Source organism: Drosophila elegans, unplaced genomic scaffold (assembly GCF_018152505.1).
Source record: "Drosophila elegans isolate 14027-0461.03 unplaced genomic scaffold, ASM1815250v1 contig_814, whole genome shotgun sequence".
NCBI classification, from domain to species: Eukaryota; Metazoa; Arthropoda; class Insecta; order Diptera; family Drosophilidae; genus Drosophila; species Drosophila elegans.
In genome coordinates this window covers 17,618,703-17,844,849 of record NW_024546167.1, presented here as the reverse complement: position 1 = coordinate 17,844,849, position 226,147 = coordinate 17,618,703, and the positions used below count along the sequence as shown (strand labels likewise).

Here is a 226,147-nt window from a genome sequence, read left to right as displayed (position 1 = left end):
TTTGGATAATGCCCACAAAAGTGTAAATCATCTGCGAGCGCGAAGTGCAGCCAGAAATGTGTAAATAGTTAATGGCCATTGAAGGGCCATAAATGACCAATGCGAAAGTTGACGCAAATATATTGTTTTTAATATGCCAGTAACTGCAGCTTGCAGCGGAAACGGTGGGAAAACGAAGGACCCTCGTCCTGCATTTCATATTGCTAAAGCGCGAACATTAAGTGGCAGTGTCGTGCTTTTTGCCAAAAGAGTGGGGGCGGGACGGGCAGGAAGTTAATGCAGGGCATTTGCCTCTGGGTGTGAGTGTGTGCGGGTGCGCGTATGTTTGTGTGTGTGCGCACAACAACATTAAAACAGGAAAGGAATATTTAATTCGACGGTGAATATCGAATGGGTAATGCCCTGGTAACGTTGAGAGGTATTAATTTTGTGCTGCTTTTTTTTAAAACATGACATGGCTTTAATGGATAAATACTTTAGTTTGAATCATAAAAAATGGTTATAAATGGTATTATAAACAGAGATAGATCGCTTATTAACCATAAAGTTTTAAATTTCTAATTTCTAAATTTCTAAATCTAAAAAATAGTTTTAATATAATGATATACCTTTTTGGTTAGGGTACACAACCTCTGCTCATTATCGTCAGCATCCGGACCACGCACGTAGTCAGGACCAGGAAACCCATACCCATATACTCCAAAAACTAAACAAGGCTGGGTGATGACGAAGGGGGTGGTGTGAAGTAACGGGAAGTGGGTGTATGGGTTTTTGGGGCGAAACGGCACGGGCATTAAGCACGTCGGCAACATAAATATTTTAATTTTGCTAAAAATTTTGTGCTGAAAAGTCGCTTTTTTGCATTAGGAAGTGCGAGGCAGGGACTTCCCCGTCAGACACACACCAAACACACACACATAGACACAGAGACACGCACACACACCCACACACAGCATAAACTAAACAAAATGGCGTCGACGAAAGGATGCGCTACGTAACTGAGATGCTCGCCGCTGTTTGCCTTGTTTTTCCTGTGCTTGTGCTCCACTATAATGATAAGCGCTGTTAGTGTTTTACTTTAATAGGCAAAATTATGTGGCCACACACAAATACACCTACAGTGGCACAGTCGCACAGTCACGAAAAATACACAAACATTTACAAGCAAAGGACTTTGACTCAAACACGGCTCAAAGGCATAAATTATTGCGGTTAACTGGCTTGGCTGGATCCGGCGAATGGAGCACGGAAAGTGTTGTCAGAGCCCGCTTGGTTGACTTTCCCAGTTGGCCAAAAAGGAAAATAGTGTTGGCCTGTCCCACTTTTTGTTCCTGCTGAGTTTAATGGTTACGACGTATTACAACAAATAACTGGGAAGTGTGAAATATAAGTTCAACAATTTCGTTGAATTTTTCAATAATTTAGGCCTATTTCTTTTTATTTTATTTTGATTGCTCACAAAAGTTTGCCGAGATTTATGCAAAGAGTTTGATATTGTTTGGCCTGGCTTACGGTTCCTAGCCCATTTTGTTTGAACTTTGATGATTAATGGTGCATTTTCGAATATAGTTTTTCCATGAAATGTGTGAACCCTGCAGAAGAAATTGAATTTAAGAAAATAATTATATATTTGTTATAATTTATGGGACTGCAAGATTTTGCAAAGGGTTATTGACCTAAACTTGTGCCAAAAAATCATTATAGATTTAAATGGTGCAAATACCTTGGTAGAAATACCTTTTAAATAATGTTATTATGAAATAGTTAAAATTTCTTTTTTTTTTTTTTTTTACAAAATTTAAAATGACATAAAATTGGCTTTCCTCCTTTTATTTTCACGGATTTATGGGACTGCAAGATTTTGCAAAGGGTTATTGACCTAAACTTGTGCCAAAAAATCATTATAGATTTAAATGGTGCAAATACCTTGGTAGAAATACCTTTTAAATAATGTTATTATGAAATAGTTAAAATTTCTTTTTTTTTTTTTCTTTACAAAATTTAAAATGACATAAAATTGGCTTTCCTCCTTTTATTTTCACGGATTCTACAAACGCTTTTAAAGAGTTTAAAGAGCTTAGGGCATTCATCAGTTAATTAAGTGGCTTTTGAATTCCTGAGTAAATTCCTTGCATATCCGATTATATTTTGATTATTTGAAAACATTAGCTAAGCTCTCCGTTTCCTAAAGTTTATTATTGTTGCTTGTGGTTTGATCAGTAAATTTTAATTGGATCTTAATGAAAAACCTTGCAAATATTTACGCAAATTGCAATTTGCTAAAAATTTGCCAATTTGAATTTCGGAATTTGCTGTTAATTGAACACTCGAAGTTGGCTTGTTTGCACTTTGCATTTGTTATGATTGCAGTCAGTGGGCAGGCGGGCAAACAACAGGCAACAAATACGTGTGCAAACATGTGCTGGGCCACAAGCAAACATGGACAAATGAATGGTTAAATGTGTCACTAATTACGAAATGGCCGGCAATCAATCAGCGGAGGAAGAAAAAAGTCCACTCCAAATGGTCGATTGGGGGACACTTAATGGCGTTTAATATTCAGAAAAGGTTCTTAGCATCGGCAGCGGCAGCGGCGGTATAATGTACTCAATTAAAATGCGAGCAAGACAAAGTATCCGTTTACCCAGCCACTCTATCTGCGGCAATTTATGTGGCACCATGGCGAATACTTAATTTGACAAATGGCCATTAAAGCATTGAAGCATAGTAGTATATGTTTATTTTTATAATGTATGTAATTAAACTAGTTCCATTAAAAATATAAATCAAACTGACTTAAAATTTCGGTACACAAGACATTTAAATTAATTGATTATATAATAGCCTGGAGGTGGGAAAATAATATGTTCTATTTAATCGTCCCCTGTCATTTATTATTACGAGTCTCTTTGTCTGACATTTAAATTACTGGTGGCTTTAATTATAGAGTGTCGTTGAAATATGTTGAGCTTTTCATGGTTCATTTGCAATCCATTCGCAACAAATTATGTGCAAAACAAAAAGGCGACAATCAGTCATATTGCCGAAACTCAAAATGGAATCAATTTTGCAATCGAAAATGACTGGCAGGCATCGACATCGCATGTCTGTTTGAATGGCTTGACAAATGTTTGGATTGAATACAAAATATTTGTAGGCATCAAGAAACCAAGTCAAAAATCGGGGGCTGAGTTGCACTTGAGCTGCATGTCTGGCTAAAAACCTGAAGGATGCAGCACATGCTCCTCGATTCTCGTCTGTCAATCTGCTCTCCAAGTCAAGTGTTTGGCTGTCTGTCATTCGATGATTGACACGAGCGGGGGCGTGTCAATAAACCGACAAGTCAAGTGCCGCAAAATTGCAAAGAACCAGCTCAAAAATGCCAGGCAATCGATGGTGAAAAGGAATGGGTCAAAGGATATGTATTCCTTTGAGAGAAAATAAATTAAATATTTTATGTTTTCTACAAGTCATCAAAAAGTATTTAATTTCTCTAAAAATGTTCTTGAGTTTTGAATAAATTACCATGAAAATATTTATCATATCAATTTCTGACTAATTGGAAAGCATAAATTGTGTCACATTTGTTTCCCAGTTTACACATTTTCGGACTCGGCTTGTTTGTACTTCACTTGGCTTCCGGCTTCAAGTGCTTAAAAGTACATGGCGTATACGTAATGTTATTTTCGAGCTTGTTTATTGTCTGTAGTTATTTGACCCCAGGACAGTTTGCTGCTGCTGTATGTACATGCCATGCCACCATCCAAAGTGGGCTAAATTTAAAACACAAATTATAATTAAGGACGGAGTTGCAAAAAAAAACTTTTGGGGTGGACCAAATGCAATTAATTAAAGGCAGCCACTTGCTGATGGATGGCCCAACCACACGGCGTATGTGTAATTTAAAATTAATTTGTGCTAAATGAGCGCCACCAGTCGATGGTAGATGGTGGTGGTGGTGGCTCATGCCACATGCAATCACTGTGCCACATTGCGTGTGTGGTGCCGGAGAACCTTGAAATGCATTTAAAATTCTTACCACCTTTCGCGTTCGCGTATTTTGACACGAATTTTTAATTGTTTTCATTTTCATCAACGTAGAGTGGGAAATTGGCACATTCGGCGGGTATTTTGCACTCTGCGGTTTTCTAAATAACTAAATATCTTTGGCCCGCAGCCGCATTTGTCGGGGTTTTGGTTCAAGTGGGTCTCATTGAGCCACTTCTATGGCTGCCGCACCACTTTGTCCCACTTTCCCTGGCTCTTTTAGCCGCCACATGGGGGCAAAGTTTCCAGATATTATCGCTGACCATTGCCCGGTCACTCGGTCTCTGACCACTTTCCCTTTTTTTTTGCCTAGCAATCCACCCATTCCATTTAGACTAGGTTTTCCTGCAGCATGGTAATTTATATTTATATTTGCTGTCCAAGTGTATCTCCACCCGGCTCTAAAGTGGGTTATGAGGTTGCCAGCGGGCCGTAAATTGAATTATGGCTCACCAAATGGACAAGTCGAACGAGTAAATTATAGTCAATAAAACTGAACATTAATTGCAGATGCATTGCCCAAAATTATGTTTTTTTTAGGTATAAATATGTTTTATTGCCCTTTTCGTTTTATTTGTAATGCTTATCAAGGCTGAAAACTATGCTGTGAAAACATATTGATTTTTAAATAAACAAAAACTCATTGTAGTTTTCGAAGAAAATAAGAATTGAGGTTTAATAAATATTTGATTTGCTTTTTTTTAATTTAAATTATTTATTTTTATTTATTTCACAGATAAACAAAATCGTGACCTCTTTATAAAAATCCCGCACAGGTTCCTTTTCCAAAAATAGAAAGCGAATTGAACAACATAAATATTTAAATAAATCAATCAGACAAATGAAAGCTCTTGTAAATATTTGTAGTCTGCTTTCGGGGGCCCACACACAGATACACCCACACAGACAAACGACCACTCAAATTTATACAAAAACAATCAATTGGCAGCTCAAATCACACACACATATGCACGCACTTTTGTTTCTCTTTTGAATGGGCTATAAATGCCGGCTAAAGAAGCGCTTAAAAAAACCTCGCCAAAATGCTTCAAATGTAAGATAAACAAACCGGCAAAAAGATTCACCAACGCACACAAATGCACAGCGCACACACAGAAAGACACAAACTTTCACACACACACTGACTTTGGTGAGAGAGTTTTTCAAGAGAGTTATTCCAGCTTAACGCAAACTCACCAAATTTCCCTGAGAAGAGCAGTGTGAAAATTAAGAGAGAAAGAGAAAGTTTTCGCTTTAGGTCGAAAATATGCCAGTCTTAAAGGTTTTTTCAAATAAATTAGATTTTTAGATCGGCAAATTACAAAGCTTAGGTTATGTTTTGCTGTTTTGATTGGTTTGATTGGTTATTAATATTTTTTTACATTTGATATTTAAATAATTCTTATTAAGCCTTAAAATAAAAGCAAATGATAAAGTTTCCATTGTTTTTTATACCTAAGTCCTTTCAAATTTAAGCAAACAAATCAAAATGTGTTTGGTAGCCGCGTTTGGTTATTAATCCATTTTTCTTGACATTTAAATAATTATATTTTATAATTATAGTTTATATCTTTATAACATTAAATCTTAAAATAATAGGAAATTAGAAAGATTTATACTTTTTTACTAAGCCTAAGTCTGAATTGTTTTTTGTAGCTTTGTTTTTTTATTAATAATTTTTCAGTCTTAAAGTGCTAGATAATAATACAATTTTTTTATAAACAGTTACCTTTAAAAATAAAAAGTCCACAAAAAAATTAAAGATTTGTTTAAGCACTGACTTGAATGTTTTTCAAATATATAATAAAATACACATTTTGAAATTAAATACTTGATTATTATTACTAGAAAGGTCAAATTAAGCTGCTTTATATGTGCCACTTGTGTTTTGAAGCACGCATTGCTGCAGGACCAGCAAAAAAAAATGTAGCACACTTCTGGGGCTCAAATGATTTTTTAGGTGCTCTTGACGACAAGCCCAAAAGTTAAAAAAAAACAAAAACTAACAAGAAACAAGAAACACAGGCACCCGCATACAAGGAAAACAAAACGTAATAAATTGGGCTTTCTTGCTGGCGTGGCTGCTGCACTTAATAATTATAATTTATGCAAGAGTCAACAATTGTGGGCAACCAAAAGCGATGCCGTACAAAAGGTGCACTTGGTACACAGGGGAAGTGTATAAACTTTCGCCGAACACTAAATTTGCATAGTTTCGTTTCTTAATTGCCTTGAAAATGGGCTTCCGTTAAGGAGAAGTTATGAACAAAAAGTTCGTTGGTTTTCATAAGAAGGAAAATCTGTGCGTCACAGACATAAAATTACTAGGATACCCAAAAATATTTTTAAAAAATGTAAGAGATATATTTTTATATGCTTCTGCCAAAAACATTCATCTCTTAAAAATTTCTAAATCAAATAAAAATGCAACAAGTTTGCTTAGGAGACTTTAGTTCGCCTCTGCCATAAACATTCATTTTCAGGGAGTGATGAAGTGGCAATGCAATTGTCATCTAACAGATAGCTGAATTTCTGGCCTGGTACTGACATTAACATGGCGATGGCCTGGAAATTTCGGAAGCGGAGTTAGCAAGGTTTCGAATTGATGGGCTTCAATAAATTTCAGCCGGCGGAGTCAACGAGGTGTGTATGTGTGTGTGTGTGTGTCGATGTTGGGGCATACCCATTCGCCCCTCCTGTCCATTAGATTGGTATATGAGTATGTGGGGTACGTGGGAACCGAAACCGCAACTTGCCACCCTTTCGCAACCCGCAAAACCAGTTGACACATGTTGCAGTTAACATGTGAAGTGGATGTGGCATGGCTTGTATCCCGTGTGGAGAAGGCTTCAAATGCCAGTTCAGTGGACTATGTTTGCGGTGCAAAGTGATTTGCCATTATAGCACCACCCATCCACTACCCACTACCCACTACCCACCACCAATACCCATTTCCCTTTTCCCTTGGGAACGTTGTCTTTGGCACTTTGATCATTTGCCATTTGCCTGTTTGCGTTTTAATTAACTTACACCGGCTTAATGAACTTTGCAGGCCTTTAGCCGGAACCCAATCCCAAAAGAGGCTGCTTATTAGCTCTTGACATGGTTCCATGACCGTCTCATTGTGCTCCGGTTATTTACTGGGCCATTTGCAGATGTAATTGTTGTGGCGCACATTCGATCTGGATGGCCAACACCTTGGCCATTGGGCTTAGGGCACTCCGTAAGCGGCTTAACAGCTGAGCTCTTGATATCCGCTGGGGATAAGCCGGTGTAATTGGAAGAGGCTTAACATTATAAATTTTCTCAAATAACAGTAATTTTTTACTAAGTAAAATATAAACTGCTATTTTATTAATAATTAAAATAAATATATTTATATTTGTCAAATTTTTCTCTTCCAATTCCAATTTTACATACAACAACTTGAATATATATTTTTTATAAAGAGCTTTAAGACTGTCACTTATTTTAAATTATTACCAACTAGAGCTTTTCCGTTAATAAAATATATTTATTTGATTAAATAGCTTACCAAAATTATAAAATCCATAAATCTTAAAGGATAATTATTTTATTCAGTAATCTCTGGTTACGTATATATATTAAATAACGAACAAATTAAAATGTCATTAGGGTCTACTCTGGCCACAAATTCTCTGCTTGGCTACGTAAAAATTTAATATAGCTCATTTTTATAATGGAGCCAGGAATTTGCCAGGCTATGCCATTAACAGAACATTTTTTTGAAATCAACAGCAATTGTAAGCAGAAAAGTGACAAGCTGAAATAAAATATTCATAAAATTCATAATTTAATTTTTCTCATTTAATTTTTCGTGGCAAACCTCCCGACACCTAAATAACAAAAAGAAGGCTTGGGGGATGTCAATTTTTTCGACAGCTTTTCCTTTTTCCACTTTTGCCCTCGGCGGCTGTCAAATATTTGATTTAACCTTGGCCTAAGCTCTTTTGAACGCCGTTGGCCACTTAAAAAGAATGGCTCTCGACACGAAAGCGTTTGAATTGAACGAGCATTCGAGTGGAATTTAAAGATTAGTGGACTCGAGAATGGACCCGCCTAATTGGGGAGCTTATTAAAGACCCCCTAACTGGCCGTAGTCATTGAACTTGAAGTTGGGCCAACTTTTTTGCGGACGAGGAACCAACCAGGAAGCAGCTGCTGGCAGGAAAAACTTTTTGCCCACTTACGGCCGAGTTTTAGCCCCATAAATTTCCATATTAGAGAGCAGAGCAGGAAGCTGCACAAACATAGTTGATCCAATTAACTGACTAAGAATCACTTAGGTTGAAAGTTTAGCCCTGGACCTGGTCTCCACTCCACTTCACTCCACTTCACATTGCTTTGAGGCATCAAAGTTATCCCTTTTAAATGCCTACTCAATCCATTCCTCAAGTGCTCGTCCTGCGAATCCTGGCCACTCACACATGTACTCCACTTCATTGTCCTGCGGTCGCTCCAAATGGAAGTGGGATTGCGGGGCTTTTGACGAGACAATTTGTATTCATTGCCACTTTAATATTTAGCGATGCGTAAGCCGATGTCAGTCACTTCACAGTAAAGTGATTTTTTTGTTCGCCCCTGCTGTGTATATATTTTTACTCCATGTTTATCCCAGTGATTTTAAGTGCAATAATTTGCATTGCAACTGACACGGTATCACTGTGAAGTGCAGTGCTTCCCGCTGGCACTCACCGCCAATTGACGAAACAAACACGCTAGTTGAACAGTTGGTAGAGAAAAAAAAAGAGTGAATTGCCAGAAAGCTATTTAAATTAACACTTCCGAAAATGTCCGGAATAATTGCCGCATTTTTATCATTTTCCCAAAGAAATACAAATCGATTTTCATGTCTGTTTCGTAAGCTGGCAGGAAATTATATAAAAAAATACTTATGTTGGTCGTTAAACAAATTTATACAATAAATGCAAAAAATTCTTTAAATACATACAGCAAAGTTTTTTAAATTTATTTTATATTGCTTTATTTGACTGTGCTTGTTTTTATTGTACTTATTTTAATGTGTTTGACATATAAGTTGTGGGCTGGGATTTATTATACTAAAATGCTGACAGTTTTGAGATATTTATATTCCACAAGGTTCATTAATTGTAATGCATTCTTTAGTTTCCCGAATCTTAAAAGAAAATAAATTAAAATTGTATTTATATTTACTGTTAAAATGAAGTCCGCATTATTATCTTTGCGTTTTTCACGGGTTGCCACAATTGTTACCAGCACCTTCCAAATAAAAATGTTTAAGTTTGCATCCATGAATCTTGCATACCCCCTTTTCAACCCTTTGGCAGGACACCCCTTTTCTTTGCATTGCAACTCATTAAAAATGTTAAAGGGGCAACAACAAAGCCAAACAACCGGCAAAGGAGGAAAAATCCGCGAGAAGGGAGATGGAAAATCAGGGAAAGATGCCAGGGCAAATGGAGGAAAAGAAAAATCCGCGAACGAGTCAAGGTGAACACACTCACTTTGGCGCAGAGATCCGTTTTGGCAAGCAAATGAAGTCGGGGGTCCGGACCTCGGAAGATACCCCCGCCCCCACCCCACGAGTAGGGAAAACACCTTTACCTTTTACCACCCATCCAAACCACCTATCCACCTTACCGAATGCATTTCCTTTAGACTTTTTCCTCGCTTCCTTTGTTTATTTGCTCAGTGCGTTTTCAGTTGACTGCATCGTGCTTGTCGTTGGTTGAGAAAGCGGGTAAAATCGGGGAAAAGCCAAGGAAAAAGCGGGAATGGGCGGGGGGAAAATGCAATAAGTCACCGATTGGCGACAGGCTGCACAAATGTGTGGCCTAGTGCGGAAAAAAAGCGTGGCGTACATAAAAATGGGTTACCAGTGCAAGGCTGCCCAAGGCAAATTACGAATACGTACGTATACGTAATACAGTTGCCCAACGTAATGGAAAGCCATAAAAACGATTTATGGCAGTGCGAAAGAGATGCCAACATGGACCGATAGGGTTAACCAAGGTCATCCCACAGGGAGAACTTGAACCTCATCCCTCCTTCTCCTTGATTTGTGCTGGTAATTGCTTGGATCGTAATGAAACAATTGCAAGGACAACATTCAAATAAATAGATATGAAGACGATTTTTGGAAATAAGTCCTAGCGTTTGTCTATAAATGCTTAAATTTAAATTTTAAAATATATTTTGAAGCATAATATTAAATACAATGCATATCAAATTGCTTTATATAATACTAAAGGATTTAAAAAACTCTTAAAAATTAAAAAAAAAGAGTTGAATTTGAAATTACTTAATGTCACTAATAATGACAATAGATGAATTTCAAAGCGAACAAAGAGAGTATAATAGTCGAACCAGTTTACAAATGTAACTTGCCATTATCTTTCCACCACACAATTGATTGAGTTTGGGGATTTGTAGATATCATTAGCTGTCCCACATGGCATTTGTGTTTGCCCCCATCTGATTTAGCCATTTATATTCACATTTCCACTGCCCCTGGCCTACGAGATCATTGGCTTCCACTGGTTCTGGTTTGCAATTAATCGTTGAAAGGATTACACGCCCCCTCATAGGAACTCGGACTCTCATCAGCCCACTTAAGTGATGCTAATTTATGGCCCCGGCACATCTTGTTTGTTTGTCTCGTCTCCGATGAATGGGGCACTTTTCCCCAGGGTCTTTTTCCCTGACTTTGCTCGTTTGCCGCTCGGCTTGTGTTTGTTTGTCCGGTGCCATTTTCACCAGGAGTTTTGCGGTAAGTTTTTAAGCTGAGATTAGGCGGCATTGTTGTCAGTTTGGTCCACCGTTGTCAGCGGCTTGTTGCTCGCTTTTCAATTGCACAAAATATCAGCTTACTTGGTTTTTGAAGATATAATAGACTAACGAAGCATAACAATTGATCATGACCGCATGAGAAGGTATTTCTTTACATTTTAAAACACTTCCAAAGAGGAAATCTTATTTGACGAATTTACTTAGATATTCAAAACTCTACTATATATTTAATAAATCAATACAGAAGCTTAAATCGCCTAACTGGTACTTTTGGTAATAGACTTGTTTATATTTATAAAATATTAAATATTTTAGATAGTAATTCTTCATTTATTTATTTATTTTTATAAAATTGTATATTTAAAGATTTTTTTTTAATTTTCCTAAAACCGATTTTCACCTTAAGGGCTATATATATCAAACTTCTTTTGAAACTATCAGAATCTTCGGCGGTATTAATCCCGGTGCCTTAATGAAAGGCCTTGTTTGAGGTCAAAGGGCACCTTTGTCCCATTCATTTGCATCCAGCTTCCATACCATCAATTTCAGTAGATTGTTATTGTTGTTGTGGTTGCGACACCAAATTGCAACCGCATCCGAATCCAACCGCCTAATCAGCGTGTGACTCGCACACTAATGAACTACGGCCGCCAATTAGCCAATGGCCACGCCCACCGCCTCCACCCTTTGCCCCACAATTGACCGCACAAGATTGAGTGGCACTGACCTGGTTCACCCATTGCCCATCGTTTGCCATTTAATGTTCTCAACTGTCATCGGTCAAAGGACTGCGTCCATCCTTTGTGCAAATCCTTGGAATTTTGAAATATTATGCCACACAGGAGGTCCGAAACAATTTTCTAATCATCAGTGGCTTAACTATTCCACTTCACTAGGTGGTGGATAGTACTGGCTAATATTGTTTCTAAGGTTTCCGAGGTGCTATGCTCATTAGAAAGCTTAATTTGCTATGACTGTGAGTAATTTATTTATTTTATTTTAAGAAATTAAAATAAATTAAAAGCAAACCGGCAAAATTAAATTAAAATTTTGTATTGACAGACAACAAGTTAAAAAAAAAAAGTTAATAAAAGAGTAAAAAGGAAATAGTGACTAAGTCGTTATTAAGGTTTAATTTTGAGTAAGTAAATTTTATCTTAATACAGTTTTTTAAAAGCACTAATAAAATTATGCAATTACAAATTTTGTTTCAAAAATGACAAAATATATATTTTTGCATCAAACCTTTCTTGTGAGGTTTAAAGTAATTTTGCGTTTAAATACCAAGTCGAAAGCGAAACGCCGAATGAAAACCAATTTTCCTCGGTCTTAACGAGATCTGCTAAGAAGATCAAGATTCTGGCTAAATTCAAGACAATATCAGAATGTTTTTTGGGTACTGCATCGTGTTGATTTTACTATCACGAGGCACCACCGGAATCCAGAACGGCGTCGATGCACGGCTTGATCTCTGGACATTTATAGCCTCTGTGTGGGTAAATGGCCATCAAGAGTGCGGAGGCAGTGTCATCGATAATCGTATTATCCTGACGGCAGCCCAGTGTGTGAAAGGTATTCCCGTGAAAAATTTAACAATACGCGTGGGTACTTCAGATCTCTATAAAGGTGGAACAATTATCGAAGTCACAGCGATGATAGTGCATGAAAAGTATCGAGAGTTGAACAACGACATTGCGTTGCTGTGGCTCAAAACATCTGCCACCTCCGATAGAGTTACCAAAATTCCACTGACCAACAGCGAGCCCTCTGAAAAAGAGTACCCGAGCAACGCAGGATGGGGCGAAAAGCAACTGGAGACCTTTGTGGCGCCCAGAAAACTGCAAAACGGAGTTACCAAAATCCAGCCACGAAAGCTTTGCATCGATGAGCTTATCGAACCGATTGGCAATGGGCTACTCTGCTCCTTCTACAGCCAAAACGACATTTGTCCCGGCGACTATGGAGGTCCTCTGGTCCTGGCCAACAAACTGATTGGCATCGCCGTCCAAGGACATGGCTGTGGATATGCCAATCTGCCCTCCCTCTACACGAATGTCTTTCACTACCTACGATGGATTGATCAGAACTCCAAAAATATCAAGAAAAATAAATAGAATATTAGCTAAAGCGTTTAAAACATATTTAAGCAATATTTTTGATCTAACAAACAATTTATTTTATTTGTTTAACAAATCAAAATTAAAAGCAGTTAATGCAAATATCATTTAAAAAACTACAACTTTTCTATTTTTGATTCCCTTGATTATGACACTGTTTATTTGAAATAAAGAGAAATTCAGGTAAAACATTATCATCAGTTCGCTGTGTACTTCGAGAATTTTTTGAACTAACTACAAATCGATTTTGTTTGATTAGCTCCTTTTTAGATATGCATAATTTACAAATAATATATAATATCAAAAGTCTGACTTTTTGTAATAATAAAGTTTTATTTTAATATGAAAGTTAAAAACTTCTCGAAGAATCAATTTAAGGCTCTAATTTATCTCCGTACAAATTGTTTACCAGCATCTCATGAATTTGCTTACGGTGCATATATGATGTAAAAACCACTAAAATCATAGTGAGTACAGAAGATTATTAAGCTTTTTAAGGACATTCTTACCTCCCAGAAAAGAACCTATAATGACAAGCTTGGTAAAATGACAGCTTTTCATTGGTTTTTCCTGTTGCTGAGGTGCTTCCAACGAATTTGGACAATTGGGACAAAGCTGCGTATCTCTTTCCATGGGAATTTTTCCCAAAGAAGAGAGTAAATCCAGTCTTAAATTAGGAGCCGAAAAAGGTTTTGCCTCCAGGCGAACAAAAATACTTTTTGAGGAGATATCACTGCGGGAAACTCGCTGGAAAATTGCCAAAGTCGTCTCGCCATTGATATAATCTCGGGGAGCATACATGGATTGAATGCAAAAGTTGTGTTTCTGCTCCAGATCCTCATGAAAATCAAAGTTATTCAGACTAATGCTGATGTCGCTGAAGCAATAGGGTTCTATACTGCCGGAACTAGGACTCACATGATAGTGCTGAGATGCATTTGATTTTATCTACAAAAGATACATGATGTTTTAGGAGATTCAATATTTTAAAAAATATATCCTCAACTCGCCTTAAACAAAACCTGTCTATCGTTGGGATTTAGTAGTGTCAGCTTTCTCTTTTGGCAGCGATCATATGGGGCATAAAAAGTCAACAGTTTAGGGTTCACGCTTAGCAAATCCATTCTTCCTTCCAAAATCTCCATTTTCAATTGGTTTTGACTTTTTTTATTCCTGTTTTAAAAGCAACCGAAATGTGTCGGAAATATGCCAGCAATCGGAATGTTTTTGACAGCATTTGCATATGCTGCCCATCGATCCGTGTGCAGTGCATGTTTTTGCATTTATTGCCACCAGCAGCTGGCAACTACGAACTGCACCCTAAATTCCCCCCAAAAATGTACCAACTGAATCGAATCGCTGACCACAGCTGGAGGCATCATCACGCATTAGCATTAGGCACTTTCCATGTTTTGGGTGCAGGCAACGCAGCAGCAGCAGCGCTTTGAAATTATTTGCAATCGATTGAACTTGTCCAGGGCAGCCGGGGATTGCCACAGCCAAACGGCCGAATGGATGATGAACTCAGCTGTCCAGTTGCCTTTTTGGGTCATTCATTTCCCTGCGGAGTACTGAGGTCTGCTGAACAATTGATGATGCCGTTTGTGGGGCACTCTCAATAAATAATGGCTGGAAGGGGCATTTGAATTTACTGCAGCTACATTTTCTGTTTAATTTAATCGAAACACAAGAAAACATCGCAAGATACTTTGCAACAGCTTTTGTTTTATTTTTTAGGAATTAAAAATCAAGATTTTTATAATTTCTACGAACCAATTTAGCTTTCCCATGATATTTGAATAGTTTCGGAGTAAAAGTCTAAGGGATCTGGTTTTACTTTGCAAAATATTTATTTATTGAAATTTAATTGGATTCAAGGAACTGGATAAATTAACTCGCATTGCGATTTATAAATTCTTCTCTAGTTATAAGCCGAAAAATCAACAATAAAACGTTTTTTTTCCCTCCTTTTGGGGCTTGCAACAAATATTTATTTTAGACAAACTTTCACCTGTCTTTGAGTGTATTACTTTCAGGGGTTCCCTAGCAATTTGTTTTATTTCTGTCTATTAATCCTTCATAATGTCTTGGATCAGCTGCTTGTAGTTGACCATTCCCAGTTCGTTGATCCTGCCCCTTAGAAGATCATCCACCTCCCATCCGCTCATGCACTCGCCGCACTGAGATAAAATACGCCGGAGTTTTACGGCGGGCAGAAATCCGGAATTATTCGTATCAAAGAGATTGAGACTGGCTGTGAACTGTTCCACTTCCATCTGCTTTTTCTGGGGACTCGACCGGCCGCCATGCTTGCCCAGGCTGCAGTATATGGTCATCACCTCGTCGAAGGATATGCGCCTCAAGGATGCGGCCTTAAGTTGACGGACATGTTCATCGATCATCGCCTCGCTGGGATTGGCGCCCATCACCCGGAGACAATTGCCCAGGTGGCGAATGGCTATCTTGTTGTCACCGCGTCCATCGTGACTGAGGAAAATCGCATGCAGTTCCAGGATGCGACGCTTCTCCGGTTTCGGGCCGGGATGTGGAGCTGTCATGTGGCCAGTTCTCCTCTGATTGAAGCCTGCTTTCGATGATGACGGATGAGTTGATGAGGGTTCACGTTGATTGCCTGTCTTGGACATCGTCACGGTTCACGAATTACGGGCTATGAATTACTGAGTACGGAATGGACAAATGCGAGCTATTATCCAATGGTTATTTGCTATTGGATGAAACTCATGGCACTGGGAAAACGGAAAACAATGATTGGAAAACACAGAAATATGATAATGCCGGACATGCTGACAGGTGAAAGATGACTGACTCAATTCAGAATTTATTTATAAATGTCATCATGTTGATTGAAATGTGTATCACTAAAAAAGATCTAAAATTAAAATTAAATAAACGATAAAAAATGGAATAAAAAAAATAAACATCTGACAATTAAATTGCAAATTGTACATTTAAAATTTAAACTATATATGTTCAATAGTATTGTTAAATACCTTGCATATTACATTGCATGATTTAATGTTAAAATATTATAATTATTGTTCAAACTATTAGATTTAAACTAGTTTCTATTCGATTTTTATGTGTTTTATTTAAATTAAATGTGGTTTAAAACTAGATATAGTTTTAAGATTTAAAAAAAATTCTATAAATTGTGTAATGCAATTTTTTGTTATATTTTTGTATTTAAAATAACTAAAAACCATTTGAAGAGTAAAGCAAAAAGTGTTCAAAACATAAGATAAATTGCATTAATTTGAATTTTTTCTGAAACATTGATTTAATATTTTATAGATCGACAGGAATTAATTAAATATTTTTCTTAATTGTATCAATGATCCAGTTGCGGAAAAAAGCAACATCGGCATAGACTCCAGGAATGTTAGAAGCACAAACCCCGCCAAATGAAACTATGCCAATTAGTTTCCGATCGGGAAGGCTAATCAACGGACCACCGGAATCGAATGTACATGCATCCTTTCCAGGTGCCCAGGCACAGATCATGTCCTTCGTAATTATAGAATTACCGTAGGCTTTTTTGCAGTCGGTTTGACTCACGACTGCTACATTGACGCCTTTTAGTATTGGCGAAGTTACGCCTTTGTCTGTTGTATATCCCCATCCAGAGACCAAGCTCATGGTTCCAGCTTTTGGAGTTGTATCAGCCAAAGCAATTTTTTTTACATTGGCATCGAATTTGAGGGGTGACCTCAAAATTAACACAGCAACGTCGTTAGGTAAGGATTTGCTTTTGTAATGTTCATGTGGTATTGCCTTTTGAACTTTCACCAGCTGACCTCCTTTGCTCCAAATCGGAGATCCAGCCCGAATCCAGAATTTCTGAAGGTTTACGCCTTCGAGGCAGTGGGCTGCAGTCAGGATAACACGGTCGCTGTATATGATGCCACCGCAGTCGTGTACCCCATTATTTAGCAGTGACACTTGCCAAGGGACATCCTTGATGGGAATATTGTAGCCGCCAACGATCCTTTCCTCAGGCCCAGGAATCCGAGCAGCAGAGAGCAGGACAAAACTTGTCAATGAGATCAGACACTCGAAGTACATTGTAACTTTGTTTGACTTTGGTTCCCAATGTCTGAACTGCAAGTTGTGCCACTCTTTTATAGGTCTGCCTGATATAACTCCATTCTAAATATAAACTAGGTCTATAAATTGGAAACTAAATTAGCCAATTTAACTATTTTTAGCATTTCATTTTAAGTTCGCTATTTTAATACGGTTGTTTTATTTTCAGCACATATTAACTGAATTCCATTCCCAATAGTCCCAATCTTTTGACAACCCCATAACTTCAATACATTATTGCTCTCATTACTCAACGTACTAAAAATAGGGGCGGCATATATATAAAAGCTTGAAACAACCATTTTTAAAATTACTTTTTCTGGAGCTGTTAATGAAGTACCCACATTTTAGTTAAGACATGGAGATTCCAAGTGTCTCAGTTACCTTTGCTTAATGAAACAAGATGGGCATGTGTTGAAGCTAGCAACCAATGGTGTTCTTAAACCCATATATTCAGTAAATCAATTGAGTTGCGGTAAAATCATCAACTTTTTAAAAAGGTTTCGCGTTGCTTAACTAACAGTGTACTTTGAACATGGACAAGGCAATCCGGTCAGGTGGTAAGTGCCTAAAATTAAATTTTACTAATTACTTAATAAATACTGATAGAAAAACAGACTTAAAAAGCAATTTTAAAGATGTAAAACATATAAAATAATTGGTTTTACTTCAACAGTTTCAAAGTTCTCAAATTTGTAATGGGTTTTTAAGACTAAATTCTAAGATTTCTTTTACTTTAAAAATAAGTAAAAAATAAATATAATAAAATTAATGCTTGCCCAAAAAATTGTACATTCAAAACAAAACAGATAAAAGATATTCAATAAATTTAGTTTTCATAGTAAACAAATTTTATTTGCATTAATAACCTTATAAATAAATTCTTTTTTGAGGTATATATATTACATATATATATTTTTCAATAGTATAGGTTTTGCTAGTGACAGAAACAGCTAACAGTGTTCTCGATCCATTTCTTGTGAACTGCAACATCACTGTAAACACTAGGCGTTAAGCATCGGAGACTTCCAGAGACGATCCCAATAAGTCTTTTGGGTGAAGTAGTAACCAAAGGACCACCAGAGTCGCCAAGGCAAGAACCGGCTCCAAACGCAGATGCACAAATTTGGTCTTTCTCCAAAAAAAAAATATTGTCTTCTGCCAATAACTCTGTCAATTTGCTGTAGGCCTTGTCACACCGCTTTCGATCTTTTACGAAAACTGTGACGGCATGCAATTTATCCGGCGTTATACCATTGGGATTATAATATGTCAATCCCCAACCACTAACGGTCGCAGGTGTTCCGACCTCAGGAGTTCTCTTGGCCAACTTAACGTTCCGTGTGAAATTATCAAATTTGAGGGAAGAGCTCAAGAAAAGAACAGCAATGTCATTTGTAAGATTTGTCACGTTAAATTTCTCATGGGAAACAGATGACTTTATCTTCACCAATTGACCGCCAGAATTCCAAGATAATGATCCGGCACGCACAGAAACATCTTTGATCTTAACTCTATACAAACAGTGTGCTGCGGTCAGTACAATCCTTTCGCTGTATATAACTCCACCACAAAGCAGGGATCCATTTTGCGAAAGAGACACTTGCCAAGGAATGTGATTCGCAACAGGATATCCATCAGCGATACGTTTTTCAGGACCTTGAAACCGTTGGGAAGACAGAGTAACGACCAGCATTATAAGAACAAAGCCTTGAAGTATCATTATTTAGCTTCTCAAACTTGTGTTGTTTTGGTGTAAAATTTCTTTGCGGAGTACATTGCAACTGGCAGAAAATCCACTCTTTTATAGGGCCTCTTATCGGAAAGCTATACATCAATGATTTAATGTACTTATTTTCTGGAATTTTTTTACTGAAGATAAAATTAATGAAATAATTAAAAATTATCTATTGTACACAATCATTGCATTGTACTATGAATATTTATTTGCGACTTTAGAATTTTAAGACTTTTATAAAGTGCAACATTTTTGACTGAAAAAATATCACGTGTAAAACATAAAAAAAATTCGTATCGCGTTTTATGGCCTTATCACAGACTTTTACATTTTTTTAAATGATTGATGGTTTTTTAAAGTTTAATTTTTGGTTTCAATATCAATATTCAGGTGAGTTTTATATTGTTACCAAGAAAATGTGTGGCTTCCGTTTCAAGGAGTCACTAATCAATGAATTTTGAATCATGTAAGCATTATTGAGGCCACCATGATTCGTTCTGACTCAATCTCAGTGCTGGCATATTTTTCTATTTCGCACAAATCTGACCTAAACAGTTTAACTTCATACAAAAAAAAATTCTGACAATGTTTTTAAATAATAACGTTGTTAAGATTTCTTAAATTGTATTTCTAATAACAACACTAAAATTAATTTTGTTTCGTCTTTTTTGCCTTAAAAATTGAGATCAGCCAACACTGTTATATTAACTTATCTTTACTCCTTCGTCCAGATGTTTATGAAATTATCGCGAATGAATAGTTACAAGCTGCACCGATGCTTGGATAAATTGGCATCGATGCTTCGTGCGACTTTACCAAGTTAACAGCAAGGTTTTTGCATCGCCCAATGCTCATAATGCACTTTGCATGTAACATATTTAATTAAATGAAAAATAGCAAAGCCCGGAGGAGCAACGTCCCGCTTTTGGTTACCGTGTGGCATCGGTATCCTTGCACACTGCCATCCTGACGAGGGCCGCAAAAAAGTTTATTTGTTTCGTGGCTGCCTCAGTCAGTCTTCATTTATTGTAAATGAGTTTGCCGGGCCACGATGCAGGATACGGGATACTGGGGGGCTTTTTGGGGGGCGGGCGAAAAGGATGCGCATATATGTATGCGGTCCAAAGGATGCATATTGAATAAGAGCTCCGCACGCAAATGGCATTCCAATTCAATTCCGATTCCCAATGCAAATAATTTGCAGGCGAATGCTATTATTGACGGAATGCTATGGCGAATATGTTAATAACATTTAATTTACTGAACACTTCGTCTTTAAATGGATGCAAATGACATGAGGTTTTGGGCCCCCGCAGGATGAGTATTTTTTATTTAGTCACTGGGGCTCTGGAGTACCATGATGAAGTAATCCTCCTGCGGACACAGCATCACCTCGTGCAGGAGCGTCCGCAACCGCAGAAAGGTGAATTCGTTGGTGGCGTCCAGATCCAGGACCACCTGGCGAGCCTTTTCTTTCAGCGTTTGCATCAGGGCAGCGTAGTGCAGGGTCAAGTTGTAGTCCAGGGTCGTCTTGATGGCAATACCATCGTTGTCTATCACCACTATGCCGACAATGTTCTTCATCGACTGGAAACGCTTCAGCATCTCCTCAACTTCGGCCGACATTTTTGTATTTTAGTTTTTCTATCGATTTTTTAGTGTAGAAGTGTATTTACGAAGAATGCTTTTAATTCTTACGAATAATAACAATAAATGAGCGAAGTCTCATGGCATACCAAATAAAAGAACACATTGTTTGAGAACTTGCTTTGCTGTAACTTGGCCAAAATAAGGCGCACAGCCATAAAACTGACTGTTTTGGGCAGCTGGCGACCAATACTAGTTATACCCTTCCATCCCCGGTTAATTTAAAAAAAATATTTTTTTAACCATTTTGTGCATTTTTTGTATTATTTTTGTATTTTGTATTTTTTGGGTTACATCATCATTTTTGGCGAAAATGTAAAATTTTTTAACAATTTTAGCTGTGAATTGGACGTTTTATGACGAATTCAACGGTGTATGACTATCCAAGTTTTGACAACTACTTCCCGTGGTTTTTGTACAAAAACTAATTATAAAAAGTGTTTTCTTAAAATTTTGCTGTAACTTGGCCAATTTAAGCCACATTTATTCACAGTGTATTGTCGAGGGGACTTTGTCATATTACTGGTCCACTTCATCTGCCAGTTTAACGAGTCAATGCAAGTTTTATGATGTTCGGCATAATCCGGCAGTTGCTGGTTGCTGTTGTGTCCGTAAATAAGCATTCAAGTTGGCAACAATTCCGGATGTCGGACTGCAAAAGTTTCGCTTTTGTGGATGGCAAAAGTACGGAAAATTAATTGAATGCTGTTGATGCTGATGCTGATGCCAATGCCCCATCCTCCGTGCTGATGGTGATGGCGATGCTGATCCTGGTCCTGGTCCTGTTCCACTCGAAATGCAGATGAAATGTTTGGCATCAAGTTCGAGGCGGTGCGGAAATTATGCCACTCTTCCGGTTCGACCAGACTCCGGCAGACAAAAGCCGGACTACGGACTGCGGACTACGGACTACGGACTTCGGACTTCGGGCTACAGACTCCGGCTGAGTTGTTATGAAAAGAGTGTAAAATTGTTCACTTTTTAAATTAATTAAAAGTCTTAAAACTCATAATGAAATTACTCAAACGAGCAGACAGCCGAACAAAATGGTCGTAAAAAGGAATTGGGTGGGGCAGTGCATAGTGCATATATGCAAATTCCTGGCCAGACTTGAGGGAAATTAAACTTTTTTCCCGACTCCTCGGCCGGCAAGGGAAGGAAATTCATTTGGTAATTAAATCAATGTCCATGCGAAAAACCTCAAATGCAATTTGTCATGCAATGCCGGAGAAGTCAAAATGTGGAAAATACACTCTCTAACTTCGTTAAATGGGGGTTTGGAAATGGGCGGGAAAATGTGGAAAGCGGCTTTGCATTTTATTGCATATTTGTTGAATAAATAGCTCGTTTTGTACGCTGTCCAAGCAGCAACATAAAAATAATCAAATTGAAAAGCAAACAGGAGAGTCCAAGTCCTTGATCCTGTTTTCACGTTGATGCTCGCTCACGAAACTAAAATATTTACAAATGTTTTGGCAATTTATGCAACTTGCAAACATTCGCATTTTAGTAGTTACAAAGTCAGGGCAAAACAAAAACATGTTTTCATTCTAGTATGCAATTTTGTTGGACCAACTCCATGCAGAAATATAATTTGATATTTATGAAAACATGTTTTGTCCTGCTCTTTTTTGATAATAATTTAACTTTGTTATTTATGCATAGAATTTGGCATGGCAATGTCACAAATCACATTTAATTTGTTTGGCCTTTCAGACTTTGAACTTTAAAATATTATAATAGTGGAAATCTACTACTGCGATTTAAGTCCTTTATTGTATTGATTTTTGACTCGTTTAATGAATCTGTAATTAATTGCAAATTAATTGATTTTTTTTAATAAACATGCCTGGTCAAGTTTTATCATTCATCTGTCGGATTTCCTCTGTTTTGTCACCTTTCGTTTCCTGCACTGCATTTGCATAACCTCATTTAATAAAGAATAATTTATTAATCAACGAATCATTGGCCATATTTGAGCATTTCTGCAAATATTTCAACAATGTCCACAAGGTGATAATGAGATCAACATACCCTACCATACTGAGAACCACAATTTAAAGTGGCAAATTCGAGTAAGTGAGTTATGAAGCAGGACAAGATAATGAGAATCGGATTTCATTTGCAATTAGCAACGGGCACACGCATACATTACATCGTAACCCGTTTCATACTCTCAATGTTGGTTAATTTAATTCTGGCCAAAATTTAAATTATGATTGAGCATAGCTGCTGTTGTGTACGTGCCAGCTTTGTTCTTAATTGAATTTTAAATAAATGCCGTGTCGACTATATAACTGTAATTATGTGAAAAGGTGGAAAATTCAAATAAATTTAATCTGACTCTGTTTATTTTTTTATTTAAAAACTTTAGGAAAGACTATTAAAATTTATTTAAGAAAGTTGCTTTTAATTTTAGTCAATTTAATTAAATTGATTTATTAATTATGTGTTATAAAATAATACAATTTTACATACCTATTATACTTTGACTATTCTTTTATTTTTTATTTAATCTCTGAAATCTTAATTTGTAAAAAAAAATAAAATCAATGTATATACATATCAATTTTCACTGATAAACGTTGATCACAAAAGTCCCAGTAGAGCTTTGAATCTTTTGAAATAAATCACAAGGCGTATTCCCAAATATGGCGACAATCGCACCTGAAGTGTCAAATGGGATAAAAAACAATGCAGAAATCCAGGCAAATCGCTTCCTGCCTCCGCCTGCAATCTGATTTGGAGCGACTTAAGGTCCTTTAATAAAATACTCCGATACTGGGGAACCTGGTAAAGTGTGACACTTTTTCATTTGACGCTCGCCTGCGCTCACAAAGTCATAAGCAGAAATGCCGGGGGATACAAATTTAAATTAAATATTATAGCGTGGAGCCTGTAAAAGCAGCCTTGGGGGCCAGATAAATGCGTAAACAGGATACCCCACTGTGTTCAAGGATGCCGATGGGGGTGTGAATCTGTTTGTCTGCACCTGATGCCTTTTTGTTGGGCTTTTTGGTATTTTATTACATTTCTCTGTTTGCATTCTTTTGTGTGGGTGAGTGTATATCTTTGGATGAGCCAGCTTTTGGCTTTTCAACCTATCTCATCTTGGTAAATGAAATGAACATTTTGCTAGAGTAAAATATATGGGTTGGGTGGCCATAAAGGGATTTATCGACTTTTTAAATAAATATTTTTTGAGTTATTTTCAAATCAATTTTGTCAAACGGAATTTATTTTAGTATTTATTAATTTATTTACATAATTTTTTCGATAGAAAAAGAAATTCTTATATTTAGGATGCTATACACTAAAAAATACAATAATTTTCGTTAGATTAGTTTCATGACATTTCCTAAACTTTAATTTTCAAAACTTAATTATTTATATATTAAAAAACTTTGACTTCAGTATTGTTGGCTATATCGCGAAACATATTATAAGCTTTTATACGACTTTTACGCAGAACCACTAAATTATCATGGAAAAGTACTATTGGTTTGTGGAATGTTAGATCTTGTATTTCTGTGCTATATGTGTTACTAACAGACTTTCAGAATTTGCTTTCACTTAAGAATTGAGATAGATTAAAAAATTATTTTAGAATCTTATGAACGCAAAACCTAACTCACAGCTTCTGTTTTTTTGAATATTTATCGTCATATTGAACATTTGATGAGCCGCCTTTCACTTTACTCAATTATGTATTACCCATTTAAGCTTAGTTCGCCTTGTGCCACTTTAATGCCTAGCAGACCCACAGCATTTGCTTATCAAAGTAAAAAACTTCTATCATATTTAACGAAAAAAGGTCAACAGAGAATAAAATAGGAGAAAAAGGAAAACCTTGACATCACCTTTTTCAATCAACTAAAAAGTGTCTTGTTTTGCCACCCACTGCCACCCACAACCAGCACCACCGACTTTCTCCTTTCTTCTTTCTCTGCGGCACCACTGACTCAATAAGCCGGCATTTTATTTGCATTTTTTTCGTCACTTGCCCGCCGTCGGTCTGTCCCAAAAGGCTGTCTGTCGTCAATTCTGCCGCTTCGTTGGCTGCCAGCCGAGTTTTTCACTTTGTGCCCCCAACGTTGCTCTGTGGAAGGTGGAGTGAAGGGGGAGTGGCATTGTGGTGGGCGGTGGGGTGTGGGTAGAGAAGGAGGCTGGAGCCATCGGCGGCAGCAAATTCATCATCGTCTCAGCACGCGTCTGTCAGCCGCGCTAAGGATACAATAAATGTCTTTCGCGGTCGCCCATTTCACTGACAGTGTGTCCTTCCCCAATGTGTCCTGATAGCCTTGATTACACTGAGAAATACAAAACACTACCAAAACGGCATTTGTTCAAAAAGAAATTATCAACGCTTTAAAATTTTGTTTTAAGAAATCCTCAAGCTGGTCTAAATAACAAATTCGTTATAAAAATTCTGTAAGATTTTGGCGTTTTATGAATATAAATAATAATTAATATATTTTAGTGTATTTTAGTTTATAATTTTTTTTTCTGTAAGTATTTTGAATTAATATATTTTAAGCAGTGTTCTTCAATCTTTTAAAATAGAATCAAAATTTCGATATATTAACACAATCAATAAAACCATTTTTTTGGTGTACCCATCGGTTTGTTTATAGCAAGTACACCCTGTACGGTTGTGTGAGTTTGAGGTTGAGTGAAATACTCTGTCGGATTAATATGCAGTAGCGCTTTGCATTTTTATGTAGCCTTCCTTGGTTTGTATCGTCATTTTCCGTTGCTGTTGGCTTATTCATTTGCCTTCGCCTGTTTTTTCCTCCGTTTTTGTATATATATCTTTTTTTCGGTTTTTCCTCTTAGCTGAGAGGCTCAGGTGCACTTTGGGGATAACAAATTAAACAACTTTATGCAAGTGGAGCTGAATAAATTGCGTCGGGTCGCGCAATATGGATAAACTTGACATAAGTAGCTTTTTCTGGTTATTTTTTATTATTGGTTTTAATGAAACTAGTTTTAACTCTAGCCCAAAACGATTTAAATACAAGTAGACGATATTAAGTACGAAATATTTGATTTCTTGGATTTTATTACTGGTTTTAAAAAAACTAAAATAAGATATGCCTATTCTTAAAATTAAAAACGAAATTCATTAAGTTATGAAGTATATTTTTAAAAATATTTGATTGATTTTGCTATTTTCTTTAAAATACAAGCATAAAATATTTTATTTCTTGACTTCCTTGCTATTTTTGCCGTAGACATCGCGGTATTCGGGATACTCCAGCTTGCTGATATTTCGGAGCTCCCAGAAGGCTTGCTTGGCCAGCCAGTGGATGACGGGGCCGTTCCACTCCTTTAGGATTACCTGGTAGTTCCTATCGTCGGTGTCCGTGGACTTCATAACCCGACTGAAGCTGTACCACATGTAGATCATGCAGCGCAGCTTGTAGATCCACAAATGATTGGGCACCGAGCGAATAATGTCCTGCAGCTGAGTCACTGCCCGCATGTCCAGATTTCCGAGGAGAGTGTGGTCCATTAGGTTAAACACCACCTTCATATTCCCCAGATAACTATTGCCATTCCTGGTCAGAGCGATGGTGGCCCTTTTGATCAGCTCAGTGGCATTTACAATGCCAGCCGGTGCCATGAAATTGTACTTCACATTGAAGCAATCGAACTTGCTCAACTGCTCGTATATGTCTACATCGATATTTCGGAAATCCTGCCACCAACGATCCCAGTTACGATAGTCCCTGCCCCGATAGACCTTAGTCCATTCCTTGCCGATGTTTTCCCGAAAACGACTGGACAGAAAACCGGTAGCATTGTCCTTGCCGCCGGATTCCTCGTCCATGAAATTCATATCAAGGGTCATGTCGTTATATATGTGCTGAATGATGGGCACATCCTTGGATTTCTTCGAGCGAATGACATAGTCGGGTGACCTCTTGAAGAACCGCACTGCATAGGACTTTGATTCGTTTTGGGGAAGCTTGCCCACCACATCACTCACATAGGGCATCTTAAATCCCGCAATTGTAAAAACCTTAGACAACAACTCTTGAGTCCTGGGAATTGGCTCAACTCTGCGATATTCCAACGGCTGTCCTTCGGTACCAAAATGTTCATTGGTAAACTCACGATGATTATCAAATCTCGAAGGTGGCTCACGGCTCATATTCATGGAATGTTGATTACCCATAAACGGTTCGTTGCGAAAAGTTGGTTCCTGAATGTTTCGAAAACCCATTGCTTGATTGCCTTGTTGAAAACTATCATTTGGAATAAAACGCTCGGGGTCACGAACTCCGAGGTTCCCATCTGGATGCGAGTTTTGAATAAACTCATTGGACTCACGACCCCTGAGCTGTTGGTTCTCACGGCCCTCATCGCGGCTCATACTCATGGAATGCTGATTACCCATCAACGGTTTGTTGCGAAATATTGCTTCCTGAATGTTTCGAAAATCCATTGGTTGTGAAAAATTATCATTTGGAATAAAACGCTCGGTCTCGCGACTTCCTGCATACGAGTTTGGAATAAATTCATTGGATTCACGACCTCTGGGCCGTTGATTCTCAATGTTTCGATAGCCCATCATATTGGTGGACAAATTGCGATCATACATGCCAACGGGAGAGGGATTGCGTCTGGGACCGGGGGAACTCCAATCGAGATTCTGCGGCGGTGGAGGAGCATTGCGACTCAAACCCAATTGTCCACCAGAATTGTTTCCATTCCAGCCATACATATCACCCATGGGACGTCTTAGTCCATCATCGGGACTACGGTTACTCATATCGAGATTTTCAGGAAAATTGCGCTGTTTGATTTTCTCTATGGCATGGTTAGGCAAAGGCCTAGCTCCACTCATACTCATCCTCTTAAGATAAATAAATATATTAATTGTATATTATTCAAATTATTAATATACCCAACAACTTACACGTTTCATTATCGGCCTACTCCTTAGCGAAATCGGCATCATGTTGCAAAGTACTTTTAAAAATTAATTAAAATAAAATTATTTTCTTTTTTTGCGGAGAATTCCAAGAGCATTCAAACGCTTTGAAAGTGAATGACTGAATGATGATTGCCAGTAAAATGTTGGAAGTTTAAAAACACAAAGCTTACTGTGTTCAAGAATAAACTTCATTTTAGTATTAATATTTAAAATTGATTCATTAATGTGTAAATGAAAAAATCATTTGGATCTTAATTTAATCCTTTGTGCATAAAGTTCATTGTGTAAAAAATATGTTTATAATTTAAAACGCTTGTGAAATGTATTTTTGGCTATTTTAATAATATTTGATTTGATTTGTAATTACCATCATTAATGGATATTATTTGTAAATTAGAAAAGTTCAAACATAAGTTGGCCAGGTTTATAAATTCACATCCGCTTCGAAAAGTGACAGTAAATCTGCACCAATCCAACAAAGTAGTGAGGAAAATTGTCGGTTCTTTTGTAAATTTTTGAATTTTTTTACACAAACAAAAAATGGAACCCACTTTTATAAGTGCCCTGCTTTTTTCGATATTTTGCCATTGCATAGGTCTCTTTTACAATCCGGTGGAGGCCAGTACGGAATCAACTGTTTTTTTAATTCTCGCCATAATTTTCCTGCATAAATTGAAATTGGAGTACAACCTAAATATCATTCAAAGTGTTGTGGCTAAAGTCCTTGAGGTGGCGTTCCTTTGTCTAACAATACAAGTGTTATTGGTGGCCATTTGGTTCCCCGTCTTTCGAGCTCTGCAATTCCTGGTGGATGCAATCTGCCAGAAACTGCTCAATGCTGTGAGCGATGAGCGGGCTTGGATTGTGGAGAAAGTCAATCACTCGGCGGTGACAGTGGTTCTATTGACCATGGAATCGACGGTGCTACTCAAGGGTTTCGAGATCGACGATGTGCGGAAGTTGTTCGGTTCCCAGGACGATTGTCTCTCACCTAGTGTCCTTTCAATTGTGGCCAAGGAGGAGGTGAAAGCCTATCGACGGGAAATGAAAGAGTTGGAGAAACAGGCATTCTTTCGAGCTGCTAGGAAGTGAAATACTGATGGAATCAAATAAGTTGGAGTCAACAGAACAAAAGTATCGTGGCAAAGATCATAAATAAGTTTAATAAAAATTTTAGCAAATATATATCTTAATCATTACTTTTATTTCATTTATTTCCGATATTTTAATTATTATAATTTAATGCAATTAAATTTCAATACTTCAAAGGCTTGCTTTTTTTAGTTTTATATTTTATCCATCAAACACATATATACTCTATACAATACTTTATTACTTCTTTTAATAGATTTTTGTAATTAAAATTATATTTATTTGATTTTAAATACAATGCTTTAATGTTAAGGATTTAAATAAAATTGTTTCTCCTTTAAGAAACAGCAAAGACAATATGCGGCAAGCTCTGCTTCATTGGACGTGATAAACTTTCGGTAATAATTTATTGCAATCACTCAACTCAATGGCCACGTCAATGCCCATGGCAAAAAAAAACGAAGTTAAAATAAGTGAAGCTGTAAGAGGACTGGGCAATATTTTAAATTGCATACCGATGGATGGGGCAAAAAAGAGAGCTGAACCGAATGAAAACATTCGAAAATAATGTGCCGCACATTCGACACACATCGCGAAAACACGAATGTGCAAAAAATTGAAATAAATAAGATATAAAATGGTGGCACACACAAACGCACACATATCGCGATGGGGGGACCAACAATTTATGCATCGCAGATATATACATTTTACATTGTACATATATATTTACGACTCCCCATTCGATGCGATAAGTGTGTTTATTTGAGCTCGCCCAATGCAATATTTACAATGCATCGACACCAATCTTGGGGCATCTCCTGCGGCGCACACGGCGTATGTGGAATGTCGAGTATGGAGGCCATGGTGGATATGGTGGATATGGTGGATGCCTGTTTGCTGACTCGGCGACACTTGGCCACGCCCCCTTTGCCCGTTGTCTATGGGCGCAATTAAAGCAAACAGCCAGGGGAAAACTAATCTCGAGCGGCTCGTAAATTCCAAGCGGGCATTCCTGTGGGATACCCGAAGGATGTCAAGGATACCCATACCTATACTCCATACACCATCCTCCATACTCCTCATCCGGCATTTGAAGCTGGCTCTGCACGAAATCTGCGACGCCGGCGGAATGACTAAGCTGCCTTTCTAATTCCGCCTCGGTTTGTTTACGCTGCCAGCGTATCTGGATGGATATTCATCCTATTCCTGCCACTTCCTCCGCAAAAGAAGTGGCCATCGCATGTGGAACTTGGAGCTGCCAAAGTGCCAGATGCGGCGCACATGGGGTCGGAAAGCGGAATGCCGAGGCATCATTTGCATATTAATTAAATGCCAAAAGGGTAAGGGCAGCAAACAGTTTGTGCCCGTCTCCATTTAAATTGACTTGCGATGCGGACTGGGATGTGAGTCTAGCTCAATCAAGGTCATCTGAGAGAAGGAAAGTGGCTTACAAATTAAAGCAAACACTGAGGCTTTGCAACTATATACATTCCAAAAAACTACAGCCAAACCACAAAAAAAACGAATATTTAAAACCATAATAGAAGTTTTAATTTTATATTGAAAGTAAATTAAAGTTTACAGCCTCTTCTAACAAGTTAAATTGGATATTAATTATCTAATCCAAAAAGCTCAGAAATGGACTTTCAAACACCCGAAAAACCCCCTTCTAATTTATGTACCACCCCCAAATGCGCCTAAGTAACCCATGAAAATCGATTATAAATAACTATGGGAGTAATTTTAATTTTGTTTTAAAAGCTATATCATAAATTTCACAGCATGCTCTCCTAACGATTCGATTGGCTATTAAAACCGTAATCCATATTTCCCAGAAACTGACTTTCCAACAGGCATTCAACTTCAGCAAAAATGCAGTATGCTTAGCCAAAAATTTTCATCTGTGCGTTGAGAAGCCCACAGCCCAATCCTTTGGCCATTTTCAGGTCGTCTTCTCGACTTGAAATGAAAATTCCATAACCCGCTTATGACGCATTGCTGCTTTTGCTGCGAAGAGCAGAAAAGGGATATGCGGCAAGGACTAGGATGCAGATGAGGATGAGGATGAGGATTTGGACTGACAACGACTAGTGACATTTTGCGTCAATGGCCAAATTGGTTTCACTTTTCTTGTGCTGCTGGCCAAAAACTGTCTGGCTGGCTGAGTCTAATTGCCAGATGCACACGAAACAATTCAGAGTCAGGATGGCTTCATATTTATGCTACTTCTACGATTTCTCAGGTTGAAGTGTTGAGGGATTTCCGGTTTGGTTTTTGGTTTGCGTTTGTGCATGCCTAAAACGTAACAACGAATGTGCTGATTTCTCACAATAATACATTGAACAAAGAATATAAGAAAATGGCTTAATGACTATAAAATTACCATTGGACATAGAATATATAATTTGCAAATGGTTAAATCCATTTTAAATCACCAGTCACAAATGTTTCTAAATGTGTGGTAAAACCAAATGTTTAGAAATCATTTTGACAACTGCAATGTGATTTAATCTTTGATTCCTTATTTCTGTTAATGGATGTTCATCGGCTAAAATCCAGCTAATCACTATCCTAGCAGAGGTCGCTCCGACATGTCAATTAAGTGATGAAAATTCCTTATCTACCCACAAGGCACTAGGGTGGTTTTCCTCATTTTCCCCGCTTTTCCCCGCTTTTCCAACCGCTGGCAAGTGTCTCCCGTTTCTGGTAATTTGCCAGGCCAACTGTCTGCTGAAGTCAAAAGCCAAACTTGGCAACCGCAGAAGCAGCAACTCGAGGAGCAGGATGTCAAAACATATAGATGATGTGAAGTGGATACATCACCCAGCTCCGGCAACAGTTGAAAAGGGTTTTTCGGGTTGAGAATGAGAGTGAGTGGGTGAGTGGGTGGCTCATGGGATTTTGGCAAATCCTAGCCTGCATTCCACATGCTGCGGCTCAAGAGATATGCAAATCTTTGGCGTTGGTGGATATGTCAAGCGAATTCTGCAGCAGGAAATTAGCACGCAAATTACAACAAAACCGAAATCAAGTGTGGTGTAGATATATGACTGGGCGTATTTTAGTATACATTTTCATTTGTCTTAAAAGCTAAGAGACTCGTTGAGCTGTAACAACTGGCTTAATGTTTGATACCATTTTAAATGTGACTTACAACTATTTTAATTTAATTTACTTATCTTAAAACTTATTTTGCTAAATTTTAAGTGCTATATATATATGTAGCAGTTTTTGAAATAATTTTTATTCATATGTTCATGCTATTAAAAATGTCAAACAAAATTTAAAAATCTTATAATATTATTGTAAGGCTTCTGTTTAGATAAAGACCAATTTTTTTTTTAAAGAAGCTATTCACAGAAAAGAAAGAAGACTTACCCTAATCGAAATAAAATCAGCTTTATTTGTTTCACGTTTTAGACTTCAAAAGAATTCAAGAAAAAATAAACTCTCATCCTACATTCTACGTTTTTCTTTTTGTCCAGTGCATAACTTGGCATTTTAATAAATCATATCGCTTGTATTAAATAGCTTTAAGTGCGTGCCAGTATTTTAAATCGGTTATCCCATGTCCGGAATGTAATTTGGCTTTTCTCTGCCAGTCAGCAAATCCAGTCACTCAGCTTGAGCGGCATTTCACACATGAACGCGTTCTCGCAGAAATTCCTTAGTATTTTAGTGTTCACTTAAAACGATTTTCCTTCGCCAGTCGAGCGCAAATAAGTCAAACGGAGTGACCTTTGGACTGAAGTTGAATAAATCGCCCGATGTGGCATTGGACAAAAGACTTTTACCAATTGTGCACTTTCAGCAGCTGCAATTTTCCACTTGTCCATTCAACCCACAAAAGTATGCTAAACACGTGGCAAACCGTTTTTGTGGAAAATCAAATTATCAGCAAATTTATTTAATGCATAACATTGGGGATAAAACTGGCCACAAAAAAAAAAAAAATAAGCTGAACACACGCAATTAGCCATATTGCGCTGACCAAAAAAGCCATTGAAAATTAATCGAAATCAATGGCAGTTTATTCGCGTGGTTTTTTCGGTTGATTTTTCTGTGTCACTCATATAACCGAAAATTTGCGCCGAAAATGCCAAACCGCAGATGCTTTCAGTTTCGCCAGAGCGTATATAGATATATAATATATATTTGTTCATACAGCGCAGGTTAACCCGCAATAAATGTGTATCAATGAGCCATTATCAGCTAATGGCAAGTTTCTGGCATAATTCAAAATAAACACTTTTGACTTTGGGGAAATATGTGCAGACCTGAGGTAAAATTGACGATTCAATTTAACACATAAACGACTTTTAGGCTAACCAAATATGCCAGTACTCAGGACGCAAGCACACTTAATTTAGCATAAAAGCCAAGTTTAGAAGTTTCTGGGAGCCACATTTTGCTTGCCTTTCACCCCTCAAAATGGAGCTGGCTCGAGTTGATGAACTGTAAATGAACTTTGTGTTTGAATTCGATTTAGTTTTATTGCAACAAGCTTGAGCAGCACTCCATCTAGACATTTACCCAAGGACTACTCCGACTACTTCGACTACTCGGACATGAGTTTGTCTGCCAGAACGGCCTTGAATGCCTGCATCTGCCTGTTGGGCTGCGGAATCGAAAGTTGTGGCATTAAATAGCAGCAACTGCAATTTGTGGCCCATGATACTACCAAAGTACACATTATATCGGTTTGGTATTGCAATATCGGTTAGTTTGGCGCATCCGTTCGGGCGAGTATGAAACATTTTCTTCAAGGAAACCCAAATTAAATCTAGGACAAAGAAGAGTTTAAATTAAAATGTAGCATGGTTTATATTTGTTTGATAATAAAGGCAAGAGAAAGGAGAGGAGTAAGCTTAATAAATATTTAAGAAATAAAAATATAGTTTTCAAGCTTCTAAGATACATTTGTGTGTATAAACTGCCACATTGCGTATACGTGATATTAAATCAAAAAACCCCTTAAAAATTAAATCTCAAAACACAAACAGCTGTCATATTCAGCAGTCGTGTGACAATTAAATGACGCACATCACTTTCAGTTATGTGTTTTTATAAATTTTCCACTTAACATGCATGACAATCCCACAGATTTTCGCACAACCGACAAACGAAGACAGATGAGTTGACAATTAATCCAGCAATCGAGCATGAATTTCCCATCTACCCAGTCTCTATATATATACTTATATAGTACGTATAAAACTTATCAGTCAAATGCAGACCCAGCTTCATCCGCATCAACTTCACTTTTTATTTACATTTCCATTAAGTCAACACGAAGAAAAAACGAGATGGGGCAAATAAAAAAGGACGAGGAAAGAAACGAAAAGCCCTACTTCAGCTGAAAAAAAAAACGACGAGGTGGAAAATGTACTGAAACAAAGTAAACACGAATTTGCAATTTGGTATAAAATTTCCACTGCGACCGCTGCACAAATTGCTAATTCGCTAAAAACTTCAAGTTGACACAAGAAATTTGTGTGAATACATTTTTTATGCGCCTCCTTTTCGGACAGGACACGGCGTTGAAACTGAAGCGGAAACAGAGAACGAAAGAGAGAGCAGGATTCAAATAGAAAGAGATGGCAAGTGCAAAGTAAACGGCTCGGGAAACTGAAGTGTGGCTGAATTTTCACTACCAATTTCCGGCTTTCAGTGGGCATATTGATTTCGCAATTGCGAAAATTTAAAATATAGGCATACACCAAATAAATTACCAAATTAATACTTCAGAATTGTTTGTCAAAATATAATATAGGCCCTTTTAAAACAATGTTCTTGACACACCAAAAAAAATGTTGCAAAGCAGATAAGCATTATTTGTTCAACTCGATAAGATATGTTCAAAGGTTAAGGTCAGCCAAAGTCATAAAGTATCATAATCGTACTTCAAAAGCTCATAATCAGCAAATTATATAAGGATATTATTAAAAGGTTAATCTTTCAACATAATGTTTTCCGAACCCCAACCCAATTTGTATTTGTGAATGAAATCAGTTGTTATCTCTGTTCGTTTACGTTACGCTTAGTTGGTATTATCAAAATCAAAGCAAATCGTCGACAGTTTGTAAATATTTGCACGTCACTCGACTTTGAGCACTCGGGAACTTGACAAGGCTTTGTGTATTTGTATTGAAGCTTATCGCGCAGAGTATTTGCATATTTTATAATCCCCTTTGCGATGTTCTAAAGGGGTTTACTCCGAAAATTCAGGACATCTGCTGCATAAATCACAAAGAAAATGCATTTATCTTGGGCCACTGATGCATTGGTTGTTATTAATACATGCGATTGATAAATACCCCACTACTAAATTAAAAGTGTCAACGGAGGAACCTTCGATTCCCACAGCTTTGTTCCATTCTCCCAGCTGGATTTTCGACAACAAAGCATTTGACATTAGTTGAGATTTTCAATGCTTTTACCCCATTTTCCCCCACTTTCCACCATTTCCACGGCGTTCGAAACGTGTCAAATGGAGCAAGAAAACGGGGGTGGGGTAAATAAGAAGTAGATTGGTTCGGTGCAGCCATAGAAAGGCATCTACATCATCGCCATGACGCCGGGTCTAAACTGTTTGCCAGCTTGCAGCTCGGCACTTGGTCAAACTCTTTGGGTACAAAGTTCGCCAAATTGTAAAATGCCAAGCGAATTGCAGAGGGAATGTGTGGAAAGTGCATAGAAAAATGCATTTTAAATGCCGCTGAAGGTCTTTCTTTTCCGATTTTGATTTTCCACCCGTTTTGTACGGCACGTTTTGTGTAACGCACTTATGCTGAAAGTCTATTTATACATTTTAATTAGATAACAACCATAACCCAGACTAACTGAGCCCCTCAGCATGGCGCCAGTTTATAAAATCGATTCTGCAGGGGCTTGACTCATGTGAATTTTTGTTCTAAAAAGCGTAAATAGAAATGCAGCCCAGTCACACATACTGCGATTATAAAATTAATATCTTGAGAGCACAGTTAGTAAGTTTTGAAATTATTTTTGACTCATGGGAGTGGTTGCGCATAAAAATTACACACAGAAAATACCACCCAGTCACACCCACCGCGATCATGGCCATCAAGCCTTGAGTGTAATAAAGTTAATTTCGCAAACCAAAAGCGCCCTACTTTCATGTGCCACTATGACTCAAAGCAGATAGAAATGGATATGGCTTTCAATTGTGGCCATTATCTCTCAATGTCTGTCAACAAAACAGCTGAAGAACGTGTCGGAATGTATCAAATACATTTTTTTTGTTATTTAATTTTCCAATATTTGATGCCACTCAAACTAATGAATGAGAAAAAGACGTGAAAAAATGCTATTGTTCTATCGTTAAGTTTTTTGGGAAAAATTCTGTTTTATATTTAAATTCCAAAAAAAAACAAAATTGTTGGTCTCTGACGAAAAAATTGTATAAAACTAAAAATAACGAAAAAATTTAAAAACTAAATGGGCTTACATTCTGTATTATTTATTTTTTTTTTTGTTTGTAGCTAAATAATAAATAAAATGCTCTTTACAAGTAAATTTGGTTCACTTGACTTATAATAATAATTACAATTTTTTCTGTGTGTATGAATTACCAAGTTTTAACCCACTCATTATCATTTTGAGCAGTTGACTCAATAACGGTGTCATGTCATTTCCTGCAGGAGCCGCCTCAACTGTAGAATTCAATAATGACACCCGATCCAGCTCCCCGGCGAGTAAACATTAAGCATTAGGAGGAAGTGGGTCGCAGGTGAAAGGTAGCTGGTAGCAAAACTTTGAGCCGAAGATGGGGGAAAACTTATTTGCTTCGAAATTACGTGTCGCCAAAGTTGGTCGAGGCGACATTATACAATTTATATGCACGTATTGCGCTCTATCCAAGATGAAATGTCGACTCTGAGGCCGAGACTGAAGCAGAACTGAGGTTGAGGCTGAAACCGTGGCTGCTCATCAACGTCATCAACGAGAATGTAATTACATTTTCCCGATTCATGACAGTTTTGCATAAGCAAAAGTCCCGTTCATGTCCTCATCCTCATCCTCATCTTCATCCCCATTTCCTGTCATTGCCCCCTGTGTCTGAGATATTGCGTTCATTAATGAAGCAGGCGCGAGTGGCAGCCACAAAAGCCGGGACAGGAATATGGATTCTGGACGAGGCAGCAGTTTCCAGCGTCCTGACTTCGTTCGCCATGAGCCGTCAAGAAAACTCCATTTAAAATCTATTCAAGAAATCACATTATAAGGGGTAACCATAATGGAAATGTGGGTTGAGCTCCTAAAATGTTGGCATTCAATTGACTTCTATTGACTTCTATTACTTTCAATAATTTAAATGCCTATTACTATTAAACTTATATACATAAATTAACTTTTGAATATATTTAAATACGAAATTTATTTTAATTTAAAATCTATTTACGAAATTTAATTATAAGGGGTAGCCATAATGGAAAGGTTGGGCAGTGCTCATAAAATGTTGCTATAACTTACTATACATTTTAGATGGAACTCTTTAAATGCAAATAATTAATCAAAATAGCTTATAGACAAATCTTAACTGCTTAAAACTACGATATTTCCAAAAATAAATGAAATAGTTTTATTCAAAATTTGTGTGTTATATTTAATTTTATTTTATGAGTATTAAATTAAGTAAGTGCTTCACTATTACATTTACTAAAACTCATATATTTCAGATGAATCTCTTAAAGTCGAAAAATTGTATATACATAAATCCTTTTAACTTAAAATATATGTTATGACGAAATTTTAAAAAATTTATACATTTTTTGTTAGAAAAAAAATTATTTTGATAACAAATTTGCAGATTCCATATCCACACTCACTATTTAAGCTCACTTTCAATATTTACCCCATAAGACCTTTAGAAATAATTGTTCCAGTTCGCAATTTTTGTAGGTACGTCATGCCCAGAGATTAGTCAGCCTTTGTCGGAACAACACAATTGCGACTGTTCTCCCAACTTCGTCCAGTTGTTGGGGCGGCAAATCAACTGATAAGGAAATCCGGGCAGATCGCATAAAAGCCACCGCTGAGTCCCAGACGACTTTAGTTTCCACCGACAAGTGCCAGAGCTAGTGCTTCAATATTTAAATTAACCGAAACATAAGTAGTTCAACGGGCGTGATTAACAATCGACATACGTGAATTCTGACCAAGCGTAAAATAGTGTATATTGAAATTGCAAAATGAGCGTTGAACAAGTAATGAAAAATGCAATTAAAAATTAAATTAAAATTAGGGACTTCTTATTACATAAAAAAATATTAAAAAACAAAGAAAAAACTAATTTTGAAATTGAAAAATGTTGCTGTGTTTTAAAATTACAATTAATGTTTTATTAAATTTATCAAAATAAACGTTTACATAGTATGCAGCAACATAGTGTTCATAAAAAATATTGTTTTATTATCAATTGAATAATTTAAAATGTAAAATGAAGCTGTGTTTTTAATAATCCCATAAGATATGTTAAATATTGTTACTTTCCTATAGATTTAAAAATTTAATAATAATTAGATTTATAATATATAAAAAATCTATTAAAAATTATCAACTGAAAAATGTATATTATTTCAGTTTGAACAAGAAGTTCTTAAAGCCCACAATACATATCGGGCCAAGCATGGTGCTCCAGCCTTAAGTCTCAGCCCAAAGCTAAATCAGTTGGCCTCCGAATGGGCCCAGGTAAAATCATCAAGATTCTCCTAAAACCCAAAACTCTTCATTAAAACATTTATTAACTTAATCAGTATTTGCTGTCAATGAATCGCTTGGAGCATCGCCAGAACAGCGGATATGGAGAGAATATCTATATGGCATCTGGGGGAAATTTAGAAGGCACCGATGCAGTTCGATCTTGGTACGAGGAGATTGGATACTACGATTGGAATAATCCTTCGTTTCAGGGAAATACAGGGCACTTCACTCAGTTGGTTTGGAAGAGTTCCACTGAGTTGGGCGTCGGATTTGCCAAAAGGTTGAGTCTCTGCATTACAATAAAGTGTATATTTTTATTTATATTATTTTTTAGGGGAAATACCATCTATGTGGTGTGCAATTACAATCCCCCTGGCAACTACAACAACATGTACAGGGAGAACGTAGATCCTCCAAGGCAATAATTATATATTCTATCTTAGCTTAACACATTCCAAAGAACTAAACAAAAATTAAAAATGTTAAATGCTTAAGAGCCAAATTATCAAAACAAAAACCTTTACAACAAACTATCATTCCAAAGGAAAATACGAGCTTTAAAGTACAAGACAATAACTTAAAAAAAAACCAAAGAAACTAATGAATTTTTCAAACAAACAAAATAACTTTTTATATCGAATTATAGTTTATAGTTTCAAAAGGTATTCAAACGAAGCATATCAATTTTTTACTGTACTAAATTTTATATGTATTAAATTGAAAAACAAAAACATTGTTTCGTTAAATTTTTAAAGAACAAATAAAGAGTAATAGCAACATATACACACATACTCAGTTTTTATATTTTATTTATGTTCAATTAATTTTAAATTTCACTACATTGAGCTTAGTTCTTACATAATTATTTTTAGAAATGTGTTGCTTATCGATTTAATCACTCTTCGATGGTGCAGAGTGTGGGTCTTGCGCGGGGTGAGATTCCGGCAATACTGCTGCTTGAGTATCCTTTTTTTGAGACCTTTTTGCTACTGTTGCTACTGCCAACACCATTGCAGACATCAGAGGAATAGGAACTTGATGGAGTTGCCGATGCCGGCTTACTGCGATTTTTGGGCTGCTGGCGATGAACGTAGATTCCACTCCTGCGAATTTTCCGATACAGCGAGATATACTTTCCCGCCGTCGTCGTCCTGGGAACGATGCACTGTTCACAAAAGGCCGTCTTGCTGCGGGCCGCCTCACTCAAGTGGGCGTGGCCCAGGGCCTGCAGGAAGGCCAGGACGAAGGCGTAGCAGTTGTGGCTCTCCTCCGCGTAACTGGCGATGGACCACCGCGCCGTTTGGGCGCAAACCTATTAATGCAAATGGTTAAGGGACCGATAGAGGCTAAGGGATTTGCATTGATTTGCAGCAGGGTGGCTCAACTAAACCAAAAGTCTACTTAAAGGCTGGTATTTTTTGCAAATTAACAGTGGTTAAAATAGAGAGCTATAACCAAAATGTTGTATTGCAGATGTGCCTAGAATTAATTTGTACTTTGTGCATTGTATTGCAGATGTGCCTAGAATTCATTTGTACTTTGTGCATTAAGTCGAGCCACCCTATAGCTTTTATGCTACGGATTCTGCACTCACCTGCTGCAGGACCTCGTCCCAGAAGTCGTGCCACGGCTCCGGCACATCGCCCACCATCAGCGACTGCCGCCACTCGGGCGGATTATCATCCCGCCGATGGCGGCGCAGGCCGAACCGATCGAACTCCACGATGTCGCCGCCGGACGTGGTCACTGCGATATGCAAATCGGTGGCGTTGCTGTAATCGCTGCGGAAACAACACAACGCATCAAAAATATATTCCAGCCATAAAAGATACTTCTAGCCCGGGTAGAACCAAAAAAAAACACAGTGCGGATAAAATTTGCACAAATTTGTTTGGAATGAATATCAGCCAGCCAGAATCGGGGCTCTGGAATAAATTGAGGAAAGCCGCTCGGAATTGTCTGCTTCAATTGCTTGACTTCGGTTTATGAAATTTGAATTTCTCTAAATTTAATATAACTGTACGTGCAGTCAAATTTTGGTTATAAATTTGCGAGCTTTTTTTAATGAAATTTAAATTTAAGTGTATGTTAAGCATATGACCTAAAATTAAATTTGATAAATCTTAAGTTTGTTTTTAGTTACTTTGGTAAACAAAGACAAAGACAAAAAAACAAACAAAATAAATTTTAAAAAATTGTATTTAGTTAATTAAATTAAATTAATTAAAAGCTCCAAGCTTCATCTCTCAAAATGTTAGCCCGTACTAAACTCTTATTTCAAACACGTTTGAAACTAATAAAAACATTTGTTTGATTTGTTCGTTGATTTGCATGTCCCCAGCTGCAGCAAATATGCTTTCGGCCTGGTCGGGAATTCCATTTAGTCCATTCTGGCATTCTGGCCAATACTCACTTGAGGAAATCGCCGGTGGAGGGACGCAGGACAATGGCGCATGGATACTGTGTGGCCCGCACAAAAGGATATGGCAGGCGGAAGGGGAGCAGGCGTGGCCCGCTCCTGTCTAGTTCCGCATTTGGTTCCGCATCCGCATTCGTATCCGCATCCCTATCCGCATCCCCATCCGCGTCCAGTGGGGCATTGCAATGGGGACAAGTGTGCGGCAAAGTGAAGCAGAAAACTTTCACGTTGCAGTGATGAAAACAGAGAATGCCCGGATCCGAGGTAATTGTGGCTGTAGTTGTCGTTGCCAACATGGCTCTGGGTGCTGTGTGGTTGCCTGTACAGTGAAACAAAAAATTATGGAAATATTACTTTCACATTAAAATTTTCTTTTTTAAAAGAAATCTCTAAAAAATATTTAGGTTTTAATGCAATTATCACATCAGCTCTGAAATCAAGCTTAAAAAGTTAATGAAGTTTAAAACTGTCCATTGAATATCTGAATTTAATGTTATTTTAATGTTTTGTCTTATTATAAAAACATCATGTTCTTTACCTAAAACATAAATTTCAAGTACCTACATTTTCATTATACTTTTTAAATTGCTTGAAAATTTGTTAAATACCTTTATATAGTTTTTTTAAAAGTCTAAGAATAACTTATCTAATTCAAAAAAAATAAAAGCAAACACAAGAAATACCGAATTGAAACCAAAATTTCAAGGACACTTTTTCATTAAGTGTTATCTCCTTTTCCTGGACCCTGTTTTCTGGCTCCTGGATCCCGGCTCCAGGGCTTCCCCTCCTTCTTTTGCCAACGGCTCGGGATGCTTCGCCTTGTGCCCGTATTATAATTGATACACTTTGTCTATTCCGCCACCCTACTCGTCCTCCTGTGGCGTCCTGTCTTTGGTGCTTGCGGTTTTTGGCCAGGCCTGAAACGAAAAGTAACGAAAAATTCTTGTAAATAAGCTGAAACCAGACGAAGTTGCGACCAAAAGCGGTTTGCCCGGCACATTCATTCGGTAAAGAGTTTCTGTGGTCAGTGGAAGGTAAAGGATCATGCAAGAAGGGGGAAACCAGGGAGTTAAAACAAAAACTGTGCAGCCTTTGTGACATTTGTCATCATTATTGGCTGCTCTTGGTTAAGGGGTATTTAAAAGCTTTTCGATGTCGGGCTTCCTACTTCTAACTAAAATATATATGGACTACTATATATTTCAAAATATTTATCTAATTAACGCATTTAAGTTTGCAACAGCCTTTACATATATAATAGGTAAATTACGTTGCTTGTTCTAATATAATTATTTGTTAGTTTTAGTATCTATAGATTTCAACATATATTAATTAACACAAAATTTCATTTTAAATAAATTATGAAATTAATTGATAGTGTACTAACACAAAATATTGAATATGATTAATATCTGACTATTAAATTCAATATTATCTAATATTTAATACAATGCATATTAAACTGCGTAATAAAGACCGCAATATTTAGATGAAAAACAAAGGTAAAAATATTTATGTGGATTACAAAATATTTGTTCCTCTTAACCAAAAACAAGTGTGCATTAAAAATCACTACCCCAAAGAAGAAAATGATTGCCAGCCCCTGTTAGCGTGTCTAGAAAATAGTTACCAAAACCGTAATTGCCGCACCCTATAACCAAAATATAGCTACCCAATCAATTAAATACGTATAAAAGCCACCCCAAAAAAACCAGTCATATGTTGGCCAAGGAGGAAAGCCGGCTTGAAAGAAAGCGGGCCAACACACAAAAACGTAAACAAACCGGCAAAATGCGAACTCACCACCTGACCAAAGGAAAAATCGGAAAATTCACCGCCAACAAATAGCCCAAAAACAGTTAAGAGAGAACAAGAAGAGAGCAAGGGAAATTCTAGCACCGCAAGGTGGAAAATGCATAATTCACGAATAAAATTTCCCGGCTCGCAATGCGGACTCGGCCTTTCGGGAACGATGGCTCTAAGGAAGCTCGAGGCGAACCAGTTGACGGCGAGCCGTGCGAGCAGACGGTCGTGTTTCAGTCGCAATCCCTCAAAGGAAAAGTTCCCTAACAACCCACATAGAAACCCATCATCAAAAACCATCGACACAAGTGCAACGGTGTGAAAAACGGGGAAAACTGTGTGAGCTTTCGTCTAAAAACGCAGGATATATCGTCGCATTATCCTTGGCAACAACCCAAAACCAAAACACAAAACACAAAAAAAAGAAAGGTCGAAAAACCCAAATAACGAACGGATTTTGCTTGTTTACAACTTGCGGTCAGGACTTTTACGGATTTTCAGGGGGGTTTGTTGTCGTGTTAGTTTGTGTGGTTTTTCCGCCCCCGTTCCCAGTGTGTTTGTGTGTTGTGCTGCTGTAAAGTGGAAGATGCCATGGCAACACATTGCTAATCGATGACGTGACCAAAAACAACAACAACAAAATAACCAAAGAAAACAAAAAAAAAAAAAACAGAAAAAAAGGAGCCCCCCTCTTCACACTTGGGATAACACAAGGATAATGACCATTAACTGATTTGGTATGTGGCAATCAACATTTTGACAGCGAAACCCGAAAATTTGGCTAACTGATAAAGTAACAAAATTCATTTTTGATGGCCTACCCCGCCCCCACCCCCGAAAAAAGGCAAAACTTAAGCCTCTTAAATGTTTTGGCAACCTCTTTTCTTTTGCGGCTGAATGCCGCATCTCAAGATCGAAGGAGATACGCCACCAGCAGGAAAAGTTGACATTCCGCAAACAAGCTGAAATTGCCGAAAGGATATAATTTATTTCAACTTTTCCTTTTGGCCCGCTCACACAGCTCTTAACCCAATTAGTGGGCGTGGCACTTGCACGAAATTAAAATGTTAACTTGGCAAACTTGCCAAAAAACTGCGAGAGAAACTAATCATGAAAAGTTTTTGTGACAGATTAAGTGGATAATTTTATGAAATGGGTCGCCAAAGGCTTAAAAAAGGGTAAATTAAGGCGGAATATAAAATATAATTACTATTATTATTATAAAACTGCTTGAGGTTTTGAGAAACTTATCTTGATTCCGAAAAATTCGTTTTTCCTATTTAAAGTTTTAAATTTTCTTGTACTCTTGGAAACTTTATATAGAACTATGTTTTTAATATTCAGACACACAGTTTCTTGGTCAAATATTCAAGGCTATTTAGAAACTTACAGAATAACCTTTGTAAAACTTTGTTTTCTTGACAAGTTTCAGCCTTCTCTAAGTTAGAAGCTTACAAAACTAATTCACAAAGTGATTTAAAAGTTTTGTTGATAAATTATTTACTTAAAATAAATTGTACAGAAATATTTAAATTAATATTTAAAAAAATTTGCATGGCAATTTGCTAACAATAAAAAGGAGACAAAAAAATATAAATTATAAAGAAATGAAAATGTTTAATATTTTGTAAGTCATATTCCAAATAAATTTGATTTACTGGCAAGCAAATAGTTAAATTATGTTTTTCTTTGGGTCATGAATAAAGAAGAAAAGCAGGTCAAGACAAGCAAAATGGTTAAAAGAAATTGCGGAATTTCGCTTAAAGCCTCGCCAGAAAACTTGGCTAACAAGCTGGATAACAAATGCAATAAAGGAAACGACAACGGGCCTTGGGAGACTCGAAAAGAATGTAACCAGAGGTAGATGGAAAAAATGGGCCATAGCAGCAACAATTTCGGGGAAATCCAGATAAACTTTATCTCTATGTTGTTTACCAACTTGAATTAAACACGCCCCCAAACACACATGAAAAAAAACAGTCCAAGCGAATCTCAAAGAGTTGCGAGAAATGAAATTACAACTTGCATCCTCTTCTTGACTTGTTTTTTGGCAAAGCACTTGGCCAGGACCTTCAAAAGGAATTGTTTGGCTAAAGAAAACATAGAAAGAAAAACCCAAAAAAAATTGGAAAAAAAATTTCTGAAATCAAGTTAAGCTTACGCATTTTTTTCTGCATGTACAACAAAAAAGGATATAAAAAAAGTGAAGGATACAAAAGTGAGGCACAAGGTGTTTACGTTGCAAAAGGCATTTTAAAAATGGACAAGAGCGAAAAAAAATCTGGATAAACTCTTTCTTCTTTTTGGTCAAGCTCATTTAAGCAAAATAAATTACAATTTATTAATGATGAACACTAAATTAATGATCAATTTAAAATTGTTTATCATATTTAAATGAAAATTACATTTCCCCTGAACCAGTTTTAATTAAGAAAAATAACAAACGTATTTTTAATTATTCCTTTCAATAATTAACTCCGCAACTCAATTGAATTTAAACAATCAGTTTGTAAGGGTGTTCAAGAAACGAGTTAATAATTAAGTGTGAGATGGAAAAGAGCTGCCAGGACCTTCCAGTAAGTAAATTTAACGGCAGTAACTGACAGGAAAAATTGCTCAAAATTTTATTGTTCTGTGCTTTTCCCCTTTTCTTGGCCTTTTACGCTTTTTTTCCGGATTTCTTTTGTTTTTGGTTCGGTCCGCAGCTGGTGACGCAGGATATAAATTACATTGGGAACAATAAGAAGAACAGCAGCAGAAGCAGTAGCTACAACAAGTGTTCAGTGAATTAATAACAAAACGGCGACAATAACGACAAAGTTGAAAATCCTGAAGGGCCGTCAAAATGAAATAAGCCGAGTTGACAACTTAGGAAGTCGCTTCCTTTTCCCCGAAAGAGAAACTCAAAATTCCCTGCAATGCGTGAATTAATTCAGAAGACACGAGAACCACACACGCGATGTGAGTTTTGTGGGGCAAAACACAGGTGCGTGCAGGAAAATCTTTCAGGAAGGGGGTTCGTATTCGAACTAATTATGACAGCTCAGCAAATACTGCATTACTTTGTTAATTCAGAAAACCAAAGTTTTGAATAACTCTATGGTCTGAAAAAATGTTGTTTTTCAAGCTTAACACAAATGTGTAATGAGAATAAATTAAACACACTTGCTTCTTACCTAAAATACATAAGCCACATATTTTGCCTTCAACTTTAAAAAAATAATATTATTCTTTGTACAAAATATTTTAGTTAAATCAATTTTATTTATTACTATATAAATTTAGTTTATCTCATCATTCTCAAACTTTTTCTTATTTCTTAACATAACATTTGCTGAAAATAATTTATATTTGAAATGTTTATACAAAAATAGTTTATATTATTATTGTCATAAAAATACCTCTAAAATATACTTGCTTGCTTTTTATTTTTTACTTAAGAAACCTTTTAGTTTAAGATGAGAAATGGCACCCCTTTTAACGATGCGCCTCTGACAGATGGTGAGCTACACGTGTGCCGCATGCTGTTGTTACCTCACCTCCATTTTCCGTTCCCCCCCGATTTTCCTCCTGGTTTCCTGCCACTTCGGCAGGATTTTCCCCTTCAGCCCCTCGACAGCTTCATAAAGCCAAGTGTTTGCGCTTTGAAGTTTCCGCTTCCGCAGTGAACAACGAAATGTTGCTGTTGTTGGTTGTTGTTGTTGCTGCTTGTTGTCGCTGGCTGCTGATACTGGTTGTTGTTGCTATTGCGGCACAGCATAAAACATACTTATTTTGAAGTTGTTGGCACAACCGAAAAACACCGGGAGACACACACTTTCAGATACCCATGATGCTCTTGCACAGAGCAAAAATATAACAAAGTCTTATAATAAATAAATGAAGCTACGAAATTTTTATTTTTTTTTTATTTTATGATTTATTGTTGTAATTAATTATTTTTTCAGCCTTAAAAATTTCAAAAAAAATTTTCTCAGTGCACCATGAGCATGCCAATGTTGAGCACTTTCAAATTTCCTTACGGTTGCATCGTTGTTCACCTTCCACGTCGCATCTGGTGTTTAAATCACGCAAAATTTAAATTACAAATTTCTTCTCGTTTTCAGTGGGTAAAACCCCCTAGGCTTCAAATTTAGTTTGGGAATTGTTTGCTTAAGGGGAAGTGAAGTGCCTGGGTAACTCCAGAGTAAATATTTAGTTAACTTTCGTGGGCGGCAGCCAAGGAGTTACTTATTTATTGTTTAACAAAGGCCCATCATTTAATCATAATTATTTCCTCTGTTAATTGAAAGTTTCCACTTCCTTGACTGCGCCCTATTGTCAACTTGAATTGAGGTCAGGAAAAAGCTTAAGACCTACTCGAACTCCAATCTTTATATGCACTTTAATGCCATAAATATTTGTACACGTTGCGGTCATAAATAACGACAGATTCATGGAATTTTATTACGAACATTTTATGCGCCAAAACCGAAATAACAAATACCAGACTGTGAATAAAAATGTGGATGATACTGGGATACTGGGATACTCGGAGTTAAGGGAAACTCGATATGAGTGAAGGCGAGGGAAAAGGGCAAACACTTTCACTTTGTGCCCATTTAAGGTCGTGTGTATGGTGGCATTTTTCCTCCGTACGTGCAATAAATAAGCGACTTATTTATGCCCCTCACACAGACACCGCCAATAACAAAGTATTTGGGTTAGTAATGTCATTTACGAGGCAAAACAAACATAAAGCGAAAATGTAAGAAAGCTCTGTTCACGTTTATACATTTCTCCTCGCCTTAAATCCGTCTTCAATGTAAGCTCTGCTAAATCTTAAAGAAGCAGGAGAAAAAAAAATAAAAGAATGAAAACCCAACGGACGAGCGTTCGTCTATTTAACTAACTGTGCATAATTCATAATTTAATTAAGAACCCAGCGAAATGAAAAAAGTTACACGAGGGACATTGACGCGCCCCCTCTCTGTCGTTTTCCACTCTCCCTGTCTCTGTTCCTCTCTCTGTCCCTGTCTCCATTTTCCACCCACCACTTGCAATTGTGTGTGTGAGTCAATGGCTGAGAAGCCCTGTTGGAAATTGCTAACGCTTTTCAGTGGGCGGTGGCTTGACATCTTAGCCATGTGCTCGTGGTGGCTGCAAATGGCCAACTGCCATAAGTCAAGGAAATCTGTGCACCCAAATGACAAGATTTTCCGCTGTTGGAGGAATGCATAAACTGAGCTCTGACTGGGATTACATTTTGAGAGGTGTGAAAAGGTTTGCTAAGCCCAAAGATGCATTGCACACAATGAGTTTAAGCGGCAAATGATAGTCAGGGGAAATCAGGCGAATTTTGGGAACTTCAAGTTATTAAAATCACTTAAAACATAATATATAAAGGATTACTAAAAGCACATGTCCACAGGTACAAAAAAAAACAACAGTAAAAATAAATATTTAATAAATTTAATATAAAATCATAAAAATAATTACAATGCATATTAAACTGCATAAATTAATATTAAAAAAATTTAATTAATGTGAAAATTATTGTAATAGTTAAGTTTAATATAGCTAAAATTTAACTTAAACTTTAAAATGACAAAATATTGTTCCATACAAAATTGTAAATTAGTTCTATAGATGGCCATATACATTTAAATTCAACTCATGAATTTATTATTAGAGAAGGTAAACTTTACTTATAAATATTGCATCCGCTAACCAATAAATTGTCGCACATTTCCGCCGCAAAGTCGGCAATTGATTGAAACGCATTTCGGTGGCATTTCAAAGCGTCCACAGAATCAAAGCAAAAAGTAGCTGCAGCTGAGAGAAGATAACATCAAACGTGCAGTGGAAATGCCAATCAAACCGCAAACGGTTGCCCAGAACATTGTTCGATTTTCCCACACCCCCGCATTTTGGCCATTTCCACTGCCAACTTGCCAACTTGTCACTGCAGAACCTAACAAGCCACACAAAAGACGTCCATGCGACTTGGTCAGCTCTTCATTTGGTCAGCTGCTGACAGCAACCGCCATCCGCCATCCACCACCACCAACAACACAACCAGCAGCGACACAGTTTGGTGGTTTTCCCAGTTCCCCTCGCTTTTCCCAACCCTTCTTTCCCAACATCCCCCCTTGACCAAGCTTCCATGGTTAATTAACTTGCCTCGCATCGCGTCGCCTTGCCAGCGAACAATTCCTTTGAACGAGTTTCATTTTTATACTCCCTTCGCTGCTACAAAGTTAAATGCTTTGACTTTGCGAAAGACAAAAGGAAAGCGATTTTCATCAACTAATTTAATTGCTGCGACGTGATATTGGGGGACGAAAAAAGCTAATTGAGGAATCATTTCAAGACTTTATTGATTGAGAGTCAAAGCAAAGTTTTTTAGCAATTAATACTTTGCAGACTGGATTAAGCAGTAATTAATTTAAAAGTGTAAGCTCTGGTAAAAAGAGTTTAAAAGCTGAACAAAAATGCTTTGAGATAAAATACGTTAATTAGGAAAATGAACAGGTTTTTGTTAAATGCTTAAAATAAAGAGTGTATATTTTGAACTACTAAAACAAAGCCAACGAAAAGGTAATTAAATAGAAAGATATATTGTTAGATATTTAAAGCTTCATAAGTCATGGTTATGGTTATTATTGTTATCGTTAAGCTTACAGCTGACAAAACCAATTAATGTTCTATATTTTCTGCCTAGAATAGCCAAATAAATCAACTTTAGCATTTTCCCATTAAAGTTTACCAGGAATTAACAAATTTGCACAGTTGTCTAGATGAGCAAGCTGCATTTAAATTAACTTCATTTTCTGCTCATTTGCAAATGCAAACATTTCACTTCTCTGCGAAGACACGCATGCAATTACAGTCGCCCACATAAATATATGGCCCAGGCATTCACTTAAGTTGCACAATTTTAATTACAATTGTAAGCAGAGGCGCCAACAAAACACACAGACACCAATGAGCCACGCCCACTAAATGGAAGTGTTAAACCAAAAAAAGAAAAAAAAAAACAAAAAATAACGAGGCAAGTGCAATAATAAACATACAGTGAAAATAAGGCAATGGATGCGGATAAGAAATAGGAAAATTCACATTGCGGAAGCGAAAAATTTTCATTTAAAGCGATAAAAACTTTTATTACCACTACGAAAAATGTTGAGAATGTTTTTGGCTGCCTGGCAGTATGCAGCATTTTCGCACAGTCGACTTTTGCACACACATATCCAGTAAAATCATATATATACACCGAAAAGAAGGAGCCATCGGAGTTATCTCCGCCCACAATTCGGCTTGGTTTCCAGCCATTTGTATAATCGATGTATCCATGCCGATGCCTTTCTGCCTACGCCCCCCCATAGGGGCACGCCCCTTTCTCCTACTTTTCCCTAGGAAAATCCCCCTTAACACCCGAGTGCCTCGCTCCTTTGTGTTGTTTATGTTACATTTGTGTGTTGCCTGCTTTTATTGCATTTGCGGCGTGATTTTCTGGTGAAACTCGATGTGAGGTTGCCAAAAAGGAGTTTTCCTCAAAGTAGAGCACTTCTGCCCCCCAGAAAGGCAAACGAAAGTAGTGCAGAGGATTAGACGAGGGAGGGGATTAGGCCACATTTTAGGCTTATGAACATTGCCAGAGCATATTTCATGCTCATATTGATTTTTGATAGCAAGCAAAGCAAAGCCAAGCCAAGTAGGAAATGTGAAAATGAAAATGAAAATGAAAATGAAGGAGAAATAAATCGGAAAAACCAGGCGATTCCCTAATGGAAGTGCCTGTAAAAACGAGTTATCTCATAGCCATTGATAAGTTTATTTGAGTTTGGCTACGAATTCAGTTTCAAAGTGTTTGACTTGCAATTTACATTTATAAAGGGGGGTTATGGAGGTAAATATAATTTGATTTTTATTTTACACACGTAACTATTAAGAGTACTTAAGATCAAGTCAAAGTGTCCACCAAATTAAACTCGAAAACCAGGGAATGTTCGCAGATGAACGTATAAATAACCAATACTGATTTAATTTACGTTTGTTGTATTGGATGCCATATGGCCATCGAAAACTGAGTAAAACAAACTTGAAACCGAAAAAACCGAAAAAATAAATGCAACGCAATGTGTATAAATTGCAAGACAAATACGTTTAAATAAATCTGCAGGCAGCACAGATTGCTTTAATAAATATTTCGGGGCGGTGGGCGGTGGTCAGAAGAAATGTGTTTACACAGAACAAACGAGCGGCGAAAAAGGCAAACAAAAAAAAACACAAAAGGATTCCCGAAGAAAATCAACGACAATATTCGAAACATTTTTAAAACACATTTAGAAAACAAAGAGGGAAAGCTATCAGAGCGAAAAGGGGCAGCCCAACACAATGTTAATGTCGAAAGGCAAGTGTGCTAGGTCAGCAAAGGGGGCCAAAAGGGAAGGGCTCCAAAGTCAAGGAACACATGGCGTATGCGCAATCTTGGTGTATCGTATTCTGAGCTAGAGTCCTTTTCTGTGCGAGAGTGGAGCGCGTGCTGACACTTAATCTTCCAGCTGACGCAGATGCAGCCCAGGATATGGCAGTCATATATCTAGGAGGCTTTGAACTTCCTAGCCAGCGGATGTCGCATGTTATCCGACTTGCAAAGGAAAAGAAAAAAGGGGGAGCAAAATATAGCAGCACAAAGCTAATGCACTGGGCATGGGCATTTCTCCTAGCATGGAAAAAAACTCTGAATGCAAAATGGGTGAATTCAATTGGAAGTTTAAGCGAAGCTTGGATTGTGGACTTATGCTTCTCTCTTGAACATAAATCTTAAGCACTTCAAGTAGTTGGAAATATATATTCAAAAGATTTTCCCCTATTAAGACATAGTTAAGAACTTTTTTCTACAAAGCAATTTCAACCCCCATTTGACCCACACTGCGTATGAGTTATGAAAATCGTTTCCGAACATCATCAGCAGCAACTGTGACAGAGAAATGCTCACGAATACTTCAAAGTCAGAAATTGATTTAAGTCAATTAATTATAACGACCCGTAACAACAATAACAAGAACCCGACCAACTGGCCACGCCCTCTAACCAAAAAGCCAGCTCTGCCCCCGCCCCTTTTCACATCTCCTTATTGCCACACCCCTCGCAAGCAACGTGACGTTTTTACACATCGAAAAACTCTTAATAAAATGAGTTTCTTATTATATTAATTTAAAATTGTATATTTTTTGACATAAAGATTTATTATTAAAGAGGTTTTTCAAGGTCAATTGTTATTCCGTGCAGACGAAGGCAATCTTTTATTTAAGTTAGTTTAATTTTGTTGTGCATAATTTCGAAATTAAACTTTTAAATTATTACCCATCGATTGAATTTCTTAAATTTTTCATAGAATAAAGAATAAAAATTAAAAAGGATTTTCAAACTTTTACAGATATTTGTTATTCCGGGAACAGAATATATTTTATTTAGGCTTAAATTTAAAGTTATTTCCCATTGATTTAATTACTTAAACTATTTTTATGGATTATGCTTAGTAAATACACACAAGCCAACATTTTTGTCATGCACTTATGAAATGAATCTTGCAAATATGTAAACACTTATTCACTAATACAATATACAAATACGTGTTAATACGTGTTCGCAATAAAACTTGCGAAATTTCTTTTTATAAAATATGCATTTTTCCTCTCCGTGTGTCCAAATCAATTGGCCAGCTGCTTTTGGGAAGTCCATGTTTTTGGGGGCAGGGGTTTTTAGGTGGGTGGATGGTCTGGTAGATGGAAAAGACCATGTAATCGTATTAGGCAAACGGAACTGGTAGCTGGCCGAGCACGTGTTTGCCAAAAGGGGATGGAAACGGGGGAAATTGGGGGTAAGGTGGGGGGTACTTAAAGGTAATTGTATTTGTGCACTGCAAACATGGCGTGTTTTATTAACAAAGAGAGGGCGAGAGTGGAATGTGTTTACTCATATGTCTTGTCAAAGACATGTTAATTATTTTAACATGTGTGTAACTCTGCGTTCGTGTGCGTTCATTGTTCTGTTTATTTTTGGCCATCGATTTTCACACGCTCTGTATTACAGGACAACAGAAACAAGCGAGCACAAACAGTTAAATTTACAAGAAGATCCTGGCTCAATGGCTTGGCATATTGCCTGCCTTATTATAAACTCCACTCCCTACCCCGAAAAACGCTTCCCTTTTCGGCGAGCAGACTTTTTCCAAATATTTGCACAATATTTGTCAGAATTAATTAACAATATGAGTGAGGAGGGAAGAAGCACTTGTGTTGTCTCAGCATATTTCAAGTTTTTTACGCCAGCCGTTGTTTACTCGAAAGCGCTTTGCATAAATAGCACAACTCAAGCCGGAAAAAAATGTGCACAATTTAATTAAATTTATGCGAACAAATTTCTTTGGTCTGCTAATAGCAAATAAACAAGAGCAGGGACACTAAGAAATGTTTAACATTGTATTTTATAGAAGCAGGAAAATAATAGGGAGGTTACAATATGTCAACCAAGAAAGTGGTATACAATTTTTTATAGTAAAAAGTTTAAGTTCAAGTCCATAAGGAACATAATAGGTAAATTCTTTATAAAAAGAATGTATGTTTAAAAATAAAAAAATAATTAAAACTTAATCAGATTAATAAAAACAGGGAAACAAACAAAATAAGGTTTGATTTCAGCAAGTATTAATGCTCTAATCTTGGCGTTATCCAATAAATCATCATCACAAAATCATATGAAAGTACAAAACCAATTATTATCAATGCTTATTTTACCCTTTAAGTAGCTTAGTTATTTGTAGACCAAGTCCTCCTTGTAATCTGGACCACAATTCATCACTATCAGTATTTGGTAATTTATCTCAGGAACTTCCTGTTGCCTATTATCCCAAAAAACCTGTCACACTGTTTCTTATCACCGACTAACGAAGCTGTGGAAAACATGCTTATAATTACCCCACCAGATTACACATTGCCTAACAAGGCCCATTCATTAATGTCATCAAATTCTAGAAGGACAGGCGACAACGTCTTCCATCTCGTCCTGCAAACCTGCAACATTATGTCAACACACACAGACACACACACACAGTTGGCAAATGGCCCACGTTAATGGCAAATCCCCGAACCCCATTTCCCCAGATCTCTAGCTCCTGGGATTTTCACAAAGTTGCAGTTGCTGCAAATGCCATAAAAAGCCAACAGAAACGGCAGCAACAGCAGTTGCAACATAAAAACCAGAAACGTCTAGGCTGCGGATCTGAGTTTTGGCCTGGCTTTCATTCAGGTGGACGACGTGAATTTTCCGAATGAAAACGTTTCGGTTTTATGTCCCTCCCTTCGCTAGTTAACATTTTTGCAGCGCAAAATGGGCCAAGTATTCAGGTGCCACCGATTAGATGACATTGGCTGCTTAACGATTGCAAAAACCAATTGAAAATATATATAATTTATTAAGGAAAATGTAAGAAGGTGTTTGAGAAATCCTATCAATCTTTAACAAGGTTTTTAATCCGAAATTTTAAATTTTGGAAAAGGTAGTTATAATTATAGTTAGTTTTTCAATAACATTTGAACAAGAATATATTTTTTTTGAAGGAAAATGTGATTTATTAGTTTAAATTTTATCAACATTTTTCTATTTTTTAAAGTAAGCTTAAATATTTTTTATGATTACCAATAATGGTAAACAATTTTAAGTTGCATTATATTCAAAACTATTTTTTCGTTAATTAAAATTCTAGATTGCCCACATAGGAAGTACTACACATCATTCATTTTTTGCGATTGCATTTCGCTATAGTTCTCAACTTATTTGTAAACTTGAAATGGGCAACATTTTGTTTGTTCGTTGTTGAATGGAAAGGGGAATTAAGTGATGGGTTTCAGTTCTGCACTCGGCAATGTCTCTGTGTAACTTGAACAACTTCAGGCTTCTTCTCCGGCAATTCGAGATTGGCTCTGCAGGACCTGCTGGTTCACTTGGTTCACTTGGTTCACTTGGCTGCCGGCCAGTTTCAGTCATTCGTGCGCATTTCATGCTGCCTGTGTTTACAAGCTAAATTCATTCGACGCCGCTTGTCGCCTGCCGTCATCAGCTATGTGATGATATCCTTGTACCACCCTCGAAACCTTCACTCCACATTTTCTATCAGGATAGTGCTGCTTTTTCCATCTCTCGCCCCGTATTGTTCTGTGTTCTCCTGAGTATGCAGGCTGGTGATGGGAAAATGGCTGCAACAATGGCAACAGGAGCCTCATCAGCGTCATCAGGATCCATTGCCTGGTGTCAACCTGACCACAAAATGTGCACCCAAAAAAATACATGGCCTTCAACACAAGCGATTTTATAACTTATGGGTTTTTAAATCAAAAAACTACTTGCAATCAATCAAATATTAAAAAAAAAATATATAAAAAAGATTTAAAATCTCGCAGGCTTAAAAATAACCTAAACTACCTAGATGCACTTGAACAAATATTTGACCTAAAACTAGAGGGGTTTTAAAATCTATCGAATAAGAAATAAAATAACTACCTTAATTACAAATTTTCTTTATTGACTAAATAAATTATACATAGTTTATTTCCAGTTATCCTATCGTTATTTGTATATTGTGATGATAAGGATCTTTAGTTTATAACATTATTAATTAATTAAATAGATATAGATTCATTCTAATTTTAGAATATTTTTTAAAGTGTACATTGTAAATTGTACACCATAAAAATATTGATTAGTTTAACGACTCTAATTTCCAGTCAAAGATAGCTGACAAAACTGCCTTTCCGCTCTGTATTAGCTGCGTATAATCTCAACATTATGACTTGACGTTGGCCATATAGTCATCCGCTCAAACAATATGGTCAGAAAACTCCCCACCCCTCGAGGGAAATGATAAAAAACAGTTGCAGTCGCTTGGTCGTTGGCCAAGTAAAGTCGAATTTATGTTGATGATGCAGTCGAGTTATGAGGCGTCTGGCTGCAAGTTCTACTCCTGATCCGGATCCCTTATTTTGTGTCCAAGTGTCCCGGTCTGTTTTCCGTGGCCATGGCAAATGTCCCTTGCCTTGCTGCAATTGACGTTGCTGGTTTCAATTTTAAACTTGTCGCAAGAGCTGTCTTTCATAATTTTTTTTGTCCACTCTTGACAGAATTCTATGGCTGCCATAAAAAATATTTATTTTCTACCAGAGTGAAAATAAAACCAGAATTGTTGGTAACATTTTAGCAGCTAAAACACATGTGACTGGAAACATGTTTTTCCGTACGTTATCAATTTTAATAAACTAAAACTGCGCTTAAAGAAAATATATTTATATTGTAGGGTAAGGTAGAGTTAAACTATTATTTAAGATATTGTTTTCACTGTACACACTCACCATTCTCCATTCCGTTTTCCCAACGCTAAACATTTAAGTACCCAAAAGCACCAGAACTAACCAAAAATCCATGCAACATATGTGTGATATGCGCACAAGTTCTCGGGTTTATTTTGACACATGTGTAATGGGAAAATGTAGTGTACAACTGGCCATCACACGAAGCGAAATGAAATGGAAAGCCACATGGTGGCATTATGGATTAGATGTGTAAAACGCTTTCCTACTGTCACACAAAATCATGTGCTATTTGGGGACTTAGTTTGGGCTTTGTTGAAAATTATTTCAATAAATAGGAAAACTGGCAATCGGCTCAGAAAGGAAATTATTTTAGTATTTAGGCTTCTGTTAATATAATTTTGTTATCTATGAACTGAATTGGAATCTGCTTAAATACTTAATTAATCCCTTAATCTAGGAAATAATGTGATGGCTATTTTTAACACGTATTATTGTTACCGGAGCTTAAAGCAAGATTTAATTTTATTAAAATATAGAAGTTTTGCGCTTAAATAAATAAAACAAAAAAAAATGGAAATTGTTAACCAATTGTGTGTGCAAAAATCTTCCCCAACTATTTAATTGCCACTTTAGCAGCGACAAATCCAAAGCTTTTTACGCTACTTAAAACAATTGTGGCCGCAAATATTATCCCACAATACTTATGGTTTTTTTTTACGCTCTGCACTTTTTTACAGATTGCGAATTGAAATGGCAGCAACAATGTGAACCGACGAGAAGAGCAACAATATACCAACGAAAAGCACTGAAAATAAGCAGCAAGGAAAAAAGTAGGAAAAAATAGAAAATATCGGATAGAAACGGACAGAAATCATAAACAAGAATGTCCGGCATTTGCGAAGGACTGTGAGCTGCAAGGATGCTGATGCTGATGCGATGCGAAGGCGACGCAGATTGCATTCAAGGACCGCTGGGCCAGCAAACAATCAGTGGGGCAAACAATGAGAACTAATAAAGCACTTAAGCGGATAGACGACCAGCAGCAACAAGGACACCCAAGTGGAAGCAAGTCTCCAGCAGAAGCAGTAGCACCAGTAGTAGTAGCACTATCAATCAAAATAAGATTTCCCGCACCCGTGCCACGGGGCGTATGATCAACGTGCATCAGCTTGATAAGCCGACAATGGCGATTTCGCCTCAAATTAGACGCGACATGGGTCGACGATGTGCCACATCGTTGCAGCCCAAGGATGTTGAGGATGGGTCAGTTTCCAGGGCAGTAACCACACCGCTGACGGCCAATGGAGCCACCACCATCACTGTTACCCCCAAAGACATGCAACGAAACCACCTGCTAAAGATGCCAACAGCAACCATAGAGAAACCAACGATAACAGCCACCACCAGCATCATTCTCACGAATACCAATACCGAAACCAGTACTGCTGCCAAATCAGCAGCAACAGCCGTTCGAAACCCTTGCCGGGCTTTAAGGATATTATCCAAGGGTCTGCTGCTACCCACCCTGATCCTGGGCATCCTCGTGGGCGGCAGCCAGGCGGGATTCGCCTGCCTCAGCAATCCCTGTGTGTTCGGCGTCTGCATCGATGGTCTGAACAGGTGAGTTCAGCTGAAAACACCTCTCTTACACTGATACAACAAATTGAATAGTTAAACAACTTTTGTGACTATCAACAAGTGTAACTACAAAGTAAAAAATTAAAACACTTTATCTTAAAAATCACCGTTGTTAATACACCAACAAAAAAATATATATATTAAATAAGATATATATTTTGGTTAATCAAGTACAACTAAGCAACGATTTTAAAAACGCAAAAATTATTAATTTCTTTTATTTTAACGGTTTTGAGCTAGAGATTTTTGCGCATGCCAATGGCAGTTTTTCCCCATTTTTCTTTGTCTGAACTTATTATCGGCCAGGCAGCAACCAATAAACCCGTCCAACACATTTCGAGTGGCAATAAACTTGCGCCACTTGAGCATCATGAGAGCAGCCAGCTTCAGTTTCAGTTGCCATACTCTGATGCATTGGTACCATAGCATATAGGATCCCACACCATATAGATATAGGGCAGCTCCGATGTTGATACCGCCACTTAGCAGGGAAATGAATTTACCCTCGCCCTCCCATATTATTTTCTGCTCATGTTTCAGGGGGTTGAACTCCACCCGCCTCGCATCCTTTACACTTTTTTAATGCATGCCTGTTTCAATGGGGTTAAGTTGCGGCCACTGCCATTGAGATGAGAAGGGAGAAAAACCATGGGGCAGAAAAAAGGGCTGAGTGGGTTTCAATTGCAAGCAGCTGGAAAATTATCAACTTGGACGACCAGCCAAAGTGCATTCTTAATGGAGAAAATGTACAGCAAGGATATGCAAAATATTTCAAATTTTGTTGAAAAACTCAGTTTCCATAGTGAAAGGAATTTAATTAAATACATTTTTTGTAGATAATCGGGCAATTAAAAAAATGACTACTCAATGCAAGTATTAAAATACTGAATTCCGAAGTTTCAAGGGTTTCGCATTTATTTATAAAGGTGTCTAAAAGTATGCAGTGTATTTAAAGTATGAAAGGTTAATATGAACATTACGAAAGAGAAAGCTCCATTTTTTTGGTGCATACTTTTGGACACCTTTTAAAATTATTTCAAAACTCTAGGTATTTCTGTTTCACTTATTATTCTAGCCAAAGAACTTCTCAAATTTTAAATCAATAATTTCCATCTTTTAACGATTTGTCAGACATATCTTAAGTCTAGCAATGCTATGCAAATTCATTGCAAATATCGCCCGAATCTTCATTTCATCTCAAATTCAAATCAGAGAAGCTCACCAAATTGCTGCACTTCCAACCGTTCAGTGGGGTAAACTTTGAGGCTTAGCTGTCAGCGATTCCAACATACGATTTCTCCACAGACATACGTATGTATATACTGTATATGGCTCAAAAGCAAGTGCGCAAACAAGTTAGAAGACGACTGAGAATTTTTCTCCTTGACGCCATTTATACTACTAAGTAACTGCCATTTTATTTTTCTATGCTCACTTCGCGATATATGCAACCGCTAATCCCACCCAAAAACCCAAGCCATCCAGCATCAACAAACACCACTGACGGGAAAAGCGGTTAAGATATTTTTTTACGATAGCTCGCTGGGAAAGCTGCAAGTCAAATACGAAATGCGAAATGCGAAAACCAGAAGCTTGAAATCTTTTCCCGCCGCTTGCATTTCCCTTGCCAAAAGCGGAAAACTCAGGCTGGCCAAGTCGGATGGATGTGAAAGTTTATGTGCTGGCAAGCGAAATTTATAGCTGCAATTAAATTTAACACGATGCCATGAGATTTAAACGGATTAACTGAATAGTTTTCGACCATCTTAAACTTTTGCAGTCGACGGTCGACGGGAGAAGGGGAAACAATGTAGAGCAGTTTACTGGCTACGAAGAACATTGATATTTTATTGGTTTACCCGGGGTTTTACGCCAGATAAGCGCGCTCTTAACTGTTTTATGAGTTCGCTCTAAAACCTCCAATAAAATTGACTATAAAAGGGGAGCGGAAGAATATGATTTGTTTGGCAAGTGGCCAAATCCAATAAAGTACTTCACTCAATTGAGTTTTGTTAATGGATACTTAACTATTATTTACAAATTCTTGCCATATGAACAATGAAGAATTTAAATTTATCAAAGCAACTACTTATCTTATTATGCTTAATAAGAAAGTGTTTCGATATAATTTACTTTACCAAATAAATACATCAATCATTTTCATTGATTGCGCTTCCAAAAAAAATATTTATAAATAGAAAACCACTTTCATAAATGATTGCTAAGTTCTCAAATCATTCACCTAATTTCCTACTTTCTTCAATATCTTGATGGCCTGCTACTCAGTTATTCTGCCCGCAAATAACAAGTCCAATGCCATTATGTAGTCATTTCCCAATTGCTACTGGCTGAAGGCAGCAAATCAAACGGTCCCCGGGGTGAAAATGTCCAACCGAAGGCCATAATCAGCCAGAATCTCGGGGACTTCAGTCAGCTTCAGTTAACTGAAAACAAGAGCCGAGAACACCGAACACCGAACAACGGACGAGTGTGTCTAGGTGCTTATACTTGTGCTTAGCCCATAACAGACATGTGCACCGGGAGAACTCGTCAGCCTCTCCTGCATCCTAATGTAATCCATTATAAAGGACAACAGTAAGCCAACGTCACTTATCCCCCATTCCATTTACACGGATAAAGAAACTTCTTTAATTAAGCCGGTTACCAGGCAGCAGCAGCAGCAGTTTTAGCCATGTTTGCACTGTTTTCTCAGGTCTCAGGTATCACTAACACACTCCTCGACCACAGTTCCCCTGACACTCTTTTTTGTTTTTATGCTCTTTGCATTTCCGTTTCAATTTCAATTCGGTTTGCCGAAATACACATAGAAACGGAAATGGAAATGGAAAAACCCAATCCCAATCCCAAATGTCTACCAAATATTTATTTCCACAACTCCTCAAGTGTTATGTTGGGCTGGCCCAAAGTTTATAGCACTCAACTGGCCGGCTGTTTGGCTGTAGGGTATGTGCATTATGCCTGCATGCAGAAGATCTGAGCTTGGAAAGTCGTCTTAATTTATTCAGGAAAGTGCTGCATCATAAAAGAGCATGCCAGAGTGGAAATGAGTACATCAAACTTTTGCTGAATTAAGTGAAAGTGGAATTATTTCAAAAATATAAAATAATATTCGTGTCAATTTAAACAAAGGGTTGTAAAGTGCAAGCAAATGATTAAAATCAATCAAATATAAAGATAGATACCTTACATACCTTTATAAAATAATGACTTCTGAAGCAACAACCCTCAAATAAAGTTTCTTGGCATATTGACATTTTTCTTTAATTTTCTGATGGGTTTGCTTAATAGTCAAAATCCAAACATATTATCTACATTTTCTTTATTATTATAATTTTTATTTATAAATTCTGAGAAGTGGCCATTATTTAGTTCTGATGTGGGATCTTTATATCTGAGTACACATTGTATTTATCCGTGTACGCCCATCTCCGTTGTTTCCTTCACTTCAATTACGGCAAACTGTCATTATAGTATACCGTTATCTACCCTCACCTTTCTACTCATTTTTTGCCATTTGGCGATACTATTTTTATCCAAAGCATTTGGTTCGCTGTCTCTCTAACTCCTGTTTCTCCCTATATTCTTTTTCGGTATCGTGCTATTTTTTAACCAACGTTTGATGCATCATTGACACACCGTTGCGGACCCACCCACTAAAACTCGATGGAAACAACTGAAACAACTAAAACAACAGCTCGTATTCGTGTTACTGCATTGATGGCTACACAGGGATCCAGTGCCAAACGAATTGGGACGAATGCTGGTCGAGTCCCTGTCAGAACGGCGGGACATGTGTGGACGGTGTGGCCTACTACAATTGTACGTGTCCGGAAGGATTTTCTGGTAAGTGTGCTCCCTGCTCTCTATTTGTGGGTGTGGGTGTGTATGTGGGTGGGTGTTGCCTGAATGCGGTCTATTTTTGGTGCCAGCAGCATCTAGCTAAAATACACGAAACTAAAACGTAGCCCATGCACAGAAAATAAATTGTTAATGAAGATTAAACTTTCTGTTTCGTAAGCCAATAAATATAAATCCTATATCCTATTTCATAAAAAGTAAGTAATTAAGTTTTCAAGATTTTAATTTATTTCTTACCTTACTTTAATAAAAAATATGTAAATTAAAATTTACTATTTTATTTAGTTAAAGAACGTCAAATACAAAAGCATCTATTGAGTTTACCAATAGTAATAGAAAATATTTGGAATTTTCTCAGGAAAATCCATTAACTTGTGGTTTATTTACAAATAACATAATATATATTGTACTATTTATAACTTTCTGTGGCCCAAATTAAGAATCATTACTCTTACTTTATAAATGAACAATCTAGTATTTTATTTTTGAATTTTGTTATCTTCGTTTCCAGTGCACTTGGACAAATAGAAATGCGGGGGGGAAAAGGGTTATGCAGTAAAAGTGGAGTGGCAAGCCAGTTGAGTGGGCGAAGTTCCTCTTCCGTTCCACGTGCGAAATGTATTTTTATTAAGCCAACATAAAAAACTCAGTCTCGCTTGGTTTGCACTTGGTGGAGAGCCTGAGACAGATCCCGATCCCTCGATCCCCCGGCCCAAAAGCACCGAGCTCCCAGCTCCGGTAAATAGAGAGGAATTCCTGCCAGGACGCGCAGGAATCCCCTTTTGCCCCCAAACGTATTTGTAAAATTTACGCGGTACGAGAAAAGGGCGAAATAAAAATATAACGTACAATGCTCGTTTTTACTTATTTCCCCGGCATTTGCTCACATGTGTCTATTCTTCTTTCTAAAGCGTCCTGGGAGAGAAAAAAGCGGAAAAAAGAATCCAAATATAATATAAAGAAAAGCAAACGAAAATAGTGAGTCATTGAAGTGCAGCAGCACTTTATACCCTTAAAATTGAAGTTGATTTGGTAGGGAGAAAGGTTTTTCTGGAGTGTTTTTAATACCCAAAAGCCAAAAACCGCTTTTCAAATAAAAGGAATTTTTATAAAATATATTAAAAGTTATTAGGACAAAGTTAAAGTATTATAAGCTTGCTATTTGTTTCTTTATTTAATATTAATATCAAATATGACACTCTGTATAAAAATTAGCTAAAAGTGTGATGTGATATTTGTGCTTGATTAATTACTAAATTTAGGAAATATATTTTGTATTTTATAATTTATATACCTAATCTCAACCTCAAATGCCAGAATATAAAGGGCATTTGACAAAGTGAGATGATCAAAGCTGAGAGAGAAAAAACGCTTTGAGAGATCTTCAAAGGCATTAAAACGAAGGCAATGAGGAGGGCTTAGAGGGGGAAATCGGGAAAAGTGGAATTGGAAAATGGGAAATGGGGGAAAATGGCAAAGCCAAAGCTGGCAAACCAACTTTAATGTTGTCTATTGTGGTAGTCAATGCTGGGTGCTTAACTTGCCACTTGCCACGTGTGTTGTGGTACAATCTTCCCGAGTATCCGAGTATCCGAGTATCCGTGTATCTGTGTATCTGTGTTGGCCAAGCACGGAAGTCTAACCATGAATGTATCTAATGTTCATCCTTTTGGCCTCATGTACGTTCTACGTACACACATAAGCACATTTACTTATGGTACGTGTGAGAAGCACTTAGTGTCCGTCCATATATTTTCTTTCCTTTCTTTTTTTATTTTGGCACCAGCCACCACCCCTTTCACTGCACAAAAGTTGACTTTATAAAATTTAGTGAAATTTATAGCCAACGTATATAGGTGTAATACGTACTATATTCGTATTTGTAGTCGTATCAACGCCAGACTAAAACCGAAATACAAATTGCAGCAAATTTGTTCGGGAACTTTCCTGATGAGTTCAACGAGTGGAACACCAGCTGAACAATCAGGCCAAGAGAGGTGGCTAAATGATGTAGATGGGCCAAGGGGAAACTTTGAAACAGACCAAAGTCATTGACTGACTCTTTTGGCCAAAAGAGTCTGGGGAATAAATTACAGAAACTAAGTCCGGAACATGGGTTACATGTGTTTTCCGGCTGGTTGAATGCATTCGAATTGAAATAATGGAGATGAGAATTGTGGCTGATTGAATGTGTGTTTTTATTTAAAAGGAATGTAAGATTTAAAAGGATTCAAAATGGATTTTAAGAGAGTTTTATACAAGTTTATATATTTTAGAACATGCTCGTTATTGTTTAATTAATTTTTCATTCATTTCACAACTTAAAATAAGAACATAAAAAAGCTTTCAATAATCAAAATTATAAAAGAATAATTTAATTTGCTTTATGATCATAGACCATAAATTCAACCTTTTTTGTTACCAATTTTGGCTATAAAAACTAGTAAGCCTGTCAGATTTCGGGATAAAGCCCAATTTCCTTAAAAAAATCCAACATAAATCGAAAACAAATACTTTCTCGCCATTTACATCACGCATACGACCCGTTTAACAAGTTTACCCTCATCGTAGAACAACTTTTATCGCAAGCGAAACAATTGCATTAATTTAACATAAATAGAGCGGAGCAACGAACGCAGGCAAACAAAGGCCCACAAAGCATAAGCACTGCAAATGAAATCAACACAAAAACAAATAAAATTATGCACTGCCAGCCCGTGTCCCCTGCTTTTCCACCAAACTAAACGGTTCCATTGCAAATTGCTTTCAGACTCGGAACAAAAAAGACAAGCCCAAATGTAAATAACGCAAAAAATTGCATAACAAATTCAGCGCATAAAAAAGTAAAGCAAAATATGTTTTGTGCTAAGGCAGCCGCAAAAAATTTGTATATTCTATATACACACTCATATATAATAAATAGATTTTTTTGCCAAAAGCACGCGAAATGTCGGAAATAAAGCTATAAACTGGGAAAATGGGACGAAAAAAAATGCAGCAAAAATGCTGCAAAATTTCGGAATGAAATGCAGTCTATGAATGGCAGTCTAAGGCAAAACAAAGCGAAAGTAACGGATGCAAAGAGTTCTGAAAAGGTGGCCGGAAAAGCGGGAAAATGGACAGACGCCTCGGGGCATTATTTAACCGCTCATTGAGTTTTGGAAAGCTTTCACCTTGGCCACCTCCACCCCCCTTAATAAAAGCATCAGCAAATGCAAAAGAAAAGGGACCACAAGATAATTTCAGCGCGGGACAGCAGCGTTCTAATTAATTTTTTGAGCTCCCTTTGCATTTCGCATATTTCCGCGGCCCACTCCCCATTTATTTTTCGGCTGGCTGGCTTTAGCGCTTATGTTTGTGCCCTTTTGAAGTGGTTTTGCGGGATATACTAGTAGTAGTACCAGTAAATAGGGACTATGGTGCCATGTATATCGTTATTTCGCAGTTCCACTTACCAACTCTTTGTGCAGACTTCTATGACTTTGGGTATAAAATGGTTTATTGGACTAAAATAGTTGCTTTGATTGGGTTTTCGCACTTAGTTCCACTTTAGCTCTTTGACATCGGATTTAATTTGACCCGGTTTAATCAGGCTAAATACTGAAGCAGCTGAAAATGAAAAATTTAAAAACGTATTATGGTTAGGAGGAAAAAATTATTTTATTATTCAATTAAATATTATATTACCAGCTAGTTAAGATGTATTGAAGAAATTCTATAAAGCGATTATATTTAATGCAATATTAATTCAGTTTTTAGTACATGTTTATTTATATTATATTAGATATAAGACCGCTTCCTTATAAAGTTCACTTATGTTAACAAATGAACTTATTACTTAGAAGTCTTAAAAAATCTTGTCTTACATCTTGTTTACTTCAGACTTTCTATGCTAAATTTCAAGATCATCCTTGGCATAAAGACATTAACGAGTACATTTTCCAAGAGGCTGCAATCCTCTCTGTAAACTGCAATCACCAACAGCTTAACCTTGCTCTCCTAACTCACACACACACATACACACAGCCCCACGCACACCCACACAACCGCAATCGAATAACAAAGCATGGGCAATCCTTTGTCCTTTTGCTCCTTGGCTCCCTGCCTTTATGCAATCATGGCAGCCGCCAAAGTGGGAAAAGTGTAGGAAAATGGGGCAGGAGGTGGGAAAAGCGCTGCTGAGATCCATTGCATTGCGAAAACAATAGAGGCGGAGCAGGGGGAACTCTGCAGGATGGAAGAAGGTCTTCCTGGGCCTATTCACCATTGAAATTTCGCATTTCGCATTTCACATTCATGCAAATGCAGCAAATCAACAATGAAAAAATAATAAAGGATTCCTTTCAAATGTGGCCAAAAGCAAAGGGGAAATGCTCTGCAAATGATGACTTAGGTGCAGATAAATACAATTTCATTTAAATATAACATTTTTAATAAAATGATTATGGTTAACAATCAAACAGATAGTATTTTTGGTATAGCATTGATTTTATTTTCTGATTTATTTAAAAAAAAATTAATACCTCAAAATATTTGTAAGCTAAAGTATACATAACATTCATGCTATTGAAACTCAATAATGTTATATTTCACTGCTGATTAAATTGTATATATCTCGTTTTCCGTAAAAAATGTATATATTAGAAAATTATTAATTTCATTACTGAATAAATTGTATATATATTGTTTTCTTAAAAAAAACAACATAAAACATGTATAAAAATATTTTTTTTTACCTCATAGCTACCTCTTATAAAAATATCCAAGGTTAGTTATTGCAGGGCTACAAATTTCACCATGTTTTTGCAACCCATAAGGGTATATTTATGGAAATGCATTCAAATTGCAGCAATGCAGTTTGTGCCGCGACTTTCCTTTTTTTTCGTGCAACAGTTTTCGGTCTGTTTTTTACACTCACTCACTTGATATTTTATCGTAATTTTCCTGGGCACCATGTCCTTTTCTTAGGACTGCTTCATCAGCGGGTTTTGAGCGAGCTGCTGCGTGTGTGTGCATAAATTTGCACCTGTTCACCTGTTCGCTCCACTTTCGCCCTCTTTGGCAATTTGCACACATTTTCACGTAGTCGGGGAGATACATTCAATCAAGCATCTGGTTGCTCAGTCGCTGGCTCATTCGTCGATTCATGGCTTCATTTGGCTTGTTTCTTTTCCTTCTGATTTCGCTGCACCCTTTAATCAAAGTCGCATACTTTAATTCCCGGCAAAAACTGATTTGCTCCGTTGTATATTCCACCAGTTTTCAATCACACGACTCAGCGATTTACATGCATTTTTTATTTCAATTACCCAGCGGAAAACACGAACCAGTGTTTATAAATAGAATTCGAACCGAATTGTTTCTCGTTTCGCAGAGGTGGCTAATCAATGGTCCTTTGGGACTTAGTTTCGCTGCTCATTTCTGTTGTTGTTTTGCGACAGCAGCGTAAAATATTCATGGCCTTATTGATTTTATAATGTCAGCCCGAGAGTTTGATGAACTTTTCACATGTGTGCAGGTGGGTGGGATATTTTTGTTTGCTTTGTCACAGGCCCCGGATTAGTCGTGTAATCGAATGCTATTAAGATTTTTATTTGCCCACACAAACAGATGCGATTAAATTGTTTTGTGGTAAAAAGGCTTAATTGGTTTAAATATCAATTGATAGAATGCATCAATTAGGCACTCTCAAAGCATTAAATCCTATTATTTAAAATAATTTCCGCTCAGAGAAATGTTTCCTTCATTTTAAAAGAATGTTCTTGATGCCACTTAAATTCAGAGCATTAATAAAGACTTTTCTTGTCAATTCTTTTCTGTATGAACTTCATAAGTTATATGACACTCAAGTAGGAAAAGTCTTATTTCAAATATTTTGTATTAATTTTCAAGTGTTGAGTGTTTGTTGTTTGTTTTGTAAAAGATTCTTTAGGAATGCTTTTGCAAAAATACAAGTTCGTGTTTATTAATTAAACGAGTGATTGCTAACGTCTTACAAGTTTATAAATTTTTAATCAAACGCAAACTTTGCCCCCACTTTGTTGAATCAGAAAAAGTGATTTTCTCGTTCATAAATTTGCCAATTCAACTTTCTCACACAATACTTTCCAATTTTACGCAACGTGGCCAACAGAATCGTTAGAAAAACCTTACATGGTTGCCCAAGAAATTCTCTGGAAAATTCAATAGCAAGGAAATCGGAAAATAAAATCTAAGAAAATGTTGTGCAAAATGCAATTAATTAAACGCGCTAATACACATACACTTCCAAAACCATTTTGTGGGTGTAAAAGTGTGCCACCATTTTCACCGTGAAAATGAGCTACGCTTTCTCATTTCCTGTGCTTCTCATTGTCGAGAATTTTTCGCTGCAAAAAATAAATGGAAACTAAGCAATCGAATGAGCAACATTGCGCACCACAAGACATTCAAGTGCAATTCACTTCAGAAGTACACTCCAATGAAAATGTCCTCAAATGATTTATTACTTATATTAAATAGTTGTAAACTTATAGAAATCATTTCTAACTTTATAGCAAAATCATCATATTATTCCATTTTTAACTGTAGCTTACCGATTAATATTCTATACTACACTATAAACGCTATAAGGACATTCAATTTTTAAAATCTTGAACGCAATATCCACGTTTATTACATTAAATTGTTTCCATGCCAAAATTGTATCAATATTTTCGGGCAGATAAAATTTGATTATTGGCCAATTTTGTCAATCCTTTTGTTTAAAATATTCCAATAATCGACATGAATGTCAGAATTTCCTCCCTTTTTTTTTTTTTTTTATTTGATTTTTACACATTCGACCGGTTTTTAACGTGTAGATATGCGAATTGAAATTGCTGGGTTCTACCATTGCGAGTGACATGAATTTGGTCGGGTTTTCGGCTGGGGGCTGGCTGAGTGAATGGATCCCGTGATTAGTTTCCCCATCGCATTTGAAAGCAGCAGGCGGTGTGTCCCAGAATCTATGCAATCGCAGTTGGAATCGGAATCGGAGTCGGAATCGGTGGCAGGAGATGAACCGAAAGTGCATTTCATTGCTCACTGTCGCAGGTCGCAAGCAGCGATTTACGGCAATAGATTCGAAGGATGCCGGCCAACCCCCGAAAACCCCCAATTCAATACTCCAATCCAATGATAATAGATTGCTCTGGCTGGGATTAGTTTCGCATACAAATTACGGAAGAGACGTGGCTTAAATTCGAAGAAGCTAAGTACTGTTCTTAGTCTTGGGTAATTGAAGAATTTGAAATGAATAAACCAATATATTAAATGGATTTAATTTTGGGGAAAATTAACTTACTTTGGCGGGGGGAAATGAAAATGATTTCGGAAAAGTAACTATTTTACTTGCAATGTGTGTCATCAATTAACTGTAGGGAATTGAAATTTCATCAAAGGTAGAGTCTCTTTTCAATTTAAATTCCATTAGATTTTCTTTAATACATTTCCAAAATTCCATAATTGATGCTAGTTAGCACAATCAATTTTTGACTTGTAAACTGAATTCTACTTTTCTTTGTCCTTATTCCATGTTGCTCTTAATTATGATTTAAACCGAATCCTGATCTTTGTTACACTGACTGCATTTGCAGCATTCTGTGCACTCACTTGTTCATTTATGCATTCATTCAAAGATTTCAGAGGAAACTGCAGAAAAGTGTGCGAATATGCGAGCATAAAATGCAAACGAAATGTGCAATATTTTCAACTCATGCACCTTTTGAAACGATGCCAGATTTCCAATGCATACACGCCCTGCTTGTTGCCCCTTTTCTCCATTTCTCACAATGTATATCCTGCTTGGGAAAAGGTAACAAGCAAATAAGAAGCACAAAATGTGTGCAGATAAAATTCAAATTTCAATTTGTGCATCGACTGGTGGGGCAAAATGAAGAGGACGAGCTGCCCCAAGGACTCGAGGGGACGGGTGCGGGAAATGGCCATGTTTATTGTGACCCGAAGCCAAAACAAATGTTCGTACCTTGTTGCACAAATGTTTACAGTTCGCTGCCAGCAGCAAATAATAACAAAAAAAAGGAAATATATAACAAGAAAACGATGAAGAGGCGGCACAAGAAGCATGACAGGAAAAAGTTTCAACAAAGAAAAATGGCAAGCGGCAGGATTCAAGACAAAAGTAAAAAGTGAAATAAAATACTCGAAAAAGAACATTGATCAAACAAAAAATTACAGAATATTGATTGTGGTTACCAATTAATAACAAATTAAAGAGAAATGGTAAGTTTAAAATGGAGTTTTAATCCATAAAAAAACTGTTTGGACAGATTTATACTCTTCATAAAAACATACAAAAATATTTATGGCAAAATCAATTTAAAATATTATTTAGTACTGACCACAATTTTGAAAAGTTATGATAAGATTAGTTAAGTTTTTAATAGCCATGTAGCTCCTGAAATCTTGAACGCTAAGCCGACATTTATCAATTTCGAATATATTCCAGGCCGAAACTTTATCAATATTTTACCGGCATTTAAAATTTGATTAATGGTTTATTTTTCCTATTCTTTTCGCTTTCAAATATTCCAACAATCGACATGAAGAATGTCAGAAATGTACGCCTCTTTTTTATTTTCATTTTCAAATTCCCCAATGAAAACCGAGAAAACCCGGACAACCAAAGCCCGTCCATTTAACAAAGCAAAAAAACAAAGATAGAGGGAAAATTGTGCGTCCAATTCGGAAAAAATTCATTCATAAAACATGCCTCGTAGATTGCGGCAGTGAGTGAAGCATTTTTCCTGCCCACAAAAATGACCGATGCCTCCCCCAACCCCCTTCGGCACCATTTTCCACCCCTTTTCTTTTTCCCCACACCCCCTCCTACCAACCACGCACACGGTGAAACAGAATGGAAATCGATTTTCACTTTAACGACTTCACACATAGCACGGGGCCCTAAGAAAAAGTATTACCGAGGCTCCAACGAAACCACAAACGGAGCCAAAACAGTGAACAAGAAAAACGAGAAATCATCGTGAATGCATTGAGAAAAGGTAAACCCAGACGATGTGAATTTGGGTTAAAAAGTGTGCGTAAGGGGGGTGGGGTAGTGGGATGGGTTTTCCTGCTCAGTATTATCTGTGCTTTCTGTGTGCTTGACCACTTCCTGTATTTGTGCATGAATTGGAGCGTAATATGACATTTCATGTGGAGCACCAAAATCGGGTGAAAAACATAGAGGGAAAAAGGTTCCTGAGGCAACATGTCGTATGAGCAATAAAATTAGTTTTTAGAAAAGCTTGAAGCAACTGCAATACGCATTTATCAAATGAATAAATTATTTTATTTATAGTAATTTACTAGGTGCTTTTATATTTTGAATTACAAAGAGTACAAAAAAAAACACATCTGTTAATATTATTAACAAAACATGGCGAACAAAAATTTAAAAATAGCTTTAATTAGTAGCATTTGCATTTTTCATACAAGTGCTTTCATTTTACAACATACATAAAACAAATTGAAATATTTGTAGCATTTTAAGGCCTCTGGTAGACCCACACCATTGAAATCATAAAGCAAAATGCGATTGCCTCGCTGCGATGGCCATAAACAAATTGAAATGTGCAGCGACTTGATGGCACTTTATGGTCAGAATGGGGAAATTGAAGCTGTTGCTCCGCCATGGCAGTGAAATACGAGAAAGCGCCAGTCTGGCTGGAAAATCCATTACTCAATCGAAGATCGGGTTTGGGGCAGACGATAAATTAAAATTCGTTTTTTATGTGCCCCATGGAGCAAACAAATAATTTATCCAAGAAACGATATTAAAGAGTATGATAATTGCAAGTGCCTTGGTGAAAAGACATGATGTTCAATAAGAAAAATAAATTGGAGTGTGTGTTTTATTTATGACAACATAAAAAAACTTTAATGTATGTATGTTCTTATTATTAAAATAATTATACAGAAATTTGTATTTTATGAAATTTTTAAAGTAGCAAAATATGATTTAAAGAAGTCAAGTTTGAAATTCAACTTGAATTTGCATGCAATTTGAGAATTACCTGCATAATTAGCTCTCTGAAATGAGAAACACATCCGAAGCCTTTGGGTCCAAAAGTGTGCAATAGTAATAAATTAATTTAACTTAAGTTGCAAATGAGCATTTTAATGCAAATGCAATCTGAGCCCCAGCAGCCTAGAAGTATGCAATATAAATTCGAAGTCAAGACCAAAGGACACAGACCGCATAGTTTAATCGAAATGTGCATACGAACGACTATATTTGCTAGGCAGACACATTCAGGAGCTGAGCTGAAATCCACAAAAGCACACAAAAGATACAGATATACAAATGTATAACTAAAAGTCGTAAGATACATGCATGTATATATACCAACCCGTCATAAGGCAAACAAATGACATCGACTGACATCCTGTACTGTGCTCGCCAGGATTTTGAGTTGCCTTCTTCGCATTCGGTTCCCCTTTTCGTGTTGATTTAGTGCTTATGTAAATTTAATATATGTTCAGAGCTTCCCACCTACTGCCCACTTTTCCCCATCATTTGCATAGACTTACATTATTGTTGCATTATAAACCAGACAGAAGGACCAGACACGCACATTTATCTTTTATGAGGGCTCTTCAGCTGCCATTCTATTTTAGAACTTTTTTCTGCCCCTCAGTGCATGTATTTTGTATAATTTATGAGTTCAAGTGATAAATTGTTACGCCTTCCCAATTGCAGTCCACTTGAATGCAATTTTCAGTCTTAAATTAAAAAGATTTCTTTGTTCTTTGGCGCATTAATTTGGCCAAAGTGCAGGGGAATTTCCGTTTTGTTTCGACACTTTGAAGTGTCCTTTTTTGTTTTTTAAGGGAGAGAGTGAAACTTTTTCTTCAGCCCAGACAAGATAGGCAAAGAAACTTTAGTTAAGTGCAGGCGGAAAAAACTTTAAGCATATTTCTCGCCAACTTGTTGCCAAAAAGAGTTTGCCAAGAAAAAGGTGGCAGCGAAACGAAAACAAAGGCTCAAACTCCAAAAGGCGTTTCTATGCTGGGCAAATAAATTCTCAAACTTCAGCCATACAAAATATTTCGCTGGCAATAAATTTGCAAGGAGAGCGCGCTCGCACACACACACATACAGCCCAAAAAATATCACTCATACGCAGCGTTGCGCTGGCAAAGATTGAACCAGAAACGAGAATGGGGGATTCCCCATCCCATCCCTCTGTTTTGCCCATCTCCGCAGGCGAAGATTGTCTGTCTGCTTGACAGTTGCTGCCTTTTGGCAAAACACTGAGACCAAGTCAACGTCGCTGCAAGTTGTTGACCAGAAAATTGAAAAGTATTTCCAAGCATTTGTTGCCATTGTTGGCTGTCAAACTGGATACCCCCAGCAGTGAGGATTGCTCTATTCCGAAAACTGAGCATTTCGATTGGGAATAAACGTATGACATGGCAAAAGTGTCTTTTCTTTATTTTCTTAACATTGTTCTACAAACATTTTTTTTTTCAAAATTGACATACATAAATGATTAATTATAAGCACCTTTAAAAAAGAAGTTCTTGTTTATAATTCATTATATTCAGCTACCAAGCATTGAAAAAGGCTTAAACCCCATAGTTCGCTATCTACGAACATCATTATCGTTTAGTTTTTAATTATTTATAAATGAAAAATTTATAAAAATATTTTTCTTACTTTAAATATGCTAATATATCATTTATAATTTGTGGTCATTGGCAAATAATTAAACAACCAGCTTAATAAATGCAAAATTTATAAACTGAAAAAACTTTTGAGTAATGGTCATGCATTTTAAAGACTTCGTAAATATGATACATTTGTAAAGCAACAAATAAATAACACTACAAAAATAAAGATTTCAAAAGAGTATTGGCTAAGTTTCCATTTTTCCACTAGTTTTTACCCATTTCTGTTTTCAACTCCATGGACAGAATTTGAAGGACAGCTACAGATTTTGGCATGTGTGCTTTGTATCCAGTGTATGTGGGAGGGATATAGCTCAACGTGTGCGTGTAAATATCCTTTTGAATTGTTTATATTGCTTGCAACCAAATCAGCACTTGTGTAGGGTTTGTTTTGATTGCCATTGATGCGCTTGTACCAAAAACTTTCCACTTTCTTATTTCCTTTTTCGTACCGAAATAGATTGAAAGGAATTGGATCGATGGGGGGAAAAAGAGAAACTCCCAGTGGCAAATATAATGAAAGGTCATTCAATTGAACTTCAATTGTGCGCACTTGTTACAGACGCAGAACCAAAGTGAAACCAAATCCATTGAAAGAAAAGGTTATTTACGGGCTGTAAAAGAACTTACTGAGGGGGAAATGGAATTGATTTCGATTCTACTTCAGTTATTAATTAAAATTGCAACCCTATACTTCCAACAGTTTCTTTCAAACAGTTTACAAAAAATATTTTAATTAAAATCCATAAACTAAAACCACAAAGCTATAACAATTATTCTTTGATGAAGTAAGTCAAAAGCTAATTGCAACTGGCAAAAACTAATTAAACCTCAAAACAATATCAATATCAGGCATAAATAAATAAATTAAATACATTCCTATAAAGTGGTCTGCAAAAGAACTTTGACCTGCAGATATACATATACATATACAAATACATATACATATTTCTTTAATTAAAATGCAAAACTAACAGTGGGTTGCCCTTTGACCCCCAGACACAAGTAAGGCTATTTGTATTCACATCCTTTCATTTAACTTCGTTGCAGGATCCAATTGCGAGGAGAATGTGGACGAATGCATGTCGAATCCCTGCCAGAATGGCGGCCTTTGTCGGGACAGGACCAATGGCTACATATGCACCTGCCAACCCGGTTATCTGGGCTCTCACTGCGAACTGGATGTGGCCGTCTGCGAGACAGGTGAGTTGCAGTCAGGGTGATGAATGACCACAACTAGAGGGTCGAGGTTGTCAAAAGGTAGAAATATGTTTGGCAGATACGGCAGGCATTAACTGAAATTAGTGGAAAACGCTGCAAATATTGCCCTTAAATATTAAACTGCTACAAAAAGAGGGAAACACTATTTTCGTCATATAATTTTTAAATGCAAAGACATACAAAGTATAGTAATAATTTCAAAAAATTCATTAATTTTTAAATGATTTCGTTTTAACCATGGACTCAGGGTTGGATGAAAATCGCAGAATAAATTCTTGGCAACTAATTGAATTGAATTTTTTTTTATTTAATTCAGCTATGCAAATAAGCTAGTTTAGAGATAAAATATTCCAAGCGGCTCTGATAACCAATTAAAAGTTGTTATTTTAATTTGCCAAATATTCTATTATGTTATTTTAAACAGGAACTGGAGCCCGTTGCCAGCATGGCGGTGAGTGCATCGAGGGTCCGGGACTGGAGTTCACCTGCGATTGTCCGGCGGGCTGGCACGGCAGGATTTGCCAGGAGGAGATCAACGAGTGCGCCTCGTCGCCGTGCCAAAACGGAGGCGTCTGCGTGGATAAACTGGCGGCCTATGCCTGCGCCTGTCCCATGGGATACACGGGCATCAACTGCGAGGAGGAAATCCTCATTTGTGCCGACAATCCGTGCCAGAACAATGCCCTGTGTCTGATGGAGGAGGGTGTGCCCACGTGCTACTGTGTCCCCGACTATCATGGCGAAAAGTGCGAGTTCCAGTACGATGAGTGCCAATTGGGTCCACGTTGCATGAACGGCGGTGTTTGCATCGACGGAGTGGACACCTTCTCGTGTTCATGTCCGCCCCTGCTGACTGGCATGCTCTGCGAGTGCTTGATGGTGGGCGAGGAGTCTCTGGACTGCAATTACACGGCACCAGTCACACAAGCTCCGCCCAGGAGGACCACCACCACATCCACAATGGCGCCGCCCACAGTGAGGCCTGTCACTCCGCCAGAGACCACTGTACCGCCAAGGGTATCCGAAGAGGTGGACATAGTAGTGGTTACCACAACTGCTCCTGTGGAAATATTGGTTACTCCTGCCGTGTCCTCCTCATCATCCTCATCCGAGGAGGCAGTTTCCGTGGAGATCAAAACACCGACTATGGCTCCACCCGAAAGCGATAGCCAAAGCGTATCCGTGGAGCAAACCACAATTATTCCCGCACAACCTGAGCCAGAACCAGATGTTGAACCCAAGCCTCAACCCGCACCATCTTCTGAATCGGAAACGGAGGAGGAAATAGTACCAGGAACCACAGCTAGACCGCCTGTTAGCAGATCCTCTAGCTCTTCGGAGGAATCGCCAAGCATATATACCACTTTGCCACCTCTGCCGGGAAAATCTCTGACCACTTCATCGGCAGAAAGTTCAGGTGAAGTGGTCACCTCCGAGGAATACACAACTGTGCCGCATTTCGAAGTGAGTGCTGAAAGTGGCAGCGACGAGGTCACCACCATGCGACCCACTGCAGCACCCAGCATCACCATACAAGTGGAGGTCACCTCATCCAGCAGCAGCAGCAGCAGTAGTTCGGAATCAGAGGAGATAGTCACCACACCAGCTCCCGTTTTTGTGCAGAGAGTAACCACAATTGAGACCAGCATCTCCATAGACTATGTCACGCCCACTACGCCGCCGGAAAGCGTGCCAGTGCCCAGGCCCACATTTGCCCCAGAGCCACCGCTGGATGTGGTGGAAACGACTGCCTCAACGCACCACCTTTGGACGGAGGTGCCCACCACGGCGGCTCCTTTCTTCACCGAATACCCAGCCGAAGTGCTAATCACCACACATCGAACGAGTGCCGGCAGATTCACCACTGTGCAGCCACCTGTAGGGGTCACCACTGTTCCATCTGAAGACGATTCTTCCGTGGAGTTACCCACACCGCACACGCCCCACATAGTGGTCACCATATTGGATGCAAATGCCACAATAGCACCATTGATAACCACAACTGGATTGCCAGCGACCTATCATCATCACCACCATCATCACCACGAACCAGAGGGAACCACTCGGCATCCCCTAGAAGAAGATGACCACCATCACCACCACCACCACCATCATCTCGACGAGGTCACCACTCCACTGCCAGTGGAAATGACTACGGGACATCCTCTGCAAACGGAGGACTTGGTTGGAGTACAAGAACCTTCTTTGGTGACCACAGTGGAACCGTTTGTGCCGCCCGAGACGACGATGGTGCCAGTGGTGGTGGTGGTTCCTGTAACTATTACACCACCTGGAACCACGGCAGCTCCTGTTTCTCCGGCGACTACTCCTGCACCTACTCCGCCACCCACTGAGGCACCAACTACTCTGCCACCCGCTCCACCACCCACTCTGCCACCGGTGACCCTGCCGCCACCCACCATACCACCCACCATACCACCCACTCCCCCATCAACGCAGTCCGCACAAACTTTACCGCCACCCACGTCGGCCATAAATGCTTACACCACCCCCGAAGGACCGCCCACTGCAGCCCAAACGAAGCCAACGGCAACGGAGAGCAGCGAGGAGGTGGAGGGCAGCAACACGGTCTCCTCCGGCGGAAGGGGATCCGGTGGAGTGCCCGAGGAGAAGGCCGGCGACGTCGACTGCATCAAACTGGGCTGCTACAATGGCGGCACCTGCGTAACCACATCCGAAGGATCGCGGGTAAGTAGCCCATTGATTAGAAACACTCTAATATACGGAAGTACAGCCAAAACGTTTTAATATTTTTGTGATTATGATCTCTAATAAGTAAAATTCTATAGATTAAACTATACCTAAAACATTTGATTAAGACCTTTAAATATTTCTGACAAATATTATGTCTTATAATTAACGATTTCCCTCAGGAAAATATGAAAATTCTCGACAAATATAAAGAGTATATAAGTATTTTTCCAAAGTGCAGCCAGACGCAGTAGGTCAATCGATTGGCGCCCCAGCACATTGGCACCTTAACGAAATCGAGTTGTTTGTTCGATGCCAAAACAACCAAAAACTAGGTAAAACGAGGCTTCCCAGGGAGTGAATTGTGTGTGAGCAGTCAACTTCACAATTTTCAACCCCATTGAGTTGCTAATTGGCCGTGTTGGAGTTGTGCGCCTCCAGGCTCCGTTTCCAATTCCACCTCCTGACCATTAATAAGTCATTAAATATGCCAGCTAGAGCTGCCATTGCCTAGGCAATAGGTAAATAGTCAAAGTAATTGGGAAGTAAAACGGGAATGGACTACACTCATACCCTGAAAATGTAACAAAATGTTTACAATTTAAACATAATATTTATGTTCATAAATGGAATTGCCTAAGTTGAGTTTAAAGATGTCATATCCTGAAGGAGTATACAAATTGACGACTTATTGACTCAACAACATAGCCAAGCAACCAGTAGCTGCTGAATACTTTATAATTTATAATAACGACAGAAACTCCGTTGCTAGGTTCGAATTCAGAGCCACTGTTAATGCAATTTACTGTTCAGGGAATCCGAGAGGCTTTAATCAAACCCTTTAATAGGATACTCGCCAAACGAGGGCATTAGCAGTACCTACTCAACGAGCGATGCACTGGTGCCAACTAAATTTGCAAATTGACAACCTGAAAGGACCTCACAGCTGCCCACGTACTGATAGAGATGCAGATACAGATACAGGTTCACAGATGTGAGCTCAACTCATACATAAATAATCACGTAAGCAGGTCCTGTAAGCAGATTTGCTGAGCAGATTGTTGCTAGGCCAACGGACAGTAAAATAATCGAAATAGTTGCCTGTTTTAGGTGGAATTTATTTCTGGGTAGTAGTGGAAGTTACATAGTTAGAATTTGTTACTGGGAATTTTAAAAGGCTCCTATCGTTGGATACAAAATATTTATATATTTTTATAAAAAATATATATATATAGCTTACTGAGCGTATTTTTAAAAATAGTCGGTAATTAATATTACAAAATTGATGAAAATCTTGCAGATTACAAAAAGACTGCCAATAGCAAGTAAATTTAATGAAAATCAAAAAATAATTGAAACATATTTTTTCAGGCTCATTTCCGGTGAAAACTTTCGCAAACGACCTACTTCCGCACGGTCTGCTCCCATTTTATCTTACATTTTCGTTGTGTCTGGCTAAAAGTTCTCAGAAATGCCAATTGCTCTTATAAATGAATAGTTAAGAACTTTGGAAATAGAACAGAAGCATTAAAAACGGCAAAATTTCAGGTGAAAAATCAGACAGCAAACTGCAAAATGCCTGACAAAATGTTCGACAAGCGAAACCACAAAAGCCTTCCCCAGTTAGTTGCTCTAGTTACACTAACAGCCAACAATGGCAGGCCTGCCAAAGTATGGCTATTCAACTATTTATGAAAATACTTGTGGTAATTTTACCCCGAAAAATAAAGAGTAGCAAAACGCTTCAAAAATACAAACGAGCTAGGGAGGGAATATCGAATTTTGTACCTCGATGGCAAACTGAAAGCCATTAAGCGTAACAAGCATATATGAACATTTACCAGAGAGGCACGAAACAAATTTCCAATGTCTACTAATAACCGGAAAATTGTTCACAAATGATTGCATGTTAGTTCTGCTTTTTTTTTTGGGTTGAAATTTTGGCAGGAAATTGATAATACGGGGTTGTACTGATTCAGTGAATTCCAAATGATTTCAGTTGCTGAAAATTGATGTTTAAAATTCTGTTTTCAATATTCTTTGGAATACATTATTAAAACATATATATATAAAGCCCTTTCATTTGTTTTTAACTCTGCTAGAGGCAATACAATTAAATAGAATTTGTGAAGGTCATAAAAATATTCACATGTCTAACAAATTCTCACCAATGGCCATGTAATTGTCACCCTCAGGCTTTTTCTCATTTATTATTCATTACCCTATGAAGGTCAGAGTGTGTTGCAATATCTAGATGGCCACAACCATTAAATATATAGGCATTCATATGTCAGCAAGGGCTTCACCGTTGGCCAAATTAGTAGCACCACATGCAATTCCAGTATTTTACGACCGAAACGTGAGGCCAATATGGCTTGACAATGCTTGGCTTATTTAAAAGCTCCAACCAAAGTTGGAAAGGATGGCCAGCGTGTGAGTCACTAAAGTGAAAATTGGCAACTACCACCCGGATAATTGATGATAATTATTTTAAGATTGCAGCGGAAAACCAAGGAGTCATGATTCTTAGTTGTATTGTCCAAATATTAAAAGCCATTAACATGTCATTATCGATTGAAATTTAAACCGGTAAAGATCTATTTGTAGCCCGTTTTCGTAATAATATTAATATTACATTTTTAAAATTAGCTGGTAAGTGGGGTAGTCCTTAAGCCAAGTCTTGAAAAAATTCATAGCATTTTTCTTTAGTTCATATATTTCCTAAAACATTGTTGAAAAACTTTAAGCCAAAAACCCTAGACACTAAAAGTTTAGCAGCACTAATGCAACTAATTAATGCTTCAGACCCAGTTAATGAGTTAACAAAGCAACTGGCAATTTATTTATAAACTTTCGCTGCAGCGCACATAGATCTCCAAAGTGTACCTATGAATCACAAGCACCCACACACACAAAAACGGGGAAAACCTGGGAAAACCGTGGAAAACAAGAACAAGAAAGTGAGGGGGTTAAAAAGCCATCGCATGTGGCCAACATGCTTACAAGAAGAAAAAAATTAAATTTTTATAATAAATTTAGCGCTTGAGTGAGTGACACAACACCGCGGGATGAAATTGTTATTGTGTGACACACACACACTCACCCTGCACACACTCACACAAATGCAGCCCAAGAAAACTGTGGCAAATAGAGAAAAGGTGCGGAGAAAATTATTTCACAGAGCAAATGCCACTTTATTGTTGCCAAGTAATTTAACTAGCTGCGAAAACACTCACGGCAGCTCACACACACTCAAGGCTTTTGTTAATATGCAGATTCACCATTGGCATACGCTGAGGAAAATAATTATATATTAAGTATACAAATGAGTATTTAACAGGGAACAGATTAAAATGATAATTCCTGGCATTAATAGCTTTAAATTGATTACTCTAGAAAGAAAGAGTTTTTAACAAAACATTAATTTTTATTTTCAAAAATCAGCTTTTAATTTATACTTGAAATTAAGAAGAAAAAGTATTTAATAAAACATCAATTTTTTCATTTCATTTTCTTACAAAGAAAATAATAGCAACAGGTTTTTATAAATCTTAAAAAAATATTTTTTCTCAGTGCTGCTTGATTTGCCATCTCTTTCCATTTCGCCTTTTGCATTTGTATAAAGAGACAAAAAACAGACTGGCAGAGCGACAGACATACACTTACATATGTCAGCTGTCATATTGGTTAGGCAAGTTTGGGAAATGCGGTGGCTTGGGCGGGGGCGGGGTAGGTGAAAAAGTGTGGAAAATAGGGGCGTGGCAGGGACAAGTGCAGGCAAAGTGGCACTCGCACTCGGCGAAAGTCACTCGTAAAGTGGCATTAAGCACATTTCAAGTGCTACCCCGCCGAGTTTTTGGTTTTGGAAAATGTTTGCCTGGCTTCTGGCCCCCCATTTTCCTCTTTCCACCCCCCTTCTCGCCCCATTTTCCTGAGGCTCAGTGTGTCTACTGTCTGCATTGCGTTGCTTTTGCCACCGCCAATGCCACTAATGAAAACTTTGTTGAGCCTTTTAGGCTCCTCCATCACCGCCACATGTCTCCCTGACTTAATGCGTCCTCCACAGCCTCTTTTCCCCATTTCCCCATTTCCCCAAGCTTTTCCCCCCTTTCCACCACTTTCATCGTCCTTTTTGAAGAGTGCACTTCAGTCATTCAGGCCATTCCAAGCATTTGCCTGTTGACATTTCCAAAGGCGTGTTACAATTAATTTCCATCTGGCCAACGCAATAAAGCGCAAATAGGAAAAAAAGAGTGGAAACGCTTGGCCACCAAGAGATTCTAGGAAGTCTGAGTGAATAATCCGGTGTGGGCGCTTGAAATTGAGTGGTTTAAATTATTTTTACTATGCTATGAGTTATTTTTATTTAGCTTTACCAAAATATTTGAGTTGCCACAATGATTACTTTAAAGCTTCAAGCTACTCAATTTAGTTTATGATTTAAAATCAATTAAAACGGATTTGTATGGTTTTATGATTGGATACACATATAGTTTCAAAATAGTATTATAGATACGTTTATATATTGTTGAAATAAATGTTAAATTCACGAAAATTTGTATGCAAGCTCAACGATTATTTTGCACATTCTAATTTTAATTCAAACAACTAAAATTGCTTTAACACATTTAAATTTAATGCCATAATAATAATATTCATATTTGCACTAGTCAGCAAAGACTCATTTCCGATTTTGCTCCGCCCTGCCACAAGTATTTAAATCTTAAATCTGCCATATGTATTCCCTTAGCTCATTTTCGTTACATATAATTTTACTTTTTTCCTGGCCTTTTTTGTTTTTGGCCAACATTCATTTTGAGCCAGCCAAATGCCGCAAGGTCAAAAGCTTTAATTAAAATGTTGCCTGTTAGCAAAGCATATGCGAGTGGAGGCAAATAACAAAAAAAAGGCAGCAAGCAAACAGAGTAGGCTAAAATTGTGCGAAAAACTAAATTCAGCCCACTGGTGGCCTCGATACTGAATTTTTCCGTCTTTTTGCAACGCAAACGCAGCTTCACTTGTCTAACAAGAGTGGCACTAAAGCGAAGTTGAGCAAACGCAAACAAAGTTCGCGAATAAACTTTTAGCAAACACTTCAAATAATTGTTATGAAGGCGCTGGCAGCAAGCTAAAAAAAAAGTTTTTAGTATAATTTCAAGGTCACACGCGATTAAAAAAAGAGGCTAAAATTGAGTTGGCTCTGAAAAGTATGCTATGAAAAAGGGATATAAGCGAAGAACGGAACTGAACTCGGTATATGGATATGAAAAATATTCCCAGCAGGAGCATGATTTTAATGTTTTCTGCTGGCAAACAAAGCGTGGAAATAAAAACAAGAAAAGCGGAAATTTGTTATGAAGAGAAAAATAATGGGTGGTAAAAAAGAGTTTAAGCCTTTAACACTGGTTCTGTGTTTCCGCCAAACAGCGGGGGTGTTCTTTCGCATGTTGGGTTGTAAAAGCTTGAATAATGTCTTTACAGATTGACAGATTTATGCCACAATTAAGTCTGTACTTTATAAAATATTCTTAGCTGGAAGCATAAATTTGTTGCAATTCCAAAACAAAACAAGTAAATCATAAAATTTTAGTTTAATCAATCGAAAGCTGTTCTTAATATTTTTTAATATAAACATTAGCAAATAACTCTTGGTGTCAGCCTTCTATATATATAAATTAGGAGTAGCTGTATAATTCTTGACCGTCAGTTCACCTTGTGTAATGGTTGTAATTACGTCTTCAATAAATGTATGCATAATTCATAGCCGTAATTTAAAACATTAGTACAAAACCTGAAGAACAGGTTGTATACGAAAGTTTTCCATAACTTGTGTCTTATATTTTTTAGGCTACTCCTTGCAACATATGAAAAACTTCCCATTAAGAGGTTGTCATTTTACCACCCACAAAGGCATTGCCACGTGACTGTTACACTACTTCCCCTACATCATCCTACTTTCCCGACTTTCTTACTCTTAATTTGCTCAATTTTAGGGGTGGAGGGAAAAAAATCGGGAAAAAGTTTTTGGTGCCTGTGCGTGGTCTTTTCCGGTTTTTCCCTTTTCCCAGCCCCCCGGTTTTCCGTGGGTCGCCTGTTGCAGTTTTCTCCTTGCACTTTAAGTGTCCCTTGGTGCGGCATAAATTATTAAAACCAGGACAATGAACAAGTCGAAGTGGAAGCCGAAGACGAGGACGAAGGCGAAGGCAATGCCGCGGAGAGCCAAAAAGTTAATTCATATTACTTTTCAATTTATTGGCATTTTTCGAACGTGCTCTTCTTATTGAAAGGCGACCAGAAGTCGTCGTCTATCGCAAAGGGGTGGGCAAAAATTAAATTAAAATTGTTCAAGTTCTGCTCCGCTTTTTGGTGCGACTTTCCTATAAGTTTTGGAGCGAAGTTCGGGCTGTAAATATTTTGTAGCTACTCGAAAATATGTGCATTGAAAGTGTAAGATAAATTATCACGGAACCAATAATACAGCTTTTTGCTTTTGTGGTGCTTCGATTGGTTATTTGGGCTATCGTATTTTTTAATTTCAAATATTTTTAAAATTTAAATTATAATTATAGTAAATGGGGATTATTAGAAAAAGAATTGAAACAAAAATTTTAAATACTTATAATTTTTTTTGATATAAACAGAGATTGAACTGAGTTACTTTAGAAATGAGTTACAACTAGAATGTTGTATTTTAATTTATTCTCTTTATATTTTTTTGCAGTGCGTTTGTCGCTTTGACCGGCAGGGTCCTCTATGCGAGCTGCCAATCATCATCCGCAACGCAGCTTTCTCTGGCGACTCGTACGTGTCGCACCGCATCTACAAGGACATCGGGGCGCACGAGTCCTTGGACGCCGTGCTGCCCATGCACATCCAGCTGAAGGTGCGAACGCGTGCCACCAATGGACTGATCATGCTGGCTGCGGCCCAGGGAACCAAGGGGGGTCACTACATGGCCCTGTTCCTGCAGAAAGGACTCATGCAGTTCCAGTTCTCCTGCGGACTGCAGACGATGCTGCTAAGCGAACTGGAAACGCCTGTGAACACCGGCCACGAAATTACCATTCGAGCTGAGTAAGTGAAAAGTGTCGACCACGGAATGCAATTACGCGGGTACATACACAGGGGGGAAAATTCGTAAAAGGCTATGGACCAATGTTCCATGAGTTTATCAACAAAAATTAAGGTTTTTATTACCATAAATTTCAATATTTTATAAAATGACTAAAACATTTGACCAACGCTTTAACTACACAGAAAAACACACAAACACACTTCTCTTAGACCGTAAACGATAAAAAATTCAAAATGGCGACTAAAAGTACCATGAGGTAGAAGGAGAAAGACATAGTCGAAACTCGAAAAATTCATGTTTGAACATAATAATCGTTTTTGAACATAATAGTGTGATAAAAGTATCTAGACGAAGTTTTATCTGAACGAGTATCATTTCTTATTCATATTTTTGTCTGTGCATTGCAAACTCTTGCTCCAGAATTCTATTTAAGGCCGATTTCTCCCTGTGCAGGTACGCAAGTGTGACCCAACCTCAACTTGCGGATGATTGAGAGGGACGGCGACGACTGTCGGCATGTTAATTAACTTTTTAAAAAGCGCACGCGGCAAGGTGGAGGTCAGCATATGGGTCAGGGTCAGGGAGCAGGCGACCAGGCGGTTAGGCGGTCAAACGGCCAGGACATTGCCCATTAAACGTGGCTCGCTCGGGATTCTCATCTCGTCCTCCGTTCGTCCGCAGAGGCCACAAATTATAATGCTTCAAGTGTAGAATAAATTGCAGTTTTTTAGCTTCTCCTCTGCGCTGGCCTTCCACTTACCATTTCCACTCGCCCATTTCCTTGGACATTAAATCCTGCGGGGCATCCGTTTGCCATCCATGCGTAATTAGTTGGAGATTTTTCCTTGCTGGCTCCTCTTCTTTTATTTTTCCTTGGTTGAAAATTTAATTTACCTCATTTTCTATGCTCACAACGAGCATTTTCGCCAACGGAATGGGAGAGGGCGGACTCGTGCGTAATTAATCGTTTAACAAACATTTCCTGGCCAAAGCCAACACTTGGCAAATGTAAGGAAAATGAGCAAACTGATTTAAAAGTTATTCAAACATTTTCATTATCGCAGCGAATTATATCCAGAATGGGAAAATAAAGTTTAAATTAGTTATGGCTTGCATCAGATGTGCGAAAGTATAAGGTAAAAGGCGTACAAATTTAGAAACATTAAAAGTTTTAGAACATTTAATGAAAAAGTTGAAAAATTAATGAATGAAAAATCGCCTATTCTGGAAAAATGAGGAAAATAATTGTTAAATTGAAAAAGAAGAGTTGAAATCAATCCCTTAACCATTTTCCCGTTTTTACAACGTGTTACAACGTGTTGACTTAATGGACTTTAAAGTGTCCTGCAAAATTCAAATGACCATCACTTAAAGTCATCATCAAATTGTCAGCAAATCGGTTGTTTACAATTCAGCTGTGAGCAATTACCTAAAAATTGCCATCAAATTGATGGGTTAAACGCATATGGAAAATGACCAAATAATTGTTTTAGGCAAATAAAACTGTACTGAGAGAGAGCCAGGCAAATCTGGGAAAATGGAGCTCCCATGGCGAATCAAGGATAGACGAAACGTTGCCATAAACAGGACATTAAGAAATAAATATATATATCAAAAAGTAGGACAAAGAGTGAGCGAGACTGCTGCCCATATAAATAATTTACCAAAGGGAGAACAATGAGCGAAAGTGAGAGGCAGCGAGGGGGACGCATTCACATTTTACGACTATCGAATCGACCACAAATTTACTTTTTAGCACTTGGTCCCAGCTCGGGGCGATCCAATGTCCGATGTTAAGGGCCCTCTCGTTCTATATTTATGTGCACTGCGAAAAATCAGGACATTAAACATGAGCGTTACACTGTCAAGGTATAAACGAGAAAAAAACATTAGCTTTGGCATGCTTTTAAATGCAAAAGTGTAACAAACTTTTTATATTTTTGTAAAAATATACTTTAAGCTTCTTTCAAAATTTAGCTTATAAGTATTTCTTTTAGGATTTGAAGCACAGGTGTAAATATTCAATTGTAATTTTTATTACTTTAAACACAGATAAAGAATTTTTTTGGTTTTGATTATTAAAAAAATTCTCATTAAACGTAATATCGAAATTTAAGTGATATTAAGAGTTTATTTGCGATTTAAATTTTTTTATTAATTACATGTTCAATAATAATTAATGTTCAATAATTATTAATTCCATGTTCTTAATAATTTGTAGCTATAATTTTTCCCTGTGTACTTATATTATATTACTTTCCTTCTTTCGCTTTGCTGGGTGTTGTTTTTGTGTTTTGGTCTGGCAAGTGGATTTACGAGCAACAAATTTATGTTCGTTGCCTATTTTTATTTGGCTTGCGTGCTTAATCGCCCGAGCAGAGGGAGCAGAAAGGACTTTTTCGCCCGGGGGCCATTCGATGACGATGATGACGATGTCGGGCCTTCGATGAACTATAGTGGGCCAACCCATTTTGGGAAATCTAACCATGGGCGGGCGAATCCCTCTCCCAATCTCTAATGACCCAAATGCCCGGCGCAATTGACATTTTAGTTAAGGGCCTTCATTGAACTGGTGTTGCGCACAATTAGTGTAATTAGAAAGCAATAACAATTACCGTTAGTCGAGTCTAATTGCGACCACATTTCTTTCCGCTTTCGACGGGAGTTTCGTTTTAATTATGGCAAAATTCGCCTAATACAATTCTCGACTTAAGTTCATTAATTAGGATGAGTTGCTTTACTTGGCAGTTTCCGCAGCCAAGAACTTTTCAATAGCATTCAATTGGGCGTGTCAATAAATTATATTCAAGGATTTGCCACCGCCCCTCACGCCCAAGAAAAATGAACAGCCTTGAATGTAAACAATGCTAATTTAATTTGTTGTTCAGTCAAATGTAGCTAATTGAACTTTAAATAACATTGAAAGGAAGTTGGGATTTTTGGTTTTGCAGCATTAATGGAACTAGAAATGGTAATTAATTTTGGCTTTTTAAAAGGGACTTACATTAATGGGCTTTGAAATTTAAATTGCATAAATTTTGCTCACTTTAAATTATGGATAATATCCTAGACGCCTAAAGCAAAAAGTATCCAAACTATTTTCGATTTTCCTGCCAAATTTATTTAAAGAAAACAAAGGGAAAATCGCTGTCAAAAGCATTTACATAAGTTGTAAAAACTAAATGCAATCAGACAAAACTTTTTCCATCTGGCCAGCATATGGGAAACTTTTTTACAGCTTTTCCTGCCTACATAAAATAACAATAAAATATGTGTCCGTCTGCAGTCATTTATTGCATTGGCTTTTTGGCATTAAAATGTCTACATTCAAATGCAATAAACGCGAAGATATGAATCCCTGTTCGTCCATCTGCAAACAGATGCTCCAAGCCCCAAAACCAAACAAAAAGAGAAAACTCTTCTTCTGACAACAAATAAAATCAGAAATGCTGCAGATGAGTCCAAGCGGGGTGACATTCGACCAAGCGGGGCAATAAAAATTGGTGGCCCCTTTCGGAAAAGGGGGAAATTCTCCGGGTAACTCCAACCTGAGCTTTCACCTCTGTCACATCAAAGGGGCGGTAAAAAATTCCATACCATCGCGGGGCAGCAAAACAAAAATTTGACAGTCGATTGACATAACAGCCAATTGTTGGACGGAGTGGAAAAGGATATGACCAGGGGACAGTGGCTTGAGTCCGGAGTGAATTAACATTAATTATAATTGTAAATTGGGTAAAAGTATGTTTCTGGTTAATAGAGGAGAACGTATAGAGGAAATACAAGTTCAAGGGATTTTAGATTTGTTTAAATAACATTATTATTATTATATTATTATAAAATAATTGCAAAAGCATTATGAGTAAAAGAGAGATTTGACACAATAGCTGAGAACTTATCAGAAATTTAATTATAAGTTTAATTGCAGAAGCATTGAAAATTGAAAAAATAGATTTGTCAAAAAAGTTAAGAAACTTAAATTAATAAAATAATTAAGTATATATAACTTGGACTAGTTTAATACCTTTACATTGATTTATTTTTTTAAAAAATTGTTTAACAATTATTAACCCACTGTAAATAATTGTTGGGGGTCCTGCAAAAGTTGCCTACGTTGATAGGTCAAAGGGCAAAAGGTAGCCATGGATATAACAGATGGCTGGCAGGACCCTTTTTTTCGGTGGATACGGGAAATCGCAACGCAGGTTGGTGGATTGTGGTGTCATAAATATTTTCATGCATCGGCATGTTGGGAATTTCCCCTCAAAGGTCGTTCCTAAAAGTCGGGAATACAGGGAGTGTCACCCGCGTAAAAGAAAAGTTCTGCGTATTAAATATTTCATGCACTATAGTATCAAAAAAAAAAGAAAATGTTAAAGTGAAAGGTAGAAGGTAAACAGAAAAAGAGCTAAAGGAATGCCTCGAATTTTCCCTTTTGCAGATTGGACTTCAGCCGGAATTACACACACTGCAACGCCTCGCTGCTGGTGAACGACACGCTGGCCATGTCCGGGGATCAGCCCACCTGGCTGAAGCTCCTGCCCCCGCGCCTCCACACCCCCGAGGTCATACTGAACACCTGGCTGCACCTGGGCGGAGCGCCCCAGGCGCCGATTGGACTGATTATCGAATTGCCGCCGGCCCAGAGTGGCACCGGCTTCACCGGCTGCCTCCATACGCTGCGCATCAACGGACAGGCTCGCGAGATATTCGGGTGAGTTTGTCTTTTGGGTACATTACAAAATAAATACATATCTTATTCGGACATTTTTCATAACTAATAGTTCAAAACTAATAAATTTAAAGACATTTCTTAGAATCAGCCACTAATCTGTTATTTCTGATACTTTGTCCGTTATCTATAGTTGACAGAAACCTTAGTGTTTTTAAAAATAGTCACATACTTAAATAAAATATTACACTCCATTAGTAGAATTCAGATTACAATGGTAATAAAAATATTATAGTTAAAAAAAAAAACAGGAAAAAACAACAATTTAGAGTTATCTTTTTATTTAGGAATGGTGACTATTACATTTTTCCGAATTTGTTAGAATATAAAGAATATTTCTCGCTGTGCCCCTTCTTAACGCCCATTCCCACTCTCCATTTTTTTTTTGGCCCTCCGGGCGCTTCGAACGCTGGACCATGGCTAATGAACAGCGCCCAAAAAGTTACGACTTCTTTTGGGCCGATAGAGTGGGGGGAGTGAAAGAATATATCTCCGCCGGGGGCACCTCTTAAATAGTAATGCCGCTTACACTCTTCCGGAAACCCAAAGGCGCAACGCCGCAGAAAAGGCGGGAATAAAACGAAACCATCAAAATGACGACCCACAAAGTTGCAGGTGGTGAAAACCTTTGGAGAAGTTGCAGTAAAGGCCGATTTATACGGCCACCGAACGTAAAGAACTTTTCTCGAAGGTACATGGAAAAATTAACTCTGCTTACGTGCGAAGATAAAACGCAAAATGACCGAGGGGCTACATATAATAAATATTGCTAATTAACCCAAAGTCCATATATACTTAAAGGCCACGCATGTGCCTGTCCTCTGGGAGTGGTAAAAATAAACAGAAGTGCAGTAATCAAATTAGATATAAAAAAGCTCTGTTTTTGCCAACTCTTAATTCTTATTAAATAAAGTAGAAATAATATTCATTTAACTTTCTAGTTTCTGCTTCAAGTGCTGAAGTTGTTAACAAGACTTTTACTATTATGAATGCATCTGGAGCTCTAAGCGAATTCCCCGCTCCCGTAGATTTCAAGTTTCTTTATTAAAGGCACTTCTTAACCATAAAAGAAATAGCCATGCTAAAAGCTTATATATTATGGCCTCTTAGCAGTTTTGCCAGTGAAAATGCAGCAAAGCCAGCTCGATGAAAAGGACATCTCAAAGGAGGTGAAATGGGAATGGGGATGGGGAATGGGGTGATTTCAGCGAATGCGGAAGCCATTCGTCAGTGTGCAACGTTCATAAAAGCGCGAACACAAACAGATGGCCCAAATGCACAGGGTCGGGGGAAAAGGGGAGGTCGAAAAAGAGGGAGAAGGGGGTGAAGGGGACCTTCACATCCGTGTCGACAGCGCTGACAGCTTTGGGCTGTTTGTCAAATGGCGCAAAGGATGGCGAAAAGGACACTCTGTCCATGGTATTGGCATGTTGAATTAGCCAAGTTCATGAAATTAGCTGCGACACCTAACACATCGCCCTGTCTTAAATCTGCACAGCGAAAAAAATGTTTCAGAAAATCAATGGGAAGTTTAGTAATTAAATTGTTTATCATTTCACAAAGAAAGAGGATAAATTTATATGTTATATAGTTATATTTCCAACATATTTAAAAATATATCATAGGAGATTGTGTGTAAAAAAAATTCACCACTTAATTGACTGAATATTTTTTCGGTGTAGGGATGCTTTGGATGGCTTTGGCATCACGGAATGCGGCTCTTTAGCCTGTCTATCGAGTCCTTGTCGCAATGGCGCCGCCTGCATCAAGATCGAGACCAACGATCTGGACGAGAACGGCGAGAAGGCGGAGAAGTGGAAGTGCAAGTGTCCCACGGGCTACATGGGACCCACCTGCGAGATATCCGTGTGCGAGGACAACCCGTGCCAGTACGGTGGAACCTGCGTACAGTTTCCGGGCAGCGGCTACCTTTGCCTGTGTCCGCTGGGCAAACACGGCCACTACTGCGAACACAGTAAGTACTTATAGACTAATTTTAAAGATTTCTTAGGAATAAATAGTCCTAAGAACTTATAATATTTAGTTTATAAATTAGTTATAAAGGTTATATTAAACTTACCGGTACTGAAATGCTGCTACAGTTAAATGTTGGTATCCAAACCTGAAATGAGAAAATGGAAAATTATTAAAGACCATAAATATTTTCTTCGCCCGCTTAATCGAATGAATACAACTTAATCTACATAAGAAAATAAAATATGATTTTTTTTTAATATCAAGAAACAAGTAAATTTAAATGATATTTAATAATTTATACATTTTTCAAAACCAATGGAAAATAGTGCTATAGCAAATAACTTATATGTAATGTTTCCTATATGTAAACTAATTAGTTGGTTATATTGTACTGTTTCAATTCTTTAACTTAATAATTTCCTTAGTACTTCTTTTAAATGTCTTATTATTTTTTTAAAGATCTGGAAGTGGCCCTGCCCTCCTTTTCCGGCAGTGTCAATGGACTCTCCTCGTTTGTGGCCTACACGGTGCCCATACCCCTCGAATATTCCCTGGAGCTGAGCTTCAAGATTCTGCCTCAAACCATGTCGCAGATCTCACTGCTGGCCTTCTTCGGCCAGTCGGGCTATCACGACGAGAAGAGCGATCACCTGGCGGTGAGCTTTATCCAGGGATACATAATGCTCACATGGAACCTGGGAGCTGGACCTCGTCGGATATTCACCCAGAAACCCATTGATTTTCGGCTGGATGCGCCTCGAGTTCCCTACGAGATCAAAGTGGGACGCATTGGACGACAGGCTTGGCTTTCGGTGGACGGCAAGTTCAATATTACGGGTCGGTCGCCCGGCAGTGGCAGTCGCATGGATGTGCTGCCCATTTTGTATCTTGGAGGACATGAGATAGCCAACTTCAATACGCTGCCGCACGATCTGCCATTGCACTCGGGATTCCAGGGATGTATCTACGATGTGCAGTTGAAGGCGGGACAGGTCACGGTGCCGCTGCAGGAGACGCGTGGGGTCAGAGGTCGCGGGGTGGGTCAATGTGGCACCAGGGAATGCCACCGCCACGCCTGCCAGCACGATGGCGCCTGCCTGCAGCATGGAGCAACCTTTACGTGAGCTCTAGTTTCGGGATAATATTAATTGCAAACTAATTTTTCATTTTTCGTTCTAATTAGCTGCATCTGCCAGGAGGGCTGGTATGGTCCACTCTGTGCCCAGCCCACGAATCCCTGCGACTCCTTCAACAATAAATGCTACGAGGATGCCACCTGTGTGCCACTGGTCAATGGCTACGAGTGTGATTGTCCTGTGGGACGAACGGGCAAAAACTGCGAGGAGGGTAAGTTTTTAGAATACCATAAGTAAAAAAAAGAAAAAACAAAAATGTTTTCAAGTTGTACAAACAAAATTTAAAATTAAGAATTAGCCTGTTTATTGCAAACAATAATAATCTTCTTTAAAGGAAATAAAATAAATTTGTAAATAGTCAAAACCAAATTACAGTAGTTTTAAATAATTTAATAGACTTGGTCAACAACATTTTAGAAGTTGTCCGATATTATTCAATTTAACAATTTTCAAATGATTAAACATTTTACAGATAAATATCTATAGAATTTTATTATGTTGATAATGATTAAGAAAAGATATATTTTTTTTAACCAATTTAAACAAAATTAATCAATTGTTAGGAAAAATAAAAAGATGTTAGATATAATCAAAAGCTGATTTATTTGACTTTAAATGGACATGATCAAAAAAATTGTATAAGTGATCCTCATAACAAAAAATATTCCAAAAAGTAAAGTTACGTTTTTAAATAATTAAATAATATATTTGTAAAACGTAAAAATATCGTTATAGAATGACAAATGTTTTCATTGCGATATTTTTATCTTTACAATTATTGGTAGTGATTTTAATTGTACTTTTTATCAACTATAACCCTTAGAAATCCGTTCCCTGAGCGATGTATCCCTAACCGGTAGACGTTCTTACTTGGCGGTTCGTTGGCCATATTTATATGATGGTGGTGATAAACTGGGTGCCAAACGCTCCCAAATGGTCAGCTACAGGAACTTTACAAAGAAGCTAATGCCCCCGAAACCGATTACCACGCCCAGCACCCATTTTGTGATGAAACTACTGAATGAGGTGGAAAAACAGCGAAGTTTCTCGCCAGTTCCTTTGATGGGATCGAAAACCTTCGAGGAGCACCACCGAGTGCAGTTCTTCTTTATCGAATTCCAATTGCGCCCGCTCTCGGAAAGAGGATTGCTTCTGTACTTTGGCACCCTGAACAACAATCAGGACAAGAAGATTGGCTTCGTATCCCTATCGCTGCAAGGTGGTGTGGTGGAGTTCAGGATCTCAGGCCCAAGTACCCATGTGACGGTGGTGCGGAGTGTGCGGATGTTGGCCATCGGCGAGTGGCACAAGATCAAAATGGCGCAGCGGGGCAGATGGCTCACATTGTGGGTGGAGGGCAGTGCCTCATCGGCCTTGGCCCCATCCGCCGAGGTGCTGGTCGAACCCGACTCCCTGCTCTACATTGGCGGACTGAAGGATGTATCCAAACTGCCGCACAACGCCATCTCCGGATTCCCGATTCCCTTCAGAGGATGTGTCCGCGGACTGGTGGTCAGTGGAACTCGCATTGTGCTCAACGAAACCAACATTGTGGGTGCGTTATCTTAATCTCTCTAAGTGTTTGGTGCAAAAAAAAAAATATATACTTTTACGCTATATTTTTCCCTTTATGATCGATATGAATTTAAATATTCATTGAATATTATATTTTCTCAAACTATCTATGCAATTATATTCAATGATTTAACATACATTTTTTACAATTAAATAAGCTTTAAGGATATAAGATCAATTATGAATTTTAAATTTTAAAACTTAATGGCCCATAACACAAATTAAAAGAAACATATTTTAATGTACAATGTGACATGTTTAAAAAAAATTAATAAGAAATATCTTCTTGATTTATAATATTTATAAGTTCATAACTAATTGACTAAATTGTCTCATCAAATTCATTTCTGAATTAATTTAAATTTATTTAATAGAATCGCGTAATATTCGAGACTGTGATGGCACCGCCTGTGGCGGCGATTCCTGTGAATCCGGCGGACATTGTTGGCTAGATGAGAAGCTGCAGCCGCACTGCATCTGCCCGGAATATGCAAAAGGAGATCGCTGCGAATATTCGGAGACCTGCAAGCTCATTCCCTGCAAAAATAATGGCAGATGTTTGAGAAGTGGACGCTGTTCGTGTCCAAATGGCTGGGGTGGCTTCTACTGCGAAATTGGTAAGTGCTTCGAAAATAATTACAAAGTAACCGAAAAAGGTGAATAACCTTATGATCATCGGGTGCAGCTTATGATTCAGTGAGTTTTCAACAAAAACGAGGTTTAGTTACAGTAGCTATAAATCATATTAATGGCGAGAAAAACAAGTTTCATAAATCTTCGCACTGCTTCAAGTTCAATTCTCAAAAATGTGTCACGAGTAAAAGTTTGTTTTCGCAATTCCTACAGAAGCTTAAATGATTTTATTGTTTATGATCTCTTTTTGTGAGTTTTGTTCTGCGGAGTTTTCGGGACAAACAAGTTTTGAAGCCGCAGAGTAGAACAACATTATTATTATAATTAGAGATTGACGGCAGCAGAAAATAACCATTAACGGCGGCATTTGGATTCTGGATGGTTCAGTGCACAGCGGGGTCAGGAAGTTGGTTGTCCAAAAAAAAAAAAACACCGAAATTAGCGATCTGTGATTCACAACAAAAGCAATAACTGGCCACAAAAAATAACTATAAATCCGAATGTTAATAGAAACGGAGAATAATTAAAACTTGTCATGACTCAAAGTTGAATGCTCTCGTTTTTTCGATCTAATTTACATAGCTAAAGCATAGTAGACTATTCCTTTATATTAATCAGTAATAAATTTAACCATATTTAGTAACAAATAATAATAAATTTAAAAATTTAATTTATTCAACCAAACTTGGCTGTAATGTTCCGGAATTTGCTATGCTGAATTTAAAATAACTCAATTTAATTAATTTTACACATAGGTGTATGTTGGCTAAAAATTAAATAATGCTAATTATTTGTTCAAATAAATTGGTAAATTTTTGTTGAACTCAACAAGTACTCAACTTAGAAACTTTACATTTTTCCAGTTCTAGAAACTTTTATATTTTTAGCTAGTCAATCAGTAAATTCAGTTTTTTAATACCCCTCGTAAATGCAGCATTATTCAAAATGATAATGACACCATGCGAAACATCAATCAAGCATCTGCAAAACAAGCTTTTTGATTATATATATGATATTGGCAGATGCGTTTTATTTTCTTATTTCTTTATCTATCGGATGTTATATGTGGAGGTTCAGCTGTCTGCCTTTCACTTATTAGCAAATTGTAAATTAACATGCCACAAAATCAAGTTAAGATTGAATGCAAGTCGGTGAAGGGTAAAGGGTAGATAAGAAATAAAGGGAACAATTCGAAAAATAAATAGGGAAAGCGAAGAACCCGAAGTATAGATACAAACTAATGATAGACAAGTGTGACAAGATGCTTTATAAAGAAAAAAGATAGAAGAGAAAAGTGAGAGGAAGTGTAGAGAAAATTTATAACCACACGATAATAAAGATTAATATTTCCCTCGAGTTGAGTTCAGGTTCTGAAAGATGATTCATAACAAGAAAAAAACTGGAAAGCTAGTGAAGTTAAAGAAAAATGCTGACAAATGATAGAAGTGAAATTGGAAGAAAAAAAAATAAATAATAAATAAACGAAAAAATAAATGAACTGAATTATATAACTTCGTTTAATACATATTACGAAAACTTTTTAAATATTTTTTGTTTAAAAAGGGTTAAAATAATTTTGAATAATGTTTATATATTTAAATAATATTTGAATTAAAAAAGCAGTCTTAAGAATCAAATATATTTTTGAAATTATATTAATATTATTAGAGGCACGTGTAATAGTTTTAAAGTAGTGAGAAGATATCGTGTAAGATTAGAAAAAGATTATTAAGCAAGTCTAAGTGGCAAATGATGGTAGGCCTATAAACGAGATCAGGGCCTAAAGATGAAGATTCATAAAGCGAAACAAAAGACGAGTAGACGAACAATGCAGCTGGAGCGGCAAGCTGATGCTGTAATTTAATTATGTATCGCATGCAACATGTTTAATGCAGCGATCGTCGTGTGTGCCGCCTCCCCGTTTTTTCCCCACCGCCGCCATATAATATGATTTTTGTATAATATTTTTTTTCTGATTTTCCTAGCTATGAGCAAGCCGACGACGCCGAGCTTCCGTGGCAACAGTTACCTGATCTTGCCGCCGCCGCGAATTCCGATGAAAGACAAGAGACGGGGACCCTCGCTCTATGTCCGCCCCCGCGAAGCCATCCAAGTTTCGCTGAACTTCTCCACCATCGAGCCGGACGGACTGCTCCTGTGGAGCGAGCACGAGAGGAGCAAGTTCCTGGGACTGGGCTTGGAGGCGGGTCACCTGAAGTTGGCCAGTAATCTGCTGGGAAGTGCCAACGACACGGTGAGGGCCCCGGCCAGCGGTTTCATAGCCGATGGCGCTTGGCACTGGACAAGTGTGCTGCTGGACCGATCGAGGCTGGAACTCCAGCTGGACGGGGAGGTGATCTTCACGGAGAGATTGCCCGAAGGCGGAAGATCACCTCTTGGTTCGACAACACCGAGAACAACTATAGCGGGCAGGCGCAAAAATGCCACCAAGGAGCCAACAATTAGCTACGAGGATGTCTTTTACTTGGGTGAGTTTCAAAACTATACGACACATGTTATATGAAACCCTATATTAGCTTTTAAAGAACTTTTATATTTATGCCATATTTGTGAAGTTGGCTTTTTGAACAAAAAAATATTAATAGAAAAGGGAGAGTATATACATATTATAAAATTTTTAAATCTTTTAAGATCATACCAATAGTCATATTCAAGAGAAAAAATAGTAACCTATACAAAAATAATAATATTTTGACCTTATAACACATATTATTAACCTTTTAACTAAATGCCACCAAAATATTTCAAATGTTCCAAAATAATTATGGCTAAATGTATACTTAATGCGCTTACCGTTTATAAGTTTTATTTTCTACAAAATGTTTTTTGTTGATAATGTACACAAAACCTAATTTTATTTAAAATGTTCACAAAAACATAAACATTGAGCAAGAGCACTTAACATTTTAAAATCTGTAAAATTAAGCTCTGACCGCTGATTAATTCACTTATATACAGTTATCAATTTGTTAGTACTATAAACAACACTTTTCCGCGCTTTTTGCTAACTTAAAAACATAAACAAATGCCATAGTTTTACTTAATACTTTACACTAGTTCACTTGTTGAAAAGTCGCAAGCCGAATTAACACTAACACTGAAAGTGGGAGGGAGAAAGCAAGACGATTGTTTAAGCCGGACTGCCAACTCAATGGTTTAAAACAGCTGTTGATACGATAGTCTGTTAATATAAATCATCTGCAAAATATAAACATTTTTCATACAACATACAAACATTTTTCATTCATATGCTTGCTATTGTAATTATAAAATAATCTGCTTTCTAATACGAATTTTAAAGAAATTATTTGTTAATTTCTGAATTAGCACAAATTAATATTAGTTTTTGTTCTAACTTAAAATTTTTGACCCTAACATTGGGCTGTTAGCGGTTCTTTTAAGAGTGCTGTCAACAGCAGAATATACCTTACCCAGCACTGGCAACTATTTAAATTGAAATTTGAATTGATAAGAGTGTTATTTGATTATTTTCAACCGAAACAGGTGGCTTCCCCAATTCGGACTCGGTGAGCAGGCGCACAAAGGGCCGGTTCTTCGATCCTTTCAAGGGCTGCCTGCAGGACATCCAGTTCGGCGCCGAACCCACAGCGATTATCAGCGATTTCTCAACGTACCAGGGCGAGAATATCGGATCCTGTGATCTGCACGGCGATGAGCCGCTTATTGTATAGAAAACGAAATCAAAAGCAAAAGGCAAAATCGGAAATACGAATCTGTAGAAAATTTCATTCAGTTTGAACTTTCAAGATTCGCAATTTTCTCTGAGGAGCTAATTGACGACGCGATATATAGAGAGAACTTACTTATAAGCTAAGTGATAAGCGAGTTTATATAGGAAATTGGGGGAAGTCCTCCTCCCGGAATCAATATATACACACAGTTTTTGGGCAAAGCTATCGATTTAAAAAAAAACGACAGACGAATAAAAGACAAGAAATGGAACGTAATTTTGTAAATTTTATAGAAATAAATGAAAAACAAAAAAAAGACAATGTTTAGACTTAAACTGTGGAAACAAACAACAAATTAACTGGTTTATCAAAACTATACCAAAAGCAAGAAAGACAAAATTTTAGACTAGGATCTAAATCTAGAAAATACCGATACCAGATACAGATTTAAACTTCTCTTACGTAAGTGATATTTCAAGTGGAATAACGATTATGGATAAACGATCCAAAATGCATCTTAACTTATCTGTATGTATATTCTGTTGTTTCTGTTAAGCCAACCTTTTGTTATGCAATCGTAAGCATTTGTGTTAGATAATAAAAAATAAAAATGTTCGATCCAAACCTACCTTATTTCTCCGAATTTCAACACTCAACTGCCTACGAAAACTGCCCTTAACGAAATTCTGCCATTATAAGTTGCTCTATTTTTAAATTTAATTTAGTTAAGTCGTTTTTTCTCCCTGTTATCAATGTACGTTACTATAGCATTAAAATCTCCTGGTTGAAGCCATTTAGTTGCCTTGTAGTAAGTTAGCATGTACTCTCTATGATTTATCTTGAAAAATTAACTCAAAATCGAACTCGACTATTCTAACAGCAAGTCAAGACGCATACGGAAAATCTATGCTAGTCATACAATATAATTATTCTTATAAATGGAAAACCAAGTAGCGAGAAAGATACAAACAAACAAAAATATATATACAATACTTATACAATACGAAACCAAATGAAAATTGTAACCAAAAACAGTAATTTAAGTATGTATTTATTTCGAGAGGCATCTTAATCAGCTATAATTTTAAATAAAAAGAAATCAAATGGGAATTAGAAAAGGTTAATAAACTTAACAGATAAATCCTTTTTAATTATGGGCACAGGGAGAATGCTCCAACATTTCTTTTATTTATTTGTTTTGTTTATGATTTTTTTCTTGGGAATCCGCTTCTTAGAAAAATGTAAGTACAGACTATTATTCAATTTTTATTTATGTTAATGTTAAATACAAAATAAAAGATTTTCTTTATACTCTTTTACATTACAAATACCAAGATGATCTTTTATGCTTAAGTAATTTTTTCGCATTTCTTATAGCAATAGCTGGAAAAAAGTTCCCCAAATTATTAAAAGCATGTGAATAATCGCTATTTAACTGACCAACTTCTAAAAAGCACTTGTTGACATTCAAGTTTGTGGTTGCCGATGTTTCCCAGAAGATTAATCCGTTTCGTTCTGCATATTTTTCTGCCTCTTCGGAGGGCACAACTCTATTTTCGGATATATCAGCCTTGTTGCCCACTAAGGCTATAACTTTCCTGGGTTTCAGTGTCTAGAAATTATAGAAATCGTTTAATTTTATAAAGCAAACAGACCGATTTAAGTCAAACCCAATCATTGAGTTCCTCGGCCCATTTCTTCACATCACTGTAGCTCTTTCGATCGTGAATGTCGTATACCAGCAGGGCACCATCATGGTTTGTATAATGACTTTGCACTATATGCTTAAATCTAATTGAAATTAATCGTAAATTAATTTAAAGTCATCATAAAGCCGCAATACCATGAATTATTTTTACAATGGAGATAAATCATTTACAAAAAATATTAATTCATTAATAGTTTGAGTACTGCGTACTGATACTCACCGCTCATGGCCCGCAGTATCCCATATTTTAAGTTTGGTAGTTACACAGGGTTCGGCAATAGTTTTTACAAGGAACTCAACTCCCGAGGTGAGTTTTATTTTTTCAGGAACTTTTCCATTTACATAGCACGACAGCAACGATGATTTTCCAACGTTGTGGTTACCTAAAAGAACTACTCCAAAACAAAAGTCAGGCTCCATCTTTGACCGATCCGATTTGAAAGAGTTTCGACTCTTGACTAAATAAACGAATCCTATAATGACAATTTAAAGTTCCCCTGTCAGACTCGATGACTATTTCATAATTCATCATCCATCATGACTATCTTTGAAACTCAACTAGCTATAAATACCTACTACAGGAACTTGGCAGATAAGGCAAGTCCTTAATCCAACCATAAATTTACTTTCAAAAGTAAAGTATTTATTAAGATCTGTGAAAACCAAATGAAAACCAATTAAATACGAATGCTGGCTCATTCTCGATTCAAATCGAATGACTTTATATATATACGGATTCGTATATATATATATAAGTATATACGATGTTTTCATTTATTATAATTTATAAATGTTAAATTTAAATACATACAGACAACATAAAAATTATAAATTGGAAAGAAAGAAGCATCGGATTTGATCGGCTTTTGATCGCTTGCAATACAATTGAAGATCAAATCATAGATGTTTTGTGGAACGATTTAAACAAATTGTTTATGGTATTGTGTTGTTCGTTTCGTTTTATTTACGTTTGTTTTCTTTTTGCATTTATGGTAAAGTATTTCAAGGTTTATGTTTAAGAATTCACTTTACTTCCTCGGCTTAATTGCATACTAGATGTAAGTTTAATTTTTATGGTTTACGATAGTTTCTCTTTTCATGTTTATGTTTAAAGATAGTAGCATTAAATCTTCGATTGTTGCTAGAATGTGAAAAAATAGTTCAACGCAAGACGAAATTAAAAAAAGTTAAATTATGCATAATTTGTTTTTTTTTTTTGTGGTTTTGTTTTCTTTTTTTTTTCATATGTGTATATATAATTTATATAAATTGCAACTATCACACGTGTCCACGGCGACCCGAAGTCGAATCCGAATCCGGAATCCGTGCTTTGGAGCCGGAGAGACACACACATTGCCACAGACCGAGGCGAGCGAGGATCTTCAGCCGCTGGCCTGAACTTTTGCTCCTTGTGGTATTGTTTGTTTGTTTGTTTTATTTGGAACGCTGCTGAGAACAACTGCAACTGGAATCTGAATCTTCCCCTCACTTAATTCGCTCAGAAACTTACACGAAATGTAAACTTTACAAATATTTTTTGCTCGCTTAGATGGTTTCCGGTTTTTTCTTTTCTTTTTTATACAATACATTTTCAAACTTTCTACGACACGATGAACTCTGCAAAAAAACATCCTGCGCTTTCTCTTCTCTAGTTATATTATTTTGCGTTGTTATTTGAAATGGTTTATGTTGGTATCATACTGATAGTTTAGCTCAATTGGGGGGACGTGTGTCAGTTTAGTTTTTGGACAGACATCGAGTCAAATGAATCTGAGGTGTGGGGATTGATAACTAACTTTCATCAATTGCAACTTTCGTTTATGTTGGGGAGGGGGACTCCATCTTGTTAAGTTTATAATTATTATTATGCGGTCTTTATCATTATTGTTTTTTTTTTTTTTGTGGCTCTCAAATCAATTTATCTGTCCCCTGGGAGAGCCGACTGTAGGTATTTCTTTCGGATTGTGTTAAATTTTTAAATAATTTTTTTATTTATAATTATCAGCATAAACTTTTCAAATCTCTCGTTGGAAATTTCATTTTCTAGAAAACGAAAACGAAACGTAAGTTAGCAAGAAGTAAATCGTTTGTCTGCGATAAACTAACCTACAAAGGGACATCACTTGCAGCAGGTGTTCGTCGGTCGATTTGTTTCGTTCCCATTCGGCCTTATGCTGGTTCCCTGATTGTTGGCGCCATCGTTCTTAGGTAGTTTCTTAGCTGTAATTCGGAATAAGAAATTAGCAAAGTTTCATGTCTGCTTTCGGGCTTATTGTATAGCCTACCAATGGCCAAGAAGATGTCGTTTACATTCATGCCCGTCTTGGCGGACGTTTCCATGAACAGCAAGCCGTTCTCCTCGGCATATTGCTTCGCTTCATCGAACTCCACGACGCGAATGTTTGACAGATCCGCCTTGTTTCCGGCCAGCGCAATGACAATGTTTGGTGAGGCCTGAAATAAAGAGGATTATTCATTTTAACTTGTTAATCAGAGTCATTTTCTAAGCACCCAACCAGTTTAAAGGTATACATTCTACAATTTACATATAAAAGTTCCCCTTGGCCAAGAAAAATAAATAAATAAATGCAATGGGGTGTGAATAAATGCCGAATCAAGTTCAATGCACCCACTTGGGGCGACCTTAAAAAGCAACAACAAAGAGAATTTTGATTCATTCAACAATAAAACGCTCTGCACGAGATAGCATTGACCTTGATGGTGAAGCGGAAGAGCGGAAAAAAGGAAAAGTCGGCTCGATGATGACACTCACTTGTTTATGCAGTTCCTTGACCCAAGTCTTTGCACGCTGAAAACTGTCTTGATTCTGTATATCATAGACGACGATAGCGGCCTGCGCTCCACGATAATACATGGGAGCTAAGCTGTGGTATCTGTAAATACAAATAAAGGTGTGTTTCAGTAAATTATAAATAGTTAAGTATGGTATAAATTCTACTTCATACAGCTCAAATTAATTTTAAGTAAAAAAAGAAACATTTTTCTAGGTTTACCACCAAAGGATTTAGTATGATAAAGACTTTTGATTTACTCGCAAAGACAATTATAAACGATATTTATATTGGGAAAAATGCTGACATTGCAGCGCTTCAACGTTTACAAACAGTCATAAAATTCGAGCTGTTTGATGGCTTATCCCCCGACAATTACCGCTCTTGGCCAGCCGTGTCCCAGATCTCGAACTTAACGACGGTGTCCTCTATGCAAATGGTCTGTGTCAAAAAGGCCGCACCTATCGTGCTCTCCTGGTACTCGTGGAACTGTCCCTTGACGAAGCGCAGCACCAGGGATGACTTGCCCACGGCGGATTCGCCGAGGAGCACCAGCTTGAATTGGCAACTTTTGTTCTGCGAGGTGCCATTTGGTCGCTGCGCCGCTCCAGTGCCGCTGGCACCGCCGCTCCGTGGTGTGGTTGCCATGATCGGTTCGGATTGGATCGGTTGCGGTGTTCCTCCTCTGAGATGGCAACTGATGATTGGTTCTACGGACGGTTACTGCAAATCTCGCTCCCTCTGCTAAGTAAGCTTTGCGGAATAATTGCTGATGTGTTTTGACGAGGAATCTAAAAGATAAATTAATTAATTAAAAAGATAAATTAAACCTTTATAAAGAGGTGATATATTTATAAAACAAATGGATACAAAACAAACTATTTAATAAAAATCATTAGAACTACTTTTCAATTGGTCTACGATTGTACAGAGAATAATGGAAATTCCAAACTTTGGGAGGTATTCCCTTTCCAGAGTTTATATTCTGCCTCTTTTGAACATGTTTCACATAACAAAACGTACGAGGGCAGAGTGGCGCCTTCGTTTGTTTAATGACGCTGTCGACAAGCCCAATAAGTTTAATTCAATATGTCCGACAATATGATTAAAAGGCCGCCATCATCCATCAGTGAAGCAGAAAACAGAGTAAAGAAGAGCGCAAGCTAATGGTAATCGATAAATCCCATTGAAATTGAAAGCAATACGCCCTATAAAAACTTGCCTATGCATAAAAAGACATAATTTTGAATACTTTTTACAAACCAAATCACAAATCATTATCACTTGTGCCACTTAGCAACATAATAATTCCATGTGATAGTAAATTTAACTTTCTGAGAAAGTCAAAATCCAAACTTAGGTTTCCAATGTCAAGTACTGTTTTTAGAAAATTGCGTGCGTGTCAGCTTCAAACACTCACAAACACAAACATAGTTAATTGCATGAGGAAAAACAAATGCAGCAACAACTAAAAATACTTTGGCAAACACAAATGGGAAACCTTAAAAATGTTGTTTAGGCGCAATTATTGTTTTTTTCCCGTCTTTGCCCATTTCCCCAGCGGTTTACAGTTAAATAAAAATATAAAAATCTTATCGGTCTGGGTATGGAATATCTAAGTTATCGTATAATACCCCTAAATATTTATTACTGCTCTTTTGGGCTACTACAAAATTGATAATGCACACATTTTCTGATAAAACTTTTTCGAGGGCGGGTTATTCACAAATGTACAATGATTTTGTGTATATAGTTATTATATGTACAGGACGCCTCGAATTATTCAGCTTGTGTGGCTTTTACAATCTATCTGTTATCAGTGGAACTCTTATGAATCATACGCCACGTTGGCCACAGATTATTCCTGAAATGAGAGCAAGTCTTTAGAGATTTCGATCTCGAATTTTGTTTTATTAAATTACACCTTTTTGAATTGCATTTACAAAACTTTATTGATTTACAAACAGACTTAAATGCCAATTATTATTTTTTTGTTGAACATTTTTGTTATAGTTGTTAAGGGATTAAAGGTATTAAAACACGACATAAAATTCTTTAAAATAAAGAAATACAAAATTATTGGCAAAATCCCTAAATTTTTTCTCCAGAAAATCTAAACTTTGTAAAATATTTTTTTACAAACGTTTGGCATATTAGATCTTTCAGATGTTATTAATTAACACATTGAAGACTGTACAGAGGAGATAAACCTACAACGATCGAGGGATGGAATTCTACACAAATCTTGTTTACTTTGTGGAGAGAATTAAACGAAAAGAGTGGGAGAGTATGAGGGCGGAAACTGTGATAAAAATCAATGCAAAATAAATTAAAGGAGAGAAGCGGAGAAAGTAAAAGCGTGACAAACATGTAGTTTTTGTTGCTGTGCGGCGTTATTAAATTAACGAGGGAAGAGAGAGCAAAATATGCAGTCAGTCAACAATTGTTTGTTTCTCCCTCTCCTTTCCGCCCACTATTGTTGTTTTTTTACAGAGACTTTGGAGCAAAGTGCACAGTCACACACACATACTTAAGCGGCAAATTTCGTTCTCTTTATAAAAACGGCTCTCTCACTTGCGATAAAGTAATTTTGCCTACAATCACTTTTTGTTGTCCAGCGAATGACGTATTTTGCATTTTAATGCATCCACACAAGAAAACCGGACCTTAAACTCAATTAAAATAAGCCACTTTTAAATCTAATATTCCTAATGGGAAGTCTTTCATGCGAAGCAGCTGGGAGAAAATAACTCACCGGAAAATATATAATTTTAGTTATCTCTTATAAAGACGTTTTTTTAGCGCTTTTCTTAAGCAATAGAACTGCGTCCGTCTACGGAAAATTCAATAACATAAAAAACAACGTTCAATGATGGGTTCAGAAAATTACGGTTCTTTTAGAACAGCTGACGATGCGTCATTCAAACGAACCACTACAAGTGAATTAAAAGAGAGAATAAGAGCGATACATACAACAACACCACGCAGTCACAACAATCGACAACCAATTAGGTGTCAAAAATAAAAGCAGTTCTTACATAAAATTTTAATCTGCTTACAAGCTTAATGTATTACATTTTAAATATAATCTTAATATATTCCAGTATGGAAACAAATTAAATATGACAACAATTTGTATGCAACTCGTCAAAAAAAGGCATTTTATATACATAGTTTGATCAATGGGAGCACGCACTATAAATAAGACCGCCCTATTTGTGTGCCCTTGACTGTGAGATTGCCTCTCTGGAAAAGTCAACAAGTGCAATTTTCTCAGCATTTTTCTCAGCACGCTTAAAAAAGCAAAGAGCACAATTAGCAATATATTTACATACCACTAGGTAAATATGTATTGTATGACAATCACACTTCTCTCCATTAAAAAATAAGCGAAAAATACATAAATAAACAAATGTAAAAAAGCGATGCAATAGAAGACGCGATTTTGTTTACATTTTGGATTTAACAAAAATATGGGAGAGGAAAAGTGGAGGGGGAAGTTTTTGTAGACTGGTACGATAAGGAACGGATTGCAGATAAATACACACACATCCACCCGCAGACACCCGCACTCTTAATAATTAAGACGCAAAACAAGCTGAACAAAGAAGGGCAAATTTCGCTCCATTCAGGCGGTTAAAGCCCGTAAAAATCGAATGATAATGGGGACCGATCCGAAACGATCAGCTTTATTCCATTCCAAGTGCACCTGCATTTTCTTTATCTCCCAACAATGAGAAACATGCACTATTTTAACCTTAGCGACCCACTGTGCACGCTGCACTTGGAGCAGGTCTTATGACCGTCTCGCTCTGGCGCCTGCTCTTTTGGGCAACGCACCCAAAAAATTCAGGGCCATCTATCGCGCTCGCTCTTACACTCGCATTATGGCGGACAGGGAGAATAAAAAATTTTACACAACTTTCTTAATTAATTACGGGTGGCGAAAGCAACAACGCAAAAGCACTTGACTACCCGCCGATTTACGCACTTCTTAACGAGGCTATTTGCCTTACAACCACAAAACTTGCATTTACGTTTTTCTATAATTGTGTGCCCCAAAACAGCCCCACAAAACGAAACGAAACGAGCGCAGAGGGAGATAGATAGCGACTGACGACTCGCCTCTCGGAGTTTCTTTGCAACTCTTGTTTTTGTCGATTTCCAGGGCGACGTCACCGCTGCGGGGCGTTGTTGTAGATTTTCCTGTTTTTCTGTTGGCCTTTATTTGGTTATTGTTGTCTTTATCACTGCGCTAGGTAATTTAATTTGCGTGGTTTATTGGTAAACTTAACTTACAACTTTCTTGCAATTTTTATATGTGTGACCGCGCCACGTCCGTTAGAAAAAACCAAAGCACTCTGTGAAATATACTAAAACTGATCGAAAATTAGAGAATGCCGAAGGTAGAAAGCTGCGGTGAAATTTTAGATCATGTAGTATGTTATTACTACGGACTAAAACCAATTTTAAATTCCTATCTGCATTTAGATCGATATTTAAGTGGTGTGAACGAATATTAGGCTTATCACTCTGACGTCACTAACAAATTCGAAGTTTCAAAAGCTTTAAGATCTTATTATAGTTAATTTAATTAAGCTAGCTTTTTGAATTCATTATTTAAGCAAGTATTTCAATACATTGAAAGAAAGTTTTTTTTTTTGGGTTGTAAACCGCCTCCGAACTTTTCCACTAATTACGTATGCGTGATAGTATGTTGTCTTTTAGTCAAACAACGGTCACACTTCCTTATAAATCTGTTATAAACAAGGCAAGCAACGGTCATACAGCCTCTGATTTCTGTTATAAACGAGGCAAAGGTATAAGGTCAAGACTAACTTTTTATTATATAAACCAACCAAAGCGTACTAAACATTTATCGATTTCCTCGTCGGTATATGTAAGGTAGGTTTTTGGTATTTCTGGGTACATTTGCTAGAGTCCTTTGGTATAATTCAGTGATCTCGTCGCGGTCACACTGAATGGAAGTAATAACATTGCGAGAAAAAAGTGAGAAAAGGGTGAAAAAGTGCAAAAACTATTGGATTTATTTGATGATTTCCATTTGGAAATTAGCAAACGGGCGCAGCGATTAAGTTTATGTGCTAAAAAACGAAGTTTTGATAGATATTGAAAATAAAGTCGCGTCCTGCTCCGCCTCCTGCACGCACACACTCGCAGCGCCCCGCACACACACGCACACAGTTGCGCCTTTCGTCATTTCTCTCGCTCTCATTTTTTTTGTCGCAGCTGCAACGCAAATTCCAAAAAGGATAATACTTGCCAATCTCGCAAGTCCTTCCGGTGGTCTAAGAGCGGATATATACCCGCAAAGGTGGGCCCCCAAAAATTTAGCTAATCAATATTGATTTTAGTTCTTGGTGTGTCTACTTTTCGGTTGTGCTTTTTGTTGTGTGCGAAATTCTCGGGGATCCAGGATTTCAAAGGATTCGGCACACGCACACTTGAGCAAATACAGTGAATACTAGAAATAGCTAACTTAATATATGTGAAAATTAACAGATTGATTCCTCAGTATGTTTAAACCATTACACGTACACAGAAAAAAAGATATTTTTATATGATGACCAATTTTGGTATTTTTAATAAAGTTTTTAAAATAAAGATGTGAAATAAAAGTCACGTTAATATTGTTAAGCATTTCAAGTTTGTATTTAAGTAAAAAAGTAGTATTTACTTCTCTAAAAAAAAAAAATTTACGCCGGTGTTATTTGAATCCAAGCTTTTGTTACAAGATCTTACATGAAAAATGTTCAATTTATCTCGATTTAACATGTGTACATAAATATGTACAATAATTTTCTAAACAACTTATTATTTGGATTACTAGCATTTAATCTATGCATAAAAACAAAAGTTTTTCCTTTCTAATAACATGTTTATAATTCGGAGTGTTCACTGTATATACACACCTGATCTAGTATCTTTCGCTACCTGCAAAGTACTTTCCCCTGCCACATTGTGTAAAACCATTTCCCCTACTCAATTGCAGATGATGACCAAAGGTAACTCGCAGATCTAGGAAGACCAAGTGCTTTTCGGGCCCAGTTTCGTGGACCTCGACACGGATAGCATGTTCAGTCCTATCAAAAAGATATTTACGTACATACAAAAAAATGCGAGCGGCTCCAATATGTTCAGCCCATCATCTGGAAACACGACAACCGGTCAAAGGGAGGCCGCCGCCAGCATAAGTGCCCACGACGAAGGCGACAGAAAGAAGAATCAGGATCAGGAGGATGGGCAGCAGGATCAGGAGGATGGAGCGGCGATGGGGGAGCCGCAGCAGCCGCAGGAAGTCCTGCCCCAATTGGACGACGACGATGACGAGGAGGACGACATCGAAAGGCTGATCAAGACCTCCATAATCGATGCCACCAAAGTGCATGCGGCCAAGGCCAAGGCGATGGCCTCCTTACCCTTGCCCCTGGAGCAGCTGGACGATGAGCTGGCGGATTTCGCACAAGGTCCCGCGGACACCGAACTGGAGGAGCAGTTCCTCGAGCTGGAGAACTATCCGAACAACGAGATTATCGTACTCAGCGATGCGGAACTCAACTCGTCGATAGCCTCCGATGCCGTGTCCGAGGACCCGCTGGCCATAGACAATATTCTGGACTCCTCGTCGGTCACCACAAACGAGGAGGTGGACACCAGCGGCGAGCTGCTCTGGCTAAAGTTGAGCAACGAAACGGAAATGGCCACCAGTTCGGCAGTGGTGGCATCGTCCACCAATCGGGAGGAATCCCAGAAGCCCGCCAAGCCAATTAAAAGAAAGGAAGATGAACTGAGAGATGGTGGCTCTGATTCGGGACTGGGTAGTGAAACATCCGCCTTGCCGAAACTTCCGGCGGAGAAAGTGGCCGAGCCAGAAGCAGCCCCGGAGAAGCAGGAGCCCAAGCCCATCAGATCCAATCTCAAGCGAAGATTGGAGGAATCGGAAAGCGATGCTATAGATCTGGTGCCCGACATGTCTGCTCCTCCGCTGACCGCCCAAAAGCGACCCAAGCGCTCCATAAACTTTGACGAGGTCAAGGTCTACTATTTCCCACGACAACAGGGCTTCAGTTGCGTGCCCACGGCTGGCGGATGCACCCTGGGCATGGGCGCCCGGCATATTGCCTTCAAGACGATGTCCCTGGCCGAGCATGCGGCGGAATTGAGGCGGGCACATCGCAGCCAGAACCAAGAGCTACAGCCGCGCGGCTCCAGCAGCGATGATAGCGAAGAGTCCGAGGAGGATTACCTAAGCGAGGGCAGTGGTTCCGATGCGGAGGACGGCTCCAATGGCTTCCTGCAGCCGGTGACGCCGAAGCAGAGGAGAGCCCTGCTGAAGGCAGCCGGCGTGCGGAAGATCGATGCCAGCGAGAAGAGCGAGTGCCGGGACATTAGGAACTCCAGGGAGGTTTGCGGCTGCTCCTGCCGCGAGTTTTGCGATCCGGAAACCTGCGCCTGCAGCCAGGCGGGTATTAAGTGTCAAGTGGATCGCGCCATGTTCCCATGCGGATGCACTCGTGAAGCCTGCGGCAACACAGTCGGCCGGGTGGAGTTCAATCCGACGAGGGTGCGAACTCATTACATTCACACGGTGATGCGATTGGATCTAGAGCAGCGACAGGGCTCTGTGGGCCATCTCCAACCGCAACAGGTGCCGGCATCCCAGCAGACCATCAGCTACTCCCCGGTGGGAGCGGCTACACCAGCACCCGCCTACTTCCTGCAAACGCAATCCAACTACAGCTCCGGCTATGCCTCGCCAGCTTACACGCCCGAGAGCAGTGTGAGCTACTACCAGCAGCAGCAGCAGGTGGCGCCCACTCCTGGTCAGATGAATGCCACCCAACAGCAGCAGCAGCAACAGCAGCAGCAGGCGCAGAGCCAGAGCTACGCGGGATACGCCCAGTTGGACAGCCTGGACTCGGGTCTCTTTGCCAGTGGCACCAATGCCACGCCCTCGTACGGAGAGCTATATCAGTCGCTCAGCTACGGCAGCACACAGGTGAGGCAGCTCTGCCGGCTTTACCTATACAGCTGCGGTCAGAATAATAGTAGTTTTTAGGCTTAATAGGAATAGCAATCAAAAATCATTTGCAAGCCGCTTCTACATAACTTTTTTATATATTCTTGAACATATTTAAAATAGATAAACATTTTTTTTTATGGTTATATCAATTTTATCAATGATATTTTTATATCAATACAAAGTGCAGATAAACGTGGTTTTATAGTTATTTTCTTAAGTTTTTACAACATTTTTACAATAGATTCCAATTTTTTTTCTGTGTCTAAAAATAGATTGGATATTAAAAAGGTTTGTATTGCAATACAAAGTCCAGATGAACGGAGATTTATAGCAGTGATCGGCTCGGACCAATTTAATAAATAAAAGTCATAATACAAGTGCCGATTACATTAGTCATTTTTAAAAATTTTTATAAAATCTTTTACTACAGTATATTGAAAAGTGATTTTTAAGAAAATATCGACCTTTCTTTCCGCTACTGTAAATATCTATCTATAAATACCTATTTTATAAAATGTGTTTCTGTTGTTTATTTAGATCACTTCCTATCCGACCGCCTATCCGCAGCATTCGACGTCACCCGTCGTCGCCGTGGCTTCCGGAGCAACCAGCTCCTGTGCTTTTAGCTCCTGTGCGGTGCCCTCGGTGCCGCCGTACGGAAATGCGACCACAACCGCCTCCAGCAATGCTCCATACCAGACCATAGCTGTCTCCACCACGTCGTCGCGGCTAGTTGGCAGTGCAGTTGGTGTCGTTGGGGTCGCAGCAGCATCTTCGCCAGCCGCTGGCGCGTCCACCTCTTCCGCGGCGACCAGCACCAATGAGTTTATCAGTTTGAGCACACCGATCGCCAGTTCCTCGCGCCTCTCGCAGATCAACGATCTGCTGCAGCACAATCGCAACACCACCGCCGCCTTGGTGGCCGTCTCCGAGGGATTCAGCGGCGCAGCCAGAAGCTCGTCCAGTGCGTCCACCATCGACTCCATCGACACACCGCCCATTGTGGAAGATGGCCAGCAGCGTGGATGTATGAACTTCGAGGCGTTGCCCCCGCCGCATGTGAATCCAGCGCCCATTGTTGCCGTCGTGCAGAGCAAGCTGCCCATGCCACCCATGACCACGCTGGCCCTGCCTCCTGCTCCTCCATCTGCCCCACAGCCTCGCCAGCCGCTGGACCAACAGCATCAACAAGCCTTGGGCGAGTCCACCTAGAGCAGGGAATGCACCACCAAATCGGTTTTGGATGGGTCAGTCTATGGGGTCTTAAATGATTTGAGAATCAGGTGCAGTTTACTACCTTGGAAAACTCTCAGTGAATTTTAATTGGATACATTAAACTTGACTGTAACCTTAACATTTTTGTTTAATCCTTTTTTAATTTTTACTTTTAAAGTAAACCGGTATATAAAAACATTTCAATTAAAATCCAGACAACTTAAGCCAAACGAAAATATTTTTTACATTGTTATATTCCCCCCTGAATTACACTAATTGTATTTAAGTTCATTTATTTACAACTTTCCCATTTTAATCATTTTTTATTTTACTTTTAAATTGAGAACATTTCCTTTTTATTACAAATACTTGTTTAATTGTTATATTTTTCCCTTGAATTATACAAGTTTTATTTAAGTTAAATATTTATGTACTCCTCCGTTTTAAAAGTAGTCTATTTAAAAAGATTTCTATAACAGTTTTTAGTAAACAAAATGATGAAAATATTTTGTAAATAACATTTAGTCAAGTGAAATTTGCCTGTTCTTCCGAATTCATTGAAATTGTTTTTTTAAAGTCCAAGAAGTTTTTCAGAATTGTACGGAGCGCACAAAAGACCCATCCTTAAATCGAAATAGGAGGAGCATAGAGAGAGCTGGGAATAGTTTTTATAGCAATTTTACACAGCAAAAGACTTCATTACGTTTAAGGCGGCGGTGGGCGTGGCTGGAAAAGGAGCAAAACAAGGACAGGCAGGCGGATTAAACTGGGGCAGGAATCAAAACGGACAGCGTTGGCGTCACTCCTCGATGTCAGGAGACCTCTTTAGTAGCGGCGAGGGCCAACGAATCGGGCTCGGACCGCCTTGTATAAATCATTTTATTGTTAAATTCGAATTAGTCCCTAAGTGCATACTGTAATTTAGTTACTTTGTTGCTTAAGCTATGTTTCCATTGCAAAATCAAGTTCCCTTTTGCTCATTTGTTTTTTAGCTCTGTTGTGTAATCTTAAACGAACAAATAATGGAAGGACTGTGTTTGCACCTCCTATGAATTTAATGAGCTGAGAGCCTCTTAAAATTTCCCCAACAAATTCTGTGTGTCAAATTTGATTTAACCCAGCTTAACAGAAATCGAGCGTTAATTGATTTTGTACTTTGCATTTAGTTATGAATCCAATCTAACTACCCATTGAATTGTGTAAGCCTTTGGTAGAATTACCCCTTGATTTAGCTGCTTTTAAGTATTCATTTAGCTCCTAAGTTCCTCATTTCTGACATTTAGCGTATTAGCCCTAATGAACCAAGAACAACAAACGGCAGCAAACTGAAAGAAAAAAAAAACAGACAAAGGCAACCACAATATGCAGTACGGTTTAGAAATATGTATATGCAACTTGATAACGACAAAGGCAGAAAAAATGAAAACGTAAAAGAAAAAATAATTGCAATTATTTAAATAAATATTGAATACAAAATAGCAAGAATGTATTGATTTTTTTTTATAAGGGACTATTTGTTTTAAATTGTTTATGGTAAGAAATTTATAATGTTTTTACTTACAACATTCAACTTATTGTTTTTTTACAGCACTAAAACCATGGCAATATTTAAATTGTCTTACCAGGTAAGTATAAATGTACTTATTTTTTTCCTAATCGTTGATCTTATTTTGCCCTCCTGTAATTAAATTTCCCATTTTTATTTACAATTAAGTTTTTCTAATTTTACTTTAAGGTCAGACATCTCGAAACACTTTTTGCAGACGGCTACCAATTTAATTTCCTGGTGAAATAGTAAAATAAACAGTTAAGTTACCAATTTTTATTTAAAACTAATATTTTCTATTATTTCTTAAGGCCTAGACATCGTAGGTGACCCCAATCTGTCGTCGCATCTCGTCGGTAATGGCTATTAGTTCCAGACTTTCAGCGTGCGTGAATTTAGGACTCTCCAGCAGACGTTTCTCTATGCAGCGACGCACTTCCTCCGCCTCGTACCTCAATCCGCAGGTATTTGTGTAGTGGAAATCAAACTTGGCCTGCGGCAGAGGCCAGGATTCGGGAGGACCATTAGAGCGGCTCAATAGAGTGCAGCACCAGTAGTTGGACAGCTGCAAAGATGTACAAAGAGTGGCTGAAACTGCTGCACTGATAGTCCAGCCAATCTCCACCGATCCACAGGTCAGATCCGGAGAAGCATGGCGATAAGCGCGCTCACCTTAATCTCGCCTTTGGTGCCCGTGATGACGGCATCGTTCTCCAGGTTCTCCAGTCCCGTGACCAAAGCCACCAATCTCCGTCCATCTCCATAGTCCAGCATGAACTCACCCTGCACATCCACCCGATCCTTGTTCAATTGCGTTCCGCTTGGCAAGATTTTGACGGGCGAAGCACCGAAAACAAACTGGCCCAGTTGCAGGGCATAGATGCCTAGATCCATGAGGATGGAGCCTCCCAGGGAGCGATTGCACACGCGCTCCATGTGGGCCAAACGGAAACCATGTTGGATCTTCACCTGGGTCACCTCTCCAATGACATCGTTGTTCAGCAGTTCCCTCAAACGGTCGTAGCTGGGGAAAAAACGTGACCACATGCCTGAAATTCGATCATAGTCAAAAATTATACTAGCCAATCATACTTAATTAAATATTTTTTACTCTGATTTCATATTTATAATATGGAAATGTTAACTTTATTTTCAAATTCATTTTTGACTATTTTCGAAATAGATTTTTATGTCATAAAATGTAGTATTTCTTATACAATTTAAATATGTTTCACTTTGATTTTCAGTTATTTTCGCTATGGAAATTTTAATTTGTTTTAAAAATTTACTTTGTCTATTTTCGGAATATATTTTTGTATCATAAAATGTAATTTAAATTAAATACACTGCATTTAAAACAAATAAGACACATTTTAAATCTTTTATATTTCTTAATAATTAAATTATCTCAATATTAAGTCATGAAATTAAGCATGCATTGTATTTGATACTTTGATTTTATTTTTAATTAAAACATGAAATATAACATTTTGAATTCAATACTCATATATTTATTCTTACCCTCCATTAGGAATACTCCACGTTGCTCTGCCAAAGCATACAACTCCTTGGCCTGTTCCAAACCCAGGCACATTGGTGTTTCGCACAGGACATTTTTACCGCGGGCCAACATCAGATGGACGACGGCATAGTGAAATGGATTCAGGGTGCCCACATATACCACATCCACCTCGCGATCCAGAGCCAAGGAATCGAATCCATCGTAGTGTCTGGGGATCTGGTTCCTCTGGGCGAACTCCTGAGCCCGCTGGCCATCCACATCGGCCACAGCGACCACCACATGGCGGGACTTCTCCACCGTTCCCAGGGCGGTGACAAAGTCCTGCGTTATCCTGCCCGCCGCTGCAATGCCCCAGTTCAGATTCGTCTGGCTCTGCATTGTAAGTATTAAGTAAGTATTGAATGCTATTTTCTGCTTTCGATTCAAGTCTCTCGCGGTCTCGCGGTCTCGTGTCCGTTCAGCTACTAACGCCATGATACTGATACCGAGTGCCAGTCCCGAGGCGTCTCCTATCAGTCCCTGGCATCTGCATTCATTGCACTTTTCGTATTCCATTGCATTCCGGTTGATAAGGAACCAAACAGCTCTATGAGTTACACTTTTGGATGATGATGATGCTTGGTTTCCAATAAACTTGGACACTATATACTATTGTCCACTAATCCTGCATTCCTAGTTCCATATTTCCGATATTTAGGGTATAAATATACTTAAATTTTATAAACTGTTTTATATAATTTTGTCCAAAATACTTATAACTTTATCTAAAATCAAAATAAACTGATCATTCTATTTATTCGAAATCTCTGTTCCTGAATCGATTACTCTATATATTTGAAATCTCTAATGGCTCGCTGGTCATGAAATGTTATACGCAATCGAACAACGTGAAATGTCGTAACAAAATTTAAATCTTATCTCTGGAAACTAAGACGAGCCCCTTTTTAAGCGACTATCAAAAGATAAGATAGGTCTATAAGCTTTTAAAGTACAGTTGTGTAAAGAGTTTACAAAATTAAAAAATAAGATGACTGTAAATTATCAATGATTTTATATGGAAATTATAGCTATTTTGAATTTTCGTTATTAAAAAAAACTTATAATAATATTAAACTTAAGCCCAAAACTTTTTTCACCAATAATGCAAGACTGGGTGATAATCATGATTAGTGATAAGAAAGGAGAAACCCCACAAGACCCTGAGATAACCAAGCCCCTAAATTAAACGACGCCTATCATGCGGCGAAAACGTGATCATTTAGTCGAGAATACTGCCATATCATCTACTTTAGTTACACCCCAGGCACAGCAGAGTTCGACCTAGTGGGAATGTCATTGCTGCCGCTCTGTAGTACAATCAATATTTTGCCTTATCAAAATTGTTTGTCAATCCTTGATTTTGAGTGGGGCATCGAAATTGGCACTGCTTGGGGTAAATTCTGTGTAAAATGTGGGAAAATGGGCCTAATAATTTAGATATAATAGTGTATTTAAAAAAACAAATTGTAAATATATAAATGTAACACAAATTTGCTTTTGAGTAAAAGTCCCATACAAACTTTGGTTCCATTACCCACATTATTATTATTATCATTACTATATGATTAAATACTAACGTTGGAGGTAAAAATATCAAATATATGAAAATATATATATCTAGTGTCGTTTTATCAAAATTTGAGCTGTCAATAAACACTGTTCATTATTATATTTGCTTGCTTATCAACAGAAATACTTATAAAACAATTTAGGCTGTTACCATTAGGTCTTCATTGCTTGCATATGTATAATAAAAAGATGATTAAGAAAAGTTGTTAAATAGTTTTTACAAAATGTGTGTTTATTAGTTTATGTTATGGTTACATGTTAAGCTTTAGAATCTACTTTTACTCCTCGTCGAACTTGTTGAGCACACCGATCTGCTTGCGGATGGTGTCCTCGATCTCGGCGAAGAGCAAACTGTCGGCGTAGGTCATGTTCTTGTTCTCCACTTCGCCGGCGAGGATGGACTGACGCACTGCCTCCGCCTCGTATCTCATGGCCTCGGAATTGGCGTAGTTGGTCGCGTACTTGCCCTTGGGCGGCAGCCACTCCTTCTCCTGGCCATCGATGTCGATCAGCTTGTTGGGTGTCCAGAAGTCAATCAGCTGGTAGATAATATATATATATAGTATATATTAGATTCTGTTAATTCACAACGTTCGATTAGATTACTTACGGTAACTTGTCCTTTGCTGCCCTTGATCACGGCGGTGTTGGACAGTTTCTCCTTGGACGAGAATCGCATGCGAGCGGTACGTCCGCCGCTGTAGGTCAACGTGGCACTCACGTCATCATCGATGCCCTCGGCGTTGAGGCTTCCCTTGGACTCGATCTTCTCCGGCTTCTCCTGGAAAGCCCACTGCGAAGCCTGGATGGTGTAAACTCCCAGATCGTAGACCACGCCGCCTCCCAACTCGCGTTTCCTTTTGGAGAAAGGTTATATTAATACATTTTCATTTTTTAGCTTTGAAATAAGCACTTGAGAATTTTAAGAGCAGTTGGATAAAATTAGAAATTGAAGTTAATTGAAATTGAATCAGTTTTTTCTAAAGTTCAGTTTCTGGCACAGAAAAACCAAACAATTTGTTTAGATTTACAAAATTTTACAAAACCAAGAAAAATTATTGAACTTTAACAAACGTTCATAGTGCTATATATGAAGTTTCTATAACATCCAAATAAGGTACTACTTTGTATACTTACTGCAGGCGTTCCACATGTTCCAATGGGAAGCCAAAGTTGACCTCCACATCCTTAATTTGACCAAGTTGACCCGTGGAGATGAGCTCCTTGACGTGCTGGTACGAGGGGAAGAATCGGGACCACACGGCCTCCATGAAGAAGCGCTTGTTGGCCTTGGCAGCAGCCAGGATGCCCTCCACCTGCTTCTTGTTCATGGCTAGAGGCTTCTCGCAGAGCACATGTTTGCCATTGTTCAGCATCAGCACAGCCACCTCGTAGTGCTGGGGGTTCAACGTTCCAATGTACACCACATCTGATAAAGAAGAGGGGGTACAATTTAATTGGAAATATATTATTATTTATTATTCGAAAATTTTAGATACCCTATCAAAACTATATAATAACTACTAAACTACTTTTATTTTTACTTTTTTCTAGCCTTCCTATAAGTTTCTTTTGAATTAAATATTTAAAAAAAAAAATCACTTGGGAATTTTAAGAACAATTGAATAAAATCAGGCCTTTAGCTTTATCCCAACTTTTAGTTATGAATTCCATTTGAATACCGAATTGTTGTCCTATCAAATCCAAAAGTTGGTTATATTTCTACTCACCGACATCGCTGCTCTTGGCCAGCTCCTCGTAGCTTCCAAGGGCCTTGGGGATGGAGTGCTTGGTGGCGAACTCCTGGGCACGATCCAGGGATCTGGCGGCGACAGCCTGGACCTTGTGGTCGCTGGCGGGCAGGGTGCTCAGTGCGATGACGAAATCCTCGCTGATCTTGCCGGCTGAAGCGATTCCCCAACGGATGAGTTTTGACATGTTGCTGGTTTGTGGGACGGGCTGTGACTGAGTGGAAAGCCGAGTGGACTGTTAGTTAAATATATGGGTGGAGAAGCCTCCTTATCAGCAGAGAATGCGAGAGAATCGAGTGCTATATTTCTCCCCACTGGGAGTTTATCGTCCCCCCAAATTCTTTGAAAGAAAATCGAACAAAATTAATGGTGCTATTTCACAATGTTATTGAGTTTGACCTTGTTTGAGTGCTACTTGAATTATTCTGGATGCCACCTGTATACAGCCATTCAAAGCTATGTATCTCTTTCTAGCAATAATTTCCTCAATAAAAAAAATTCTTGTCACGATCGATTTGCTACATATACATAAAAGATAATGGAAATAGAGATTTGATTATCATAGTCTAGTTCTTATTGCACGCAAACAAATACCTTTTTTGTCTAATTATCTTTAAAAGTTAATTTGTTATACTGGATCATAGCATTTTTTTTTCAGTGTACATATATTACCCATCAGTTTACCGGTACATTTTCTATTCGTTCTTTGTTTGTTTTTGCTTCCAACAGGCAACAGGTGCTCCTACTATTATTTACTTGATTACTTGCACATTTCTGATTATTTTTTATATTGTAACACACCTCAATAACCTTGAGTGTTAAATTAGCCGGCTGCTTTGTTTGTAACATAAGCACTTTCGAAATAAAAATATAATAATGCTTATTATTAGTTCACCCTTATTTTAATTATCTACTTAAAGCCCCTTACATCGTGTGGTAGAACTAAACGCTTTGATAAAACTTTCCACTGTGTTGTTTTTTATACGCGACAGTTCTATTTATAACTTTTTTTATAAACTATTCCCTGAGCACCCGACAAGAAAAACAAGTCAGTTTCCCTGTTTTACTTGACAAATTAGCTTTTTTCATTGGTGGTGGGTGTACAAGCTAAGCATGCCGTTGTTGGCGTTTCATGGTGAATGGCATTTTTAAGAAGAAGCGAAACAGCTGTTTATTGTTTTGCTTGCGGATTTCAGAAAAACGTCCTCAAAATGCTTAGAAAACTATTATTTAACACCCAAGTTGTATTAAAACAGCAACCAAAGGTGAGTATGATTAAGTCCTAATAAGTAAAGATCGTAATACATAAAATATTTTACAGTTACTTAACATAAGACACCTGGCCAGTCCCAAGATCTTGCAACTCGAGCAAATCCACATTGACGAAGCCATCAAAATAGAACCTACTTTATCCATTTTTACACCTGAGATCTGGCGACGAGCTCATGAAACCTTTCGAAATCACGGCCTGGAAACGGTGAACTTCCTGAGGATTGTCACCGGTAATCCTGCAGTTCTGAAACGAACACCAGATAGAATAATCAACAGCTTGGAAATCTGGAGGGCCTGTCAATTCGGCGAGAATCTTCTGCACCTGCTTCTCACAAAATATCCTGAATTGCTGGACATCAGCGACTCCCATCAGTTACTTTCCCACATTGGCTTTCTAAAGAGTCGTGTTTCCACCAGCAAAAATGTTTGGAAACTACTGATGAACAGTCCGGATTTGATAGCCCAATCCGAGGAATCCGTAGAGGAGAAATTGAATTTCCTAATAGATGTGATGCGAATTGAAGTGCCGGAATTAGCGAAATCCGCAGCATTATCTTTGCCCTTTGATGAGCTGCGTTGTCGTCACGAATTCTTGGTTCGTTTGGGTCTATTCAAGCCCCGGCCCCTGAAAGCCGATCCCAATGAGCCCACTACCAACCACAAATTGTATCAGATTACGGACACGTCCGAGAAGAGTTTTGCCACAAAGATCTGCCATGTCACCCTGCCGGAATACGAAGCTTTCAAGGAACTCTACGCCAGGGAACTGGAGCGAAAGTCTAGAAAATCTAGGGAGGAAGAGGATCTTAGCGATGAAGATGACTAGGTTTAGGATATGGGTATGATTGATCATTAAAACCAAAACCAAATAAATATATTTAGTTATGGTTTAAAAAACCATTTACCTTATTTTACTGTTATATGTTAATTACAAAAATAAGTTAACTATTTACTGGTGGTCTGACCGCAATTCTGCTCATCCGCAGAAAGACAGCAGCCAGGTATATATAAAATAGATTACTCGTACAACAAATAAATATGACTAGCTTGGATGAAATGATCAAACTATTGGTTTTTTGAATTAACATTACCGGAAAAATGTTAAGCTACATGGTTTGATTATCCACTAAAGCACCATCAAAGTTTTCCACCTTGTGTCTAATTAATTGATTTCAGTCACATTTAGGGTGTTTTTTTGCAGTATTACAAAATAAGATTTTGGGATTTTCGATGTTTTATTGAGCCACGGTCACACTGCATGCTTTTGGGAGAAAAGTAAAATAAAAAATAAAACAAAGCAACAGCAACATCAGCATTCAAAATGGAAGTGTGTTAACGACGACGTAAGTCATTCCAAAATTATTCAGCGTCCGAGTAAAATTGTGGGCAAGAGTTTTGTGTGATTTTTATTTTGTGATTTTCAATCGTGTGCTTTGTTTGTGTTGCGTTGGTGTGGGTAAGTGTGTGGTGCGTCGGTGTGAGTGGCTGCGCATGTGTGCGGCGGTGCGAGCGAGACGCCACCACTTGAGTAGCGGTTGTCAAAAACAGCTGATTCGGCCCAGGGGTGTGGGTGCGAGGGGGATGGCGCTAGTGGGGGTGGAGGGGGTCGGCACTCACCTGTAAGCTTTCGCTAAAATTTTACGGTATAAAAAATAGTCTAATATAAAAATTAACTTAAAAAGGTGATTAATTTCTGAGTGGCATACATATTTTGAATGTACAGTTATTACACCCTCTACAAAAGGGTTGTATGCCTAAGCAAATTAAAGTATTTCAATTTCAGGGTCAAGATCCTGCGATTAGTTGATTTATGGGAGACAACTACGGACTTATAATCTTTAAAACGGAAAATGATTTCACATATATTAAACTGTCACAAAAATCAAAATTTAACGAAACGTAAAATAAAATTTGTTTTTAATTACAATGTTAACCAAAAGAAGCAAACCGAAACGATTCGAAAAAGCAATATATTTATTTTTTATTTGCATCTTGTTTTTAGCTATGAAGGCATAAAACATTTAAAGAATTTTTTTAAATATTTAAGTCCGATTTAATTTACCATTCGACATTAAAATTACTCACCATGTTAACCCATGACAAATACTACTTTGCTAAGTTTCTTCTAATCTAACGATATCTTTTACTTTGCAGGTGCTTTAAGGGGCAATTTTGCTCGTATCTACCAAACTCCCGGATCCTGCGACCTCAGATTCTGTCCGGAATGCCCCTGAACGATGTGGTCTCCTCCGGCATTGGAGTTTATCCGGAAAATGGCACCAAGCACAAGCCGCAGGGTATGGCGAAGCCACCGGACTCTTCAGCCGGCTCCAATTCCAATTCCGGTTCGGGTTCGGGATCGGGATCGGGACTCTCGCTATACGCCTTGCAGAACCAAAAGTGGCAGCAGGTCTTCGACTTGGACAAGGTCATCAAGCAGCTGCGTACGGCTGAGAAAACCTACCTGCGGGGCGGAAAGATCTCCTCCTCGTCCGCCGCCGCCGCCGCCGCCGCTGGAGGAGATCAGCAGGCGAAGGTGCAGGTGCAGCGTCTCCAGTCGGCGGACATGGCCTACTACGATCTGGTGCCGAAGTTGGCCAGCCGGGACATAGTACTCTGTAGTTCCTGCTCGGGATGTTACACGAAGGCAGGCTTCCAGCATCACATTGCACTGCAGCATCCGAGCGTTTGGGAGGCCACCTCCAGCAAGGTCAATCCCAATCCCAATGGGACAGCAAACAGCGCCAGCGACTCGCGTCTCACTGCCACGGAAAACAGCCAGGAGGGCGGCGGAAGCGGCGGCGGCGGCGGCGGTGGGGGCGGGGCCATAGTGCCCAGTTCGCCAACGGACACGCTCTCTGCTTCAACGCTCTCCAGCTGCTCGAACGGCTCCAGCAGCTCGGCCTCACTGCAGCATCCGGGTGGGGCGGGATCCTCCACGACCACCACGTCGTCCTCCTCGTCGTCATCGCGTCACAAGAGCAGCAGCAGCAAGAGCAGCAGTTCCTCCTCATCCAAGGGCAGCAGCAGCACTTCCGCCGGCAGTCGTTCGCGTTCCAAGTCGTCCAAGAACCGCCACCACTCCTCGCCAGCTCCGGCGCCAGCGTTGGACTCCAGTCACAAGGACTCCAAGGGATCCAAAAAGAGCGGCTCGGCCATAGCGGCTCCTCCCTTGGTTGCTCCTCTTGTCAAAGAGGAGCCTCCTGCCGTGGCATCTTCTGTCCCGGCTGCCATCACCGTGTTCTCCTCCTCCAGCAACTCGTCCTGCAGCCTACCGCCCACTCCCACACTGGGAGCAGCCTCCAGCGAGGTGGTGGCGGCACTGGGGGTCAACTACTCACCTGCCCAGCTCCAAGCGGAGGCGGATAAGCTGCCCGAGCTGCAGCCAAAGAAAAAGGTATTTGGAATGTCCTCAAAACTTTAACCGTTTACTAATACTTTGCGTTTTTTAGCTGAAGGGCTCCAGCGATCATCGAACAAAAGCGGAAAAGGACAAGAGCAAAGAGAAGGTCCTGGTGAATCCCTACGAGCAGCAGCAGCAGCAGCAGCAAGTGCTCAGCGAGCTGGACCAGGCGGTGTCCTCCATCACGGGAGCGGTTACCTCCGAACAGGTGGCCACCGAAGAGGAGGAACTGCCAATGCCGAACACCTCCGATGAGAACTCCATTTCCCAGACACTTGACGAAATGCTGGACAGCAAGCTGATCAACGAGATACTCAATAACTTTGATGAGAGCGCCCTGGACACAACGCAACAGCAGCAGCAGCAGCTACAGCAGCAGTTACAGCAGCAGAATGGAGCAGCTCTTTCGCATCCCGCACAGGCCTCAAAAAGACTGCGCTACGAGGACGGAAGCGCCATTGGCGAGGATTACACCGTCTATCAGCAGCAGTCGGCGGGTCAACAGGTCTATGGCGAGGTGGAGCATCAGCAGGAGCTGACCACCATCGATGCCATTCAGCTGCAGCAGCTCATCTACCAGCAGCAGCAGATGCTCGATCAGCAGCAACAGCAGGAGCAGCAGGAGCAGCACCAGCAGCAGCAGCAGCAGCAAATGGATCAGAAGCTGCAGCTCGATCTCGATCAGCAGCGTCAGTTTAGCGTTTACAATGTGCCATCGCTGACGGACGAGGCGATGGCCCATCCGCAGCAGCAGCAGCAGCAGCAGCTGGAGGAGCACATGATCCTGCCCAACATTATATACGAGATCACCGAATCGAATCCCGTTTCCATGCTGGAGCAGCAAAAGGTATTGGCCGAATTCCTAACCCAGGCGGGCTACGAAAACGTGGACGTGAATGTCGTGCAATCGGGCATGCATTCCGGTTTGAGTTCTGCAATGGTGGACCCTATTACGACCACCACCACGACCACCACCACCAGCACCAACCACTTGGCGGATGAGCTGGGCGACTTTGAGTTCAGTAAACTGGAGACTGTTAGCGACACCGTTAAGACTGTTAAGCTGGAGGCCGCCAAGGCCGCCAGCCAGCCACCCACAACAAATCCTCCTCAAATCAACCATCATCCATCGCTGGCCAATGCCAAATACCACGAGGACAGCTTCTTCAATGTGATGCTGTACGCGGGATCGCCCCGTCCGCTGGCCATGAACACATTTGGCATGGTCAAGATGCCCCACGGCTTGGGTGTGACCTTCCGCAAGAATCTGCTGACCATGCGGAAGGCCAACAACAGCCTGTTGTCCCTCACCGGTGGCAGTCATCATCTGGGCGTGGTTGGACAGCTGGCCCGCCCACCGCCGCCGCCCTCGCCAGCGTTGAGTAACGGTCTGCCGGGCAAGAATCCGGCCTCGGGCCGAACCATCTATGCTCAGAGATCGAATGTCATAGCACAGGATCGCTTAAGGTGCAATAAGAGGGCGCTGGTCAGTGGCAAAGTGGGAGGAGCAGGAGCAGGAGCAGGAGCAGCAGGATCATTTGGTGTAATGACAGCCAAGCGGTTAAACGAACTGCTGATGGGCAAGGTCAAAAAGGAGGAGAAGCCACCACCGGCGGAGGGGGAAACCGATTCCGAACAGCCGCTGAAGGAAAAGGAGCGCGAGAAGGTGGACAACAAGCTGACCTCCAGTTTCTACGAGAAACGGCGCCGTCTGCTGGCCGGCAAGCAGCAGGAGCAACTGCAGCTGCAGCATATCGGACGAGCCAGCTTCACCCTGCCGCTCCAGAGCAACCACAATGCCAGCCAAAGTCAAACGCAGAGCCACTCGCCGCAGCAGCTGCTCAAGAAGCAACTGCTGCTGCGCACTCTGTCCGACAGCAGCAGCAACCTCAACATCAGCAACATGAACAGCATCAGCAACATCAGCAACATCAGCAACATGAGCAACATTAGCAACACTCCCAGCGCCAATAGCAATCCTCCCTGGAAGGGGAACAATTCCAATCCGGGGGGCAACTCCACTCCAACCAGCAGCGACTTGATGCGCGTCTTTGTCTGATCTAATCTGATATAATCTGATCAGATTCCGATTCCGATCTGATCTGAAATTCAGATTGCGCATACGACGCGTGTCCCTAGTTATATATGTTTATACAATATACGATCGATTATGTGCAGCAGCCTCTTAAAAATGCTAAATTAATTTTTTAATAATTTTTTTAAATCAATTCTTCATTTTTTAAAAGTGATAATTAGTTATCGATTAGTTGATTGTATGTAGTTCTCTGTTTAGTCTATGCCCTAAGTTAATTTAATAAATATACACATATATTTTCTCGTGGCTAAGCATAACGCTAAGTACTCGTAAAGCATTATTTATAAACGCTGTAAACTTTTAAAAAATACAAGAGCATGCCTAAGTTCAATTCAATTTTAAATCGAGCGTTGGTTTATCAAACAAAAATAACTGATGGGTTTAAATTTGATGGCTGGTAGGGATGCATTTGATTAAATGATCTCATTATTTTATTATTATTTTGGATAAGTATTATTTAAGTACGGAGTTCTTTTTTATTACAAAGTCTATTTCGAGTAAGTGAGAAAGATAAATCCAAAATAGCAGCTGCCTTTAAATTTTAAAATTCTTTTTAAATCGAATTGTTAAGACTTAATATGCATAATATGTTCTCATGGATAATGTGTCTCCAAATATTACAATTATTTAAACATTTTCTTTAGATTATTAAAAACAGGCGTTTTCTACAAATCCCTCGGATTAAAATTTCCTAGTTTTAAAATTTCGTTAAAAAAACTTTTGAAAATTAACGAACACAATGATTTGAGAAAAAATAAAGGTCTTACGAAGTTATCCACCTTTGAACTCAAACTATCCGCTTCGTTTTAATAAGTCTTAGATACTTCCATTATAATTTGTTATTTCGATAGGAAACGATCTGATGAAATGGACTTTGAAGCTATTGCAAAACATTTATTGACAAATACATTAAATTAAATATGTTTTTTTTTCCAAAAACGTACTGTCAATATAAAACGCTTTTTTTTGACTGTTTGTGATTTATACATAATTTAATATGAATTATTTATTTTAAAGTTTCAACTTTGCTAAAGCAACTCCAGGGAACCTATTTAGGTGACTACGAGTGTATTGATGTGGCTTAATCTCAATTCAACGGGCGAACGGTCACACTGGTTACGACAGGTTTTCCGCGTTCTTCGGCGAACAATTAACATGGACAATTAACATTAGCCCGCTCATAATCATCTTTTAGCCGCTTAAGGCCAGGTGAGATCATCATCATCGCTGGCCGAGAAAATGCACCTGAAGATGCTGCCGTGAAAGCGTTGGGAAAATCGCTGGGAAATTGCATGCAACGAAGTACTTAACTTGGAACACCAACTTACTCAACTCAAGATGCCAATCCTGCCAATACTCATGTGGATGCTGCACCTGTCCTGGGGCCAAGCTCACCAGGTGGAGGATGGCAAGCACCTGGATGGGTTTTCCCTGCCCAGCCTTCCCTCGGAGCACCTCATCCGGTTTCTGAACACCTTTCCCAAGCTGAAACATCAAATGCCCACGAATCTCACTGGTAAGAGCAGCATTTCATCCGCCTGCTGGGGTCACGAACGGAATTGCACGCCGGATGGCCGCTTCCAGACGCCCCAGTGCCCCGGGGAGCACACTGGCTGGGCCAGGAGCAAGGAGGCCCAGGTGAGGACCTTCTACAATCAGGCGGACTTCGGCTACATCCAGGAGCAGCTCTCCCAGTTGGCCCCTCAGTGTGTGCCCACATACCTGGGCGATTCCTCGCTGGAGTGCACCCACTACCTACGCTTCTGTCGGGGTCGCAATCTCCTCTTCGATTTCCGGGATCTAACGCAGAGGGAGGAGCGCATACGCTATCACATGGATGTCCTGAAGCCAGGACAACTCCTCGGCCACTGTGAACTGAATCGCACGCGACTGGCCGGGGAAATGGATCACATCGGTTCGGCCCTGCAATCCTGGGGTCCTGAGCTGCGGAACTTTGAGGTCTTGCCACATCCCATTTTGGAGAGCGGACTCTGCGATCTGGTGGTGAATACGCCCACTTTCATCATGAAAATCGATGCCACGTACAATATGTATCATCACTTTTGCGACTTCTTCAATCTGTACGGCTCGCTCTTTGTCAACCAATCGCATCCGGCTGCCTTCAATACGGATGTGCAGATCCTTATTTGGGAAACGTATCCGTATGACTCGCCATTTAGAGACACCTTCAAGGCCTTCTCGCAGAGATCGGTCTGGACACTCAGCGATGTGGAGGGCAAAAGGGTGTGCTTCAAGAACGTGGTACTTCCCTTGCTGCCCAGGATGATCTTTGGCTTGTTCTACAACACACCCATAGTAGGTGCTAGAAAAAGGGTATCAATTTATGTATAATAATTGTTATTTTCCCTCAGATCCAGGGCTGCTCGAATAGTGGACTGTTTCGTGCCTTCTCGGAGTTCATCCTGCATCGCCTGCAGATTCCCTACAAGCCACCGCAGCGGAGAATACGAATAACCTACCTATCGCGGCGCACAAAGTACCGGCAAGTGCTGAACGAGGAGGAGCTCCTGGCCCCACTGGAGGCCAATGAAGAGTACTCTGTGCAGCGCGTATCCTACGAGAGGTAGGCCACGATGCAGTCTGTAATTAAACTCTATGTAAATATGTTTCCCTTTGGCAGACTTCCCTTCACCGATCAGTTGGCCATCACCCGGAATACGGACATACTCATCGGCATGCATGGCGCCGGCTTGACGCATCTGCTCTTCCTGCCCAACTGGGCCTGCATCTTCGAGTTGTACAACTGCGAGGATCCCAATTGCTACAAGGATCTGGCTCGCTTGCGTGGCGTTCGCTATCGCACTTGGGAGCAGCGGGAGTTGGTCTATCCGCAGGATGCAGGACATCATCCCGAGGGCGGGGCGCATGCCAAGTTCACCAACTATAGCTTCGATGTCGAGGAGTTTGTGCATCTAGTGGAGCAGGCAGCCAAGGAAATACGTGCCCACAAAGAATTCCCTCAGGAACAATCAGAGAATCCCTCCAAAACGCAGCACAGCGAGCTGTAGATTGACACAATTGTGATTAAATGCATTTATTTTGCTTATTTGCCAGACCCAAAATAAATCGGTATTACTTAAATCTTTCTTTATGAAATTTAAACAAAATTGTTAGTCATATATTTACAAAAGGAAACCTAATGATTGAACGTTTGAATTAAATGTGACCTAATTTTTGAGCATCTCGACTGCTCACTGTCAAAAGCTGGCAGCTGCGCATGAGTAAATGTTATCGATAAAGTGCCATGACTTCCTGAAACTGCTCAGTGTCAAAAGATGGCTGCTGTGCATTGAGTAAATGTTATCGATTAAGTGTCATCACCGTCTGAAATGTCATTGTTTACATTTTTTTGCATTTTCCATTGCCGGCTTACATCTTTCTTTGTAATTCCTAATTTAAACATAATTTAAACGGCCATGCAGGCCGAAATGAGCGACTATGTGACCTATAGATCAGACGAACTGGATTTGCTTTCGTGGCGATCGGTGAAGGAAAGTTTGGATAGCTTTTTGGTGACAATACCGACGGTCTTGGGATTCGTCCTTTGCCGCCTCTTTTGTGGACACCTCCCGCCGAAATGCTGGCGGAGATTCCTGCTGGAGTTCCTCTTGATTGGATTGCCCACCGTGATTTTAGTGACCGTGGGCAGTGCCCACAACTACACCTACTCCATGCTGGTTTCCATAGCCATTGTGGGCTATATTCACGGAAATGTGGCTCCCAATCCAATGAATCACAAATATGAGATCGGAAAACGACCCATAGTCTTCACCCTGCTGAGGGCCACCGCCTACAGTGGAACCTGCGCCGCCATCCTGGCCGTGGACTTCCCATCCTATCCCACTGTCTACCGCAAGAGCCGGACTTTCGGAGCCTCCGCCATGGACATGGGCATCGGTCTGTTTGTGGTGACCATGGGATTGGTCTCACATCGAACCAGGAACACCGCTGACCTGAGGAAACTGCCCAGATCCGTGGTGCCACTGCTAGTTTTGGGCCTGGCACGCACCATCGTCATCACGTCGATCGACTATCACCAGGATGAGTCCGAATATGGCAAGCACTTAAACGCCTTCTTCATTCTGGGCCTCACCAAACTGATGGGCAGCCTGTACAGTGCGCTAGTGCACTCGGATGACCAGCTCCTCGCACTTTCACTTGGTAAGTATGTAATTTGAGATAATTTGTATATTAGTATTGGTTTTGCAAGAAATATATATTTCTGGCAACTAGCAAACAAGCATTTTCTGTTTAAAAACGCTATCTGTTTACTCTTACTTGGAAATTATAATATATATATATATATGTATATATATTCTTTTCACTACATTTTGTTTTGAAATTTCCGAAATGATCTGTTTTTATGTGGAGGCAGATTAGAGCAAAAAATATTTCAAATTTCGGGCTATTAAAAAAAGCAATGGTTTTTAACTTGAATTTTTAAGAATAAATCATAAAATTGGCTGAAGTTGTTTAAATTCTGCTTTGCCTTTCAGGTCTACTTTTCCTTCACGAACTGCTGCTCCAATCCGGTCTGGGTGAGTTTGTGATGTCGTCTTCGCCCCACGACGGATTTTTGAGTGCCAATCGGGAAGGTTTGAGTTCCCTACACGGATGCGTGGCCCTGTACCTGCTCAGCATTTACTTTGCCAGGTGGTACACCTCCCAAGATCACCTCAGTTACCAACAGCTTACCATTAAGTTAAAGAAAATGCTTTTGGCAGCTATCCTCTGCTGGATATTGGTTTTTATTAGCGCATATCTAACAGGCATTGCTCGTGTTACCTTTAATTTTGGCTATGTAACTTGGATTTCCGCTGTCTGCCTGAGCTTAGTTCTGATATATGCCTATTTCTTTGAACTAAAACTAGTAAACTCCGAACAAAATAATAGGAAATCGGCAGGAGATAGTGAGCAAAGGGGTCAATCTTTGCCCTCGTTTGTGGAGAGCCTCAACATGAATGGACTGACTCACTTCATGCTCTCGAACTTTCTCACGGGAATGGTCAACATGACTTTGAACCCGGGCAACCGAGGAAATCTGGAATCGGTTGTTATACTATGTATATATGTGTTTGTTTGTGCTGGAGTCGTTTTTGTTATGATGAGAAAGGGTATACGTATAGCTTAAAGTATATGTATTGCCTAACTAAAAAATGTGTGTGATAAATGTTTGTATTTAAATAGAAGTAAAGATTAAAGTTTTTTAATTTAATTTTAATTTTTTTTTGTAATATAAATTACATGACAACACAATTCGAAAAGTATACAAAGTGCATACAATTAATACAAACACTACCGCTTCAAGGATTACAAGTCGATTCAAAGGGCATTATGTAACCATTTGGCATGACCAGGAAGAGAATGATGGGTGCCTCCGATCCGATCCCAGAGGGCGATTTTTCCGCATCCGAGTCCTTGTAGACCTCGTACACCATGCAGCCATTGTTGGCAGGAATCAAACGAGTCCACAACCACTTCTGTTCCTTGCGTTTCGGCGATTCCTGGCATGTAAGCTTGGTTTTCAGATGCTGACAGGCCAACGAGGTCTCGGAAATTGATCGTTTGAAATGCTCCTCGACCGTGTCACTGCCCGCCTTCTTTCGCATCGGGATATCCTCGGCAGGATGATCGAAATCCACCCTGGGAGTACGTTGTCGGGGGCAACAGGTTGTGGCACTTAGACGACTCGAGGACTTGATGCAGGATGATTTGCCGCTGCAGGGCACTGGGGAAAACTTTTGCCTGCAGGTGCTCGGTGCTTTGGTGCAACAACTACTCGACGGCTTGGAGCAGCAGGTCCTCCAGGCCGAGGACGAAGAACAAGTGCTGATGGCGCTCGTGGTGCAGGTAAGTGGTGGCGTACAGGATTTTGTCTTCTCAGCTGAACCTTTAAAGCATTTTTTTATTAACAACTCTAAAAATCTGCTTGTAGACGATGCATCGGTAAACAGTTTCTTAGTACTCAACCAGCCATGGCCGCTGCATCGTCTACAAACAATGTAGAAATGCGGGCTTGAGCTGGTTGTAGACGATGCTGCGGCAACCAGTTTCTTAGTACTCAATCAGACGTTGCCGCTGCATCGGCTACAACCAGCTTAGCCCCATTTAAACTGACTCGATCCCGCTAGATTCAGCATGGGAATTATTTTCGTAGCACCCGACAGGTAGAGGATGCGATCCAGCATTGTCATGATAACCTCATCCGGGTACGGACCCAGCGTATCGAAGAAGGGTGTCTGTGGTGTCTTCTCCAATCTTAAACCAGGTGCACACTCACAACAGCCCGGCTTCTGGGTTCCACAGCCGCAGCAACTCATAGTTATTCGTCTTTAAATGTTGCTAAAAAAAAAAACACCCAATTTTTCCAAAAGTTTTTCCCAAAAATCCGGACCGGATGTGAGTGTTCTGTGAACGTTCAGCATGGAGTTGCTTTGTCAGGAGCCAAGGGCAGATGTCAAAGGTGCGATATCCGGCTTAGGCGCACGACGGCGAAGGCGTCACAAAAGATAAGATTTCTATTAAGGAAATGACTGGAATTACTGGCATTGTCCCTGGGCAGCGAAGATGGGCAGAATCGCAGTCAGAGGTCGAGCGACTGGGTGAGGATATTTAATTTAACGGCCCAAACAAAGACCAAATCAAAGATGGGCATTGGGGGGAGGCTAAGCTCACCATAAGTCAGGGTTAAAGGAGCGCAAATGACCAGCAATGAGCTTCTTATTAGACGGGGAAAGTGTATCAAAGTTTTTATTTAACTATGGATAAAATGTAAGTATAGTAAATATTTCTAGAAAAAATCTGTTTTAATTTTCAATTTTGAATAAGATATTTATTATTGAACACAATGCTTTGAGAAATTTAAAAAGTCCTAAAATTTTTTATATTACCTTACACAATTAAAAATAAAGAGCAGCAGCAATTCGCAATGGTAAAAATATATTTCTCTTGATTTTTTCCGTTCGCCTTGAATGTAATTACGGCAACAGTTTCCGCTGCTGATGCGTAGCCTCTGTTCGTCAGGCGACTTTGATGCGCTTTTAATGTCATATCCTGGCCAAGGACGAGGACGAAGTCCGTGGAACTTATCTGATTTGGCCAGCACAAATGCAATTTCCGTCCGGTAACCTTTCAACCCTTGCTCCCCTTTTCCCGCAATTTATGTTGAGTTAATGGCTGGGAACCAAATGTGTAATCATATAGTATTTCAGTGGGCGTGTCCAGAAAAACAGCAACAGGATTCGAAAAGTGGGTGGGGAAAAAGAGAGTCACCTGTTCCCACTGGGGGTGGCTTTTTGGCTTTGATGACAGATTATTTTCATTAGCAAAATCAGCGAATTGTTGTCCATTTTGGGAGGAGGAAAATTATGAGCGGTAATTATTATTTTCATGTTTTCCCCTGCTCGTAAAAATGTAAAACATGACAGAGCCATGCTTTCCCTGATTGATGTGGCCAACAATCAGGTTGAGAATTGGTTTTCCTGCTACTAGCATTTTTTTTCAGCTGCCAATTTGCTGACGAGATCCCTTTTCCTACTGCTCGTCAAATCGGATTGCATTCAAAAAGGGGCTTTCATAAAAAAAATAGAAAAATAAAAACCCAAATATATCTGTGCATATGCATGAGTGTCTCGATGTGTGTCTGCGTGAAAGTCTAAGCTCCTGGGCCCTGGGGAAATCGCTTAAGCTGTTCATAATGAATATCATGTGTATATATATGCCTGTGTGTGGCTGTGTGGTGACTAAGCCTCAGAACATTCAGGCAAATGCCAGTGGAAATTCGGAAAACAGAAACCATAGCACAGTTCTAAGGGCACCTATTAAGAAGAGAATTATCGTTCTCTTCAGTAAAACAAGAATGTTAAATAAGCCTGCGCCTTAATTTATTTCAATTTTCAAAAATAAGTAGATGCTGAAAAATCTAATTACATATGTCTATACAAAATGAGCTATTTAATTATGACGTTCATTTCTACCATATTTCCATTGGAGATATTAAGTCTTTATTTATTCTAGAGTTAAGACTTAATGAAACATATAAACATTATAAATATGCCTAATTAAAATGATCTATTAAATTATGATTAACACTTCTAACATGCAACAAATTCATAAAATATGTATATTAAACTAAATAGTTTATAGGAGGATGAATCAAAAGTTCCCTTAGCAGTAAGCAGAATCCAATATCTGTATACTATATAATTGATTTGTCCCCTGCCAATCGTTTTCATACAATTGCAAACATTTCCATAGAACTTTGCAGAGTTCCACATCAAATGCTGATTCGTTACGGCTTCCTCAAGCGTTTTTCGTCCTTGAATCCCGAGCCACAGCCCCCTTTTCACAGAATTACCACAAGAGTTCATGACTTGGGCGGTGGGAAACAGACTCCATAACAACTCCCGACTTCAAGGCAAACAAAATGCTTATCGAACAACAGTTTTTATCGGAGCTTATGCGTCATGGCAGCGGCAAAGGAAGCCCCACTCTCCCAGCACATTGTGCAGATTTTTCGAAATGCTTTTAGTGAGCGAAATTGCACAATTGTGGAGCAATCAATATGAGAAGCCAAAAAAAGTGTTGAACCGAACCAAATGGAGAACCGAACACAGCACGAAATATAAGCGATTTATTGAACTGTTATTATCAAAATAACTACATTTTCAGAAAGAATTGGCTTGGAAAAGAGTTTTTATAAAGGTTTTTGAATAGAAAATAATATTGTTAAAATAACTTGTTTAAAAAATAAAAATAATTATAATTTTTTTTTCTAATTCCCATAAATGAAAGTTTGTGTACATCAGTTTTGTCTACTAGTTTCTTTATCTAATTGATTGATTCCCACTTATCTCAGTATAAATTCAATTTAATTTATATTACTCCTTTTTATGATATTTTATATTTGTTTGTTTTTTTCAGTGCGTAACTCAGCCGTAGATGAACAGACAATCGGTTGCCATGCTGACGTTTTCGGTCTGTTCTCTGGGTCCCATCAAAATTGCGTTGCTGTTAAATCGTGCGGAAGCTGATATGATTATGGCCTTCCAAAGTGCACTTGGCTCTTCCGTGGAAACCCATTGCCTAGTTGCATTCCCAACAATTGCAGCAATTAGCGAATATTTTTAATAGTACCCGTACTCTCCCCTCCCAAAAACACTCTTTTTGGGCCAATCGCATTAAGTGATTCCGGGTTCTAAGTATTCTACTTAGTGCCCATGGCTATAAGTCCCAGACATTAAGAAGATTAATTCGCAAAGTCGCTTGTTGTTATTTTTTTTCACTCGGCAAATCTCAGATAACGTTATGCATCATTGTGTCAAAGATTTGACAAATCTTTGCGAGGGCAAAAAAAAAAAAAGAAAATAAGAAACTGTAACAATTTCACATTTCTCAAGCCGAAATGCGAAACCTCGGTTTAGGTTTCCCCCCATCGATTCGGCACTCTCTAAAAGCAATCATTAAATAAGAAAAGTTTGCTCGGTGAAGTTGCCCCCGTTTTAGAGGAAAACAAATGTAAGGAGTTTGATAAACTCACACAAAAACCGAAAACATTGCGAAAAAAAATCGCAATAAAAAGCCGAGACAGGACATTGCCCCAGCTCAGTTCGCATTTAATAAAGCCTGCTCACAAATGGAATGACTTGCCTCAGTTCTCCCTTTTTTTTGCCTCCTTTTTTTTGCCACACAGCAAAGTCAGCAGCGTAACCGCAACACGTTAACGGTTTCGGTTTCACTTTGTGATTTACAACAACAGAAATCGGGGGAATAGGACTAGGGTTCTATATCTCAACCCCTCATCAACGTCTGTTTTTTTTTCCATTTTTTTTTTGTCCTGCGCCTGGCGCGCTCATGTGTGAAAAGGTACTTTGGGAGTTCCCTCAGACGGCAATTGTTTTCGCCAGCATCTCTACTGGCGGAAGAAAACGCATCTGAAAGATAGAAATACCCTTCTGATTTTTCACAGACATGAGTGTGTACCAGTATACAAATTACCTTCCCCAGGGATACGATTGATTTTAGCCGATTATTTTGATATCTCATTTTGATTTGATGGCTAGCTTTGATTTAGCAAAGCAATTTTTCAAATTCCATTAGGTAGAGCTAAGCAGCAGAACTTTTATTTTAAAATTTAATACTACTCTACGGTCAAGGATTCAAATTTTACCAAGCATAAAAAAATGTTAGGTAAAGCTTTCTATATTCTATATATCTCTTTATACATAAGAATCATAAGAAGAAAATGAAACCATTTATATGTTTACTAATCTATTTTTTTTGCATTTCCAGATGAAGTCTAATAAAGTCAAACTTGTCTTGCGAACATAATCCTTTTAAAGGTTTTAAAAATACAACAATAATAAAATGTTGCCTTTTTTTTTTGTCAAAAATATGTACTGCATTAATGAATTATTTCAATGCATATTCGTGACTTCGTGAGCGCATCAAAGAATATCCTGTGAAATTAAAATTCAAAATCAGTAGGTGGCCATTTCCAAGTCATTAAATTCATTTAGAGCCTGAATGGCAATGTTAAGAGAACGAAACTTTTCCACGTGCCGCACATAGATAAAATATAGATATAGATAGCAACAAGGGCGGTGGCGTTGTCCCAACAACCTGGAAAGGACATCACCCACCATCCGATATCCACCCACCTTTAACCTTCCACCCACCCAAAACTCATGGCATTCTTCGAGTGCTATCGGGCGGACAGCATCATGCATATATTAAGCGTAAATTGCCTTGGCATTCATTCCGAAGAGCTAATAGAAATGTCTGCTAGTTAATTTAGCGTCATGAAGTTGCCTGAAATTTTTTTGGTAGTCGGTTGCTCGGGAGACAAACAAACTTTGAAGTGGTCAGGCTAGAAAGGGGAGGAATCTTGTTGAAATCCTCTATGTGATGTTCACAAACAATGTTCTGATTTATTAGATATTGAAAAAACAACCTTAAAAATACAGAATTTTTGAGCCATATATATTTCTTCTTTTACAATTATATACCTCGAAATATTTAGCTTAAATAACGTCTTTAGGTAAGTTTGTTTGATCTGCGTTTTTGTCTTCTTCGGTATCATTCTTATAATTTAAATCGGTCTGACTATTTTTTAAATTCTCTGAGATATCTTCTACTTGATGTATTGTAGAACTACTAGTGCTGTCATTTTCTTTAGTAGATTGTTGTATATCTGTTTTGGATACAGATGACATTTCCGTTTTCTGAATTCCTTCTTTCTGATTTTGTTCCATTACTCCATCTTTCGGGTTATCTTCTAAAGAGATCTGTGATATTCTTGGTATATCTGCAAAAGTCTTAAGAAAATGTCTCCTAAAATTTTCCTCAGGATCTTCTATATAATCGGCTTTTACTAAATCTTTTTCCTTTTTCTTCGTGGTAAATTCCTCATTATCCTCACTTAAATCAGAATTAAGTTCTGAATCAAATGAATCTGTGCTTATTGGGCTCGTAAGGCATATATTCCCAGAAATACCTGACTTGTTTGGCCCTATAAATTCCGTTTCTTTGTTAGGGCAAGCTTTATAGATATGAGAATTTTCTTGAATTTTATTTTCCTCCACTGATTGAGTTGATTCAGTCTTTTGAACATTTAGAGAAATGGAATCTGGTTTTATTTCATTCTTTTTTCCTTTGTTTGTTACAGTTTCGGCCACATCATTTTCTTCTTTCTCTGGCAAGGTATATGTTTGTTTGTTGAGGTATAATTCTTTAGAACTGTGTGGCATGGGATCTTCCTCAGTTTCTGATTCTTCTAGCCTTGATGTATCTTTCTGATTTCTTTCTTTTTTATTACCGGGCTGTGAATTTGTTTCCGAAGCTTCGTCGTCCTTCATTATACAAAATTTCAAGCATTGTATGTTCCTTTTTCTTAACCAAATTTAAAATGATTTCAAAGCTTGCTTTTCCAGTTTTATATTATTATTTAACAAATGGTTCCTGTAATCTTGTTTAATAGTAAGACCTATCTCTTAATTTTGATAAATATAGATCTTCTCACTTGTGCTTACACTGAGTTATTTATCTTGATTATTTAGCCCTATCGTTTTTTGCACTGAATTGGTTATTTCTTTGGACTTTCGACACCATAGTTATATTTTCATTTATTGATTTTGTTTTATTTATAGCCAACTTGGCAGTCAGACATTTTAAATGACAAAAAGCTGCAATTGATGCAAGCCATAAAAAAGCGGAAAAATGGAAAAAAGCTCATAAAATTGCATCGCAGAAGGAAAACTGAAACCTATGGTAGAAAAAGCTATGGTCCATTGACGTCAGCAGGCGAGAAATCCCGTGGAAATGCAATGTTCAGAAATAGATAAAGCCAGAAATGTGAAATCAACCCCCTTTCCAATTGCTACTGCCAACTTTTTGCCGGTGGGCGGGGCAGCAACCCTTTTTTTGCGAGTGGGCGACGTCGACACTCCATTAATTGAAGCCCCTGGATTACGGGAAATGGCATTGTCTTTCAGCCCGAGACGCCCCGCTGCGAAAGTGCCGAACAAATCTTTATAATCCACGATAATTTCGTTAATGGCTTTAATCACTTACTCGCAGGCATGAAAGGATTAGGCCAAAAGAGAGCGGGCATAATTTAAATAACATTTAATTTTATGCAACGCAGAGCAGGGAAATTTTCGAAATGGCGGCCATTGCGATACAGGCTCCTCCTTTTGCTCCGGTGTCCTTGTGTGCAAAAGGTCACATACACATTGTATATAGACTCCCACTTCTATTTACCTAAACGCCAACAGAAGCATGTATCTGTATCCGTATACACCCAATTAGGCGGCAACAATTGTTGCCACTTGCGTGGGGGAAACTCAACACTCTGGTTGGACTGAAACTCAACACGAAAGTTTTCCGAGGGGGCGAAAGCTTCGTCCTGTTTTGGCGGCAGCTATAAAAACCCCGGCCCAGTCACTGGCGCCACACACAAACCACAATCGACGCCCAGGAATCGGACGTGAGAAGGGAGCGAAGAGTTCCCGGAAAAACAGGAAAACAGAAGGAAAACTGAAGGGGAATCCGAATCCCCCTGCCACAACAAGGACATGCCTTGGCAAGGACCTCGTTCGCTGTGGCTGCAATGCCGTCGGAACTGGCTGAGATGTGGACATGGAAGTGGAAGTGGAAGCGGGAGCCCTAGAATCCAGCTCTTAGTTGCTTGGAGTCGATATCAACGGATTCCTTAGATCTGGATTCCTCAAAAGCTTTGGAAGTAGTCCTTATCGCTACTCCCTGCTATTATATCTCTCAATGAACCTAAAGAATATCATAGCAACATCATATCAATCCATATCGATTTAGAACCTATAATTAGACAATTGTTTTTACTGTGCTATTGTTTTGTATTTTTATTGGAAAACAAATGTGATCTTAAGTAAATAAAATAAATTACTTATAATTAAAGCAAGACCTTGGATATTAGTATTATTTAATACATCAAAACTAAATTCTTTTATTAATAAAAGAAGTGATTTATGGGGCGAATTGAAAATTTTATTCATAAATTTTATAATGCGACAAAAAAACGCAAAAAAGAAATATGGTTTTTTGTCATAAAGCTTCATGGATTATTTTCAATATGAAAAAGCAAAGAAGATTATATTTTTAGAAAACAGTAATAAAACCAGCAAAGAGCAAACAATCGATGCGATTGAACCGCCTACAAAGGCGACCATCAAGTTGGTCTATTTCGTCCCCCATCCCGGATGCTGAAAAGTTATCAGAAAACTTTTGTGAACTGTGGTGGGCGGTGCTAAAAATTTGCATATGTCAACACGAAAGAGCAGCAACAATTGCCCTGAAACACAATTTATTTGCCGAAGGACGGAAACGCATTGAAGCACAAGAGATACATTTGCCCGATGAGCAAAATTGAAATGTTAATTACACGGGGTTGTTCCCCGAATCGAAACCGCTTGGCAAACAGTTTAAAAAACAGTCGAGAGCGATGTTTAGACACTGGCTAAGCAAACAAGTCGGCTGGTTCGTGATTTGTTTGCTTAGCTCTTAATCAGACCGAGTTCTGAGCACTTTTCATCGCAAGCCAGCGGCAGTGAAAGTTTAATATGGGGCATCGATAACCCCGGGTGGCAATATCTGAAGCTAAAGCTAAACGCTGGCAAACAGTCGAGGGATGTTCTCGTTCTGGCGTATCCCTGCTATCCTTGACCCCATCCACGAAAATCCTCCTGCTTGACGTTGATGAGGTGTGAATGCCACCGCAGACTCGGCCGTTGTTTTATGCCTTCATCATGGCGAATCCTGCTGTTGTGGCATCCACTTGAGGTTAATTGAATTTCATTGCGTCCTTGCTAAATGGAAAACGTTTTTTCCCATTTAAGCTGGTTAGTCGAAATGTAGAGCGGTATTATTAATTGAATTTGATGATAAGTGAAAAGTTTTCAGGCTAGCTAATTTTATCTGGTTTACAGCATTTGCTTTAATGTTGGCTTGAAAAGGTTTTGTTTTTCTCGACCACGATTTTTGTTTAATTTTCTTAGACTAAAAATAAAAATACTGATGCAATTTCATATTTAACTGATATCTTAAAGTTTTGCTTTCTATTAGTTTATAATTTTATTTCTGAGTATTAATTCATAGTTTTCATTTAATAGAGCTTTAAATATAATACACCAAACATTTTTAATATGCATAGATATAAATATTTTGTAAATGCTTAAAAAAATAAAAGATAAATAAATCAAATACTTATTTTTCCATCATTTTTTACTCATGAAAATTAAAATCATATCTCAGATTGAACAAAAATCTTTGCTGAATAAAGAGGAAAATCCTTGAGTAGCAAATTTCTTTTATTGTTTGACAACTTCCCATATCGAGTTTCTCAACTTTGGCGACACATTAAAAGGATTTCGCCCGGCACGTGCCTCAGCACACTTAAGATGGGTGACGAAAAATAAAAAACGAAAGTGGAAACTTGAGAAAAAGCGCGGAATTAGCATTTGTTTTCAAGGAGCGTGTTTATTTGGCTATTTATTCAATTTTAATTTCAATTCTTTCAGCGCTGCTCGCCCTTAGAACAATCAGTCACGGGTGCAGAAGAAATAGATTCGATTACATTTAATTGAATTTTTTCAGCGCTCTGTTTGCGCAAGGAAAGCCAAAAACAGAATTGAATGTATTATATTACCAATAAAGCGGGGAAAAGAAAAAATAATAAAAATGCGCGACGCAATTGGCAATACAAAAAAGTGGGAGAAGAAAAGTCGGAAAACGTGATGCGGCAAATATATTCAAAAATTTCGATTTTTGTGTGACAAACTTAAGGGGAAAATCTAGCTGAGCTTGTTAGGTTAAGAAAACTCATAAATTATTTATGTTGCAATAAATAAGCCGCAAGCACAGAAATTACCTGTTGATGAGCCCACAACTCGCTAGTTTAACCCTCAATTACCAGGACTCGGGGGTGAAATTAAACCACATGAGAGGGGTGCTTTCCTTTTTGCTCCCCGGGGGCGGTATTAAAATTTGATCAACTTGTCGGCATTAAGAAACACTTGGCACGTTAAATCAATTTGCCATTTTATAAATCTTCATTTCGCACCTGAGACGTGATCCTGGCGAGCAGCCACAGGTGGTCCTGCCAAAGGAATGAAAAGGAGCTTTGGACTAAGCCACCGGCTGAAACGTGACGCCAGCCGGCAGCCAAGGATTTGCACTTTCATTTCTATTTATTTTTTGGCAAGCATTTTATTTGCAAACACATTTCAATTAGCTAAAATGCCCTGTTTCACACCATTTGCCTGATTGTTTCGTTTTGTCCGAAAATGTGTGTGTGGTTGTGTGATTTTGGGGTTCATTGCCCATTTGGTGGCATTTTTAATTTCTGTAATGCCTTTTGTGATCTCTGTGAAATGGTCCTAAGTGCACTCGAGTTGCGCATTATTGTTACATTTATTGCCGACGACAGTGAGCTTTTAAGAAAATTATACAATTGCATTATGACGCCGCACTGACCACTTCGAAGTCTCTCTTGCTATTATTTCTTTCTATCTCTAACGATAAAGTTTAAAATTATCAAGGCATTGGAGGACCAGAGGAGGTCCTTTTGGTCCTTTGGGCCCCGCCACGCCACGCTACGGCAAGCCAAAAAGCGCAATCGGCGGAAAGGGAGTTGTGTATTACAAATCGCTCGACGGGCGGCCCACGAAGGACGACTGTCAATGCCTTCGCCTTTTTTACAGTCGGTGGGTGGCATAATTTATGGCCGCCCATCGCTTCCCGTTCTCCGATTCCAGTTTCCCGCTTCTCCACTGCGGTTATTAAAATGCTCAATGCTCTTACCCATACCAGAATTCAGGTCTGCACTCCGGTTTTCAGGCACGGACTCCAGGACTCTCCATTTCGCATTGTCGTCAGACAACTGCAAAAAAGTGTAGCACACTCGCCGGCGCCGTCTAATGGCAGTTGAAGGACCAAGTACAGTGGAATAAATACCTCTTTTTGTAAGTAAAAACAATAGTAATTTTAATTTTCGTAATAAAGGAATTTCTGAGTAAAGCTACATGCAATTAACTTACTTAAAGCGAATTAAAAAGGTTTAATTATCAAATAAATGTTCATAGAAATTTTGAATATTAAAAAAAGATTGTTTTAAAACATTTGTTCTTACTTCAGAAAATTGTATATAACTCATTTCCATAAATAAATATATATATTTTAAATTTATGGAATTCTCTTTGAAATATTTTATTTGGGTATTTTTCAAGCACTACATTTTATAGTACCAACTTAAAAATATTTTTTAAGTACAAGCACAATGTTTTAAATACCCATCAAGTTATTTGAATTTCTTCTAATAAATATAACTTTTGTTTTTCTACTTTTAGATAATCACAAATTTTAGCCCAAAATTTAGTAAACTTCACCCACTGCCTAAGCTTCCCATTCGCCTGATAATCAATAAAATGTTTTGGCATTTACTTTCATTGTTTGCTGCTGAAGCTGATGCTGATGCTGCTGCCGTTGCAACGCCCCTTCTGCCACGCCCACGCACAAGGACTATATTTGCATATATTTGGAGTGGCAACTGGCAAGGCATATTGCGGGTTTTATATCCTGCCGTTCGCCGTGCTCAAGTCTTTTGCAACCGGGGCGTGCCTCGTGAATTGTTTCACTGTCGTCGTTCATTTGGGTTGATGTCCCAAAGACTGAGGACACAACATGAAAGTCGCTTAATCTACTTAAATGTCTTTGAGTTTGTGAATCGCCCCCACTATAGAATCTTACACAGAAGAAAAGTTGATCAATTTAAAATTAATTCTTAGCAAATTCAAAATAATATTGTTATTAGTGATATTAATAATCATCTAAAATAATATTGTAAAAAAATATTGTAAAAATAGTAAGTAGTAATAATAAGATAACTTATAAAGATCGTATATAAAGACACATTTAAATAATTATTTCTTGGAGCTGTTATATTTTTACAATTACAGGAAAATACGCTTTTTATTTTGGAATTGGAAATTATTCCATTTAAAGACAGGCAACTTTAAAAACTTTATATATTTTGCTGCTTTGGGTTTCAAGCGACTTTAAATATTTTAAAGTTTAAGTAGGTAAGGTAATTTTTTTATTGGTCTTGTTAATTATATACCTTTTAATTGAATCCATAATTTATTTTTTCTCTGTGCTCGTGTCTCTGCGAATTAAGACAGCATTGCATCCCCTTTTACGACGGCGTTATTAACATGGATTTATGGCGTATCGTTGGGCGACTTAGGGCCGCTATTAGCGCACTAAGATGTAAACAAGTTGAGGCCGAAGGAAAGTTTCCAAGGAGCAGAACGACTCACATGTCAATCACTCCGACTGCAAGGTAACAAAGCAGAAAAACGCAAATTTCAACTAAGAAAATGGCGGGGCGAAGCTGAAAAGGTAGCATCGGATAATTTCAATTAAAAATGCCTTTGAAAAGGCATTCGGTGGCTGACTGACTGGCTGGCTGGGCAACCATGACAAAGCCTCCTCATTGATGTCCTTGTCGCCGTCGTCAACTGCCGTATCAGCAGTTTTAAATCAGGGGAGATTCAGCGATGGAGTGATGCTATATGGGGTGGTGGACTGCAGCTTAATTGAGTTTCGCTTTGACGGCAACCGCATAAAAGGCAGCAACTTTTAAGTATTCGCATTCACAGCAATTAAAGCCCTGCTCCGGCCATGTCCTTTTGCCAGGGAGATTTGGACTTAGGCAGAGGAAATTTAATATTTTTCTAATGATGCCAAAAACACATTGTGCGGTTTCTTCACACAGATGACCAAAAAGGTATAGTGGACTGAAAGCGAGGGTAGAGTAACTTTAATTTTACCTTGAATGTCTCCTGAAAAGAAAAGTTTTAACAAGGTTTTTGATAACTTGTCTTTAAAAATAAAAAATAAATATCGGCAGTCTTTATTATAGTAGAAGTCCTTATAAATTATAGTTATAAACATTAAATAAGAAATCCTTGAAATAAATCCTCATAAAAAACCCTCTAAGAAATCCTCATAAGAAATCCTTAAAAAAATCCTCCTTTTTTATATACCATGGAACTTATTTATGCATTGGAGCTTAATTTTATAATTTAATTTAATTTTAAAGCTGGGCTTTGCAGTTTTGGAAAATAGGGTTTTCTTATACCAATTACTGTCTATCTAAAAGTGAAAACCGTGAGATTTTCAGATTTTCTGTGACCAATTTTTAGGGGTGCATAAATGTATATGTATGTTTACAGCATCATAAAGTTATAAACTTGACGAGCTTGTTGTTGCGATGACGTTGCAAACAAATTTTCACATTTAACAATGGGCACGTCGTCGCTTCTGTTCCGGAGGGTCTACGCCTGTCACTCCATCCTGGAGTCATTTTGTCAGCCCGTCCGTCTCGTCCTTCCACTCGTCCTTCCACCTCATCCTCGTGATCCTTGACGGCAGCATAATTGATGCACTCGAGCGTAAGTGATTAGATTCATTATGATGCCTGGCAGGCAATGGCAACGACTCTTTGTTTTGGGGGGACTTAACAAAGCGGGGTATCAGGTGTCCACCAGCGAATTGAAATGATTCTGAAATTCATAATAAATGTCTTATAATTTTTAAACAATTTAAAACATAAAAAAACTGGGGATCCTAGCCTGGGACTGCCCGCTGCTGCTAAATGATGTGTGACAACATTTTTATTGCCCGCTCTAGTTCACCCTTATTTTGCAATGGTAGGGGTAAAAGCCAACGTGCGCCAACATTAATCAAGGCATTCTAAAGATTCAGATACACATTTATGAGTATATTCATGCGTTTTTAGGGTAAAACACAAAAAACGAAAGCAACAACAGAGAGCGGCACACGCCGGGCGACAAAAGCATTTGCTTCCGGTATGCCGCCTGTCACAGGGATTTCTACAGTGAACAAAAAAGTATATACCCTTAATATAAAATCTGCGAAAAATTTACTATTAAAATTTTTTATTTAAATATTAACAACTCATATTATACATATTTTTATACAGCATTTATTATTCATTTTCGTCCTTAAAATTATGTATTTTTATTCAAATAATTAAAAATATATTTTTAGATTAATTTATTTATTTTCCAAGGAAAACGTTTAATTTTTTAAAGTGTGAAAAATGGGAACGGCAAGTGGGCGGTGTAGTAGATGGAGTGCCTGTGCATTCTAGCTTGAAATAAAGTTGCACTGACTGACGCTTTTCGCCTTTTGTGCTCCGCTTTTATTGTTATGCGGCAAGCGAAGAGAAAAATGTATTTCAAATGAATAAATATTTCTTCTATGACCCTAATGGATTTCGTTGTTGTTGTGTGACTGACAAAGAGTCGAGTCCTAAATGGAGGCATATGCTAATTAGGAAAGCGAAGAGTTATCCTAAGATATGGGGCTTGCAAATGGAACTAATAAAATAAATGCCTATTTATTTTTTAAGAAAGATAGTTGTTTAGGTATTTTTTTTATTATTTTAGCAGTAATATGCTGACTAACAGAGTTTTATAAATTTATTAAATTCCAAAAAACGATTAAAGTTAAATTCTCCACGGAGCAGACATCTCATATACCTCCATTTCAACGCCTCCCCTCTGAGTTTCCTTCATATCTCAGTCGCTTCCAGCTATTTGCACACAAACAAAAATAAATATTAAATCTCAGAAATCGTTTTTGGGCAGAGACACACCACTCTTAACCCCCGACCTGCAACCTTCCCTCATTCGAAGTTTGGGTTTATTACTCTTACTATGTGGCACGCTTATCGACGAGCGCAGCGTTTAGTTTCGTGATTGAGTGGGTGGACATGTGGATTGACAGCATGAGTCGGCTGGATCCACAGAAGCTCATCAATTTTGTGCCTGCAACCTGTGTGGGAAAACCACTGGCATACTTTTGCGGATTCCGAGTTGAAATTCAAGCGCTTTTAAAGTCGTCACATTTTCGGCTGGTAATTAAAACCGCGTGAAACCCTTTTACTGACGGTAATCCGCAGATAACCACCCCACCCCAAAATCCACCCATAAATCAGACAACGAAAAGCCATACATCATAGACACCATGGGGAATCCCCCGAAAAAAGTATATACACAAAGATGACACGGCTGCAAAAGTTATTTTGTAATTAGTGCAAAAGGCAAAGACTACGGGAGAGGACTCAACAGGACAACAGGATAATGATGATTATGCTGGCGCAATGAAATTGAAGACGACTTCCGGCCGAAGCCGAAGCTGAAGCTGCACTAATTACCGCTGACGTGCGATGGGAACTGAAGCCAGGACAGATTTCCCCCGATTCCACAGGATCACAGGATAAAACTCCGTCCGGGGGTTCTGTCAACTCAAGTTTGACACTTTTTTGCCGACAATTTATGAGAGTATTTCGGTCACAGTGGTTTTTTGGAACATTTTTTTAAAATAATTTGAAAGGAGCAATAGTTCCAATAAAAAATAATTTGATAAGGTACCAATATAATTATGTATAAAGCAAGTATAGATGATTTGAGTAAGGACGAACAAGAGAATATTTTTGCATAGCTAAGCAAATTACATGATTTCATTTTAAACTAATTTTAAATAATGTGGAAAATGTACGACTTAAAATGTTTAAAATGAACTACATTTAAGTTTTATATGGTTTAAATTTTATTTACTTACCGGTGTAAATCAGCAAAAAGAGACAAATGTTTGGAGTATTTTTGGGGAAATTCTAAAAGATTATTACGAAGTAGATTTTGTATATGTATTAATTCCTAAATATTTTTTAAAGCTTTTCTTTTCGTTTATTTATTTATTTAGTAGATAATCAACTCTACCCACTGTGCACGGTGGTTACGCTGAGTGACACTCGAGCCGCCTGACAACGCCGCCACTTAGTTTAGAGTTTTATGGGCGAGCAATTCGATTATTCTTCATTTACGTCAATCAATGTGGATGCTGCTTTTAGACGCTAGCCGCGCACCCTTAATCGCTTTGTTTAAATAGTAAAACGCCGCACGGATCGGGCATTTTCAGAAATTTAATATCGCAGATGAGGCAGATGAGTTGTTATTGTGGCGCCGTCTTGTCTGTGAAATTGTCTGCCCCAAAGTCTGCTTTTCCATTTCGTGTATCCCTTTCGAATGCGAAAATCCCTCTGCTGTTCTGTTGACTTTCCTTTCATTTCGCAGCTCTTCCTGTTTTTCTCGTCCTGCTTCTTGTTTATTTCGCTTTGCTGTTTACTTCCGCAACTTTATTATAGCTTTTGGCTGAGTTGCAACTGTTTGGCTGTTTGCTTTATGCTTATGAGGGTTAGGCCAACGCGTCGTATTAGCAACGTGGCCAGGATATCTGAATGGGGATTCGGGATTGGTTTCCCAAACGGAAGCAGGGATATCTTTGAGGCATAGGCATAGGTTTTTTTTCTTTATGGATTATGAATTGGCTAGGTTGGTGGGTGAGAATCGAGGCAGTTGCTCACACTGTTGACCAAGATTATCGGCTACTTTAAGTGGCCATTGAGAAAGATTTAGAGAAGGGCTAACGAGCAACTTATTATGTCCTTTAGCTTAAGCTGTTAGGCAAAATTGAAGAACTTATACTCCACAAGTTTTGGGCTTAATTATACTTAAACTTAATTTGATTTAAATCAAATAACTTAACACAGCAAGAGAACATAAGGTACCAATATAAGTACAACTATGTTTTTATAGCTGCTATGTAGCTAATTTAAAATCTCTTCAAAAAAATTAGTTATGGTTTAAAGTTAGACAACAATTTTTACAGTTATAATAATATTTCCATTAAAATATTCTTATGGGCAGACTTTAATTGTCTTTTATTTTATTATTTTAGTATTTTGGTCATAAAAAGGATTGCCTAAAAAAATAAAGATATTTTAAAAACTTTTTTTTTAAGAAACACCATTTTAAAATAAGCGAGATGTCTAAACGCAATACAAACTTAGAAAAAATTTAAATATAAAATGTTGTAGCACTAGGTTATAAGTAAATAAATAAATAAAGCACGATCTAAGCTAAGGTAGATAATTGTGCGAAAATGTAATGGTGAAGAATAGTTGGGAAGCTTAGTAAATTTTAAGTATTAGTACAATTTTAAGCCTTCATCTTTAAATTGTTTAGAACGGACTCTTTTGGATTGAGTGAATACGGATTCAACAAAGCAATTATAATGGCTCTATGATGACTCTAAAATCAAAAGAAACATTTTTAAGAAAATAAATGATCAATTGTTACACCACTTAAGGGCCTCATAACTAATGATATCCATTAGATTGGCAACCAATTGAGCCACAAACTTGGCCAATATAAAAAGCATCACGCACAACTTGAATCAATCAAACTCCAAAGAAGTAAAGTCACTTATTTGTGGCTGGTCAATAATCAAGAGGAGCGATGCTCATTCATAAATCGTTGTATTTTCGAAAATTTTTTGAGCATGCTTAGGTGTTTTGAGCGTCCCCCAAGCAGACAGGGAAAAATATTCAAAATGGCTGACATTCTGGGATGTCGAACGAGGAGGAGAATGCAGGACGAGGACGACTGTGTGTGCCATGGGGCAAAAAACAATGGAAAATGGCCTGGCAACATGTTAATAGCATTTCACGCACGACTGAGATTCGCATGCCAACCCAAAGGAGGTGGTACATTCCCATGTACAAGAGGACTTCTGATTGGTCCTCCACGGGCAGGTGGCTCGGCATACCCCCACCGTGGCCCCAAGTATCAACGGCTACTGTTGCCAGCCGCCAGCGACCAATGCCGAAGGACGAAGGACTCGTCAGGATTCTCGGGCCTGCGCAGCTTTCGTTTCGGTGGAAAGCTTTTCACCACAGCCCCTGTGCGAAAGGGACAAATGCGTTGATTATGCTGCGGAGGAGCATAATCCGCTGGCAGGACATCCATCTGGGCAGACAAGAAAGGCGAATGCGGGCGCTTTTAGTTTCACTTCGTGCGTTGTCCTGCTGAGGCCAAAAGCGAGCCGTTTGAGCTGCGGGTAAATGGCTGGAAAAATACCATTAAAATAGATCAATAAATAAGGATATATGGTTACAAAATATCTGAATAATCATTCGCATATAGAGAGTGTATCGAAAAAGTGCTGATTTATGGCGAAAAGTGAAAAAAATCGACGGTTTCTGGCCCACCCGTCGTAATACCCTTGAAAAGAAAAACTCACACATTCCAGTGGTTGAAAATTTCCAGTGTATATACTACGCTCCTCCCCCTTCCTCCATCCCCCAACCCTCTCCACCTCTACACTAGTTTTCCCCATACCGTGTCTATATATTGGATACATTCCAGGCCGAGAACGGCAGCTTATGTATCCAAGTATTCCGTCGCCACCTGTCCTCCGCCGATCCTCAAATGGAGGTCCACATCGCGGCTGATTTTGAACTGGCTGTCACACAGTCTTCAGACAGAGTTGGGTTCGGATCGGTCCTCGTCCTCGTGGTCGTCGGTTCCATAAAATCCAGCCGCCGGTCTCGTGGTCAAACTCTGTCTGGATGTTGTCGTCCCACATTCTAAGTTCTTAATTGGTTTATCCAAAGTTTTTATGTTCAGTTCTCAATTTTACTCTTATTTTTGCGAGGCGTGTGTTGCCCAGAAAATGTGAGACTTTAAAACACTTAAATTATTTTTTTAAACATTTTAGAGATTAAAAATAAAAAATTAATATATTTTTAAAAAACTTTAAAGTATTAAACTCAATTTCACCATTTTTTACTATCCCATTTACAGCGTATCGCGTAGTGTATAATCAAGCTATATAATCTGTTATCTGTGTACCTTATTTGTGATATCCTAACCAACAACAACAAAATTAAATGCTTAACAAATTTTGTTGACTAATAAAAAATAATTTAAGCCAAATTAACTACCGAACACAAACTGTGCTAATATTTTAAACAAAGGAAGATTACATAATCGGGCACAACGGCGAAATGGATTACGTAACTCTAGTGTGGCATGTAAGTAGGCGTTGAGGCCAAAGGTCAAAAGTACAACGATTTTGGGGGAAGAGCTTCAAATGGAATCTTCTGGGAATTTAGTGAAAAACGCCAAGGAATGCTGACCTTTTTTATAAATTTCATTGTATTAAAAAAGGAACTTTTAAATGCTTGACAAAAAATAAATAAAGTCTAATTGAAGGTCCTGTTTATTAATACTTTGAAATAATAATTAATAATTTTATTAAATAATTACAATTTCTTTGCTACATTTCATTTCATTTTTCTACCAAAAAACAATATTATTATTGTTACATTAGATTCATAACATTAGCCTGTAGACAGGCTTGTGTTAATAATTTCAAGTCTCTAGAGACTTATATTCTAACTAAATTTTAAGAAAGTGTTTCTCATGTCCTTAAGATGAATCCTGATTAATGTATCTAAAATGTTTTAAAAGTGCCAATTAAAATAGTTTTTATTATGCTGCAGAGGTTTTTTATAAAATTTCTCTCCTTATTTTTGCTAACCCTATTCAGAAGAGATTACTCTAACCAAAAAAGGCTCAAATTTCATCCACACACTAAATGAAGCGTAAAAGGCAATCAAAATAGCCAACAAAGCCAGAAATATTTACAAAATGTTCTCCCGGCTCAGTAGTTACCCCACACCCATCCAATAACACTCGTTCGTTTCCCTCATCACTCCCATCGGAGACCCAAGCAAATTTATGAACATAAGCCGCTTACAAGAAATGTGCAAAATGATGAAATTGTACGAAACTTTTGCTTATCAGCAACAGAACACAAATTGTTGGACCCATTAATAACCGGTACAAATCTCTTTTTCAGGCACTGTAAATGAAAATGCACAAGCTTTCCGCTAATCGAAATTATATGGCGACCAACTGAAAATCCCCTGCTGAGTGCGCGAACCAACCCGAAAATATAGTCATCAAATTTGTGCTGGCTTCACGGAAATTAGCCGCCGCCGATTCGCCACGCTTATATACACGGCAATCCGCCGTGAAGTAGGCAACAAAATATATTTATGCGCCCAAGTGATAACAGCGGAAAAGCCAACGAAGCACAACAAGCGCTGACTTTCACGGAGGAGGATTCGGCGATCCGGAGACAGGGGCGGAGTCAGAAGGAGTCTGGGAAAATCAGGGACACGAGCGCAGCAGCAGCATGAAGGGTCTGACGGCGTTTAAGGAAAAGGCGACGGGCGTGTTCGGCGGGTAAGTGTGCCAGACGAATCGAATGTGATATTATAAGCATAACACCAAGCAGCAGGGTTTTGGTTTTGGGAAACCAATGAAATGCGATAAGTTTTAATTTAAATTCAAAACTTTATATTTTTGATATACCCCATTAAAAATTTCAGAAGTAATAGTTATCTTTACTTGTAGCTTTAAAAGAAGTTTTTGTGTTTTGATTTTTTTATATTTTTTGGAATTTTAAAGCTTAATGGAAGCTATAAATAAAATGTTGGACAATTATGTAGCTATATATAGCTATACAATAATCCCATAAACTGTTTTAAGAGATATATAAAACTTTGGCAAAAGATTGCGTCAATAATTTTTTTAAAAAAAGACATCCCTTAACTTTATTTATGATCCAAATCTTTGTTTACCAGTGTACAGCGATGACGCTGAGCAATATGCCTAGGATGAAATATGATTGTAATCAAATGGACTTTGGAAAGAACAAAAAAAGTGAGAGAGTTTAATTTAACGCAAGGCTGGTCGGTGTTCGTGGTTGGTTGAACTTGACCATTTCCAGGATAATGCAGTAAATATGTACCGATATTGATACGCACTGTCGACTGGCCGACGTCGCGAAACTTTGGCACGTGTCGCGCCCCGGAAAGTTGTAAAATTATTGGCATGCTTAGCAAGTCATTAGAGGTGGGGGCTAACCGAGGACTTACAGGACTCGCAGGTTTTCCAGTGGTGACAATGAACGCGCTGGCATGCCGACGAAGAGCACACCGGTGGCTCAGGAATTCCGGGCACGTTGGCAGCACGTGTCCGGGAACTTAGGCGTACGTATACGCCGGCACCTTCGATTCCGGGAAACACACAATAAAACCCTACTGGGGCACATTGGGCAAACACTCAATGAATGTGTGTGTGGTCCTGGTATGCAATTTTATGGCCACACCTCGCCTGATTTCTCAAGGACCTTTGGGCGCAAATTAGAAATTGGAACAATAGGTGGATTGGATCGCTTTCATTAAGGAATGTGTTGCATACCGACGAAGGGCTGTTGCTGCTGCTGCTGCTGCAGTGGCTCACGCAAATGAAATTGATTTTTACGACCCGTTTCCGTTGCCGTTGGCAGGACCTGCCGCTGAAGCTCTCGAGTGGCACTTGGCGCGAAGAAATTGAAATGCCTCATCGGGGGAGCGCTCAAGGAGTTCCTTTATCCTTATCCTTGCCAGTGAAAATGAAATTAGAATTGCCATTGAAGATACGCGGTCGTGTCGCTGACAAGCCACCACTTTCTCTTTGCCGCCCACTCCAAATGCCGGAGCATCTCAGTTGTCAAGGCAAACAAACTAATACACACCATCCATTTATATATTTTTGTGAATGTGCCCCATTTACATCTCTAATGGTCGCGTTTTTGTGGCCACGTTAAAGTCAAAAGCGAATGCCAAAATGCCTTCAGTTCGTGGCGCCAGTTATCCTTAATCTGGGCGGCGCCAAAAAGTCTGCAACATTTTTACTGACTATCAACACAGAACTTTTGCGCCAAACATAGTTTGGCGAGACGTCAAAAAAACCAGTCAAGGATGTGAAGTTATTTTTGAAAACAGAAGAACACGTGATGTTCTATCAGGACAATTTAAAATAAAGTTCTAAAATAATGCAAAAAACCCTAATGAATAAAGTATGGATTAATAGGAAACAAGTACTATTTATTTTGGAAGAACTAGCAAACAGCTTTTTTAATTTGTATTTTCTTATTCTTTGCTTAAAACAATTTAATTTATTTTTAATAATATATAATAGGTCATATATTCAAGGGCGGATATGTGCTTCAAAATATCTTTAAGGTTAAACAATAAACCTACAAAAAAATCAAAAATATATTTATTTTATACTAATCATTGAAAAAAAGCAATTCGTATAAAAATGTATTTGGTTTTGACTGGTTGTCTGGTTTTGAATAGTTGATGAATATTAAAATACCTTTAAGCCTAATCAAATTTTAAATTTAACATAATTTGTATTAAAACCAAGCTTTAACACCAAAACAATGCGTATAACTTTTATTTAATTTTAAATATCATCGGATATTAAATATATTTTATATAATATTACCGTAAAAATTATTGTGGAGCATGAGAAGGTAAATTGCTTTCAGAAGTTAATTCTAATATTCCCTAGATTTATACCTTAAGTGCCTAGGTCCTGAAATATCACGTTGAAATGGTAATCGAATCCTCGTTTGGCATATAACAAACCTAATGACAGACATAACGCAGCTGTCTTTTTTTCGCAGGGCAAATAAGAATTTCCGCATAAAATTGGCGTCAGCCTTAAAGTCGGTCAAGTCGCAAGTTGTTCGAAGGACGCAAGATGCTGCTCTTTCCCCTTTTTGATTTTTTTTGCCCATATTCAGGGGATCCTGCGTGACCAGACGAGGGTAGCTTTGGCGGCAGACAGTTGAGTTATGTGACAGGCGGCGACTTCGACGACGACAAAAAGTTATATCCACTGTAGTGGCTTGTTTTAGCTGGTGGCTGCTTATTAGTTTGTATTGCATACTTATGGGGACTTTGTCTGGAAATTTATGAAGAAAAATTCCTAATTCAGGGGAAGGGGGGTAAGGGCCATATCTCAGTTGATGTGTCACTTATCCCGGGTTAATGGTTTGGTGAGAGAGGGTGGTTGGGTTGTAAAGGTCAACCCCAGATATCATTCGGTATCAGCTAACACACATCCATCAATCAGTCGGTGACAAGGTCTTTTAACTGTGTTTAAACTGGGAAATCAAATCGGGAAATGCGATTTCGGATTCTTACCTGGTCCAATCAACTTTAAATACCCGTAGCCATGCTATCAGCACTTAATAAAATTGAATTTTATTCAGCAGTAAGAGGGGAAGTTTTGCCAGCAAATTCCTCCCCTCAAATACCGCAATTCCTTTGGGACCCTTGGGAAAAAACAACAACCACCTTCAAATGGGCGGCAGGTTTTTGGAGGGGTGGCAGCTGTTGCTGCTAACAAGCCAAAAATATTTGTGTTTTCACGCCCTCCAGTTGACCTGTTGATTTGGATTGCTAGCCACTCTAATTGGCATGAATTATGCCCCTGGAGAAAACGATTGTAATATACAAGTTTTATTGAGGGAATTGATTTGAGAAACTGTCAAACAAAAAACAAAAAATTTGCGAAGCTTCCAACTTCTATATCACATTAAACGAGAAATTAATTGAATAGACAAAAGTCTTTTAGTATTAGAAGTATTAGTATTAGAATACTTATTTCCATTCCCGTAAATAGGATTTTTAAGATACGCAGATTTCCAAACATCTTCATAAAAAAAGAAAAATTTATTTAAATGACAAATGACGAATGTTAAGAAATAAATGTTATGCTTTTGAAATATGTATATTATCTATCAATTAAATCTTAGTTAATACTTTTATTTTATTTCCCTTTTACAGCCTGAAGCCCAACATGGAGAAGTTCGAGATATCGCAGAGCTATCATGGCGGACACGGGGGCTACGAGGAGATGGAGGGCGGTGACCGGGAGGGCCGGGGTCCTGGAGGCGGCCACGCTTACGACGACGACGACGATCGGCCCGATTCGCCCGCCTCCTTCGAGGAGATCGAGCGACCGCCGCTGCGGAAGATCGACAAGTACTGCAAGGCGGAGTGTCCTTGCATGCCGGCCCGCTACACCATCGCCACCATGGCCTGCGTGGGATTCATGATCGCCTTCGGAATGCGGTGCAACATGTCGGCGGCCAAGCTCAAAGGAGAGCACAACGGGGTGAGTGGCTATAGCTACTATATATTCCTTTCTTCAAAAGACCTAAAATATTGCAATCATAGCTTTAGCTAATATATACTATTTTTCAATTGACCCAAAATATATCACAATTTAATAAGTTCGTTTAGTTTAACCTAATTCCCAAAGTATTTATAAATATTTAAGATTTTTATGTTAAGAAAAGCTTAAAACATCTTTTAAATCATATTTTACAATTAAAATTTAAGGCTAATAGGTTTTGTTCGAACAAAACTGAAGACCCACTTAAATAAAAAATTATATTATATTCCATCCCATCACTTCACTTCTGATGATACATTTTTTAAAAATTTGATAAATAACTATAAAAATGTTAAGAACTTGAGAACTTCAAATTAAGTTTTGTTGAAATTCCGCAATGGCTTAAATATTTTAAATTATACAACAGTTGACAAAGACTCTCATTAAATTCAGCTCACATTTGCTTGCTGAAACTCTACATATTAAATTGATCAAATTGACAGAATTAAATGAGTAAAAATAAATGCTATAGAGAGGGAGCCATCAAATTCTCTTCGTTTGGCGAGAAGCTGTTGTCAATTAGGGTGTGTGAGTGTGTCTGTGGGTGGATATCACTCAAAAGTCATACACAAAAGGCCACGCCCCCACATAGATACTTGCACAACCCATTTTGAAACTCAGAGCCCGGATGCTCGTTAATAAATGCCTGCAGCGGTTTTTAATGATTGTTGAACTGCCTGATAACTCACCCTGTAAATGTATTTATTTGCGGATTTTTGCAGACTGTTTTCATGAACTGGACTGTGGCCGTGGAGAGCCATGTGGACTCGTCCTTTTTCTGGGGCTATCTGGTGACGCAGATTCCCGGCGGCTTCATCGCCTCCAAGTTTCCGGCCAACAAGATATTCGGACTGTCCATCGTAAGCTCCGCCACACTGCATCTTTTCGTGCCATTCGCGATGACCCTGATGCACGGTCATGTGGTGATTTGTGTGCGCGTCCTGCAAGGACTCTTCGAGGTACGTAGCCCAACCATTCAGCCAACCATCCAACCAACCAGCTAACCAAATTCGATTTTGCCACAGATCAAAGCCGGGGATTACGGCTGCGTGATGTTGCGAAAATGGGGAGGGTTAGATTTTACTGTATGATAAAGCAAATATGTGAAATGGAAACATGTCCTAAGTCCTCAAAGGGATGGGGGTTCTGCCGGGCTAAAGAATAAATAACAAAAGCATTTATTTTAATGCGATTTCTTTGTGTAAAAGACTGGGGAGTTTGTCATATTTCTTTGACTCTGAAAGAAATGGCAGATACTTTGGCAACAACATATATGCTCATTCGATTTCGGAAACAGTAAACCAGTTGTTTATGCCTTTTAAATTTTTTTGGTAGACTTAGTTTGATGTTTATATTTTTAAAGCAAATAATTTTAAAGTATTCCTCGTTAAATGTCGTTTTTCTTAATAAATCTATCGGACTTCCGGATTAAAAATATCTTGCTAGTGATTTTGCAGCACCCTCCTTATTAAATAAATATCAAAAGTCTTTATAAATTTCTGACATAAAATCGGATATTATTGAATGTTATATTCCTCCCCAGGGCGTTACGTATCCGGCTTGTCATGGCATCTGGCGCTTCTGGGCGCCTCCCATGGAACGTTCCCGACTGGCCACGTTGGCCTTTTCCGGTTCCTATGCCGGCGTGGTGGTGGGACTTCCGCTCTCCGGACTTCTGGCCGATACGGTGGGCTACCAGGCGCCATTCTACGCCTACGGGGTGTTCGGTATTATATGGTACATGTTCTGGATATGGTTGTGCTTCGAGAATCCTCGCAAACATCCGGCCATCAGCATACCCGAGCTGAAGTACATCGAGAAATCGCTGGGGGAGTCGGCTCATCCTTCAATGCCATCTTTAAAGACGACTCCTTGGCGGGAGATGATGCGTTCGATGCCGGTTTACGCCATCATTGTGGCCAACTTCTGTCGGTCCTGGAACTTCTACCTCCTGGTCCTCTTCCAATCCTCGTTCCTCAAGCATAAGTTCGGTTTTAAAGTGGAGGAGGCGGGCTTCGTGGGATCCCTGCCCCATTTGATCATGACCACAATAGTTCCATTTGGCGGCATGTTGGCGGATCACCTGCGAAAGAATGGCATCCTGTCCACCACGAATGTGAGAAAGCTGTTCAACTGCGGCGGTTTTGGAATGGAGGGCCTGTTTTTCCTATTCGTTGCGCATTCCTCAACGGCGGTAGGTCATTAATTGGACAGTATTTTTTTTTTGATTTTATAAAGCTCTCTTTTCCAGACGGGAGCCATGTTTGCCTTGACCTGCGGCGTGGCTTTCAGTGGGTTTGCTATTTCTGGCTATAATGTCAATCATTTGGATATTGCTCCGCGATATGCCAGTATCTTGATGGGTCTGTCGAATGGCATTGGCACTTTGGCTGGCATCATTGTGCCCTACGCTCTGGATGGTCTCATTCAGGCTAATGTAAGTTGAGTTTTGTGGGAAACTATTAATTACTGTCAAAAATGTTTTTCAAATTTCAAACAACAAAAAATAGTGGGAAATCAAAGTAAATTTATTGATTTATAGCAGACAGAATTATTGTTTTCTCATCTCAGATTTTTTGGACTTATAAAAGGTTTCGAATTTTAGGAGCTATACATATTAATATTTTAATATATTAACTAAATGGATCATTAAATATTAATGAATTTTGATTTATAAATAAACTTTTTAGCCCACTGGCTGTTGGACAACCGTCTTCACCTTGGCCGCCTGTGTTCATCTGGTTGGGTGTACTTTCTACGGGATTTTCGCCTCTGGAGAACTGCAGCCTTGGGCGGAACCTCCAGCTGAGGAGCAGAAGGTGTGGGCACCACCAGCAGGTGCCATTACCAACACGGATCCCAGTCAGGCGGGCATGTTGGGCGACTACATGAAGGAGACCTCATTCGTAAGTGGAAAACCAACAATGTTTTTCCTTTTAAGATATCCTTTTTTATCAGTTCGTTTTTAAAATGTTAACTTAGATATTTATTATTGAAATATAATAATAATAATTTAACTACATTTTATTAAAAAGCTACCTAACGTTTAAGATAGTTAATAATAAAACATATTATGTTTTCGAACCCTTTAATTAACTCTGTAATACCATTGTTCACCACTTTTCCCACGAAAGGGCGCTCCCGAGTACAATGAGCAGAGCCAAATGCAGCAGTCAAATGCCATTAGCTACGGCGCCACTGGGCACGTGGCCAACAATCCATTCGCCATGGCCAGTGGTGCACCACCCATCGCCGAGGAGGATGCACCACCAACTTACGGGGATGTGTCGAACGCAGGACAATATGGATACACGCAAGGACAAATGCCGTCCTACGATCCGCAGGGATACCAGCAGCAGCAGTAATGGACTCACTGATATATATCATAGTCTTTAGTTGTAGTCGAAAATCGTTTGACGTTTATTGTTTGTTCTTGGTGTGCCGTTAAAGTTTTTTCCCCATACTCTCTCTAACTTTCTATTTGTTGAGTTCCATTGATGAAGGGATCCCAAAAGCCTTTCGGAGATATATATACTATACATAAAAAAATAACTAAAAGAGTATCGAATTTGTCAGCGAATTAGGGGATTCCATAAGCCACACTAACACAATGAAACTATGTACCTAACAGAGAAACTACATATGCATACACAGCAATACCGATAGCCATTACCATTACCATTACCATTAGCCCACATATAGACACACACTGGCCTAATCGATCTATATAGAAACTATAGTATATGGTACTAAGGCGTCGCTTCCGCGAATTTCTATTTACAAGCTCCGAAAAATCGAAACTGCAACACAAGATAGGGAACGAACTGGAAATATATAGTCAGCACTTGTGTATATCGTAAACCACATAATCCAGACAAAGCCCATAATAACTATATTTAAATCGGTATAATCGTATATATACATATATATATACTATATATTTAGCTAAAGATTGTTGTTGAACTGCAAACTGCACGTTTTATTACCGTTGATGATATTATCTTCTGTGTACGGAGAACATTTTAATCAAATCCAAGCAATTGTTGATGTTCGGCACGAATGATAACCATAAAAATACTAGTTAATCAAAAAACATAATATTGTTCTGTTAACTATAAATTGTTTATGTTTGATTGGTTTTATTCTTGATGCACCGTATGCTTTTGTGTTTTAGGAACATGAGCAAGGCATGATGTAGGTACTAAAAACATAACACTTAAGTAGATAGCCGTAGGCGCATATAACCTCAGAATTGGTCTTCATATGCTCACTACATTAAAATATTAATAAGCAAAAGGAACACTTTATATAAAAATGTAAAAGAATTTCACTAAGTTTGGATTTTAATGCCAAAAAAAATATTTTGGATTCAATGCAATCTTTCTTTTAAATTTCACTTTATTTTACGTTTCCTAAAAAGTTCGACCTCTTCTACGATTTTTTCCTATTTCCTTGGCTTGAAAATCCAAACATTGCAATTTATAATACAAAAAATAAACAATACACTATAATTTTAATGATATTTGTTAATTTGCTTTCAAGTACGAACATTCGTTTTAAAAATTATTAAATTTTCTATATTAACACTATTAAATCTCTCTAAACCAATAAATTTAAACAATTTCGAAATACCTAGTAGATTGTAAATATGTTTTGCATTAGGTAATTTAACTTTAATTTATTAATGCACCAAATATTATTTCGGAGCACAAATTTAACATACAAAATGCACTGTTACTATTTGTTTTCTTAAGTTACATGCACCGTTTGTTAATTTAGCTACAATTTACCTAAAACTTCCATTACTGCCACACAAAACATATTTAGACGCACTTACTTTCGCACTATTCAATTGAAAATGCAAATTTACAAAGAAATTATTTCTAATCGTCTGTATATTATCCAAACATATATTAGCCACAAATATTATAAATAACTATAAAAAGGTAATTTAAATAATTCACATTTAAATCACTATGTATTAAAAACGTGAACATTTTCTAACTAAAAGAGTCAATTCTAATACCGTAATTTGTACAGCGCAGCGATTAAATACTCACGCAAATACTCGTATAGAAACTTTAACATAGCTAATATATATTAAAATTTTAAATGTTTTTTGGATAAAAGTTCCAATCGAAGAAAACAAACAATACTGCTTGTGTGAGCGACAATACTTAGTGAAGTAAGCCTAGTTAATAGTAATTAATTTAATATTCACCTATTATTTCCAATTATTTAAAATCATAATTTGATTTTAGGCACATATTTTTAACGAATGCTTTGCGCAGGCAATTAAAAATGTTGGCCACTGGGGCGTATGTGTAATATTAGAATAGTTACAAATTCATTCTGTATATAAAACCATATTTAAGATTAATTCATGTTTAATCTAAAGATTAATACTTTAGAGACAAGCTCTCACTTTATCGATTTTATTTCTTTATTTTTTGTTTTTGAGAGATACTCAAGCTCTCGGGGCTGTGTGGACAATAATAACATAGATATGTTAACCAAAAAAGCCACGGTTAAAACTTTTGCTTTTGCTAAGATATGAAAATAATAAAATAATAAGTCGTTTGACATAACAGTTTGTAAATACAATTATATCTCGTAGTTGAATGCCATCATTAAATGCTTTTGTGAGTAATTTAAGTGTACATAAGGCCAAATTGAAACCAAAGCATAGCTAAAAACTAAACGAGCGCAACTTTAATAGTGTTAAACCATCAGTTTTTGCTATAGCCAGAGTCACAAAAGAACAGGTTACTTCTAGGGTATTTTAACTACTAGCCAAACTTAAATGTTGTACGTGGAAATAAACAAATGAAAACGCTAGGAAATGCATACACATTCATACAGAAATATAGGCGCACAAATACGAATCAGATATATGCTACTAATATAAATCATATATATACTAAAATCGTGAAAAGGTCTACGAAACTCTTTGGAATCTGAACCCAAAGAAACTTCTTGATATTAAAAAAGCTGTATCACTTTGGCTGGGATATCCAACCTATACTTAAACCGTGTATATATTTAGCAACAAAAGATTCTTTGTGTTCACTGAGAGTTCTGTATACAAAATATAAATTAATAAATCAAAATTAAATATATTATACACAATCGGAGATCCCTTTTCTGGCAACACCCGCCCATGTTGTATAATTTATATGGTAGTTAAACCAAATTTAAATAAATACTTATATATTTCATTGTATGCTCAAAAACAAAAAAAGAAGATCAAATAATTATTCCTAAACATAAACGAATTAAAGAGACTCAGAAAACAAGAAAACCACTGTTCATTTTAAGTTCTGCTTAGTTTCTTCGTCTCTTGTGTAAATTAAATTTGGTTAATAGACATAAAGATTCAAACCCCAATGCATGAGATCCGGCTATACGAAATACCATATTCGAAGGTCATGAAAAACAGAACGAAATTATACCTAATGAATTGTATTTGGAATTCAATAAAACGAACATGTTAAAAATTATGCCAACAAAATTGAGTTCTTTTATTTCATCCAACTCTTAGCATAAATCTTAACGATTATACCTATTTGTTTGTACAAGTCCCGGAACACTTGAGATTGGGACTCGGTCCATTCCCAGCTCCCAACAAAAAATGGCTGAAGTTAGAGCTAATAACAAAAATATGAAATAAATAGGTATCAATTAGGAAACAATCTAAAATCACATGAGTGCTACGGTGTAAAAAGTGCCTCAGTCCAGGCGGTTCAAATACAAATTAGTATATCAAATTCATTTAACGACTTGGCCCAGTTGAAGAGCATTATCTTCTCACTCCCTGGTATTCTCCATTGGATCGCCCTTTACCCGGAAAACCACGTGCAAAGGGCGCCTTGGCATTGGTGGTCACATAATAGTTCCCTCGAGCTCTGCATTAAAAAATATAGTTATAAAGAATACACAGACATATTTTTTAAAATGGGACTCACTTATGAGAGCAGTGTTCGCCCATTAGGACATATTCTGAATCCTTGGGCTCACACCAGCCTATCAGGTAGGAGAACAAGTTGGGACAAGGACCTGCATAAAATCCTCGAGTCGTCGTTATGGATTCAATAAAGTACGGCGTGACTTTTGTGTGATCACAGGCCAAGGTTTCTGCGGTTTTGATGGAATGATAATTTATATTAAACCGACATGTTAAATATATGGCTAGGTATGTACAATGTATATGTATGTATGTACAATACTTCTTAAGGAAATGTATAAGGAATTTTCTTTAAAATTAAAACAACAAGAAAATTTCTATTATATTAATTAGAACATTTTATTTTAGAACACTTACGAAACAAAGTGGCTGATCCCACGCAAGCCGGCTGTCTGGTGCCTCCGTTGACGTAGAAGTCCGCATGACCACTGGAGTGCCACTGCCCGAGGATTCCAGCTCCTGTGTGGACGACATCCACGAAGTGGGCATCCGTAGAATCCAGATCCCTTGAGTTATTCGCGCCCGCATAGAAGAATATCGTTGGATCCAGGGCGGTAATCCTGCCCAGCTTTCCCTCCTCGGGTTTCAAGTAGTTTGCCACCAAACCAGCGATGTGGGCACCCACACTGTATCCGATAAGGTGCATATCATCCGGCTGAACGCCACGCGGATGACGAGCTAGGTACTTTACCAGCTGGGAAATGCACAAGCTGCCAAATCGAGGAGCCCAGTCCATCTGACTCAGACAGGGTTCCTTGACCGCATCGGCATAGTCCACAATGATGATGTTGTACTCGCCCAAACTGAAATACGCCTCTCGAAGATCCGGACTGGGACTCAATGTTCTGCCGCCTCCAAATCCATGGATTATGATCTTGGTGGGATGCCGCGGATTGAAGTGCGTGTAGTACAAGGCATTCGCATCGAGGACATCTATGAATTCCGGTTGTTCCTGGGTGCGTCTCGTGTACAAATAGAACTGGATCTTTGGGTGTGGACAGCGGTACGGTTTCTGGAGGCAAGAATCTGTCACATAGACCTGCGTCTGATTTTGACCAGCCGCCACAGCAGCAGCCACAACTCCCGCATTTTGGCCAGCTACGGAGGATGTGAGATTTAAAATTCAAGATTTTAGTTGACAAACTAGTTTCGCTATAAGATATAACACTTAATTACATAACCAGCTGCTGGCATCAGCGACATTGAATGCTTGCAATTTGGCACGCTGCAAATGTCATGCGATTGCAGCTGCAACATTTAGTTGTAGAAAGTAAAAGTCAGCCTCAAACGGAAGTGACGCTATATTGTGGCTCACTGCTCGTTGTTTGCTTTTTCAAACCAACTGGGTTTATTTTTTGACAAAACGTGCTGCTCATGATATAACTGGAGCTGGCAACTGGATGCGGAATAAATATGCGTAATTTATTCATCTGATTCGTGGGGGAAGGAAAACCCATTTGAGATCGGTTTATCTAACACTTGGGTTCGTTTTCTGCGAACAGATATGCGCCAAGTGGTTCGCAATTGCGAGGAGTGCATTTCACAAATGCGGTTTTGCTACTTAAGCACTGGTATTAAATTATTGTACAACTCCCATCTATTAATTTTAAATGGTTAAAGTTTTTTGTAAGACTTTAATCAGTTATACTCATCTTAACTAAACCAATTTTTTTTTCTATATTCTATATTCTTTTTATAAATGGTAATACTTAAATGTTTTCAAAAATTTTTTATAAGAAAGTTAATTTCCAAAGGCCCAAAATTTGTTTTCTTAACTTTATATACTTTATGTCAATATTTCTATATTAAATTATGATTTAAAGGCCAATTAAAAATAATTTAATGGTGCAGCGCTTTCGAAACTTAACATTGACTGTTTTTATGGTGCCTTAAAAAATTGGTTTTTACTCAAACATATTTTTAGCTTTCATGAGCTAACATACATTTATACACAAAAATTTTAAATGGCTAGGCTTATGTTGACCCAACTAAATACTGTTTTTTGGCTTTTCTTAAATTTATGAGGTAATTAACACAGCAACATATAATTAACAATCCATTAAACCTTTTTAAAATATACTAACAAATATTGATAGAACACAAACTTGGATACACTTTATATTTATAGCAAAAAAAGAAAAAAAAACACAAATTAGTTAATTTAATAAAATTTGCAATATATACTCTGCATTTTATTAAAAGCTCTATCTGTGAACTAGTTCCAGCTAAGTTTGTGTGTCAGCAACGTTGAGCACGCCGCATGCGTAAGAAGCCGCTGTAATGCGCTTTGCATCCAAATGGCCAAATTAAAAGTCTACCAAAACATATGAGAATCGGCCTTCGACTGTCTCAGTTGGTGACGCCAAAATGTTAGAGCTACCAATTGGCCCACTTGCGGTTGGAGTACGACTAGTTACTGGTAGTTAAGAGATAACCGAGCGTCATGCAACCGGTCTGGGAAACTATTGCAGATGCAGACTCTTGTCGCTTGGCTGGGCACTGGAAATACCCGAAGATATTGGCTGCCTTATAGGGCATACAAGCCCCAGCGACACAGTGAACACGGCTTAATTCACTCCGATTTCGATGACATGTGTGTTGGCTAGACCAGCAGCTAGCTAAATTAATAATGCAATAAGCGTATTTTTACATCAGAGTCAGCAACATAATGCAACTCAACCACCCACTGAAATCGGTGATACAGTAAAAAAAGAAATATGCATAGAAACTAAACTATTGTTACATGAAATTTAAACTATTGGGTATGAAAAATTTCGCAACAAGATGAGTATTAATACCACGAAAAAATAAGTCCTTGGACTACAATTTTTGATTCTTCGGAAAAGAAACGAAATATAAAAGTATAGGGGTTTTATTAATTAATAATTGTACTTTAATACGGTCTGTAGTTTATTTTCAAAACACATTTATTAAAAACCAATTTTTTATGGTGTAGATTACATTTTGTATTTTATATCTTTCTAATATCTTTTCCTTAGCGCTATTATTTATATTTAATTTGTTTCTAAGTAGTTTTTTTTCTTTAACTTTTTTAGATCACTTTTTCTTTCTCTGTAGACATAGTTTTACCCACACTTCAATTAGCAATGGGCTGTGGTCGCGGTCATGCCTCAATTGTCTTCAGCTTTTCTGTTTTCATTTGTTTTTCACAATCGTTTATCTCCGACTTCGTGCGCTGCTTTTTCCCATCTTATGTAAGTGCACCCTCCCCCTTTTTCATTTTCCTTTCCATTCGAGCATTACGCATGCCAATTAAATGACTTTGGTTTCGGTTTCGGATTTGTTTATGTTTTATTTTGGCGGGAAAATGGCATGGAGAAATTTTTGGGACTTTTGGTTGGCCGGAAAACTCTGTCCAACTAACACAAATCAGGCCCCGAAACGGAAGCGGTCGAATGCGGAAGGAGAAAAACGAAATTGGAGGCGAAACACGAAATACTCATCGCCTGCTAAGTGAAAGATGTTTTTTGGGTTGGATCGCTTTTGACTTCGTTTATTGTTGTTTTCTGTTTGTTTTGTGGGTCTTTGTGTTTTTTATTTGCCATGAGTCATGGATATTGTTTTGGCTGGCTTTGGAGATTATTGACCAACTGACTTCGAATCGATATAGATATCAAGATATGTGTGTCATAACCTTAAGCAGCCAAAGCCAATGCATGTCTTAGTTTTAAATTTGACAAGCGTGTTAACAAAATTCTTAACCAAATTGCTTAATTTCGTGTCCGAATTACAACTATTAAATAATTGACTACAGCTATTAGATTTCAACATATTTGGCCTACTTTCGGTTTATAATTTCAGAGATTAGCTTGAGTTCAATAACCTGCAATCTGGCCCTGCCATTCTAAATTAACTGGCGACCGTGGACCTGCCCTCTGAATCCGCCTGAATTAAAAAAACTCGACAATGACACGCACCTCGGCAACGCGCATACGCCCCATATGACACATCCATCAGCGGCAATAAAAACACAGTGCCTGGCAGTAAATATTGCAAAAGCTGCGAAGAGTGTCAAGGTGCAGGGGCATCAAAATATGAATACATAATTAAGCACCCGAAATTTCAGAGATTCCAGAGCGCTTTTAAATGGTTGGGCTCTGATTACGGCGAGACTACAAAATTCACACCTTGTCATGGCGGCATTTTTGTGTGGGATGAACACTCTTAAAAAATGCGAGTTACTTGTAGAGGAGGCTCTTCAAGATATTAATATCATTGTTGACCAATATATGAGGCAAGGTCGCAATGAGGGAAAAGAAAACGATGTTAGTTATTGTGCAACAAATTTAAAACGACGCCAATTCGAAGTGTCAACAAAAACAGATACAGAAACAGAAAAAACAGCATGGACACAATGACAGGGCCAAAAGAAAGGTGCCAGCCAGGGCGAAAGTAAAAGTTTAACTTAAATTTATCTCGGTTTTGGGTTTCTTTTAGCACAACATACAACACATACGAACCGGCGAATTCCAGGCGGGAGAGTGTAAAACTCACGCAGAGCAGCTGCAGCCAAAAGTCTGCACTGTTCGGTTTCCTCACACACTTTAGCCACATTTTTTCTTGTTTTATTTTTTATTTTTGCTACTTTTAGCTTAAATTGCAATTGCAACTGAGATTATATAACTGGGCTATAAGAGCGCAATCTCCGAACTCTTCTTTGGTCTTTGGGCTTTGGGTCAAGGTCTGCTTGTTGACCGGCGGAACGACTACTGATCTCAAAGTGCAAAACTCTTTCTTAGGTACCAGCTCGAGAGCTGGTCATTGGACTCAATTTCGATTTCAATGCACAGCAAGACGACGGCGAAGCTGGCGAGGCATAATTCCGGCTGCCTCTGCACAGAAATTGATTCAGTTTTCGGTTTTCAGTTTTGGGTTTTACCACACACACACACTTCTTTTATTTTTGCGGGCACGCGCGGTCTCTTAAAGAGATTATATTCGGGGCTTGGATTATTTGTACCGCCTCAAAGTTCGCGGGCACGTGCTATTTGGTTGCGCTCTGGCAAGCCACTGACTGTCGAGTTCGTGTCCGAAGTCTTTCGTTTTCGGTGGCTGCCCGAAAAGTTCGCACCGGCATCCAAAAGCTCACTCAATGCGAAAAGCTTTCAGTTTGCTTTGGTATTTTATTTTAATTCGAGAAGCCGTTGTAAGGGTTACAAAAAAGTTTTGCAAAATCAAAACATTTAAAAAAAACGCTAATTTTAACTTTGAAGCCAGTTAAATTGATTGGTAATACCAAATTTTAAATGAAATTTTGGAACTACAAATGATTTTTCTTTTTTGCTTTACAAAAAGTTTGCAGAGAACGTTAGTAAGAAAGATTTTGGAGATTTTAAATTTATGTAATGTGCCTTAAAGTATGCCAAGATATATATATATATTTTTTAAATGCAAAAAAGGCAATCAAATATAAAAATTCATTAATAATATTATTAAGTAACTCTAAAACTCTTAGAAAATGAATTAAAAGAGTATCCTAAGAAACTGTAACTATCAATAACCATCACTTGGCCTTAACTTAAAGCTAATTCCCTGATTTTACGAATTTCCGAAATATCAAATTCGACTTCAACAAGGGGACCTTTAGCAAAGGGAGAAACCTCGTGGGTGCTGAGAAAATACGAGCCTGAGGCACTGAAAAAAATATGAATTTAGTGAATACAACATAAAAAAAATAAATAAAATCATACTTTTCCGAAACAAAATAACCCATTTGGGTATTGGGCATGTTGGAGTAGTGACTGCATCGCTGTGAAAAGAAGTCGAACCATCCTCCACACTGCTGAGCCCAAAAACCCCTTCCAGATACAATGGACTCTCCATAATAGATGGCTGCCCTATAGTGATTGCAATTGTAAAATCTCCAATTGCTGATATAACTGCAACCCCTTTGATTTAGCTGATCGAGATTGGGATAGAAATCAGCATGACCCATTGGCGGCAGCATGGAGAAAAAGAACGGATCGGTGTGTATGATGTCCACAAAGTCCGCATCACTGGAATCCAGTTTTTGCTGCAGCGAAGGTAGCATCATGAAGCCAGGACCCGCAGGATCGAGACCAGTAATCCTGGCCAGAGGCTGGCTCACATAGTTGGCCACCATTCCAGCCACTTGGGCACCCAAACTGAAGCCAATCAAGTGGATATCTTCACGCCTGCTTATGCCACTCGATATTAGATTATTTATCATCTGACCCAGACACTCGGATACGATTGGAGCATTATTCACGGCCCAGGGAAAATAGCAGGGCCAACGCACCAATGTCTCATAATCCACAGAGATTACATTTACAGGCTGAGTTTGGAGCAGCACATCTCTTACTTCCAGATTCGGTGTCAAATTTCTGTTTCCTATAAAGCCATGAATCAAAATTTTCAGTGGCAGACGAGGCTCGAAGAGATCTTTTTGTGGATTGAGGGGATCCAATTGAATGGGATCATCACGTGTTTGGCTAAAGAAAAATACGAATTAACAATGGTTTTTTGTATTAAATTTCACTCACTTGGTATAAAGCCAAAAAGTAACTCGCGAATTGGGACATTTTTGCTCGGCAAAAACACAAAATTCAGGCAGCCAGCCTCTCAGCTGTTTATCTGCTTTGGAGCAGCCAAAAATAACGAAGAGGAGGATCACAGTGCTATATTTGCTCATGACTAAAGTCTAAATTGATCTAAGCTCAGGCTCTAACGCAAGTTCTATTAAATTTGCACTGCCTAACATTGAAAATGGCATGGAAAATGAGGGCCCATATAAAAAGCAAATACTGGCAGCTGATAAAAAGTCAAGGTTGCCAAAGGTGGTATAGTTGGAGGGTGGGTGAAGAAACAGTGGGTCAAGGTCGCTGCGGGTGGGGTTAGGTGTTAGAAACTGGTAATGAAATTGCCGTACAAGAGCAGCGGAGAACAGTGATGATTTACAGAGGAAGGTTACTATTTATGAATAAAATTACAGGTAAATAAATTGGCTTAAATGCTGAAAGGTCGTATGTCATTAAATTAGTTTTAAAATATATTTAGAATGTATTATTAATGTTATAATAATAAAATTGCAAATTTGGGTAGCAAATTGGTTTAGTTGATTTTAATATTAGAAAGCTAATGGTATATTTAAATTAAGTTTAATAATTTCCTTTAGATATCTTTCTGTCAACCATGCTCATTAATGAGTTAATAAATTGTTTTTTAATCATAGCCTTATATTAACACATGTTTGACTTCCTATTTGCCGATTTTATTTTGAATAAGATTCAGATTGATTTTTACCTGCTGCAGACTACATCATCTGGTTTACCCCCAGGAAGTAATCAGCTTTTTTTTTGGAAATCTAACGTTAGTAGTTTATTTGCAATCTCTTTCATAATTTAATTTTCAATTACTAAAACTCTATCCTATCTAAACACATTTCTCGACAAGGGCTCTTCATCCTCCCGATCTATCCAGTCCAATTTCTTGTCCAAATCGCCCTCATCCATTTTTACAATCACTTTCACCGCCTCCAGTTCGAGAAAAGCCTCCAATAGCTGTGGCTCATAGTCATCGCCGATTTCATTGTGTTCCAGATTCAGATGGAATTTGGCCAGTGCCTGGCTATTGTCCACATCCTCCAGTTTGCCCAGGGCATAGGGTGAATTACTTGCAGTCTTGAGGAAGTAGGAACCTTTTATATCTTCCGATACGTGATATCCCATTTGGGCCTGGGCCCCGGTGGTGGGACAAAGTCTAAGGAGCTGGACCAACCAGCTGGAACATTGGCGTCCCCAAAAACCCACGGTGGAATTAATGGACTCGGCATAGAAACGAGGAGCTCTGTCATGATTGCAACTGCCCGGATCTTCCATATTCTCCTCCATGCAGCCAGGTTGTTGGGCTCCGAAGTTGGGATAGAAATCCACATGACCCGAGGCACGCAGCATTCCACGACCGAAAACATCCGTGTGGATGACGTCCACAAAGTCGCCATCGCTCGGGTCCAAACGTCTTGAATCGGGTCCCAAAATAAACAAAGGCTTGGCCGGGTCCAGTCCCGTGATCCTTCTCAGCTTTCTCTTCACATAGTTGGCCGTCTGACCCGCCACCTGACCACCCAAACTGAAGCCAATCAGGTGGATCTGTTCATTGGCCACTATTCTTCGATCCACCAGGTTGTTGATCAACTGCGCCAGACACCGACTGACCAGCGGAAGATTCTGCACCGCCTGAATGTAGCAGGGATATCGCACCAGTGGCCCATAGTCAATTGAGATCACGTACACATCCTCGTTGTCCAGAAGTGCAGGACGTATAAACGAGTTGGGCGCAAAGTCACGGTATCCTGTGTAGCCATGGATGAGGATCTTGAGGGGGCGTGGCGGCTGGAAGTCCCAGGGATTGAGGTCCAGCGGATTTAGCAGGATCGGATTACTCCGAGTGGAGCTTATTTAATTGTGAGTAAAAAAAAAAATTATAGAGTCATCCAAAATATTATTTAAAATCATTGAAAGTATGTGACAATAGAACAAATTTTTAAAATGGTTTTGCAACCAGAAAGCCAAATTCATTTAATTAAAAAAAACCCTTATTAAAGGAATCAAGAGTAAATTATATTAAAAATTAACTAAGGCTTTTTAAGGAAATTTTTTTCTCATAGTTTACGCCATGTTTATGCATTAATCCTTTTAGTAAAAAAAATAACATGTTCCTTAAATAAAGGAAATTTGTTTACTTTTTAATTTATATGCAAAGTTCTCTTTTTATTCTTTAAGAACTTTGTAAGTTGTTCTAGCCCTGATACTTACTTGGAATATAGCCAGAAGGAGACATTTTTATTGGGACATTCCCCACGCACCACTTGGCAGGCGGGATCTAGGAGACCCACCAGCGGATTGGCAGATGCACTCCAAACAAAACCTATCCAATGATTTAGTAAACATTATAAGCTCTTAACTTCTGGATTCACTCACCCAGCAAAGAGAGCCACGCAGTCGACTTCATGTCGTCATTAACTTGAAATAGTACTCGTACTTCTAGGGCCGTGTGTAGACTGGGTTCCGGGCACCGAGAGTCGTTGCTATTTAAGTGGAGCGGCTATCGCAGGCAGCGATCAGTCTATTGGTAACTGATTGAGCCACTGGCATACATAAGCACCCACACAGGGGCAAATGGTGGTGTCAAATGGTGTGTTGGATTGGTCTCAAACAAGAACGAAAGTAGTCGAGGATCGCGATGTTGGCGGAGCTGTTATGTTGTGTTTGAAAAGCGAGTGGCTTATTTAAGGGACTTTGAGATTTACTTTCGCTTTAAGAACCAATTTGATATGGTTTCCGCCTTGAAATCGGAAATTTCATAAGCTGTTGTATATATATATATATGTATATTAAGTGGAAAAGTTGCAATTATTTAAAGCAATGGCACTTTTTGTATTTATATTTGCTGGAGATTCTTCCTCGTTAGTGAAATAATGTCAACTGTGATCTAAAGATAATAATAACTTCACTAACTTAATAACTTCCTTAAACTTATGTTTTTTTTAATTAAAAAGTTCGTTTAAAAGATAAGACCTAACACACAATTAAAACTAAATAACCAAACCCTAATGACTAGCAAAAAGTGTTAATTTGCCTAGTTTATTCGATAGGCTTTTACGCTTGAACTATTTTTTTGCGTCAGTGAAAGTAAAGTATTGACTAATTTCTAAGCAAATTAGTTGGTCCATTTGCTTGGCCAACACATTTATTAATTGGCAGTTTTTTCACTTAATTCACAACTGAAGTGTCAATATTTGAATCCACACCCGATTGAATTGAACTACTGCTACACAATGTGGCATACAATTTTCTGACACTCTTTTTAAAGTAATATAATTAATTTGGCTGCTTTTTATATGTTGTAATTTTCAGTTACATTTATTTTGAACGGCTTTTGCATTAACAGACTCTGTTAAATTAACATAAAATTTAATAGTGACATAGCAGTCAGCTTGTGACACTTAGCATTAACAGAAAAGGGGGATTCCTGAAACTTATAAAAATATTTTCTTAAAAACGTATAAGTTGATTAATATTCCATAAAACATTGCGGAATCATGCAGAAGGGAATTATTTAATATATTTAATAAAAATTAAAAAACTAAACAACTTATCATCAATAAATAATGTAAAGTTGTAATACGCATTTTAAGTGTATGAAATGGGCAATACATTTTAAATTTAATTTAAATGACAGTCGTGAGAGCCCCTAACTTTTTGGTATATTTGCATGTTTCGGCTACGGTCTCACTAATAAATATATAATATTTTCGAATGTTTTGAAAATTATCAGTAAAACTGAATTTTAAGCATCGCTGATTAGGATCGCCCGTGTCCGAAGCACCTTACATAATGGCCAAACAACAGACCTGGGATCAAATGCGTCAGATCTTCGTCCAGGCGGTGAACGCAGTGCATCCTGAGAAGATATTCGCCGATTTCCAGAGCTTCGATTTGCGTCCCCAATGCCAATGTGGAGAAAAAGCTTGTGAGGCATGCATTAAACTCAATGGAGAACGACAGGATATTAGCGGAAAGAAATGCCATATTGTGGGCTTTGGAAAGGCCGTGCTGGGTATGGCCAACAAAGTGCATCAGGATCTGGGCACCTTTTCGGCCGGCGGAGTCCTAAGTGTCCCCGTGAACACCCTAAAACAGTTCCATCAAACCATTGCACCTGGTTTGACCATACACGAAGGAGCACCCAACAATCTGCCGGATGAGGTGGCTCTAAAAGCAGCCCAGGAAATCAAGAGTTTGGCCGAGAGGATGACCCCCCAGGACATACTTTTCGTCTTCATTTCTGGTGGAGGATCTGCTCTACTACCTTTACCCCGTCCACCTTTAACCCTGGAGGACAAACGCTCCATTGCAGACAAGCTGATGAAACGGGGAGCCAGCATCCAGGAGATTAATGCCGTGAGGATTGCCTGTTCGGACATCAAAGGTGGACGCTTGGCTAGGTTTGCCAGACAGGTAGGACTCCTGGTGACCTTTGTGCTCAGCGACATCATAGGAGATCCCCTGGAACTGATAGCCTGTGGACCCACCATTCAACCCGGAGTACAAACCTCTCCAACCGACATTCTCAAGAAGCATCAGATGTGGGATGAGCTGTCCCCAGAGATACAAAAGGTGTTTAAGGCACCTGAAAAGCCGGAGAAACTCGTACTACCAGAGCACAAAATCTTTGTGGTGGGCAGCAATGTGATAGCCACTTCAAAGGCTTCAAAAGAAGCCCAGAAACTGGGCTACATTCCCTGCATCCTAAGTTGCAGCGTTCAAGGCGATGTGACCCAAGTGGCCAACGACTATATGCGATTGCTGCAAGGCATCCAGGAGGCCAGACAGCAGGGCATACGTGATCCGCAGCTGAGGGAAAAGTATGCCTTTGGAGAGAGTAGTTTTCCGGGGTTCAAGAAGTGCCTAGAAGAGCACTTGAGCAGCAAGAAGCCACTGTTCCTCATCTGCGGAGGCGAGCCAGTCATAAAAGTTTGTATAATCATACCTCAAAATGTCTCAAATTCACTAATTTACCTTTTTAATCTAGGTAACTGGGCAGGGATTGGGTGGCCGGAGTCAGCATCTGGCTTTGCTGATGTCGCAGGCTCTGCATCGCGACGAGACCATGCGGAATTGCACCTTTTTGAGCGCCGGAACCGATGGCATCGATGGACCCACCGATGCTGCAGGCGCCATTGGAGACAGCATCGTTGTAGAATCGTATCTAAGTGATCATACCCTCGATGAACTGGCCGAAACACTGCGAAATTGCGATAGCTACAACTTCTACAAGAATCTCGGACAGGGCGAACACCATGTGATCACTGGCCACACGGGAACCAATGTGATGGATTTGCATTTCCTGGTCGTGCCTTAGTATACCAAACCCCCCATAAATACTTCTATGTATACATATACTATATACATAAATATGGGGCAATTCGTTAATGGAGCTGCTCTTGAACCGCAGTCGTTTGAATTTGTTTTTACGATTTTCCTCTTTAATTTTGCTCTATGAAATTTTTACGAGTTTTTTCATTAACATTTTTAATATCCATTCAAATTCAAATAATTTTGTGATCTTTATGCTCTGAGACATTCTCCAGTGACAGCATAAACTGGCAATTAGCTTTCGTCGTCGCCGGTTATGAAATCATTTTGGAATTGTCTTGATTGTAATTATGTGACAGTCGACAGATGTGATAAATCAATTTGTATATGCCATCACCACAGCATAGCTTAAGTATATATATAAATATCTTGAGTAATTTCCATTTCTTTTGTACTGCGTCTCCATAAAAATGCGCTGCTAATAAATCATCTTAATTGTTGGAAACGCCAAAGGCAAACAGTAGCCAGCGAGCCAACTACAACAATAGCCCAGCTATAATTGCAATTAAAAATGTAAATTTATTTGCTTCGCTGTATTTTTAGCAAACTGAAACACTGAATAACTGAAACTAAAACGCGACGCGCGCCCAGTTGCAATTTATAAAATTTTACTAGCTAACACTTTGACTGCATATTTTTCTAATTGTGATTGTTTTGCCCGCTTCTATCAGCACTTCTCATTGTTTACTCCCTGCGGTATAGTATAATTATTTCGCCGCGTATTTGCCACAATTATTTAATAATCACATTCGCCAGTCACACTCTCTTGTGCTATTTTTGTTCGATTAGGTTTGTTATTAACTACATTCTGTAGTTTATGCATTTGCCGCCAACGGGGATGACTGAGCTCTGATTCCTTTGAAACTATACTATGATATGACTGAGATCTATCTATCTGCTGCGCGCAAAAGTCATTTGTCTCTGCGCTGAACTGTCCTCAGAAATCAATGTTTGCAAAGTACATGAATGACTCAAGTCTTCATTAAGAAAGAAATTTTATAGATTTATCAATATTAAAGCCCAAACAAAATCTTATTATTTTTTTTCTACAACATATTTTAGAGAAGTTTAAATTTACATTTGGTTTAACTTAAACAGAAAACTTTTGAAATAGTATAAGATTACGTTGAAATTGTCTTTTATTCCAATTACATAGTCCCTCTTAATCTAAAAATCTGATTAAATATGGGAAAGCAACAGCACGTAACTGGAATAGTATGAGATATAGCTGATCTTCTAAGAGATTACCAGGAAGAGGCTGATCTCATTACATGCCTCATGTGTCAATGGACTGCCTTTAATCAAGAGCTTGGCTGCCTACTGGTGGTCATGCTGGGCCCACTCCGAGATCCATGGCAGGCGATTAGAATCGCTTCCGTTTCCGCTTCGGATGGCACAGATGTCATCATCATCGGCGGCAGGCTATATTTAACATTTTTATTAGCCACTGACCAGTGACCACCAGCAGCCTCCCATGCTCGTGGAATGTCGCGTCAATTTGTCTGGCCGGGCATGGCAACAATCTCGGCGAGCATCTCATCCATCTCATCCTCCTCCTATAGCATCAGTACAGCGGAGCATCGGAGCAGCAGATACGGCCATCGGCCATGGAGTGCAAGTGTCGCGTTGATTTATTAATTAAGCATTGGAGCGAGGCAGCTGAGCAGCTGAGCCACGCGTGGCAGCTGCTGACGACGACGATGCTAATGAAGTACTCGCTGGAAATTTTAATTAACGATCCCCGATTCGATCGCCATATAGCATAGATTCTTGTTCTTGTTCTTGTGTTGACTTATGACATCACACCCAGAATGCCCAGAATACCCAGAATGCCAAGAACACTAAGCACCAGCTGCCAGCAGCCAGAAGCGATCTCATCGCCAGACAAACTGACGACGCTTATCACATGTACGACATGTACGTATGTACGCTCAAAAAATGCTGAACATTGCGCATACGCCGCGTGGCCCCAAAGCAAACAATTAAACACTATTCACCGCACGTCGCCAGCGGGGCGACATACATAAATTTCATTCGTTCGTCTGTTCTTAATTTGTCTAGACAATGGCAAAGTTCACTACGAACAAATATAATATAGGCAAAGTTCAATTAACGCTCGTGTCACATGCCTTAGTTGGGGGCAAATGGATACAAATTCGAAAAAGTGAAGGAACGGAAAGAAATTTGCATACTGCTGGGAAAACGTCTTGACTAACCCCCATGTGAGTCACTTTCCAAAGACTTCAGATGGAATCTCTTAATTTGAAGCAGATGTGTGTGGGGGAGTATTTCGGCAGATTTTAGGGGGTTCAAGCATGGTGAACTTTTGCGGCAATGAACTTGACAAAGCGCTGGTAATTGGGCAACAAAATTCGAAGAACATTAACAACATTCTCTTAAAACACGAGCTTAACTTATTATAAAATTCCAAAAAAATATATTAACAAAATAACGTAAGTATTTGTAAAATAAAAGACAAGTCATTTTCAATAAATAATATTTCGGATACATTTTTGGTTGATTTTAATATTTGGTCGTTTTGATTGAAGATTTAGATTTAGAAGATTTATGGTATACAAATAGAAAGGGGACAAGTTGTAAAAACTCGTATAAATTACAATTTGATACGGTATACAGCCATAAAATATGTTTAAAACTTTAGATACGCTTCAGTCTAAATAAAGTATAAACTTGCGACTAATTTTTCATAGCCTTAGACGTTGTCTGAAACTTAAAATCGAAAAATTTGCTTGAAGAGTTGGCAGATTCTTGAAAAAGCGATGAACTGGCTGGTTTTTGGTCTTCTACTTCTCAGCGTATCCTTTGCGATGGAACAGGACGAGGCCACGCCCTATATTTGCGATGGAAAGGACGATAGGGTCTGTGACCAGTACCGCTGCATGTGCCGAAGGAAGCCTTCCACGAAACCGGACCAATATTTCACAAGAACCGAGTATGAATTTTGAAGATAAATTATAGACACTTGTCTTTTGTTTTTGGGGGTAAATCTCAGGCCTTGGCTTCCATCAGCTCGTCCTGTGATTGTGACCACAGTTCTGGGGACGTGATCATCTTTGGGATGGCAGGCTGCTCAACCAGCCTTAACTTCCGATCATTGAGCAATTGCCGCGCCAGATAGATGAATGGTTTATCCAGATTAAAGCCCGATTTGGCCGATATATCAAAGTACATTAGGTTCTTCTTGCGGTGGAACTTCACTTGAGTGTCATCCACTTGGCGCTTTTCCTTCAAATCCACCTTGTTTCCGCAGATCACAATGGGAATGTTGTTGCAGACGCGAACCAGGTCACGATGCCATCCTTCCAATTTATCATAGCTCTTGCGGGAGGTCACATCAAACATGATAATGGCGCAGTGGGCTTGTATATAGTATCCATCGCGCATTCCGCCCAATTTCTCCTGACCAGCGGTGTCCCATACGATGAAAGGAATCCCTCCGCGATCAGTGCGAAAGGTCAAACGATTCAAACTCACACCCACCGTGGGCGCATACTTCCACTGGAATTTACCAGATAAATGGCGTTCTATAAAAGTACTTTTTCCCACCTCCGCTTCGCCAAGAAGGACCAACTTGAATCCGTCCATTGTGCTTTATTTTCTATAAACAAATTTGGATTTTGTAGTTTGTAAGTGTTGTTTGCAAGTGTTGTTGGCTCAGAGGTTTGCTTGTGTCTGAGCAAGTTTAGATCAAATTGCTTGGAGGTACAAAGTTTGGCTTGCTATGTCAGATAAACTAAAAAGCTGTTTGAAAAATATTTAAAATTATTTTTAGAATAATTATAGCAATATCATCCTTTTTACTTTTACTTGACTACTAAACAAGCAATATCAAACCTTAAAACCAAAAACTTTAAAAGTCTTTCAAAAGTCATCTTACAAAGTATAACTTAAAAAGGTTTTCTACAAACTCTTAGCTCCCCAAAACAGCTTTTCCGATCTTGCAACATTTTGAGTACTGATGTTCATCGAAACAATTACGGCTAACCGATGTTGGCATTAATAATTTCTGGCTGCTACTTGCCATTTATCAAATGCAGTGATCTACCCATATGCCGAATGGGCAGCTTAATGTCAATCGGCTCTTTGCGGGGCTCTTGGTTTTGTTTTTTTTCTTTGGTTTTTATTGAGATTTCTGAGCTCTGGGCCATTAATGCATTACAAATAGGTGCGGCAGACCGCAACAGCAACATGGGTAAAAGGGACTTGGCCGCAGACGCTTCGGTGCCGTTGACCAACGTGACTGAGATTGAGATTGAGGACTCTGGCTACCTGAAAAAAAATAATGAAAAACGAACAAAAAATCAGGCAGCAGACGACCTCAAGTGTAAGGCAGCGCAATCGAGTTGCTGGTGCAGCAGCAACAGCAGCAGCAGCAACATGCAACATCCACAGTCCAGAAGCAGTTCAAGTTTGCGCCGAGGAATTCCTTGCCGCTGAAATAATTAAGCATTGCAACATTGTTTATTGTAGCTCTTGCTGCTGTTGTTGCTGCTGCTGCTGTTGTTGTTGCTGCTGCTGCTGGGGTGTTGCAGGCTCGTTTAACAAGGCAGCCAAGTTCTCAACAAGTGCCTCCTCCTGTTCTACAAGTTTTTGCCTCTCCACTTGATTTTTTTTTTGTTGGCCGTTGGTGCCACTCTAAGGAATTTCCATTTTATTTACATTTAGAATGTGCCGAACGGACTCGTCGCATGTAAAGCGGGCCAAATCGAAAGCTATTAGACCTATTAGCATATCGTAGCTGGAACATGGCAAATTTAGTGGCAACATTGTTGCCGTCGCCCCGATAAAAGCACAAAAAACTCATGCGTCCACGTTTATTACCGCATCGAAATGCCATAATGCCGTCGTATAAAAAGAATAGGAAGTAAGGCCATATATATATATAAATAAAGAAAAATAAATGTAGCAAATGCCAATCGATTGGCGTTCAATTTACAGCGTTTACCTGATTGTTGTGGCCAGCCCACAGTTAACTTAATTGCCACTTCCCAAGCACTTTATTTACGGAAATGCGGGCTGCCAAGCGACAATTTTTACACTACAAGAAATATATATATTTTTTTGGTACAATTGGTACAAAATAAATTAACAAAATAAAGAAAAATTAAGTTGAATGTATAGTATTTTATTTTAAAATGGTGAAACCGCCTATTAAAACTCATTGGTTTGCAAACTCAAATTTATAGGCCTATTCTATCTTTGTACTGCTAATTTACTCAAATTATTCAAATAATTATTTAAAAGTTAAGTTAAACACAACAAACGTATTTTATAGATAACCAATGGTGCAATTTTTCAAAATTATAGAATGCCTAAACTTAATATATTTTGGACTTCATTTTTTGATGATACCTTTTTTATATAATTCCAGAGCTACCTTAAATTAATTACTTTTTAAAAAATATAAAATATTTATAAAATCTAAAATTTTTTAATTTTTTTTTGAGGATATCTTTTATTAGTTAAATCAAAACACTAACTGTAAGTTAATTATCTTTTGAGATATATATTTCCCCAAGTGCATCGACTGTGTGAAAGTGTTGTCAATGCTGCCGTTTGGCCATAGCCTACAATTGAGATCTGGTGATCGAGTTGGAAAGGAAAACAGCGAGAAATAATAACAACAACTAAAAATTTTCCATAACCTCAAAAAAAGGGGGGGAGAAAAAATATAAAAAAAATGCGGCGGCTATTTATAAAATGCGCAATCTGTGAGATGCGTGCGGCTATCTGTCCGTCGGTCTGCCCCTCAGTCTGTCGATGCCGCCAGCTGTGTGCCAAGACAACGATGCCCCCTCAAACCCCCCAAAACCCCCCTTTTTAGAGCGCCCTCCCTCCCCCCAGCCCCCTTCACTGTGTTGTCTGCGTTTATTGATTTATTAGAAAATTCCAATGAACAAGTTTTAATACACGACACACAACGAACGATGAAGTCGATGTTGTCAGCATGCTTGTTGTGCTTTTTCCACTCCTTGTTGTTGCTGCACTTGTGTTCCTGTGGCAAAGACAATATATGGAAAGGAAAGGCTGTGCAAAAGAGATGGGGAGATACTTGCAGCAGCTGGAAAAATTAACAAGTGCAATATTTTAATTACGCTTCAGCAGCAGCAGCAGCAACAACAACCACAACAACAACAACAACGAGGGCCACAAGATCAGCAGCATCAATTAAGTTTGCTGCATGGATTTGGGCAGAAAGCGTTGCCAGACTGATTTAAGCTGGGCATATGAGGCGTATGATTGATATGGTATACCTTACATAGTAGTTTAGGTATCTCTCTGATTATTTTTTAGTAAAAAATTAAAGATTAATATGAATAATGAATAAAATAAAATATTTGTTTGAATATTATTTTAAAATTTTATGGTTCCATTTAGACCAGGAATTTTAGAAATTGTATATCAAATTTTAAATGGAAAACTTCAATCGGAAATAAAAATTAATGTGACCATCAAAGTTGTAATTATTCATTATACTTTAATAAAAAAATTCTACTATTTTTTATTACGTTTTGTTAGAGTACGTTCTTTGTTCAAGTTTCTGGTATTACTCAAGTAACACATTAATTTCTAAGCTGATAAATGCTCCCATAAAACTATATTAAAGTTATTAATAATTGAAATACAATTTAAGTACCCCATTAATTTGTATTATTCTAGCATATCGACATTAACTAGCATTACTTACTATATACTTCTCATTTCTAAGATTGTCTTACACCACTATTACTATAAAACTCTCACTTCAGCCTATCTTAACTAGATCAAGTTGCTTTAGTTTTTAGCTAGCCAAACCATCCGGCAACGCCGATGGACTCGAAAGATTATCTACTCCAAACTCTAAGCATTTTGCAATCAATTTAGATTTGCATTAGCAACGCTGCAGTCTCGAGAAGTCGGAGAAGCCGGAGATTTAGAGCCAAAAATAAACCGAACCAGTTGCCGCAGCGCCGAAAAGTCAAATGTGTAACAGCTTTAGCTTAAAGAGAGGCCCAAAGAAAGTCGAGATCGCAGCTGAGACAGAAGACTAAAGACAGAAGACTAAAGACAGAAGACTAAAGACAGAAGACTAAAGACTGAAGACTTAAGACTAAAGATTGTGTAGACTGTAGACTGGAGACTGTGGACCGAAGACTGGCGACTGAGAGAGTTGAAATATTGTAATTGTGAGTCGGGCTTGTTTGTTATTGTTGCCTTAGCGGTTGCTTGTTGTTTTTTTCGGCTTGATTAATAATTAATCGCACTCGCACACACAAAAACACACACACACACGCAGAGAAAAACACTCGCTTGTTTTAATTACTCAACTTAAATGGCGCTTTGAGCGACTTAAGCAACTTGCTTTTGTGTTCGAGAGTGTATATGCGATCGACTCTCACAACTACGAGCTCAAAACTAACTAACTAGCTGCTGGTTTGTTTTTGTAGTTGCTGCTGGGCCGCCGATGTTGCTGCCGTGCTGTTGCTGTTGCTGCTGGTAAAGTGTTGTTGTTGCTGGTCGGCTCTGCTCCGTCTCCGGATCGCTTTTGCCTGCCTGTTTGCCTTGCCTCGGCCGCTTTGGACGCTCATTCAGTTTTTTGCGCTCAACGCTCGTTGTACGGAACCGAAAAAGCGTTCGTCCCACAGTGTGTGTGTCGCCAAATCGAAAAGATCGTAGATCACAGATCGCAGATCACAGATCGCATATTACAAGCCGCCTGACACGATTCCCCCCACAGTCTCTAATCACTTTTTTTTGCTGCTGTTGTAATCTTTCGCGGTTTTTGCGGCCATAAAATAAAGTAAAAATAAGAGTTAACGCTGATAGTCGCGCCTGAAGAACAGCGCAGAAAAACACAGATCTCTCGAAGTTCTCTCGTTTCCGCGATCGCTCGTCGTCAGTCTCTCCGATTTTTTGATACCGATTCGGAATTAAATAAATATATATCTTCTCTGTGTGCTATGTGTTAGTGCGAGTGATGTGTCTGTGTGTATCAGATCCAAAAGCAAAATAGCCAAAAATCTAAGCTTGGCCAACCGTCATCATCGTCATCATCATCATCGACATCAGCAACCATGTGAAGTGCCAGTGATTTCCATAAGCTAAAATCGAAATCGCCATAGAGAGATAGATAGGTCGAAAAGTATCTTGTGGATATCTGAGTCGAACCTGTGTATAATGTATGCAACGTTCGCGAACTGCCAGAATTGGTTGTTGTTGCAGTTGCAGCCAAAGGATTTGTGGATTTTGGAGCGTAACTGAGCGGCGTGCAGCAGGTGCACCAGGTAAGCTAAAACAGAAAATACATACTAGCAAATAATGCGCATACGCCATGGTGGCCGCGTATCCAATTCGAGATCAATCGCCAATTGAACGACTCTGGCAAACAGCTGACAGGCTAAACTGGAACTCGGGTTCATTTAAATGAATCATATATAGGAGTATATACAAGTATGTGTATGTTTATGTGGGCACTGAGGCAAGCTGATAAATTATATAAATCTGAATGAAATGCGTGGGTTCAAGCATTTAATATATATCTATATATATATATAAGGGTTAAATGTGTATTAAAGAAATAGAAATGTTTATGGCAAATCGGACAATCACAACATTTCATCACAATTTTCTAAGCTATCAAGATATAAAATTATACTGAGAAGAATTTACTTTTGTTAATAAAATTAAGATAACTAAAAATTAAAAAAGAAGCAAAGTACAGCCATTTTAATAGTTTCAAAACTAGCCTTTCATAAACAATTTGTCAAGATATAAAAAAAATCCATTAAAAAATTTAAAATATATATATTGAGAAGACATTGATATTTTGATATTGTAACATTTTTACTTTTATTTCTACCGCAAAAAATAAGTTATTCCTTAACTGATAGGTCCCTTCCGCCTTCCGCTTTATATCATTGCACTCAGTTTCGTCAGATTTGCCCGCTGTCTCTGGGCAAAAAGTGAAATTCTATCTCCCGCCGCCGGACATTATCTCCGGAGACATGTGGATATCGAGTGTCAATTGCATATTCATGGGGGCCAAGTGATGAACTAAATCAACGGGACGGCATTCCACACCAATCACAATTAGCGGCTGACACTGACATTGGCCGTGGTAAATGGTAAAAACCCTTTGACCATATGCCATACACTTGTTAATTTATGACGCCATTTGGTTAATTGAATAATTATATGTGACTGGCTGGGCGTGGCCGGTGGCTGGGTTTGCTTTGGTTTGGTTTGACATCGATCACGATTGCATAAGCCCATGAGTGTGGGATGGAATCGGAATCGGAATCAGAATCTGATTCGAAATCTGAATCTGTATCTGTATCGTTTTACCCGATTTGCCTTGCTAATTGGATTGGGGCCACTAAATCAGTGTTAAAGTTCACCCCACTAGGCTCAATTAGTTTATTAATTGCCATTTGCATTTGCATTTGCGAAGCGCAAAAAACCCGTTGTCTAGGTGTGAAATTGATAGCTTCGAAATGTGCAAAGGCACCAAAATAAAACCCGATAACAAAACTAAGCAACCGCAGTGGCGCAGCAGCAGCAGCAACAGCAGCAGCAACAGCAGCAGCAGCAGCAACAGCAACATAGAAGCAACACAGCAGCAATATCAGCAATATAAGCATATATAGTATAGCAACAGCTGATGAAGAGACCATGAAGGTCTACCACTTTCGGAAATTCGACAAAAATGAAATAAAAATCGTGAGCACGCAATGAAGCAGCCAAGTTGAAGTTGGCTTCCACTTCCATCTTCCATCTTCATCTCCATCTCCATCTACATTTTCCATCTACATCTACATCTTGGCCTGGCAAATCACGTTGCTGATAACAACAACTAAGCAATGCGGCAATAATTTGCTGACCAGCCTCGCTTCACCCCGCTCTTGGCCAAGTTAAGTGGCTACTGGTCATCAGCAGCAGCAACAGCAACAACAGCAACAAGTAACTGGCTTAGGCCAACATTTTTATCAAAAGTGGTGGCATTAGCTACCCTACACCCCCCCCTCTTATTTGCCCCACCAAAAACTGGTCAGCCTCTTGAGAGACTCCCAATAGTTTCACTTATTTTACACGCATTTCTTAACGATAAATAAATTCCACAAGCAGATGCGGCCAGCAACAACAACTGCAACAACGCAACAGCGCAACAACAACTTGGCCCGGTCAGCAACAACTTTTGCTATCACGTTTCCATGCAAACAACACAGCCACAAAAATATTTTCATTGGTATTCGCTTGTACTTGAATTGCTGGGGGGAGGAGGCGGAAAAAGGGGGAGGCTGCAGCAGGTGGCAACTGCAAACTGCACACTGCAATCTGCACACTGCATACTGCAAACTGCAACTGCAACTGCATCAGCTAATGCCTCAGGTGCTTTTGGCCCGGACTTTGCACCTTTGTCTGCCGTTTGGGCCATTCTGATGCCAGATTTCCGCCTGATGTGGCGCCCCAAGGCAGCCGAGAATATAATAATATCCGATATCGGTGGCTGCCGTTCGATAGGTTTATGGGCTACACCTTGACTGAAACCATTCAGATTGCACAAGAAGTGTGATTTGAGAACCTATTCTGATTTCCAATAATTTATACAAATTTACTTAGGCATTTTATTTTTATTTATGAATTGAACTCAAGCTTTGTACAAGCTTTTATAAAAAAAAGTGTACATACATAGAGGTTTTTTTTTTTTCGAAAAAGCATTTTAGAATATTTTTCCAGTTAGCATAAGATTATTTTTAAATCGAAGTTTATTTGATTGTAAAAGTGTTTTAAATAATTATGAAAAATTGATTACTTTCTTTCCAAACTTTCAATTTTAAACTATCGCACAATTTTTATTCAATTACTATACAATTAAATTATAATGAAAAAAGTTTAAAAAAAATATTTATAATATTTTTTAAATATAATCCTGGAAATTTTTTGGTTTTGGTCCCAAACATCATTTTTATAATAAAAGTAATCCATAATAAATTAATATTGAATTTTTATTTATTAAATTGTAATAAAATTGTTTTCCAAAATAATTCGTGCGGCGAACGAGCGATATTAATTTTTATTCAAATCCAACAGGCCCATCTCAGTCACCTGCTAAACTTCTATGCTAAACGAAGATGAATGAACTCGACTTCAAGGTGGGCCCCACCAATCGATTTGGCAACGTCTTCTGTCTGTCAATTCGAGAACTGATCAATTTTGCTTTTTACTTTATATATTCTCTCTCGAAAAATATATTGTATAAGGTCAACTTCTTCAGAACCGGGCCATACAGGTTTGTCGGCCCAGAAGATGCTAAAAGCGCTGTGTAGTTTCGCTCGACGGGCAACGCGGCGTATGCCTAATGTGCGATCTTGAGTTACTTTTTCAATTCACTTTTGCCCCGGCCTTTCTCGTCGCCCCAATATCGCATGCCCCTAAATATCACGGTATCAATTTCGCAGATATATATATTTATTATATATGATTTATCATGTCTGACACTTGGGCCAGACCACTTGTCAAATGGGAAATAGCCACGAACAACGACAACGACAACGACAACATGCTGTGATTTTAGATAAATTCATAACTCAGCCCAACTTGTCTTGCCTTCAAAGTTCAAATCACTTGGCACTTGGCACTCGCATATTCATATACAAAAAAACATACACATACACAGCACAGCACAGTTTGGATCGATTGTATTTCATGTTAATTATAATTATTTATTTATGAGTTATTTTTGCGCGCGTTCATTATTCGATAAGCCTCAAATGGAGAGACACCATTTACATTTACAGTTAAACTTGTATAGTATATCGGGCACACGATATGCGGGCATAATTTCTGTTTGTTTTCATTCTGAATTTGCATTTGCGCTCTTGGCATTTCGAAGGAAGCAAAGCAAGTCAGCTGTTGCCGCTGGCGAAATTCGAATTAACGAACTTGAAATCGCTGTACAAGCTGCTCGCGAAACGATAACAAACAGCCACCGCAAATCTCTTATTATTATTTTCGTTTTCTTCTCGTCTCGGTTGTATTTTGTAGTACACTGCCAATGCGACATTAATCAGAGGGCTGAAAGAGTAGAACTCAGTTTGAAGTACAAAAAGAAATAATATAAACCTTCTAGTTTCTTGAACATATGTTTTAAGTTTTTGATAAGTGGGCCAGCAGGAAATTCCCAGAACAGTTTGATTGGGGGTCGTTGTTTGCCTAGCTTTCCCGGGGTTTCACAATTTATTTTTAAAGAAAAAATATGGATAAGAAATAATTCGAAATTATGTAAAGTGTTTATCAAATGAGGCTATTCGTTCATACTTATTTAGAGTACTTAAGTTTATAAGTATGGCAATTTAAATTAGATAGGCCGTGCTTTTGCGGACTTTAACTTTGTTGAACAATATGTTTAAGTAATGAAAGCTCGATCCAAAATGTTGTAAACTATATACCCTTAAAAATGTTTTGCCAACAACAAATGGTTTAATTTTAAAAGTTTTAATTTGTTCTTGCTTAAAAACTATACAAGTTTATCCGGACTTTATTTATCAATTCAAACCTAGCTATTTTTCAATTCTTTAAAGCAATTATCACAATTTAGAAGCCCAAGGAAGTTGGCCTCAACTCTGCTATTTGATTACAGAACACGTTCTCTCGCTCCACGGTTGTTTTTATCCACTGTTTGTTTATTTGTTTGATGACATCGTCATCGTGATCATGATCATCGTTGAGAGAGATAGTTATGAGCGTTTTGAGTGCCGGCTTCACAGTTAGCTGGATACGTCAGTTGAAACCACTTTCGGTTGGATTCGAAAAGCTTAAACTAGATTCAAAATCCAGATCTTTGCAACCATTCAATAACAAGATTTACATGTCTTAGTTGCCAACCACAAAAATTCAAGGAAACTTTGGCAGCGAACAAAATATTTCAATGCAAAACAAACCATAAAGTGCATATATTCGTGCCTGTATTTAAGCACAATTTTAATAGGGCTCTCTTAAATGCCAGTGAGTCAATAAAGAAATCGACATTTAATATTTATGTAACCAAATGATCATGTATCTTTTATTGTTACAATAATTATCATAATAGGCGTATTTTCCAGTTAGTCAGAGTGGATGTAAAGTCAACATCCTGCGGTGCATTCACACTTTTGCAGCGGTCTCCGGCTCTAAAATGCTCCATTTTCACTGATGCAAATCGCTTATCAAGACAAGAAAGTGCCAGTCAAACAAACACACTCATTTTGGTACAGGGTGATAGGTGGATTTGGGATGGAATTAAATAAAAAGGACAACAACAATGGAACAATAATAAACTTGCATCTCTTTACCAGTAATATTTATATGTTCCCAATTAAAAATTTTCCTCCATTGTAACATTGTTGCACTTATAGTTTTTACTACTTGGTGTGGCCGTTAATTCCTTAATTTTTATGGAAGCCTTAGCTGTTTCCTTTCTATTTTCATTTTAAAACCTAAATAGGCCTCAAGGAACGTAAACATTTTTTGATCACCCTGTTTTGGGGTCTGAGTGGGACACGTCCATTTCAGCTCCGCTCTGCTTCTCCGGCTATCACTTCACTTGACTTCACTTTGTAGGCGGCGGTAGCCTCGTCGTCTACGCCGGTCCGTCGGTCCGTCCCTGCTCCTCCTCCGCCCCCTCACCTCGCCGCCCCTGATAAGCGCCCACTCGCCCCGTCTCTGTCGCACCCCTTTGGCATCACTGCAAAAGGTTTTCTTTGTTGTGAGTTGGAAAAGAAGAAAAAATCATAATAACAACGAGCAGAAGAGGATCGCCAAGAAGGGGCAGCAAAAAACAGCACGAGGTTTGCTGAGGCGGCAACGGCGCTTGCTTGTAGCAATTTACAATAACAGCAAAAGAGCCACTGTGAAAAACAACAGACATTTAAAAAAATATTTTAAGCAATGCAGAAAGTGCCTAAATAAATTGTGTATGATCCCCAGAGTCACACATTTAAAATTTCAAGCTTTTTATATTTAACTAAGCAAATATTATATTTCTATAAAATTCTAAAGTTTCAAAATTACTATAAATTTAAAATGAACTTAAAGAGTGATAAACTTTTTTGTAAGTCCCTTTCTTTGATTAGTTTCGATAACTTTCCAGACTTTAAGAAAATTCTTTTAAGAGGACCATTTTTTTTGCTGTGTAACCACTATGCATATAATGAAAGCAACAAAAGTAATAACAACAGCGGCTAAAACAACAGCAACAATAGCAACAAAAACAATAACAAAAACAACGAGCGTCATCGACGACAACAACGAACAACGACGACTACTCCACTCCAACTGGCAGTGAGACGTTGATTGCCACGGAATGCCGTCAAACAGGTTAAAAATGTAGGTAGAAATTCAATTAAAAATTGGTTATTTATTTATTTTAGCATGCACAGAGATCGACTCTACATACGTATATATATATGGCAAAAGCAAGCCTGCCCGACTTCCCCTTTCTCCGGCGATTGTCCACACCCCCCTCCGCCAAACATCAAAAATAAATAGGCACACGTTTGTGTAATTTAATTAAGCTTTATTTGTGGCACCCCAAAAACTCCCGACTGTCAATCAAACGGCGTCAAGCGTGCTCGATTTGAAAGTGAAAACCCCGAAATGCTCAGCATGTGGTAAGATATCTGCACTGGTACCGCAGTATCCCAGCCACTCAGGTGCAACAGATCCAGCTTCACTGGGCTGAGGCTCAGCTCAGGTGCAGCTCGTTCCAAAGAAATTTGCAATAAAAACTAATGCGGCCGAGAATTTGCATGCAAATCAATCATACGGGATAGCCTTTTAAAGAGTAGTCCCCGCAATGATACCCTGTAGTTAGTTGAATTTATAAGACAGTTAAAAAATAAATCAATCATTCTTACCATTCTATGTTGCTCAAATATACTTCTCCAATGATAAAAACATATATTGATTAAAACTAGTAAATTTCTAGTCATAATTTATATCTACAAAAAACATAACTCAAACAAAACGATCTTGATCTGAATCGAACCCAAACCCAGAACCATCAGTTTGATCTGGTTGCTAATATATCAGACATCCAGTTAAAACCGATCGCATTTGCTTTTATTAATGCAAACCGCAAAAAGTTAATTTTAGCTGGGCTATTTATAAATTAGCTACTTTTGCGGCCCACTAACGATCGATCGAGTCATGTGCGATTTGCCCATATACGTAAGCACAGATATAGTTACGACCCCATAGTCCGTAACTGGTTGCAGATATTACGATTACGAGAAATGATCGCAAGTCCCAGATCAGACAGAGAAGGAGAGAAAGGGAGCAAGATATGTGGAGAAAGGGAAAGATACAGAGATGCGAGAATCATCTCAAATTTAGCCTGATGGATCGCCTCAATTTGTGACTGTGACGGGCATGATTAAGATACTAATGCGATCGATTTGAGGATTGCTTTTGCTCAGCTGGAAGCTGCCTGCCACTATCCAATTTTTTCTGCCCTCTGACTCTGAGCGATCTTCGCCCAAAAATCAAAATTCACACTCAAATTCACTCGAATCGTTTGCTTGTCTGTGGGAATTATCTGAAAAGAGCTTTGCTTCCAGGAAGTTCACCTACCAGGTGATTTCTGATTGCACTCAGCTCGTCTGTTTGATATATGATGGAAAACTTTTCGCCTACAATATAGAGTGGAAAAATTGGCTGGAGCTTTTTCGCCTAAATAAAATAAAAGCATATTAGGCTGGGGAATTTTCGCCAATTCTAACCAATAAAATTTGGACAAATATGCGAATAGTAAATTTCGATGAAATTGCATGACACGCGTATTTTCGGGGTAATGTTTTCTTAGGTTTGGAAAATTGTTGAACGAATCCTGAGAATCATAGTTTTGCTGAAAAATCTCTAAAAGTTTTTGTTTTCTATGAAATTTAGGTAATTTAGTAAATAAATAAATAAATTAAATTGTAGTTAAAGATCTTAAAGGAACTTACATATTTTAAATGTCAACACTTAAGATAGTGGTAAAATCTGGTAAAATATTATTCTAAAAATTTTTGTTTTTTTTTACAGAACTATGACTATGAAACTATATTGTTTTGATTTTAATTTTACATATAATCAAACTTTAACCAAGTTTTTGCATTTGAATATTGGTACAAATAAAAATTTATCAAGTTTTGAATATGGTAATTGAATCTGTTCTAAACGAAGTTAAGCTATTAATAAATTACTAATCCCCAGTCCACCACCATTTGGATATAATTATTTACTTCCTAAAAATCCTCTCCACCATTGTGTCCAACTGACAAGCATATGGACCTTTGATCCCTCCCCCAACCGCTTCAGTTTCAATCAGTTTTATGGACCACCACCCTATAAATGCCCATCAACAAATATGCGCAATAGTTGGCCCCAAGGCTTTTCGCGGGTAAATGAACTATTGGAGAACAGCCATGACCACCAACTTGTGGGCCTACCAAGCGATTCGCCGTGGAAATTTTCATGCAACTTTCCGCGTGTAAATAATTAAACCATAAAAGTCAATTGAAATTGAGAATGTTCCAATGGCAATAGAAGCGGAACGCTTTTGAGGGAGCCGAGCGAGAAAAGAGTACTTATTTATGGCATTTATGGGCTGGGCCATAAAAACTTATGGATGGCCAAATTCACGGATAAATTAAAATAATTGAAATACTTTGAAAAGGTAATTGCGATGGGCGAGGCGAGCTTGTTGATGTTAATGAACAAACATAAATTTTCAGTGGGCCAAGAGCAGGCTGGTGATACAGATACAAATGCAGATTGGAATGGTGAGGAGCAGATCCATAAGATAGTTTGTGTATATTTTACCGGCCGGCTAGGCGCGCATATGTATGCAATATGTTTTTTCTCTCTTTTTGGTTTTTCTTTAGCTGGCCTCGAAATCATTCGCCTCATTTCCATGAACGCATTTTCATTGCGCGGCCACAAATCATAAATGTTTCGTTCTGCCGGCCACAAAATATTTAGACAGATTTTGTTGCCAAAAGCCGTTTACAGGTGGCTGCGGTGCTGCTGAAAGGGGCGGAAGGGGGGGCCATTATCGGGGGTATTCTGTGGAGAATCAACTTTGCAGCATCATCATCCCAGCTGGGCGGCGTGGTCAAGGTTAAGCGGCTACTCCAACTATGCATATCTGTATCTGAATCTACACAGAAGAAAAACAGTTGTTCTTTTATAGAACTGCAAACTATAACACAAATTACTTCCACTCTTTTGAATTTGTATGTATTTTGATAGTCCTTACAAGAGGTTTTATATTTTTTTCAGGGATATATTTGTAAAAAATAGACTTAAAACCAGCTCTTCCAAGTCCATAACTTTTGTTACAATTATCCGATTTTAAAAACTAACTTCTAACTAATTTCCTAACTTCTGTGGGGTTTTTTCTGGGCGATTTAATGAAATTTAAATTTTCAGTAAATGGCTGTGCAGAAAAGTTACCAAAACCGGCAGTCCTAAGTCTGTAACTTTTCTTACATATATCCGATTTTAAAAAGGCATACCTCTACAGCTTTGTGGTTTAATTTTCTGAAAATCTGCGTTTAAATGTTTGCATGTAATTTGGAATCGATTTTTTTGAAATTTTAATGTGTACCCCTTTCTTATTTTTAAAAAAATAGCTTTGTAAGAAAATGACTTAATACCAGCACTTCCAAGTCCATAACTTTTCTTACAGATATTCGATTTTAAAAAGGCATACATGTACAGTTTTGTGGCCTAATATTCTAGAAATCTGCGTTTAAATGTTTGCAGTAATTTCGGGTAAATTTTTAATTCAATTTAATTCCTCTCAAAATGACATTGATCCATCTCTTACAAGTCCATAAAACTTCTCCGATTTTGAAAGCATACAGGCATACGTCTTAGACTTGAGGTTAATAATTATTTAACTTTTGGTTTGTTAATTTCTTGGAAAGATTTGGCTTCTTTTTACAAATATATGAAACATGTATTATTTTTCACTGTGTATATCTGTATCTGCTGGCTGGCGCTGCAGGACATCATCATCATCGGCAGGCGTGCGCTTCTTTTAACGATTTCAACAAAAATATTTCGCTTTCTGCGCTGCTCATTAATTCGTTTCGATTAAAAATTGCTTTTTTCTCTCATTTTTTTTGCGTGATTTTTTTTGCTGCTCATCTGCAGCTTGTTGTGCATAAAAATCACAGCAAGAGATCTCTTCGAAAAGTCCCAGCATCTTCGCCCCGCGGCAGATAAATCCCACAATCACAATCACAATCAGAGTATCTGGATTTGGATTTGAAATTTGAATTTGGTTGTGGATTTGTATGTGGATTTGAATTTGGCATTTTGTCTAGCGGTGGAAAAACAAGTTGCCGTTGATGCGAGTGCCTCTGAAATTTTTATGGGCCGCTTTTTTTCGGGTGGTTTGGCTGTGGCTGGGGCTTTTGTTTTGGTTTGTTTATGTTTAAAACGTAAAACGTACGCTTTGGCTATGTGCAATTGCTCTGGCAGCCCATTTGTTTATTATAAGGTCTGCGGCACAGACTTCCCATGCGTGCCACTTGTTCTCACTTTGTGGCCGGTTTGTTTAGTTTCGATTTGGCCACTTAATATACAGAAATATACTCGGCTGCAGCAATAAGCAGCCGCCTTATTTATTTGCCTTTGGCATATTTTTTATGCCCAGGGTTTCTCCTTTTGGCTCTCTCTCACGTAATCATTGCAAATATTTCGCACTGATTTGGGATTCCGATTTGTATTGTTTCTATTTTCTATTTTCCGACTCAATTTTGTTTATTTGCCAGTCGCCGCCGCCGCCAAAGTGTGTGTGTGTGTGTGTGTGTGTATTAGCGGGAAATAATAATTGAAAGTGTATTTCCAAGAATAGAATTTCAACAATTTCTAAGTGTTTTAGCAAGTTTTTAGCGTATGCAAAAATCAGGAAGAAATATGGCATGATCTTTTCCACTGGCATTCGATTCAATAGAAGTTTTGGGCGAGAAATTAATGGTTTGTTTTCGATTCGAGTTGCACTGACGAATGTGTGGCAAGGTTCGCCAGAAATTGGATCAGTCAACGGAAGATTATGGGCAGATTTGAGGAGGAGAATTTAAAAATTAAAAGAATAAATATACACAAGCTTGTAAGAATTTAGCTTTTTAGGACGAGAAATTTCTGGGGATATACGGAAATCGAATTTGTTTACAATGTTTTGCGCTGTTTTGCATTTGTTCACTTAAGAGGTTTTCTTAATAAGAGCAAAAATAAGAAAAAGAAATGCTTCTCTATGCTTTTTTTAAGTAATGGTAATTTTATGTTTATTTAATTTTATGATTAGGCGTTTTAATTTTTCATTTAAAAGACTTTGGTTAAATGTTTTCTGTAGCTGTAATCTTTATTTGAATCCTATACTATTTAAAAATCACTGTAGCTCTTAAATTTCAAAAACTTGGTCGCGTATATAGATCATCACTTTCATTTTAGTCTTCAATAATATTACCCCACCCAAAAGTAAATAAAAATGCCCTACAATGTATACCGTTAATCTCAATGAACTTACATCCAACGCAAGAAAGCCAAATCGAAGCTTAGCCAAACAACTCGAACTCGGCCAAATGACTCGACAAATATCACGCATACGCCGCCTGAGATCAATGGGCATTATCGCTGACGCTTTCCACTTTTCCACAAACACACCCATCACGGGGAGTATTAAAATCTCATTACCAATGCTAATTAAAGGAGGGAGCCGCCCCAACTTCGATCGCATCGCATCGTCAAGTTCAAAATCACAATTTGTCTTTACACTTTTCTAGCAGAGGAGAGCACAGAGCACCGAGCATCGAGCACAGATTTTGTGGATGTGCACGGCCGGCGAGCAATGTTTGTTATTTTCCAAGTGCCCACACGCTCTTACATAAATTATTAACAGCCGAAGGCAAATAAATAAACAAACATTGGGCCAGCTTCCTCGGATTCTGCAGCTGCAATCGCAACTGCCGCTAAATCGTTGATCATCGCCAACGCTAAAGCTGTCATCATTTGTACCTGACGATTGTCAGATCGGCCAAAGTTCAACCGACTAAATCGAAATTCAAATCTGGATCTAAATGCATGTCCCTGATCGAAACAAATAGGTTCAACTGCGTAGAAATATTGAATTGTTGCAGTCAGTAATTTATTTTAATGAGAACGATTTACATGTTTTCCTTAAAGGTTTTATCAAATAAATATCAAACATTTTTTATTTTTAAATTTTGGATTACCAACTGTAATCCCCTTTTTTTTCTCTGCATACTTTCCTCTCTTATTTTGAGGACTGCTCGTGTGCATTACCGACTACTTAACAGCAAATCACTAAACATGTTTAAATATTTTAACTTGTTCGGTAGCCTGTTTGTCATTTGCCAGCCAGCCACATTTGCCGAGCGGCAAATATCTAAACGAATATCTCATTCGAACGTCGCAACGCCTTGACAAAAGAAATGAACTGTTTTAAAGTGCTGGAAGTCGAGGCCTCGCCTCTAGCCGACTTCTCGAAGTCTTCTTGCCGGCCAAAAGATCATCATCCCAGCGGAAAACTACAAAACCCAAATTGAAAAATCATCAACCTCGTCAGCTCTGGATCTTCTTTTCTTGCTTGGCTGTGGTCAATATTTGACTAAGAAATTTTTCACATTACCAGTGATCGGGCGAGGAAAGAGTGGAGTGATCTTGTTGATGCCCAGTAGTCGTTTTTGGGGTGTATTAGTTGGATTTAAGTACATTAAGCGCCATTTAAGATTATTTCGATAATGCAAATAATTCATAATACCATTTCAATGAAAATGAATCGGTGATTGAACTTTTGACATCATTTTTAGATTTGTTGATAGCGAAAGCTAATATCTCTTTTCATAGCGAATTTATTTATGTAAACAACCATTACCCTAAATATGTTATCATTTAAAATATCCTCTTGTAAGTTAAATTTATCTCCAGAAAATTTTTTGTACCTGTATTTATGTTTTTCTATAAATAGACTTAGCTGACTGCGAAAATTAATAATCAGTTATTGTTAGTTTACATTACTATTCGACATACACGTTCATATCATTTACAATTTAGAATAATAATAGTAATAGAAATTTTAAAAGGTAGCCTTTCATCAGTTTTAACTTGCTTTCTAGATGCTTTTATATTTAATTTAAGATATTTTTCCATTTGATTTTTTCAATATATTCAATATACCATTACGAATTAATAAACCCAACCTCTATCATCAGTATTTAATGATAACAAGCAAAGCAGAAGGCTTTCAAACAGAATTTTCTGCCAGAATAGGTCTGCCTATTTTAGCCAAATCCAGGGTACCTAACCTTCGATTCTTTTCCCCTGGGCGATGCTCCTTAAACTCCAGCATGCTGAGTGAAATGTTAGCGGAACACACAGCCACATTCACATTCACAATCACATTCACATTCAGCCGTGTGGCTATTGCTATTGCCTAGGAATTGTTTACATAGCAGTGAAGCCCAGCCTCGAGATCTTGGTCTTCAGTTGCCGGTTGCCTTTGCCTTTGTGGAGTTGCCTTTGCCTTCGCCAGTTGCCAGTTGGCTTTGCCTGTTTTGTTTGATGTCGGCCTCGTTAAGAGCCAACGAAGCCAACGAGCTGTGTTGCCGTGTTCTCCAATGTACAACGTTGTTTGCTCATGAACAGTTGAGCTGAGTTGTCGTTGTTGGCCGCTTACTTTGCATTAAGTTATTTTCGTTTTCAATAGGCCGTGGCTAGGCTGGGGAGTTGAATCTGAAGCTGAATCCGAATACATATACATTTACGAATACGAATACGAATAGGAATCCGAATCTGAGTCCAGAGATTCCTGGCAGGCCCATGGGCCAATGGAGTGTTTTCCCTTCGACGGCGCACTCGAGTGCTCTTCAAACTGTTGAACTTCACTTGTTTTCCCCAAGCTATTAAGCCACTTGATCGAGCATATTTCGCCCCGACCGCTGCTCATTTTCGGCACGATGACGCTGCCTTCCAGGAATTATGCAAATTTTGTGTCGAACATATTGCGTTCGCCTTAAATGCCCATCGCTCGATGATGAGCGTGTGATTTATGCCCCTAAATCGCTCTAGCCGCTACTTGTGATTGCATAATTAATGAAGTTTTTGCTCCCAGATGACAAGTAACAATTTTGTTGTGGTGGGAAAATAGCCCATCCATTCCACATTAAATTTTTCACATTCAAGAGAGAGAGATACAAATCGCAGTCAACAACTTTTTGTTTGTTTTCGTTTCGCTAGCTAAAGTCGCTTTCTGCGCTGCCTGCTGGCACAAAGTTGCAAAAATTTGGCCACAAATCAGCAATCGCAATTATCAAAAACACTTCAAACAGGCATCGCTACCTGGGCCTGTGCCTGTGCCACCATAAATTAGCAATTAAATGAGCTAGTGCGAAGAAAGCACATTTCCAAACTAAATATTGAAACGCAATTAGCTCTCGAAAATAACCATGGGACCAGGTGGGCCAAAAGCATGGCGACAGTGGTGCTTCTTGAAAATACAAAGTAGGGTTGTGTTTTATGGAAATCATTTCAAAATAATGGGAAAATGATAACCAACCTCTGCTACTGAAAAAAAGTCTTGCACCATATCTATACCACTTTCACTTAAAACATAGTTATCAAATTAAATCTTATACTAATGCTGATTATGATATTATTGTCTAACATCATATATTAAATTCAATTACATTGAAAAGTGGTGTTAATTTGTAATAAATGTTTCGAAAACATATAAAATGCTTGCATTTACTTATCTAAAATTTTTTTATAAAACCGCAGTAGCTTATATTCCAAAAATAATCTTATAAAGTATGTGTTTATGAAAATGACCACTAGAACGTAATTAAATTGAGCTTGTCAATCTTAAAATTTCAACTGTGTGATTTGTTTTTATTTACTTATTAAATATTTATTATTTACATATTTATGCTGCCAATCGAAACATTTCCATCCCACTGTTTTGCATTTTGTTCGCTATCTAATACAGCAAACCTCGCTGAAATTAAGTTGAAAACTTGGCCCTCTCTGGCTGGGGATCTCTCGATCTCCTCAGAAATTATAGGGGCGTGGGGTCAAGAGTTTGGGGATGGGAAATTGCGCTGCTCGTTTTTGGCGCGTTTGCGCTTTACGATTAATGCGCTTGTGTAAATAAACAATAAATATTAAGTGCGCTACACGCCGTGGGCAAAACGACGACGAAGAAAAGGAACAATATGTTGCCTTTGCGGTGCGGGGATAGTTGTAGTAAGGGATTGCGACTGGCGATGGAACGCTTTGGCGCGCAATTAAATGTAGCTCTTTATGCTGGGCACGATCCGAACACGGGGAAGGCCTCCGCCTCCTCCTTCTCCGGAAAACTCCCCACCTGGTGGGTGGCATGCGTGTGCTTCCAGGGACACAGTCACCTTCTCAAGCCCCCACTGTATCCAACCAGCCCCTAGGAATTCTAAAAATTAAGCAAGGGGTTAATGGCACTCTAGAATTTTCTAAAGAATTGATAAGCTCTTTTTATTTAGGGATCACATATATACAAAATTAATATGTTTTTACATCCGTATATAAAGGTTTTTAGGGCTTTTCTAATATGAACCAATTGTATTTTCAATGGATTTTATGTATTTTTATGTACAGTTACAACACATCGAATATGAATTAGTAAGTATTATTATATCAAATAATTTTTGTTTATTTGTATATATATTTTTTTAATGAAAAATATTCTCTCATATTTATAATAATCATTATTTTTGAAGGGTCAATTCTCCGTTATGTACACAAAATTATAATATTTCATATTTTAGTATGATCTGTGTGATCTGTTATTTTTTTTTATGGGAACGTATTCACTCAAATTAATAATTATCAATACTTTTAACGGCTCCGTACTCAGTTATGTTCTGCATGTTAAGCAAGAAAATACAAAAATTTATTTTATGGATTTTAAAACAGTATTAACATTTGGCCATTAGGGATGCGCACGAGCTGCATTTGTCTGCCGTGCTCGGTTGCCCATTGCCAGCGTCTCGACCTCTACAAACTGGGATCCGGATTCAAATCCCCTGCCCCGGGATATCCATATCCCCCTCTCTTTCGTCTGTCGTCGCATTCAGGCGTAACGCACAAATTGTATTGATTATGCGGCTGCCATGCACTTTCCTTGTATCTGGTCGCGCCGTAAATGTTCATTTGATTTGCGAAGCAATCTGTTTGTTGTGTAATAAATTAATGCACTTGATTTCAACGCTTGGCCAATGTCTGCGATTTGGTGGTGTAAAGGTGTAAAGGTGGGTGGCTGCCGTCAGAAGAGTGGGAAGTTCGATCCGGAGCAGCTGTTGAACTATGCCCATCCAGGCGTAAAAAGGTGATCTTTAAAGTTCAAAAGGCAAAGCCTATGACGTCTATATAATATTATTTATGTGGGGAAATATGGTTGGTAATGTACAACAAAATTGATATAAATTGTATTATTGTTTATTAAATTATCTTAATATAAGAAGTAAAAATAAAGAAAAAAAAATAAATTCCAAGAATACTATCATTTTCATAATAACAAATATACCATTAACAATAATTAAAACCCATTTAATCTAATGGTGATCGATCAGTTGATTAGCTGTACTTATGCTCAACTGATGGCTTATTTTATTATGATACGCCTTAAATGATAAACTAATGTCGTAATTATAGATGCTTTAGTTTTAAATAATGGTAGACTTAAAGTGGCGCAATTATCGATGGTTAAAGGAAAATTTCCGCTTACTTTCCGATATGCGCATTTTGAACAATCTCCCCCTTTTAACTCTGCTGACCTTGACTTACTCTTTCGCAGTGGTAGCCATAATTCACTCACTCTCGGATGGATGGATATATTTTTCCACGAGTTGTTTACATGTCGATTTAGTTAAATGCAATTCGGTCTATAAATTTTCGCCGTGTTCTACCTGGAATCAACCGTTAGATAATAGTTTTAATTTGCTTATATAATGCTTATATAAGCATGCTGTGGGAATACGGCGAAAAGCGATCAAAGGTCATACAGCAAAATACAGACGCTTTTCGCTGGAAGGCGCCAACAACGCAGAGAAGCGTGGCGGCAACTTGTTCCTATTACTGGGTTCTTAGTACCCATGGTGTAGTTTATGTATCTGTATCTAAATCTGTGCTCGCAGCTGTATCTTTTGGCTGGCTGGTAAGCGCTTTGCTTTTGATGTTGATTAATTGCAAAAGCTGTTGATTGATTTTTATTGCAAATATTGATAAAAAGTTCAGTATTAATTAACGTGAAAAACACGCGTTTCGTGTTAATTGGAAAATGGTTATTGAAACTAAACAGAACCCCGAGCCAAGTGAGCGTACAAGCTACGCAAACAAACAGAGCTACAACAACAAAAGCAACGACAACAACAACAGCAATAGCAACAAACAAACAAACAGACCGTGAGATACAAGATACAAGTTGCATTTTGTAGAACGTACAAATTAACGCAGCCAAAAAACCCAACTGAAAACTGAAAACTGGAAAATGAAAATGAAAAGTTTCGACACGAGAACAACGAGAGTATCTCTAGGTGCCCCTGTAAATGTATCTGTATCTGTATCTATGGGATATATGTACATATGTACCAGCCTAACATTTGATTTATGCTCAGCTTTGATATTTACCGCCTAATAAACAAAAAATTAACGCAAACGCAGCTAGGCCGCATTATAGATGTATCTATGTATCTATGGATCTATGTATCTGAACCTGTATAAGTATCTATTTGTGATTTTCGCTTTGATTTGTACTTGACATGCGTGCGTCTGTCAGAGGGGCAATTAAACAACATCAACGGAGTGCCAGTTGGCTTCGGCAATCGGGAATCGGGATGGCCAGACGCCATCGTTGAAAGGGCAAGCGCTAATATTTGGTATTTGTTTGGGAACCGAAAACGAACCCGAACCCCAAATCGAAATCGAAATCCAGGAGCTAGCGCCAGGCCACCAACGTTGGTGGCTGGGAATTTTGGTGAAAACCGCTGCCGGCGAGCTGTGAATGACGTCCGAAGAAGGACTTGTCAAAAGACACCATCCCGAGTTAGTCAAATTGGCTCCTGGTAATTAGTCAACTGAAGTGCGGAAAAAGAGCGCATCAATCGTCAACTGCAAGTCGGTGCCGTTTGAAGTTCCTTTTTGGGGTTGCACTTTAACAGAAAATTACCACAAAGAAGCACTTTCACTGTCTTTAAATTGCCTTATTTATTTATTTAAATTATTTAACAATAATAAACACCTTATTTTAGTAAAGAGCCTACCTACAATCTTTTTTATATAACCATAATGTGTATACTTTTTTATTAACTAAATAAATATTTTTTTTATATTTTCTTTAATATATAACAAGTGGTTGAAGTCAATTATATTCTTTTTCTCCTAATGGTTACAACACAAATATTTTCTGTTTTATCAGATCATGGAATCATAATATACGATTTAGAATTTTAGTATATGTGATTTGAAATTTATATATGGGAAGGTAATGATTTTTGTGCCTAGAGGAGTTTCGAAGCATTATGAATATTTTTTCTGAGTGTCGTGTTGTGGAATGTTGGTTGCAGGACCTAAGAGTCCACGAACAGTCGCCTGACAGTCTCCTCCTCTCTCAAAGGAGCAGTCATAAATCAATGAGGACCAGGCAGAAACATTGCAACATTGCCGCATTGCAGCATTGTAGAATTTCAACATTGCTGCCCCGCATTGCTGCTGGCCAGCACAGACAATTGGCATGGCTAATGCGAATGGCAACTCATAAATTTATTAATTTTTAATTAAACTTACAACGATTTGTAATTCCAACATGGTACCTCCATTTATGGCCCAGACTGCTGATGGACTGCGCCAACTGGTCGAGTTGGCCAACTGAATGAATCCCGATCTGCCGATGTCAGCCCGGAAACAACTCATTATCCTAATTAAAACGTGCGCCATGCGCGCCCGTTGCCATATATGAGCAATGCACGCGATCTGGCAATCGAGGCGAGTCCGAGTCTGCGGCTGCATGCGAAATTAGAAGATTGCCAAGATCTCAGCTTCGAGATGGCACGTCCACTTCCACGTCCGATAAGATCGACTATCTCATATCTGATGTTCGCCTGAAAGACCTGATTTATCGCTTTTCCTGATGTAAGGGAAAATATTCAATGGAAAAGGGTTTTTTTGCTTCTGTTGGTAGATTATAATATTACCTCCAGATTCTTTAAATAGTTTGTTTATTGATTTTGCCAATTTACATTTTCTTTGACTTTATGTTATTGAAGAAATAATTGTTTATTTAAAACTGCCATAAAATCTTAATCCATTGAGTTTAAAGCATTTTTCAATAAATTTATGATAAATGATCCTTGGTAAGATGGATTTATTACATGTTTTATTTAAATATTTATTTTATATATGTATAAATATTTTCCAGAATTGGTATTAGGGATTTTATTTACTAATAAATACAGAGGTAGGTGAGTTTTCCTATTGCTGTTTATTAAGTATAATGCTGTCAATTATCGAAAGCTCTCACGCTGCCATCGCTAAAGGCTGAGCTGATTACGAGCGCCTGTCTTCATTCATACGCACTGTGGACAGCCAGTCAGCCAGTCAGCCAGTCAGCCAGTTAGTCAGAGCCATTCACCAGGCGAGACTAGAACGGATCGGAGGAGAATAGCTTGTCCTGCCCAAAACGGGATGGACTGGGGATGGGGATTCTGGATGAGAGGGCAAGGCGCTGCTCGCTGGTTGCGTTCATTGTAATGCGGCGCATTTACAAGATGCCAGCTGGCAATGGCAACATTTCGCAGCAATTGGCCGGAATTGTTGCGGCAACATTGCGGCTGCTCAACATGTTGCTGCCCCATGTTGCATACTGATCGATGCGGCTCCTTTCAGCCGATCCTGACATGAATGGCTTTAACCATTTTTGGGCCTACAGTTAAGTGCTGCACATCTGTGCCGCGTCCAATACCACAATACCACAATACCAATTGCATTCGTAATGAGTGAATCGAGTTGCGGATTCCCTATGAATGAAGCTCGTAAATAGCGAGTGTATAAATTGTGCGCGGACAACAGAAACAGAGTTTATAAATTATTTTCAATGTCAAACATAAGCCTTATAAATAAACAAGTTATTGCTCTGGCAGTGGGGGTAAAAATAGATCAATATACCATCGATATATCGAGGTTGATTCGCAATCCCTCTCTTTGGGTCAGCAGCAACGGCAACAGCAAAAACAACAGCAGCAGCAACAGCAACACTCGCACGAACAAACAAACAAAATTGCATTTAGCTCAAATTGAATTTCATTTTGCGGTTGCACTTAATTCGGCAATCGCTGCAATAATTTTGTTTACAATTTACGAGACTAAGAGTATGTAAACTTTAGTGCCTTCCCAGACGTTTCTTCCTAATGTTGATGTTGCTGGTGTTGCTGTTGCTGCTGTTGCTGCTGCTGCTGTAGTTGCAATTGCTGGTGCTGCTATGTTCCCCATCAGTAGCACCTCGTCTTTCGCTTGTTTTGTGGTTTTTTTTTGCCGCCTCCGAGCTGCGAATTTATGGCGACAAGGTGACAGATTCTCAAACGATTTTATCATCTTGGCAACAATGTTGGCAATATCATAGCGAGTTTAGCGCCCGACTTTGTTTGGATTGGAGTGATCGCTTAGTTCGACTATTTTATGGTGCTTTTGATTTGGTCTGCAGTAGCAGCATGGAAAATGTAACATAACTTTATGGTTTCGACGATGTTTATACTATGGATTGGGGGCACATCACCTTACAGATAAAACAGGACGCCTATAGGAAGTGAATCAAGTGTGAAAAGTGTAAAGATCCTTCTAACCGGTTTTCACAGTACATTAAAGTTTCATAGCAAATATTGGAGGGAATAGATTGGCTAAGAAACTCTACTTCCTTAGTTAACAGAATTCCATACTATTATCTTAATACATAAACATATTTAATAATTTATTTAGGTACTTAGAGAACAACTACAAAATTCCAAAAACTTGGTGGGCTTGCTCAACATTTTGGCCTAATAAAATCCACTTGATTTTAAATAGCAATTATTCCTTAAAAAAATATGAAGTATAATAAATTTAATAACCTGCCCAAATTGAGTGGGCAACAAAAGCTTAAGTGTCGATGCATAAAAAGCAACAATGGATATTGGGCAACATTTATGTAAGTGTGGATTATTGCGCCATTACGAGTAGTTTATGTGGTAGCAACTACACAAAAAGCAGCAGATAACGCCAAAGACTTGGCAACAGTAAATGAAACGAGTGTTTACAGCCCCCGAAGACAAAGTAAATTAATGTGTTCTGTTGCGGTATCCGAAATAGTTAGTGTAAACAAGTAGGCAATGGAGTGTGGAGGTGGAGCGCCCTTCGAGGGAGATTGAATCTCTGGTTAAATATTTATGAAATCATAAAATTTGATGTCTCCCTTCCGTCGGCCACTTGACATTAATGCGACCATTACCAAGATGTGTCGAAGAACTCGAATCTAGAAACTAGAATCTCGAAAATCAAAACCCTGAAAACCCAAGCGCCAGTGCTAATGATGATTTTGATGTGCAGTCAATGGATTGGCTGCAGGCCCAATTGCCACAGCGATTACATGGAGTACTACCCATTTGGATGCCCATTTTACCCCGACTTTTTCCGACTTTTTCCGACTTTTCCGATTTCCCCATGCCGAGGCGATGTTTGTTTTATGCACGATCCGTTGTTTTACAATCGCTGTAAATAAATAGAGGCCGCAGATCAAAGGCCTATCAATTAGCACCCATTTCGATTATGCTGCATGCTGCACGGTGCACGGTGTACGGTGCACTTGCACACTGCCTGCAATTCACACCCAATTAGTAATAAATTTGAATGCGCGCTCTGCCGATTTGCCGCCATTCGGCTTAACAGTTATGGTGGCCATTAAGTTTTATCGATGGCGCTCGCTCCCGAGTTTCGGATCTTCCGATCTTCGATCCTCGGATTTGATTTGTGGCCCACTCGAGAGGGCTTCGTTACACATGGTACATGGCCATCCACAATCCACCTTTGATATTCTCGCACATAAACCCCCCCTTCCACCCACACAAAAAGATACGTGGCTGCTTAACCGAACTTAATTGCAATTGACTTTTAATGCTTATGCGGGCTGCCCGCTGTGTTAATTCGAATTCAAACTGTTTCCATAAAGTGGGAGCCATGTGGCTGTATCTCCCTCCCCATTTTCTCTATGGATTGCTTCACGCCGCTGACGAGTGGCAGGAGACTCCATTTAAATCGTGAAAACTTCAATATTTTCTTAGGAAAGATCTTGGAATATTTAAACCCAGCTTACATAATATCTAATAGTTTTAAAGGCAATATGCAGTGTATATTAATACAGATTTATTCTGTGTGCTGATGAATGTTGATTCAGACTTAACGTTCTTAGTAATACCAAAGTAGTATTGCATGTGATTTTGTTTAATTCTCATATATATTCATTCAATTCTCATATACAAAATATAATTTCAATGGAACTTACACATGTAATTGTGTTAAAATGTGAAAATAATTTAAAATTGCTATCAAAAGTTCTCACTTTAAGCTATAAAATTTAGGGCCAGATAAACAGTATTTTCTCTTAATCTCATATATAAAATAAAATTTCAATAGAGCTTGTAATCAATCAAGTCAAAGCAATAGACTTTGAAACTCCTTTTATTAACCACTCATCTTTAATTGCACTTAATTTGGAGCTGGCCCCCTGATGGCTGGTTCCCAAGGGAATTATTAACTGGCGCTAATAAAACGCTTCAAGTTATTGGGTTACCATCAGAAATGCATAAATCAAGTGCTGATCCTGATGGCTAATGGCCAGCGGAGGAGAAGGCTTTGTTACCAATTTATAAACAAACAAAACGGTTCCGACGACGACAACAAAGGAAGGGACAATGTCGGCGGTAGCATCAAATTACCACAAGATCGGGGTCCGAACCCAGACCAAAAACACAAACCCAAACCGAAACCCATATCCATGAACCGCTTCTTACAAAACGTTCAGGATCAGCTTTCACAAGATGCAACTTAGACTTTGAGTCCCCAGCTTGCTGTTTGCAGTTTACAGCCAGTTTGTCATTCATCGCAGAGCAAAACACACAATAATAACGTTTTAATTGAACAAAAGACAACAAGAGGCAGCAAAGAATCCAGGGAGCCAGTCGAGCAACAATTGACGATTGTAGGAATCGGATTCAGACTGGGATTGTGTCGTATAGGAGCCTGCAGTTTTGCGGCTGCCTCATGAGATTGAGTATCTGTATCTGTGTCTGTGTATATATATCTGTTACTGGTTTTTTTTATTTTGAAGTGACTGTGACTGTCACCTTTCCATCAAGTTGAAGGCAGGCAGCGGTGAAAGGCTCTCGACGGCCGTCCACGTGCCAAGCGGCATTGTTTGGCGACTTTTGTTCGCCGAGCAGGCTTCTCTGCTCGTTGGTAATGGTAATTGATTAGCTGACCAGCAGCGAAACGGAGCGAGTCAATGGACACACGTTTAAAGGATCCCCTAATGAGGTTCATTTGCCGATAAAATGTGTGTGCGTGCACAACCAGCTGAAACACTAGAACCCATTATAATGGCCATATTAAGTTGCCTAATTGGGGAAGGGATATAAATATCTTTATTAAGGACGGCCTTATCTATATCTGGTATGTGGAAGTGAATTATTATGGGACCATGTTTCATAATTCTAGCTTAAATAAATTAGCACAGTTTGAGTGTCAAGTTATAAATTTATATAAAAGGTTGGGATATCAAATTATAGATAAATACATTTGGACCCAGTAAAATGTTGAGAGAAAGCATTGCACTAATTTAAGCTACATCGGAAGTAATTAGTATAAATCCCAATTAAAATACATGGTGTCAAAGCAAATATTTCACTTTTTAAGTGCAACACATGTACATACAGTATATAAAAAAGTTTGAAGAACTGCTGTTTATAATTTAAAGATCTATAATTTAAAAAAAAAACAAGAATTAAAGCCTCAGTTAAAGATCTATGAACTTCTACTCAAAAACAAGGTATTTTTGGCGGGTGGACATTAAAGGGCCTTACTTTTTAGTACAGAAACTAAGGAAAAAACTGTTTTAATATTTTGTAAAAAACATTCAAATCAATAAGATTTTGAGGGGGCATATTTATAAAAGTAAATGAGTCCTAAAGTAAGTTACCTTGCCATTTTTCCTTCCTACTTGGAGCGTCAAAGTCCTTACACTTAAATATCCTACCATCTCGACTTTGATTAAACTATCTTTGGGCAACCCAAAGAACCCGCATCCTGGCAGTTCCCATCCGCATCGAGGACAATTAGGACGCACGCCCCCGTTGTGTGGCAGGGAAAACAGAATGCCAAAAAAGGGATCGAGATCGATATGAAGGTCCTGATCCTGCTGTGACCCAAGGACCTGGCATGTGGTCAGAAGACAGCCGTCTCGCAGCATCCCGTCCAGAACTGGGGAGTTTTTGCGCTGCGAGATGTTTTTGCCAGGCACTTGCCTTGCCGCCTTTAACAAATGACACACGATCACTTGATAAATGAACTGCAGCTGATAATGGATTTCGTATTTGGGATTTGGTATTTCGGATTTCGTACTTCGTACTTCGGATCGTGTTGGTCCAGTGAAAGTAGCGCCAGGGATGGCAAATGGCGATAAGCAGCTCAAGGACTCGATTTCAGGTGGTCCGATAAGCAGCAAAACCATGCGAAAGGTAATTAAGTGCCATTAAAGTTGAGTGGACTGGAGTGCAGAGCCGGCATTCCAGAGGGCAAATGTATCTGTATCTGTATTTGTATCTGTTTATCTGCCGGATGCAGTCGCAGAGCGAGAGAGGCGAGAAAAGAGACCAAGTGAAACGAAGGAGGAGCACAGAACGACACCAGCACCAAGACCAACGCAAAACCATCAGAAGAACACCAGATTCAAAGAGCACACAAAGACACAAAGACTCGAAGACGGACAAATCAGACAGACGATTAACATACAAAAGGATCTCCACGAACTTTGGAGCCCGCCTTCTTCTCGGTATCTGTGAATGTATCTGTATCTGTATTTGTATCTGTATCTGTGTCTGCAGAGTGGAGTTTTTCTCTGCGCCAATGGGCATGATTCACGGCGGGGAGGTGGGGCATCATGGGGTTAAGCAGCCACAGCGACGACGCTTTTCTAGAATTCACTAACAATTTATTTTCATAAATTTAAACACCAAAACAGAAAAGGGTTAATATAATAGATTTAGGAAAAATGTATAAATACCTACATAGTATTTCCAATTAAATATAAAATATACCAATTACAATAAATGTTTACTTAATGTCTATTCCTTAAATGCTTCGTTTACTTAATCAGTGCAAATCAAATTAATAGTTATTATAAGAGTGCTTTTTATTTATTTGAAAATTTTCCAGTTGGTTTTACTTATTTATCTATCTTGCCATATAGTTTGTTCTCCATGCAACCAATGTCAGTAGCTATTTTTCGTATGCTTAATAATATTTTCCCCAGTGCATTATCTTCCGGTTTTTGGGAACCGGAGAAATAGCCGGGAAATTCGATGCTCGCTGTAAGTAGGCAAGCACAAGTGCCGGACAGACGGCGACAAGTGAAGAAGTGAAGAACTGGACAGGAACAAAGGCTACTTAAGCAGCCTTGGCGCCAGTTGGTTGTCCATGTGTGGATCGGGAATCGAGTGTGTCTGGATGTCACCGAAAGCCACAGTGTCTGGTAAACGCTCCATTTGGTCAGTGATTCGCCCAGACGACGCCAGCGGACTTCAATGGGATCTGGATCTGTATAGGAAATACGCATCAGCTAAGCTTCATTGTCGGCAATCACACAAAAAGATATCCTATGGGACTTATTTTAAATACATTTTCCAAACATTAGTTGTGAAAGCATTGTGAGTAGATAGTAGATTTAATGTTTGGTATTGTCTCAATCAGAACATACATGAAATTATCAATGAACATAGTTTGAATTGAAGACTTATTGCTGCCAATAGGCAATCGAATTTATATTTTGTATTGTTTTATAAAAAAAATAAGCTTAGTTTAAAAATAAACATATAATAAACATAAACATTAAATCAATTCATATAAAGAAATGTCAGCTTTCAAAAATTTCTTAGCTATTTCCTGTTTGTGAAATACCTCATTTACACATAACAAAAAGTAATATGAGATATTACCAATTAGTTGTATAAGAAATTATCCATAAACTATTCTTTGAGAATTTAAAAATTTTAGAAATAGCAAGAAACAAGTTTTTTATAATCTTTCTAAGAGCGATTGAACTTTGAGTGTATCAGAAAAGAACTTTCAAGAAGAACTCCAACTGGCAGCCTTGTCTTGTCTTAAAACCTTTTGGCTTTGTGTGAGTTGCTGGGCCAGCTCCACCTACCAATCTGCAACATTCGACGTCTGCTTGGCTGGTTTGCAGCACCTGCTCGTTTAGTAAAAACTGCAGCAAAAACTGCCTCAAATGCAACTGCAACAGCAACAGCAATCTTTTGTGGCAGAGTCACGTTGGCTGCGCATGCGCGGGTGAACAAGACTCGTAGACTCATCTCCACAAACAAACAAACAAACGAGCAAACGAACAACAAGTGCAACAACAAAAGGCAGTTAAAATGCATTTAGTAGCCGAGTATCTGTGTGTGTGTGTGTGTGTGTGTGTGTGTGTGTGTGGGTGTGTGTGTTGAGTATCTGTGTGGCTGAGTGCGAAAGAGCTGGCAAGTGTCATTCTTATGGGTGCCAACGCTGCCCTTTTTTTTACCTCTTGCCTTCCGACCAATAAAATTATACTAATTCCTGACTTTTTGATTTCATTTTCTGTTTGTGTTTGTGTTGTTGCCAAGGATTTCGTTACCTAAGCACACACATACTCAGAAAATCGGGAGCTCTCGCTCGCACTTGCAGTGATCTTATGCGATCCATGGCATGTGCGGTGGATCGGTGATCATGATCACGATCATCGTCATTATTTCATACCATCGCTGCCTGGCTGGCTGGCACATCTCATCTCACCTGAGGTTGAGGCTGAGGGCCCAGCACCAGACTTCGGAGCAGTTCAGCTCCAGGAATGCGCAGACAGTTTGGTTTCGTACTTGGCTCATTGCGCTCGTGCAGCTCGACCAGAGAATCCCCGCGAGCTAAATGCTCCACTCCGCTGGCTGTGAACAAAACGACTCCGACTCGGTTGATTGCATTCGGATACTTTATTCGCGGGAGTGTCAAACGTAAGTAGGTGGGAATTGTGCGCTTGGGGTTGTCTTTTCTATAACTTAAAATATCACTTTTCTCAATTTTTTCTTGAGAACAAAATAATAGCTTGAAAAAAACTTTTGTAAGACATTTCCTTAAACTCGTCAAGTTCTATTTGGGTTTTCACTGGCACATACATAAACTTCAACAGCGATGATTTTCTTATTTAGTAACCCCTCAGCCTTCAACATTTGTATTTTTTGAAACAAAGCATTTTTCTGTTGTTGTCAAGCTTATTTATCTTTTAAGGCATAGCTTTCATTTAGATTTTCGTTTCCTTTATTTTCGCTGATAAAAATATGTCATAAACAACTTTTGAACAAATTAATTCCATTCAAATCTCGTACAACATAAAATATTTTTCTATTGGAAGTAAGCTTCCGAAATAATGAATTTACCACTATTGTCTGCATAAAACAATTGTTGATTTAAATGAAAGCATTTGTTTTAAACACTCCGTTAATATTGTTGACATTCGAAAGAACCACAATTGATTAAAGAAAGTGTTTGTTCTACATTTTTTATATGTTTATAGTTTACTTGGTATTCGGTATAAAATAGCTTGAGAGCAGTCTTGTCGATTTAAAAGATTATTTTTCTAATAGCCTTGAAGGAATTTTTGTTTCTAACTTATTTTGCCATTTTCTTCGTTTAAAAAGAGTTTCTATAATAATGTATGCAATTAATAAGAAAATTAGTAGGTAGCTTATGTGTTTTTGGTGCATTTTAGATTTTCTTAACCCCACATATTTTATCGGAACAGTTACGCCTAGTATTTTTTAGTTTATGCAATTTTTAAGAGATCATTTTACCACTACCCGTTTTGTGTTTTTCAAAATGCCTAGTTGGAGATCGGGATCCCGACGATTGTAAGACTAAAAGCTCAGAACTATTTCGACCTACGATCCAAGTATTTCCTAAATTTCTAAAATCATAGGGAGAACATTTCACCACAACCCGAAAACCTTAAGTACCATCCTTGTGTTTTTCAAAATGACTGCTTTGAGTTTGTGATCCCGAAGATCTGAAACCTAAAAGCTCAGAACTTCGAGCCGAGTGAGTTGCTGCCCAGAGAGAGAAAGAGAGAGGGGTTAGAGCCACTCAAGACCCCAGAGCACGAGAACGTAATTGGTCACTCAAGAGAGCGGCGAAAAACGAGGAAGATTTTGACGTCGCGCTGGCTGGGAAGCCGAGCAACAGAAACAGAGACAGAAACGCTAGACGAGATGCGTGATCATGATCGCGATAATGACGATGATGACGATAATGGAGATGGGGGCGAAAGCCCGAACTTTTCGAGTTCTCCTCTCTCTCTCTCTCTGTCTTGGCGGTCGCTCTCTTTCTCCCTCTCGCTCGCTCGCTCCCACTCTCTCTCTCCATCTCTCTCGCAGCGTGCCGAAGTGTATCGGTGTATCTGTGTGTCGGCCGAGTGCAAATGTATCTGTATCTGTATCCGAGCCGAGTATCTGAAGTATCGGAATCAGGTAGAGGTAGACAGAAAGGCGTTAGTCGTTCAACAGCGCTGATCGAGTTTAAATCTATAGCGAAATGAGCGGCGGCGGTTGCGTTTGCGTCTGCGTCTGAACTGAACTGAACTGAACTGAACTGAACTGAAAGCCAAATTGTATCACTTGGCGCAACGCAAAGCTTTCAAGGAAAATTCTCCTCCAAATAAGTATCTGACAGAAATTCGCGACGCGTTAAAGAGATACCCCAAGTGCGTGGCGGAAGCAAAAGATATTGAGGCATTTAGTAGTAGGTTGTGCGCGAGTGTGTGCTTCTTCTGCGGCTGGGTGTGTGTGGAATGTCAACTGACGGGTTGTAAAGGGAAACCCTGAAATCCGAACAGCCAGAGCCAAAGCAAATAAAGCTGTGAATACGAATTAAGTACAACAAACAGATACAGCTACAGATACAGATACAGCTAGAGAAACAGATATACTGGAGATGCCCCAGTGAAGTGTGTGTTGTTGTGGCAGTTGAAAACTATGTGGATTATTTTCGAATCGTCAGCCGAAGGAGCAGCCGGGTGACAGGTGCATCCACAACCGCATCCGCATCCGCATCGGCATCCGCATATCCGTATCCGCACTGCAGCCCAAATATCCAAGGGTGTCATGTGCCGCGGCATTACGACCGCAGCCACATCTACCGACCAGGTGCGCCTCGAATGCGGCAACACTATTTTCAACAAGAACTCAATCTACTTCATCTACAATTATCGAAGGAAAACCGAACTCAGAACAGAAATCAGAACAGATATCGGAAGAGAAAACAGTAGCCGACGCGGGCCCACAAGAAACATCCCTATCAGATATTTACACAAGCGTGATTTATTTGAAAAGCGAAACGGCCGTGCAGCAGTGCCATAAACATCTGTAAATTGTGCAAATATATCCAAGTGTAACCGAAAGCCGCCCGCCGCGATAACGTCTCCCATTCCCATACGCATACCCATTTCGATTTTGATTTCGATTCCAATTCCAATTCCAATACCCCGATCCCCCAATCCCGTCATAAATTCAGTGGAACGAAAAGTGTACGAGACAGTTGGTCGCTCCTATTTTGCTTGCTTTCCGGGCGATCCATCACACGGCTTTCGAATTAATAACCGAACACATGTCGCATCGATATTCAACTTGAGCGATACGGGCACCCGGAGATCCAATATCAATACCATACCATACCATACCATACCATACCACTCGACCATAGGAAACTTTATAAGACTGAGGTGAGTGCCACTAAGCTTATGTAAATGTGTCAAAATGTGTAAAAAAAAAAAAAATGAAGAGAAGAGAAGAGGCGGAGGTGAATATCTGAACTTGTGAGAACTGCACACAAAACCATTGCATAATGACAGCCATGCATTTGATATCGAAAAGCCAAGCCAAGTTCATTTGATATTGAAAATTACTTGGCAGTCCGAGGAATTTTTCGGGTTGTTCGCCTTGTCGTTGGCATGTGGCATTCGGTGTGCGACATTTGAGAGAACTCAAATTGTTCTTGGCCAAAACTTCGCTATAGGAATTGGTAATGGGATATTCGGCAAGAGGGGATTGGTTGAAGGAGAAGGTTGTTCAAAGTCAATTAGTTGGGAGTATTTTTTCATTAGGTATTAATTTGTGATGGTTTTAATGGAATTGTATTTTAAAGATTAGGAACATTTGACCAGTTAACAGTATTTATTATAATGTTATTCAAATTCTATAAAATTAAATAATTCTATTAAATAAATAAAAATGCAATTTTATATTAAAAGCATATAATTAAACCCAGCCTTTTGAAAAGCAAAGTCTAATTGCCTTCAAAAAAAACAATTTTCATTTAAATAATTAAGTTTCATATATTGCTTTAAAACTTAAATAACTTAATTACCCTAGTTTAAAATTTAAAACTATTTCAATGGAATTTGTCCAAATTCTTCAAGGCTTAAAAATATTAACAAGCCAGTAAAAAAACCTGTAATTAAAATACCTGAAATGTTCAACAAGGTCTTATACTTAAATCAACCTGTTATTAAATAGATCTTTTACAACGCTCAATCAAAATATTTCCCCACGTATATCATAATCGTATTGTGCCATGGTCAGATATCCTATTCCAAGAACTCCGATGTCCTTTGTTGGTCAGCACAATAAAGTACCGTTCTGATATTCGACTAATATTATAGATGGGAGACCCTTTAAAATCTTAAAAAAAGGGAACATAAAAAGCGGCGGCAAAGACAAAACAAAAATGTCAATATATCCTGGCACATAAATAACCGAGCAGAATATAGTCCTTGACTCTATTGTATGCGATGGGTGCGTGAGTGTCCAAGGGTTTTGTGACTACGTTGGCGTTTATTATTAACCAATCTAATTGCTGACGTTGTGCGGCACAGATTACTATAGTCCATGTCATATGTATTATAGTATGTTGGGCTGTGTGCGTGTGTGTGTGTGCGATCTGGTATTGGGTAACCGGAATCAAACGTTAATCGTTAATAACAAAAATGTGTCAATTTGCGAAACATTTCGGAGTCGTTGGTGCTGCGACAAAAAGCTGAAATTTGAACTTTAGCAGGCGCTTGCGACATTTCACAGCTCCAGTTGAATTGAATTGAGCTGAGTGCGAGTTATGGATATATAGTAGTAGAGTAGTATCTGGTATCTAGAACGCGCGTATTTCACTGAATGGACTGTGAGCTTGGAAATCCCGTAGAGCGCCTGGCATTCATCGATGTCGGATGTCTAGGGGAAACCCCCGTTTGTCCCAGATCACCGGCCATCATCTGCGGCAGGTAGTGAAGAACACATATAAACTGAATCTGAAACTGAAACCACACGCAACCACAACCCATGGAATTCTGGGAACATATTAAAAACAAACAACAAATTATGAACAAATCATAAACGTATTTATGAAATTCAATTTCATTCACCCTTTCCCCGATTTTCCCCCGGTTTTCCCCTACTAATTTCCACCAATTTCCCCTTGTCGCCTTATCATAGGCCCAAGATCTCTGCTGCACCCCCCAGCGTGTGCCATCTTTTCAAAAACGAAAATCCAATTTAACCAAAAGATCCCTTTGCGCTTAAGCGCCCTGTCATATAACAAACTATTTTTTTGTTTTTTAGTACAAGATAAGATGTTAATCTTTATGTGAAAAACAACATGTAATTTGTTCTAGGTGTGTGCGTGTGCGTATGCGTACCTTTCTCAAACTCATCTTGAGATAAAATCTGGGAAATTTATAGCCTATAACCAAAATATATAGAATACTTCTAATAATTTTCATAAATTTTCCAGATAAGTTTAGGTCTTGGGGTTTTTTGAGCATTTGCCGCCTGTTTGTAAATCAAAGCGCCCAATGCGATAAGTGGAAAATATGACGATCGAAGCTACTCTAATAACCGAAGAACCGAAAAAGTGGGGGGTTGTATTGAATTTCTATTCGTAGACACAAAACGATAAAGCTGGTCCCAAAAGATCGTGTGTCAGTGCAAAAGGTGCAATGTCCGCCTGCGATTGCAACACTTCTCAGTGAGAGTGAGAGAGAGAGAGGGGTGGTAGTAGGGTGGTTGGGTGACAGTAGGGTGGCTAAGAGAGCCACCATTTTATAGTGCCAACCTTTCACCCGGCCATAAAACTTTTGGGCCGGCGCTGCTCTCTTTCCCATCAAATGGGCTAAAAAGGAAGCGACGTCGCTGCTGCTGCCGCAGTCGCAGTCGCTGCCGCAGCTACCGCCGCTGCCGACGTCGCTTACCTGCCGAAGAAGAAGAGCAGCGTTCAGTCGCGCAGCGCACGTCGTCCAACGCACACACACACACGCGCGCCCAGAAACCGAAACAGAGACAGAGAAAAAAATAAAGATACAAGATACGTATCTGGCAGATACGAAAGAGTTGGACCCCCTATAGTCGTCCCGCTTGCACCCATGGCCGCCTGAGTGTGAGTGCAAGAGCGGATTGAGTGGAATATACGATCCATTCCGAATCGGAATCCGAATCCGAATCTGAATCGGAATCCGAATCCGAAGCGAATAACCCTTGCCGACCAGACTTTAACCCATGGTTTCCTCTTTGTCTCGTTTCAGAGTTGCAAGCGACCATGCGCGCATGGCTTCTACTCCTCGCAGTGCTGGCGACCTTTCAAACGATCGTTCGAGTTGCTAGCACCGAGGATATATCCCAGAGATTCGTCGCCGCCATAGCTCCTCTTCATTTGGAAGGATCTTCACAATCGGTATCACCATCGGAATCGGGATCAGGTGGAGCAGTATCAAGTGCCGAATCCACCAGCACAGCATTAGCAAAAGCATTTAATCCATTTAACGAATTATCATCGTTCAGTGATAGTGATAAAAGCCATCTGAGAAAAACAAAAAACAAAAACAAAAACAAATCTAGCAAAAGTGACGCGAACCGACAGTTCAACGAAGTGCATAAACCAAGAACAGACCAATTAGAAAATTCCAAAAATAAATCTAAACAATTAGTTAATAAACCCAAATCCAAACCCAAACCCAAAATGGCTGTCAATCAAAACAAGAAGAAGCACCATCATCATAACCACAGCAATGGCCATCACAAGCAGGCAAAGGCATCCAGCAGCCAGTCCACAGAATCTCATCAATCATCCTCGATTGAATCAATCTTCGTGGAGGAGCGTGAGCCCACACTCGGGCTCGATCGCGAGGTGGCCTCCATCAATGTGCCGGCCAATGCCGGAGCCATCATCGCCGAACAGGGCCCATCAACCTACAGCAAGGAGGCGCTGATCAAGGACAAACTCAAGCCCGACCCCTCCACTCTAGTCGAGATCGAGAAGAGCCTGCTCTCGCTGTTCAACATGAAGCGGCCGCCCAAGATCGACCGCTCCAAGATCATCATCCCGGAGCCGATGAAGCGCCTCTACGCTGAGATCATGGGCCACGAGCTCGACTCGGTCAACATACCCAAGCCGGGCCTGATGACCAAGTCGGCCAACACAGTGCGAAGTTTTACACACAAAGGTGAGTTTTCTTTTTTATCTATTTCAACTTGTATATTTAGAATTCAATATCCACTATTGGTAAAAGATCGGAAGCGGAAATGTACCTTCATATGTACGAATTTTTATTTGTTTTGGTTTAGTTTATTGATTTTCAGCAATATTTTAAGTGTAGTTAAAATATTTTATTAACGTCAATTTAAGCAACAAGCAGCCATTGCAAGGATATTCATTAACTTAAAATGCCATTTAAACAGCTTGTTTTAATTTCTTGAATTACTAGTTCTTTAAAAGTACAAAAACAATTAATTTTCTTACACAAACTAAAAGTTTTCTGAGTCGAAATTTTAATTAACGAAAAATCAATATTACGTTTTTAAAAATATAGTCCTTTATATAATTTTATACCCTTTGCTAGTTAGTTTATCTAAAATAAATTAAGGGAAAGGCAGACTCTTACCTAATTTTTTCTTTAAAATTTTACTAACAAGTAACATTTTTATTTGGCCAGTTTTAAAGCCATCTTGAAAACCATTCTCCGATAACCATTTCATCTGAATTATAGAAAGAGACAAATTTCCATTTTGTTTAAAAAATGTTGATCTAATAAATTTCATACAGGTTTATCTAGAACATCTGATCCATTATTGTATTTTAGCAAAGAGATAGGTTTATTTTAAAAGCAGTTAACAATATTTAAAGAGAGCAACTAGCCCATTTTATTAGGACATAAGTCGCTGCCAAAAATAATCAAATCCATTTGCTTACTTCCTATACCTGTGTTTTCCACCTGCTCAGTGCGACACTCGGCCAAAGGCTTCGATCTATATTTTCCATATATATTTCCACTCATTGCAACGCGGACTTTCCGCTACCAAAATGCGAATGAAGAGCGACTCGGATTTTCCCTGAAATTCTGGTTCATCTAAGCGATTTGCATACCTGCTCGCCATCGATCCTTCAATCCTGCGATATCCTTCGCTCTATCATTCACGCAAGCGCTGTGAAATCACGCGGAAATTCCACGGCTTTCCAAAATGAACAGCTAAAAGGACACGAGCGTCCTTTTACCTGCTCTGCGGCGATGACAGCCCGGCGGTGACCTTGAAATCTTTCCTAGGAATTACACCAGGAACGTTTAGCGCATGCGCTAAATGGCTTTTATATTGTATTTGTAGGAATAACAATTATTATTAAAGCGTATTTCGCATTATTTTCCGCAGGATTATAGGGTCGAAGACAATAAAGCAGTTAGAGCAGGTAACCAAATGGCCAACCAACAAAACCAAACCAAGCCAAGTGTCTAAAGCCAAGTGTCTAAGCCGACTGGCGAGTCGAGTTTGTCTTGGATACGGTTCAGTTTTGGCCAGCATTTTTCAGGCCGCATCTGTGTGTTTTCGAATCCCTCCGCTTGATTCTCGCTTCCCAAAAGAATTTACGACTCGCTTTTCTTTGTGAGCACAGCGAAGGTACTTGAAAAACGGCAGCGGCGGCGTCGATTCAAATTAAGATTTTGTCGGCAAGCGTGCAGAGTTTGCACCTTGCTGTACTATTTATGTATATGTATATATATATATATATATTTGGGAAAGATAGATCCGAAAAGGTAGGCCGGGGTGGGCCAGGGTCTTTAGCACAGGCGCCAGTCGTAAAAAGGCGGCTGGACAACTGGAACGTGCGATTTTCGACCTTCTTTGTCCCAGATTTCCCTGCACTTTCCACACTCCGCTCGAGCATGGTAGTGGGTGTATTTAAGCAGGGGGTACTTACTTACTTACTGCAACAGGTAGACCAGGTAGGCTCTGCGAAGGTGTGTCTAATCATCTGGCCGGAGATCCGAGCCCGCTTTATATCCCCACTTGATCCACCGGATCGACCGGCTTAATTCGCTGATCCCAATTTGAGGAGGATAAAACAAGCAGCTGAAAGTCGTTTTTTTAGCAGCAATTTATTCCCATATGCACTATTTATTTTTAAATTTTGTGCTACTAAAAAGTGTAAATTTTAATCAATATTCCAGATTTTAAAAATTGTGCTTTCATAACCAATTTAAAACAAAATTACTTTAGACACTAAAATCATTTGTTGTTTATTTTTTGTCCATAAGCCAGGTGTATTGTAACCGGATATCGGAACGGTTTTGCATTAAATGTTGGTTGTTGTATTCTCTACATTTATAATATTACATTTCTCTTACAACTTATACAGAAGTAGGATTATTTATATTATAATCTTCCTTTCCTTAATCTAAAACTCACCCGGAAATAATTTTCTCTTGCCCTCTTGCAGATAGTAAAATCGACGATCGGTTTCCGCACCACCACCGGTTTCGGCTGCACTTCGACGTGAAGAGCATTCCCGCGGACGAGAAGCTGAAGGCGGCGGAGCTGCAGCTGACGAGGGATGCGCTCAGTGCGCAGGTGGTGGCCAGGACGTCGTCCTTGGCCAGTGCGAACCGCACCCGCTACCAGGTGCTCGTCTACGACATCACGCGGGTGGGCGTGCGCGGGCAGCGGGAGCCGAGCTACCTGCTGCTGGACACCAAGACGGTCCGGCTGAACAGCACGGACACGGTGAGCCTCGATGTCCAGCCGGCCGTGGACCGGTGGCTGGCCAGTCCGCAGCGCAACTATGGACTGCTCGTTGAGGTGCGAACGGTACGGTCGCTGAAGCCGGCGCCGCATCATCATGTACGCCTGCGCCGCAGCGCGGACGAGGCGCACGAGCGGTGGCAGCACAAGCAACCGCTGCTGTTCACCTACACAGACGATGGGCGGCACAAGGCGCGCTCCATACGGGATGTGAGTGGATCGGAGGGCGGTGGCAAGGGCGGCCGGAATAAGCGGCAGCCAAATCGAAGACCTTCGCGGCGCAAAAACCACGATGACACCTGCCGGCGGCATTCGCTGTACGTGGATTTCTCCGACGTGGGCTGGGACGATTGGATTGTGGCACCGCTGGGCTACGATGCGTACTATTGCCACGGCAAGTGCCCCTTTCCGCTGGCCGACCATCTCAACTCCACGAACCATGCGGTGGTACAGACGCTGGTCAACAACATGAATCCCGGCAAGGTGCCAAAGGCATGCTGCGTGCCCACGCAACTGGACAGCGTGGCCATGCTCTATCTCAATGACCAAAGTACGGTGGTGCTGAAGAACTACCAGGAGATGACCGTGGTGGGCTGTGGCTGTCGATAGATTCGCCACCCAAATGCCAACACCACCTCCACCACCACCACCAGCACCAGCACCACCCGAGTGGAAATCGCGAGCGAGAGAGCATCAAATGCTGTTTGGTTCCAAGCCGTCAATGCTTTAAACACAACGCAAACAAAATGGACTGAATATTTGAATTTTAAGTGTAAATCGTTAGACTTTAATTGTATGGAGTAAACAGCGGCAGCCATGGCCACGCCCCCAAGAGCCACAGAACCACCCGCCAACAACCACCAAACACCCAGCACCCACCGCCGACCTTGGAGCCTCTGTCAGTTTTGCCAGCCAGGCTGGGAAATACCAACCAGATCAGAGTGATTTTGAGTGAAAGCAGCGTCCACTGTAAATAGCCGCCATGCCACGCCCCCTCCCCACAGCCCTGAGAAGCCGCCCCCATCCCCCCAGATACTTCAGATATTAGATACTTTTGTATCTGTGTGAGCCGCTGCTGCTGCTGCTACTGCTGAAAAAGAAGTAAGAATAAGTGCGACCAATTGAACAAATTGTATAAAAATGCTATAATATATTTAACAAACTGGTATCTTATGTACGTACATGTTTGTGGAAAGGAGAAAGAACTATTCTACTAGCCGTTTTTTTATTGATAATTTTATAAAAAAAAAAGCAAACCATTTGTAAATTAACTAGCGAGAGTATAATCGAGTAATGACTTGAAATTACTTAGGAACTATCAAAACCTAAACACACATAACTAGTTGTAGCAAAAAAACCGATATTGCATATTGTAACTCTCTTGTATATGTACTAAATACCTATATACTTTATATGCAATACACACACCAGCACACACACACACACTTTCATCCATAAGCACACACACAAGCGCACACACACATATCGACGAAAGGGTATTTGAAACTACTTTTATTCGAATTCAACTAAACATAACTGTATAAACAAAACGTATGCTCTATAAATATATGAATAACTATTTACATCGTTATGCGTTCTAAGCTAAGCTCGAATAAATCCGTAAACGTTAATTAATTTAGAAATTTAAGACTTAACGCCTAAGCTCAGCATGTTGGATAAATTAATAGAAAACGAAAAACAAAAACAAAACAAAAAACCCACAAAAAGAAAACCCACGATGAAAGTTGAAAGGAAAATATCGATTCGTGCCTGATGTTGCAGAGCACGATTTGTATATGTAATTTTTTCATATAAACTTTATTATTTTATTTATTTAAAACAAAGCATATTTTTGATGACGACGATGATGATGATGCGGGAGCAATGAGGAAAAAGAAAGATGAAAAATATAAAAGAAAAACAATTTATTAAAAAAATATCTATTGAAGTTTGTTTATTTTGGATTTACGGTTTTGTTTGGGAAAATATAACAACAATGGTGTCACATGGGAAAATATGCAATAAGGAAGACAAATATGTTGTTATTACTGTTAAAAAGTAAGTATATGAGCAGTCCGTATATGTATTTTAAGCAATTTAGACGAATTATAAATATTATGAACAAATGTTTTCAGTTTTACTACAAAACCTTCAAAACTTTCATAATGATTTAATTGTTTTGAGCCCATAAAACTAAAATGAAAAAAATCCTTCGAGCCGGATTTGAACCAGCGACCTATGGATGCCTGCTGATTTCGAACACCTGAAAGGTTTTCGTTGCATTTTGAACACTTCTACAGTCCACCGCTCTACCAACTGAGCTATCGAAGGCGTTGTCAACACAGGTGCCAATTTAAAATTTTGCCAGCTTATCAAATTTAATTCAATAAGTGCTCAGCAAAAAAAAAACGGAAACAATGGCAAAACGCTTATCGCAGCATTAAAAACAGAAACAAAACTGTCACAGGTATACCCCAAAAACGTGCTGATAAGAAACGAGTGCCAAAGCGCTTCACTCTATAGATTATAAGCTAAATTCATAGAAAATCAGTGGAGAGGTGGAAAACCAGCTGTGAAATCGCAGCACTACGGGTAATTTGTTAATTAAATGAGCCAGTTCGAAACGGATGATAACGATCTGCATGCATATCAACTTCTCTGGAACTGTCTGAAACGTAACAAATTGCTGGCAAATGAAATGATTGGAATCTGGAATAAAACTATTCAAACAGCTGAATGAACTTTGATGCTGATAAGGGCGGGTAATAAATATTAATTATTCCACATTTCAGGTCAACAAAGAATTCAACTTGTCCTCCGTTGATTGTTTAAATCAATGTCAAGTGAATGAAATTACACAACAGTGTGAAATGGTTTTAAATAAAGACTGATAATGTTTATTTATAAACTTTTGAAAAAATATTCATTTAGGAAGAAATTAATTATGCTAAGTGAATAATGCTTGCAAATAAAAAGTATGACATTTTAAAATTAGTCATAATATAAATTAAATGTATGTATGTACATATATATATGTATAGAAAATAAATAGCACTATAAAGTTATGCCGCCGGTTTCAGTAGATTACTGATAAGAATGGGGATTGCCGTAGACTCAGCTGTAGTTTTAAAATCCAGATGTGACCCTAGTCTATTAATAGCTTCGTCGATTAAATGCTATTACAAAACTAAATGAAATGAAAATCAGGAGGGAGATGCAATTTCGTCGCCAGAATGTTGAGGATGAGTCATTCGGGGATTCTGTTCGGGTTTATCGGAAGAGTAAATTAATTTACCCCATCCCATGCTCTGTGGCAAAGTGTATTTTTTGGGCTCAATTAAATGACTCATCATCGGGCGGTCGGAAAACAAGCCTGAGAGCCATTGAATTGCCACACACAAGGTGACTGGTGATGGAGATAAAGTCCGCTCAGGGGTCTAACGCCTTGCCAAAATAGTGATCGGTTTTTCCTAGGAACTTGGCAATTTTTCCTGGGCCAAGCTAGATCTTTTAAAGCGATAGGACAACGCCCACATATTGGGTTTGAGAAAAATTCATTCAATCATAGCGGGAAATTGATACTGAGATCAAGAGACCTCACCGACGATTCCAAGATCGAAGACCGCTGATAAGCAAAAACTGGGTAGAAATTCAAAAAAAGGAGAAACTAAGCCGAGAGTCATTCTTAAAAATTATGAACATTTGTTGTAACATACCTGGGCAAATTACGAATAACTAACCCAGCCACAACTGACCCCTCGCCGCGGGAATCATTTTTCCTTATCTAACAAGACGTTTTGAGCAATCGATCCACACACGCACACACGCACACTCGCAGCCCCGAAAACCTTGCTCAATGGATCACAAACGGGTCGCCGCTCATGGCGCTTAGCCATACCGCTCTACCGCTTTCCCGCTCACCTGTCCCTCATTTCCACAGCCTCACCTGCCCCTCTCATCCCCTTATCCCAGCGTCCCCTCATCTGTGTGTTTTCGTCGGTAATTATCCGTAAGCTGTCAGTTTTTTCGCTCCGCTTCCTCTGATGCACTTCTTGGCTAACCTTTTTTATTAACCATCGTACGTGAATATTGGAGATGGCAGCCCAAAGATTTTGATTTTTCTAACACAAGCATTTCCATATAAGTTTTTAAAATTTATTGAAATTTTAAAATATTTTAAAGGGGAGTACAACTATTTAAATTTTTCTTCCAAATATATAATAAATTAATGGAAATCAAAAACAATAACATAATATTTGCGATATTTAAATAGTTTCTATGTTAATTCTTGTATATTTAACACTCCAAAAATAAAACTAATCTAAACATAATCATATTAATCTATATATTATTATATAATTATATATTATTATATATTATATTATTATATATTATATTATTATATATTATATTATTATATTATAATCTAATATATTTCCAAAAAAAGTAACACAAAATTTTTTTTAATTTATTTGCTAATTTGTGTCAGCTGCTCATTTTGAATTATTAGTAGTTCATAATATTTTTAAATTAACATTTTTATAGTTTTAAGTTATTTGACATGAAAATTCCTTTAAATTGTTGAATTTTTTTAACATATAAAGTACAGCTTCCACACTGTTTAACACGCTGCCATCCCTAATTGATATACTTATATAGATAAGACGATATTGGTCTGGTGGCCGCTTTCGGATTTCGTTTTTATGACTTGCCGCATTTTTGGCATCCAAATTGGTTTGTTAAGTATTCCCCTCGTCTTGTCGTGCCTTTGGGCCGTCAAAAATTGCCCTGTGGCTTATCGGGAACACACTTTGTCCGAGTGCTGCCGCTGCGATATTTCGTGGTTCTGGGCTCTGGACACTGGGTTCTGGGGCTCCTAGGCCTCCGGCTAAGTTCTCTGGACTTCTGGACCGCTGGACCGCTGGCCACTTGCCTGATAAGACGGATCGTGTCTTCTGCGCGCCTGTGGCATGATTCTCTTGGTCTGAGTCCCGAATGCCCAGGCCACAGGCGATGCTGCCTATATATTTTGGTTCCCCGGGGAGATGACTCACGGCCGGCGTTTACTAGGTGGCCACGTTAATAGTCGCCCCCGATACGCACTGTCTGTGTTTACACCCGGCGCCTCCCTTTCATCTGGCCGAAAAACAAACGAAAACAACAAAAAAACAAGAAATCCGAATACAATCGGCTCTCACAGTCGATATTCATTGCTGGCTCTGCATAAAGTAAAGCTCATTTCCCCCCGAAATCACCATCAAAATACCACACCACACCGCACACCACTTAAATTTGTCTCAGCTGATAAGTTGTCTTTCACTCGGATTGTTTATGAACTCGTTTTGCAGCGAGCCATTTATAGACCTTCGATAGCTCAGTTGGTAGAGCGGTGGACTGTAGATTGGCATTACGAGCGTACGAGTGTAGACATCCATAGGTCGCTGGTTCAAATCCGGCTCGAAGGATTTTTTGTTTTACTTTTTTTCTTTTCCTTAAAAAAGTTCTAAAAGTTTATATCAACTTCATAATTTTATTTATCCCAAAAAAAGGGAATAGAAATTCTCATATAAGTACATTTTTCGCTGAAAGACTCTGTAATTGCAATATTATTTTTTTTATCGCACTACCATTATCGCGAGCTATATTATATTGATCATAAAAATATAAAAAAATATTTCAATACGGAAAGTGTATTTTATAGAATATAATATATTTCTTATCATATGATCATATATTTTTTTAAATATTTTATCGTCAAACTAAAATAATTAAATAATAAATATTAATGCTATTAAAAAAATTGTTGTAAACACGGAAAAAATGTTTGTAAAGAACACAATATATTTCTAGTAAGCTGCAATTCAATTTAAAAAAAATCACCTTATTTTACGAAGTAAAACAATTCTTTTCCAAGCAAACGACCTATTTTGAACCATACATCATGAGTTTATTCATCTAAAAGACACACAAAACACACAAAAACAGCGTTGAAAAGGGCCCTTGTGTTAATCTGAAACAGATCATTAAAGAGAAAACAAATTGTAACAAAAGTTACAGCCTTCAATTTGCATTTGTCCTTTCACAAAGGAAAGGCCTGGTAGCCACAAAGCCAAAAAGGCACAATAATAACAACTGGCAGCCAAAATGGCAACAAAGGCATCAGCATCAGCATCAGCATAAAAGTCCAGACTTTTTGACTCACAATGCAGACGTCCTGCCGCTTTGGCTGCCGTTTTTCTCCAACTTCTCCGGCTTCTTCTCCGCCCAAAAACAGATGCTATCAATACATCATTTGCCTTTGTGCGGCTGTCACAAATTCATTCACCTGTTCTCGGGCCACGACTTCATCATCAGAAGCCGGAGCAGCAGCAGCAGCAATCGGGCATCCAGACAATTATACTGCGTTGATCTCCAATTAGGCTGTCGAAACTCCATTTACACGGCCAACGGGCGTCCCATAAAACATCAAGACCGTGGGCCTTTCATATCGGTGGAAAAATATGAGGGCATAAAGGCAACAGATTCAGCATCTCTCGTTAAGTTGCAAGTCATCTTCTTTACCATCATCATCATCATCATCATCGTCATCGGCGAGTTAAGTAAATACAAATATGAATGAATTGCTCACTGGCTCCTTGTGAAGATCTGGATCTGCATCTGGATCTTGGCAGATCATCATCCGGCATTGTCTCAGCCGTCATTCACCCCCTCCACTTCTCCTACTCCACATCCACATCCACAGCCAAGTCAAGTATTCGGGCGTACAAACTGAAGAGTGTTTGCCCTTTCAGCGATCTCGATCTCTTGGCCATATAACAGTTGCACTTTTGCCTTGCTGAAGATCGAAATTCGTGTAATTTCTTAATGGCTGCGATACATACTAACAAAATACTGGCTATGTAGGATACATCTCTTCTGAGCGCTGAAGCCGTACACATAAAGGGGTCTGGTGTGCTCGACCTTAATTAGTTCAACACTCGTTAGATACTCCACAAGCCACAGGCATTCGCCAGTGCGCATTTGCATGCCGAAGATTGCGATTATGACGATGATGGCATGCCGTCGGAGAACTTAATACCCCCGTTGGAGAACAGCTTTTCCTCATTACTGAAATTCCAATAGATCAGAAGGAGCATGGGTTTGGCAGTATGGAGAACAAGGGATACCCTAACTAATACTTAAATTTAATTTAAGAGATTTTGGGCACTAATTATGAATAAATTAAAAGAAGACCAATTGTTATAATTACAAAATTGATTTGTAAATATTTAAAGTATTTGTTTGAAATTACTTAGCAATTAAAAACATTTTTTTTTATTTTAATGGTCAACTTTTTACAATATATTGCTTATTTACAAAAAATTCAAGATAGCTATCTAAATAAAATGTTATTTAAATATTTTAAATCAAAAAATAATAACCAATTTTAAAAGAAATAAATGTTTTGTTTTTAGATTCCCTTACAAGCATTGTTCTGCTTTTCAGGATCCCAAAGCCTTTATGACTTCACCTACTTAATTCTTAATACTCATTGTGCTCGGCTACCCGGCTATAAAATACTTTATACCGTGCATAAAGCCAAAGTCTTGGCACTTTAATAACCACACATACTAGGGTGTTAAAATGGGGCGCCACAGCCATGGAAAGCCGATGTGGTTTGCAGCCGCGTCGCTTTGTCTGCAGCCGCGACTGCCAGCAAAAATAAATAACAAAAAGCAAAACAAAGACTGTAAGACTGAGAATGCTTTCCAGCTTTCCCTGGCAGACGGCTGAAAAAGAGGCAGAAGAACGTACACGCCGGGAGCCAGAAATCTTATTAAAGCGTAACTAAATGCCACGGATTAATGTCTAACAGGCGGTGGCAGGCAACAGGTGCTGCGCATAAATGCCAGTTTAGTGGCCGCTCTGACAGCAGGACACGCTGGGTGGACCCATGCCATGTGGACGTCGATGTGGATGTGGACCCCACAAGCGGCATTAGCATATAAGCCTTGGCTGGCTAATGAAGGCCACTGCCGCAAGTTCGCTGCCTAAGTCTTTCGCTAGTGGAAGTTCGTTGCCTAAGTCTTTCGTTTAAAGCTGGCGGAAATGCTTCACGATCAGCGAGAAAACGAGGCAGCAGTAGAAGCAGCAGCAGCAGCAGCAGTAGCAATTGCATACTTGAGTGTGTAATCAAAACAAAAACAAAACAATTAATCAGCACAAATGGCAAAACGGCAATGACTTTGGCCTGTGAATCGAATATATTTATATTTAATATCCAATTAGCATATCCGAACGTGTGCCCTGCTATTCAAACGAGGCGAGAAGTTAATTGAATGTGAATTCATTGCTGCATGTTCGAGTCGTCGTGTGAACTCAGCTGGAGTTTTGTGTGTCTTCTAAAAGTCGAGTTAATAACTCGCCGCATTCGCTGTGACATTTATAGGCTTGTTTCGCAACCCTAATGACTCAACCGAACTGGACCATAAAATATCCAATTTATTTCCTGCTCCAACCT

General features: G+C 38.7%; 31 protein-coding genes and 2 non-coding genes across 42 annotated transcripts; 15 read left to right on the top strand and 18 right to left on the bottom strand.

The window, feature by feature from the left end:
- Positions 1-12,040: 12,040 nt before the first annotated feature.
- Positions 12,041-13,143, top strand: LOC108147912 (trypsin beta). 2 transcript variants are annotated; one of them, XM_017274675.2, is made up of 2 exons: positions 12,041-12,411; positions 12,466-13,143. In XM_017274675.2, the coding sequence occupies exons 1-2, from the start codon at positions 12,225-12,227 to the stop codon at positions 12,951-12,953; spliced, it is 675 nt and encodes a 224-aa protein (XP_017130164.1). In that variant the 5' UTR covers positions 12,041-12,224; the 3' UTR covers positions 12,954-13,143. The 2 variants fall into 2 exon arrangements, with proteins under 2 accessions (XP_017130164.1, XP_017130163.1); XM_017274674.2 differs by having other exon boundaries at positions 12,052-13,053.
- A 163-nt stretch (positions 13,144-13,306) lies between these two features.
- LOC108147764 (vesicle-associated membrane protein-associated protein B) lies at positions 13,307-14,170 on the bottom strand. The gene is made up of 3 exons (XM_017274494.2): positions 13,967-14,170; positions 13,466-13,904; positions 13,307-13,412 (listed from the first exon to the last, which is right to left on the bottom strand). Exons 1-3 carry the CDS (start codon positions 14,099-14,101, stop codon positions 13,330-13,332), a joined length of 657 nt encoding a protein of 218 aa, XP_017129983.2. The 5' UTR covers positions 14,102-14,170; the 3' UTR covers positions 13,307-13,329.
- A 736-nt stretch (positions 14,171-14,906) lies between these two features.
- Positions 14,907-15,774, bottom strand: LOC108147915 (myosin-2 essential light chain). Its single transcript, XM_017274680.2, has one exon. The coding sequence runs from the start codon at positions 15,599-15,601 to the stop codon at positions 15,026-15,028; it is 576 nt and encodes a 191-aa protein (XP_017130169.1). The 5' UTR covers positions 15,602-15,774; the 3' UTR covers positions 14,907-15,025.
- A 364-nt stretch (positions 15,775-16,138) lies between these two features.
- LOC108147910 (trypsin beta-like) lies at positions 16,139-17,051 on the bottom strand. Its single transcript, XM_017274672.1, has one exon. It carries the CDS (start codon positions 17,037-17,039, stop codon positions 16,284-16,286), a length of 756 nt encoding a protein of 251 aa, XP_017130161.1. The 5' UTR covers positions 17,040-17,051; the 3' UTR covers positions 16,139-16,283.
- An 873-nt stretch (positions 17,052-17,924) lies between these two features.
- Positions 17,925-18,847, bottom strand: LOC108147913 (trypsin beta-like). The gene has a single exon (XM_017274676.2). It carries the CDS (start codon positions 18,781-18,783, stop codon positions 17,998-18,000), a length of 786 nt encoding a protein of 261 aa, XP_017130165.2. The 5' UTR covers positions 18,784-18,847; the 3' UTR covers positions 17,925-17,997.
- Positions 18,848-20,036: 1,189 nt separating this feature from the next.
- Positions 20,037-20,500, bottom strand: LOC108147920 (dynein light chain roadblock-type 1). The gene has a single exon (XM_017274685.2). The coding sequence runs from the start codon at positions 20,422-20,424 to the stop codon at positions 20,131-20,133; it is 294 nt and encodes a 97-aa protein (XP_017130174.1). The 5' UTR covers positions 20,425-20,500; the 3' UTR covers positions 20,037-20,130.
- Positions 20,501-25,610: 5,110 nt separating this feature from the next.
- On the bottom strand, positions 25,611-27,494 carry LOC108147907. The gene is made up of 2 exons (XM_017274668.2): positions 27,371-27,494; positions 25,611-27,307 (listed from the first exon to the last, which is right to left on the bottom strand). The coding sequence occupies exons 1-2, from the start codon at positions 27,410-27,412 to the stop codon at positions 25,646-25,648; spliced, it is 1,704 nt and encodes a 567-aa protein (XP_017130157.1). The 5' UTR covers positions 27,413-27,494; the 3' UTR covers positions 25,611-25,645.
- A 434-nt stretch (positions 27,495-27,928) lies between these two features.
- LOC108147763 lies at positions 27,929-28,480 on the top strand. The gene has a single exon (XM_017274493.1). The coding sequence runs from the start codon at positions 27,929-27,931 to the stop codon at positions 28,478-28,480; it is 552 nt and encodes a 183-aa protein (XP_017129982.1).
- Positions 28,481-37,574: 9,094 nt separating this feature from the next.
- On the top strand, positions 37,575-38,998 carry LOC108147917 (Golgi-associated plant pathogenesis-related protein 1). The gene is made up of 4 exons (XM_017274682.2): positions 37,575-37,713; positions 38,090-38,197; positions 38,263-38,489; positions 38,544-38,998. The coding sequence occupies exons 1-4, from the start codon at positions 37,699-37,701 to the stop codon at positions 38,632-38,634; spliced, it is 441 nt and encodes a 146-aa protein (XP_017130171.1). The 5' UTR covers positions 37,575-37,698; the 3' UTR covers positions 38,635-38,998.
- Positions 38,999-39,001: 3 nt separating this feature from the next.
- On the bottom strand, positions 39,002-96,929 carry LOC108147908 (MKRN2 opposite strand protein). 2 transcript variants are annotated; one of them, XM_017274669.1, is made up of 7 exons: positions 96,888-96,929; positions 90,833-90,874; positions 64,756-64,909; positions 41,312-41,545; positions 40,623-40,947; positions 39,804-39,990; positions 39,002-39,521 (listed from the first exon to the last, which is right to left on the bottom strand). In XM_017274669.1, exons 5-7 carry the CDS (start codon positions 40,922-40,924, stop codon positions 39,105-39,107), a joined length of 906 nt encoding a protein of 301 aa, XP_017130158.1. In that variant the 5' UTR covers positions 40,925-40,947; positions 41,312-41,545; positions 64,756-64,909; positions 90,833-90,874; positions 96,888-96,929; the 3' UTR covers positions 39,002-39,104. The 2 variants fall into 2 exon arrangements, with proteins under 2 accessions (XP_017130158.1, XP_041566166.1); XM_041710232.1 differs by lacking the exons at positions 64,756-64,909; positions 96,888-96,929.
- LOC108147905 (protein eyes shut) lies at positions 42,643-98,919 on the top strand. The gene is made up of 14 exons (XM_017274666.2): positions 42,643-43,168; positions 56,521-57,403; positions 61,137-61,285; positions 74,063-74,215; positions 74,658-76,942; positions 83,667-84,019; positions 88,462-88,734; positions 90,435-90,727; positions 91,189-91,849; positions 91,913-92,076; positions 92,689-93,420; positions 93,815-94,057; positions 96,059-96,562; positions 97,599-98,919. The coding sequence occupies exons 2-14, from the start codon at positions 56,934-56,936 to the stop codon at positions 97,784-97,786; spliced, it is 6,468 nt and encodes a 2,155-aa protein (XP_017130155.1). The 5' UTR covers positions 42,643-43,168; positions 56,521-56,933; the 3' UTR covers positions 97,787-98,919.
- Positions 98,821-100,081, bottom strand: LOC108147919 (ras-related protein rab-11.1-like). 2 transcript variants are annotated; one of them, XM_041710234.1, is made up of 4 exons: positions 99,715-100,081; positions 99,457-99,577; positions 99,227-99,398; positions 98,821-99,169 (listed from the first exon to the last, which is right to left on the bottom strand). In XM_041710234.1, the coding sequence occupies exons 1-4, from the start codon at positions 99,912-99,914 to the stop codon at positions 99,108-99,110; spliced, it is 555 nt and encodes a 184-aa protein (XP_041566168.1). In that variant the 5' UTR covers positions 99,915-100,081; the 3' UTR covers positions 98,821-99,107. The 2 variants fall into 2 exon arrangements, with proteins under 2 accessions (XP_041566168.1, XP_041566167.1); XM_041710233.1 differs by having other exon boundaries at positions 98,821-99,398.
- Positions 100,082-100,192: 111 nt separating this feature from the next.
- Positions 100,193-106,659, bottom strand: LOC108147914 (ras-related protein Rab-5B). 3 transcript variants are annotated; one of them, XM_017274678.2, is made up of 6 exons: positions 106,586-106,659; positions 102,666-103,077; positions 102,268-102,388; positions 101,780-101,948; positions 101,601-101,714; positions 100,193-101,537 (listed from the first exon to the last, which is right to left on the bottom strand). In XM_017274678.2, exons 2-5 carry the CDS (start codon positions 102,932-102,934, stop codon positions 101,614-101,616), a joined length of 660 nt encoding a protein of 219 aa, XP_017130167.1. In that variant the 5' UTR covers positions 102,935-103,077; positions 106,586-106,659; the 3' UTR covers positions 100,193-101,537; positions 101,601-101,613. The 3 variants fall into 3 exon arrangements, with proteins under 3 accessions (XP_017130167.1, XP_017130166.1, XP_017130168.1); XM_017274677.2 differs by lacking the exon at positions 106,586-106,659 and adding an exon at positions 106,324-106,426; XM_017274679.2 differs by lacking the exon at positions 106,586-106,659 and adding an exon at positions 106,278-106,371.
- Positions 106,660-107,242: 583 nt separating this feature from the next.
- On the top strand, positions 107,243-111,684 carry LOC108147906. Its single transcript, XM_017274667.2, has 3 exons — positions 107,243-107,621; positions 108,300-110,306; positions 110,868-111,684. Exons 2-3 carry the CDS (start codon positions 108,381-108,383, stop codon positions 111,540-111,542), a joined length of 2,601 nt encoding a protein of 866 aa, XP_017130156.1. The 5' UTR covers positions 107,243-107,621; positions 108,300-108,380; the 3' UTR covers positions 111,543-111,684.
- A 1,668-nt stretch (positions 111,685-113,352) lies between these two features.
- LOC108147843 (trans-1,2-dihydrobenzene-1,2-diol dehydrogenase) lies at positions 113,353-115,092 on the bottom strand. Its single transcript, XM_017274601.2, has 3 exons — positions 114,613-115,092; positions 113,764-114,140; positions 113,353-113,656 (listed from the first exon to the last, which is right to left on the bottom strand). Exons 1-3 carry the CDS (start codon positions 115,085-115,087, stop codon positions 113,405-113,407), a joined length of 1,104 nt encoding a protein of 367 aa, XP_017130090.2. The 5' UTR covers positions 115,088-115,092; the 3' UTR covers positions 113,353-113,404.
- A 1,340-nt stretch (positions 115,093-116,432) lies between these two features.
- On the bottom strand, positions 116,433-119,025 carry LOC108148070 (trans-1,2-dihydrobenzene-1,2-diol dehydrogenase). The gene is made up of 5 exons (XM_017274923.1): positions 118,901-119,025; positions 117,952-118,186; positions 117,359-117,650; positions 116,832-117,078; positions 116,433-116,760 (listed from the first exon to the last, which is right to left on the bottom strand). The coding sequence occupies exons 2-5, from the start codon at positions 118,157-118,159 to the stop codon at positions 116,500-116,502; spliced, it is 1,008 nt and encodes a 335-aa protein (XP_017130412.1). The 5' UTR covers positions 118,160-118,186; positions 118,901-119,025; the 3' UTR covers positions 116,433-116,499.
- A 113-nt stretch (positions 119,026-119,138) lies between these two features.
- On the top strand, positions 119,139-120,235 carry LOC108147876. Its single transcript, XM_017274634.2, has 2 exons — positions 119,139-119,237; positions 119,294-120,235. The coding sequence occupies exons 1-2, from the start codon at positions 119,184-119,186 to the stop codon at positions 120,068-120,070; spliced, it is 831 nt and encodes a 276-aa protein (XP_017130123.1). The 5' UTR covers positions 119,139-119,183; the 3' UTR covers positions 120,071-120,235.
- A 238-nt stretch (positions 120,236-120,473) lies between these two features.
- Positions 120,474-125,078, top strand: LOC108148013 (serine-rich adhesin for platelets). 2 transcript variants are annotated; one of them, XM_017274845.2, is made up of 3 exons: positions 120,474-120,587; positions 121,399-122,641; positions 122,697-125,078. In XM_017274845.2, exons 2-3 carry the CDS (start codon positions 121,469-121,471, stop codon positions 124,704-124,706), a joined length of 3,183 nt encoding a protein of 1,060 aa, XP_017130334.1. In that variant the 5' UTR covers positions 120,474-120,587; positions 121,399-121,468; the 3' UTR covers positions 124,707-125,078. The 2 variants fall into 2 exon arrangements, with proteins under 2 accessions (XP_017130334.1, XP_017130335.1); XM_017274846.2 differs by lacking the exon at positions 120,474-120,587 and adding an exon at positions 120,603-120,700.
- A 784-nt stretch (positions 125,079-125,862) lies between these two features.
- On the top strand, positions 125,863-127,844 carry LOC108148058 (EGF domain-specific O-linked N-acetylglucosamine transferase). The gene is made up of 3 exons (XM_017274911.2): positions 125,863-127,058; positions 127,115-127,326; positions 127,384-127,844. The coding sequence occupies exons 1-3, from the start codon at positions 126,081-126,083 to the stop codon at positions 127,769-127,771; spliced, it is 1,578 nt and encodes a 525-aa protein (XP_017130400.1). The 5' UTR covers positions 125,863-126,080; the 3' UTR covers positions 127,772-127,844.
- A 236-nt stretch (positions 127,845-128,080) lies between these two features.
- LOC108148079 (uncharacterized protein At4g17910) lies at positions 128,081-129,978 on the top strand. The gene is made up of 2 exons (XM_017274933.2): positions 128,081-128,924; positions 129,260-129,978. The coding sequence occupies exons 1-2, from the start codon at positions 128,180-128,182 to the stop codon at positions 129,892-129,894; spliced, it is 1,380 nt and encodes a 459-aa protein (XP_017130422.1). The 5' UTR covers positions 128,081-128,179; the 3' UTR covers positions 129,895-129,978.
- LOC108148080 lies at positions 129,960-131,197 on the bottom strand. Of its 2 annotated transcripts, none has more exons than XM_017274935.2 (2): positions 130,882-131,197; positions 129,960-130,647 (listed from the first exon to the last, which is right to left on the bottom strand). In XM_017274935.2, the coding sequence occupies exons 1-2, from the start codon at positions 131,081-131,083 to the stop codon at positions 130,067-130,069; spliced, it is 783 nt and encodes a 260-aa protein (XP_017130424.1). In that variant the 5' UTR covers positions 131,084-131,197; the 3' UTR covers positions 129,960-130,066. The 2 variants fall into 2 exon arrangements, with proteins under 2 accessions (XP_017130424.1, XP_017130423.1); XM_017274934.2 differs by having other exon boundaries at positions 129,960-130,653; positions 130,882-131,195.
- Positions 131,198-135,716: 4,519 nt separating this feature from the next.
- On the bottom strand, positions 135,717-136,677 carry LOC108147883. Its single transcript, XM_017274640.2, has one exon. It carries the CDS (start codon positions 136,616-136,618, stop codon positions 135,785-135,787), a length of 834 nt encoding a protein of 277 aa, XP_017130129.1. The 5' UTR covers positions 136,619-136,677; the 3' UTR covers positions 135,717-135,784.
- A 1,051-nt stretch (positions 136,678-137,728) lies between these two features.
- On the top strand, positions 137,729-138,198 carry LOC121467867. Its single transcript, XM_041710428.1, has one exon. It carries the CDS (start codon positions 137,837-137,839, stop codon positions 137,975-137,977), a length of 141 nt encoding a protein of 46 aa, XP_041566362.1. The 5' UTR covers positions 137,729-137,836; the 3' UTR covers positions 137,978-138,198.
- Positions 138,199-148,194: 9,996 nt separating this feature from the next.
- On the top strand, positions 148,195-160,815 carry LOC108147979 (vesicular glutamate transporter 1). 2 transcript variants are annotated; one of them, XM_017274786.2, is made up of 9 exons: positions 148,195-148,280; positions 149,027-149,256; positions 150,087-150,475; positions 153,919-154,249; positions 155,032-155,268; positions 155,853-156,503; positions 156,561-156,746; positions 157,000-157,215; positions 157,444-160,815. In XM_017274786.2, the coding sequence occupies exons 3-9, from the start codon at positions 150,426-150,428 to the stop codon at positions 157,672-157,674; spliced, it is 1,902 nt and encodes a 633-aa protein (XP_017130275.1). In that variant the 5' UTR covers positions 148,195-148,280; positions 149,027-149,256; positions 150,087-150,425; the 3' UTR covers positions 157,675-160,815. The 2 variants fall into 2 exon arrangements, with proteins under 2 accessions (XP_017130275.1, XP_017130276.1); XM_017274787.2 differs by lacking the exon at positions 148,195-148,280 and adding an exon at positions 148,684-148,897.
- A 25-nt stretch (positions 160,816-160,840) lies between these two features.
- On the bottom strand, positions 160,841-166,294 carry LOC108147980 (phospholipase A1 member A). The gene is made up of 4 exons (XM_017274789.2): positions 165,755-166,294; positions 161,631-162,371; positions 161,275-161,443; positions 160,841-161,214 (listed from the first exon to the last, which is right to left on the bottom strand). Exons 1-4 carry the CDS (start codon positions 165,846-165,848, stop codon positions 161,109-161,111), a joined length of 1,110 nt encoding a protein of 369 aa, XP_017130278.1. The 5' UTR covers positions 165,849-166,294; the 3' UTR covers positions 160,841-161,108.
- Positions 166,295-166,807: 513 nt separating this feature from the next.
- Positions 166,808-167,946, bottom strand: LOC108147762 (inactive pancreatic lipase-related protein 1). The gene is made up of 3 exons (XM_017274492.1): positions 167,798-167,946; positions 166,985-167,746; positions 166,808-166,928 (listed from the first exon to the last, which is right to left on the bottom strand). Exons 1-3 carry the CDS (start codon positions 167,944-167,946, stop codon positions 166,808-166,810), a joined length of 1,032 nt encoding a protein of 343 aa, XP_017129981.1.
- Positions 167,947-168,663: 717 nt separating this feature from the next.
- Positions 168,664-170,521, bottom strand: LOC108148035 (pancreatic triacylglycerol lipase). Its single transcript, XM_017274875.1, has 3 exons — positions 170,234-170,521; positions 170,069-170,180; positions 168,664-169,706 (listed from the first exon to the last, which is right to left on the bottom strand). Exons 1-3 carry the CDS (start codon positions 170,262-170,264, stop codon positions 168,683-168,685), a joined length of 1,167 nt encoding a protein of 388 aa, XP_017130364.1. The 5' UTR covers positions 170,265-170,521; the 3' UTR covers positions 168,664-168,682.
- A 1,015-nt stretch (positions 170,522-171,536) lies between these two features.
- Positions 171,537-173,269, top strand: LOC108148034 (glycerate kinase). Its single transcript, XM_017274874.2, has 2 exons — positions 171,537-172,789; positions 172,848-173,269. The coding sequence occupies exons 1-2, from the start codon at positions 171,650-171,652 to the stop codon at positions 173,175-173,177; spliced, it is 1,470 nt and encodes a 489-aa protein (XP_017130363.1). The 5' UTR covers positions 171,537-171,649; the 3' UTR covers positions 173,178-173,269.
- A 2,428-nt stretch (positions 173,270-175,697) lies between these two features.
- Positions 175,698-176,892, bottom strand: LOC108147820 (GTP-binding nuclear protein Ran-like). The gene has a single exon (XM_017274573.2). It carries the CDS (start codon positions 176,795-176,797, stop codon positions 176,201-176,203), a length of 597 nt encoding a protein of 198 aa, XP_017130062.1. The 5' UTR covers positions 176,798-176,892; the 3' UTR covers positions 175,698-176,200.
- On the top strand, positions 175,972-176,169 carry LOC108147821. Its single transcript, XM_017274574.2, has one exon. The coding sequence runs from the start codon at positions 175,972-175,974 to the stop codon at positions 176,155-176,157; it is 186 nt and encodes a 61-aa protein (XP_017130063.1). The 3' UTR covers positions 176,158-176,169.
- A 3,889-nt stretch (positions 176,893-180,781) lies between the features above and the next one.
- On the top strand, positions 180,782-219,549 carry LOC108147972 (protein decapentaplegic). 2 transcript variants are annotated; one of them, XM_017274771.2, is made up of 3 exons: positions 180,782-181,476; positions 214,161-215,078; positions 217,346-219,549. In XM_017274771.2, the coding sequence occupies exons 1-3, from the start codon at positions 181,374-181,376 to the stop codon at positions 218,254-218,256; spliced, it is 1,932 nt and encodes a 643-aa protein (XP_017130260.1). In that variant the 5' UTR covers positions 180,782-181,373; the 3' UTR covers positions 218,257-219,549. The 2 variants fall into 2 exon arrangements, with proteins under 2 accessions (XP_017130260.1, XP_017130261.1); XM_017274772.2 differs by lacking the exon at positions 180,782-181,476 and adding an exon at positions 210,075-211,313.
- Positions 219,550-219,855: 306 nt separating this feature from the next.
- On the bottom strand, positions 219,856-219,978 carry Trnay-gua. The gene is made up of 2 exons: positions 219,942-219,978; positions 219,856-219,891 (listed from the first exon to the last, which is right to left on the bottom strand). It is a non-coding gene; the product is annotated as a tRNA-Tyr (tRNA).
- Positions 219,979-223,010: 3,032 nt separating this feature from the next.
- On the top strand, positions 223,011-223,112 carry Trnay-gua. The gene is made up of 2 exons: positions 223,011-223,047; positions 223,077-223,112. It is a non-coding gene; the product is annotated as a tRNA-Tyr (tRNA).
- Positions 223,113-226,147: the final 3,035 nt, after the last annotated feature.

What these genes read in the sequence shown, in the direction of transcription:
- LOC108147912 (XM_017274674.2), top strand. Translation starts at nt 12,225, where the DNA reads ATGTTTTTTGGGTACTGCATCGTGTTGATTTTACTATCACGAGGCACC.
- LOC108147764 (XM_017274494.2), bottom strand. Translation starts at nt 14,101, where the DNA reads ATGGAGATTTTGGAAGGAAGAATGGATTTGCTAAGCGTGAACCCTAAA. An exon ending in ATAGACAGGTTTTGTTTAAG is followed by an intron (nt 13,905 to 13,966) that starts GCGAGTTGAGGA and finishes TATCTTTTGTAG; the next exon opens with ATAAAATCAAATGCATCTCA. An exon ending in TATAGGTTCTTTTCTGGGAG is followed by an intron (nt 13,413 to 13,465) that starts GTAAGAATGTCC and finishes CTATGATTTTAG; the next exon opens with TGGTTTTTACATCATATATG.
- LOC108147915 (XM_017274680.2), bottom strand. Translation starts at nt 15,601, where the DNA reads ATGTCCAAGACAGGCAATCAACGTGAACCCTCATCAACTCATCCGTCA.
- LOC108147910 (XM_017274672.1), bottom strand. Translation starts at nt 17,039, where the DNA reads ATGTACTTCGAGTGTCTGATCTCATTGACAAGTTTTGTCCTGCTCTCT.
- LOC108147913 (XM_017274676.2), bottom strand. Translation starts at nt 18,783, where the DNA reads ATGATACTTCAAGGCTTTGTTCTTATAATGCTGGTCGTTACTCTGTCT.
- LOC108147920 (XM_017274685.2), bottom strand. Translation starts at nt 20,424, where the DNA reads ATGTCGGCCGAAGTTGAGGAGATGCTGAAGCGTTTCCAGTCGATGAAG.
- LOC108147907 (XM_017274668.2), bottom strand. Translation starts at nt 27,412, where the DNA reads ATGATGCCGATTTCGCTAAGGAGTAGGCCGATAATGAAACGT. An exon ending in GTAGGCCGATAATGAAACGT is followed by an intron (nt 27,308 to 27,370) that starts GTAAGTTGTTGG and finishes ATTTATCTTAAG; the next exon opens with AGGATGAGTATGAGTGGAGC.
- LOC108147763 (XM_017274493.1), top strand. Translation starts at nt 27,929, where the DNA reads ATGGAACCCACTTTTATAAGTGCCCTGCTTTTTTCGATATTTTGCCAT.
- LOC108147917 (XM_017274682.2), top strand. An exon ending in TGGCCTCCGAATGGGCCCAG is followed by an intron (nt 38,198 to 38,262) that starts GTAAAATCATCA and finishes TAACTTAATCAG; the next exon opens with TATTTGCTGTCAATGAATCG. An exon ending in GGCGTCGGATTTGCCAAAAG is followed by an intron (nt 38,490 to 38,543) that starts GTTGAGTCTCTG and finishes ATTATTTTTTAG; the next exon opens with GGGAAATACCATCTATGTGG.
- LOC108147908 (XM_017274669.1), bottom strand. Translation starts at nt 40,924, where the DNA reads ATGTTGGCAACGACAACTACAGCCACAATTACCTCGGATCCGGGCATT. An exon ending in TCCACCGGCGATTTCCTCAA is followed by an intron (nt 39,991 to 40,622) that starts GTGAGTATTGGC and finishes TTGTTTCCGCAG; the next exon opens with CGATTACAGCAACGCCACCG. An exon ending in GGGACGAGGTCCTGCAGCAG is followed by an intron (nt 39,522 to 39,803) that starts GTGAGTGCAGAA and finishes TTGCATTAATAG; the next exon opens with GTTTGCGCCCAAACGGCGCG.
- LOC108147905 (XM_017274666.2), top strand. Translation starts at nt 56,934, where the DNA reads ATGATCAACGTGCATCAGCTTGATAAGCCGACAATGGCGATTTCGCCT. An exon ending in TGTGGCCGTCTGCGAGACAG is followed by an intron (nt 74,216 to 74,657) that starts GTGAGTTGCAGT and finishes TATTTTAAACAG; the next exon opens with GAACTGGAGCCCGTTGCCAG. An exon ending in CAGGCTCGCGAGATATTCGG is followed by an intron (nt 88,735 to 90,434) that starts GTGAGTTTGTCT and finishes TTTTCGGTGTAG; the next exon opens with GGATGCTTTGGATGGCTTTG.
- LOC108147919 (XM_041710233.1), bottom strand. Translation starts at nt 99,914, where the DNA reads ATGGAGCCTGACTTTTGTTTTGGAGTAGTTCTTTTAGGTAACCACAAC. An exon ending in GATACTGCGGGCCATGAGCG is followed by an intron (nt 99,578 to 99,714) that starts GTGAGTATCAGT and finishes AATTTCAATTAG; the next exon opens with ATTTAAGCATATAGTGCAAA. An exon ending in CCGAGGAACTCAATGATTGG is followed by an intron (nt 99,399 to 99,456) that starts GTTTGACTTAAA and finishes TATAATTTCTAG; the next exon opens with ACACTGAAACCCAGGAAAGT.
- LOC108147914 (XM_017274678.2), bottom strand. Translation starts at nt 102,934, where the DNA reads ATGGCAACCACACCACGGAGCGGCGGTGCCAGCGGCACTGGAGCGGCG. An exon ending in GACACGGCTGGCCAAGAGCG is followed by an intron (nt 102,389 to 102,665) that starts GTAATTGTCGGG and finishes TTGTATTTACAG; the next exon opens with ATACCACAGCTTAGCTCCCA. An exon ending in CGACATCTTCTTGGCCATTG is followed by an intron (nt 101,715 to 101,779) that starts GTAGGCTATACA and finishes TCCGAATTACAG; the next exon opens with CTAAGAAACTACCTAAGAAC.
- LOC108147906 (XM_017274667.2), top strand. Translation starts at nt 108,381, where the DNA reads ATGTTCAGTCCTATCAAAAAGATATTTACGTACATACAAAAAAATGCG. An exon ending in TCAGCTACGGCAGCACACAG is followed by an intron (nt 110,307 to 110,867) that starts GTGAGGCAGCTC and finishes TTGTTTATTTAG; the next exon opens with ATCACTTCCTATCCGACCGC.
- LOC108147843 (XM_017274601.2), bottom strand. Translation starts at nt 115,087, where the DNA reads ATGGCGTTAGTAGCTGAACGGACACGAGACCGCGAGACCGCGAGAGAC. An exon ending in TGGAGTATTCCTAATGGAGG is followed by an intron (nt 114,141 to 114,612) that starts GTAAGAATAAAT and finishes ATCGAATTTCAG; the next exon opens with GCATGTGGTCACGTTTTTTC. An exon ending in GCACCAAAGGCGAGATTAAG is followed by an intron (nt 113,657 to 113,763) that starts GTGAGCGCGCTT and finishes ACATCTTTGCAG; the next exon opens with CTGTCCAACTACTGGTGCTG.
- LOC108148070 (XM_017274923.1), bottom strand. Translation starts at nt 118,159, where the DNA reads ATGTCAAAACTCATCCGTTGGGGAATCGCTTCAGCCGGCAAGATCAGC. An exon ending in GAACATGTGGAACGCCTGCA is followed by an intron (nt 117,079 to 117,358) that starts GTAAGTATACAA and finishes TTTCTCCAAAAG; the next exon opens with GAAACGCGAGTTGGGAGGCG. An exon ending in GCAGCAAAGGACAAGTTACC is followed by an intron (nt 116,761 to 116,831) that starts GTAAGTAATCTA and finishes ATTATCTACCAG; the next exon opens with CTGATTGACTTCTGGACACC.
- LOC108147876 (XM_017274634.2), top strand. Translation starts at nt 119,184, where the DNA reads ATGCTTAGAAAACTATTATTTAACACCCAAGTTGTATTAAAACAGCAA. An exon ending in TATTAAAACAGCAACCAAAG is followed by an intron (nt 119,238 to 119,293) that starts GTGAGTATGATT and finishes AATATTTTACAG; the next exon opens with TTACTTAACATAAGACACCT.
- LOC108148013 (XM_017274845.2), top strand. Translation starts at nt 121,469, where the DNA reads ATGCCCCTGAACGATGTGGTCTCCTCCGGCATTGGAGTTTATCCGGAA. An exon ending in AGCTGCAGCCAAAGAAAAAG is followed by an intron (nt 122,642 to 122,696) that starts GTATTTGGAATG and finishes TGCGTTTTTTAG; the next exon opens with CTGAAGGGCTCCAGCGATCA.
- LOC108148058 (XM_017274911.2), top strand. Translation starts at nt 126,081, where the DNA reads ATGCCAATCCTGCCAATACTCATGTGGATGCTGCACCTGTCCTGGGGC. An exon ending in TGTTCTACAACACACCCATA is followed by an intron (nt 127,059 to 127,114) that starts GTAGGTGCTAGA and finishes ATTTTCCCTCAG; the next exon opens with ATCCAGGGCTGCTCGAATAG. An exon ending in CAGCGCGTATCCTACGAGAG is followed by an intron (nt 127,327 to 127,383) that starts GTAGGCCACGAT and finishes TCCCTTTGGCAG; the next exon opens with ACTTCCCTTCACCGATCAGT.
- LOC108148079 (XM_017274933.2), top strand. Translation starts at nt 128,180, where the DNA reads ATGCAGGCCGAAATGAGCGACTATGTGACCTATAGATCAGACGAACTG. An exon ending in GCTCCTCGCACTTTCACTTG is followed by an intron (nt 128,925 to 129,259) that starts GTAAGTATGTAA and finishes TTTGCCTTTCAG; the next exon opens with GTCTACTTTTCCTTCACGAA.
- LOC108148080 (XM_017274934.2), bottom strand. Translation starts at nt 131,083, where the DNA reads ATGAGTTGCTGCGGCTGTGGAACCCAGAAGCCGGGCTGTTGTGAGTGT. An exon ending in GCTGAATCTAGCGGGATCGA is followed by an intron (nt 130,654 to 130,881) that starts GTCAGTTTAAAT and finishes AATGCTTTAAAG; the next exon opens with GTTCAGCTGAGAAGACAAAA.
- LOC108147883 (XM_017274640.2), bottom strand. Translation starts at nt 136,618, where the DNA reads ATGAAGGACGACGAAGCTTCGGAAACAAATTCACAGCCCGGTAATAAA.
- LOC121467867 (XM_041710428.1), top strand. Translation starts at nt 137,837, where the DNA reads ATGCCTTGGCAAGGACCTCGTTCGCTGTGGCTGCAATGCCGTCGGAAC.
- LOC108147979 (XM_017274786.2), top strand. Translation starts at nt 150,426, where the DNA reads ATGAAGGGTCTGACGGCGTTTAAGGAAAAGGCGACGGGCGTGTTCGGC. An exon ending in GCGACGGGCGTGTTCGGCGG is followed by an intron (nt 150,476 to 153,918) that starts GTAAGTGTGCCA and finishes TCCCTTTTACAG; the next exon opens with CCTGAAGCCCAACATGGAGA. An exon ending in TCCTGCAAGGACTCTTCGAG is followed by an intron (nt 155,269 to 155,852) that starts GTACGTAGCCCA and finishes ATTCCTCCCCAG; the next exon opens with GGCGTTACGTATCCGGCTTG.
- LOC108147980 (XM_017274789.2), bottom strand. Translation starts at nt 165,848, where the DNA reads ATGTGGCTAAAGTGTGTGAGGAAACCGAACAGTGCAGACTTTTGGCTG. An exon ending in CTCCCGCCTGGAATTCGCCG is followed by an intron (nt 162,372 to 165,754) that starts GTTCGTATGTGT and finishes CATCCTCCGTAG; the next exon opens with CTGGCCAAAATGCGGGAGTT. An exon ending in GGCGAACACTGCTCTCATAA is followed by an intron (nt 161,215 to 161,274) that starts GTGAGTCCCATT and finishes TTTTTAATGCAG; the next exon opens with AGCTCGAGGGAACTATTATG.
- LOC108147762 (XM_017274492.1), bottom strand. Translation starts at nt 167,946, where the DNA reads ATGAGCAAATATAGCACTGTGATCCTCCTCTTCGTTATTTTTGGCTGC. An exon ending in ACTTTTTGGCTTTATACCAA is followed by an intron (nt 167,747 to 167,797) that starts GTGAGTGAAATT and finishes ATTTTTCTTTAG; the next exon opens with CCAAACACGTGATGATCCCA. An exon ending in GGTTATTTTGTTTCGGAAAA is followed by an intron (nt 166,929 to 166,984) that starts GTATGATTTTAT and finishes TATTTTTTTCAG; the next exon opens with TGCCTCAGGCTCGTATTTTC.
- LOC108148035 (XM_017274875.1), bottom strand. Translation starts at nt 170,264, where the DNA reads ATGAAGTCGACTGCGTGGCTCTCTTTGCTGG. An exon ending in TGCGTGGCTCTCTTTGCTGG is followed by an intron (nt 170,181 to 170,233) that starts GTGAGTGAATCC and finishes ATCATTGGATAG; the next exon opens with GTTTTGTTTGGAGTGCATCT. An exon ending in TCCTTCTGGCTATATTCCAA is followed by an intron (nt 169,707 to 170,068) that starts GTAAGTATCAGG and finishes CAATTAAATAAG; the next exon opens with CTCCACTCGGAGTAATCCGA.
- LOC108148034 (XM_017274874.2), top strand. Translation starts at nt 171,650, where the DNA reads ATGGCCAAACAACAGACCTGGGATCAAATGCGTCAGATCTTCGTCCAG. An exon ending in GAGGCGAGCCAGTCATAAAA is followed by an intron (nt 172,790 to 172,847) that starts GTTTGTATAATC and finishes TTTTTAATCTAG; the next exon opens with GTAACTGGGCAGGGATTGGG.
- LOC108147821 (XM_017274574.2), top strand. Translation starts at nt 175,972, where the DNA reads ATGAACTGGCTGGTTTTTGGTCTTCTACTTCTCAGCGTATCCTTTGCG.
- LOC108147820 (XM_017274573.2), bottom strand. Translation starts at nt 176,797, where the DNA reads ATGGACGGATTCAAGTTGGTCCTTCTTGGCGAAGCGGAGGTGGGAAAA.
- LOC108147972 (XM_017274771.2), top strand. Translation starts at nt 181,374, where the DNA reads ATGCAACGTTCGCGAACTGCCAGAATTGGTTGTTGTTGCAGTTGCAGC. An exon ending in GCGTGCAGCAGGTGCACCAG is followed by an intron (nt 181,477 to 214,160) that starts GTAAGCTAAAAC and finishes GTCTCGTTTCAG; the next exon opens with AGTTGCAAGCGACCATGCGC. An exon ending in GCGAAGTTTTACACACAAAG is followed by an intron (nt 215,079 to 217,345) that starts GTGAGTTTTCTT and finishes GCCCTCTTGCAG; the next exon opens with ATAGTAAAATCGACGATCGG.